General features: G+C 43.4%; 2 protein-coding genes and 1 non-coding gene across 4 annotated transcripts; 1 reads left to right on the top strand and 2 right to left on the bottom strand.

Moving 5' to 3' along the window:
• The first annotated feature begins 86,734 nt into the window (after positions 1 to 86,734).
• Positions 86,735 to 246,907, top strand: stx18 (syntaxin 18). 2 transcript variants are annotated; one of them, XM_078210141.1, is made up of 12 exons: positions 86,790 to 86,970; positions 160,344 to 160,411; positions 197,959 to 198,033; positions 209,432 to 209,547; positions 211,975 to 212,052; positions 216,518 to 216,584; positions 218,904 to 219,019; positions 220,503 to 220,588; positions 229,207 to 229,265; positions 235,312 to 235,381; positions 236,912 to 236,992; positions 244,137 to 246,907. In XM_078210141.1, the coding sequence occupies exons 3-12, from the start codon at positions 198,008 to 198,010 to the stop codon at positions 244,230 to 244,232; spliced, it is 795 nt and encodes a 264-aa protein (XP_078066267.1). In that variant the 5' UTR covers positions 86,790 to 86,970; positions 160,344 to 160,411; positions 197,959 to 198,007; the 3' UTR covers positions 244,233 to 246,907. The 2 variants fall into 2 exon arrangements, with proteins under 2 accessions (XP_078066266.1, XP_078066267.1); XM_078210140.1 differs by lacking the exon at positions 197,959 to 198,033 and having other exon boundaries at positions 86,735 to 86,970.
• On the bottom strand, positions 246,902 to 285,605 carry LOC144491917 (neuronal vesicle trafficking-associated protein 1-like). The gene is made up of 5 exons (XM_078210193.1): positions 285,383 to 285,605; positions 284,489 to 284,685; positions 269,289 to 269,405; positions 255,540 to 255,650; positions 246,902 to 248,363 (listed from the first exon to the last, which is right to left on the bottom strand). Exons 2-5 carry the CDS (start codon positions 284,618 to 284,620, stop codon positions 248,160 to 248,162), a joined length of 564 nt encoding a protein of 187 aa, XP_078066319.1. The 5' UTR covers positions 284,621 to 284,685; positions 285,383 to 285,605; the 3' UTR covers positions 246,902 to 248,159.
• Positions 285,606 to 286,597: 992 nt separating this feature from the next.
• Positions 286,598 to 286,785, bottom strand: LOC144502040 (U2 spliceosomal RNA). Its single transcript, XR_013499242.1, has one exon. It is a non-coding gene; the product is annotated as a U2 spliceosomal RNA (small nuclear RNA).
• Between the last annotated feature and the right edge of the window lie 1,573 nt (positions 286,786 to 288,358).

The raw sequence follows: 288,358 nt of genomic DNA, 5'->3' as shown, positions 1-288,358 counted from the left end.
GGAGCCATGGAGAAAATCTGACCAGATGAGCTAAGTGAAGGAATGGAAGTTGCAGCAGCAGCAGATTGGAGGATCTCAATCTTAATGCAGGAGTTTCTCATAAATTGAGGTAAGGGTGTCGGGGACAAAGAACCAAGATTTTCGAATATGGTTTGTGTTTGCAATGGAGAAAAGAAACTGGGGTGTCTTTGCATTCTAAAATGATCCCGGAACAGTGACCAGTTCTTGCAGACAAGAGCAGGATCTGATGGTCATTTATGTGCTCAATCTAGATCTGGCAAAGAATGGCTAAATCATTTGATTGCTGTTTCACGGTGACACTGTGGTTAGCATTGCCTCACGGCGCCAAGAACCCGGGTTCAATTCCAGCCTCGGGTCACTGTCTATCTGGAGTTTGCACCTTCTCCCCTGTCTGCGTGGGTTTTCTCCGGGTGCTCCAGTTTCCTCCCACAGTCCAAAGATGTGCTGGTTAGGTGGATTGGCCATGCTAAATTGCCCCTTAGTGTCAGGGGATTAGTAGGATTAGTACTTGGGCTATGGGGATAGGGCCTGGATGGGATTGTTTTCAGTGCAGGCACGATGAGCCAAATGGCCTCCTTTTGCACTGTAGGGATTCTATGATTCAAGTTAGCATCATTCGTGCTTCAGGGAGTGGAAATGGAGTTTGTACCAGTGAAAGGGCCAGAGTAAAGGGGGAGTAATAGTTTCACTGAGGATAAAGGCTTTGAAGATTGCAACGAGGGTGTGGTTGTAGAAACGTCATGGTGAATGTAGGCCCAAAGGTTGGACAGTTTGGATTTTGAAAGTGCAGCTGTAAGCGAATTGGGGGTGCACACAGAAAGGGGTAGAGTTGTGAGGGGGAAGTAGGGTGCGACCATGAATTGGCCAGTTAAAAGCCTCAAGGACGGATTGGCTGTCTGACTCCTCCCTACCACTTGTACACTTGTGGCGGGGCAGGAGTAACTGGGTAGGCAAAGACAGCAGTGCTGTTTTGTTTCTATCCTTATTTAAAATGTCTGCTCATCTCCCAGTCTTCAGTTGTGATGAAGGGAACACGTCCAAAACAACTTAATCACTTCATGGATGCTGTATTGCCAACATCTTGGCGAATTGGGGGTGGCATGGTGGCACAGTGGTTAGCACTGCTGCCTCACAGCGCCAGGGACCCGGGTTCAATTCCCTTGGGTGACTGTCTGTGCGGAGTTTGCACATTCTCCCCATGTCTGCATGGGTTTCCTCTGGATGCTCCAGTTTCCTCCCACAGTCCAAAGATTTGCGGGTTAGGTTGATTGGCCATGATAAATTGCCCCTTAATGTCAGGGGGACTAGGAGGGTAAATATATGGGGTTACAAGGATAGGACCTGGGTGGGATTATTGTCAGTGCAGGCTCGATGGGCCAAATGGCCTCCTTCTGCACTGTAGATTCTATGATCTCTACTTTTCATTCTTTATTGCTTTTTGACATCTACTGCACCTGTCCAACAATGAGATTACGGCATTGACAATCAGACTTGTATTTGTTGATTTTAATTACATTCACCTAACTGACTTCTCTTTTGTCCTTTTATTTGTGTTTCCCCTCTCTTTATCGAGATCTCGTTCTTGTCTTTACCCTGCCCCTAATCTCTCCTTCTTCTTTATCTTCTCCAGTCTGACATCCATGCCTATTGTGGCAGAAATGATGTAGAAATATACAGCCGATATTTCTCAGGGATGTTGTGATACAAGAAGGGACACAACCCATTTCAAAATAGCCACTTACATCACTAGCTCACCATTTCAAGCTCTGCAACTGGGCTAATGGATAAAACAGCCCTCTCCTCACTTTCTGCATAAGTGAAGATAATTGCTGCTGTCTAACAAAGGTACTTACCATGGGTAAATACCCAGTATCTACTAACATTGCAACGCAAACAAACCAAGTGTTTATGAGCACACTTCTCTCCACTCAATATCAAAAGGAAGTTCAGGCCTCTTAGTGGTTACATTGCTTGTCGAGTTTCTTCAAGTTGTGCAGTTCTCCTGTCTGGCAAACTCCTCCATCCTGTTTAACTCAACCTGTCAACTCCAAGGTGACTTAGCACTCCAATAGTTGCCCCTTCCTCCACCCCCAGCGGCTTCAGTTATTGCCTCATGACAATCTTGTCCTCACACTTGGCATCGAGTCACAGAAAAAGGTCATTCAGCCCTTTGAATCATATTCAGCCCAATAACCATGACATCTCAAAACTTGTTGATTTCAACAGGAAACTGAAGAATAAGCACTCCCTGAAGGGCTATGTGGTAGCAAATAAAGAATACTGCGATATGCTGCAATGTGATTAACACCCAAATATTTTAACACCCACGCCAATAAAACTGCTACAACTGGTTAGCTTTCACACCTATAGATAGTAATGTTTTGGACATTTGCAAGAATGTAAACCGCCCGAGTGACAAGTATTATTTATTGTTACCATGTGCACCGTGACAAATTACTCTGTCAACATTGGTGTTTCTCGCAAACCAAGGTCAAGGCACCAAGGTAAACTCATTCTTGATGTTATTCTTACATGTCCTTAACAGGTCGGTAAGTGATTAAACACTTTCGTGAAATAGGTAATTAGACCACATGCCTCGTTCCCCAGTCCTTTACTGCCTAGCACCTAAACCAACTGGTTTACTAAGACAAACAAAGTGTTCCAGATTGCTTTTGAATGCAGTGCATGTAATCAGCATCGTTTCACATGTGTATTTTTCTTCTCTGCCATTGAAGAAATGTTGTGAGCCCCACAGAACCATGGGGATACATATAACAGATTCCCAGCTAAAGTATTTGAGACTGAGACAGCTTGGATTTACACAGCGCCTTTAACATAGCAAAATGTCCCAAGGTGCTACCCAGGAACACAATCCAGCAGAACTTGACGGTGATCTATATAAAGAGTAACTAGGGCAAATGGCCAAACATGTGGTCAAAGGTGGGATTTTCCTAGCATTCCCACTTTTTTCTATTCATTCAGGGGACATGGGCGTCGCTGGCTGGCCAGCATTAATTGCCTATTCCTAATTGCCCGAGGGCAGTTGAGAGCCAACCACATTGTTGTGGCTCTGGAGTCACATGTAGGCCAGACCAGATAAGGATGGCAGATTTCCTCCCCTATAGGACATTAGTGAATCAGATGGGTTTTTCCAACAATCGACAATGATTTCATGGTCATCAGTAGATTCTTAATTCCAGATTTTTTTTTATTGAGTTCAAATTCCACCACCTGCCATGGCGGGATTCGAACCCAGTCCCCAAAACGTTAGTTGAGTTTCTGGATTAATAGTCTAGCGATAATACCACTCACCCATCACCTTCTGGTCCTGCCGATAGTGACCTTCCTTACCCCCATTGTGGGCTCGCCAGTGGCGCAGGGTGTGAAGAGTGGGAAACCCTGTTGACAGCGCCAGGACTGAAAGCTCCCCTCGCCAGAACCAACTGCCTCAAAACGCACAGTGGGGAGTATGGAAAATCCCATTGAAGGGTTTAAGGTAGGAAAGAGAGACAGAGAGGTTTAGGAAGGGAATTCCAGAGTACGGGGGCCTTGGAAACTGCAGGTATGGCTGATATGGAGACATGGATAGTGATGGAAGAGGCTCCAATTTTCTTCCATCACATGACTGACCAGGAATCAATCGCGTTCCTATCATCTGCCATTGGCATTTGTTGCAAGGATTTAAAAGTTGATACCTGGCCAGCCACATTATAAACACACATTCCATGGCCATCAATTCCTGGAGTGAGACTTGAACTCGGGGCTTCTGGCTCAGAGACAGGGATGCTACCCACTACGCCACAGGACCCCCATCACCTTCTACATTAGGGATTCCAAAATGTCTTCATTTTTTCTCAACCAAGAATTTTACTCTATTATACTTGGTGGCACGGTGGCACAGTGGTTAGCACTGTTGTCTCACAGTGCCAGGGACCTGGGTTCGATTCCCAGCTTGGGTCACTGTCTGTGTGGAGTTTGCACGTTCTCCCCATATCTGTGTGGGTTTCCTCCGGGTGCTCCGGTTTCCTCCCACAGTCTGAAAGACGTGCTGGTTAGGTGCATTGACCCAAACAGGTGCCAGACTGTGGCAACTAGGGGAATTTCACAGTAACTTCATTGCAGTGTTAATGTAAGCCTTACTTGTGACTAATAAATAAACTTTACTTTTAAGTGGACATTTCATCCAAAAGGTGGCACCTCTGAGTGTGTAGCACTCCCTCAGTTTTGCATTAGAGTATCAGCTTCAATTGTGTGCTCAAGTCTCTGAGAATGTCCTTTTAAGTTAGAGGCAAAAGTGCCACCAACCGAGCTCCAGTTGAGGATGGAGTTGGTTGGAATGTTTGAAGGTCCGAGCAAAAAAGTTTATTTATTAGTCACAAGTAGGCTTATATTCACACTGCAATGAAGTTACTATGAAAATCCTTTGGTTGCCACACTCTGGGAATCGAACCTGGGTCCCTGGCGCTGTGAAGGAGCAGTGCTAACCACTGTGCTACCGTGCCGCCCAACTTAGGTGAACTTCAAAGACCCTTTTCTTGGCCAATATTTATCACTTACTTACATCACTAAAAAATAAATAAATGATTATCTGGTTATTATCATTTGCTGTTTGTGGCATCTTGCTATGTGTAAATTGTCTGCTAACTTTCTTACATTACAACAGTGACGACACTTCAAACATACATGATTGGCTGTTGCACTTGGGATGTCTTGAATTGATGAAAGGTGCTGTCTTAAGGAACCTAAATACTTACCTTCAGTTCTTAGGTCGCAAACTCCAATCCCATTGATCCCTGGGTTTCTTGCACAAGGGCCGGCTGGGAAATGGCGGCAATTTTGTTTTTTTATGTCCTTCAGGCCGGGGAAAGGGCCTGCAAATCTGAAGAAAAGAAACACAACCGCATGAAAAGACAGGTCAGATGACCTGATACAGAGCATCGTCATCTTGAAGGTGTCCCAGGGAGTACAACACGGGAGGGGGGCAGGAAGAAGGTTCCAATCGAGGGAGGGGGATAGGGAGAGGTCCCAACAAGAATTTCCAGGTAGGGGACAAAGCCAGGGGACAGATATAGGTATCTTAAGTGAAGTTAAAGAAAGGAGCAGAGTAAGAGTGTAAGGGCAGCACAGTGATACAGTGGTTAGCACTGCTGCCTCACAGCGTTAGGGGGCCGGGTTTGATTCCCGACTTGGTTGACTCACTGTGTGGGGTTTGCACATTCTCCCCATGTCTGCGCGGTTTTCCTCTGGGTGCTCTGCTTTCCTCCCACAGTTCAAAGATGTGTGGGTTAGGTAGATTGGCCATGCGAAATTACCCCTTACTGTCAGGGGGTTAGCAGGGTAAATAAGTGGGGTTATGGGGATAGGCCCTGGGTGGGATTGTGATCAGTGCAGACATGATGGGCCAAATGGCCTCTTTTTGCACTGTTGGGATTCTATGATTCTGAGAGTTCAAGAAAGAGCTGCAGGTTTGAAGGAAAATGAGCATGGGAGATAGCCTGGAGATTCCAGAAGGCAGCTGAAGGTTGGTGACTCTATGCTGCGGGCTGGTGGGGCAAAGGAAGCACTTTGGAGCAGTGGTATTCTGCTCATAATGGCCAAAGAGTTAGGATTGTGCATGGAAAGTGAAGCTTGAGTGACTCTGGTTTCCAGGGGAAAAGAATCTTGGAAGCTGAGATTGAAACCTTGCAATCTTGAAGACATTCGAGTGGGAACAACTTTTGGAGAGAATTCCAAGGCAACATTTTCAAATGTGAAGTTTGGAAATCTTCAAGAGAAGGACAAATCTGCAATGAGATTGGTTGACTCACATTGTGACAAACATCTGGGTGGCTTGTTGAGAAATCCATGGAATTGGGTTTGGTCACATCTGTCATTTATTGTGTAGTGTGGTGTGTCTGACCACAGTTTGCCTGTTAATTCACACGTGCCTCATATCTATCCTGACTATTAGACTGTGTGGTACATATTTATATTGTTTTATCTTTCTGAAATTTCATCGTAATGTTTATTCATGTTTGTCCTAAGCCTGTGGAATATTGTAGCTTTATTCAGTTAGTAAGCGTCTTGACCCTCAAACCTTATCCACTTTCAAAAAGGTGTTGCTGGTACCTAACCGGATCTCCCCCTCAGGTCCCAGAGCCTGACCAAAGATTAGAACATGAACTGGAGTTAAAAGGATTGGCTTATAAGGAGAGATTGAGTAGACTGGGACTATACGCAAATGGAATTTAGAAGAATGAGGGAGGATCCTATAGAAATCTCTAAAATAATGAAGGGAATAGATAAGATAGAAGCAGGGAGGTTGTTTCCACTGGCAGGTGAAACTAGAACTAGGGGGCATGGCCTCAAAATAAGGGGGAGCAGATTTAGGACTGAGTTGAGGAGAAACTTTATCACCCAAAGGGTTGTGAATTTGTGGAATTCTCTGTCCAGTGAAGCAGTTGAGGCTACCTCGTTGAATGTTTTCAAGGCAAAGATAGATAGATTTTTGAACAGTAAAGGAATTAAGGGTTATGGTGAGCGGGCTGATAAGTGGAGCTGAGTCCACAAAAAGTTCAGACATGATTTTATTGAATGGCGGAGCAGGCTCGAGGGGCCAGATGGCCTACTCCTGCTCCTTGTTCTTACATTCTGATGTTCTTCTGGACTTGGGGTCACTCGGGATCTTGAATCCGCAGACAAATACAAGTACTGATATTTGCTGCAGTTAGAGTTTATAAGATTTCCCAGATGAATGTTGTTATAATTCAGCTCAGAAACTCCAAAATGTTTTATGAAGTCTGCCTGGATCATAAGGTCTGCACTTTGAATTTGGCTAGGATGAACATGATATATTTCACATCAGGTATGATTCAAATGGCCCACTAGGGAGCTTTTATCAAACAAATCTTATTTAAGAATACAGTTAACATGTATAGAAAGAAAATTAGAATAACTTTTACCAAATACAAACAAAAGAAACAACCATGATATTGTATAAACCTTAATGAATATGGAAAATGTTCCAATCAAACAGAACCCTTACACAAAACACTTTCCACAGGTTTAACACTGCAAAGACTAATACTCATGTGATACTGGAATTTAGTCTTTTCGTTGAATGCTACAGTTCTCTTGAGGCACACACAGACTAACTTGGAGTCAGAACATCTTCCTAAAACATCAGGGAGACTCAAGGCAAGCCAACTATCAGCAGCAGACACTCCAGAACAGCAAGAAGTCTTGCTTTCAGCTAACCAGCAGAACTTTCAATACCAGGCAGAGAGAGAGAGAAGCTGCTTTCAGTCTGATGTCCACTCCCTTCTAAACTAAAACTGAAAATGAATCCTTAGATTTTTTTCCCTGGGGAAGAATCACCTGACTTTGACTTGTCAGTCAATCTTTCCCCTCACAATGCGAAGTCATAAAAGATCCTAGAGTAAAAATCAACAAAACCCTATTTAAGCCATTGAAGTAGCAATAAAAGGACTTCTAGTAGATGTCCCTGCAACAATGAAAAAAACCCGAAAACATCTGCGTACAACTGCAGAGAACATGATTCAAAAACAAAATTTTTAAAGGTACACTAATGTCACAATGTTATCATACTGATTGAAAAGCAGGGTGATTTTGACTGTTGCTAAGACTTAGCTGGGAGTATAAAAAGTAACTGTGGATTATTTGAAACCCCTGTCTAAGATGAATTGAATATAGAAATAAAAGTGGGATTTCATAAGGATGATATAATTTAAGTAATTATCTGAAACTGGCGAGTCACAGCTCGAGCTAACTAAAATTCAATTGCAAATGAAGCAGCTTGAGATGGATAGAAAGAGAGATAGATAAGTTGAATCTTGAACATGAATGCCAGAGAGAAAAATTGGCTAAAGGGAAAGAAGAGAGGATGAAAAAGCTTGTATTGGAAAAAGATAAAGGAAGAAAGATGGAAAGAAATGGAAATGTGAAAGTTCAGACAAGCTTCTAAGGGACCAACATTTACTTTAGCTACTCCCTTCCTTTTTATATACTTGTAAAAATTCTTACAATCAAATGTTACAGTTTTTATATTTGAGACTAGTTCATTCAGATATTCATTTTTGGCCAGTTTGGCTTTCCTAATGTGAGAGAACATCTACTTTGAAAGTAAACAAAACAACGATAGCTTAGCAGTGTCCAAGGCTGGTGGCTCTTCTTATATTTGTCACATCCAATGGCCATTGGAAGGCAGAAGACCATCAGCCAAGCCAGGCAGCAGCAGTGAATATTCAGGGGCATTGGATAACCTTGCTGATCACTCCCTCATTCCATGCCCTCATTCTCTGATGGTTTCGAGGCACTGTACCCGTACTTGTATTGGAGGCACCTCAGGGAAGGTTCAGTGGGTTTGGTCCCTGGATGAGGGGATTTTCATATGCTGAGTGGCTGAGTAAAGTGGGTCTATATCCTCAGAAGTTTAGAAGAATGAGAGGCGATTTCATTGAAACATTCAAGTTTATGAAGCATTTGACAGGTTAGATGCCGAGATGTTATTTCCCCAGGAATCTAGGACACAGGGGCAAAGTTTCAGGCTAAGGGGCCTGTCATTTAGGAATGAGATGAGGATAAATTTCTTCACTCAAAGTGTTGTGAATCTTTTGGAATTCTCTACCCCAGTGGGTTGTAGATGCTCCATCATTGAATATATTTAAGACCAAGATAGATAAATGTTTGGTCTCTCAGGGAATCAAGGGATATTGGGAACAGGTGGGAAAGTGGAGTTGAAGTCCAAGATCAGCCATAATCATAAGATAAAAGCAAAATACCGCGAATGCTGGAATCTGAAACAAAAACAGAAAATGCTGGAAGATCTCAGCAGGTCTGACAGCATCTGTGGGGAGAGAATAGAGCCAACGTGTCCAGTCTAGATGACCCTTCATCAGAGCTCTGATGAAGGGTCATCTAGACTCGAAACCTTGGCTCTATTCTCTCCCCACAGATGCTGTCAGACCTGCTGAGATTTTCCAGCATTTTCAGCCATAATCATATTGAATGGTGGAACAGGATTGAAGGGCTAATAGGACTGCTCCTAGTTCTGATGTCCTTAATTCTGTGCTAAAGTGATGGTTAGCATGGAGTTTAAAGTTTAAAGTTTATTAGTATCACAAGTAGGCTTACATTTACACCACAATGCAGTTACTGTGTAAATCCCCTAGTCGCCACACTCCAGCGCCTGTTCGGGTACACTGAGGAGAATTTAGCATGACCAATGCACCTAACCAACACGTCTTTCAGACTGTGGGAGGAAACTGGAGCACCCAGAGGAATCCCACGCAGACACGGGGAGAAGGTGCAGACTCCGCACAGACAGTGACCTAAGCCAGGTCAAGCCAATTAAACTTACCACTGAAAATGTAAGTGGAACCATCCAAACTCATTGGACATGAGGCTTTTAAAAAGTAAATCTAACGAAAAGGATTCAGTCCGAGGTGGGTGAAAGTTGCACCACCCAGGTTAATATGAAATAAAATGGGTGTCTAGAGCTTCAGTCAATGAAAATTGAAGGGTACAGAGTACAACCGAAAGCTGAATAAAGTTACGGATGCTGGAGAGTGCCACAGCCACAGTTTATTCCGCACACCACCTGCGATATAAGCTATAGGTTTCTCTGTCCACAGTGTGGTTAAGTCGGCCTGCACTGTATGTTACCCTGCGTTTAATTGGGAAAATGTACAGGAAAGAAGCATTGTTCAACAAGTTTCACTTTGCGCCTCCTCTGTGATAATATCAAAGGAATGAAAATACAATTACATGTAATGGATACAAAACACTCCTTTTGGGACCCAGACAGTTACTAAAGCACATAATTACACATTAATTAGTGTCTGTTTTCCTCCGCATTCCTTTTTATTGTGAAACACCAGCAAGGAATGAGGGAGCGGTCGACGAGGTTATCCAATGCCCCTGAATATTGCACTGTTGCCGCCTGGCCTGTCCTGGAGTCCCAACGGTCATTAGATGTGGCAAATATAAAAAGAGCCGCCAGACATGGACGCTGTTTTGTTTATTTCTGGGTGGACACTCACTTGCATAAGGAAAGACAAATGGCCCAAAAACTAAGAAACAAAGGCTGTACTTGCCATTTTTAAGTAGATTCACATGTGTACTTGTTTGCCTATTGTTGGTGGTGCATGGAAACACACCCAGCAATGTGGACTCAGCCAGGGGATTCCCAGAACACTGTGAAACTGCAAGTGGTTGGGGTAAAATTAAAGGACTTATTATCTGTCAGAAGCAAAACTTTGCATGCAATAACAGTCCTGTGTTTCTTTTTTAACTGCGCTTTTTTTTCCTTAAATGTCCCCTAAACACAAATGTAAAACATGTGTTGCCATTAACTGTCAATGCCCTCTTAGCATTTCCCACCTCCCTCCTGCTTCCCAACTCATCTGAAGTCATTTTGTTTTCATATCCGTGGACCCGGCATGCCACATAAGCTAAGTTGAGACTGTCAGGTCAAACAACTCGACAGTGTGGCGCCTGCTGGGCCAGTTGACAGCTGAAATGATTTCTGCTACACTGGAATTTAAGTCTAATAAGCACCTATGCATCTCATTTCTCTCCACCTTTCCTGTACGCCCACAGCACAGGAGATCAAAAGGTGTTCTGTTCTAATAGTACGAAAACAGTGATTGCCTTTCTGGCATATTAACTGCATATTTGTGCAACGTACTGACATTAAAGTTAAGGAAATAACACCGTCCAGTTTCCATAATTTTCGGAAGCTGTTAACTTCTGTTTATTAAATACATCAAACTCTTTAAAATTAAAATGGAATTGTTTTATGGGATGTGGGAGTCGCTGGCAAAGCCAGTATTGGCCCTGGAGAAGGTGGTGGCAAGTTGGCTGCTTAGCTACTGTGGACCATAGGCATGTAGGTATGCCCACAGTGCTGGAAAATCTCAGCAGGTCTGACAGCATCTGTGCAGAGAGACTTGAGCTAATGTTTCGAGACTGGATGACTCTTCGTCAGAGCTGAAGGCAATAGAAAATAGGATGATATTTATACTGTTAGGGGTTGGGGGGTGGATTGACAAAGATGTCATAGCCAAAAAGACAAAGGGAATATTAATGATGATGATCATGGCTAAGAAGGGTGCAGATGCAGGTGGCACGGTGGCACAGCTATTAGCACTGCTGCCTCACAGCGCCAGGGACCCAGGTTCAATTCCGGCCTCGGATCACTGTCTATGTGGAGTTTGCACATTCTCCCCGTATCTGCGTGGGTTTCCTCCGGGTGCTCCAGTTTCCTCCCACAGTCCAAAGATGTGCGGGTTAGGTGGATTGGCCATGCTAAATTGACTTTAGTGTCAAGGGATTAGAAGGGTAAATGCATGGTGTTATGGGGATAGAGCCTGGGTGGGATTGTGGTTGGTGCAGACTTGATGGGCTGAATGGCCACCTTCTGCACTGTAGGGGTTCTATGATAATAGTGGTCCCTTAAGACGTTAGTAGGTGTAAATGGCAAAATAAAGGTAAGCAAAATGTCAAAGGACAACTTGAGACATGTAACAGATGGCCCTAGTGAAGTGTGGGGAGATCATTGTGAGGGAAAGAGATGGGAAGCAAGATTTTAAAAATGTGGAAAAATTTAGCACTTCCTCTCAGTCAAGAATTCTATTTACAATATATCTCTATTGTGAGATCATGGGAAATTTCAATGTTGTGCAGTAATGGTACCTGCCTGAGGTTGAAGTAGACATATTATTAAGACAAAGAAACATAAATTTTCTTCCTGTTTAAGTTTGTTTATTTATTAGTCACAAGTAGGTTTACATTAACACTGCAATGAAGTTGCTGTGAAAATCCCCTAGACGCCACACTTGGGCACCTGTTCGGGTACACTGAAGGAGAATTTAGCATGGCCTAACGCATCTAACGAGCTCATCTTTCGGACGGTGGGAGGAAACCAGAGCACCTGGAGGAAACCACGCAGACACAGGGAGAACATGCAGACTCTGCACAGACAGTGACCCAAGCCAGGAATCGAAACCAGGTCCCTGGTGCTCTGAGGCAGCAGTGTTAATCACTGTGCCACCATGCCGCCCCTATTTGGATGCGCGATAGCTGATCCTGGAATATTTGAAATTGAAGTGGCTTAAAGTGGAAAGTAAAGTTTCTGTTCCACCCTCCAGCAGTCCTTGCTTTGATAAATACAAACATTAATATCCATTGATCTATGTATTAGTAACTACAATTAACTTTGAACATTAGAAAACTCCCACTTCTAAAAGTAGAAATGGGATGAAGGAAGATCTGAACAAAAGTTCACCAAATAATGTTGAAGATGATGCTTCCTCAGAGCTGTGGCTACTACCACTGAAGGAAGTCTCACAACACCAGGTTAAAGTCCAACAAGTTTATTTGGTAGCAAAAGCCACTAGCTTTCAGAGCGCTGCTCCTTCGTCAGGTAAGTGGGAGTTCTGTTCACAAACAGGGCATATAAAGACACAAACTCAATTTACAAAATAATGGTTGGAATGCGAGTCATCATACTACCACTGAGCCAGTAGTTGCTTTATCTTGGTGTCACTCTATTAGTTACTCACCATGGGGAAGATTTTCGGGCCCTGCAGAAACCAGGGCCTGAAAACAATGGTGCCAGCTAGCCAGTCAGATTCCTGGCAATGTTCCCAGCCATTTTGGGCAGGTGGGTTGGTGCCCAGACAAGGTCACCCACCCCCCACATGCTTGGTAGCCAATTGGACTTGTTAAAAGCCTGGTTAATAGTAAGTTAAGGAGGCCAACTGAGGTTTTCCAATTTCCCTGCACACCAAGGTAACTTCAACTGTCTGGAGAAGGACATCCAATGGCAGGCTGGGCTTCCACTTTACGGGAAAGCCTACAGCCACTCTCGGCTTGCCTGGTTGCTCTTTAGTGGGATCATCCCTCCCCCCATCCACATAGTGGTTGTCTGATCACTTTTTCTATTTTTTTATATAAATTTTTAAAGAAGATAATGGGAGGGAATCCTTCATGTTGAAACATCCTCTCAGTTATCACAGAATCACATGGTGCAGAAGGAGGCCGTTCGGCCCATCATGTCTGCACCAGCTCTCCACACGAACATTATGGCTTAGTGCCATTCCCCTGCCTTTTTCCCCGTACCTCTGCACATTGTTTCTGTTCAAATAATCATCTAATCCCCTCTTGAATGTCTCAGTTGAACCTGCCTCCACCACCCTTCCAGGCAGTACATTCCAGGCCCCAACCGTTCATTGTGTGGTAAAGTTTTTCTGACATCACATTTGCTTCTTTTGCAAATCAACTTAAATCTGTGCCTTTTTGTTCTTGATCCTTTTATGAGGGCAAACAGCTTCTCCTTGTCTACTCTACCCCGCCTCCTCATGATTTTGAACACTTCTATTAAATCGCCTCTTCGCCTTCTTCTCTCCAAGGAGAACAGTCCCAACCTCTCCTATCTGTCCTCATAAACTGAAGAAATCTTAGAAGAAATCTTAGAAACCCTACAGCACAGAAAGAGGCCATTCGGCCCATCGAGTCTGCACCGACCACAATCCCACTCAGACCCTACCCCCATATCCCTACATATTTTACACACTAATACCCTCTAACCTACGCATCCCAGGACACTAAGGGCAATTTTTAGCATGGCCAATCAACCTAACCCGCACATCTTTGGACTGTGGGAGGAAACCGGAGCACCCGGAGGAAACCCACGCAGACACGAGGAGAATGTGCAAACTCCACACAGACAGTGACCCAAGCCGGGAATTGAACCCAGGTCCCTGGAGCTGTGAAGCAGCAGTGCTAACCACTGTGCTACCGTGCCGCCCAAGGTTCTCATCCCTGGAACCATTCCTGTAAAGCTCTTCTGAACTCCAATGCATTCACATCCTCCCTATCGTGTGGCACCCAGAATTGTACACAACATTCCAGCTGACATCTAGCTAGTGTTTGTGTAAGTTCAACGTACCTTCCTTGCTCTTGTGCTCGATGACCCTATTAATAAAGCCCAGAAAAATATATATTTTATTAAATGTTCTCTCCACCTGCCCTGCTACCTGCAATGATCTATGCACATTTACACTCAGGTCCCTCTGCTTCTCCACCCCTTTTAGAATTTTACCCCTTATTTTATATTGTCTCTCCATGTACTTCCTACCAAAATGCATCACCTCACACTTCTCTACTTTGAACTTCATCTATCACCCATCTGCCCACTCCACCAACTTGTCTATGTCCTTGTGAAGTTCTACACTGTCCTTGATGCGCGATTAAATCACTCGGGAGGCTAGATTGTACCCGGGAAATAAAGGCTTTTATTACTAACAAGAATGGAGCACACTATATACAATACAATCCGAGACTAAAGGGTCACCAGGCAGTGCAGTGACCTTTATACTCCTCCAGGTAGGCGGAGCCAACTGGAGTGTACCACAGAACAATATCAACAGGTAGAACAGCCCAACCCTAACCCCAACAGTGACAACAGTAACATATCTACAAGTACCCATAGTGCTGACCATCTATGGTTCAGTACTCATAGTGGTAACCAACTATGGTTCACCACAGTCCTCTTCACAGTTTACAATATTTTCAAATTCATCTGCAAACTTTGAAACTGTCCCCTGTACAGCAAGATCTAGATCATTATTATATATTGGGAAAAGCAGGGGTCTCAGTACCAACCTCTGAGCAACACCACCACAAACCTTCCTCCAGTCCAAAATTTATCCATTGACCATTACTCTCTGCCTCCTATTATTCATGATGTGGAGATGCCGGCATTGGACTGGGGTAAACACAGTAAGAAGTTTAACAACTGCCCACTCCTATTATTCAGCCAATTTTGTATTCACATTGCTACTGTCCCTTTTGTTCCATGAGCTATATCTTTTCTCGCAGGTCTGTTGTGTGGCACTGTATCAAATGTTTACTGAAAGTCCAGGTACCCCACATCAACAGCATTACGCTCATCGACCCATTTCTATTACCTCCTCAAAAAACTCCAGCAAGGAGGCAAACGGGAGTTTCCAATTTCCCTACATGCCAAAGAAATTTCAACTGCCTGGAGAAGGACACCCATTGGCCGGCTGGAATGCCCGTGCTCCAGGAAAGCCTACAGCCTCTCCCTGTCTGCCTGAATGGGTGCAGCCAAAGTTTGCTTTCTGGAGGGATTATCCCTCCTCCACTTTTCATTCATTGCAGTCGGCTACTTCTCTACAGAACTGGAAGCTCTGATTTGGCCAACTTTGTGGACCCAGCCATCGCACTTCATGAGACACATCCAAGCCAATTAAAGTGGTGTCCCGGTCAAAATCCCAGAGGGTGACAGTTCCTTCCACTAGCCCAGGGTGGGGTGCTAGGGGCTCAGATACATTCCGCACTCCTGTTTCCCCATCACCAAACATCAGATCCGCAGGCTGGTCCCATTCATCAGGGCTGCCTAGAAATGAACTCAAATCATCTTCTGACTCAGAAGTGGGAACACTGTACCAGTCGGCCAAATCACTCCATATTCTAGAGTTTGCTGTTTTATTCAAAGTAATGAACACATGTGAATCATATCATTATGGCTTCGCAGTGCCATCTTGTACAACTGTGGTATCACTTGATAAAATCTGAGAAAGGGGTAGAATGTTTCAAATCCTTGAAGGATATTTCCTTCTTTCATAGTCTTTTTAAGCTTATTTATTAGTGTCACAAGTAGGCTTATATTAACACTGCAATGGAGTTACTGTGAAAATCCCTTAGTCGCCACACTCCGGCGCCTGTTCGGGCACACTTAGGGAAAAATTAGCATGGCCAATGCACCTAACCAGCACGTCTTTCGGATTGTGGGAGGAAACCGGAGCACCCGGAGGAAACCCACGCAGACGCAGGAAGAATGTGCAAACTCCACACAGACAGTGACCCAAGCTGGGAATCGAACCCGGGTCCTGGCGCTAACCACTGTGCCACCATGTTGCTGAAAATTCTAAAGACAGTTGAATGCTACATTTCGTGCAACTTGCATCTGCCTCAGCTTCTCGCATTTGAAATTAATCTGACGCAGTCAAACATCAATTGGCACAGGGTGGCCGCAACAAGAGTCCTGTATATATTTTCTGCCCTATTATTCTAGGGCGTGGTTAGAACTTCATAGTAATCATGTCCCCTCCACACACTGGCAGGCTATTTTGCAACAGACCCAGTTTCCCAGCGTAGAGATCAAAAGAATTTATTTTATCAGTATCTGCATCCCTTTAGATAAGTCCAACCAGACTCCTGACAACTGCCCAGGCAGCAACCTTAAAGGAGGAAAGCACGGAAAGGGCAGAAAAGAAAGCCCCCAATGACTGCATTATAATTGTGAGATTATGTCGGAGGAAATTGCTGCATGGGCACCCGCAGATGCTTTGAAGGTGCAATGGCAGAGCCTGGGGACATGTGGCGTCTGCTGATTGTCAGTCTGTCCAGCCTTGTAGGCCTTTGGGTCACAAACCCATTAAGGCTTCAAGTTAATAGCTCTGAAGTTGAAACACCAACCACTTGCCTTTTAAAGACATTGTTTTTTTTTTAAAAAAAGAGTCCATGTATATATATCTATATATATAGACCTGCGTCAACCTGCCTAAATCTGAACTATTAGCGAATTAATGCTTTAGAGGTTCCATATGGCTACTGGCACCAGACAAAAGGAAGTTGGATAACGAGGTTAATTAATTAGGACACATTCCTGCAAATGTTCACACTGTGTTATTAGCGTCAAGAATGTTGCGCAGGATGTTATTATATTTTCTTGTGGCATTTTAGAAATATGTTACGGAACATCAGTACTTGTGCTTTCAGTTTGGGGAGCGTCACTCCAGGATTTAAAATGCATCGCCGTAAGAATGGAATAAGTTTTATACACCGGCTGCATCCTCGGGAGCTGCAAGGTAGCACCACTTTGGGAGTGGGTCGGTTTTCAACAGACCTCCAATTACATTCCAATTTTCAGCAATGAACTGGCAAAAAAGTACATCAATCAAAACCAAGTCACACATAAACATTGAAACATCGAAACCTACTAAAGTCTTTGAAATCACCCAAAAAGCAGGACGGTAAATAAAAAAAGGAATCTGTTCAATTACTATTACACATAACCTAAAAGGATACAGATCTGTATAAGTGCTGTGTAATAGGTCACAGACCAGCAATGATTTCTTAACAGGCTTTAGGGGCTAAATAGCTTATCCTGTTCTTAGTGCCGATGCTTTTATCATATCCTTCCACTCTAAGGCACGTTAGTAGCTAGGTACTCCATTTTTTTTAACTGTATTTTACCATTACATAACCTTTACATAAGTTGAACATCAAAAGCAGAGGCACAAAATAGACGATATTGCATTAGCCTCCCACTGTATACACCACCCATATTATTTAAATCAATGGTCACTTGGTGGTCCACAACTTGATTATTATTGAGAAGAGAGACATGTTGTCAAAGCTTTTCATCATGCACTCATCAGGACAAACACAAGAATGTCAAATTTCAAACAATCACAATTTATACAATAGGAGAAAAATTGTGTGCTAATGGCTAACAGGCAGCACAGTGGTACAGTGGTTAGCACGGCTGCCTCACAGCGTCAGGGACCTGGGTTCGATTCCGGGTTTGGGTGACTGTGTGGAGTCTGTACTTTCTCCCCGTGTCTGCGTGGGTTTTCTCCGGATGATCCAGTTTCCTTCCAGTCTAAAGATGTGCAGGTTAGGTGCATTGGCCATGCTAAATTTCCCCTTAGAGTTCCAAGATTTCTAGGTTAGGAAGATTAGCAGGGTAAATACATCGGGTTAAGGGAATAGGGCTGGGTAAGATGCTCTATTGGAGAGTCGGTTTAGGCTCAATGGGCCGAATGGCCCCCTTCTGCACTGTAGGGAATCTATTCTATGATTCTAACTAATTTCAGAAAATCAATCAAACCTGTATTGTGGCTCATTTACCTCTACTAGAGGCAACAAAAGGGACGTGTACAGGCCTTGCACATTTTTTGAATTATCGGGGAGCATGGGGAGCCAACAACTCCCCGTTGCATTCTCCATGGCAATGATTCAGCCAATCAGAGTCAACCTGCCAACTAAACAGCACCCACTTCTCATGATTGTTTGAAATTTGTTCTTGTGTTTGTCCTGTTGACTGCAAGATGAAAAGTTTCAACAGCTTGTCTTTTTTCGGTAATTAAATAAATCTGGAATAAAAAGCTAGCATTAGTAATGGGGCCAGATTTTCTGAGGAGTGACAATCACAGGCAGAATGCCACTCTGCTCCTTTTCACTTACATTGGAATGGAGCCAAACATTACTCATTGGACTTTCTGACTCAGGCTGGTGAGAAGAGTGCAGTTCAGCAACTTCCCGAGGTCTTCCAGTGCAGGGCAGCAACATCGGGGGAAACAAAGCCACCCCTCCTTTTCACGGAACTCGCTGTTGTAAACCAGGTAAATTTATAGGTCCAGCATCTTTGAGAACGCAAGAAACTACAAAGGGTTGTGAATGAAGCCCAGTGTATCACGCAAACCAACCCCCCATCCATTGACTCCGTCTACACTTCACTTCCCGCTGCCTCAGAAAAGCAGCCAGCATAATCAAGGACGCCACGCACCCCAGACACACACTCTTCCAACTTCTTCCATCCAGAAAAAGATACAAAAGTATGAGATCACATGCCAACCAACATGTTCTTCCCTGCTGCCATCAGACTTTTGAATGGACCTACCATATATTAAGCTGATCTTTCTGTACACCCTAGCTATGACTGTAACACTATCATCATAGAGCCATAGAATCCCTACAGTGCAGAAGGGGGCCATTTGGCCCATCAAGTCTTCACCGACAACAATCGCATCCAGGCCCTATCCCCATAACCTCATGCATTTACCCTTGCTAGTCCACCTGACACTAAGGGACAATTTAGTATTGCCAATCCACTTAACCCCTTGGACTGTGGGAGGAAACCGGAGCACTCAGAGGAAATCCACCTAGACACAGGGAGAATGTACAGACTCCGCACAGACAGTAACACAAGCCGGGAATCGAACCGAGGTCCCTGGCGCTGTTGAGGCAGCAATGCTAACCACTATGCCACCGTGCCACGTTCTCCTTTCCTTCTCCTCTATGTACTCTATGAACGGTATGCTTTGTACAGTGCGCAAAAAGCAATACTGTTCACTGTATTCCAATACATGCGACAATAATAAATCAAATCAAAAGAAGGTAAGTGTATGAGATAAGTGGGTATGATGGGTTGGAGGTAGGGATTGGGATGGGTAGATGTTGGGGTAGGATGAGTGGGGTGGATAGGACAGGTCAGGGATAGGATGTATTGGGAGGGTTGGGAGGTCAGGCAGGGGTGGAGGTGTAATCAGGGGTGTGGGTTGATGGTACTTGTGGATATTCAGGGTGTGGAGGGCCCGGGATGGTAATTGGTGGAGTAGGGTTAATTGAGCCGCGCACTCTTCTTTATTTCTCATAAGACAATGGCCGAGTGGTATTATTACTAAACAATTAATCCAGTAAATCAGCTAATGTTCTGGGGACCAGGGTTCGAATCCCACTATGGCAGCTGGTGGAATTTGAGCTCAATAAAAATATCTCGAATTTAGAATCTACTGAAGACCATGAAACCATTGTCGATTGTCGGAAAAACCCATCTGGTTCACTAATGTCCTTTAGGGAGGAAATCGGCCGTCCTTACCTGGTCTGGCCCACGTGTGACAGAGCCACGGCAATGTGGGTGACTCACAACTACCCTCTGAAATGGCCTAGCAACACTCAGTTCAAGGGCAACTAGGGATGAGCAATAAATGCTGCAAGAGTTTTAACAACACCAGGTTAAAGTCCAACAGGTTTATTTGGTAGCAAACACCATTAGCTTTCGGAGTGCTGCTCCTTCGTCAGATGGAGTGGAAATGTGCTCTCAAACAGGGCACAGAGACACAAAAATCAAGTTACAGAATACCGATCAGAATGCGACCAGCCAGATCTTAACAGTTTGCTACCAAATAAACCTGTTGGACTTTAACCTAGTGTTGTTAAAACTCTTGCTGTGTTCACCCCAGTCCAACGCCGGCATCTCCACATCAATAAATGCTGACCAGCCAGCAATGCCAATGTCCCAAGAATGGATAAAGAAAAACCTTTATAAGATGCATAAGGAAAAAGAAAGGTTTATTTTACCATTATTTTCTTTTTACCTGAATATATAATTTTTTAGTATTGCACCATATCACCAATTCCTGCACCCAGCTTGCTGCATGGTACGATGCAAACTGGTGTTGTGAGACTTCTTACTGTGCTTACCCCAGTCCAACGCCGGCATCTCCACATCATGGTACGATGCAGCAGAGATCTCTTAACCTAAGCTCTGTTGTGCCCCTTCTTCCTGTCAAGTCATGTAAACAGTGAAAGTATTAAGAAAAGGCTGCCGCTATTCGAAAAGGTGTTCTCACACATCAAAGGGGAAAAAAAGCACTCCATAGTTTTTTTTAGAAAAGACTACCATTGAATAAATGTTTTGGACTTGATAATGAACACTGTAGCCTCATTATACACCATGCTTAGTAACATGATGCACCAGTGTAGTCAATTCATTGCTGTGACTCCAGGGCTACACAGACAATAGAGAAAACCACAGCTCTTGAAAAGCTTCTTAGAGGTTGCAAGGTGATATATGCTGCATATATAAATACAACAATTGGGTTGGAGCAAGTTAGAGGCTGGCATGTAATTTGAGAGCGTTAATCACTACAGGAACCACTTAAGACACATTGGAACCCTTTAATTGTGTTGCAACGGTACAACATATTCTACCATGCTATTATACCACATGCAACTGTTAAATTAGGGAGGCAACATCAAAAAGCAATCGCATATACTATAAAATCTGAAAAACAATGGAATCGAAATTGGGGCATGTGTTCTATTTTTCGTACGTAGACTCGGAGCAAAGAATGCCAATTTAATAATAGTATGTCCTGTATCTAATCTGTGCAGCCATTCACCCCAAAGTCAAAATTGTGCATGTCACTTTTTAGCCATGCCTCAAATTCAGGATCTAATGGCTGAAAAATGACTCCCTTCACAAATTTCTCACTTCAGACATTGGGCTTGCCACAATCAGGATTCTTCAGCATCCTTGATGAGCTTGAGACTGGTCTTCTTCCCATAAAAACCTTCCTACAAATCAGTGTGACACGGTGGCACAGTGGTTAGCACTGCTACCTCACAGCGCCAGGGACCCAGGTTCAATTCCTGGCTTGGGTCACTGTCTGTGTGAAGTTTGCACATTCTCCCTGTGTCTACGTGGGTTTCCTCCGGGTGCTCCAGTTTCCTCCCATAGTCCAAAGGTGTGATGGTTAGGTGGATTGGCCATGCTAAATTGCCCTTTAGTGTCAGGGGGATTAATTAGGGTAAATGCATGGGGTTATGGGGATAGGGCCTGGGTTGGTGCAGACTCGATGGGCTGAATGGCCTCCTTCTGCATTGTAGGGATTCTATGATTTATTTTCCTGTATTACATAGAAGGTCTGATCACTATCTATTCCTCTGCCCCTCCACACCCCAATCCAACCAACCCCTACAGGCCCACTACACCAACACCCACCACTCCCCAACCCCCTCCTCACCCAGTACATACCTGATGGCGTCTGCGAGTGAGAGAAGGGAGGTAAACGTGGTGGGGTGTGTGGCCTATGGAGGTACGTCCAGTGCTGCCAGCTCACCCTAAGTCTGTAGCATCAAATCTTGGAGTAAAAACAGACTAGTTTCTACCCTAAATTATTTAACAGGTTAGAAGTGGCAGCTTCTCTCTTGCGATCTTCAATGTTCAAAAAGATTGTTGACCTTAAACTAACCTAACAGGATCAAAATTGTTCATCTTTACAACCATTCTCCAGATGGGAATGGGGAGGAATAACGTCCAATTTTGCGGGGCCACTTCCTGCTCCCCAAGGACAATTTTGGACTAATTGTGCCAACAAAAAAAACCCAGTGCAATTGAGCGGAAATTCCGGGGTCAGATATGAACCTCAATGAGGGTCAGGTGGAGGAGGAGGGCATGGTTAAATCGAGCAGAGGATTACAAATCAAGAAACACTTTAAGGACATTACAAATTTCCGAATTGTCTCAGATTGCCTCTCGGCTGCAGCAGAGGTGATTGCTACCATAATCCATGCACCCAATACCCACCCAACATCCACTCGTATAATGACATAATCCAGAAATGGAACAATTGACCTACTGGAGATCTAAATTGTTGCATCTATCATCATGCGACTTGCTCCAATCTTTCAACAGGCAAATTGAAAATCAATCATTTTAGTGTGACACGCTCTGATGTGTTTCATTAAACTGCTCCACTTCATAACGAGTACATCGAGAGAGCGTCACTTAAAACAAATCCCATGTCCTTTCTTCAATCACAATCCTCTCTTCAAACTAAATAAGAAACACACACCCTGCCCTCTTCAAGCGTGGCCTTTCTGGGGTGACACGGTGGCACAGCGGTTAGCACTGCTGCCTCTCAGCGCCAGAGATCCAGATTCGATTCCCGGCTTGGGTCACTGTCTGCGTGGAGTCTGCACATTCTCCCCCATGTCTGTGTGGGTTTCCTCCAGGTGCTCTGGTTTCCTCCCACAGTCTGAAAGACGTGCTGGTTAGGTGCATTGGCCATGTTAAATTCTCCCTCAGTGTACCCGAACGGGCGCCAGAGTGTGACAACTAGGGGATTTTCACAGTGACTTCATTGCAGTGTTAATGTAAGTCTACTTGTGACACTGATAAATAAACTTAAAAAAACTTTCTTGGCAGCTTTTAGCTGCACCACTTCACTGTATCAGCAGCCCCCACCCCCTAAAGCTCTGACCAAGCCCTCCACTGTGTGTCTCTGAACCCCTCCCCCTCCCACTCCTGCCCCGATGTGTCCCTGCTATCCCCTTCCCCAATGTCTCTAGCTTCCCAGAATGCTTTTGACCCGACCATCACTTCCCCACCCCCTTCCCAATACTGATATTGGAATGGCACAGTGGTTAGCACTGCTGCTTCACAGCGCCAGCGACCCAGGTTCGATTCCCAGCTTGGGTCACTGTCTGTGTGGAGTTTGCACGTTCTCCCCATGTCTGCGTGGGTTTCCTCCGGGTGCTCCGGTTTCCTCCCACTGTCTGAAAGACGTGATGTTTAGGTGCATTGACCTGAACAGGTGCCGAAATGTGGCGACTGGGGAAATTTCACAGCAACTTCATTGCAATGTTAATGTAAGCCTTACTTGTGACTAATAAATAAACTTTAACTTTAGCACTGCTGCCTCACAGTGCTAGGGATCCAGGTCCAAATCCAGCTTCAGGTGACTGTCTGTGTGGAGTTAGCACCTTCGCCCCGTGTCTGCGTGGGTTTCCTCCGGGTGCTCTGGTTTCCTCCCACAGTCCAAAGATGTGTGGGTTAGGTTGATTGGCCATTGTAAATTGTCCCTTCGTGTCAGGGGGATTAGCAGAGTAAATCATTGGGGTTATGGGGATAGAGCTTGGGAGGGACTGTTGCTGGTGGTGCAGGCTCCAATGGGCCAAATGGCCTCCTTCCGCACTGTAGGGATTCTATGATACACAACTCCCCCATCAACAATCTATCCCTCCCTCATCTCCACTCCCCAGTGTGACGCAAACTTTCCTCCAGCATCAACCAGCCTCTCAATCTGACTGACTGTGGCTGGCAAATGGAGACATAAATGTTCATCAGGATGCTAAAATTCAGCAGAAACTGAGGGATATCCCTATCCCAAATCAACAAAACCCCTCCTCATCATTCTGTCCCCATTTCTATGTTAATATTGGGGTTGACGATTTTGCACTCTTTCCTCTGAGCCATACAAACATATGAATTAGGAGCAGGAGTAGGCCATTCGGCCCCTCACTCCTGCTCCACCATTCAAAAAGATCATAGCTGATCTGATTGTGGTCTCAATTCCAGTTTCTACCTGCTCCCGATAACATTTGAAGTCAGAAGGTCATTGTGGTAACGTGGCCCCTTTAAGGGGTAACATGTCCTCTTTAAGGGGCGATCCTTTGCAGGCCACCTGATTGGGCCGTGTCCTATGGAACTGGGAAGCCGGGTCAATCTGGAGCCCATCCTGGGGACTGGGAGGGATGGAGGAATTCTGTTGGAGCTCGGGAGGAGAAGAGAGAAGACCTGTGCAGTTGTTTCTGTCAGACCGTCCGTGTGTAAATAGTTAGCTTAGTTTAATAAAACGTCTTGTTGTTGGAGCCAGATTGAGTTGCCTCCAACTATTATAATTATAAGTTCATAAGAGTACTCCAGGACCTTAGTACAAAAGGCAGTTGGCATTCCAGTGCAGTTCCGGGGTTGCCCTTGATGATTGAAGGTTGTGAGAAAAACTAAGGTACTGTTTAGTTATTGTTAAGGTACTGTAGAAACAGATTAACTTGTCATTCATCTATTTTATGTGGGCTCTTGCTATGCAAAAATGCGTTTCCAACTCTGCTTACCTAGCAACAAGGGAAGGCCATGGCCTAGTGGTATTATCGCTAGACTATTAATCCAGAAACTCAGCTAATGTTCTGGGAACCCGGGTTCGAATCCCACCACGGCAGATGGTGGAACATGAATCCAATATAAAAATACCTGGAATTAAGAATCTACTGATGACCATGAAACCATTGTCGATTGTTGGAAAAACCCATCTGGTTCACTAATATCCTTTAGGGAAGGAAATCTGCCGTCCTTACCTGGTCTGGTTTACATGTGATTCCAGAGCCACAGCAATGTGGTTGACTCTCAACTGCCCTCGGGCAACTAGGGATGGGCAATAAATGCTGTGGACATGATGTGGAGATGCCGGCGTTGGACTGGGGTAAACACAGTAAGAAGTTTAACAACACCAGGTTAAAGTCCAACAGGTTTATTTGGTAGCAAAAGCCACACATGCTGGCCAGCTGGGACCTTGTCCCACACCTGAATAAAAAAACATCTTAAGTTCTTTTGCCTTTTCTTTGTCAAAGTTCTCAACCCTTTGAGTGAAATGTCACACTCCAGCGATCTGCCTGATCCTTCCTCATTTGAAAAAGAGAAGAGAATTCTTCCTGAATCCTGGTCAACGTTTGTCCCCTAACTGCCCCACCAGAGTCAAATTAGCTAACGATTCACAACATTGCAATACCTCGGACCTTGCTCAGAGCAACATAGGTGCTGAATTTGCCTACACTATTGCTGTAATGTATCATGTGTACTTTGAGGTGTTTCTGAGAGACGAGATAACGTGACAACACATAAATGCAAATCTTTTCCTCAAGTGGATTGAAACTTTTCCGATAATAAAAGTAAAGACAATAGATTTGAAATCGTGCCACTAGATGTCATCAGCCCACATAGAGAATGGTGTCCGATGAGTGGATGGCATAATTAGAATCCTACAGTGCAGAAAGAGGCCATTCGGCCCATCGAGTCTGCACCAACCACAATCCCTCCCAGGCCTTATCCACATATCCCTACATATTTACCCACTAACCCCTCTAACCTACGCATCCCGGGACACCAAGGGGCAATTTAGAATGGCCAATCAACCTAGCCTGCACATCTTTGGATTGTTTAAATTTGGATTCAATTGCTGTCCTTTCTGAATGGACTTGAACCAGTTATTGGATGAAAAGCCTTAAGGTGTAATTTTGACCGAGCGTAATCTCCATCTTTCCAGTCATAAATTTAGATCCCTACTTGGAAACCACCTGTAACTCACTAAAACTGACAGTAAATCATCTATCTCATTCAATGAGAACACTGGACAGGGAAAATGGAAAACAAGTCACAGTGAATCAGTGTGGAGTGACCTTCTGAGATTGCTGTTGAGTTCAGCGCCATGGTTCTCATGGGGTGGCTGCACTTTTTTTTATTCATTCGTGGGACATGGGGGCTGCTGGCTGGGCCAGCATTTATTGCCTATCCTAGTTGCCTTTGAACTGAGTGGCTTGCTAGGCCAACTACATTGCTGTGGCTCTGGAGTCACATGTAGGCCAGACTGGGTAAGGACGGCAGATTTCCTTCCCTTAAAGGACATTAGTGAATCCAACAATCAATTATTCCAACAATCAACAATGGTCATCAGTAGATCCTTAATTCCAGATTTTTTTTACTGAATTCAAATTCCACTATCTACCATGGTGGGATTCGAACCGAGGTCCCCAGAACATTAGCTGAGTTTCTGGATTAATAGTCCAGTGATAATACCACTAGGCCATCGTTGGTAATACCACTAGGCTTGCTGTGAAAACTCACAATAGCTTTCCAAAGATGAAAGACGTTTTGTGTCTGAAGAACTGGCATTCCTCATCCTAACCTCGACGCAATCCAACAAAATGAGAAGACAGAGATCTGGCAATTTTGTTCAGTTGTCCCCTTTACATCTTTTCTCTTAAAAAATCTATGCTTGTGTAGTTTGTTTCTTTTTTGTTCTCCTTTATTTCCAAGCAGCCTTGTTATAACTGAAGGGAGGTGAAACTGGTCTACAAGAGTAATACAAAACTGGCCCAGTGCACAGTGTACCCATTTTTATTTTCTATTGAAATGAAAAATATCGCCAAGGTTTTTAATTTCAAACCAAAAGGGTCTGTGCGACTAAGAGGCAAGTATCCAAAAATCATAGAGTCCCTACAGTGCAGAAGGAGGCCATTCGGCCCATCAAGTCTACACCGACAACAATCCCACCCAGGCCCTAACACGTCGACCCCACATATTTACCCTGCTAATCTCCCTGACACTAGGGGCAATTTAACATGGCCAATCAACCTAACCCGCACATCTTTGGACTGTGGGAGGAAACTGGAGCATCCGGAGAAAACCCACACAGATACGGGGAGAATGTGCACAGACAGTGACCTGAGGCCGGAATTGAACCTGGGTCCCCGGCGCTGTGAGGCAGCAGTGCCAACCACTGTGCCACCATGCCACCCAAAGGGGCTTGTGCTCCACGATTATCTGAGCTGCGAGGGGAAGAAGATCGGGCACAATGGAAAATCGGCTGCCCATTCACTTGAGTCCGTTTCACGTGGCTGATGTAGAGCAATTCATCACAATATTGTTGGAAATATGTCCAGACATTTCTCCTTTTCTCCTAACCAATGCGGACAGGCATCAAAATAGACAATAAAAATCAAAGCAAAATACTCCGGGTGCCAGAAAATCTGAAAGAAAAATAGAAAGTGTAGGAAAAACTCAGCCCGTTCTCAGCATCTGTAGAGAGAAAAACAAAAGTTCACCTTTCGAGAACTATATGACTCTTCTTCACAATTACATATTTCCATGTGGAAATGCTATTGAGTTGAACAAATTAAGTATCATATGGAGCTCAGTCGTAGATCAGCCACAATCTAATTGTAGAGCAAAACAGGTTCAAGTGGCTAAATGGTCTACTCTGTTCCAATGTATTCCATTTTTAGACTTCACTTTCAATCGTGACTCAATACAAGTAATCGTCCCTCCAGTGGCACTGGTTGCTTCAGCGCTGTAGGCCCAAAACTCTGCAATTCCCTTCATAAACGCTCTCTACCTCTTAATCTGCTCCATTCTCTTTTCAACATTTCTTGAAACTTTGACTGAAAATTTTTGGTCAACTGTCTGACATCACCGTACATAACTTGGGGAGCGATCTTACCACGTGTTCACGCCATGATCCCACCGCAGCGAAGATGGAGAACTCGGTGGCAAGCCAAATCTCCGTTCACTGCAGCGGGATGGGAAAATTCCACTGGCTTGAACGGTCGGAATATTCCGGCCTTGGTGTCCAATTTTGGCTGATTGTATTCCAGGCTTGGAATGTTTATTTACATTAAAGGTGCTACATAAATGCAAGCCTGTTGCGTTAGCTGAAGTATTATTGTGCCTAAGTTTTGCTCATGTGGCCGCTTCCAGTAGGGCAAATCCCCATTTTTTAAAAAAACTAACAAATTGTCAAAAGGCATTAGGAAAGTTCATTCGGAATAAATGCTGTCAGGCTATAGTCAAGAAGAATGTAGAAAGTCGCTTTGTTTAGAAAGTTCCGGACTGATGACGGCTCACTTAATCTGAGACGTTTTCCCTTTCTGTTTTAGTTACTGTTTAACATCTTCGCCCACATTTAAGCGAAAGTTGAAGGGTAGTTTACACAATGTAACACACTGAATGATCACTTAGGACAAGTACGTATTCAGCTTCTGTGAAAAGCCCTGCAGGTCTTTCAGATCTTGTAACTGCATCTGCTGTTATTAGAGAAGGTGTTGACCTGTCCTTCTTTTAAGTTTGTTGTCATGCACAACCTCGTGTATTCCATCTTCTCATCTCCAAGTCTCCACAAAGGAGGAGCGCATGCACAGTCCCTTGACGGCAACAGCAGGTTAAGACTGCTGATAACTAAGCCTCGCACAGCTTTCACTGGCCAGTACTGAATGAGCAATTACAGTCAAAGCCTGCAAGTACATTTGACTTCAGTATCTCCTGATTAAGGAGGTGGACAGCAGCCAGAAATCGCATGTTGATCTTTATCCAGTACTCCTGTTAGGATTTACTTTAGGCCCTGTCACAAAGCAGAAACAACAAATAGCACCAAGAGCCAACATGCTGGTTCCCCACAGCCTCAGCTCAGTTCTGGTCCATTTTTGCAGGATAGGATGGGACAACTAGCTGATTAAGATTGTTGAAGGTCAACGTATTTTGCTAATTAAAGAAGGCCGGCTGGGATTTTCTAGTCACTTCCAGGTCCCCATAAGTGATGTGTTGCTTCTGTTCATAGACCTGAGGGGTCTTCGGAATTCCCTACGGGTGTTGCCCATCTTTTACCAGGACCTACTCAAAGTCGCCTCGCGCCCACAGCTTCCTCCCACCTGGAGTAGCGGCTGTCATTCGGGAGCTGCTGCTCAGGAATCTGCTGCTCCACCAGCTCCATTTCCGATGGCTGACGGAGAGACAGGCTGTGGATGCCGGGGTGACCAGGGTTGGGGACGTACTGGGTGGTGGAGGAGTGGGCTGGATGATACCCCACGTGCACGGCGGTGAGTGTCGAAGCCATTCATAGTCCCAGGGCCATTCTCGGACCCGACATCATACACAGGATCGAGGAGGCACAACTGTGCAGTGGAATCCCAACTGAGTGTACCCCTGCTTGATGGAATTTCACATTGGCCCCAAGCCCAGAACCGCTTCCCTGGTGATAGAGCCCTATAGTTTGAGCCACCTCATGGAAATGCCCTCTGTGCCCTTTGCCACTCCACGGAGGGATTTCCTGTATGGGCTGCTTCACACCTTCCACTACCATGCCCTTAACTGTCACCCGGATACGCCTTGGCAGGCCTTGTTGTCATTTGAACGCAGAGTCCCCAGTGGAGGTGCCTCTACAGAGGGAGCCTTCCCCATTATCTCGGGACCCTGGGGTAGAGGGTTCCGCATGCAGCAGTTTCATACAATCGTAAATTGCACCGGTCACAGGCTCCCAAGAAACCTGCCCTTTTTGCGATCTTGTGGAGTCCGTGGACCAGACCTATGTTCAATGTTATAGGCTGCACTCCCTTTTTAGTTATCTCAAAAACCTTTTATTGATGTTTTGTTTGCACTTCAGTCCCATGCTCCTGATTTACAGGGACTTGGAGTGGAGGGGTGCGGGGAAGGCAGAGGACCTCCTTGTGAACCTACTCCTGGGCCTGGCCAAAGGAGCTATTAACAGGTCCAGGCAGCGGGCGACTGAGGGAGTCGTCCAACCCAACTGTCTGCCCCTCTATCGCAGCCCGGTGTCCCTGGAGAGGGAACATGCGGTGTCCAAGGGCACCATCGAGGCCTTCCGTGCTCGTTGGGCACCGCAGGGACTGGGGTGTATTATTGACCCCTTTAATCACATTTTGATTTCATGTTTTAAGGTTCCTTTCTGATTTATCTTTTGTTTTGGACAGTTCCCTTCTTTTTGGGGGACTACTTCTTTTAATTTGTCCAGGTCCTCATAAGGCTGCGGGAAGAGACAGTTTATCTATTTGGAGATGATTTCCTGGAGGCATATGGGGAACACAGCTCTGCAGACAAGACTATAGAAGTCCTTCATGCCAACTTGATGCAAGAGGAACTGCAGGACACAGTGGTGGCCAGGTTAGAAAAGTTGTCCTTTTTATTTAAAAGTGAAAAAGTTGGAGAGAGGGTTCCTCCATTTTGCCCCACCCCCAATCTCTCACACTACTCTTACACGGCGTTGCTGAGGCCACACCTGGAGCATTGTGTGCCATTTTGGTGTCCTTATCTGAGGAAGGATGTCTTTGCTTTAGAGGGAATGCAGCAAAGGTTTACCAGGCTGATTCCTTGGATGACGGGACTGACATTTGAGGAGAGATTAAGTCGGTTCGGATTATATTCATTGGAGCTTAGAAGAGTGAGGGGGGGGGATCTCATTGAAACTTATAAAATTTGAACAGAATTAGACAGGCTAGATTCAGAAAGAATGTTCCCAATAGTGGAGGAGTCCAGAACTGGGGGTGATAGTTTGAGGATATGAAATAAATCTTTCAGGACTGAGGTGAGGAGAAATCTCTTCCCCCAGAGAGAGGAGAATGTGTAGAATTCACTACCACAGAAAGTAGTTGAGGCCGAAACATTGTCTGATTTCAAGAAAAAAATAGTTATAGCTCTTGGGGCTAAAGGGATCAAGGGATATGGGGGAAAGTCAGGATCAGGATATTAAATTTGATGATCAGCCATGATCAAAATGCATGGTGGAGCAGGCTCGAAGGGCTGGATGGCCTACTCCTGTTTTTATTTTCGATGTTTCAATGTTTAAGAGTCTCCAAACCCCAAGTTATTGAGAAATACATATCATAAGAGTTTTTGCAATTTGGCAAATGCCAAAATCTCTACAGTTCTAATAGTCCCTTGGGATACAGCTGGAAGTCTACCAACTAAAACAGAACAGTTTCCCAGATGTCAATAACTTTTCCATTCCTTGGCCAGCTTGGAACATTGTTTTGCAAGGTTATCTAGAGCTAAGAATCATTGACTTCAGTGACACGTTTATTCCTCTGCATCCCAAAAGCCAATAAATAAGAGTCCAGTAAAATACTGCAGATTTAGCTCAGTTTATTGGATTATCACGTATGTCACTGAGAGATGACTTAATTCCAATCTTGTATCATTAATGTGGCCACTTGCAACCACATTTACCCTGCTTATCTCCATCCAAGGATAATGAGCAGAAGTGGTTTGGTGCATTTATATTGATGCTGGAAAGAAGAGAGGGTGCAGAATCCTGGAGGGGTTCATAATAAATCGAGAGTAACTCGATATAACTCAAAGTAACAAAGTGCTTATTGCCAACAATAAGCAAATATTTACAATAAAAGAACTAAAAATGCGACAGTACAACAAAGAGTCCTGAATGTAGCCCAGTCCATCACGCAAACCAGCCTCCCATCCATTGACATTGTCTACACTTTCCACTGCCTTAGAAAAGCAGCCAGCATAATTAAGGACCCCACGCACCCCAGATATACTCTCTTACACCTTCTTCCATCAGGGAAAAGATACAAAAGTCTGAGGTCACATGCCAGCCGACTCAAGAACAGCTTCTTCCCTGCTGCCATCAGACTTTTGAATGGACCTACCTGACACTAAGTTGATCTTTCTCTACACCCTAGCTATGACTGTGACACTACATTCTGCACTCTGTCCTTTCCTTCTCTATGAACGGTATGCTCTGTCTGTATAATGCGCAAGAAACAATACTTTTCACTGTATACTAAGATATGTGACAATAATAAATCAAATCAAATCAATCCCCTGGCTCCAGCTGAGGGTTTCCCCTGACTCAGGATACATGCCCTCGCATTCGATTTGTTTAGCTCCCCGCCTCGACACCCAATAGGGTGTCTGGCCCGATCATGTGACCCTCAGGGAATTCCTCCTTAAAGGGGCCGCACTACCACAGTTCTTCTTCCATTGTTTATGCTGTTTACATGTGGCCTAGAGTTTCCACTGTTATTCTGACAAAGTGAGAGAACACACTGGAAATTTGCCTCAATGCTATGTTGTCCCTATGATTCAGTGGGTAAATATGCTGATCTAGCGAGCCATACAAGTCACAAATATCCTCGATTTGCATTGTATTTAGTAGCACACGTGATCCTCAGACGCAGTAGTGCCACCTTAGTTTTTTTTTTGCCACGATCATAGAATCATAGAATCTCTACAGTGCAGAAGGAGGCCATTTGGCCCATCGAGTCTGCACCGACCACAATCTCACACAGGCCCTATCCCTATAACTGCATGCATTTACCATAGTTAGATCCCAGACACTAAGGGGCAATTTAGCATGGCCAATCCACCTAACCCGCACATCTTTGGAGTGCGGGAGGAAACCACAGCAACCGGAGGAAACCAAAGCAACCGGAGGAAACCCACGCAGACACGGGAAGAATGTGCAAACTCCACACAGACAGTGACCCAAGCCGGGAATCGAACCCGGGTCCCTGGCACTGTGAGGCAGCAATGTTAACCACTGCGTCACCGTGCCGCGATATTGCTGATATTAAATCATTGCCTTGAATGGAATAGAGTTAACTTGCTACTGTAAGCCATTGAAGGTGAGTTTTGTCTGATCATTCCTGTAACATGTAAATAGCGGTTATCAAAAAATAAATGAATAAACCAAGAATCAACCGTTTGTCACTGAACTGCCAAACTTCAAACAACCTGTTTACGATACGTTATGATTAAAACGTTCCATGAATCAATGATTGCCCTATTTTATTTGTGCATAAATATTTACGGCATAAGTAAAGGCTGGAATGCGCACCGTTTTAATGATGAGAAAAAGAGCAGATTTATGATTGTGGTGTTCCATTAATGCATATCATTTATGTGAAAGAATTCACCAATTAGCTGCGGGCCTGAACCACTCTTTTGTTATTGGAAAGTACATTGACTTTATATTAGTGCAGTGAGACTATCCAGCCACTCTCATAATATTCAGTAGCAACACTGAAGGAAAGAAAGAGCCAGGTACATTTCCGAATTAACACAGGGATGGCAGTCATCCCAGTTTTCAAATCCCAGCCTTTCACACACTCTGTTGGAATTGTCTTCTCTCCCATTGCGGCCGTGCAAAACACTAAAGAGAGGAAGTCCTTTCAATTATTTGCACAAGAGTGGACTATTTCCCATCAGGCTCTCCTTGTAAGAGGGAAGCATGTCACACATGAGCAGTCCTTTTAATACCAGTTGGTTTCGGTCGTAGCTATAAAGAAAGAGGGGAAAATGCTGTAAACATTCACTCCCGCTACAAGATGCACTGCAGGCACTCACCAAGGGTCTACAGGCAGCACCTTCCAAACCCACGACCATCTGGAAGGACAAAGGCAGCTGATACCAGGGAACACCACCACCTGGATGTTTGAGTGCGGCACAGTGGCACAGTGGTTAGCACTGCTGCCTCACAGCGCCAGGGTCCCAGGTTCAATTCCAGCCTCGGGTCACTGTCTGTGTGGAGTCTCCCCCGTGTCTACGTGGGTTTCCTCTGGGTTCTCCGGTTTCCTCCCACACTCCATGATGTGCAAGTTAGGTGCATTGGCGATGCTAAATTGCCCCTTGGCGTGCCTATGTGTAGGTTAGATGGATTAGCCATGGTAAATGTATGCAGCTACGGGGATAGGGTGGGGAAAAGGGCCTGGGTAAGGTAGTCTGTCAGAGAGAGTCAATGCTGACTTGATGGGCTGAATGGCTTCCTTCTGCACTGTAGGGATTTTATGCTGTCACCCAATTCAATGCCCTTCTCACCAAATGTGTCCAGTGTGATTTTCCCTAAGCCCATCTTTCATGGTGTTCAGTGCATCTTGTCCTGAGCAAAGTCACAAGTGACATTGACCAAGTGGCCATTGTCTGTTATCCATTTTGATCTCTCTCAGCTTCTCAACAGCATCTTGTACAATTGACTGCTCCGTTATCTTTGGAGTGTTATCTGGTTCCATGAGACTGCCCTTGTGGGGTTCCACTCCTACTTCACTGAAAGCTCTACAATCTGGAATGCACTACCTAAAAGGGAGATGGAGGCGGACCCAGTCAGGGCTACTGGGAAAGGGTGGAGGAGGGCAATGAGTTGGATTGCTTTTTAAGGGAGCCGGGATAAGCGGAATGGGTCCTTTGTGTTGTAACCATTCTACGATTCTATAATCACTGTACTTTCTGCCCCAGGCAGTAAAATCTGGTGTTCACCTTCCTCCCAACCAGCATCCTGCCACCATCTTGCTTCCTCCTCCCCCTTCCCCTTTCCCCATCTCTCCCTACCTCTGGACACTCCACTACCTCGTCCCTATGCTCCTGATTTGTGAGGTGGGATAAGGTTCATTTTCAAGTTTGGTTCAGTGGTCGTGCTCTTTACTCCGTCATGATTTCAAGCCCCATTAAAGGACTTGATAACGCAATCCAGAATGAGGGGGGAACCACATTGTTGTCTTTCCAAGGTACTAAATTAACCTCTCCACCACCATCCTCTCCCTGTTCTGGTGGGATTAAAAGATTTCAAGGCACCATTTGAAGAAGAGCAAAGGAATTCTTCAGGTATCCCATCCAACACTGTTACCCTTGAAACAATATCATCAAAAAGATACTCATTAGCTGCGGAGCTGTCTTTTTCTGCTGTGCACAAGTTAGCTGTGAGGTTTGTAACAGGGAACTATACTTCAAAAGACATTAATTGACCTCAAGGTGCTTTTGGAAGTTCTGAGGGCACAAATATGTACATGAAGGTTCTTTCGTCCCTCTGCAGCACTGTCTGCCTTTACCTCGGCCTCAACTCTACCGCTGCTGAAACCTTTATCCACCTGCAAACTCCATTTCTCCAATGCCTTTTTTGTCAGTCTTCCACCTCCCACCCTCCACAAACTTCAACTTGTCCAAAGCTCAATACCCTGTCCACACTAAGACCCCCCTCACTCATCACCTCCAGCCTCACTGATCGACATTGGCCATCTTTCTCCCAGTGAATCAAATTTCAAAGAAGAACAAAGAAAATTACAGCACAGGAACAGGCCCTTCGGCCCTCCAAGCCTGCACCGACCATGCTGCCCGACTGAACTAAAACCCCCTACCCTTCTGGGGACCATATCCCTCCATTCCCATCCTATTCGTGTACTTGTCAAGACGCCCCTTAAAACTCACTATCGTATCTGTTTCCACGATCTCCCCCAGCAGCAAGTTCCAGGCACCCACCCTGTAAAAAAACTTGCCACGTACATCTCCTTTAAACCTTGCCCTTCACACCTTAAACCTATGCCCCTAGTAATCCACCCTGAGAAAAAGCTTCTGATTATCCACTCTGCCCATGATCTTCATAATCTTGTAGACTTCTATCAAGTCGCCCTTCAACCTCCGTCGTTCTAGTGAGAACAAACCAAGTTTCTCCAACCTCTCCTCATAGCTAATGCCCTCCGTACAACATTCTGGTAAATCTTTTCTGTACCCTCTCCAAAACCTCCACATCTTTCTGGTAGTGTGGCAACCAGAATTGAACACTATATTACAAGTGCGGCCGAACCAAGATTCATAAAGCTGCAAATCTTGTCTTCAAATCACTCAATCACTGCAGGGTCTTCCAGCCTTATTTCCTCTTCCATCCTCTTCAGTTTTCTGACTCAAACCTCTCACGTATCCATTATTGACAGAGTTTTCAGTTGCCTTGGTCTAGCTATCCCTGAATGCCACAGTAAGTACACCTCGCAAGTATTCAATTGGCTGCAAAATGCTTTGAGGTGTCCTGAGGTGGGGAGGCAAAGGCCGGGTGGTATTATCGCTAGACCATTTAATCCAGAAACTCAGCTAATGTTCTGGGGCTCTGGGTTCGAATCCCACCATGGCAGATGGTGGAATTTGAATTCAATTTTTTTTAAATTGGAATTAAGAATCTACTGATGACCATGAAACCATTGTCGATTGTTGGAAAAACTCATCTGGTTCACGAATGTCCTTTAGGGAAGGAAATCTGCCGTCCTTACCTGGTTTGGGTACTCGGGATGGGTAATAAATGCTGGCCAGCCAGTGACGCCCATGTCCCATGAATGAATAAAAAAAGGTAGTAAATGGTGCTTTACCAATTTAATTTCACCTATTAATATATCTATCTTTCTTTCTCACTTTCTTACTCTCCTTCCTCCCCATCCACATAAATTGTTTTGAAATATTTTCTTCATGTGAATTGGAACTGTTATTTGTCATGGGTTAACATTTTGAGTAGGACCCTGCATCAAAACTTCATGAAGCTTTGATTTGATTTGATTTATTATTATCACATGCATTATTATAGTGAAAAGTATTGTTTCTTGCGCGCTATACAGACAAAGCATACTGTTCATAGAGAAGGAAAGGAGAGAGTGCAGAATATAGTGTTACAGTTATAGCTAGGATGTAGAGAAAGATCAGCTTAGTGCAAGGTAAGTCCATTCAAAAGTCTGACAGCAGCAGGGAAGAAGCTGTTCTTGAGTCGGTTGGTACGTGATCTCAGACTTTTGTAGCTGGAGTAACACCATTATCCTCTGTCCCACCTGATCAAAATTGAAGTGTTCTAGGATGCCGGATGATAAACAAAATACAGATATAATCTTGTAAACTCGTAGTATGTTTGAAACTTGCAGTTACAGCATTTTATTGGTTACACTATGCAGCGAAATGAGGATACTTAAAGATTCAGAAAAGTCCAGACATGCACACATGGGTATTTGATATCGGTTTTAAAAAAGTCATATTTCCCCTGAAAATGAAACAAGGACACTCCCCGGAAAAGATACTGAGTTGTGCTCCAATGTGAAAGTCTGTTCTATTGTAAAAATCAAATTAAAATATGAAAATTACTCCAGCTATGTCCTTTTCTAGTCAGCGGTTTGACCGACCACAGTCAAAGAACAAGAGTGTTAATTCATACGCAAGAAATCGATAATCTATATTGTTGACCAAATAGCTCTTGTATATAACTTTTATCGGCTAGCCTGGAAATAACGACTGGATATCAGCTAAACAATGTTGTATGTTGTCCTCCCAATATTGCCTGTTCCTAATTCTCAATGTGTGTCTATGCGTACGCCTAAGTGCGCAGTGGGACTTTTTCAGGTTCTGCTGAAGGTAAATGGAACGTCAGAGGTTAGAGAGCGGTTAGGAGAGGTTAGAGGGTGGCGCAGTGGTTAGCATTGGTGCCTCACAGCGCCAGAGACCCGGGTCCGATTCCTGGCTTGGGTCACTGTCTGTGCAGAATCTGCACATTCTCCCTGTGTCTGCGTGGGTTTTCTCCGGGTGCTCCAGTCTCCTCCCACAGTCTAAAAGATGTGCTGGTTTGGTGCGTTGGCCATGCTAAATTCTCCCTCAGTGTACCCGAACAGGCACTGGAGCGTAGCGACTTCATTGCAGTGTTGATGCAAGCCTACTTGTGATAATAATAAATAAACGTTAAACTTTAGAGAGCCTCTGAATCAAAATGTATTTTCACTATTTATGCTTCTTCCCATTTCTCTTTAATCCCTACTTCCCCCTAGACCACAAACCACGCTGGATCAGAGGCATTAAGCTTGCAGTCATATCTGCGGTTGTTTTGCATCCCCTCTCTATGAGCGATTAGTGGTGGGTGTGTTTCCAATGACTGGCTGTTTCTTAAGTTCAGTAGATATGTGTCTGAACCCTGGCAATGAAGTGTGAAGGGAGTATTTCTCTAATTCCTGGTGATCTAAGGGATTGATATGCATCAGATCCTGAAATCTAATGGGTGGGGTAGATATGAGCTCAATCCTTGGTGGTCTTGTGGAAGGAAGGATGCTGTTGACTGCCTTTTATTAGGCTCTCAATCCACCCCGCTATGTGACTTTTAGATTGCTCGCCTGCTGAGACCTATCCTGGCATCAGAAAAGGTTCACGGCCAGAAAACTAAAGCGAAGACTGCATCTTTTGAACAGTCTTAGCTGTTATTGGGTTACTCGGCCACTGAGTGATATCGTGATACATGTTTATCTAATGCTGGTCTTTCAGTTCAGATAGTTATGTACCGATCTCGGACAATTTAATTGTCCATCAGTAATAAAATCTCAGATTCACGCAAGGCCTTGAAGCAGGTTGGGAAGAGTTTCAGCTTCTGTATTTCACAGAGCGAGCTCCAGAAGCACCAAAATCCATTGGATAAGGTATGTTTCCAAGAGACCTCCTGCCAGAGCACGGAATACCATTGGCCAACCTGTTTTCTGACAATAGATGGATTAACTTATCCAGCATTCTTTGGGTAAATCAAATGAACTAAATCAAATAAACTGAGGGACAAAGCAAGAGGGGCAGCCCCCAAAAAAGAAGGGAACTGCCTGAAACACAAAAACATAGCAGAAAGGAAACTTAGAAGATTAAATCAAAATGTGATTGAAGGGGTCGCTGAGGCATTCCAGTCCCTGCTGTGCCCAATGAACACGGAAGGCCTCGATGGTGCCCTCGGACACTGCATGCTCCCTCTGCAGGGACATCCGGTCGTGAATGTAGCCATGGCAGAGGGGCAGACAGTCAGGTCGGACGTCCCGCTCGGTTGCCCGCTGCCTGGACCTGTTAATAGTATGCTTGCCTAGGCCCAGGAACAGTTGCCGGAGGAGGTCCTCCGCCTTCCTTGCCACCCCCCGCCCCCCCTTCCACACCCAAAATCAGGAGTGTGGGACTGAAATGCAAACAAAACATTAGTAAAAGGTTTTTAAAGATGATTAAAAAGGGAATGTAGCCTATAACAATGAACATTAACTTACCCATCCAGCCATCATTTTACATGGTGTATAATGTTCTCATGATCATGGTTAGTTCAGTCAGTCAGGCTGTTGGGAATGTGTCTCTCAACACCAGATTAAAGTCCAGCAGGTTTACTTGGAGTCACGAGCTTTCGGAGCGCTGTTTCTTCATTAGGTGAGTCTCACTGAAAGAGCAGTGCTTCGAAAGCTCGTGATTCCAGATAAACCTGCTGGACTTTAACCTGGTGCTGTGAGACTTCTTACTGTACCCACCCCAGTCCAATGCCGGCATCTCCACATGTTGGGAATGTCAATCTGTCTCAAAATATAAATTTGGGGGGGGTAGAAGTGAATTCAGTTCATCCGGCAGTAAGAATCCTCCAATAGTAAGCCATAATAAACAAAAAACAACAACTTCACAAAGCAAATACAAAGTAAAAGTTTGATAAAGATCCTACAATACACAACCACTTGGGCCATGCCTTGAGCCACAAGTAATTCCCCCCCAATCCCGATCTGCTTCCCATTTCTACCGGGTCAGCTGACCAGCACAGCATGTTGCCATTGGTTACATTGTAACAAATTGGCACAGTGGTTAGCACTGCTGGCTCACAGCGCCAGGGACCCAGGTTCAATTCCGGCCTCGGGTGAGTGTGTGGAGTTTGCGTGTTCTCCCCATGTCTGCGCGGCTTTTTTCCGGGTGCTCCAGTTTCCTCCCACACTCCAAAGATGTGTGGGTTAGATTGATTGGCCATGTTTAATTGACCATAGTGTCAGGGGGGTTAGCAGCGGAAATATGTGGGACTACGGGAATAGGGCATGGGTGGGATTGTTGTCGGTGCCGACTCGATGGGCCGAATGGCCTTCTTCTGCACTGTAGGGATTTTATGATTCTATAAAATTCAAGACATCAGCAGCCTGAAAACAATACGGAACTGTGTCCAATGGAACTAACCTTCAGTATAAGTGTGCCCTTAATCTGAAACAGCCAGGGTTGGAAACACAAGGGAATTGGAGTTGACCCAACACACTTATCTATTGTTTCCCAATAGGCAGAAAGTAATAGAGTATGGTTACATGACAAATATGCTTCAGATAAATTAGAGATGTTGTTATGCTCTTGGGATCAGAAAGTCTTGATGCAATTTTACACAAAATAAGATAAAATCAGTTCATCTGTTGTGGAAGTTGTTGTATCTCGCAGCAGAATAATATATTTTTGAGACATTTATCCATCATATCGACAACAAGATAACGCAAGCATGTGTTAAAATAATATGTAGCTGATGTAAATCTAGATGACACACACTGAAGTCGTATAGCTATATTGCAATTAAATGATTCCTCACAGTGCCAGGGACCCGGGTTCAATTCCCGACTTGGGTCACTGTCTGTGCAGAGTCTGCACGTTCTCCCTGTGTCTCCTCCGGGTGTTGCATGGGTTTCCTCTGGTTTCCTCCAACAGTCCGAAAGACTTGCTGGTTAGGTGCATTGGCCATGCTAAATTCTCCATCAGTGTACCCGAACAGGCGCCAATGTGTGCTGACTAGGGGATTTTCACAGTAACTTCATTGCAGTGTTAATATGAGCCTACTTCTGACATTAATAAACAAACTTAAAACTTAAATGATTATTTGATTAATTAGTTTCATAAGAAATAAAGAACGTAGTTAATCTATGCCTTTTTCTAGTTTAATCATACAATCCCTACAGTGCAGAAGGAGGCCATTCGGCCCATCAAGTCTGCACTGACCACAATCCCACTCAGGCTCTATCCCATAACCCTACTTATTTACCCTACTAACCCCCTGACACTAAAGGGCAATTTAGCATGGCCAATCACCCTAATCCGCGCATCTTTGGACTGTGGAAGGAAACCCACGCAGACACGGGGAGAATGTGCAAACTCCACACAGTGACCCAAGTCGGGAATTGAACCCAGGTCCCTGGTGCTGTGAGACAACAGTGCTGACCACTGTGCCACTATGCCACCCCAAATTGTTATGTATTTCTAAATTATGGGAATGTGGACGATTGCGCTATGCAATGGGTCTGAATGCTATAAACAATCCAAACTCCCAAACACTAATGGCGTCATTTACTGTCAGTACCTGCCAGCTGGGACACATTGCTGCAGTCCAACAGTCTGAACACGGGAGCCAATGTTAGTCATGGAAACACAGAGTCAATGCCACGTGTTCGCTTTCTGTAGGTGTTTATTACTAGAGCAGTGTCCAAAATCCTGGCTCTGACCAGTCCCTTGATCCGAATGTAAAAACGGGAAAGCAGTTCACAGATAAAAGCAAATTACTGCGGATGCTGGAATCTGAAACCAAAAGAGAAAATGCTGGAAAATCTCAGCAGGTCTGGCAGCATCTGTGAGGAGAGAAAAGAGCTGACGTTTCGAGTCCAGATAAACCTTTGTCAAAGCTATAAGACAGAGAAAGTGGGAGATATTTATACTGCAGGGTGAGGGAATGAAAGATGAGTCATGGCCACAGAAACCAGGGGAAAAGGCTGCTAATGGCAGTCCACAGAGAGAATAAAGGGTGTGAATGGCCAAATAGCAAAGAAGCTGAAATCAGAGGGTAAGCTTTGACAGATGAAGACGTGGGGGGAGAGGGGAAATGGGTGGGAGAGAGGTAAAATTTAGAAAGGGGAAGCAAGGGGGAAGAAAAGGTAAGGAAAGGGGGGATAAAGTAGGGGGAAAGAGTGGGGGGGAATAAAAATGAAGAAAGACAATAAAGAAATAAAAGGTAGAGAACAGTAAAAAAAATTAAATAAAATAGAATGAAAACAAAGGGGTCAAGGTGGGGTAGAGCAAATCATCTAAAGTTGTTGAATTCGATGTTCAGACCGGAAGGCTGTAAAGTGCTTAGCCGGAAGATGAGAGGTTGTTCCTCCAGTTTGTGTTGAGCTTCACTGCAATATTGCAACAAGCCAAGGACAGATATGTGGGCATGGGAGCAGGATTGTGTGTTAAAATGGCGAACAACGGGAAGGTCAGGATCCTGATTGCGCACAGACCGAAGTTGCTCAGCAAAGCGATCACCCAGTCTACACTTGGTTTCTCCGATACAGAGGAGACCACATTGGGAGCAGCGAATGCAATAGACCAGATTGAAAGAGGTGCAAGTGAAAGGGTCATCTGGACTCGAAACGTCAGCTCTTTATTGTCCTTACGGATGTTGCCAGACCTGCTGAGGTTTTCCAGCATTTTCTCTTTTGGAAGCAGTTTACAGATGTCAGTCATTCAAAACTGGAATCATCATCAGGTGCGAGAAGTACTTATCAATAGCAACATAATAAGAACATAAGAAATAGGAGTAGGAGTAGGCCATATGTCCCCTCGAGCCTGCTCCTCCATTCGATAGGATCATGGCAGATCTGATCTTGGCCTCAACTCCACTTTCCTGCCTGTTCCCCATAATACCCCAAAATAAGTGACAGCTGATGACCAGAATTCTCCAGTCATTCACGCCTGCGGGATTCTCCAGTCCCGCTGGCAGCACGCCCCATCCGTGGGTTTCCCGCTGGCATGGGGTTACATCAATGGGAATTCCCATTGACAGTAGCGGGACCAGAGAATCCCACTGCTAGCAAACACCTCCCACCGGCAGGAAACTTGTGGCTGGGAGGTGGGAGAATCTAGCCCAATATGTTTCACCAGGAGGAGACCTTGCCCAACTCATAGCGCTCTTCAAGAGGACGATGTTGCAAATGGTGGGATGAAGTGAGATGGCACATTGGGCTGGATTTTCACCGGGTCAGGATGATTCGAGAGCCCTTCAAAAATGGCGGATTCCCTACCCCATTCCGGGACTGCATGATTTTCAGGAGTGCCTTTAAAGGGTGTGGCTGGCTCCTGCCAATCAAGCAATGTTTTGTTTGGTGCTCTTTCAACAAGACTAAGGGCTGTTTGGGCTCTCAGCCAAGCATACATAATGAGGCTAGACTGGGAGCCCAGAAGGCCATTCCTGTTGTTGGCATTGGGAACATGAGCGGCCTTGTGCAGTGTGCGGGCAGGCATAGCTTGGCATTGGAGATATGGCAGGCCATAAATGGTGGGTGAGAAGCATGAGATAGAAATGGATGGGGAATGGGTAGTATCGGGGGGCGGGGGGGGGGTCGGTGAAGAGATGTAAGGGATAAGGGCCAGAGGATCTGGTTTAATTTTAATTGGGACGGAAGTCCCACAACACTGATGTGGGTCTTTTAAACACCCCATGTCTGCACCCAGCAGTCTCTGTGACTGTTACTGACCTCTTTTCCGGCTGAAGAGGGAGAGGGTAATAGTGATCCATAGAACTGCATGGATTCTTCAGAGTTGTAACAATGTAAGGGTCTCTGATGGTTCAGTTGGTAATCAGAATGAATAACTGAACAATATGGATCATAAACTCATTGGTTTGACCCTTAAGTGTGGAAGTGTGCTATGATTGTCATTATGTGTCCTGGAATAGGAAGGGGGATATTATTCAGTTATTGGCATCATTCTTCTTCTTCTATTCTCTTCCTGCACCTAGTGCTGCACTAAGGCAGACTTTCATCTGTTTCCATAGCTAGTAATTCCCGGAACAGGTCGCTAGTCTGTTGCCAGGGGTTAATAGCTTGACGGGCGCCACTCCACATCAAGCGTGGCTGACCAGGAGTCTCTCCCACTCTTACAGCCAGCCATTGGCGTGTCTGGAAGGATGTACAGGTTGACACACTCAACCTGCTTGACTGCGCCATGAATGCACCTTCCTTGGCCATTAAGTCCCAGGGCGGGACTCGAACTCGGAGCTTCTGGCTCAGACGCAGGGTTGCTAATTGGTATCAGTGCAGTAATGCCAGTTGAGAAACTTTGGGGGACATTGGGTGGAAACAGGATTGAGCTTAACTGTGATGCCATATGCAATCAAATAGTATGTGGAGAAGCTGCTGTCTGTGGAACAAGACGCCCCGTAGCGTCAAAATACGAAAAACGGAAGGTAGGTAAAAAAAGTCAAAATTGGCACACAAAGGGGAATTAAATTATAGCAATTACTAAAGATTTACAGCGTAGACAAGAGGTTAAACAATTTCTCCTGATATATTCAAGAGTCAAGCTTTAGCACTTAGATTAGCTGAAGATTTCACAGAACAGAATGTTTCCAGACATATTATAATACAGTAACACAGTCTTTCTGCTGCAATGTGCTGTCGAGAGCAAGAGGGTTGCATACTCCTGATTTCCCCATGTTGTGATAAATTCCCAATCTCAGCCATCCTGTCGTGAAAAGGCAACAAAGTAAAGGAGAAAATTCAAATGTTGTCACCCACAACGCACTCAAACCCTTCCTGGTGATTGAACCATTATGAGGGATCACAGGAGAATGTTACCTTCTTTACTCTACCAGTGAATGGCACGCAGCGGACTGGAATAGAGAGATAGAAATGAAAACAAAAATGCCATTTTTAAATGGAAAGAGAGATGAAAAAAGAACCGTCAGCACAGTGAGGAAGAAGGCTTTACTGAAGTGAAACAAAGACTGGATCACCAGGCGTCTGCTATCATTAGACGCAGCAGTAAATAACAAGTTTTCTGGAGTTTGGTTTGTTAATGGGGACGGAATGAATGATTGAACTCCTCTGAGATACTGAACTCACATCATGTGGTTTAAAGACACCATCAATACTCAGGCTGAATCTGTAAATACAGCAAAATTATGATGATGTAGTACAGGAAAAGGCACAGTGGTTAGCACTGCTGCCTCACAGTACCCAGGGACCCAGGTTCAATTCCTGGCTTGGGTGATTGCCTGTGCGGAATCTGCATGTTCTCCCCATGACTGTCCTCCAGGTGCTCCAGTTTGGTTCCACAGTCCGAAAGATGTGCTGGTTGGGTGCATTGGCCATGCTAAATTCTCCCTCAGTGTACCCGAAAAGGCGCCGGAGTGTGGCGGCTCGGGGATTTTATAAGCAACTTCATTGCAGTGTCAATGTAAGCCTACTTGTGACACTAATAAATAAAATAGGTGTCTTTGTGGACAGGAATTGGGGGTTACCTCATACTTGATATTAAATGCATTAGGAATCATTTGATGGACTTTCAGAGCGGTCATAGCAGAGACTTTTGCCAAACTGTAATAATCATTAAAATTCACCAACAGGTGACAACGGGTCATTTGTCAAATTATGGTAAAAGTTTCATAGGAAAATAGGTCTTTATTACATTGTAGGGCAACGAGTCCAATCAGAGGAATAAAAAATGTGTGGAAATATAATACTGAATTTCTTCTGGAACATTTGATGTTCTATAAAACGTAGGCTTTGTATTGAATTGTGACTCGTTCAATTTGCTCAGTGGAGGAATAAAACTCTGGAATTTAACAAAGCCCATACTGACTCTTAAGTTAATTACACAGTTTTGCTTCAGTGTTTACCAGTCAAAGGGGTTGGTAGGCAACAGTCATATCATCTCAATCACTGTCTAAGCTAACAAGAGAATCAATAAAGATGAGTCACTATAGTATCACAAAGTGTCTGATACTGAAAGCCGCCCATTCCTAATTGCCTTTAGAGATAGCTGATAATACAAACTTTGAAGTGAAAATCAGCCTAATGAGTGGCCTTGCTGGGAGGGGAGATCATGTGTCACACCAGTTTGCAAATACTCGCACACAAAGCAGCCAACTGTCAAGAGTCTCATACTCACCGGCCATTACAAAGACACAGACTGACACCCAGCAGGAGACAGTGGCCTGCTGATCAGCAGAGACTCCATCCATCTTCCCCTGCCTTTAATCAGCCTAGCTGGAGCCCTCTGGACTTCTTGTTAACATTAAATTCATAGGAATGACTTTTCTGTCTATTCTTGAAAAGGCAGGAGATTAAAATTGTAATTATCTTAAAAAAAAGAATGCTGCAGGCTGCCACTGGCTAAAACCCCAAAATTAAGACCAGAGAGCGGTGCAACGTGAGTCAAAGTCCAATAATGTTTGAGGTTTAATTCTGAAAGGCAGTGGCAGCATTAGTCTGAGCCAGTAGTATCTACTTTATCACACTTTATTTGTCAACTTGGATCAGACAAATCATCACATACGTAAAGAAACAACTGCACCTCATGCAGCATTTAACGGCGAAAAGAATTCAAATCGCAATCATATGGAATCTTAACATAAGTCAGCTTTGAAGACATAAAATTTCTTACTGTAACCTTTAATACCATCCATTATGCACGCTTCAGTTTAAAAGGTTGAGTCGGTGCTCCACTTTTCCTCTAGCTTTCAGAACTGTGAGGAACACCAGACTTCTGAGGTAAAGGATATCAAACTTAATCGGTAACATGGTTGTGTAAGTAATTTAAATGGATTTACTGTAACATCTCCCGGCCTGGAAAGTTTGATGCTAATGTTTTCAAATCAGTCGTTATCAAGTTTCCAGACTTTGCAGTTCTCTTTGTGTGGACAGACATTTGGTCTGAATTAGGTGAAGCCTTACAGCTGGCACCAGCCATGCTCCGCTGCAGCTTGAGTAAGACATCAGTACAAAGCACTCTAATCATTTCCACTAGTACAGGTTAATATGATGGTCCTGGAGCAGCAGATACTTCCTAGACAAAGCGGTGAGTGAACTTTAATCAGCAACGTTGAGAGACTTTCGGCACTGTTGGATAGAAAGCATCAGACATCTGATAAGCCTTCACAGCTTTCTCTCCCCCCCCCCCCCCCCCCCCCCCCCATTAGTAGTTGGGTCCAATTTAGAAATGGTTTGAGTTCACTTTCAAAATGACCCACCACTCAAACTGAAATTTTTAAAAAAGAAAGTGGGAGAGTGTGCGTGTGTATTATGTGGCCAATTTAATATTAAACTGTCGCCAACCTTTTCAATGCTTCATAAATGATTTTTGATTTCATTTCATTTATTATTGTCACATGTATTGGTGTGCAGTGAAAAGTATTGTTTCCTCTACGCTATACAGACAAAGCATACTGTTCATTGAGTACATTGCGGAGAAGGAAAGGAGTTTAAAGTTTAAATTTATTTTATTACTGTCACAAGTAGGCTTACACAACACTGCAATGAAGTTACTGTGAAAGTCCCCTAGTCGCCACACTTCAGCACTTGTTCACAGAGAATTTAGCATGGCCAATGCACTTAACCAGCACGTCTTTCGTACCGTGGGAGGAAACCAGAGCACCCGGAAGCAACCCATGCAAACACGGGGAGAACGTGAAGAATCTGCAAAGACAGTGGCCCAAGACAGGAATCGAACCCAGGTTCCTGGCGCGGTGAGGCAGTACTTACAGTCACTGTGCCTTTGTGGTGCCCTAAGGGTGCACAATGTAGAATGTAATGTTGCAGTCATAGCTAGGGTGTAGAGATAGGGTGGGGTGACACGGTAGCACAGTGGCTAGCACTGCTGCTTCACACCCCAAGGGACCTGGGTTCGATTCCTGGCTTGGGTCACTGTCTGTGTGGAGTTTGCACATTCTCCTCGTGTCTGCGTGGGTTTCCTCCGGGTGCTCTGGTTTCCTCCCACAGTGCAAAGATGTGCGGGTTAGGTTGATTGACCATGCTAAAATTGCCCCTTAGTGTCCTGAGATGCGTAGGTTAGAGAGATTAGCGGGTAAATGTGTAGGGATATGGGGGTAGGGCCTGGGTGGGATTGTGGTCGGTGCAGACTCGATGGGCCGGATGGCCTCTTTCTGCACTGTAGGGTTTCTGTGATATGCAAAACATATAAAGTCGTACCATGTGATGGGCTTTATTTTCAAGACTCCAGTTTATTTATTAGTGTCACAAGTGGATTTACATCCACACTGCAATGAAGTTACTGTGAAAAATCCTCTCCCAAGCAATTCTGCGGATCTTTGAGAAGTTGAACACCATTTTTGAAGCTGTTCTTTAGAACATGTCACAAAAACAATTAGGTCTGACGTTTACCGGCATGCCCGCCCCGATTCCGGGGGCAGGCTCGGCTCGGAGAATGGCATTCTCCATTGGCCTCGGATGGGATCGTACAAACCTCGGGTGGACGTGCCGGTAAAATTCCACCCTTAGTGTCTGTTTGGAACAACTTAAGAGGAAAACAAATTTCAGTTAGGGGAGGGGAAGGCAGGGTCAAAAATACTTCTCAAACTGGGAAAGCAATGTGGGGTTTGCAATTGTAGAGCAGTCGATTTCAATTAACTGAAGCTTGGCATTTCTATTAACTGAATATAAACACCAACAAAAAAATCCAAATCACATCATATTTTACATCCATGACCATTACATTTGCTGCTGCCAGGTAAATAATTTGTTATTTATTTTCTTTCGCACTAATTTTCAGCCACAGTAATTACAGTCTAACTCATTTACAGCTCATATTGTACAAAGCTTGCATCTGGAAGCAGTTCTTATCTTGCTATTACATTACTTGACTGGCCAGCCAGGTTTTAACAATTGGCGTTCAGGGTTTAGTGCCTAATACCCTTGAGATGTAAGTGTGCAGGCAACGATGCGGATTTAAGACAGTAACTTCTTCAGTCATTTGAATACACTCTGCATGATGTGAAGAAATAGATGGGCACTCGGAAGGCTATAGGTTCTGACAACATGCTAGCCGTAGATATGCACTCCATGATACACCATGCCCCTGGCCAAGCTGCTGTTCCAGCACAGCACTGGCGCCCATCCAACAATATGGAAAATTGCCGAGATAGATCCTGTCTACAAATAGATGCAGAAATTCAACCCCCACCAATTATTGTTCCATTTGCCTACTCTCAATGGAAGGAGTTCATAGAACCCTTATAGCGCAGGAGGAGGCCATTCAGTCCATCAATCTGCACTGACTCTCTGACAGATTATTTACCCAGGGCCTTTCCCTCACTCTACCCCATAACCCCACACACTTACCATGGCTAATCCATCTGACCTCCACACCTTGGGATACTAAGGGGCAATTTAGTATGGCCACCCCACATAACCTCCCCATCTTTGGACTGTGGGAGGAAACCAGAGCACCCGGAGGAAACTTGCACAGACACGGCAAGAATGGGCAAACTCCACACAGACAGTGACCCGAGGCTGGAATTGAACTCGCGTCCCTGGTGCTGTGAGGCAGCAGTGCTAACCACTGTGCCACCGTGCGAGTTGTTGAAATGCAAGATTAAACCGATCAGGCAGAGTCTCTTTTCTCTTGAAGGTTTAAGGGAGGTCTTTAAAATTATGGAATATTTTGATCGAGACATGGACAGACTGTTTCCATTTCTGGGGAAGAGTAAAATCAGATGCCATTGATATAAGGAAATGAATTGGTAATTCAAAATAAACTCTTTACCTTGAGAGTGGTGAGTGTGTGTAACACACAGGGAGTGGTTAAAATGAATAGACACAGTTAAGAGGAGGCTGAATAAGTATATGAGGGAGAAGGTCTTGCCGATTAAAGTTAGATATGAAAACGTAGGGAAAGGTTTAAGTTGAGCATAAATGCCATAATGGACTGGTCGGACCAGATGGCCAGTTTCAGTGCTGTATCTTGTGTAATTCTATGTCAACAATCTTATGAAGTGGCAATTACTAATAACTTGTTCACCGCTGCCCATGATGGCTCCAGGCCTCATTACAGCCTTGGTCCAAACATGGTCAAAAACATTACACTCCCAAATGGAGGTGGTAGTAAAAGCTCTTGACACCAAAGGCAACATTCGATTGAGTGTGGCATCAAGGGGCCCTAACAAAAATGATACCAATGGAAGTTAGGAAGAAAACTCTCAATCTCTCAATAGGCTGAATAAATATGCAGATCAAATTAAGATGGTTGTGGTTGTTAGATGGCTCTTGCCTCAGGCTCAGGACCTCATTGCAGGAGTTCCTCAGGACACCCTAGGTCTAACTATCTTCCACCGCTTCACTGTAGAACCATAGAATCATATAGTGCAGAGGGTGGCCATTTGGCCCATCGAGACTGCACCAACCTCAATCCCACCCAGGCCCTATCCCCATAGCCCTATGCATTTACCCTAGCTAGTCCCCCTGACACTAAGGGGCAATTTAGCATGGCCAATCAACCTTACTCCCACATATTTGTACTGTGAGAGGAAACCAGAGCACCCGGAGGAAACCCACGCAGACACGGGGAGAATGTGCAAACTCCACACAGGCAGTGACCCAAGCCAGGAATTGAACCCGGATCCCTGGCGCTGTGAGGCAGCAGTGCTAACCACTGTGCCAAGGTCCTGCCCCAATGAGATTACATCTATCATAAGGTCAGTAGTAAGACTGTCAGCACCACTTTCTGCTCAATTCACAATTCCTCAGGTAATGAAGCAGTTTATGATAGTATGCAGCAAGAAAGACCTGGGCAATATCCAGAATTGTGGTAATAAACATTCAGGCCACACAAATGTGAGGCAAAGACCTACTCCAACAAGAGAGAATCTAACCATATTATCATAGCTGAATCCCCACCATCAACATCCTGGGGTGTCAACATTGACCAGAAAATTAACTGGACCAGTAAAGTGGCTACAAAGTGGAAGCACAGAAAGAAGTCTCACAACACCAGGTTAAAGTCCAACTGGTTTATTATTTGATAGCACAAGCCATCAAAGTGGAAGTCAGAGGTTGGGCATGCTGCAGTGGATAACTCACCTCGTGTATACCCAAAACCTGTCCGGCATCTACAAGGCACAGGTCAGGAAGTGTACTTGAATACTCTCCACTTGCCCAGATGAGAGAAATGCTCAAGAAGTTTGACACCATCCAGGACAAAACAGCCCACTTGATTGGCATCCCATCCATCACCACCTTAAACATTCACTCACTCCACTACTGGTGGAATGTGACTGGCTGCAGTATGTACAATCTGCAAGTTGTGCTGCGGGCACTGTGGTTAGCACTGCTGCCTCACAGCGCCAGGGACTCAGGTTCAATTCCGGCCTTGGGTCACTGTCTGTGTGGAGTTTGCACTTTCTCTCCGTGTCTGCGTGGGTTTCCTTTGGGTGCTCTGGTTTCCTCCCACAGTCCATAGATTAGGTTAGGTTGCGTTAGGTTGACTCACCAGGCTAAATCGACCCTAGTGTCAAGGGAATTATCAGGATATATGTGTGGGTTTACGGGAATAGGGCCTGGGTGGGATTGTGGTCGGTCCGAACTCGATGGGCCGAATGACCTCCTTCTGTTGTGTGAGGATTCTATGATTCTATGAACTTGCCAAAGCTTCTTTGATAACACCTTTCTAATTCATGACTGCCACCACCTTGAACAGGCCTGTCCAACTAACCTTTGGGCGCGAGAGGTCAAAGTTCAATTTTTTTCTCACTCAAGAGGCCGATGAGCAAATTTTGGAAAGGTAAAGTTTGGCACAACAATCGACATGAATTCCAAAAAAATCATTGAGGTATGAAGAAAAGAAATAACTTTCTGATCAAAACAAAAATTGTCAAAACAATAAGTTGATATTTTTTCAAAAAGAGTTAATTAATAAAGAGAGTCATTGAAGGATGAACTCACATCCAGTCACAGGATTCTCACCCACTCATCCTCAGCCATTTTAAAAGCAGATGTAAGTGTGGGGGGGCGGGGCGAGGGATGGTGGGGTGAGGGGTGAATGAGAACCCTGAGACACCATTACTCACTCTCACACACACTCACTCACTCACTCCCTCAATCTCTCACAGGCGCATACTCTCATGTGCACACATTCCCTCGTGCAGGCTGTCTCATACACACACACACACACACACACACACGTGCGCCCGCACACACACTCCCATACATGCTCTATCTCCCTCATGTATGCTGTTTCTCTCACGCATGCTCTCTCCTGTACATTGTCTCTCTCTCTCGCACACACTCTCTCTCTTGCTCAAGCTCACACTCTTGCAGATGCACACACGCTCACCCCCATACACACAGACACATGCACACCCTCACTCATGTGCACTGTCAGTCTCATGTATGCTGTCTCTCTCTCACACACACTTTGTCTCTCATGCACGCTCTCTCTCTTGCGCATGTGGATTCTCTCTCCAGCACATGCTCTTTTGCAGACACATGCAGTTTCTCCAGCATGCACACACTCTATCGCATGTATGTGCGCACTCTATCACACGCACCAACACACACCCATGCGCACATGTTCTCTCACATACACATGCTCTCTCACATACTCTCATGCAGACACTTTCTCTCACGCTCTCACTCTCCCTCACGCGCAGCACTTTCTCTCATGTATGCTCTCTCACACATGCTCTCTCATGCATGCTTTCTCTCACATGAACATTGTCTCTTGCTCATGAATGCTATCTCTTTCACAGATGCATGCACTCTCTTGCAGAGGCTTGAACACATGCTCTCTCTCGCTCTCTCTCACATGCGCACCCTCTCTCTCATGCGCACCTTCCCTCTCTCTCTCACGCGTATCTTCCCGCTCTCTCTCACACGCATCTTCCCGCTCTCTCTCACACGCACCTTCCCTTTCTCTCACACGCATCCTCTCACGCGCACCTTCCCTCTCACATATAGAACCTTTCTCTCTCGCACACACCCTCCCGATCACGCACACCCTCTCTCTCACATGCGCCCTCTGTCTCACGCACACTCCCCCTCTCATGTGCAAACTCTCTCTCTCATGTGCACTCTCCCTCAAGCGCACATCCTCTCTCTCATGTGCACACTTTTCTCGCACGCACACATGGGGCAATTCTATTCTATTCCATTCTAAAAATTCTAAGTGTCAAATTCATGTAAAAACTAAAGCAAATCGCGCTGGGTTTTTTTCAATGGGAGTTTAAAAATGAATCTCCCACACTCTGCACTGCAGACTGCATTCGCATGATTTATGTGAAAAATCAGGGGACGGGGCCCATTCCCGCTGGAGAGGTCGGCAGTATAGCACTGAGCGGACTGGCACTGTCAAGCTGGCAATGCCCAGGGGGCAACCCCCTTACCCCTGACCTCTTGGGGGCCTTGATGGCCTCCCTTCACTCCAGTGGGGTCGGGCCGCTGTAAACCCCACTGGAGTGAGACACTTCAGTCTCCGGGCCCGCTAATGATATGGAGATAATATTAAGACGAGCATTACCATAATGTATTCAGCTCCACGCTGATTTCTGGCGCGGAGCTGATGGCGTCGGAAATCCAGCGCCCGGAGGCTCGCAGAAACTGTGGTGCCCAGTGGGAAACCCACTAAATGGCCTCTGCTTGAGTCTCCCAGCCCGCTGTGCTGCTTTAGCTGGGGAGAATCACCCCCACATTCTCTCTTACGCACACGCACTCTCGCACACCCACACACACAAACTCTGTCACACACACACTCTCTCATACACACACACTCTCACACACAAACACAGTCTCTCACACACACACACTCTCATGCACACACTCTCTTTTGTGCACACACTCTCGTGCACATGCTCTCTCTCTCTTATGTATGCATTCTCTCTCGTGCACACACTCTCTCTCACGCACACACTCTCATACAAGCACACACTCTGTCATGTATGCTGTCTCCCTCATGCATGCTCCCTCTCTCTCGCAGGTGCATGGGGGATGGTGAGGGTGTGAGGCTTAGTACATGAGAGGTCAATGCGGGAGACCCTGAAACAAATGCAAAGGAGGCGGCCTCTATGCTCCGGAACTGTGTTCAATATGAAATAACAATGAAACAAAAAACATCCCTCCAGCCCTCACCTTTTATGTTCCCTTGCCCCCTGTGGTGAACCATCGTTGGTTCCCACTGGATAGTGCTGAGCCAGGGGCTGGCCAGGACTACAAGGATGTACATATGTTACTGTTGGATTGTGCTATTGTTGCTGTTGGGTTAGGGTGGGGTTGTTACACCTGTGTATGTTACTGTTGTGGCACATCCCAGTCGGGCTCCGCCTCCTGGGAGAGGTATAAGAGTCCCTGCTCTGGCCGGGACCCCTTCAGTCTGGGATAGTGTACATAAGTTCTGATAGCTTCATTGATAGTAAATAAAAGCCTTCATTTACTGAGCTTCGAGCCTCGTGTCTAAATTGATGTGCATCAATTTTATTTACTATTATTAAACTCTCGACGGAGACAAAAAAAGAAGAGAGAGTATGGAGCAAATTCTCAAGCCAGAACGTCTGACGCCAGATCCACGTGCGGTGGGCGCTTCTAACACCTTCGACCACTGGCTGAAGTGTTTCGAAGATTACCTAGCAGCCTCCGCAGCGGTCACTACAGATGATGACAGACTCCGGGTCCTCCATGCGAGGATAAGCGACACAGTCTACCTCGCGATCCGTGCGGCCACTAATTACCCTAAGGCCCTCGAGCTTCTAAAGAAGCGCTATACTAAACCACCTAACGAGATACACGCTCGTTACCTCCTAGCCACACGACGACGGCAGTCGGGCGAAACAATGGAGGACTATGCCAATGAGCACTTACAGCTAGCCAGGGGCTGTGACTGCAAAGCTGTGTCGGCTGAGCAGAGCATGTACGACCTCGCCCGGGATGCGTTTGTGGCCGGGGTCGGATCATCATACATCCGTCTCAAACTGCTGGAAAAGGGTAACCTTAATCTTACCCAGGCCATCGAATTAGCAGAAATGCTCGAGTCGGCTTCAAAGAGCTTAGTCTTATATCCAGAGGACCACGTGGAGACAACGTGGCAGGAGCAGTCGCAAATCCCTCCTCACCCCTCGGGTTCGAAATGCTGTGTAATGGCATGCTCCCATTCGGGCCAGACGACGGCTACAGCCCCGTGCGGCCCGCGGTGCTATTTCTGTGGAGGAGCAAAACATACCCGACAAAAGTGTCCCGCTAAAGCAGTAATGTGCACCGCATGCGGTAAAAAAGGGCATTATGCAAAGGTGTGCCGATCGAAACCCAGGAACAGCAGTGCGGCCTGCGATTCTTCGGAGCTTGGATCATCATCATCATCGTCGAAGTCGTCGCGGGGTTCGTCCAGGACGACGCCATTACAGTCGACGGAGTCGGAGGAGTATGACCACCAGGGGTCGCTGAGTTTGGCGCCCTCACCCACGTGCGATTCATGGGGGCAGCCATGTTGGTCGACACTGACCATGAACGACCAGCAGGGGTCCTCCGCATCGATTTCAGCTGCCTGCAGTGGCGTTCATGAACCAACGGTGGCGTCGATCATCCTGGACCAGGCCAAGCCTCATAGACTCGATCGTTCAATGATGGATATCCAGGTAAACAATCATGTGCTTTATTGTCTGTTTGACAGCGGGAGCACTGAGAGCTTTATCCACCCAGACATTGTGAAGAGGTGTGGACTCCAGATTCAACCTGCCAAACAGACAATCTCTATGGCATCAAGGTCCCGGTCTGTTGCCGTGCTAGGGAGTTGCGTGGTAACCTTGAAAGTACAAGGCACAGTTTACAAGCGCTTCAAGCTCCTTGTGTTGCCGTATCTTTGCGCGCCAATACTTCTCGGACTAAACTTCATGGTCCACTTGAGGAGTGTAATCCTACAGTACGGTGGGCCACTCCCTTCGCTGGCAGTGGGAGAACAGCAGCAGTCTCCAAATTGCCCAACGCGCCTGCAACCTCTCGACGTTAAAGATCACCACACCCTGCTTATTTCAGAATCTGGTACCAGGCTGCAAGCCCATCGCTACTAAAAGTAGGCGTTACAGCACTGAGGATCGGATCTTCATTAGATCTGAGGTTCAGCGGCTCCTCAAAGAAGGGATCATACAACCCAGTGTTAGTCCGTGGAGAGCACAGGTTGTGGTGGTCAAGAGTGGGAACAAACCCCGGATGGTCATTGACTACAGTCAGACCATTAACCGATATACGCAGCTGGATGCGTATCCTCTCCCGCGCATATCTGATATGGTCAATCAGATTGCGCAGTACCGGGTGTTCTCCACCATAGACCTCAAGTCCGCCTACAACCAACTCCCCATTCGCCCAGAGGACTGACAATACACGGCTTTTGAGGCGGATGGTCGCTTGTACCATTTTCTTAGGGTTCCCTTTGGTGTCACCAATGGGGTCTCGGTCTTCCAGCGTGCTATGGACCGAATGGTGGACTAGAACGGGCTGCGGGCTACCTTCCCGTACCTGGATAATGTCACCATCTGCGGCCATGATCAGCAGGACCATGACACAAACCTCCAGAACTTCTTACGCACTGCATCTCGCCTGAACTTGACCTACAACAGGGAGAAGTGTGTGTTCCGTACACGCCGTTTAGCCATCCTGGGATATGTGGTGGAAAACGGGGTCATTGGCCCTGATCCAGACCGTATGCGCCCCCTTGCTGAACTTCCCTTGCCTGCTAGTGCAAAAGCACTGAGAAGATGCCTAGGCTTCTTCTCATATTATGCGCAGTGGGTTCCCAACTACGCGGACAAAGCCCGTCCGCTTATCAAGTCCACGACTTTTCCCCTAAAGCCAGAGGCCCAATTGGCCTTCAAGAAATTAAAAGACGACATCGCGAAAGCCACGATGCACGCGGTAGACGAGTCCATCCCCTTTCAGGTGGAAAGCGATGCATCTGATTTCGCCCTGGCCGCCACACTTAACCAGGCGAGCAGGCCCGTCGCATTTTTTTCCCGCACCCTCCAAGGCCCCGAAATTCGGCATTCAGCGGTGGATAAGGAGGCCCAGGCCATTGTGGAGGCCGTCAGACACTGGCGCCATTACTTGGCAGGAAAACGGTTCACCCTGATCACGGACCAGCGGTCCTTGGCGTTCATGTTTAACAACACGCAGAGGGGCAAGATCAAGAATGACAAGATCTTGCAGTGGAGAATTGAACTCTCCACCTATAACTACGATATCATGTATCGTCCAGGGAAACTCAATGAGCCCTCGGATGCCCTCTCGCGTGGAACATGCGCTAGTATTCAGGAGGATCGTTTGAACGCCCTCCATAATGATCTGTGCCATCCTGGGGTCACTCGGCTCTACCACTTTGTAAAAGCCCGCAACCTGCCTTACTCGGTGGAGGACGTCAGGTCGGTAACAAGGAGCTGTCGGATTTGCGCGGAATGCAAACCGCACTTTTACCGACCTGACCGGGCACATTTGGTCAAGGCCACTCGTCCCTTCGAGAGACTGAGTGTTGATTTTAAGGGCCCCTTTCTCTCAACAGATCGGAACGTGTACTTTCTAAACATCAACGATGAGTACTCCTGGTTCCCTTTTGTTGTTCCCTGCTCGGATACATCCGCTGCCACGGTGATCAAGGCATTCCGTGATCTTTTTACCCTGTTCGGGTACCCCAGCTACATCCATAGCGACAGGGGCTCGTTGTTCATGAGCGATGACTTGAGGCAATTCCTGCTCTCATACGGGATTGCCTCTAGTAGGACCACGAGTTACAACCCTAGGGGTAATGGACAGGTGGAACGAGAGAATGCTACAGTCTGGAAGGCTGTCTTATTGGCGTTGAAATCCAAAGGTCTTCCAGTCTCCCGTTGGCAGGAGGTCCTCCCTGATGCGCTTCACTCTATTCGCTCCCTCCTGTGTACGGCAACCAATGCTACTCCCCACGAGAGGATGTTCTCATTCCCTCGGAAGTCTTCCTCGGGGATATCTTTACCGTCTTGGTTGACGTACCCAGGACCCGTCCTCCTGCGGCGACATGTAAGGGCCCGCAAGTCCGACCCCTTGGTCAAACAGGTCCATCTCCTCCACGCCAACCCTCAGTATGCCTATGTGGCATACCCTGACGGGCGAGAGGACACGGTCTCGATCCGCGATCTGGCGCCAGCAGGGGACGTAGCAACCCCTGTCGCTCCCATACCCCCAGTAACAAACCCATTATCTCTCATTTCTTCCCCGGACACGGCGCGGGCAGCATCGGGAACATTGCTTAACAATTTCACTCCCATGTACAGCTTGCCTGAGCCCAGAAGATGGTCGCCACCGCAGGGCGTGTCAGGATCCCCTGCACCACCGTCACCTCAGGGTCAACCGGCCTGTGAGTCCGTGGAAGAACAGCTGGACGCCGTTTTGGGGAGAACGCCACCGCAAGTGCCTACTCCGGTGTCACCGCCGGTATTGAGGAGGTCACAACGACGGTGCGGTCCCCCTGACCGTCTGAACTTATAGACTGCTGACATTTTATTCTGGTTTTTGTACCCCGCTGGCCTTTGTTTTCAAAGGAGGGGTGAATGTGGTGAACCATCGTTGATTCCCACTGGATAGTGCTGAGCCAGGGGCTGGCCAGGACTACAAGGATGTACATATGTTACTGTTGGATTGTGCTATTGTTGCTGTTGGGTTAGGGTGGGGTTGTTACACCTGTGTATGTTACTGTTGTGGCACATCCCAGTCGGGCTCCGCCTCCTGGGAGAGGTATAAGAGTCTCTGCTCTGGCCGGGACCCCTTCAGTCTGGGATAGTGTACATAAGTTCTGATAGCTTCATTAATAGTAAATAAAAGCCTTCATTTACTGAGCTTCGAGCCTCGTGTCTAAATTGATGTGCATCACCCCCGACAATCCCTATACCCCATCCACGTTACCCTATGCTAAGCCATGCCCCCTTCTCCTGCCTTGCCCCCCTCCCCCTTCCTGCCCCTCCCAATCTCATGGCCTCTCACATCCCTATGGATTCAATGCCTCTCTACCCATTCCCATAGCCCATCATACCCCTATGCTAACTTAGTGCCTTTTACTCATCCCCACTGCCTCCATATCCCGATGCCAACTTAGTACCAACTCATGCTAACTAATACTCCGCCCACCCACCACCCTTTGCCCTTAATCCCTTCAAGCCAACTCACCTAGTTTCCTTGGACAGTTGCTTGACAGGTTTCACACTTCCTGGATAGCTCTGACAGGTTTGATAGTTTGACAGCTCTCTAACAGTTCTTTGACAGCTGGACATTTCATTGGCAGCTCTTTAACAGTTCCTTGGCAGCTGGACTTTCCTTGACAGCTGAACAGCTCTTTGACGGCTGGACGGTTCCAATGAGATTGTGCGCATAAAGTGCACAATCATGTTCACTTTTAACAAAGGGTTATGATGAAAGTGAGGAGATGTGGGATAGAGGGAAAGTTGGCCGATTGGATAGGTAACTGGCTGTCTGATCGAAGACAGAGGGTGGTGGTGGATGGAAAATTTTCGGATTGGAGGCAGGTTGCTAGCGAAGTGCCACAGGGATCAGTGCTTGGTCCTCTGCTCTTTGTGATTTTTATTAGTGACTTAGAGGAGGGGGCTGAAGGGTGGATCAGTAAATTTGCTGATGACACCAAGATTGGTGGAGTAGTGGATGAGGTGGAGGGCTGTTGTAGGCTGCAAAGAGATATAGATAGGATGCAAAGCTGGGCTGAAAAATGGCAAATGGAGTTTAACCCTGATAAATGTGAGGTGATTCATTTTGGTAGGACCAATTTAAATGTGGATTACAGGGTCAAAGGTAGGGTTCTGAAGACTGTGGAGGAACAGAGAGATCTTGGGGTCCATATCCACAGATCTCTAAAGGTTGCCACTCAAGTGGATAGAGCTGTGAAGAAGGCCTATAGTGTGTTAGCTTTTATTAACAGGGGGTTGGAGTTTAAGAGCCGTGGGGTTATGCTGCAACTGTACAGGACCTTGGTGAGACCACATTTGGAATATTGTGTGCAGTTCTGGTCACCTCACTATAAGAAGGATGTGGAATCACTGGAAAGAGTGCAGAGGAGATTTACCAGGATGCTGCCTGGTTTGGAGGGTAGGTCTTATGAGGAAAGGTTGAGGGAGCTAGGGCTGTTCTCTCTGGAGTGGAGGAGGCTGAGGGGAGACTTAATAGAGGTTTATAAAATGATGAAGGGGATAGATAGAGTGAACGTTCAAAGACTATTTCCTCGGGTGGATGGGGCTATTACAAGGGGGCATAACTATAGGGTTCATGGTGGGAGATATAGGAAGGATATCAGAGGTAGGTTCTTTACGCAGAGAGTGGTTGGGGTGTGGAATGGACTGCCTGCAGTGATAGTGGACTCAGATACTTGAGGAACATTTAAGCGGTTATTGGATAGGCACATGAAGCACACCAGGATGATAGGGAGTGGGATAGCTTGATCTTGGTTTCAGATAAAGCTTGGCACAACATCGTGGGCCGAAGGGCCTGTTCTGTGCTGTACTGTTCTATGTTCTATGGTTCTTTCGCCCTCGCAAAGGTGTCCCATTACCCAATCCAAAAGAATAATCTGGCTATCCGAAGAATTCAGCATTCAGATCCCTTTACCGGTTCTAAACTGAACACTCTGATTCCACACTTCTGTTTTTCCAAAATCCCACTTCATGGAGGCAGCTGATAAGTTAAATGCACAAAACGGCCCAACTCGTCCAACACGCATACACACACACACACACAAAAGGCTCACTGCTGCCACTGGTGGTCATGCCTGAGAAGAATAAAGCACACTTGTTCACTGCTCCTCCAGTCACAGACTTGCTTTTGATTTGATTTGATTTATTATTGTCACATGTATTAACATACAGTGAAAAGTATTGTTTCTTGCGCACTATACAGACAAAGCATACTGTTCATAGAGAAGGAAACGAGAGAGTGCAGAATGTAGTGTTACAGTCACAGCTAGGGTGTAGAGAAAGATCAACTTAATGCAAGGTAAGTCCATTCAAAAGTCTGCCAGCAGCAGGGAAGAAGCTGTTCTTGAGTCGGTTGACCTCAGACTTTTGTATCTTTTCCCCAACGGAAGAGGGTGGAAGGGAGAATGTCCAGGGTTCGTGTGGTCCTTAATTATACTGGCTGCTTTGCCGAGGCAGCGGGAAGTGTAGACAGAGTCAATAGATGGGAGGCTGGTTTGCGTGATGGATTGGGTTACATTCATGGCCTTTTGTAGTTCCTTGCGGTCTTGAGCAGAGGAGGAGTATTACCAAGCTGTGATACAACCAGAAAGAATGCTTTCTATGGTGCATCTGTAAAAGTTGGTGAGAGTCCTAGTTGACATGCCAAATTTCCTTAGTCTTCTGAGAAAGTAGAGGCATTGGTGGGCTTTCTTAACTATAGTGTCGCCATGGGGGTCCAGGACAGTTTGTTGGTGATCCAGACTCCTAAAAACTTGAAGCTCTCGACCCTTTCTACTTCATCCCCGTTGATGTAGCCAGGGGCATGTTTTCCTTTAAGCTTCCTGAAGTCGATGACAATCTCCTTCGTTTTGTTGACATTGAGGGAGAGGTTATTGTTGCCGCATCAGTTCACCAGATTCTCTATCTCATTCCTGTGATCTGTCTCATCATTGTTTGAGATCCGACCCACTACGGTGTTGTCAGCAAACTTGAAAATCAAATTGGAGGGGAATTTGGCTGCACAGTCATAGGTGTATAAGGAGTATAATAGGGGGCTGGGAACACAGCCTTGTGGGGCACCGATGTTGAGGATGATTGTGGAGGAGGTGATGTTGTCCATCCTTACTGATTGTGGTCTGTGAGTTAGGAAATTCAGGATCCAGTCGCAGAAGGAGGTGCCGAGGATGAGTTTCGTGGGAATAATGTTGTTGAAGGCTGAGCTGTAGTCAATAAATAGGAGCCTGACATAGGTGTCCTTGTTATCTCGGTGTTCTAGGGTTTCCCACATTTGCTGCTGATAGCCTCACGAGTGCTCACGACTCTTGCAATTGGTGGGATGAGGGAGGGGGGCCCTGCTGCCATTCTGCATTGCGATACGTGGGGAGAGGGAGGTGGGACCCGCTGCCACTTTGCAGCTCCGATCGGTGGGGGGGAGGGGGTGCAATCAGTCTGCACGGCGAGGGAGCGGCAGGGGCTACATTTTTGGGTGGTGTGGGGCTCGCAATCGGCCACGGGCCCCCACAATTACTGAGGGGGTTGAGGCTGGCTCCAGCAGCTGAGGCCTGACAGATCTCTCTCTCTCTCTCTCTGTCAGGCCTCTGATGTTGCTATTGCGCATGTGCAGCATCAAAGGTCAGCACATGTGCAATAACTCCCTCTGCTGCTGGCTGGTGAATTAAGCCCCGCCTACTGCCTCTAGCAGGTAGAAATTCTCTAGCCCATTTTTTCATGCACTATGAGCACAAGATTGGGTGTAAACACTTGCCCAAAAATATGGATCTGCAACTCTCCCATTTTCACGCAAGCTGGACACTTAGAATTTTTCTTGTAAAATTCCATCCAATCTCTCAGCAACTGACTGAGGTGATTGCATTCCGTCTTGTTTGGCACCAAAATAAATGCGGAAATTTCCAGGCATGTGGAAAAAAAAATCAGCTTTAGGTAGTGAACAATGATGAACTTGTAGTGGCAAGTAACTTAATGAGGTACAAAGTTAGGCAATGTACAGTCATAGGCCGGATAATCATAAAGTCATCTTTGTAAGAAGGGGAATATATTTCAGCATCTTCATGGTCTGACCACCAGGATTACTTTCTGTAAAATCTACTGCGCAACTTTTGTTATTTCAACGATTTGCCAAATTACAGTAAGCTAAAAGAAGTTATTCTGTGCAACAATTGACATTTCCAAACATCTTTGCTTTCATTTGAAGAGGCAATGCTATGATACAGAGGAGATAAATGACAGCCAGGTTATTTGACACAAACATAAATGTGTTTCTTACCTGGGAACGCTTGCTTTGTAGCTTTTGTGTCTGGATTTTAGAATAAACCTTTGAATTGGGATGATATTAGAAGCAGGTACAATCATTGTCGTGGCGCTAATCAAATTTATTTCTTTACTAAGCTTGTAAAGGAGCAAATCGCTTCATCAGATTGTTGTCTTGTTTAACAGGATCAGATTGGCTACAATGGGTCCATCACACAATAGCCACACACATTACAAAGGGTGCGCACCTTAAGAAAATCCAAAGAAATGAAAAGGTGGAAAATCCAAAATGAAAGAAGATTTGGTGGTAAGTACATTGACAGAAATTTGATGCATTGCCATTTTCATGATGCAATTTAAAAAATTCAACAAATTGAATAAAAGGGCTGAAAAATGCAATGTTCCCGTTTTGTATTAAAAAATGCCAAAAGGAGGTCAGCAACTTGTCATTTCATGCAAAAATTTCTTAAAATGTTTGAAGTAAATCCTTATCAAACTTTTCAGAGTGGGTTACAAATATGCTCACAGATCAGGGTGAGTCATTTTGTTTATAATGTGGCAAATGGCCATTGATATATTTCCAGCAAATTCCTTCCTGATATTGTCTCACTGCTACTGAGCGTCTCATCGTCTTCTTTTTAACTCTCAGGAGGATGGTTTGCCGCCACCTCCCCAGAGCCCTGCGAGGAGGCAAGTTAAAATCTGAAGGTGGGGCACTCTCTAATATCAGTTAGTGCCATCTTCAGGCTCCAAGTAGACCACTCCTTCAACCCTTCCTGTCAGAGGTCGAGCCAGCAATCCTCTTGCAATAACTTGCAGGATTCATTTCCATCCTCTGATGACTCTCATTCTTACTCTCGATTTAGTACGTTTAAAAAAAACTGCAGCCAATCAGTCGGCAGTCGCCTACGCCAATGCGACGTGTGCCCTTCCATGCAAATAAGTTGCATTTCTGAGGGAGAGTCATTCACGTGTCATGGTTTGGCACAGAAGCTAATCCAGGATCGCCGTGCCCCTGCTGCTTCTGAAACAATAGTTCTTTGTTGCACTTGTGTATAATTAACAAATCAAATCTGGGACAGGGCTGAGAAATGTGCAGACAGAAGCACAATATATGAAAAATTGATTAAACAGGCTTAAGTCTCAGAACAAATTAAAGCCCAGTTTATGATTGAAAATTTCCACGTTCTCAGGCCCTTTGGCTCTGAGTAAATATGTATAAAGACATCCAAAAGGGGAGGGGAAAAAAAATCAAGTAACAGTCCAGCCCGTAGCAAAATCTTTTACCCTTGCCATTAGGTGATTTATACAATCAGGTTATTGTATAAACTATTGGGATCTCCTGTGGATTTCGGCTGTAAATCAAAAATTTGGACATACATCAAGCTGATCATTTAGTTCCTTTTACTGAGCAAACTGGGGTGAGCTCTGTCTAGAAATCCAAGATTTGTGTGTTTTTCATAGAATCCCTACAGTGGCCATTTGGCCCATCAGGTCTGCACCGACCACAATCCACCCAGGCCCTATTCCCGTAACCCCACATATTTATATCCTGCTAATCCCCTGACACTAGGGTCAATTTAGCATGGCTAATCAAATGAACCCGCACATCTTTGGACCGTCAATATTTCTCATGCTGGGATTCGAACCCTGGTTTCCAGACCATTACCCTGGGTTGCTAGTCCAACTGAAACCGAATGCAGTCTGCAGTAGGCTAACGTTAGCTGTGATGTGTGTATCAGGACACCTTCGCTGATAAAGCCAGCTTTCTGACTAAAGGTGGAAAGAGCCCTCTTTTTTTACTTGACCAGGATGCATCTTCTGTGATTAATCCATTCACAAGGAGCATCCGCAAGGAAAATCTGTATGTTTCACTAAGAGATGGCGTTGAGGTGTGAAAGGCCCTGATAAAAGAATGGGGTAGAAAACCAATAGTTAATGATGATAAGCTAAAAGGCTGATCTGGCTACAGAGCAAGAAACATCTCTTTCCTACAGAATTCAGGTGAGCTCCTGTGTGTGCTTGCCAAAAGAGTTTTAAACAATTGTTAACTGAAGGACTCCAAACAGTGAGTTGAACTTCTCGAGATATCCAAAATGAAATGAAGGAGAGAGAAAGAGAGTTTTAGGTGCAAACCACCAGTATTAAAGAATATTAGAACGAAGAGAATTCTGACCTGATGTGGCTAAACTTAAGATGTTAGTGATGGCCGTGCTGAATGGGGAGTCTATAGCTGTGGATAATTGGAGGAGACTTAAAGGGACAACCTTGCCCGAAATAAGTTGAAGGCCCAAGAAATCCCAATCCTTGGACTGATCTTCAAAGCACTAGTAAGACCAAATGGATAATCCAATTTCTGTTAAGTGGAGCACTGGACACTCCAATTAAAAATGCTTATTTTCACTGGTAAGCCCATTACAGATTTATGATTAAACCTTCACCAGGTTACCATTCTTAACTACACCAAGAAAACCTTTAACCCGTGCAATTAGAAGCACATTTTGCATGAAACTTCCTTGTTGCAACCAAACCAGAAACCCTATTTCTTTGTATCTAGAAAGCTGACTTCTTAAAATCTTGGAATTCAATTTACAGTGCTAAATATAATTCTCAAACATATGGAACCCACATTAAATGACAAGTGATGGCGCAATGCTTAAAATAGATTGCTTCCAAAAATCTAGGGGCATGTTATTAGTAATAGGCCATTCTGGTGTGTCTGAAATGATCAGATGGTAATGCACTAATAGAATGGAACTGAGCCCAACAGAGAAGGTCCCTAATCTGATTACAACCCAGGATGGCAGAGTGTTCATGGTTGGCCTCTGCATCTTTGGACAAGGTAAGGAGTCTCACAACACCAGGTTAAAGTCCAACAGGTTTATTTGGAATCACAAGCCTTCGGAGCGCTGCTCCTTCATCTGATGGAGAAGCAGTGCTCCGAAAGCTTGTGATTCCAAATAAACCTGTTGGATTTTAACTTGGTGTTGTGAGACTTCTTACTGCGCCCACCCCGTCCAACACCGGCATCTCCACACCTTTGGACAAGGGAAGTGGAAGATCACTGAAGGTTTCTTAAGGCCTGTTGGAAAATGCATACGTACATGTGGTCACTGAATGACGGCAGAATCAGGGTTGACCTTCGTTCTCTCTTTGCTTCCACAGTGGAATAGCCAGCAGACATTCACCGCCTGGGCTTGCACATTGAGAAAGAGTACATTGGCATGAACCACAGGGCAGTGGCTGACTGTGGAACCAGTACCTTCAGGAGTGGACAGGAGAAAATTTGAGATGGGGAAATAAGATATGTTAAACTAGTTCAGCACCCAATGAAGGAGCACATAGCACAAAGCAAATCTAATGTGTTGTAGAACAAACAGATCTTTAAGCTTTGCCAGAGATTAATTTAGTGTGAAAAATGGACCAAATGAATGTCAAACATTGTTGACTCTTCAAATTGTGTAACAAAATATCTGTTCTTTGTCTATTAATGGTCAAGAGTCATGGAATCTTCCCCTAGGGCATAAGAAGCAGCTTGGCAGCTTCACAGAGTTTCATTTCTTTGAACCCCGGACAAAACATGAGGCTGCACAACAAAGAACAGCGAACTGGAAATAAGACAGGCAATAAAAGAAATTTAACTTAGAGGAAACAAGCACGTTATGGATCGAATCCACAAGGTCTCATTGAAGAGGTTTTGAACAAGATGAGAATAATAACATGCTTAAAAGGAAAGATAAAATGAAAAGGAAATAAACTGAAGCATCAAAAAGTTGAATGCATGTAATCATGTGTAATTACAGCAGCTTCCAATAAGATCGGATATCATCGCACCCATACAAAATCTGAAATCATGAGATTATTTTCTGCATCTCTTTAGTTCTTTCTTGTCATATCGCAAAAGAATCATACTGTACTTCTGTACGGTACTGGCCTTCAGAAACTGGTTATTTATGTAGCACAAGTCATGCGTAAGCTTAATAAACAAAATCTTTTTTACACAGGTTAGAACTGGCATAAAGAGTGACATCGATGTCTCCAAAGATGTGTGGGTTAGGTTGATTGGCCATGTTAAATTGCCCCTTAGTGTCAGAGGGATTAGCAGGGTAAATACGTGGGGTTACGGGGATAGGGCCTGGGTGGGATTGTTGTCGCTGCAGGCTCAATGGGCCGACTGGCTTCCTTCTGCACTGTAGGGATTCTATGATTCTATGAGAATATTCTACAAGCAAACATGAGTACATGGGATTTAATGGGATTGAGGGCTATAGATAGGCCTAGAGGTGGGGATGTGATCGGCGCAACTTGTGGGCCGAAGGGCCTGTTTGTGCTGTGGCTTTCTATGTTCTATGTTCTATAACTGAAACTAAAGGTTTACAATTTTACTCATCAATTTTCTTGTAATGTACAGTGTACAAACTGCATATTATTAAACTAGAAAGAGTGCAGAAAAAATTTACTAGGATGCTACTGGGATCTGATGGTTTGAGTTATAAGGAGAGGCTGGATAGATTGGGACTCTTTTCCCGGGAGTGTAGGAGGCTTAGGGGTGATCTTATAGAAGTCTATAAAATAATGAGGGGCATAGATCAGTTAGATAGTCAACATCTTTTCCCAAAGGTAGAGGAGTCGAAAATGAGAGGGAAAACGTTTAAGGTAAGAGGGGAGAAGTACAAAAGGGTCCAGAGGGGCAATTTTTTCGCACAGAGGGTGGTGAGTGTCTGGAACAAGCTGCCAGAGGCAGTAGTAGAAGCGGGTACGATTTTGTCTTTTAAAAAGCATTTAGACAGTTACATGGGTACGATGGGTATAGAGGGATATGGGCCAAATGTGGGCAATTGGGATTAGCTTCGGGGTTTAAAAAAAGGGCGGCATGGACAAGTTGGGCCGAAGGGCCTGTTTCTATGCTGTAAACCTCTATGACAAACTACATTCAAACACTGAATTGTAACTATCTAGTTAGGGTGTGCCAGATTTTTCCAGCTCTATTAATAAATCCAATTCAAGCAATAGCGGGTCAGTGTTTGCTGTCAAAATACAGTGAGGCTAATGTCTTGCAATTATGCGCGAATGGTACAGCAAATTCAGGAGTGGGGCAGACACAAGGTTAAATGTGGATATCCAAAAGTTGCTATTTGAAATACAGTGCCCTGCCAGTAACTTTGCAAAAACAATGGCTGGAATTTTACCACGGGAATCGGAGTGGGCGAGGGGAGGACAATGGGAAGGTCCGTTGGCCTTGGGTGGGATTTTACGGGTTTTGGCAAGAAGCGAGACCGTAAAATCCTGCCTGGAATCTCGCTGTCCGGTTCACCACTGAAATTTATTGAACAGTGTGAAATTACTGTACTTGTGTTATAGATATGGGGCGCGATCTTACCGCCCATTCGCGCCATGCTCCCACTCCAGCGACGACAGAGAATTTGGCGACAAGCCAAATCTCCGTTCACTGCAGCAGGATGGGAAAATCCCGCTGGTGTGAACAGTCGTAAATCAGCCATGATCTCAGCTTGCAGAGGAAGTTATCTTTGTCCATTTCATTCTGACAATCCGATTGGGTAAGGAAATGCACATTTGCTTACCTGTTCATTCCAGTGTGTTGCTGCAACATCATCAGCTGACACTTCCACCAACTTGCCACACAAAAATGTAAAAACCCAAATGTGCAAAGGTAAATGTAACTAACAATGTAATTATCATTGGATTACCCCATTACCGCAAATTATGGACCTAAACAATAAAGTGCCCGTGAGCGTGTAAGATATTCTTTGTACAAGATAACCGTAACCAGCTGAGCCTAATATAAACAAGTAAACTGTTCGGGAGGAATTTTACCGGCACGTCTGCCCGAGTATCGTATGATCCTGCCCAAGGCCAACGGAGAATCGGGGTGGACGTGCCAATAAAATTCCAGCCTTATTTTTAGCTAGTGGCTAAATTGCCCAGAAATTACTGACAAACTATTGGGGAGTTCATGGAGACCATCATTATTAGCACTAAAAAAAACCTTGAAATTTCTGAGGAAGAGATACACCATTGGTTTCAATTTGTTACAAATCGCAGGATGGCTCCTTCCACACTGCCAGTAGCCTTGCCAAAACAAAGAAACATTACCACCTCGCCGCGTGCCTCCCTCTTGTGTCATGAAACCATTGGATTTATGCTGTTAATACAAATTAATCTTGCAGCTGCTAATTCACGTTGCGAGAGCCCCATTAATGAAGCGATTTATGGTCCACTCGACCTTGGCATTCCAAAAAGGGAACAGTGAAACTGTGGAGTCTCACTCCTACAAGTAGTGACTTGTTTTGAGTGACGACTTAAATTTCAAACGTTTCAGCTTTTTCTTACTTTCCCTTTGTTTTTTCCCCTCTCACTTTATACTTAATTCATTCTCTTTCATTCCCTTCTTATTTCTCTTTCTGAATCTAAGCAAGATCTAATTCATTATATTTTCTTCTCCGCCATTTGCTCTATTTCTTTTTTCGTCTTCAAGTTTCATTGGTTAAGGGGATAGACCTTTGGACCTGATGTTCGCGAGGTTACTTGGCCCATTGACTTTCCCTTCCTCTTTTGATGGCACTAAGACTCGATGGGGAAAGGTACTGCATATCAGCAACCCTTGGCATTGTTTCCAAGTGGCTATAATTCATGCGCGGCTCTATACAGTTAATGTTGGCAGGTTGTTCAAACATAAGAGTTAGAATTTAACCTCATCCCGTTCTCAAATTGCATTTTCAAAACTTGCGACAAAACAACATACGGTCTGTTCATGATTCTTACTGCGAGATGTCCCAGTCCAGCAATTTCTGGATTATTGACTCCAATTATAGTGTCATCTCGTGCACAACCTGAGCAATTGCTCGTGCATATTTATAGTCTACTTCCAATTCTCTTCCCACACTAGTGGTGCACAATGGCAGACTTGTGTCTGTTTCCATAGCTAATGGAACAGGTCGCTAATCTGTCACCAGGGGCTTATAGATTGAGGGAGCACCATTCCACTCACGTGTGGCTGACCAGGGGTCCCTTCCGCTCTCACTGCCAGCCATTGGCATGTTGGAAGGATTTACAGGTTGACATACTCAACACATTTCCTTGGCCATCAAATCCTGGGATGGGACTCGAACCCAGAGCTTCTGGCTCAGAGGCAGGAACATTACCCCTGTGCCACAAGACCTCCTTTATTTATAGAACATGACCTTAATTGAAGAAGATCAGGGACGTTCTCCCTGATTTTCTGGCCAATATTTATCCCTTAACCAACATCATGAAAGACTGGGCATTATCTCCCAGCCATTTCTGCAGTGATGCTGTGTGCATAGAGTCTTCTGTGTTTCCTACATTACAACAATAATTACAATTGAAAAGTATATAATTCATTGTAAAGTACCGTCACATTCCAGTACATTATGGACTGTCAATCAATAGTTGACATTTTTAAAAACTACAAAAGGCTACAAAAATACAGCTGCCCGGGGATTCATAGAATTATAGAATCAGTGCAGAAGGAGGCCATTTGGCCCATTGAGTTTGCACCGACCACAATCCCACCCAGGCCCTGTCCCCATAACCCCATGCATTTACCCTAGCTAGTCCCCCTGACATTAAGGGGCAATTTAGCATGGCCAACCTACCTAACCCACACATCTGTGGACTGTGGGAGGTGACCGGAGCACCCAGAGGAAACCCACACAGACACGGGGAGAATGTGCAAACTCCACACAGACAGTGATCCAAGCCAGGAATCGAACCCCGGTCCCTGGCGCTGTGAGGCAGCAGTGCTAACCACTGGGCACCGTGCCAATTACTTGACTTCGCCAGTGGATTGAAGCATTCCAGTCTCAGGGGAGAAGAAAAGACACTTTCCAGATTGATGCTGAATCAACGCCTTTTCCTGAAATGAATACCAAAGGGTAATTTCAGATTGAGTCATTTAGATACAAAGACATTAGATGTTGCAAACTCTCAAGGTGTGAAAGTCATCACACAAGGCGCATAATTGACTTGGCCACTCACCTTATATGGAAAAGGACTTTGGATTTATAACAGGTAACATTGTGGACAGCCATCTTTTGTTGCCTCCTTTAAAACAGCAAGGAGCTACCCTGCAGACCAAAAACCGTCAACCAGCCTCCAGACATCCAAGGTAATAAACAGAAATACTTTGAATGTGGGAGATTCCTAACCAAGAGAAGGTCTTACCCCAACCTGTTTCAACTTCAAGCTCACCTGAGAACCAGCCTCTTGGAAATTCAACCACAAGTAACTTCACAGATTACTGAAAATCCTCTACTCTAAAAGATCATCACTTCAACCAGAGCAGCAATTCATCTAAGAAATTGCAGGCCTGCCATAAAAGAGAGACTGAGACAATGGAGCATTGTAATCGCATTGTTGTTTTCCCCAAATCTTTGTGTGAGTGATAGTGTGGGTGGGATGTTATGTTTGAAACCTCCAGGGTAAGTATGTAATGATAAATAACTTTCTTATTTTTCAATTCACAAAATGCTTGCTGCTGGAAATACTTAAATTGGGACAATCACACCCCTTGCATACAAACACACACTGATAACTGGCGGTAAGGAAACACATATATACCGTCTGTGACAAACTGGGTAACTCTGTCCAGGATCAAATCCATTGAAAATGAGCGAAACCTAACTTGAAAGGAATTGGAAGTGAAAAGGAAAAGCAAAATAAAGCCAAAATTGTTGAAACAAGAAAGAAAATGGATTACAGGAGTAAGCTTTGTGAATACTTACAACAAAAGATGGCTACTTTCAATGCAAAGGCATTTCGGCAAGAGAAGGTTTTAACTTGGCACAAATGAGCATCCGTGAACACTAAACAGCCAAAAGCCATGGCTAAGGAAGTATAACTTAACATACGGTATTAAGCATGGAGACTGGAGGTACTAAAGATGCGGTCCAAGCATCTCGGCCTCACTCCAGCTTCAGAAGATGCAGAACCAAAAACAGACCAGGTTAACTTAGACACAATTCATCTAGTACAGCGGAGGCCAGGGTTAGAGTTTCAGGCAAAACGGGCAGAGATACCCAAAAGGAAAGGAAGGCCGGGGAATTCCAATAGAGACGGGAGGAGCATGCATTCCACCTTGAACAGCTCAAGAGCTACAAACACAGAAAGATCAGGAATGGAGACTGATTGCAGCAGCTAGGATGAACCTGACTTTACTGCATGGTAATTAAAATTACAGAACTACAAAACTACAAAAGGTCGTGAATGTAGCCCAATCCATCACGCAAACCAGCCTCCCATCCACACACGGTCAGTTGGTAGGTGATCTCAGACTTTTGTATCTTTTTCCCGATGGAAGAAGGTGGAAGAGAGAATGTCTGGGGTTCGTGGGATCCTTAATTATGCTGGCTGCTTTGCCAAGGCAGTGGGCAGTGTATACAGAGTCAGTGAGTGGGAGGCTGGTTTGCGTGATGGATTGGGCTACATTCATGACCTTTTGTAGTTTGTGCAGTCTTGGACTGAGCAGGAGCCATACCAAGCTGTGATACAACCAGAAAGAATGTTTTCTATGGTGTATCTGTAAAGGTTGGTGAGTCGTAGCTGACATGCCAAATTTCCTTAGTCTTCTGAGAAAGTAGAGGCGTTGGTGGACTTTCTTAACTAAAATGTCGGCATGGGGGGACCAGGACAGGTTGTTGGTGATCAGGACACTTCAAAATTTGAAGCGCTTGACCATTTCTACTTCATCCCCTTGATGCAGACAGGGGCATATCCTGCACCACGCTTCCTGAAGTCGATGACTATCTCCTTCGTTTTGCTGACATTGAGGGGGAGATTATTGTCGTGGCACCAGCTCACCAGATTCTCTATCTCTTTCCTGTACTCCATCTCATTATTGTTTGAGATCCGGCCCACTACGGTGGTGTCATCAGCAAACTTGAAAATCGAGTTGGACGGAACTTGGTCACACAGCCATAGGTGTATAAGGAGTATAGTAAGGGGCTGAGGACACAGCCTTGTGGGGCACTGGTGTCGTGCAGGAGGTGTTGTTGCCTATCCTTACTGACAGCGGTCTGTGGGTTAGGAGTGAGTGGTTATGAGCGGCGCAGCGAGGAGACCAAGTGGACCATGAGGGAAATAAAGAAGTGGAATAGTAGTGGTCGCTCTGGAATTAAATTAATTAGACTCTTAGCAGCAAAGAAGCGATAAGAAGATAGGTGGAACAGAAATAGATTCCAGAGGAAAGAAGAGAAGACAGGGCAGATAGATCCTCAACTTGAAAAGGAAAGAAGCTGGAAAGTTAATCAGCAGGACTATGCCCTGCATGCTTCCAGTGCAGTAAGCCTGAGCACATAAAAGAAAATTGTTGGTTTGCCAAGAAACTTCGACCAGAACTGAGCCTTGGAAGTACGAAGCCCAGACTCAAATCGCATGTAGGCAGGACAAGATACCAACCTACAAAATACCTACCAAGCAATTACAGTGGCACAGCTAAGACCGGTTAACTCAGCACAAAAGAAATTGAACCTAGATCTTCTTGTCAGATGTCATAACGCTTGGGAAGAAACAACTTCTAATACTCAGCTTCAGAGTTTAGTTTAAACCACAAGCAATCAATGACAGATTGAACAAAAGTTTGGTGAGAGATAATTGATAGCGAGGATTGGTCAAGTAGAAAATACTATTTTTGGGAGGAATAAGTTAATGCCTAATCTGGTTAATTGCTTGAAATTTCTTTTTGATTTAAAAAAAAGATAATCACTATTTTGGCCTTGTAATATCATTGAAACACCAGCACGTGGTGCAGAGAAATTAGCAGTACTGAGCTGCAGGATGACACAAAGCAGAATTAACCAGGCTCCTTCCGATGTGGAGATAAGAAAAATTAGAGGCCATTTCATACAGTTGGTACAGACTTGATGGGCCGAATTGCCTCCTTCTGGACTGTAGGGATTCTATGATTCATACCCAGCCGCATTCACACGGATGTCACGCAGCAGCATTTCTGGATACTTGGGACAAGCCCTTTTTCCCTCTTTCTTTTCTGATCAGCTGCCCATTCAGTCAGTCTCCAGATTATGAGTGGTGCAGGGAGGAGGCCGAGTGGACCAAAAGGAAAAGAAGGAAATTGAATAGCGTTGGTCTCTCTGGAATTAAAGGGTAATTAGACCATTTGTCCAGCAGATAAACGTCACAGTGTTTGTCTTCTTACTGTTTGTTTGCCTTTCACTTCATTGAGTGGATTACAGTCCACAATAAGGTAGATTGTTCGTGACCCGTGGGGACAATGGGTTTGATTGAATTGAATGTGCCTGGGCATTCAACAAGACACACTTTGTAGCCAACTGGAGACCAGTCTTTTTGATATGCCATCTGGGCAAGTGCATTTTTGCACACCTGGAAGCCTTGCCAGTGCTGTCTTCAGGCATCAGGAGTGACAGGATGCTTTGTATCTGGTATGAGTTTACAAGTAAATGCTTCAGTACAACATATGAAATATCACGTTTCTCAGGAGTTTAGATCTCGTGATTGATAGTGATTGAGCACTAGGCATATATACTGAGAAATATCAGCAGCTAACATATAAAAGCATTCTTTCTGGTTGTATCACAGCTTGGTATGGCTCCTGCTCTGCCCAAGACCGCAAGGAACTACAAAAGGTCGTGAATGTAATCCAGTCCATCACGCAAACCAGCTCCCATCCATTGACACTTCCCGCTGCCTCAGCAAAGCAACCAGCCTAATTAAGGACCCCACACATCCCAGACATTCTCTCTTCCACCTTCTTCCATCGGGAAAAAGATACAAAAGTCTGAGGTCACGTACCAACCCTACTCAAGAACAGCTTCTTCCCTGCTGCCATCAGACTTTTGAATGGACCTACCTTGCATTAAATTGATCTTTCTCTATACCCTAGCTATGACTGTAACACTACATTCTGCACTCTCTTGTTTCCTTCTCTATGAACGGTATGCTTTGTCTGTATAGTGCGCAATAAATAATTTTCACTGTATACTCATATATGTGACAATAATAAATCAAATCAAAACACAGCTCCAAATAGTGGGAGCATCAACCATGATGATACACCTCATCTATCCACAAAGCACTTTCCAGATGGCGCAATATTAGTCTAACTCACTGTTTGGGGAACTGACAAGATTACATGTAATTTTGGATTTGTGCCTTGTCTGATTTTACTCTCCCCAAACCATGGTCAGAGCTTTACACTCCCCTCCCAGTGGGTTCTGAGGTGTGTGTGGAGGAGCATAAAATAGCATGGATGGGATTTCAGTTAGGATTTCGCCCACCCTGATTCAGGCACCATTTTACGATGGGGTGGACAGGATTTGAGATGGGAAGCCCATCCATGCCCCAATTAAGACCCTTTCCTGCCCAGCCTCAATTTTTAGGCTGGCAGGCACCCAATGACTGAAGGTGGAAAACATAAAAAGGTATAACCCTGGACATCAGGCAGGAAAGAAGTGGAGTGGTGGGGGTGCCTCCATTGGAAGGCCCCTTCAGACTAGTGGAATGGAGACCTCCAGCCCTCCTTCACCACCCCTAGTCCACTAGCGAGTTCATCTCCCTTGAGACTCCTCCAGGACATCTCACCCCCATCCACCACTCCTCATATTTACCTGCACTGCGGTTCCTGGGACTTAGCCTCAGACACAGTGCTGCAATACATCTTCTAGCCACTGCAGCACTGTGTCTGAATGGGCTGGAGAGCTGTCGGCCAATCTGATTGACTGACAGCTCCCCAAGGCGGTATTTCTATCCAAGGGAGGATGGAAGTACCCCCCTGCTGCCAATCTGTGCTCATTTGAGTGTAAAATGGCAGTGGGCTTGCAGAGCACACTGGGATGTGTTCCCCTTTGTCTCTCCAGATGTGGATGCCGAGTGCTCGCCATCCTGAAAATTCATTCCACTCAATCTTGATTTCCTGATTAGTGGGTTAGCTAAAAAAAAAGCAACAGTGTGGTAGTCTGTGAGCTTCATAAAATGGGGGGCAACAGGACATTAAATTAGCAACAGGCAGCTTACTACACTCTCTGACAAGTGCTCTCTGCTGAAGCCTGACAGCAACTTAATACAATGCTTCTCCTCTGTCCCCATATTGGTTCTTATATTATAAAAGTAAATCAGGACAAACCCTGGAGGGCTGGGCTGGGGGGGGGGGGGGGGCAGGAGGGGAGGTAGGGTTAATGTGAGGGCCAATAGGAAAGGGAAAAGGCAGGCAAGACTGCAAGGTAGTAGTATAGGTAATGATAACCAGTGTGTGACAGGGAGGGACAGAATGTATCATAACAAGGCTGCACCAGCAAATAAGGTCAGACCAAGTAAAACAGTAAATGAAAGCCTTGGGTGGGCAGGGCGAGCGAGTTTAGGTGCTGGGAATAGGTTGTCCATATTATTTTTGCTGCAGCTCATGTGAGTAGAGTTGGAGTAGTTACATTTTAATTAAACTTGGACCACTTTTATACCATATTCATTGCAATAACTGACAAAGTCAAGATAACTATTTAACCCTAACATGTAGCTGATGTATCCTATGTTAACTCCATGCATTAATCAAGACTGTATTAACTATACGAACAGAGGACACTGTAAAAACTCTGCAGGCCTGCCAGCATCTATTAGGAGAGAAACAGAGTTAACATTTCGAGTCATAGACTCTTTATCAGAACTTTGTCAGTGAGTCTATAGACTTGAAACCTTAACTCTGTTTCTTTCCTGATAGATGCTAGCAAACTGCTGGGCTTTTCCCACGTCCTCTGTTCTTGTTTCAGATTCCAGCATCCGCAGTATTTTGCTTATTTTACTGTATTAACGAGTTGGCCAGTCATGCAACAGATGATTATAAAAGTGATGAATTATTTCAATGAGCTAGAATCAATGAATCAATGTAAGCAATAATAATAGTGGAAAGACTGAGTTTTTATTTATGTTGTATAAAGCTGTCTTTCTCTCTCATGGGAAAATGCACAAGGGGCAATGAGACTAATTATTACATCTTGTAGAATAAACCAATGATTAAATACGGGACTTTCTGATCCCTGTGGCAAAGCTTCACATTGCCTTTGCCAACTGAAGAGCTAACACTACTTTTTCTGTATTAGGTATCAACATTCTGTTTCAAATTATATCTTCCCCGCCTCCATATATTCTGTCACCTTTTTATCCTTCCCTCTCTCCTCAATATATTGAGTTCTTGTTGGGGTCAGGAGCCACAACTGCCCAAGCAGCCATTCTTCAAGGATAAGGTTAGTCAAAGTGTCAAAGAAACTATTCAACTATGAGGAGATAGCATGTGCAATTCGTTCAACCAATGATCACACATGCACCACTTTAGTCAGGGATGGATGACTGTATAGTAATCAGCAGTGAGAAGATTGTTGACTATCTTTTCTCTACCCCAAAAGCATTGACACCAACTGAAGCAATCTTAAAAACTTCCTCAGCTGATATCAGTCAAGTCAGCACAAAACAGGGATTGAGCAAGGGACCTTCTTGGATTCAACCACTCACTGTCTTAACCAATTAGGTCACTGGGGAGTCTTAATGCTTACTTTCCACAGGAGTTCATAAGTACATAATTTTTCAACTACTCAATATTCACTTTACACATTAAAAGTGGGAGCAGACAATGGCAAGCTGCCTTGTCTCAATGACATCTTTCAGGGGATTTAGAAGAAAGATTAAGTTAGGAACAATTGCCCTTTATACTTTAACAACTTCTTGGCATGCTTGAACATTGGCTCTCGCTCAAACACAACTGTTTTCAAGGTAATGATGTTCATTCCAGTATTAGGCTAATTTTGCCAGTTTAATGTGTTAGGTTGAAAATGTTCCATCATCAAAATTGTTTCCCACATATGAAAGGCATTGAACTGCGCAAGGCAGCGACTATGTTGCTTTTGGAAGCCAACAGATTTTTTTTACTGTTGCCATTGGCATAACTAGATTTATTATAATTGTTAATGCAATATAGAGTGGATAATATGCACAGCCCACTGATACAGACCAGAAGGTACTAAGATTTTTTTTTGGACTGTGTTTTGGACAGTGCTGAGTTAGGTGATCACAGTCAAAGGCAAGCGTTACATTTGCCCTCAGCACCTCTGGGTGAAAGAGAGGTGCAAAGGCAGCTTGGAATTTATATGAATTCTCAGGATGCAAGCAATACTGGCAAGGCTGCATTTCTCTCAAAATGTTTAATGTTTATTCTTGGAACTAACACTGCATCATTCTCGGTATAGTAGCAGAGACACAATCATCAGGCAACTCAGATTCAACTAAATCTCCCACAGTAGTATTCACAACGTTAGGGACTAAAGTAGTTGGCACTTCCGGAGATGATTTTGAGAACTCATTTCGAGATGACAACAATTGGTCAGCATCGCGTTGACAAACTAGTTCATCTTCCGTTTGAACTATGTAAGAAATTGAACCTGTTTTTGCTTAAACTATGGCTTGTACCCATTTCTCATTCATGGCATAATTACATGCTTTTTAAAAATTCATTCGTGGGACATGGGCATCGCTGGTTGGCCAACATTTATTGCCCATCCCTAGTTGCCCTTGAAGGGCAATTGAGAGTCAACCACATTCCTGTGGTTGTAGGCCAGACCAGGTAAGGATGGTTCATTTGCTTTCGTAAAGGACATTAGTGAACCAGATGGGTTTTTCCGACAATCGGCGATGGTTTCATGATCATTACTAGATTCTTAATTCCAACTAACAATCAATGTCCTTGTTGACAATCAATGTCCTTGTCCAACGCCGGCATCTCCACATCTTGTTGAAATGAGCATTGTTTTGCTCTCACTTCTTGTCTAGCAACATAAGATTGGCTCCATTATCTCTGAGGTTTCTGGAGATGATAACAAATCAAATGCAGCTCTTAACTTTCTCTGTAAGAGCAATAATGCAGGTGAACTTTGGATAGTCGCATGAGTAGTGTTTCTATAAAATGGCAAAAAGCAATTTACACGACATGATAATGAACCTTTCTCTCTTTGGCAAATGGTCATCCGGATTCAAAACATCCGCCAGACTTGCTGAGATTTTCCAGCATTTTCTTTTTTGGTTTCAGATTCCAGCATCCACAGTGATTTGGGCTTTTAACCTTGCTGTCTTGAAGCTTTTAAAGAATTTTAAAGAATAGGATTGTATTTTATATTTCAGCTAATCCATTGGCTGATGGATGATAAAGTGCGGATATTATATGCCATATACCGTGTACTTTGAGATAATCCTCAAAGTCTTGTAATGTAAACTGTGAATCATTATCGCTAACAATACGTTTTGGATTATTAAATCTTGCAAAGATTTTGTCAGGTTTTTTAATAGTTTGTTCTATTTTAGTAGATCTCATAACTTCTGGTCACTATGAACGTGCATCAATCATGATTAAAAACATGTAACTCTCAAACAGACCAGCAAAATCTACATGTAATTGTTGCCATGGCATTTTAGACCACACCAAAGGGTGTAGACAATGGTGGTGTATTTCGTATTTGTACACAGAATTGATGCTGTCCCATTTTTACTTCAATCTGAGTTTCCAAACCCAACCAGCAAAAGTAACTACATGCTAATTCCTTCATTCAGATTATACCTGGATGTCCTTCATGTAATTGTTCCAAGAACATTTTACACACAGACTAGGAAGAATGATCACTCGGATTCCCCACAATAGAATGCAATTTGGACGGTCAGCTCAAGCTTTCTTGACACATATGGTTCCAAATCAGGATGTGGATGATGCCTTGCAGCTATCGTTCCTTTCAATACCATATCCATCACCTTCTCCATCACAAGATCATTTCTGGTATGTCTCTGAATTTGAGAAGCTGTCACAGGCAAATAATCTAATAGCAAAAAATAAAGAATATTAGCAAAACTAGTTGGTGGTATCTGCTCAATAGGTAAAGGTAATGGTGATAAAGTATCAGTATTAGCATGACATTCTGATTGATGGTACTTCATATCATCTGAGTGTGCAGGTAAGATGTGACTATTTTTGCGATCAACCAGCAGCTAATGACAGTGTGTGTTTATATGGCCCAAGAATAGCAGTTAAGGGTCAATGATCAATCAATAATATGAAATGATGACCATATAATGATGAAACCTTCTGTGCAAACAACTATATTCAATGCTTCTTTTGCTAGCTGACCATAGTTAAGATTCAGCACCCGTCAGAATATGTGAAGCAAAAGCTATTGGTCTTTCTTCTGCTGAAGGCATAATATGTGAAACAACTGCTCCTACTCCATAAGATGAAGCGTCACAAGCAAGCAGTGATAGTAACTTTGGATTAAAATGAACCAGCACTTCAAACTTCTGCAAAGCATCTTTGACATCTTTGTATGCATCCTCACGTTCTATTGTTCAGTTCCATGATTGTTTCACACACAGTAAACGATGCAATGGCTTCAATAATGTAACTAAGTTAGGAACAAATTTACCACAATAATTTACTAATCCTAGACCTCAATTGTGCCACATTCGTCAGACATGGAGCTCCTAAAATAGCGCCCATTTCTACTCTCAATTACATTTGCTTCAAGCTTCATTTGAACTCCCTTAATTGGGCCAAGTGTCTCTTTGAATACCCTCTTCTATTAATCCAGAAGGTGCTGTGGGTTTGTTTTGACATTGACCAACCTGTTGACAGCACTCCAGTTAAGCTTTATCTTCTCCAACCATGATTTCCCAAATAGAGCTGGAAAACTACCACAGACCACATGGAATAGCAACTCCAGTGTTTGTCCACTCAACTCTCTGTTGATCATGACGTTACCTTGTATTGACACAAGTTCTTCCATATGTATGTTTTACTTCCTATTGAACTGAGAAAAACAGGCACAAAGAACTTGTTGTAATTTTATAGGCTTGTACAAAATACTGAAAATGCTCTAGACAGGAACTCCATGATTCATTTTCTCATTGAAATGCCCTTGAACCCGAATTAACCCATCACTTCCCTTGCAGGTACTAGCAACTTGAGACAGCTCAATATAATTTTTTACTGTCTTCCTAGTGCTCTCCTTTTAATGTTGGCTTTAATGTATTCTTTTTTTTTCAAATGGCTCCAGCTGTACAGCAAAGCATCCACTTTTCAAAAATGCCAGATACTGCCTGAAATCTCACCCTTCTCTGATCAGAAAAAACCCTCTTTTAAAAACCACAGAGACCTTTTTTCCTTACGTCAGTCTTCCTTCACTGGCGCTTGATCTTTCATCCTGTTGTTGATTCTCCCCAGCTTTCCAACATTTGAAGTGTGAGGATCCACAATGCTCTTTACTTCCACTTTAGTCTTTTCTCAATGTTCTCAGTGAAACAAAATCCTGACTCTCTGCCAATTTTCTTTTCTGTATTGTCCCAACTATATCAGGTATTGTGAGTTTTACACAGAAAGAGAAGACTTGGTTTGCACACGTAGATTCAAAATAACTCAACAGGTTTTATTGAAAGATGCACTGCATAGAATACAAAACTGAAAGTAAAACAGCAGCCTCTGCAAACACTCTAATGACATCATCAAATTGTGGTCAGCTCTTAAATCAACCTGCAACCCATTTAAATATACAGCACTACCTGCCACCATCTTAGCAAAACTGGCACAAGGTAGAAAATACAGTTCAGTATTTGCTTAAATCATAGAATCCCTACAGTCCAGAATGAGGCCATTAAGCCCATCGAATCTGTGCCGACCACAATCCCACCCAGGCCCTATTCTCGTAACCCCAGACATTTACTCTGCTAATGCCCCTGACACTAGGGGCCAATTTAGCATAGCCAATCAACCTAACCCGCACATCTTTGGACTGTGGGAGGAAACTGGAGCACCTGGAGGAAACCCATGCAGACACGGGGAGAAAGTGCAAACTCCACACAGACAGTGACCCGAGGCTGGAACAGATCTACCCTTTGTTTTAACAAAGAAAATTACAGCACAGGCTTGGAGGCCCGAAGGGCCTGTTCCTGTGCTGTAATTTTCTTTGCTCTTTGTTAAAACAAAGGGTAGGTCTGTGATAATGTGGAGGGCAAGGAAAATTAAATGACAAATGGATGAGGGTGGAAGGTAGTGGGAGAAGTAAAGAAACAAAAGATGAATCTAGGAGAGGTGTAAGAAGGAAAAGTAGAATCACTACCAACAGCTACAATCCAGAAAAAGGGTTGGGGGGGGGCGGGGGTTTCCTCCGGGTGCTCCCGTTTCCTCCCACAGTCCAAAGATGTGCGGGTTAGGTTGATTGGCTATGCTAAATTAGCCCCTAGTGTCAGGGGCATTAGCAGAGTAAATGTGTGGGGTTACAAGAATAGGGCCTGGGTGGGATTGTGGTTGGCACAGATTCGATGGGTTGAATGGCCTCATTCTGGACTGTAGGGATTCTATGATTTAAACAAATACTGAACTGTATTTTCTATCTTGTGCCAGTTGGGGTTTTGCTAAGGTGGTGGCAGGTAGTGCTGTATATTTAAATGGGTTGCATGTTTCATTTATGAAGAGAAATTGTTGAATTCAATGTAATGTCTAGAATGATGTAAAATGCCAGATCGAAAGATGAGATGCTGCTCCTTTGAAGCTTTGCAGCTTCATCGGAATAGTGTAAGTGGCCGAGGGCAGGATGGGAGGAAGAGTTAAAATGACATGTGGATCCCAGCTGAAGTTTCACCCTTCATCTTTTGGATCCAGCCACAATCAGAGATCTCCATATTCAGTGTTCCTCAAACCACTGCTCTCACCACATGCTGAAACCCATGTGCCACACATGTAATCACTTGACCCCTCTCTTCAGCAGCACCGACTCACTTTATCTTAAAGCTGCCCCAATCTGCTGTTCTATTCCATTCTTTGCCTCATCCGGCACTTTAACAAAAAAAAACTTTGTTTCTTTTCAGGTGTCAAGGATCACAAGCTTCAACAACTCCCAGAACTTTCATCTGACCCTATTCCATCTTCTGTTCTCAACTCTTGCCTTGTTTCCACATCCCCTCTGTCCCCCAGTGATCAGTCTTCAGCAAAGGACATAGTTTCATCTCCTTACATCCTCACCTCAAATTAGCTTTGAACTCAGAATGCCACTGGCCTGTTTTCTGTCCTCTTCGCATATGTACCCACTCCCATGTCCAGTCAGAATTCTCATTGCACCTGGCCCTTCCCTCTCGTTTCTTATTCACTCTAGCTTTTTTCATTAACTGCTAGCATGACATCAGCCATTTCATTCAACAATGTTTCCATTAACTCCAAATAAATGGTATTGTGTTGGGAATCTGTATGCGTCCTGACTGTGTCTGCCTTTTTGTGGAATACGTGGAACATTCTTTGATTTACTTTTACTCAGTCCTCAGCATAGTTTAAAAATAAGGGGTTTCCCTTTAAGACAGAGATGAAGAGAAGTGTCTTCCCTTAGCAGATCATTAAGTCTTTGGCATTCTCTTGAACAGAGAGCAGTGGAGGCTCAACACCAAGTTATAGGTAGATTTTTGATCTACAAGGGTTATTGGGGGCAGGCAGGAAAGTGGAGTTAAGGACACAAATAGATTATACTGAATGGTGGAGCAGGCTCAAGGGGCTGAATGACCTACTCATAGAATCACTACAGTGCAGAAGGAGGCCATTTGGCCTATCGAGCCTGCACCAACAACAACCCCACCCAGGCCCTATCCCTGTAACCCCACATATTTATCCTGCTAATTTCCCTGACACGAAGGGGAAATTTAGCATGGCTAATCAATCTAACCCATACATTTTTGGTCTGTGGGAGGAAACTGGAGCACCCGGAGGAAACCCACACAAACACGGGCGCAATGTGCAACCTCCACACAGACAGACAGAAGCTGGAATTGAACTCAGGTCCCTGGTGCTGTGAGGCAGCAGTGCTCGCCACTGTGCCTGGTTCTTATTATCTTATGTAAGTGTTAATGCAGAAGCTCAAAACAGAGTAAAGTAGAAAGAAAAATAAACACCCAAAAAGTGATTTTATTAACCTTTTAATGAACAAGGAATTTCTATCCCAAACCATTTATATTACAATGGAAAACAGATATTGGGAACTAAGAAAATCAATTGTAGAAATAGAAAAATGAAAAGAATTGAAATATATTCAAAAAACAAATCGAATAATGAGAAATAAAAAACTCCCTTGAGGGAGTTGTACAGTGTAACTGGCCATGACTAAAAACCTACTTGTAGCTGCCAGAAGTGCAGAGCCAAGTGGGGGGAGCCAGAGTGGGAAAAATGGAGTTTTGAGTTTGGACAATGTGAGGAGTGGAAAATCCCACTGCTCAGCACCTGTATGAACGAAACATTCAGCTGAATAAATGAATGCCTTTTTCACACTGCCAACCTGGTGGAATATTTATGGGTCTCATACAACAAATATTCCTACAACCTTGGCAGCAGGAGAGGATGTGACAAAGGAGGGCTTTCACCAGCCAACAACTGAGGTCACAAGGCCATCAGCAGGCAGCGCCAGAGGGGAAGGTCAATCAGGAGGCAGCAATTCAAGGAAGACGCCATTACTGGCATATCGGCACATCTTCAGGACATGGACAAATGACCTCCAGAGGTCCAACAGGCAATGCCAGAGGCTGTCCTGGGATACGTTCACCGAAATTTGCAAGACTTGTAGCCACAGGATTTGGTGGCAACCACATGCCTGCAGCCCTTAAAGTGACTGCTGCTTTGCCATCACTTGATTCGAGGGCTCCACGAGTAACATCTGTGGCATTTAGCAGGCTGTCACACACAGGTGCAAAGGGATAGCCAATGCCCTCTTCAGTTGTGACAATGAGTTTATCAGGTTCACCACAGATAACATCAGCCAGGGCAATAGGCTTTGTTGCCATTGCTTGTTTCCCTGAACTGCAAGCAGATAATTGACTGTACTCCTGTTGCCTAAAGAGTTCCTTAGGAACAGCTAGCTACATTTGTGAACTGAAAAGGATTCCACTCTATTAATGTCAAACTGGCTTGCGACCACAGCCGAAGAATATTGCAAGTCTGTGCTTATTTCCTAGGGAGCTCCCTTGACTCATATCTAGTATAACTCCCAACTCCTGAAGGGATTGGGGAGAAGTTTGGGGGGGGGGGGGGGGGGCATAGAGGGAGAAAGGAGTTCAGAGATAAAATGGCTGAGGTAGCCCTGAAAGTAATAAAAACAGAAAATGCTGTAACAAATTAGCAGGTCTGGCAGCATCTGTGGAGAAAGAGTGGGTATCTTGAGCCAGTATGACTCTTCTCCAGAGTCAGAAAAGTCATGGCCTTGATGCGGAGCCACCATGCTTGGCCAGGAGAGTCTTTTAAAGCCCACTAGACTACCTGGTGGGATCCCCCCAAGGAAAACTGTCTCTGCCACATAATTGTAGGTTTATTACATTCCCGCTGACATTTTTTATATAAATCATGTGGATGCCACTTCCTGACACAGAAGCAGTGCCTATTTCTTGTTCCACCACCAGGAATGGCGTACCACTGATTAAATTCCACCCTCTGTCTGCAGGAATGCTCATAGCATTTTTTGTTTGGTCAAAGCTAAGCAGACGCAGAAGTCCTTGGTCCACTCATCCTGGCGCTTGAGAGCAATTTAAAAACATACAATTCACCTGATGAATTTACAAGCAAGCGGTTACAATTCCCTGAATTTCAAGAGAAAGGGCTAAAACAGCTAAATTTCACAAGAGCATCCCATGTCCTGTGAATTCACAACATGGTGGGAGATGCACAAATACAGTGAAGTATTAGATACACAATAAGTAAAGAGGTAGAGTGGAATATATGTATAATAAATTAAAGGTAAAGTCACCATAGTCCCACATGACCATAGGCTGCTGTCTGTCCCCTTTGATGAAGAGAGCGGATTGGTGGTGATTTAACCTGAGGATCACCATACTCAGGGGCAGCTTGGTGGGGGTACACAGGTTAGCACTGCTCCCTCACAGGGCCAGGGACCCGGGTTCAATTGCAGCCTCAGACTACTGTCTGTGTGGAGTCTGCACATTCTCCCTGTGTCTGCGTCGGTTTCCTCCAGATGCTCCAGTTTCTTCCCACACATCCAAATTGTGCGTTAGGTGGAGTGGTTATGCTAAATTGTCCTTTAGTGTCAAGGGGATTAACAGAGTAAATACGTGAGTTTACGGGGATAGGGGCTTAAGTGGGATTGTTGTTGGTGAAGACTCAATGCACTGAATGGCCTCCTTCTGCACTGTAGGGATTCTATCATACCTCAGCAAGGGGTAAGGTTGAGAAGGCAGGGCCTTCATGAGTATAATAGGTAGTAGATGAGAAACTAGTCCGGCTCTGTTTTTGTTGCTCTGAATAGCTTCCTAGGGTGGCATGATGGCACAATTGTTAGTGCTGCTGACTCACAACTCCAGGGACCTGTGTTCAATTCCCGATTTGAATCACTACCTGTGTGGAGTTTGCACATTCTCCCCTGTGTCTGCATGGGTTTCTGCCAGGTGCTCCAGTTTCCTCCCACAGTCCAATATACGTGATGGTTAGGTGCATTGGCTATGCTAAATTCTCCCTCAGCCAAACAGGTGCTGGAGTGTGGCGACTAGAAAATTTTCACAGTAATTTCATTACAGTGTTAATGTGTTATTGTGACACTAATAAATAAAGTTAAACTTGGACCTTGGTGAGACTACATTTGGAATAGTGTGTGCAGTTCTGGTCACCTCACTATAAGAAGGATGTGGACGCATTGGAGAGAGTGCAGAGGAGATTTACCAGGATGCTACCTGGTTTGGAGGGTAGGTCTTATGAGCAAAGGTTGAGGGAGCTAGGGCTTTTCTCTTTAGAGCGGAGGAGGATGAGAGGCGACTTAATAGAGGTTTATAAGATGATGAGGGGGATAGATAGAGTGGACGTTCAGAGACTATTTCCTCGGGTGGATGTAGCTGTTACTAGGGGGCATAACTATAAGGTTCATGGTGGGAGATATAGGAGGGATGTCCGAGGTAGGTTCTTTACTCAGAGAGTGGTTGGGGTGTGGAATGGACTGCCTGCTGTGATAGTGGAGTCGGACACTTTAGGAACTTTCAAGCGGTTATTGGATAGGCACATGGAGCACACCAGGATGATAGGGAGTGGGATAGCTTGATCTTGGTTTCGGGCACCAACATTGAGGGCCAAAGGGAAGGGCCTGTACTGTGCTGCACTGTTCTATGTTAAACCTGCTGTGCTGTAGTTTCTATGTAAGATACAGTGAAACCCAACTCAATGTGGAGGGAAGGGAGGTTCTGTGTTCTGGTCTCTATGGCGACCTCGGGTTCATGCAGTAACATCCAGTGAATGAAGTTTCTTCATAAAGCATAAAAACCATCATCAGACGTGTTCATTTTCATCGACTACACACACAATTCCCCAGAGGAGAAGCCGGCCGGTCTGTCTGTCTCTCTCACTGTCCCGCCGCCAGTTTTCATCTCAACTTCGCTTCCAAGGCAGGTGCCCCGACGCATAATGAGGACGTCACTACCCAGCGGCGCCGAGCCGCGTCCCCGATGATGACGTCAGTCCCGTTCTGGGCGCACGGCAGCTGAGGCAGGGTCGCGCAGTGATGAGCTGGCGACCGGTGACGTGTCGCACGGCAAGATGGCAGCGGATATCACACTGCTGTTCAGAGCGAGTGTGAAAACGGTCAAAACTCGGAACAAGGCCGTCGGCCTGAACGGCGAGCCGGTCAAAGAGGAGATCCTGAGGAAGGGGAGGAGCAGGGCCGAATTCACAGCCCGGGCGCGAGAAGTGGTGAGTGCTGGAGAGGGAGAGAGAGGCAAATGTAAACACTTGGAGGGGGATAGAAAGGAATTCTGCAGAAAGCAGAAAAAAAACCTTACATTTCTGTCGCGCCTTTCACGGCCACTGGACGTCCCAAATGTTTTACAGCCATTGAATTGCTGTTGAAATGTAGCCACTGTCGTAATGTGGGAAACACAGCTGCCAATTTGTGCGCAGGAATCTCCCATGAACAGCAATGTGATTAAATTCATGGGGTTACGGGGATAGAGCTTGGATGGGCCGAATCACCACCTGCTGCACTGAAGGGATTCAATGAAAATGGCAGCCTTCCATCTAGTAAGTGATCGTTTACGCCATGGCGGTCTGCTCTGTGTTTAGCATTGCCCCGTCTGTTTGCAGCATTATATTGTCAATGCTGACAGATAGTGATATGGTAGCATCCTGGACCATGATCCTGATGGTCAAACCAAGCTCCTTACAGATGAAAGAGAGTCTGTCGTTTTGTTACTGTTGGTGTTACTCATCGTGAAATGTTAGTGCGGCACCGTTGGTACAGAGCAACTCTCTGATAAGGTCTTAGTGCACCTTTCTTTTGGATCATAGGCAAGCAAGGCTGAACAGGTTTCCGTCGGTTCTGGTATATCAATAGATGCTCTCTACAGGTGTCCTGAAGGTATATGACAGCAGCAAAGAGAAGAATATGCCAAAGTGTGTCAGTATCAGAACACAATCCTGTTTGATCCCATTGCAGATCTCAAGGGTTCCGAAGCTGCTGCATCATAACTGACCTTACCCATCATGTTGTCATGGAATGGGGATATCACATTGAGCAGCTTTGGTGGGCAGCTATTTTTCTCCAACAGCTTCAATAGACCACCTCTGTTCACATGGTCCGTTACCTTAGTGTGATCAATGAAGGCAATATATAGTGATCTGCTTTGTTCACTTGATTTCTCTTGCAGCTGCTGGACTGAGAAGATCATGTCAAATAGAGATCTTCGAGTTCTGAAAGCACCCTAGAATTGTGGTAGAGGTGTTTAGCCATTTTCTGAAGACTGACAAGGGCAACAAAGGAAAATAGTTTTCCCACGATGCTCAGCAGGGAGCAGGCAGGCATGCCTCGATAATTGTTGCTGTCACTATGGTTGCCCCCGTTCTTATATAAAGTCACAGGATATGATCGTACCGGTCGTTCATGCCACACTCTTGCTGCAGCGAAGTTGGAAAATTTGGCACCTAGCCAAATCTCCGTTCACTGCAGCGGGATGGGAAAATCCCACTGATGTGAACAGCCGTTAAATTCTGGCCCCAATCTTTGTATTGTGCATATCCTGGGGCACTGCCCCTCCCTCCAGCAGACACAGAAGTTGGTGCTGCAGCAATACCAGTTTCCCATGCTTGATGAGCTTAGGCATTATAGCATCAGCACTGGGAGCTTTGCCTGCAGTAAATGAGGCAATAGTTGTGAGTATTCTGGCAGAGTTATAACCAGTAATTAGTGGCACATGCCTAGCAGTCTGTTGGACTTTACTTAGGAGCATTTTAGCTCATTCAAAGTTTTCTTGTTTGGATCTCTCTTGTAATTCATGAGCGACAAAGCCCCGGATGATCTACTTGTTTCACTGTTGTTAGTTGAGGGATAAATATTGGCTGGAATACCTGGATAACTCTCCTGTTCTCTGTAATAGTGCCATTTATGTCTCTCTCAGAGGGCATACTGACCCTCAGTTTAATGTCTAAACTGAAAAAAACAGTACCTCTGACAATATAGCGCTCCTTCACTAATGAACTGGAGTGTCAATCGCAATTTTTGGGTTGAAATCCTGGAGCTTCCTTCTGACATGAAGCAAGAGTGCTACCAAAGCTGAGCCACAAATGACACAAGAGTTTGTATTTGCATGTTATCATAAAATCCAAAGATTCTTCACAACCAATGCCAGGTGGTGAGGTGTAGTTGCTCTTGCCGTTGCAGCCACCTTGCACAAAGCAAGGTTCCACAAACAATACTGAGAGAAATGATCAGTTAGGGCACTATAAACAATAAATAATAATGTGGTAAAGACTCTATAGTAAGAAAGAAAAAATTACATTTATATAGCGCCTTATCATGTCTGACATCACTTCGCAACCAGTGGTTGCTGTAGCTGATTTATTGTTAAAGTTCAGTCGGTTGTGTTGACAAACGTGCCTGCCGATGTATGCATAGCAAGGTCCAACAAAGTGCAAATGACTGAATAACTAGACAATCTCTTTTGGGTTGTATTGCTTGGGGGAGGAATGTGATCAGGATATTGAGAGCACCACTGTTGTACCAATAGCACTGTGGGATTATTTGTGTTGATCTGCATAGGCAGATGGGGCCATCATCCAAATCTACTTCCAGCACTGCACTTGAATGTTAGACTAATTTAAATGTTCAAGTGGAGTCTGCTTAAACCAGTGGTTCCCAAACTTTTTTCACTGGGCCGCACTTTCGGAATAAAAATTTGCTCACGCCACACCAAACTTTTTATTGATAAGAAATACATTCAAAAACAAAAAAAAACAACTCCTAGCAGTGCTTGATTCATAACATAGAACACAACTACTTTATAATATGATCATGGGACATCCAGAAAGTATAAAACAATGCTTGTTTAAACCATGTTTAAATGTTTCTTTGATTGTCCTTGTATCTTCCCACCACACTTGCCATCCTCTCTCGCCGCACCAGTGTGGCGCGCCGCACCCTTTGGGAACCACTGGCTTAAACTGACAGCATTCTGATTCGGGTAAGAGTGTTACTAACTGAGCAAAGTTAACAAGAGTTGTACACATTGATGGGTGGGAGAAGCTGCAATAAAAGTGAGAGTCTGAGTTATAAATAGCTCCCCTCTTCCTCTCTTTGCCTGTTAACATTTTGTTTCCCCAGAGAAAATCTGTTCCTTCCTATTCTGATAAAATTTGAATATTCTCAAACAATTAATGGATGGATAACTGAGTGAGAACAGGACTTTGATTTCAATCAGCACAATAAGAGATCGGTAAATGATTCACAGAATCTAATTTTGAGGGGATATGACAATGATTTTTGTAGGTTGTTTGGATCAAAACTTGTTGTCATACTAACATGATTTACCTTAAAGTGGTCTTTCAGATTTACCCTTTACCTACCGTTTAATACTTTGCATATTTCAGTAAGATTGCCTCTCAATTATTTTCCTTCAACCTCAAAGAGACACCTTTATCCCATTTTTCCTTCCAATTAATCCCTCTAACAATAGACATCAGTCACATGCTGCACTGCACCAGGAGTTTCGTTCTCTTATCATGCCTTTGATCAAAACTGGCAGTAGTTAAGGTACAGTTTAGCCAAAGAACCATGCTGTGGAGATGCCGGCGTTGGACTGGGGTGGACACAGTAAGAAGTCTCACAACACCAGGTTAAAGTCCAACAGATTTATTTGGAATCACAAGCTTTTGGAGCGCTGCTCCTTCATCAGGTGAGTGTCTTTCACACTCACCTGATGACGGAGCAACGCAGCGAAAGTTTGTGATTCCAAATAAACCTGTTGGACTTTAACCTGGAGTTGTGAGACTTTTTATTGCAGCCAAAGGGCAATATTGTTTAACCATGACTTTCTCTGCCTTGTATTCTGTTGCTTTAGCTAAATTATTTAGCTTTGTTGATTGCTGTCCCAAAATAATTGGGCAAGTTTAATTTCAAGGATACAAATAGCCCTTTTTCTCTTTGAGCTTCATCCATACTTAATACTTCATGATCGTTATGTTTATGGCCATGCTTCTTTCATTGTCAAACACTTTATACTTTTTGGACAATAAATCTCACTTGCTTCTGGTTCAGCCATTTACAAGTTCTTTCTACCTCATTTTGTACTTCCTGGACTGGTTTTACAGATGCAATAAATGAAGGTAAAAAAGAAAGACTTGCATTTATAACGTGCCTCATGACTGCCGAATGTCCCAAAATACTTCACAGCCAATGAAGTAAATTTGAAATGTAGTCAAAGTTGTAGCTTGGGGAGGCACAGTAAGAAGTCTCACAACACCAGGTTAAAGTCCAACAGGTTTATTTGGTAGCACGAGCTTTTGGAGCGCTGCTCCTTCTTCAGATGAGTGAGTGTGTCTCCCACTCACCTGATGAAGGAGCAGCGCTCCTTCGTCTCCACATCGTAGCTTGGGGAATACAACAGGCAATTCACACGTAACCAGCTCCCACAAGTAGCAATATAATAATGACCCCTCTCCCTTTTTGTTCAAAAGTCTCATCAAGCACCCATGTGCTTGACTGTGCCTACCTCACCCTTTACTGAAGTACCTCCCCTTTCCAGTTCCAAAATCATTCCTTTTAAAATTAGAGCTGTGATTTGGCCTTAAGTCTGAAGTTGTAGATTTCTTGTATGTTCCTGTTGACTTACTGCAGACTTCACTGAAATTAGGGGCTTGTGTAACTGAAGCACGGGATCTGTGCTCTAAAAGTTACTGAGTAAATCATTGCACAGATGGAATCATTGACCTATTTGAGATCATTTTAACATAATTACCCCGTAGTAACATTATCTCACAATATTGGAATATTTTACTCCATAGTAAATAGATACAGTGCTGCTTATTTCAACCCATACGGTTGACTTCAGCTCCTCCAAGTACTCTGCAAACCAAAACCATGCTGATGTTTGGGCCAAGGAAGAATTAGTTGACAGATGATACTGTTGAAGCTGAACAAGACTGGTGAAACAAGAAAAAAATTTAAAGCAGAGTTTCAGTTTTTCCAACCCCCACAATGGACTTTATTTTCTTGCAAGCATCTTATATTTGTGTTGCATCTGCTAATCTTTAACAGCGACACCGTGATGGAGTGTGTAACATTCATTTATCATTTGTCATTGTTTGATCTTGCAGCATCAGAGCAAGCCCTGATATCAGAGACTGAGGCCAACAGGCTTGATGTGGTGGGAGTGGGAAAGCATCTGGAAGTAAGATTACAAATATTGTAGGAGGGAAGAAGCAGTCATGAGTTGATCAGTAGAGATATTGATAAAGGTGACAGGCCAGACAAGCAAGCAGTTGCCTGTAAGAGCTTCCAATACCCTGATGGCAGGTGGTAAGAGCGGGAGTGTTTCCTGTTCAGCCATAATGCAGAAGGCAACAGCAAATCATTACAGTATTTGCCAGGTGCAATCATGGACTGATCTAATGGAAATGCATGATCACTAACATCCTCTTAGGGCATTGTAGCTGAAGGAGGAGGAACTTGTGAGAAAGCACTTTTTTCAGCAGCTGATGATGAGAACAGAGAGATTTAGGGCAGGCTGCATAACATGGAAGAGAAGAGATCAAGACAACCTCGTCAGCAATGTGACTCCTGAAAACATGATGACAAGATTGTAGGGTTGGCTATGTGTGGGTACGTTGTTGTGCAGGGTGAAACTGAAGGACGCAAAGAGGGCAAGGAGATAGAGAAAGATTAGTTTAGGAAGTTGGAATTGACAGACTTAGCTTCAATCAGGCGCAGGCAGTAGAAACTGGTTCCTGATTTTGGGTTTTTAAAAAATGGGGCGGGTTGCGTGCGGTGAGAGCTATCCGTACCATTTTCAGTTGCTGCGTTTCCCAAGACCTGGGAATCCTGGACCCTATCAAACATGAAACGCAGGTTAAATCAGAGACTGATACCTCATTAAAATATTTAAATTGCCAACCACCATCCTGGGAAAAACCTGACTGTTTGCCCCTTCGGTCACCTCTGTTAAGCCTGGAAGCTGGCAGATTAGGTCAGATTTGATATTTTAAAACTTTTAAGAACTGATCTGACCTCCATTTATTTATTTTTGGGGGTTAAAATTCACTCCAGCTGTTCTCCACAAGCTTAATTGGAGGAAATTGAGAGTCATCCAGGACTGGCGGACTGGCAACACTGTGGGACAGGGGTCTGTGTGGAGAGTGGTCCTGACGAAATAGAGTTGAGAGTGTACATCTGTAATCTGATGTCGTTAAAAATAGCACGTAGATGAGAAATAAGAGGAAGCCAATAAAAGATTGTTGGAAGCCTTCAGAGACAGTGAGTGAGGCAGCTGGCGGGGCAAACCGAGAAATATTTACAGGAGATTCTCTAGTTATAACTGGATAGGTGAGAGTGTAACAAGGAGAGGGCAATTGGGAAACGTAGTGGATGGATTACTCCATCCACTACTCCATCCAACTGGACAAAGGAGGAATGGCATTGGATGAAGATGGCCTTGGTTAACTTTAGCTGCAGTGAAGTCGAGAGGGAGGAGGAAGGATAATATGCAACTATCACAGAGAATGTAGTTTAATGTTTTGATTCGGGCCATTTTAGTGCTGTGGCTGGAGTAGAAACCAAACTGCAGAGTTCAAACTTGGAGTTACAGGAAACATGGGCATGGCGTTTGGAAATGACAACATGTTCCAAGAACTTGGGGAGGAATTGGAGGTTGGAGATGGGCCAGTAGCCATGACAGACAAATTGAAGGTACTTCTGGCGAAGGGTCATCCTAACATGAAACATTGGCTCTATTCTCTCCCCACAGATGCTGTCAAACCTGCTGAGATTTTCCGGCATTTTCTGTTTTTGTTTCAGGTTCCAGCATCCGCAGTATTTTGCTTTTATCTTAGTACTTTTATAGGAAGTGGGAGTGGAATGGCAGAGTTGTGAGGGAGAGAAGTTGTGAGGGAGCCTGCGGTGAGGGAACTGTTTCCAGTTTCAGCATCATGTGACAGTAATGCATTTTTGTAAACAAATGCACTTATTACTCCAAACTTTTCACTTTGCTAGAGAAGCATTGTACTGATACGTGTGTGCAAACCCAATTGGCAGGATTTGGTTGGCTGAATTATTAGGAGTCCTTCAGGCTTTGTACAGTGGTAGGAAAGTGATCTTTGGTGATTTATGTTGTGTTTTCAGATTGAGAAGCTAAGTTGAACTGATTGCTTCTGTATCATGTTTGATTCATTGCAGTGTTAATGTAAACCTACTTATGACACAAATTTTTAAAAAAGTACAATATATAACTGTTGCTATTGCTGCAAATAGTACTAAATTCAAACAAATTCCAGTCTATTTCAATCCAGGTTGCTGCTTGTTCCTACTAAATAATAGAAGTCACTTTTTAGTTGTCCTTGTGATTGACGTGTGATATGGGCGGCACAGTGACACAATGGTTAGCACTGCTGCCTCACAGCGCCAGAGACCCGAGTTCGATTCCTGGCCTTGGGTCACTGACTGTGTGGAGTTTACACATTCTCTCCATGTCTGTGTGGGTTTCCTCCGGGTGCTCCAGTTTCCTCCCACAGTCCAAAGATGTGCAGGTTAGGTGGATTGGCCATGCTAAATTGCTCCTTAGTGTCAGGAGTCTAGCTAGGGTAAATACATGAGGTTATGGGGATAGGGCCTGGGTGGGATTGTGGTCGATACAGGCTTGATGGGCCGAATGGCCTCCTTCTGCACTGTAGGGATTCTATGACCTCTTGGGGCATGTTAAACGTTATTTTGCTTTTTGTTTCTTATACAAAACACTAAGCTTCATCTCTGACCGATTGCTTCTGCAACACTATTAACTGCCTGTATATCGTGCTTTTGCTGTTAGCAAAATACTTGGTTTAAACCCACGGTGAATCTGATTTGTTTCTCTTTGAATTTAAAAGCCGGCTGTGTGAATTTTACATGTCCTGAGCCAGATGCTGTTGACAACTCCTCCCGTCACTTGCTGCTAATGATCGAGTAGGTTAATATGTTGGTAATTGGCCATATCAGTTTTGTCCTGCTTTTTATAACCCTACCTTTATATAATGTGCTTTTAGTGGAAGAGCACTTCTTTCCCTGCTTGCTGCATTGCAAATTTGGTACTTTTCAAAGATAAGAAAGTACCATTCACTTGCATGATCTAGAAGCTGAGCTCCCTCTTGTGTGGAATCTGTAAGGATAAAAGATTTACAGTGACCACAGCCTTGCTCCTAAGCCATCTGGGATAAATGCAACTTTTATTCAGCTGGGCTGTTCCTTTCAGTATAATTTTAATTTTGATAAGGAAAGGATCACTTGCATGTTGATAGTTGCATGGTTAGGTAATCTCAACCAGAGTGAAAGTGAGTGAAACCACCATTGGATTCATCGTCTCAGACTCGGGGGAAGGGATATAAAGTACTCGAGATGACTGCTTCTGTAGTCGTTCATTTCTCCTGCTGGAAATGTTTGTGTCTGTATTCCTGGATTGTGGGATTAGTCAGGATTGAGAACGGCACTGATGCTCTCCAGAGATAAATAACCTTCAAACACTCATGTTTTGGATCAGGCATGAAATGATGTCAGTTGTTTGAGGTCCAAGAGGCTGCCAGCCTTGTGGGCTGCGTGTCAGTTTGAATCACTTGCCATCGGGAAAGGCGGAGTCAGAGATTTAGGGCAGAAGAAAGAAAAGATTGTCATTGCAGCCCCGTGAATGGATTTTATTTTTATATAAATATTTTTGTTGCAATCTGAGTTACTAAATTATTTACCATTTTCTTATTTTTTTCTCCAACTCTAGAAAGTCGAGACCCATACAGCAGTATAGTTTCCATGGTGCAACTCTTCTTCTTCCCCATTTTCTGTGTGCAGGCTGTAGAACCATCATAACTTCAATTCTGCCCTTTGCAGTTATTAGGCAAGGATCAGTATGAGGAGCACTGGGCTTCTATTTAGAAGCTTTTTTTGCACCCTTCTCTCTGTTCCTCCCTTTTCCTTCAGCTTAGAGGTACAGTTTTTAGTTTATTTATTAATGTCACAAGTAGGCTTGCAATGAATTTACTGTGAAAATCCCTTAGTTGCCATACTCTGGCGCCTGTTCAGGTACACCGAGGAAGAATTTCGCATGGTCAATGCATCTAACCAGCACGTCTTTTGGACTAAGGAGCAAACTGGAGCACCTGGAGGAAACCCACGCAGACACGAGGAGAGTGTGTAGACTCCACACAGACGGTGACCCAAGCCAGGAATTGAACCCGAGTCCCTGGTGCATTTAAGGCAGTAGTGCTTGCCACTGTGCTGCCCCAGAGACCTAGGGCCAGATTCCCAGAAATGAGACCTTTAAAAACGGTGGGCTAAAGTCCTGCCCCCATTTTTGACATGTCCAATTTTTGCAATCAGGAGAAAAGGGGCAGAACATGAATCGCACAGACAGGAAACCCAAATTCCACAGATCCATTTGAACTTAGACTCCAGTTTGGCTTTTGCAAGGACTTTAACCTGCTATGCAGTTGTTATAATTTGACGGGATAGACATAAAGGGGCAAACTTTACCATCCCGCCCACCACGGGAATCAGAACGGTCAAGGGGCGGACCATGGAAATGTTCGGGGACCTCGAGTGGGATTTTCTGGTTTTGGGTGCGAGCAAGGCCAGAAAATCCCACCCAGGCACTTTTGAAAGGTGAATAAAGTCTAAATAAAAACAGACTGCAGGCGTCCCTGGAAGCAAGAAATACCCTTTGCTGAAATAGTTTGAGTAACAGGCCATCTGGTGCGGGTTAGATTAAGTAGCATCTGATTGTGCAGTTTCAAGAGAGTTCTTTGTTGCTATTTCCCCAATGGTTATCATTATCTCATTATGAATGTCTGGCCTAGTTTCAAAAGCTGAAATTATCTCCGCAGGGACTTCTGGGATCACAATCTGATTGACAACTTAAAGAGGTTATTGAAGGATCAGATGACTTTGTGTGGTCTGATTAGAAGTTTGTTTTTATAAGAGATTAAGCACTTGAGATTTAAAAGCTTTGAATGAGTTTTGTGACTAGGGAATTGTTTTTTCAAATGTGCAGAGTGAGCACTATATTACATTATTAGAAGTTTATTTTGTTTCATCTTCACATTATTCCTGAGGTCTGCCCATGATGGATACTGGGTGAGTAGCTATGGAGTTGGCATGGGGGAGTATGTGACACCATGTGGGGTGGGTGAGGGTATGAAGCTGGCATGGGGCTAAGAGGGGCCATGGAAGATGGGTAGGGGACATGAGTTGGCATGGCCCAAGCTGAGATCAGCTGAATTAGAATGGGCTTGAAATTTTCCTAGCTGATGCCCAGATTTAACATTTCACATTTAATTTGCCTATGGGATGTTTAAACTTTACAGACTGCTTCAGCAGATCTGAAAAGACTTTAAGAAGCTTGTTTTCTGGCTTGGTTTCTTGCGAATCAGCTCTTTATGATTGTGTGAGGTTCGCCATAATTATTGTAAGGATTGCTGTTTCACTGCCAAAACGGATGCTCCCTCACCACATACAATCCAGATACATTTGTTATAGCGTGCTGTATATTCTGGAAACAACCCAAGATATTTTCACCAAGGTGTACGATATATAACCATCAAAAATTCCCACTGTGATCCCTGGATGCTGCCTACCAATTTGTGGTGACAGTGGCTAGTAAGATAGCCGGAGGAGTATGAATCCAATTAATTTTCATGCCTCTTGATTCCTTGTATCCACTTGCTGTACGGAACTGAGCTGTATGTTTTCAGAATTGCACATCAGGTTTTAATCTTTTATATAGCATTTCCATCTTTGTATTTATTCAATAATGAATGAAAAGATGCCTGTTTAGCCGCAGTTTATTTTTTTGTACCACTAATTGCTCTGGTAACGATGGAAAAGTTTCCAAAGTGTGTATAACCCAGTGTGGGCACGTTCTGCAGCTTGTTTCCTTTAAACTTGTTTGTTTTTTGGTTGTGGGAGGGGACAACTGTATTTGCTCAGCAACAGCCATATACTGTGTACAACAGCGGTAAATAAGTATTATCTAACCTGTAATTTAATCAGCTCTATATTTTAACCAGGTAGTTCAGATGGAAAATTACTCCTGAAATTTAACTAATCGCTCTCTTTCAGATGTTGTGCATTTCCTCTGTTTATTTTTCTATGTTTAGTTTTTTGCCCTGTTACTGGTAAAACTGCCCTTTGAGTAATATGTGACAATACCTGAAATGAAAGGAAGAAAGTCAAAGTATTAGCATGGTGGCTTGTATTTATATAGTGGCTTTAGCGTAGCAAAAAATATCCCAAGGTGGCTTACTGGATGCAACCCTCACCCCACTGTGACTTTTCTGCTCAAATTGTCTTAGTTTAAATATTGAGAAGTTCATTGTCTCAAAAAGATGCCAATGCGTTTTTGGTTTAACTGAACGCTGGGGTCTGACAGGAACAGAAGCACAGAAAAGCATTGCAGGCTTAGCTCTTGTGTGCATAACCTGCAAAATGTCAGGGTGGATGCCTGAGGTAAGTGGGGTAGCTGCAGGAGGAGGGCAGGATTGAAATACTAGGCATCTGTCGGCAGAAAGGCTTCTGGGGGGGAAAAATATTGGATCTGTTTCAGACAGATGACGGACTGTAAATTGGAAAACTTCTATGCATTATTTCCAATTTTTTTGTATGCATAAATTGCGATTCTTCGGTTTATAAAGACAAGGACGCAAGGAACAAAATGCTGCTGAAATAGTTTGGAAAGAATTAAGGGATTTATTTGGTGTCATTTGTGACATTTTTGTTTGTGAATTGTATCTTTCTTTTAAAAAGAAAATATTTTTTTGCTGTTACTTGTTTTTCATTATACTTTTGCTGCTTTTGATTAATTCTTGTTAAGGCTGAAGATTTACCGGCCTGGCAGTATTTGAGCCACTCATTACCTTTTGCCCTACAGATGTGAGAGATATTGGAGCAAGAGTGTCGACACTCACTAGCTGTAACATTTTTAAAATTTTGTCAATGTCAGAATTTATTACCTTTTAAAAAATAATCACAGCCTAGAGTATCCTTGGTCTGCATGGAATAGTACACTGATGAGAAAATATTACAGTGGGAATTTTGGGAGATATATTTTGTTTAAATTCATATACTTTATTCAAGTTTTATTCTGTTGTATTATAATGTGTACGCCACAGATTACATGTACTGTATTTTCTATTCAGATATAGTGATCTTACAGTGAATTTGCATCAATTTGCACAGAAACTGATGATTTTAGTTTGGGGCTAGTTTTTGTTCAGGGGCGGTGCTTGCAGTTGAGGGAATCAATTTGAGACAATATAGCAGCAGGGTTGGCAGATCAGAGACAGCTTAATTCCTCATCAGTTTGTGAGAGGGAAAACAAGAGATCCATGCTGTAACGCTTTGCCTCCAAATGCCTGTTCGCCTGTTAAATTTTAATATTAGGAGAGAATGGACTGGGCGTTAAAATAAGCTAGTAATTAGATTTTAAAAGTTGTGCAAACCTAAATTTTTCTTGTACTGTTTGCAGTTATTTTGCAACCACGGTGATGCTGAAATTCACTCATCAATGTAAATTTGGTGATTTCACACCTAAGTTTTATCCCAATATTTTCTACTAATGTGAAGTTGTATGAATTCCATCTCTTGTTGTTTTTGCTGTTTGCAGATGTGTAGCGAAAATTTTTAATTGTGCATATTTCCAAGTAGAACTTCTTCGAGATATGTGGTGAATGCAATAATGTATTGGTACTGAAATAATAAAGGGAAATAACTGTTTACTTTTTCAGTACATTTTCTAACAGTCCTCTAATCATTGTTAAAAATACAAATCTTTCAGAAATTCAAAAATTATGAGTCACAAATGCTAATTTTCAAATGTCAAAGTTTTAAAATTATTCCAGAGGGACTTTTTATCATTGATTAATGAAATTCCTTCCATAGATGTGGTTTGGAGTTTCCTAAAATCGTGTAGGGAACTACAACACGGGGCAGCACAGTGGTTAGCACTGCTGCCTCACAGCGCCGGGACCCAGGTTCAATTCCCAGCTTGGGTCACTGTCTGTGTGGAATTTGCACATTCTGCCCGTGTCTGTGGGGGTTTCCTCCGGGAGCTCTGGTTTCCAGTCTGAAAGACGTGCTGGTGAGATGCATTGGCCATGCTAAATTGTCCCTCAGTGTACCAAACAGGCACCAGAGTGTGGCAACTAGGGGAATTTCATAGTAACTTCATTGCAGTGTTAATGTAAGCATTACTTGTGAGTAATAAATAAACTTTAACTTTAGCTAAGTAATACCCTATGGTGTGTGAGAAACACTCTTACTTAAGATGCCCTCTACTGAGGCATTTATCCCACAGCTGGAGCAATCTTGTAGCCTGCATAAACCAGAATCTGTTTTGTGTTGTGAATTTGTACCCTTTTCATCCCTCTCTTGCAGCTAAAAATTGATTCAACACTGTGTGAATCAGATTCAATCAGACGGACAGTTAGGCAAACAGATTATGATAATGATAAGTGAAAAAATAGCACATTCTGAAAGGTTAGAAATATATCATGCTGCACGTTATTCTGCCGAGGTGGCGAAGCCAAGACTCGCCTCACAACTGTGGAATTCCTTCCCTCCCTCAGTCTGTACTAGGTTTAGCCCCTTACCGTTCCTCAGTAAATGATCCTCTGTGGATAGAATCAGAAAAATAATCCCATCCTTCTCATGAAAAAGTCATTTCCAATCTAGTTTTTAAGAATAACTTTTTGCCTTTTTATAAGGACATGGCATGGCCCACATTACATTGAATCAGTTTATTTTCAAGGCAATTTGAAAAAGGTATGAGAAAAAATCCACCTACAGTTGTGCAATTTGATTATGATGGGTAGAGAGCTGATTAGAAAATAGAATTTTGGAACGCTATAGAAACCAGAGATTGGAAAACACAGTATTCTAGTCAATTCTGACATAAAAATGTAATTCATATGATGGACAAAGGAGTCAAGGTTTATTGGGGGAGGGGACAGGGGCTGGGGGCTGCAGACCGGAAAGTGGAGTTGAGACCACGACCAGATCAACATTGATCTTATCGAATGGCGGAGCAGGCTTGAAGGGCCGAATGGCCTACTTGTACTTCTAACACCTATGTTCCTACATAAAACAAAAGTTTTGGCTGTATTTTTAAAAGGGTTGGGATCTGCACCTCTACCAAGGAGGTGGTTTAGATCTGGATCAGAGGCAGATGGGTGCACAATCTGGCACCATTAGTCTGCATGCTAGTGCTCCGCTATGCTGCTTAGCCGTTTTGAATGAAGGTGAAGGATCAGCTGCCTGCCACTAATGAGACTAGTTACTGTTAATTAACAGCCTTATTAAGGACCTGTTCCACGCTGAATGAATTATCCAGCCAACAATGAAGATGGGCTTAAGATGGGACATGGAAAGTGGGGACCGATGGATCACACAAGCAACCCTGTGCCCTGACCTATTATGGCTGCTTGGTCACACCTCTGGAGTCTAACAACACCAGGTTAAAGTTCAACAGGTTTATTTGGTAGCAAACGCCACTAGCTTTCGGAGCGCTGCTCCTTCGTCGAAATCTGCAGATTTCCACTCCATCTGATGAAGGAGCAGCGCTCCGAAAGCTAGTGGCATTTGCTACCAAATAAACCTGTTGGACTTTAACCTGATGTTGTTAGACTCCTTACTGTGTTTACCCCAGTCCAACGCCGGCATTTCCACATCATGGTCACACCTCAACCAGTGGGCCTACCAACTATCTGTATGCTGGAGGGCCTCCGGTTTGCCTTCCAGCATTGGGAGCCTGCCAAACTGCTGTCTGACTGTAAGTTGGCTGGAACATTGAAGATTGTGATGGGCGTGCCTAAAACAAGCCTTTCAGAGAAGGGACCTGGTACTAGCTCTTGTTCCTGGTTCTCAACCCCTGGTTGAAATTCAGCCCTTGAAGTGTTAATTTCATGAACAAAAAGTTGTCTTTACTTTGTTGTTTTCACTTTAAACACAGCTTTGTTTTGTGGTGCGTGGCGAATTTTCTTTTGTGAGCCTTACTTGTTACCTTTGCGTTGGCTCTCCGTCCCTTTTAAAGTAGACAGGTTGGGGCTTGTTCTAATCTTGGGAGAGAGAGCAGCGAGCGTAAATTCGAGAAGCAGATCTTAAAGCAAATCATCACTAAAGGCAGAGCTCCTAATTTCATCGATATTGATAGAAAATGTCTAAATAAATTTGGATTGGGTGTGATCTACTTGACCGTAAAATCTCCTCAGTGTGCACTTATATTTGTTAGTTTTTATGAATTCTAGGTGTTTCATGCAACAATGCTTACATTTAGGTCCTCAGGTTGTCGCAAAGAGCTTTTTGTTTTTGACCATCAGAACATTTCTAAAGTATGAATATAGATGTGTGACAGCGTAGTATGAGTGAATGCCCGTTGTGATACATTTTTGGTCTGGAGAGTCAAATTGTTGCATGCTGACAAAACATTAACCTCTTTCCTTCCATTCTCCCTGTCTTCGAACAAGTTTGCATTCACGATGTAGAAGTACTTGCGCTGCTCTTGAACCCGGCCTAGTGTTCTTGGTGAAGTTTGGGAGCTATTCTCCCTTTCACTTCCCCTGAGTAAATTCCTGGTTTTCACATGCTGCTTCTCCCAGCTAACGCGAGGGAGATCAATAATTCATTTGGGTGTGGAATCATAGAATCCTACAGATGGAAGCCATTCGGCCCAGCTTGCCTGCGCTGACTCTTTGAAAAAACGGTCCAATTGGTTCCACTCCCCTGCAGCTGCAGAAACGTGAAGCTTGAGCATATGTAGCACCTTGTGTTCTACCAGCACCATGTTTCCGAATTACTGATGGAATAATTTGACGGTGGAACGCAATCTAAAAACAGAAATATTGCATTAACACATTCTCCGTTATTTCTATGTGCATCTGACACACTTCAGCGATCCAGAATTGTGTCCACATCTCTGATTTTGTTAGTACTCCTGTAGGATATTTGCAATGTTATTCTAGGTTCAAATTAAACTTTCCTCCACAGTTTTTGCTTGCTTTAATTCATTGAAAAAATAACATCATGTTAAGTTTTTAAGAAAAGATATTCTCCAGGCAAATGATTTGGAAATAATGGAACTGTTCCAAAGTCAATAGCTAATTTTCTCCAACAGTGGCTGATCACCAAGTTAAACAACTCTGACGTACACCCAGAAACTCAGCGCAGTCACAGACCACGTAAGAATTTAAAAGGAGTGCTGACAACTTCCCAGAAGTACTGTTGTAATGCAACAAACAAAATAAGCATGATGCCATAGTGCCTGCAGATTACAGTACATTGGTAATAAAATAGTGCCTGTGTCATTTTGCTCACACGTTTATGGCCATTAACGAGCACCTCAGGACCTGTAATGGTTGTAAATGATGCAATTGGTAAATTTTAAATTATCACATTTACAAAAAACTCACTTGATTTTTGTTCTGCTGTACCTTGTGATTAGCTTTCTGAAAATGTCCCCCAGTGTGCCTTCAAACTGTAATTAAAGACAGTAGCGTAAAAAATAATGAAATGTATATTTGCTGTTTGACAGGGCTTTCTTTTCTGGTGTTGTAAAACGTGTTAACACATAAAGGACTGTTTACTGTAAGAAGTCTTTGTTTCAGCCATTCATCTTGCCCAAAAAAGTACTGCACTTGAAGAACTTTCATATCAATGTAAACTTTGTTCTGTATTATAATCACAGAAGAAATCAGCATTTCGTTGTATAAGCTGCTGTGTATGAACATAAAATGTACAGTGTATTCTAGATCAGCAACACGTTAGCCCGGATCTTCTGTTCTCTGGTTGATTGTATCCCAGAAGATGCACTTGGGTCCCCCTCGTAAGTCTCCCCCCCATACACTGACTACACGGAAATTGCCCAAGAAGTTTCAACTTCCATCAGGCAATTACCCTGGGTTTGGAACACTCCGAAGCTCTGATTTAATGACTTAGCAGAATAGTTACCCAGGAAAAGTCAGAACAATTAAAACTAGTTGCAACTCCTCCCGCTGCCTCGGCAAAGCAGCCAGCATAATTAAGGACCTCATGCAACCCGGACATTCTCTCTTCCACCTTCTTCCGTCGGGAAAAAGATACAAAAGTCTGAGGTCACATACCAATCGACTCAAAAACAGCTTCTTCTCTGCTGCTGTCAGACTTTTGAGTGGACTTACCTTGCATTAAGTTGATCTTTCTCTACACAGCTATGACTGTAACACTACATTCTGCACTCTCTCGTCTCCTTCTCTATGAACGGTATGCTTTGTCTGTATAGCGCGCAAGAAGCAATACTTTTCACTGTATGTTAATACATGTGACAATAATAAATCAAATCCAATCCCATTTGCCACTGGGAGCCGCTCCTCTCCCTTACCCCTCCGAATACACCCCTGACCACACAACTACTCTTCCCTGGAGCTCCAGTTTAAGGTAATTAAAAAGGAGTGTAATGGCCTTCTGATGATGATTGCTACTCCACGGAAGACTTGGCCCATTAAGTTGAAAGGACCTCATAAACTGCAAGAGTAAAATTGGATTAGTTTACCAATGTTTTAGCCCAAAGATATGAGGCAAGTTGCACCTCAGCCTCTGATTCTCTGAATACAAAAATCTAGTGACTATTACTACTTTTGTTTATTTGTTTCCTCTTGAATTGTCATGGTAATACTTGGCTATTTCTATTTATCATGTGTTTTGGTAAAGGCACTGTTGTACCCTCTAATTGATCAGAAGTGATATTCAGGTTTGTTTTGTTGGCTGTTAGAGGGGGTGCTGAACTGTATTACTATCGAGTCACTATATGTATCACTATATATATAGGAATCATGCATTTGCGTTTCACGAGTCCTGACCTGAGGGAATGAAAAGCTCTTGTAACACTGTCAGGTGTATCTGCCAGGTGATGTTATGTTCCTTCTTATGTTCTTATTAGGGGAATTAAGGGTTATGGGGAGCAGGCGGGTAAGTGGAACTGATTCACTTCAGATCAGCCATGATCTCATTGAATGGCGGGGCAGGCTCGAGGGGCTAGATGGCCTACTGCTCCTATTTCTTATGTTCAAGTTCCACTGCACTGTGAAACTTATTATCAGCTGACTACTTTTTCTCCCTTCTCTGCCAGATTTTTTTTTTGCTCTTCACTACTTCCTTTCCTGAAGGTGTTGACTATTTGTTGAGGCACGTACTATGGATGGCAGTCACCCTCCAGTGCTTCACTGGAGTGGTCGTTCTTATGTGATCTAAAAGTATCAGCAGACTTTCGATTGTGATTGTCAACCCAGCAGAGTCTGATGCTGTCCATGCGCATGTACCTCAAGCAGAAATTAAGCCCTAAACATCAGTCTTTTTCTCTTCTCACCTCTCTAACTGTAGTACATCTACTGCTGCCCTGGCTAACAAAGTATAGAGCAGAAATTAAACCAGAGCTAGTAACTGTGTGATTATGTACTTACCTACAAAGCCTTTGCATAAGCTTAATGGTGTAAATTAGCACATATTATAAAGCAATAATGGAGTTTCAAAAACAGAATCTGGTTTGAACTCCATTCATGAATTTTAAATTTAAAGTTGTGCCTTTAGTAAAATCCAACACATTAATTCTAAATTCTTGTAAAGACTTATTTTTCCCAAATTGACACTTCAAGTGGCTAATGTGTATAGAACTGTACTGTTATCCTTCATAAGTTCATAAGATATAGGAGCAGAATTAGGCCATTCGGCCCATAGAGTCTGCTCTGCCATTCGATCATGGCTGACATGCTTCTCATCCCCATTTTCCTGCCTTCTCCCCGTAACCCTTCAACCCATTACCAATTAAAAATCTGTCTAACACCTCAAATTTACTCACTGTCCCGGCATTCATCGCACTTCAGGGTAGCGAATTCCACAGATTCACAACCCTTTAGGAGAAATAGTTTCTTCTAAACTCTGTTTTAAATTTGCAACCCATTATCCTAAGACTATGACCTCTCATCCTAGAATGCCCCACCAGCGGGGGCATCTGCTCCATGTTTACTTTATCCATATCTTTTATCATCTTGAGTACTTCAATTTCATCTCCCTTCATTCTTCTAAATTCCAGAGAGTGTAGGCCTCAATCTCTCTTCTTATGGCAAACCTCTTCAAAAACATAACTGAAAGGAAAATTAACTATGTACAGTGTAGTCACATTTTATGCATGTTTATTAGAAGCTCTGTTCATGAAAAAGAATAACTGATGACTGGGACCAACTGGTTTCACAGTAATATTGAGAGTCACTTCAGAAATATTGAGAGAATCTTGGCACCAAAAGAGAAAATGCTGGAAAATCTCAACAGGTCTGGCAGCATCTGTAAGGAGAGAAAAGAGCTGACATTTTAAGTCCAGATGACCCTTTGTCAAAGCTAAAAGGCAAAGAAAGTGGAAGATATTTATACTGCAGAGCGAGGGAAGATGAGTCATAGCCACGGAAACCAGGGGAAAAGGCTGCTAATGGCAGCCCACAGAGAGAATAAAGGGAGTGAATGGCCAAACGGCAGAGAAGCTAAAATAAGAGGGTAAACTGTGACAGATGAAGATGTGGGGGGAGGGGTGGGGAGGCGAGGAATGGATGGGACAGAGGTAAAATTTAGAAAAGGGGGATAAAGTAGGGGGAAAGAGTGGGGGGAAGAAAAATGAAGAAAGACAAAGAAATAAAAGGTAGAGAACAGTAACAAAAATTAAATAAAATAGAATGAAAACAAAGGGGTGGAGGAGGGGTAGAGCAAATCATCTGAAGTTGTTGAATTCGATGTTGAGGCCGGAAGGCCGTAAAGTGCTTAGCCGGAGGATGAGATGCTGTTCCTCCAGTTTGCATTGAGCTTCACTGGAACATTGCAGCAGGCCAATGACGGACATGTGGGCATGGGAGCAGGATCGTGTGTTAAAATGGCAAACAACTGGAAGGTCAGGGTCCTGATTGCGCACAGACCGAAGGTGCTCAGCAAAGCACACGCAGAGAATCTTGGCAATGTTGCTGTGCTCTCAAAGTCTTTAGGTAACCTTTCCACTCTGACATAGAGCGTGTTATGATGACGTTCAGTCTTAAAATATTTGGTCCCACTGATGTCTAAAGCTTGAATAAATAATAGATGAGTTGTGTCTGCAAAAAACAATTATGATCCAGACTCTCTCTTTTGCAGTGAAGCTGCAAGGTTTCAGGAGGATAGTCCTTTTGTAATTTTCCCAAATTTGTCTGCATGTTGACATTGCAGAGGCAGTCGGCACTAGGCCAGCAGCAGTAGGTCCTGCGATGCCTTATAAGACCTGAAAATGAATGGGCTTTTTAATGATTTTTGTACAGTTTAATGATAAAATGTTGAATGTGCCAAATTTGCTTGCTCAATTACAAACTACTTGCAACCTTCATAGTACTTCACTGAGTCCAGCTGAGTAGTCCTGCAGAGAAGGGGTGGGGGAGAGATGGGACTTAATCATAGAATTCCTATAGATTCAGCCCATCGAGCTTGCACCAACAACAATCTCAACCAGGCCCTATCCTCTTAACCCCACGTATTTACCCTGCTATTCCCCTGACACCTAAGGGTCAATTTAGCATGGCCAATCAACCTAACCTATGTCATCTTTGGACTGTGGGAGGAAGCCGGAGCACCCGGAGGAAACCCGCACAGACGTGAGGAAAACGTGCAAACTTCACAGAGACAGTCACCCGAGGCCAGAATTGAACCTGGGTCCCTGGCGCTGTGAGGTAGCACTGCTAACCAAAGTGCCACCGCGGCGCCCAAGACTTTTCTTTCTGACGAAATCAATTCTAAACCAGTAATGTGTTATGCACCTAAATTGTCATGAGAGTTTTATTACTGGCTTCTTGTTGCATTTCTAAGTTAACAAATTAATCACACACACAGAGATTATATGCAGAATGCCTATTTTATACTTTGTCTTCAGTAACATTCAGGCAGTTTTCCTGCGTGTGTTTTCTTTTCCCCCTATGTTCCTTGCCTCTGGTACTATCACTCTAATCAATTAGTGTATGTTCCCATTCCATTTCCTACATTCGCCGAGCACCATCCTGGTACAATGCAGTCTTTCACCTTATCCACCGCTCCAATTAAAATGATGTTTCCTTTAAATTTGTGATGCTTTCGTGACTATTTGAAAGATTATGTAATACTTTTAATTAGCTAGATCAACAGTCAGCTTCTCCACCCTCCCTTTCCCACATTTAAAAAAAAAAAAATCCGATCCCATGTTTTGGAAACAGTGACTGCAGTTTATGATTCTGTATGTTTGAAACAGGACTCACTGTGGCATGGTGCAAAATTGGCAAGGAATGGCCTGCAAGCAATTAAAATGTGGTCCGATTTTTACTCGAGTAAAAGTTCCCTAGCTATGATTTTGGACACACTCAGCAATAACATTTTCTTAATATTTAACAGTTTCTGCTTGAAAACTGATACTCTCAGGAGGCTGTGATTAAAGGAACCGCCCCAGAAGAAGTAAACATTAAATTAAAAGTGAAGTTATAATAGTTTGCTTATAATATTAAACAGATGTGCCCTTTTTTGAGATCGTATTTCTTGTTCCATGCTCTGCTGTGCACTGTTTCAGGGACAGCTACAAATTTTTTGACAATTAGAAAGACTTAAAAGCCTCTATTCACAATTTCCTTGATTCTGAAGTTGCTCTGTCAAAAACATTTTAAACAACTGTCCGCAAAATGGAAAAACACTGAAGTTTGGAACTAATAGCATCAGGGTCAAGCTCAACTCAACACTTCACTGCTTTGTATAGGTTACACTGACACTATGGCATTATAATGTACCTGTGATTTGCAGGCTACTCATTTTTTCCAGTTACCTTGAGTCCTGTTCTGTTTGACAGTTAAGACAGGAATGAACATCTAAGGGGCAAACTTTAAAAATGAAATACATGGACAATCAGTTCTTTTGAAATCTTAAACAAGACCACATCCATTCCAAATCTGTATCCCCTTGCTATCAGTGTAGCTGTATCCGGACAACACTCTGTTTGGGCCTCTGTAGGTTACCACAATAGTGAAAAGTGCAAAATCCATGGTGACATTTTTGGGTTTTATTTTATTTTAGGAATGGTACCATTTCTAGTGTTAAAAAAAAAAATGCAACCCCTTCCTCACTAATATTCTCCCTTTCTCTTTTTGAAGCCCTGTTTCATCTTAAGATGCAGCTCAATGGGCACCCACAGCCCACCATGTCCGGTTTTACGATCCCCACGAGGGCAATAACTTTATAAAAAGAAAGGATGCCAATGGAGAGAAAATTGTTGGACAAGATTTCACTTTTCAAACTTTTACTGTAACAAACCAACTCAAAGTCAACATAACACAACCGTTAACAAGTGAAGGATATTTCAAATAAAAAGGTAAATTTCACTTTCGTTAGTGGTCAATACAACAAAGATACCCGTTATGTGGCTACAAAAATTCACATTACTTAGAGTCATAGAGATTTACAGCACGGAAACGGGCCCTTCGGCCCAACTTGTTCATGTGGCCCTTTTTTTTTAAACCCCTAAACTAATCCCAATTGCCCGCATTTGGCCCCATATCCCTCTATACCCATCTTACCCATGTAACTGTCTAAATGCTTTTTGAAAGATAAAATTGTACCCGCCTCTACTACCACCTCTGGCAGCTTGTTCCAGACACTCACCACCCTCTGTGTGAAAGAATCGCACCTCTGGACACTTTTGTATCTCTCCCCTCTCACCTTAAACCTATGCCCTCTAGTTTTAGACTCCTCTACCTTTGGGAAAAGATATTGACTATCTAGCTGATCTCTGCCTGTCATTATTTTAATAGACCTCTATAAGATCATCCCTCGGCCTTCCACGCTCCAAAGAAAAAGTCCCAGTCTATCCACCTTCTCCTTATAACTCAAACCATCAAGTCCCGGTACAGCCTAGTAAATCTTTTCTGCACTCTTTATAGTTTAGTAATATCCTTTCTATAACAGGGTGACCAGAACTGTACACAGTACTCCAAGTGTGGCCTTACCAATGTCTTATACAACTTCAACAAGACGTCCCAACTCCTGTATTCAATGTTCTGACCAATGAAACCAAGCATGTTGAATGCCTTCTTCACCACTCTGTCCACCTGTGACTCCACTTTCAAGGAGCTATGAACATGTACCCCTAGATCTATTTGCTCTGTAACTCTCCCCAACGCCCTACCATTACCTGAGTAAGTCCTGCCCTTGTTCAATCTACCAAAATGCATCACCTCGCACTTATCTAAATTAAACTCCATCTGCCATTCGTCAGCCCACTGGCCCAATTGATCAAGATCCCATTGCAATCGGAGATAACTTTCTTCACTGTCCACTATGCCACCAATCTTGGTGTCATCTGCAAACTTACTAACCATGCCTCCTATATTCTCATCCAAATCATTAATATAAATGACAAATAACAGTGGACCCAGCACTGATCCCTGAGGCACACTGCTGGTCACAGGCCTCCAGTTTGAAAAACAACCCTCTACAACCACGAAGCCAATTTTGTATCCATTTAGATATCTAACCCTGGATCCTGTGAGATTTAACCTTATTCAACAACCTACCATGTGGTACCTTGTCAAAGGTACAAATGCACAAATGTGGCACCACTTGCAATCTCACAGCTTGGCCTCAATTTCATAGGATTTTTCAAGCTTTCAAGAATATGAGAGACATGGACAGAGTGGATAAGGAGCAGCTGTTCCCCTTGGTTGAAGGGTTAATCACGAGGGACATAGGTTCAAGGTGAGGGGCAGGAGATTTAGGGGGGAATGTGAGGAAAAACATTTTTACCCAGAGGATGGTGAATGTCTGGAATGCACTGTGTGGGAGGGTAGTAGAGGCGGGTTCCTCACATCTTTTAAAAAGTATCTGGATGAGCATTTGGCATGTCATAACATTCAGGGTTATGGGCCAAGTGCTTGGCAGATGGGATTAGGTGGAAGTTCAGGATTTTCTAATGTGTCGGTGGGCCTCTTCTGCACTGTAAGATTCTATCGTTTTGGCTGTTGAGCCACATTCGCCTTATTGCATCTGACGGTCCCCGACTTAGTTAACACCAACAAGGTGCATGTATACAAAGCTCCTCTCACTCGGACTACAACAGTATGATGGCACAGAACCCTTCAGGACTCGCTTCTCTGACCCCCTTAAGTGGTTTGATGGACAGTGGACTATTTTAAAAGCAGCAATGGATATTGTCCAATCCGTAGTCCCTTGCTCTTCCTGTATTCGATGTTCTGTCTTTTCAAACTGTATAACAGATAGTAACACAGTCTCTGCCATATTCTCAGAAATTTACTTCAGGATCTGTTTGAAGATTGCTAAATAGAAAACTGTTCAGTGTTGAGATTAGTATCTAGTTCTTGACTCATGTTAATACTTTAGATGTAATCTTTACTTCAGGGGAGCTTCAAGTTTAACTGGAAAGTAGGATAATTGCACTGAAAGTAGTTTGTAGTCTGTAATACTTAAAAGATTGGAGCCTTGTTGATTTAAGGAATTAACAGTTGGAAAATAAGATCCTAAAGCAGCAGGTGGGCTTACTTAGCTCGAGAAGCTGAAGATGTGATGTTTTGCAACGCAGTGCAGTCCAGGGCTAAAGTAGCTTAAAAGCATTAAGTGAACCCTTAAAGGCTACATTGTCATGGAGATGGATGGAGCTTAATTTTCAATTTGTCTGAATGTTCTACGGCAGGGGAAGAGGATACCAAAAAGATATTGCCATTTGCAAGCTCCAGGTAACTAGGGCTCAGAACAATCCTGGGGAGCTGAGAAGGTGGTGGGAGGTTACTGGTTCCATAGTGGAGATAGTTAAGGCTCAGGGGAACCATGTGAGCAATTTTAGCTTGGCGCAGCTGAACAACTGGAGTTTGGAGTAGCTTCGTGAAGGTAGCAATCTGTGATAGAGTTGGAAGTGTGCCAATAATTAGAGGCAGGACTGCAGCTTTGTGAATCCTGTGGAATGCAGTCTCAGGAAAAGTCATTGAACCTTCGGGCGGTGAGCAGTCGTTGAGGGAGTCCAAGTTCAGAACAACTTCTGAGGAAATCCAGAGGCTAGATCTTCGAAGGTGAAGAGTTTAAATATCTCCTGAGAGAGAGAGACAAAATTTTACTGAGATTTTGTGACTCTGGGTTCACTATGATCTGGATGGGTTGCTAAATAATCCATGGGATCTGTCATGCTTGCACCTGCCTTTTAATGTGCACTGTGGTGCCAGCTAATTCATATTTACCTCATGTTCATTCTGAATGTAAGTGTATAAGATGATAGATATTGTATGTTGTTTCACTCTGCTGCCTTTACATAGTAAAGTTCATTTGTTTGTTTAAAGCTGTGGAATTTTGTGGCTTTATTTTATTAATGGGTAACTTGGATTTCAAACTTTCTCTTTAACCAATAAAAATAACTGGTGCCTAACCAGATTGCAACAATTCAGAGAGAGCATCGTTGCTTGCTTTCTCTTTGCACAAATCTTGGGTTCTGGACTGCTAAACAGGGAAACGAGCAGACCCCTACCCTGCTGTAATTAGCTTTCTATTTACCCTTCAGCTGTTTAACACCATGGCAACCTCAGGTTGCATATAATCATAGAATCCTACAGTGCAGAAAGAGGCCATTCAGCCCATTGAGTCTGCACCAACCACAATCCCACCCAGGCCCCATCCACATATCCCCACATATTTACCCACTAACCTATGCATCCCGGGACACTAAGGGGCAATTTAGAATGGCCAATCAACCTAGCCCGCACATCTTTGGACTGTGGGAGGAAACCGGAGCATCCGGAGGAAACCCACGCAGACACAGGGAGATTGTGCAAACTCCACACAGACAGCGACCTGAGCCGGGATTCGATCCCAGGTCCCTGGAGCTGTGAAGCAGCAGTGCTAACCACTGTGCTACCGTGCTGCCCAATTGGAACCTAATGATATAATAGTCAAGAAACCAATTAACCTTCCTTCAAAATGCTCCCCAGCACATTTTGTTCTTGAAAGGACTTTGCACAGAAGAAAATATATAGGTTTCCCCAGCACAGGGGACATGACATTAGGTGGCTATTAAATGTGTGTGAGTCCAACCAGTGAATATCAGCAGAATATTTACCTGTGGAGAACATCACAGCTAAACCTGAGCAACCCAACTTCGACGCATATTCACCTTACGTTAAAGCAATCTGAGCCAAAAGAGCTGAAGGCAAATACATGACCTAAATGTCCATTGTATAATGTCTATTTGATCCAGTTGTACCAGTGCTGAACCAATGGAATAGGGTGGCAGTTGCAAAGTATGGATCGTAGAATCATAGAATGGTTACAGCTCAGAAGAAGACCTTTCAGCCCTCCGAGCCTGTGACGGCTCTCTGCAAGAACAATTCAGCCTGTCCCCACATGCCTGCACTTTCCTCGTAGTCCTGCATTCCCCCACACTTCATGAACTTATCTAATGTCTTTTTCAAAGTCAGCATTAAATCCTCCTCCATACCCTTTCAAGCAGTGCATTCCAGATCCTAATCAATCACCACATAAAAAAATGTTTTCCCCATCTTGCCTTTGGTTCCTTTCCAAGCATCTATCTACTCTGTGACCCATGATTTTGAACACCTCTATCAAATCTTGTCTCAGCCTTCTCTACTCCAAGGTGAACAACCCCAGTTTCTCTGACCACCGGACATCTCAACGCAATATGTGGCCCTTGAAGTGCAATCATAGTTGTAATGTGGGAAACCTGCCTGCCAATGTGCACTCAGCATAAAGTACTGTGACAATGGCCAGATAATGTTGATTGAGGGCATTCTAGCTGCACAGTGAATAAACTTGTAGAAGAATCAGAGATCTGATGCAAGTAATTAATGTCACTGGAAGGTTTTGTCATTCATTTTTGAGGTAAGATAATCATAGAATCCCTACAATGCAGAAGGAGGCTGTTCGGCCCATCAAGTCTGCATCGACTCTCCGAAAGAACATCCTATCCAGGCCATCCCTGCCCTATCCCTGTAAACCCAGACATTTACCATGGCTAATCCACCTAACCTACACATCTTTGGACTGTGGGAGGAAATTTGAGCACTCGGAGGAAACCCACGCAGCCACGGGGCGAATGTGCAAACTCCACACAGACAGTGACCCAAGCCAGGAATTGAACCCGGGTCCCTGGCGCTGTGAAGCAGCAGTGCTAACCACTGTGCCACCATGCCACCTCTAGGTATGAGATACTTACAATAGTTACAAGATTGGGCTATTTATGAAACGCAAGGCATTTTTTTTCATGACTATGCTCAGATGCAACATTCTATACTAAAAGTCAATGATTTAATGTTGTGCAGCACCATAAAATCTATTGTAGAGTGTCAGGAGTAGGTATGACGCGATATTGTAGAGACTACAGTGGTGAAGCTTTATTAGTTTGTGCGTACCAGATAGAAGCATTTGAAAATGAACCGAATGGCCTCCTTCTGCACTGTAGGGATTCTATGGTTCTAAATGTTCAGAAATGACTCAGATACTTGTGATTCTTAGTGGATTTTCTTGTTGACAGTGTGTTTTATGTCCATGAGAACTCTTATCCCATGAGAACATTATTAGTTATTTTCCTGAGCTAGGAATTTAAACCAGAGCTTAGTAGAAATATCCAGCTTAAGAAATTAATAAAATTCTATTTTTTAGAATTTTTAAAGGAACTGTATAGCCCTTGTGTGATGATCTGGATTATTTCACAACTAAGAATAGATATATAAATATTATATCCAGCATGGTGGCACAGTGGTTAGCACTGCTGCCTCACAGCACCAGGGACCCAGGTTCAATTCTAGCCTCGGGTAACTGTGTAGCATTTGCAAGTTCTTCCCGTGTCTGCGTGGGCTTTCTGCAGTTGCTGCGGTTTTCCCCAAAGATGTGTGGGTTAGGTGGATTGGCCATGCTCAATTCCTCTTATTGTCAGGGAGAATAGCAAGGTAAATACGAGGGATTACGGAGGTAGGGTCTGAGTGGATTGTTGTTGGTGCAGGCTCGATGGGCCGAATGACCTGTTTCTACACTCTAGGGGTTCTAAGATAAGCTAGAAGTTAAAGAGTGTACGCTCAAACGTTCGCACACTGATCCACCAAATGAGGAAGGGTTGGATTGCTTCCTCTTTTCCCGTGCCTTGTTTCAATGTAAGAAGTCTCACAACACCAGGTTAAAGTCCAACAGGTTTATTTGGTAGCAAAAGCCACTAGCTTTCGGAGCGCTGCTCCTTCGTCAGGTAAGAAGGAGCAGCGCTCCGAAAGCTTGTGTGGCTTTTGCTACCAAATAAACCTGTTGGACTTTAACCTGGTGTTGTGAGACTTCTTACTGTGTTTACCCCAGTCCAACGCCGGCATCTCCACATCATTGTTTCAGTGTAACAGGTTTTTTGTTTGAAAATTATTTACTTGCCAATTTAGTGATTACTTAATTGTTTAGAACTGTAATAATAGAGGAACCAATTGGACAGATTTTCCTGAGTTTAATTTCATGCACAGACGCACTCGAAGTTCACACACAAACATAGACTATGGTGTGGGAAAGATAAGTTGCAGGAATTACTGTATTGTATATCTTACCCTGATGCCATGACTGTGATTCTCAGTTAGTCTGCTCACACCCTACTGAACATTTTGCTATAAATTTCAATGTATGCATTCAGAAAACTGTGAAAGTTTAAATTTTAGCAGCGGAGTTAATTCAGTGGGAAAATCTCTGTGTAGATGCAGAGATGTAACACCTTACTGATCATTGCAGTATTGCCTGTTATCTCAAGTTACAGGAAATAAGACAAAACCACTTCAGACACAACTTTTAAGACCATTTTTATTTCAAAATTGTTTTGTTTGAACATTTGCAATCTTCACTTCTCGTTGTTTGCTTTCTTCCATTAAGTATGCTGTAATTATACCTCTTGCAGTGAGTATAAATAATATGTTTATGGAAGAGTTCCAACAGATCATTCATTTGATGGCAAACCTGAAGATGCCAAGAAAAAGAAAAATGGGGGGAGAGGATTGCAAATTGTCCTATGTTGTTCATGTGACAAAACCTCTAATTACAGCATTTGAAAGCAGAATAGAATTTGTACCTTTTTTGAGTTGAATGACTAAATTATGCTGAAAAGTTACTGCAGATAAATTCATGGTTTTGATGGGAAGAACCACCTTAATTTAGCAGAGCTCCTGGTTCATAATGAGATAGGACGTGGAAGGTGCCACCCAAATTGTTCATTTGTGGCTGGAAGGAGAGGATACGTAAAGCAAAACAGCAATTTAAGGCTTAGACTGAGGAGAAGGAAATCTATCAGAATGGGATGCAAAACTTTGAAAGGTTTGCTAAATGAAAACATCCACGCAGATGCTTGGAAGGCAAGGAAATGAAGTACGCTAGGAACATTTTATGCCCCATGCCCACAGATGTTACTTTTGCTGTCTTTTTCTCTTCCAAAAAGATTCTAGGTTACATCTGCACTATTCGTGTGCATATTTAAATTATTGGATGAAACAAACTGTCGGTATAGAGTTTTCAATAATTTTCTTGAGTACATACATTGTCTGTACCCTACAGGACAGTTTATTTCCACAAGAATACCTGACTGAAGAGCATGGAAATGATCTGAGTTGGCTCCATTTATGGAACTAACTTTGCTTCACTGCACAGTATTTGGTTTCTGTTGGAATGCATCTTCTCGTACTTTGCATGCAATGTAGTGCATATAAAATACATAGCCCATTAAAAGGGCAAGTAGAATTTTGAGCTTTAAGGCATGTATATGATAAATAGTTGGGATCTCAGAGTTCCCTCACAACAGTGATGACATTTTTAAAAAAAATTTCATTGGCTATAAAATGCTTTGGGAATCCTGAGGTTACAAGAAGTGCTATTAAGATGGAAGTCTTTTAATACATTGCTCAGTGCATTTGAACACAGATCAGAAATACGAGAAACTTGTGCCAGGCAAAAGAAACGTCAGTGTGTGGGTTTCTCAGATTCCCCGGTTCTGTTCTGAGTTAGTTTGCCTCATGGGGTTACCATTTGTTGGCCTTTGTTGAGAAAGACATGTACTGATGTTGGATGAGGGCAAGATTGATCTTGGTTATAATGTCCTGCGCACTCAAATAACTTGTCAGTAACCACTAGCATGTACATGAGGAACTGGGAGACCATTTGGCTGCTATGCTATTGAATGATGTGGAGATGCCGGCGTTGGACTGGGGTAAACACAGTAAGAAGTCTCACAACACCAGGTGAAAGTCCAACAGGTTTATTTGGTAGCACAAGCCACTAGCTTTCGAAAGCTAGTGTTAACCTGGTGTTGTGAGACTTCTTACTATGCTATTGAATGCCAGTGAAGGAGTCATTACTTTCAGGAGAGCAAGGGGGCAAAACTGAGGAGAAGAAAATCTATCAGAATCTCTGGCGATATTTCAGCAACAATAATAAACCGTTGTGTAAACATAGAATGTATAGACAATATTTATCTGTCTACAATATCTGGATTTAGGTAAGTAGAGTGTATCATTTAGAATGAGAGATTTGTGCAATCCATACCAAGCAAAAGAAATTTCAGTGTTTGGATTCCTTAGCAATTTGGATTGGACACTCTCTTTTATGCTTGGTTTTCATTTAATGCAATGAGATCCTGTTGTTCATCTTGGTTAATGATTGGAATATTAGCCAATTTCAGAGCTTCTCTACATTCCGAACTTCTCTGCACTGGTTGTCAGTCCCAATGGTACTGTACTGTAACATAAGCCAGTGCTTTCAAGGGAAAATTGGGTAATGAGGGAAACATTGTTGATTCTTGATACAGCATGGCACATCCAAGGTTATCTTCACCTTTTGATATTCAGCTAACCAGCTGTGGCTCTAACCTTCACTGGGACCTGAAAGAGTCACTCTGTTACTGAGGCCTAGGATATTTCCCAATCTTCCTTCGATAATCCTACAAGCCAGTGCCCTGAGCGTAGGCAAGCAGTGGAAACTTGCCAGTTCCCTCTTGGTCAGCTGAATAATTTTACCTAGCTAAATTCCAGGCCCTGCACTCACCAAGGGATTTATAAACCATCGGTTCTTATTTAAGCTTTCAAGATTTAGGTAAGCATGGCGGCACGGTGGCATTGTAGTTAGCACTGCTGCCACATAGCGCCAGGACCCGGGTTCGATTCCCGGCTCGGGTCACTGTCTGTATGGAGTTTGCACATTCTCCCCGTGTCTGCATGGGTTTCCTCCAGGTGCTCCAGTTTCCTCCCACAGTCCAAAGATGTGTGGGTTAGGTTGATTGGTCATACTAAATTGCCCCTTAGTGTCAGAGGGGGGACTAGCTAGGGTAAATGCATGGAGTTATGGGGATAGGGGCTGGGTGGAGTTGTGGCTGGTGCAGACTCGATGGGTCGAATGGCCTCCTTCTGCACTGTAGGATTCTATGGATGCAAGGTGTGCCCTTTATTTGGAGGGACTGTGCATTCCATATCAGACAAGCAGACATATCAAACGGGTTTCTCAGGTAGATTTCTCAGTAGCTTGGATTGGAGACTCTTAAGCATGGTTTTTATGGAATTAGGGGTTATGGGGATCAGGTGGGTAAGTGGAACTGATCCACTTCAGATCAGCCATGATCTTATTGAATGGCGGGGCAGGCTCGAGGAGCTAGATGGCCTACTCCTGCTCCTATTTCTTATGTTCTTATGTCTGACAGATAAGTTGTCATCCTCACGGTTTGTGGTGTTGTGACCTGCTAACTTCATTCAATTTGAAATAAAATTTTGTCCCGGTTACAATCTAAATTTCTCTAAACTTCCTATAGCAGGACTGTGATAACTCTAGATCAGTGATTCCCAAAGGGTGCGACGGGAGAGGATGGCAAGTGTGGCAGGAAGATTCAAGGACAATCAAAGAAACATTTAAACATGGATTAGATATTTTTCCAAAGTGATTGTTTTATACTTTCTGGATGTCCCATGATCATATTATAAAGTAGTTGTGTTCTATGTTATGAGTCAAGCACTGCTAGGAGTTGGTTTTTTTTGTTTTTGAATGTATTTCTTATCAATAAAAAATTTGGTGTGGCCCGAGCAAATTTTTATTCCGAAAGTGCGGCCCAGTGAAAAAAGTTTGGGAACCACTGCTCTAGATTCAAGAGCTGGATTACTATTTTTTCAAATTTAAACTTTTATTTCCTTTAAAGGATTCTGATCCTGTGCTAAGAGTTGTTTCCAAAGGAGTATAAATGTCAATTAAAAGCTTCAGCCAGTGTAATAAAAATGTATTAAATCCGAGCCTGTGGCAAAGGAAAAGAGAATTAAAAGGCTACATTTCCTGATGTAATTTATATTGCAGATAAAAATAATAAAGAAAAGAATGAGGCATCAGAGCTACTAATTTCACATATTATCAGCGCTACTGGTTAGATGAACAGTATTTTAAAATTTTGAATCATAGAATCCCGACAGTGCAGAAAGAGGCCATTCGGCCCATCGAGTCTGCACCGACCACAATCCCACCCAGGCCCTAACCCCGTAACCCCACATGTTTACCCTTTTAATCCCCTGACATTAAGGGGCAATTTAGCATGACCAATCCATCTAATCCGCACATCTTTGGGCTGTGTGAGGAAACCGGAGCACCCGGAGAAAACCCACGCAGTCATGGGGAGAATGTGCAAACTCCACACAGACAGTCACCCGAGGCCGGAATTGAACCTGGGTCCCTGGCGCTGTGAGGCAGCTGTGCTAACCAATGTGCCACCGTGCTGTCCTTTCGCCTTGGAAGACATTTGAATTTGGCCTCTTTTTTAAAATACAGTGGCATTTATTCATGGATTCACCCTGCCCCCACAAAAATGATGTCAGTGTGCTGTTTTTAGTTTTATTTTTCTGTTTTTAGTTAATTCAGCTTGGAGGGGAACGACACTACCATAGATCGTGGTATATAAATTGACCGTGTGTATAAGGCAGCCACAATTTTTCAGTGTTAAACATCATATTTGGGGCTATTCTTGGTGTATAAGTAAAGAAATGCTATACTCGCATTAGGAGTTGGCCTCAATTTTTCACCTCAAAAATGCATGTTTTCCTCACCTTTAGCAGTTGGCACAGATGTGCGGGTTAGGTGGATTGGCCATGGTGAATTGCACTTAGTGTCCCAAGATGTGTAGGTTAGGTGGATTAGCCATGGTAAATGTGTGGGGTTACAGGATAGGGCAAGGCAAAGCGCCTGGGTAAGATACTCTGACAGAGAGTCGGTACAGACTCGATGGGCCAAATGGCCTCCTTCTGCACTGTAGGGATTCTATGGTTCCATAAAGTTGGTGTAGACTTGATAGGCCAAATGGCCTCCTCCTACACTGTAGAAATTCTATGATTCTTTGTTACCAAGAAGGTGCACTGGGTTTAAGTCATGCCCATACAGAACAGACTGCAAATGATGAGCAGAAATGGGTCCTCTGGCAAAAAGAATGAAAAATTAAGCTGGTTTCAAACTAAAAGTTGGAACATTTGCTCACTCATCAAATAACTTTGCTACAGCAAAGGAATTCCATGTTCATGAAAAACTGGTGCTAGAATGGAAGGAAGAAGATATCCACCCTGGAGAAAATGCCTAGACTAAATGTGCCATGAGGACAGGGACCAACCATTGGCCTGATCTTAAAAAGACTATCAGAATGAGTCCTCGAAAATCTACAGAATGGTTGCACCTTTGCCAGAAATGCAATCCATACATATACACTTAAGTCAACCAAATCAAACCCTGAGCCCAGCAAAGATTTCAGAGCAACAGCTAGTGGGTGTAGCTGTTTAATGGAACAAAAATGTCTAATGTTGTAACAGAAGATTAAGATCGCTTGGGGAGCACTAAAAAACCTCGATGCCAAAATGACCAATTTCCAATGACTCATTGTCAGACAGCAGCACAAACATGAGTACCCATTATGTCACACCAGCAACATATATGCAATGCCCATGAATTTTGATATGCCCAACGGCCAAACCGTGGAGTGGAAAGGTTTGAAGCAGTTCTAATGAAAATTACCAGATGTGAGAAGACCAAATTCATGGTGGTACTAACCTGCATTACTCTTGGAACAAAATTAAAGCCAATGGTAATTTTCAAATGCAAAAACATGCCAAAATCAAGTTGCCTGCGGGAGATTTTGTGCGTGTCCATGATTTTGGATGAGGATGCAATGAAGTTGTGGATCAATAATGTGTGGAATAAGCATCTTGTTGGCTTACGTAAAGAAAGCAGCTTATTAGTGTGGGGCATACTCAGATCCCATGTAACCAATAAGATTAAGAGGCTCCTGCAGTTGTACCTGCAGGGGCTCTAACGTCCATTGTTCAACCTTTGGATGTGTGCCTCAACAAATCATTCAAGGATCATATTCTCATCAAATGGAATAGTTGGATGGTTAATGGAGAAAAATGCCTTCATAAAGAGTGGAAATATACATGCTGCCCTGCTTGATGCTTTGTGTGGTTTCATCATCAAATTGTGGGATGTTATTAATGCACAACTTGTCATCAAGTCATTAAAAAAAAATGCAGAATATCCAATTCACTGGATGGAGAGGAAAATGATTTGTTGTGGAGGGATGTTTCTGAAACCAAAAGTGCCAAATCAGATCCAGATGGACCCTTGCCTTGATGCCATAACCACAGTGACTCAATGAATTCAGTAAACTCTTTGCGTCGGATGCTGAAAGACAATGAAATTGAAGGTTTTTAAAATGTTTTGATTGTGGTTGAAGGTATTATTGTATAATTAGTTCATTTAATAAAACGTGCCACATTGATTTAATTTAAATTAGCAGTGTTATTTATTTTCCACATTTCAAAATGGTGAACACCTACACCAACACGGATAGTTAACATTTTATACTCTGTGCATAATTCGATCCTTGGTTTTGAAAGAATGGTTTGAGGCTTCAGAAGTCGACTTATACCCTGTGGTCTATATATGTATTTTTCTTTCTTTCTGTCACTTGTTGCCTCCACACAGCATCCTGCCTGCCTGCCTATATTGGGTGGCAACCCTTAAGGAAATTGGTTAAAGTAGTGTGTTAATCGAATTCTTGGCTTCAGGGATGCAAGTCCCTTGCTAATGTACCATCTCAGTACCTGTCTTTGCATTCTGAAAGTTATGGCCCTTAACCTGCTGGACTATATACACAACATGCCCCAGAAAGCTGGGCTAATAATTGGATGTATGATATGATGGAAGGCCAAAATGGTTCAAATCCATCATTCAAGATGTACCCCTAGGAGCTGCGAACTTATTTAGCAGATGAAAGTAAATTTTGAAAAAGTCTGACCTTCCGGGCAATCACCAGAATGAATCAAAACAGCTCTTTTTGTGAAGTGCACACAGCCCATCTGTGTCTAATCCAGTAATTACAGTCCAATTCCAATTACCTTTTCAGCATTTGGAGTAGACTGGAGACTGGGCAGTCCACGCAGTTAAGGTTTCGTCTAGACCGCAAATAGACCACAGTCTAAAGTTTTAATTTATTTCTAATTCTGTTTTCGTAGCTAGTTCTTGGTTTGTTAGTTTTTCAAAGTATACAATTTTGCTTTGTTGGAAACAATTTATAGTATAGCTGAATTCTGATAAAGGCACAAAGAGTTTGCCAACCTTTTTATTGCCTGGATCGGAATTTAGATAAAACAAGCGGCAGTTTACAAATTCTAATGCCACCAGCCCATAAATTTATTCATTGAACCATTCAATCGACAGATAAACATAAAAATATGCAACAGAGACACATCTTAGACACAAGTGTTTAAACTTTTAAACCACATTACCTGCTGATGCTCTTAAGTAAAGTCCAGTGCATTGTGCAGGCCTATTTCAGTAAAAGCTCTCTGGTCTGCCCTGAGTTAGTAGGTCTCAGCTTGGGCAATTGTGTGGGACACTAATCAGCTTCAGTATCCCTGGACAATGGAGAGATAAAACATAAGCCAAGGCCCACACTCCTGATTGTGACTGGACTGAGTGATTGCCACCAGAAATAGTCTTTGTGCAGTTATCAGATCAAATCAGGTTTGTCTGTGATATCCACCTGTTTTTAAATAGTCTGCCAATATCTAGAGTCCCATTTAAAGAGTAACCATTTGGCTCAAGTAACAGAGAACAAGTGTCTGTGGGGGAAAAGAGGTCGACCGTAGTGACTGTCTAAAAGCTGTGGGGATTCAAGGACAAACTTATGTATGGATACAACATTGATGAGAACACAGAAAATAACAGGTACTTTTAAAGGCTGAGAGGGGAAGTACTGAGTGGGGTGCCCCAGGGCTAACCATTGGGATTACTGCTGTTTCTAATTTGTATCAATGACTCGGATTCAGAAACTCATTGCAATGTGGTCAGGTTTGCAGTTGGTATCAAACTCAGAGGGACGATGACATTGAAGGGAGGCAACCCAAAAATGGGCAAAATACAGTGTGAGACTGGACCAAACAATGGCACAAAAAGGTGAGTCCCAGTGAACCCAGGACTCAACATGTCTAACCGTTGCAGAGTTGCAATCAAGGTTAAAAGAATGTTGTGAAGCAGTCACCAAGACAGTAAAATATGCCAGGAGTTTGTGGTCAAGTTATATAGTGGTCTGGTCTCACTGCACTTTGAATATTGTGTCCAGTCTGATTGCCTAAAAACAACAGAGACATTCAAGCATTGGAAGCACTGCAAAGAAGAACCACGAGGCTGATCCTCAGAGTCAGAGGTCTCAATTACAAGAATAGATTGGAGAGAGTTGGATTATTCAGCTTGGATAGGATATCTCTGAGAGCTGACCTGATAAAAGTAAATAAATAGCAAATATTGTGGATATGGTTTATCTAATGGTAACAGTGGGACTGGACTAAGGTGACGGGATTAAAACTGACAATTTTAGGACAAATAGAAAGCGATAGTTCTTTGTATAGTGATTGACGCTTCTTGGAAGAATGGTTGAAGAGAATCTCTGGGAACCAGTTAGCTGCAGTAGAGTTGGGTTTAGGGAGTAGCTGAGGAAGAAAGTGTGGAGTTGGGTGAATTAAAATGGGATAAGTAGCCACCTTTATCTGTAAGCTTCTTGTGATCTTGTGCAGAAGAAATTTGGGAGGAGAAAAGGGATAAACAGAAAAAAGTTACTCTAAATTAAGGAATTCCGTACTTTGGATATGAATGGGAAATTGTGTTGAAAACTTGTAACTGGATAAGATGTGCTTTTGTCTGGAGTTAACTCAGTGTTTCTCATTTTTTAAATCACTGACAGATATGTTGACATTAATCGCAGCATATGTAAGAGTAGAATCACAGGATCACAATCTTTATAGTGCAGAAGGAGGCCATTTGGCCCATCTAGTCAGTACAAGCTCTCTGAAAGAGCATTCTACCTAATCACACTCCATGTGTCTTATCCCCGTAATCTTGCACAGTCTGCCTTTACAGATAGCAATCCAATTCCCTTTTGCATACCTTTATCGAATCTGCCTCCATCATCCTCTCAGGAAGATTGTTCCAGAATCCTGGCACCCTCTGAGTGAAAAATCTTTTCCTCATATCACTTCTACTCCTTCTGCCAATTATCTTGAATCTGTGCCTTCTAGTTCATGATGTTCTCTTGAGAGGGAACAATTTCTCACTATTTATCCATATCTCCCAGGATCTTGAATGTCTCTATCAAGTCTCCTCTCTGTCTTTATTTTCTCCAAAGAAAACAAATCCAACCTCTCCAATCTATCCTCATAGCCCTGGAATCATTCCTGCCAATCTCCTCTCTATCTCTACAATACCTTCACACCCTTCCTCAAATATGATGCCCAGTACTGGCTGCAGTAAATTTATTTCTAATGTGTCGGTGGGGTGCAACTTCTGCCCCATCTCTCCTTAATCAGAGATTGTCAGGAAAGCTTGTTGCTCAATGTGTGCCAGCCCCTCATTTGTCTCCTGGTCAGCTGAAAGGATGTAAATAGGTGATGGATTCTGTGTTATTCATTTTCCTTCTTACACTCTCCAGTCTGTGAAAACAAGGGAATATTTTTAAGTGGTAGGCCTATTCCAACAGTTGTAGTGCATACTTGCATTGGAGGTATTTACTACCACTTAGCTGCAAAATGTGGCATATTAGAAACAGGATCTTAAGCACAAACTTGAGTGCAAAAGTGCAAAAACTATGTGAAATGCTAAACCATTCAAATTTCCTTTGAGCAAAGAATTACTTTAAGACTGTGGTCTAAGTCAGAGAAATCCAAAATATTAATTAGAAGAGTAGTTTAAAAACGTTTATTCTTAGTGTCACAAGTAGGCTTACATTAACACTGCAATGAAGTTACTGTGAAAATCCCTGAGTCGCCACACCACGGCACCTGAGGGACAATTTAGCTTGGCCAATGCACCTAACCAGCACGTCTTGGACTGTGGGAGAAAACCCACGCAGACATGGGGATTTGATTTGATTTGATTTATTATTGTCACATGTATTGGTATACAGTGAAAAGTATTGTTTCTTGCACACTATACAGACAAAGCATACCGTTCATAGAGTAGGAAAAGAGAGAGTGCAGAATGTAGTACAGACTCCATACAGACAGTAGCCCAAGCTGGGAATTGAATCTGGGTCCCTGGCACTGTAAGGCAGCAGTGCTAATGACTGTGCCACCATGCCATGTAGACTCTGATCCCAAATACCACATTTCTAAAAGAGATGATTGGCCCTTTCTGTTCACTCATCCATTGGTTCCCCCAACTACCTTGTTCATTGCTCTGGACAGATTATGTATTTGAACATATATGTTAATATCTTTGCTTTCAAATGTTATGTTTCCCTGAATGCAGGGGGCAGGTGCAGGTGCAATCTTGGATGGGGGGGGGTCAGAGTTCTTCACTCTGAGGTGAGGGTGTCCGCAGTCTGAAAGGACCTTCTGATTGAGGCCCCCTGCCTGAGATCGAGGGTGAGAACTTTTTCAGTTCCCCATGCTCCGTTATCGGGTGCCTGCCAACCTGAAAATTGAGGCTGAAGAGGAACATAAGACCATAAGACGTAGAAGCAGAAATAGGACATTCGGCCCATTGAGTCAGCTCCGCCATTCAATGAGATCATGACTGATCTGATATGATCCCCTTAAGGGCCTTAATAGGGGCAAGGACAGACAGGCTTTCGGTCTTGAGACCCTGACTGCTCCACTACAAAGTCACACCTGGAACAGGACAAGCACAATTCCAAAGGGAAACCGGCCATGCTATTTTACATTCCCCTTGTCCCAGAACCCACTGGCTGGGTGCATTAAATTCTGACCATAAGGAGCAGGTCACTCAGCCCCTTGAGCCTGCTCTACCATTCAATACGATCGTGGCTGATCTGATTCTAACCTCAACTCAACGTTCCTGCCTACCCCTGATAACATTTCACCCCTTTGCTTATCAAAAATCTTAAGAGTTCCAAAGGCTTGTGACCCCCTGAGAAAAATGCTGCCCTCATCTCTGTCTTAAATGGGTGACCCCTTATTTTTAAACCCGTGATCCTTAGTTCTAGATTCCACCGCAAGAGGGAACATCATTCCCACATCCACCCTTATGTCCCTCAGGATCTTATATGTGTCAGCTGAGTTGCCTCTTATTCTTCTAATCTGCAGCAGATACAAGTTTAGCCTGTCTAACCTTTCCTCACAAGGCAACATGCCCATTCCAAGTATTAAGCTAGTAAACCTTCCTGAGCTACTTCCCACATATTACAACTTTCCTTAAATAAGGACACCCGTACTGTACACAGTGGTCCAGATGTGGTCTCACTAATGCCCTGTATGAAGCATGACCTCCCTACTTTAGTATTCAATTCTCCTCGCAATAAACAATAACTTGCTGTGCTTTCCTAATTACTCAGTGTACCTGCACTATGATTTATGCACTATGACTACCCAGCTGCCTCTGAATCTCAGAGCTCTGCAATCTCTCTCAATTTACATAATATGCTTTTTTATTCTTCCTGCCAAAATGAACAATTTCACATTTTCCCACATTACACTTAATTTCCTACCTATATTTGTGCCATCGGCAAATTTAGCAATCATACCTTCAGTCCCTTCATCCAAGACATTTATGTAAATTGTAAACAGCTGAGATCCCATCTCTGTCCCTGTTAACAAGCCAACTTCTAACCTTGCCAACATGTTATTCCCTACACCATGAGCTTTTATTTCCAATAATCTTTGATGTGGCACCTTATCAAATGCCTTCTGGAAATCTTAGTACAGTACATCCACTAGTTCCCCTAATTCCTCAAAGAACTCCAATATTTTTTTAATTTTTATTCATTCATGGGACATGGGCATCGCTGGATGACCAGAATTTATTGCCCATCCCCAGTTACCCAAGGGCAGTTGAGAGTCAACCACATTGCTGTGGCTCTAGAGTCACATGTAGGCCAGACCAGGTAAGGATGGTGGATTTCCTTCCCTAAAGGACATTGGTGAACCAGATGGATTTTTCCGAAAATCGACAATGGTTTCATGGCCATCAGTAGGTTCTGATTACCAATTTTAAAAAGAATTGAATTCAAATATCCACCATCTGCCGTGGTGGGATTCGAACTCTGGTCCCCAGAACATTAGCTGAGTTTCTGGATTAATAGTCTAGTGATAATACCACCAGACCATCCCCTCCCCTTAACCATAATTTCCCTTTCACTAAACCATGTTGACTCTGCCCAATTGCCTTAAAATTTTCTAAATGCCCTGTTCTAACGTCTTTAATAATAACTAACACTTACCCTATGACAGATGTTAAGCTGTCTTTCTGTCTGTCTCCCTTTTTGAGTAAAGGATTTGCATTTGCTATTTTACAATCTAATGGAACTTTCTCTGTATCTGTGGAATTTTGGGAAATAAAAACCAATGCATCAACAATCTCACAGGTCATTTTCTTCCAGATTCTGGGATGAAGTCCAATCTAATCAGGTGATTTCTCAGCCCGTAACCCCAACAATTTGCTCAATATCACTACCCTGGAGATTGTAATTCCACCAGCCCCCCCCCCCTCCCCTCCTTTCAGTTCCCATTTACAGCTATTTCTGGGATGTTGCATGTATCCTCTGTAATGAAGACTGAATAAAATAATGGATTTTTAAAATATTACAATGCAATCTAAAAACAAAAAGAATAAGCATGCTTAGTATCTGTCATAGAGTAAGTGTTAGAAGTTATAAAAACATAAGAACAGGGCACTTAGAAAATTTTAAAACAATTGGGCAGAGTCAACATGGTTTAGTGAAAGGGAAATGATATTTAAGGGGAGATGATGGCCTTGTGGTATTATCACTGTCAATGTTAATTTTACAAATTGTTAGATTTTAATATTCAGCTGTAAAGATTTTAACTTTTAGAAATGAGATTCACCTGACCAGTGGGTTTCTGTGGGATCAAATACGAACCAATCAGCATTTGATAGTCAATTATTATCATATTTCATAATGATAACTGTTAGCGTAATAAGGTCCTGAAGATGGAAGACTGAGATCTTCTGAAAGTTTGGTCAGTGTGTCAGAATGCCACAGTAAAGAAAAAAAACCTCTTGCCTTGTCACCAATCGTATTTGTGTAAATCAATGATTACCAAATGTTATCCTGTCTAATTTAAAACACTGTTCAGGAGGTAAATTACTTACTCAAGACAGGGAGGAGTTCAGGAGGGGATGGAAGAGGGATAAATCATAACTGAGTCCGGTCCTTTGCTTGCCAGACTCTCTCACCTGGACACCGCTATCGCCACCACTACTGATAACCCTCAGGTAAAGAAACGAAAGCAAATTTCCTCTCTCTAGCGTTGGGCCAGTTATAACATTTCACCATCATTCGGGCTGAAATCCATTAGGGAAGCACAAACCTTCCAGGAACTACAGCAAGGGAGACGATGAAGAGACTTTCAATCTGTTGAGTCTGGGCTGAATTGAAACTCGCACCTCAAGAGTTAAAATGGCAGTGTACCAACCCACTCCATGATCTAGTCTTCCACAGCCAAATACTTAGGAACGTAGTTTTGCAAGTGTAGTGCTCAGGAAGTACACTTTGTGGGGCGACTTCCCTTCAGGAGCTGAAATCAAGTAACTTGTGGCACTATGCCTTCAGAGTGATCAACTAACGTGCCCCAGAGTATGTTTTGTTGTGCCATCAAAGGGCCGAAGGCAAAAGCAGGTGGTCTAAAGAGGAGGAAGGAAATATCAGTACTCTCAGTTTCCCTCTCTTTGACTAGAAGGAGACTATGCAGAGCTGAAGCCTGCATGCCTTTATTTTACAACAGTGGAACGCATATGCCACAAGATGAATAGAAGTACAGCTTCCTCCACTTACAATTGGTGTTTGTTACAAACAATTGATTTTGGGTCGCATCCACAATTTCTAAACCACGGCAGCACGGTGACTCATGGTTAGCACTGCTGCCTCACAGCCCAAGGGACCCGGGTTCAATTCTGGTCTCAGGTGACAGTGTGGAGTTTGCACGTTCTCCCCAAGTCTGCGTGGGTTTCCTCCGGATACTCCAGTTTCCTCCCACAGTCCAAAGGTGTGCAGGTTAGGCCATGATTGGCCATGCTAAATTGCCCCTTGGTATCAGGGGGATTAGCACTGTAAATATGTGGGGTTATGGGGATAGGGTGGATTTGGGCTCGATGGGCCAAATGGCCGCCTTCTCCACTGTAGGGATTCTATGAATAATGATCGAATCGATTGTTTAGAGAGAATCCAGTGTTAAGTTAGAATCAAATAAATTTGGTTTATGGGATTAATTAGATCGCTTTACCACTGAGCCAGTATAGGCACAGTGGGCTGAATGGCCTCATGTTTTCTATGATTTTAATTAACATCTGCAAATGACATCTTCAATTGTCCCATAATGCTCATTGCATTTTACTTCCTGAAAGGCTTATCGTCATGAGCACCGTAGATTTCAAACGAAAAAAGCAAAGGGACATTTTACGTAGCAATTAAAAGAAAAGAGTTTGAAGCATTATTAGGCTTGAATAACCAAAATAAATTACACTTTGATATTGTGAATTTGTTAACAGCATCATACTGTGCAACAGAAATAAATAGCTTTTCTGGCTCCATGGAGTAATGATGTGGAGTAAGGCATATGATGCCACATTGTAGTAATGTTTTGGGTAATCACAAGACAGAAGGAGGGCAATTTATAAATGTGCATTAACTGCTGGTTCTGAAGGGTCAGAAGAACATTAATTACTATCTACCAATTGGCACAAGCATTCCCATACCTGTCCCTGGGGTCCATCTGTAATTCAGCTTACAGTAATGTTATTGTAGTACGACAAAAGGCATAATCAAGACTACTGATACAGAGGCAGCCTTAGCTGGGACTTTGGAAGGCAACAATACATCTGGTTGTCTAAGCAATGGCATCAATTTAATGGCATCTTGTACAGGCAAAACAATTGCCTTTTGAGCCCTTGTCTCAAGTTCCAAATATGTCTAAATTACTCAACCACCACAATGCTAGCTAGTTACTGAACTATTAAGTAACACTAAACCAAGGTAAATTAGTACAAAAATTCAATGTGTTTTGAAAATTGAAGAGGACTATGGCAAGAAAATAGCACTCATCACTATAATTAGAAGGAAAAAAGTATTAACTGCAATTTACACTTGAGAACATTGAGTAAGAGTAGGCCACTCGGCCCTTTGACCCTGCTCTGCTGTTCAATAAGATCATGGATGATTTTGCTGCGCATATTCTTTACCCTTGATTCCCTTAGTAAATAAAAATCTAGCAATCTGTATATTGAATGCATATCCTGCGGTAAAAACTTACAAAGATTCACAGCACTTTGAGTGAAGAAATTTCTCATTCCAATCTTAAATGGCAAAATCTTTATTCTGAGATTGTTTAAAGTTTATTTATTAGTGTCACAAGTAGGCTTACATTAACACTGCAATGAAGTTACAATGAAAATCCCCCAGTCGCCACACTCTGGTGCCTGTTTGGGTACACTGAGGGAGGATTTAGCATGGCCACTGCACCTAACCAGCGCGTCTTTCAGACTGTGGGAGGAAACCGGAGAAAACCCATGCAGACATGTGGAGAAAATGCAGACTCCACGCAGACTGTGACCCAAGCCAGGAATCTAACCTAAGTCACTAGCGCTGTGAGGCAACAGTGCTAACTACCATGCCATCCACACTACTTCCAGAGAGAAACATCCCCTCAGCGTCTACCCTATAAAGCCCCTTAAGTGCTTCTAACTCTAGGGAATACAGGCCTAGTTCTCTCAACCTGTCTTCACAAGCTCTCAGGTCAATCCAGTCTAGTAGAACTTTGCAGCAGTCCCTCCAAGGCAAGTACATTCTTCCTAAGGTAAGAAGGTACACAGTATTCCGAGATGTTGTCTATCACGGCCCTGTATAATTTCAGTGAGACTTATTTTGATTTGATTTATTATTGTCACATGTATTAGTATACAGTGAAAAGTATTGTTTTTTGCGAGCTGTACAGACAAAGCATACTGTACATAGAGAAGGAAAGAAGAGGGTGCAGAATGTAGTGTTACAGTCATAGCTAGAGTGTAGAGAAAGATCAACTTAATGCAAGGTAGATCCATTCAAAAGTCTGATGGCAGCAGGAAAGAAGCTGTTCTTGAGTTGGTTGGTACGTGTCCTCGGACTTTTGTATCTTTTTCCCGACAGAAGAAGGCGGAAGAGAGTATGTCCAGGGCGTGTTGGGTCCTTGATTATGCTGGCTGCTTTTCCGAGGCAGTGGGAAGTGTAGACAGAGTCAATGGATGGGAGGCTGATTTGAATGATGGTCTGGGCTTTGTTCACGACCCTTTGTAGTTTTTTGCGGTCTTGGGCTGAGCAGGAGCCATACCAAGCTGTGAGACAACCAGAAAGAATGCTTTCTATGGTGCATCTGTAAAGGTTGATGAGAATCGTAGTGGACATGCCAAATTTCCTTAGCCTCCTGAAAAAGTAGAGGCATTAATGTGCTTTTTTGACTATAACGTCAGCATGGGAGGACCAGGACAGGTTGTTGGTGATCTGGATACCTAGAAAGTATTCCCTCTTTTACTCCAATTTCTTTGTAATAAAGGCCACTGTACAATCTGCCTTCCTAATTGCTATCCCTGCATGTTAACTTTCTGTGTACAAGTACATCCATCTCCGTCTGACTACCAACATTTCTTAGACTTCCACTGTTTAAACAATGTTCTGTTTTTCTCTTTTGTCTGCCATAGTAGGTAACCTCACAATTCTCCCAAATGTGTTCCATCTACCACGTATCTACCACGTTCTTGGTCATTCATTTACCTGTCTATAACCCTTTGCAACTTCCTCATGGCTTACTTTCACACCTAACGTTGTATTGGCAGTAATCTTGTATTACAGTACACTCGGTGTCGTCATCCAAGTCATTGATATAGATTGTGAAATAAATTAGGTCCAAACATTCATCCTTGTGGTACCCTGCGAGTTACAAATTGCCAACCTGAAAATGACCCCTTATTCCTATACTGATTCTGTCTGATGACCACTCCTCAATCCAAGGTAATATATTATCCCCAATCCCATTGCCCTTAATATTAGTAATTTCTTGTGTATTGCCTTGCAGTGAGGGCAAGGGATTGGATTTTGGAAGACGCAATAAATCAAAACAGACAAGGCAAAGGAGAAAGGCATTAACGAGGGAAATAATAAACAAACCGTGACACGAAGGGACTGATGGTACAAATCTAAGAGTAATTCAGTAGATAGGGTTCCAAAAATATTAAAAGGGCAAAAATAAAGGCTCTGTATCTGAATGCACATAGCATTCAAAACAAAACGGATGAACTGATAGTGCAAATAGAAATAAATAAATATGATCTAATAGCCAAAACAGAGACATAGGTGTTGGATGACATAGATTGGGACCTGAATATTGAAGGGTATATGACAAGTAAGGAAGAAGAGGAGCTAGAAAAAGATAGAAGGGTGCCTCTGTTAGTAAATGATGGTATTAGTACAATAGAGAGGGATGACTGAAGTTCAGGAAACCAGAAGGAGGTTTGACCTGATGCCATGAGACTTCCATGGGATCCGGAGTCAATGTTGAGGCACCCAGGGCAACTCCCTCCTGACGGTGGGCCACTGTGCTTAACACCAACTGTTTTCAGATTGCAGCATATAATGGAGACACTAATCAGGCACAATTACAAGGTCTCAAGGGTCATTTTGAAGTTTGTATTCTTTTTCTAGGATCTATGCTACCTATATCAACACCAACCTTACTGTGTAGTGTAGAAAAATTCTTTAAAGTAAAATAAAATATAAAATACCTTAGTGTTGGAGCTGTTTTTATGTAGACCAGACACTTGATATTACAGTAAATCAGTAGTTTCACTTGTTTTAGTCAGCTCATGTGGATCAAATAGTTGGTGTTGTGCAGAGAAATATAACTGTTAAGTTATCATATTACAGCATTGACACACAAACAGAAAAGAGTAACTAAATATGGTATTGACCTTCATAGAATCCCTGCAGAAAAAAGCCATTCGGCCCATCGAGTCTACACCGACTCTCTGAACCTTCTGGAGAGAGAGTCTGGAAATTAATAATAGAAAACAAGGAAATGGCTGAAGCATTGAACAGGTATTTTGTGTCTGACTTCCCTGTGTAGAAGACTTGAGAAACTGCTCGAGAAGGAGAAAATCAAGAGGTCAAAGGAAGGGGAACTTAATACAATCACCATCTCTGGGGAAAAATGGCTAGCACGTCCTCAGGACCTGGTGGCTTGCATCCCATGGCCTTAAGGGAAGGGCTGCAGGGACAGTGGTGGCAGGGGTTACAATCTTTCAAAATTCGTTAGATTCTGAAAAGGTCCAAGCAGATTGGAAAGTAACAAATGTAATACCTATATTCAAGAAAAGAAGCTAATCGGAAGCTGTAGCCCAGTTAGCCTAACATCTGTCGTAGGACAATTGCTAGAATGCAGGTTATAACGGGATACTTGTAAAATCATAACAGGATCAGGCAGATGCAGTATGATTTGTGAAAGGGAAATTGTGTTTAACTAATTTGTTAGCGTTCTTTCAGGAAGTGACGAACAGCATGGATAAAGGTGAACCTGTAGATGTGGTGTACTTGGATTTCCAAAAGGCATTTGATAAGATGCCACATCAAAGGTTGCTACACAGAGTAAGACCTTGTGGTGTACAGGTGACGCCTTAGCAGGGATCGAGGATTGGTTTACTACAGGGAAGCAGAAAGCAGGGTTAGCAAGCTGTAACTACATCAATGATTTGGGTGAGGATGATTGCCGATGATTCTAAGTTAGGCAAAAAAGTAAGTTGTCAAGAGGAGGGAACGAGTCTGCAAAGGGGTATAGAGTGGGCAAAAATTTGGATGATGGAGTATAATGTGGGAAAATATGAACTTGTCCAGTTTGGCAAAAAGAATAGGAAAGTAGTATGCCATGTAATTGGAGAGAGATTGCAGATCAGAGAGATCTGAGCATGAATCAAACAAAAATTAGTGCCCAGGTACAGCCAAGTGATTATGAAGGCAAATGGATTGTTGGTCTTTATTGAAAAGGAAATGGAATATAAAAGTAGAGAAGATTTACCGTAGCTGTATGGGGCCTTGTTGAGACCACATCTGGAGTAATGTGGACAGTTTTGGTCTCCTTTGAAAAAAATATATAATGGCATTCAAAACAGTTCAGAGAAGATTTGCTCAACTCATTCCTGGGATGAAGGGTTTATCTGATAAAGAAAGGTTGAGCAGATTGGGCCTCTACCCATTGGAGTTTGGAAGAATGAGAGGTGATCTTATTGAAACATATAAGACCCTGAGAGGACGTGGTAAGCTGGCTATCAGGAGGATGTTTTCTCTTGTGGGGGAGTCTAGAACTAGTCTGAGATGAAGAAGTCTCCCATTTAAGACAGAGATGAGGGGATTTTTTTTTTCCCTCTCAGGGTTGTTAGTCTGTGGAATTCTCTTCCCCAGAAAGCAGTGGAAGCTGGGTCTTTGGATTTATTTAAGGCTGAGTTAGATAGATTTTTGATACACGTGGGAGCGCTTGGTTATGGAGCACACAGGAAAGTGGAGCTGAGACCCCCACAACCAGATCAGCCACGATCTTATCGAGTGACAGGCCCGAACGGTCTACTCATGCCCCTAAATTCCTACACACCCGATAAACAAGTACATTCTTGGTTGATTTGTGTTCCTGCGTGTGATTACTGGAATTATGTAACATATATCCATGTTGACTTATGTGAGTTAAAGTAATTTAAACTAATTTAGTTGTCATTGTATATCTCTTCAAGGTTTATGAGACTAAAATGGGAAATTTGAGTTTCTGGGATCAGTGAAGTAGTGCTGAGTAGAAAAACAACATTTAAGCTGCACGTCGTGACAGTATTGCTCCCTTAATATCATAAGAGCTCCTGTGTCAGCATACTCCTGCTGATAGGGCTAAAATAGATCTACCATAATGAGGGCCTGCCATGAAACCTATGAAAGAGCCCCATGTCGCCAAATATTGATGACTTGGCAGCATCAGAGCAGTGAGGTCTTGTGTTGATGACTAGGCGACTGCAGATCAAACTGATTGGAAAAGATCTTTCCTTAAATCCGTGGATATTATTTCAACGTGTATTTTCTAAATTAGAGCCAGGCTCCATGCCGTTCTCTGGGAGGCTGGTTTAAGCATCAAAATACTTGAAGTTTGCTTTCCCTTAAGTTTAAAGTTTATTTATTAGTGTCACATTAGGCTTACATTAACATTGCAATGAAGTTACTGTGAAAATCCCCTAGTCACCACACTCTGGCGCCTGTTCGGGTACACTGAGGGAGAATTCGGCACGGCCAGTGCACCTAACCAGCACATCTTTCGGGCTGTGGGAGGAAACTGCAGCACCCGGGGGAAACCCACGCAGACACGGGGAGAACATGCAGACTCCAAAATACTTGGAGGAAGTTGTAAAAGAGTAGAATGGTCAGCCTCGTATGTCTCCTGGAGCTGCAGTTTGTGTTGGGCAGCACGGTGGCACAGTGGTTAGCACTGCTGCCTCATCAGTGCCAGAGACCTGGGCTCGATTCCTGGCTTGGGTCGCTGTCTGTGCGGAGTCTGGACGTTCTCCTCGTGTTTGCGTGGGTTTCCTCCGGCTGTTCCAGTTTCCTCCCATAGACTGAAAAACGTACTGTTTAGGTGTGTTGGCCATGCATAATTCTCCCTCAGTGTACCCAAACAGGCGCCAGAGTGTGACGACTAGGAGATTTTCACAGTTCATTGCCGTGTTAATGTAAGTCTACTTGTGACACTAATAAATAAACTTAAGGGAATGCAAAATGTAGTGACAAGATTTACAACAGGTTTAAAAATATAGGTCAAATCTTCACTTTCCCTCCCCTCCTTTTTTTCACGATCTATTTAAATTTAAGCTATGTTTCCCGCCTGTACTGATGTAAAACAGAACCAGAGTATAGTTTCAGTGATGAGATTAGATGCAGCCAGGCTGACTGTCTCCTGGGTCTCCATTTCCCTAAAGCTTGGGCCACCCCTACTTCATTGTTTGGGTATTAGTTGCTCTTTAGGGTCTTGAATTACAAGAGCAATTGATCCCTATGACCTAGTGTAAAGCCTTCATCATGGCAGTGGGAATCTGAGCTCAAACGTATACATGCAGAAGACCAATCAACCACAAACACAGCAGTCGTCCTGTGAGAGGCCAGCCTTGGAATGTAAGGTATCATGCCCTCTAGCAGGCTACTTAAGTACTGCAGCACCATTTCTTTTTGAATTGAAGAGAAATCACAGAAGATACCGAACCAAAATCATAAATTGTCAATGCTGTACGTTCTGTTGTAATTACTGGCTATATCCATCTACTGGGGGGGGGGGGAAAGGTATCATTAACTGTAAAAAATCAGTATTTGATTTTCATTGACTCAAAAGAGTTACCTCAGAAGATTTTAGCAAAGGTACCTGTGCGAGTATTCCTGACCTTGTGGTTAGATTATATTATGTACTGCAATTTAAAAAAATTGTTTATTTCTAATTCTTGGGAAACTTGTTCATCCTCAAAAGTTCATAGTTCTAGCACCCTTTGAATAAGGGTCAATAGCTGAAAACTCAAGCGTTTTGTCCAGGGATTATAGAGTCATTGAATCCCTAAGGTGCAGAAGGAGGCCATTCGGCCCATCGAGTCTGCACCGACTCTCCTCCGACAAAGCATCTTACCCAGGACCTAACTCCATGACCGCACGTACTTGCCACGCTAATTCCCCTAACCTATACATTTTAGCATGACAAATCCACCTAACCTGCACATCTTTGCACTGTGGGAGGAAACCGGACCACCCAAAGGAAACCCATGCAGATACGGGGAGAACTTGCAAATTCCACACAGACAGTGACCCAAGGCCAGAATCGAACCTGGGTCCCCAGCGCTGTGAGGCAGCAGTGCTAACCATTGTGCCACCATGCTGGTTACTAAAGATGTCTTCTAAATGAACAAATATTTGCTTAGTAGATCTAAACACACAGTCCTAATGTAATCCAAATTTAAGCTTAGTTAGTGACTTAAGTCAATTGTGGCGGCCTTGCTATGAATAAATTTGAGTTATTGTGTCCCGAGTAACTTCTGTTTCAACTATTTGTTTAACTCGTTATTTTTAGTATCTAAAAGTCATGCTTTTAAAGGATTTTTTTATTTGCATTGCTAACTTTAGCTGTTAACGATCCCTGTGCAGTTTGCAGTATTGTAAAGTGTTACGCAATGCATGGAGTTGAGGGAGATTTTCTTTAACTCGGACTTTGTTTGGATACAGAAGCGCACCTCCGGTGAAAGAGCTTCTTGTTGGTAAGTTAATGTAGATGTCAAATGATTTAAGTGTTTTTGTTCTTTCTAAGATCACTCTACTGTGTAATATAGCCATTTGGTTAATGATTACATTAATTTAATTAACCAAGTGGATATATTACACATTAGAACGATCTTAACAAGAAATAGATTTGGGAGCATTTGATGGAATGCAAACCTCCTGCAGGGTTGGGATTTGTGTTACTAACTCTGTATTGCATCATGCCAAAACAAAGCCAGTTATCAACAGTTTATAGTATGGAGATACTTGCACTTGTGTTTAAGCAAATTGATCGATAAACCGTCCATTTTCTTGCCTGGGGTTCTCTTTTTTTCTGGGTCACTTTTTTGTTTCCTGGTTTAGTTTATTATTGTTAACTCTCTCATTCATTTTCTCATCAAGTTCATCCATTTCCCATTTTTTCTCCTCTTTCCCCCATTCTCCATGTCTAACCTCTCACTCTGCTTGCACCTTTCTCATTTATCTCTTAATAGAGTTGGAGGAGTGCTGGTTTCTGACAGCCAAGGGATAGAACTGGCTCAAATAGTTACAACACCTGAGGGACTGAGTCTGGAAACAGCGAGATAGAAGTGGTCCAGTCTCTTATCATTGAGCTGGAATGGATCGGGTCTGTTTGGAGCAGTTTGGATCTGTCAGCAATGCGATAGTGCGGGTTGGGTCCACAGTAGCTGTGGTGATAAATGAATTGGGTCCTTTGTGGCAATAAGAAAGAGTGGGCTGTGCATGGCACCATTGCAGAGCATTTGGGAATGAGCCTCAACTACTGTCAAAAAAGAGCTATTATGTTCAAATAATGTGGGAGAAATGTGAGAAGAGGGACTTGCCATAAGTGACATGATATGGGGTTGATGAGAGAGCAAAAGTAGCCCTAATTCCCAGCACAGACATATTTGCATGGTTTCCTCAGACTGGAACTGCAGTCATCACAAGGCGAATTTTAACATTACAAATTTGCCACATGATGCAGCAACCCTGCTCCAGCACTTGACTATCGGAGCTTGAAGCCACAACCAAACTTCTGACTCCTAGGGCTGAAGGCTACCACCAGATTGACACTGGCACTGAGTTGCCTCACGGGCATTCGGCCTCTGATCTTCGCGTAAGCGTTCTCCAAGGCGGCCTTCACGTCACACGACAGCGCAGAGTCGCTGAGCAGAAACTGATAGCCAAGTTCCGCACACATGAGGACGGCCTCAACCGGGATCTTGGGTTCATGTCACACTATCTGTAACCCCCACAGCTTGCCTGGACTTGCAGAATCTCACTGGCTGTCCTGTCTGGAGACAATACACATCTCTTTAACCTGTGCTTAATGCTCTCTCCACTCACATTGTTTGTACCTTTTAAGACTTGATTATCTGTAAAGACTGCATTCCAATCATTCTGTGAATTGAGTTTGTGTCTCTGTATGCCCTGTTTGTGAGCATTTCTCCACTCCACCTGACGAAGGGGCAGCTATCCGAAAGCTAGTGGCATTTGCTACCAAATAAACCTGTTGGACTTTAACCTGGTGTTGTTAAACCTCTTACTGTATTTACCCCAGTCCAACGGCGGCATCTCCACATCATGACTGAGTTGCTGGACCAGGAATGCATCAGGCCTGAATCGGTCTGTGCTGAGTTAGCTGCAATTACCTAGGAGCAGTGTAGTTTCTTTAACTTCTCCCACGAGTCATGGTTCAAGCACTTGATTGCTCTCTAAGTGATCTGTTCTATAAAGTGACATTTTCCCATCTCCTTTGTGGAATGTGACTTTGCAAAGATCATCTCGAGAGAGATGCATGGCTTGATTTTCCAGCCGCGCTCGCTCCAAGACCGGGTAATCCTGCCCAAGGTCAGCAGACCGTTGCACGGTACTGTCCCGCTCGCTACGATTCCCGTGGCAGGCAGGGCGGGAAAATTCCATCCACAGTGTTTTTTTTTGTCAAGAGGGTTATCCCTGTGGAGTCTGTGTTCGGCGGGCTGTTCCCTGGGACACGCACCGAGACAAACATTAACCGTTGCTGAAGGACTATCAACTCAGTAGGAGATGCTTTTTGACCTGCCCGAAGCTCACTGGTTTACGAGTATAAAGAGTTGTTCTTGACCGAGTGTTGCAGACTGACACATTTCAAGGTTCAGAATTATTTGGTGAGGGACGCACTCAAGCTTGGGATAACTGCTGCAGAGGCACAATGAGGGAAAGCCACCGTTTAAGACCTTTCAGCCATAGAATACCTATGGGCTGGAAACTGTGGAAAAATCCTTTAGGTTGTGGACCTGACTCTGAAATGCATTATAAATATTAAGAGTACTGAAATTGAATTGAGGCACTTCAGAGTGGAACATGCATAGGAGCAGAATTAGGCCACTCGGCCCATCGAGTCTGCTGCGCCATTCAATCATGGCTGTTTTGTTTTCTCATTCCCATTCTCCTGCCTTTTCCCCGTAACCCCTGATCCCCTTATTAATCAAGAACCTATCTATCTCTGTCTTCAAGACACTCAATGACCTGGCCTCCACAGCCTTCTCCGGCAAAGAGTTCCACAGATTCACCACTCTCTGGCTGAAGAAATTCCTCCTCATCTCTGTTTTAAAGGATCGTCCCTTTAGCCTGAGGTTGTGCCCTCTTGTTCTAGTTTTTCCTACCAGTGGAAACATCCTCTCCACATCCACTCTATCCGGGCCTCGCAGTATCCTGTAAGTTTCAATAAGATCCCCCCTCATCCTTCTGAATTCCAATGAGTCCTCAACCGTTCCTCATACGACAAGCTCTTTATTCCAGGGATCATTCTTGTGAACCTCCTCTGGACTCTTTCCAAGGCCAGCGCATCCTTCCATAGATATGGGGCCCAAAACTGCTCACAGTACAAAGAACAATACAGCACAGGAACAGGCCCTTCGGCCCTCCAAGCCTGCGCTGCTCCCTGGTCCAAATTAGACCATTCTTTTGTATCCCTCCATTCCCACTCCATTCATGTGGCTATCTGGGAACATTTAAGACTTATCTAGTGTGTCCGCCTCTACCATCTTGCCCGGCAGCGCATTCCAGGCCTCCACCACCCTCTGTGTAAAATACGTCCTTCTGATATCCGTGTTAAACCTCTCCCCCCTCACCTTGAACCTATGACCCCTCGTGAACGTCACCACCGACCTGGGAAAAAGCTTCCCACTGTTCACTCTATCTATGCCTTTCATAATTTTATACACCTCTATTAGGTCACCCCTCATCCTCCGTCTTTCCAGTGAGAACAACCCCAGTTTACCCAATCTCTCCTCATAACTAAGCCCTTCCATACCAGGCAACATCCTGGTAAACCTCCTCTGCACTCTCTCTAAAGCCTCCACGTCCTTCTGGTAGTGTGGCGACCAGAACTGGGCGCAGTACTCCAAATGTAGCCGAACCAACGTTCTATACAACTGCAACATCAGACCCCAACTTTTATACTCTATGCCCCGTCCTATAAAGGCAAGCATGCCATATGCCTTATTCACTACCTTCTCCACCTGTGACGTCACCTTCAAGGATCCAAATGGGGTCTGATCAGAGCCTTATACATCCTCAGAAGTTCATCCCTGTTTTTGTAATCTAGCCCTCTCGACATTGCATTTGCCTTCCTAACTGCCAATTGAACCTGCACGTTAACCTGGAGAATTTTGAACAATGAGCCCCAATTCCCTTTGTGTTTCTGATTTCCTAAGCATTTCCCCATTTAGAAAATAGTCTATGCCTCCATTCCTCCTTCCAAAGGGCATAACCACAGACTTTTCGACATTATATTCCATCTGCCACTTACTGCAGATGCTGGAATCTGAAACCAAAAGAGACAAAGGGTCATCTGGACTCAAAACATCAGCTCTTTTCTCTCCTTACAGATGCTGCCAGACCTGCTGAGATTTTCCAGCATTTTCTCTTTTGGCTCCATCTGCGATTTCTTTGCCCACTCTCCTAACCTGTCCACGTTCTTCTGCAGTCCCCCTGCTTCCTCAATACTACCTGTCCCACTACATATCTTTGTATTATCTGCATAATTAGCAACAGTGCCTTCAGTTCCTTCCTCCAAAATCGTTAATATATATTGTGAAAAGTTGTGGTCCCAGCACTGACCCCTGAGGCACACCACTAGTCACCAGTTGCCATCCTGAGAAAGACCTCTTTATCCCCACTCTCTGCCTTCTGCCAGTCAACCAATCCCTATCCATGCCAGGATCTTAACCTACATGGGCACTTAATTTATTTAACAGTCTTCTATGCGGCACCTTGTCAAAGGCCTTCTGGAAATCTAAATAAATCACGTCCACTGGCTCTCCTTTATCTAACTTCCTTGTGACCTCCTCAAAGAACTCTAACAGATTTGTCCGACATGACCTCCCCTTGACAAAGCCGTGCTGACTCAGTCCTATTTTACTATGCACTTCCAAGTACTCTGCGATCTCATCTTTAATAATGGACTCTAAAATCTTGCCAATGACAGAAGCCAGGCTAACTGACCTATAATTTCCCGTCTGCTGCCTCCCTCCCTTTTTAAACAGCGGTGTTACATTCGCTACTTTCCAGTCCTCTGGTACCCTCCCTGCCTCCAGTGATCCCTGAAAGAATCAGTTTGAGGAAAGTTGAATTGCATTGCACTTTGCATAACTTTCAATTTGGAATGTTTTCCCTTTGGGCTGTCGACCTGACAGGAAATGTATATTGTAAATATCAAGAGTGTTACAATTGCATTGAAACACCTAAGAGGATCAAGCCATATGGAGACCAGTTGAATTTTATTCCACTTTCTGAAATTTGGAAGCTGAAATGTTTTGTAATGTACTTTTACAAATTTTATGAATGAAGTCTGTTGGGGGGAGGTGGTGGAAATGTGGTATGAGCGCCAACAGTTGGGGCAGGAACGTCAAATTTAAGTTTATTTATTATTGTCACAAGTAGGCTTACATTAACACTGCAATGCAGTTACTGTGAAAATCCCCTAGTCACCAGACTCCGGTGCCTGTGCGGGTACACCTGAGGGATAATTTAGTATGGCCAATGCTAACCAGCACATCTTTGGACTGGGAGGAAACCGGAGCACCCGGACGAAACCCATGCAGACACGGGGAGAATGTGCAGAGTCCGCACAGATAGTGACCCAAGCTGGGAATCGAACCTGGGTCCCTGGCGCTGTGAGGCAGCAGTGCAAACCACTGTGCCACCGTGCCGCCCGTCAGTGGTGCGGTAGTCACTGTTTAGGTTCATGTGCAGAATGGGCGCTTGAAAGAGAAAACATATATCGGAAGTAAAGTAAGTCAATTTAAGTTATTTATTATACTTCATTTAATGTTGGTGTGGGGGGAAGATGGGGAACAGCGTATTCTACCATTAAAGTGTAGTTGAAGATCAACTCCAGCTGAAAAGTAACACATAGCATGTTCTACATGCTTTGAAATTGGTCTTCTAAAGTTCACAAACATTGCAGGACGTGGGTACATTTTAGATTTAATATACTTTGGTAGCAGCATTACCAAACAGATCAACTTCAACAAATGCAAACAAAAATTACCAAGAATTGCAGCAATCATTGCAAAGTTTTTACAAGCAGTATACGTTTTGGGTGCCTTCTGAGGCAACACTGCCTCTTTGAAAGCAGGTATGAGAAAAATTTTAAAGACTTTCTCTTGCAAAGGGATACTTCAATGCACTTTTAAGAATAGGCTCAAAATCAAAGCCCTCTACCCTTAAGCACCAGTGTTGGCACTAATGTACCATATCAGTGTTGTTTCAATGGAAGTGCGTTCTTCACAAGCAGACATTGGAACGGTGCTATACGAGAGCTGTAGGGGATTTAGTGAAAATGTATGCATTATTTAACAGGATTTAGCCCATGACCTACCTTGGAGCAGTTTTGCTTTGTATTCTGCAGTCTGTGCCAATACGCTGTGGAGAAAAAAGTCCTCTTGTCCACGTTCTTCCTGGGCGACTCTCACCGTTTTCTCCTTCAACCTGTGTAAGGTGCTATTTGAGTGCACTAACTATGGTTCCAAACAGTCTGGTTGCTGCTTCCATGGGAAATTCAGTCATGTAACAGAGCCATTTTAGAGCTGCAGCTTGCGTCTCCACCAGTTGAGCAGAATCTGGTTTTTTTTCAACACCGCTTTGCTAAGCTTTCTTTTATTGCACTCCAAAAATTTAAGAAATTATGGCTACCTCCTTTTTCATCAACCTCCCACACGTCCAATCAATTAGATTTTGGCATGTGGTTTGGATGAATAATGTCTGTGGTCAAGCGAGGATATTGAAATACATCAACATTTTGACCAAAGTGTTCCCTTTAACTTCCATCCAGGATATAAAATGTCTATTTTAACCAAATTGGAACTACTCCCTTTCATGTCCTTTCTGCTGAACAGTCTTTCTCAGAAATTTCAGGTAGCTACTGTGCAGTACCGATATTAAATCACCATGGGCGGCACGGTGGTACAGTGGTTAGCACTGCTGCCTCACAGCGTCAGGGACCCAGGTTCGATTCCCGGCTCGGGTCACTGTCCATGTGGAGTTTGCACGTTCTCCCCATGTCAACGTGGGTTTCCTCCGGATGCTCCGGTTTCCTCCCACAGTCCAAAGATGTGCTAGTTAGGTGGATTGGCCACGATAAATTGTCCATTTATGTCAGGGGGGTAAGCAGGGTAAATATATGGTCTTACGGGGATAGGGCGTGGGTGGGATTGTTGTTGGTGCAGGCTCAATGGGCCTTCTTCTGCACTGTAGTGATTCTATTCTATAACACACAGTGATTCTCAACTGCAAACCTGTCTTACCGTTCACCCGTGACTGGTCATGTCACCAATTTGAAATGTTGAGCCCACACCAGGCGGAAATAGTGTGGATAAAAACAAAATACTGCGGATGCGGAAATCTGAAACAAAAACAGAAAATGCTGGAAAATCTCAGCGGGTCTGACAACAACTGTCAGATGCTGTCAGACCCGCTGAGATTTTCCAGCATTTTCACAAATAGTATGGATTTGCTTTTTTTTTATTCATCCATGGCACATGGGCGTCGCTGGCTGGCCAGCATTTATTGCCAATCCCTAGTTGCCCGAGGGCAGTTGAGAGTCAACCACATTGCTGTGGCTCTGGAGTCGCATGTAAACCAGACCAGATAAGGATGGCAGATTTCCTTCCCTAAAGGACATTAGTGAACCAGATGGTTTTTTCCGACAATTGACAATGGTTTCATGGTCACCGGTAGATTTTTAATTACAGATATATTTTTTATTGAATTCAAATTCCACCATCTGTTGCGGCAGTATTCAAATCTGGGTTGCCAGAACATTAATGTAGGAAGATCACAAAAATGGCGCCCATTGCAACGCGATTGTTTCAAGCCCATGTGTTAGAGGTTGGTGCTTAATGCAATGTACATCTGTGGCGAGTGGTGCCCAATTCTGATTATTGGTGATCGGGAGGTCAGGCAGGAGGAGTATGTGTATGAGGCAGAAGCGGGGTGTTTGTAAGGCAGTAGTAAAAACATTGGGATAACCATATTGCTACTTTGCTTCAACAGAGGTTTCATTTAACAAAATAAATTTAATTACATCAACAATCAGGGACTAAATCAGCAATTTCAAGTTTTCCGAATGACCATGATAATATTGACATCCTCCATTTCAAGCAAGTCCATACTATTTCTGAAAATGCTGGAAAATCTCAGCAGGTCTGACAGCATCTGTATTGTAAAGCGTTGTGTACATAGCTCCAGAGGTAAATAAATGTCTGAAAGACATGCTGGTTAAGGTGCATTGTAAGAGTTTTAACACCAGGTTAAAGTCCAACAGGTTTATTTGGTAGCAAATACCATTAGCTTTCGGAGCGCTGCTCCTTCGTCAGATGGAGTGGAAATCTGCTCTCAAACAGGGCACAGAGACACAAAATCAAGTTACAGAATACTGATTAGAATGCGAATCTCTACAGCCAACCAGGTCTTAAAGATACAGACAATGTGAGTGGAGGGAGCATTTAAGCACAGGTTAAAGAGATGTGTATTGTCTTCAGACAGGACAGCCAGTAAGATTCTGCAAGTCCAGGAGGCAAGCTGTGGGAGTTACAGATAGTGTGACATAAACCCAAGATCCCGGTTTAGGCCATCCTCGTGTGTGGAACTTGGCTGTCAGTTTCTGCTCAATGACTCTGCGCTGTCGCGTGTCGTGAAGGCCGCCTTGGAGAACGCTTACCCGAAGATCAGAGGCTGAATACCCGTGACCGCTGAAGTGCTCCCCCACAGGAAGAGAACAGTCTTGCCTGGTGATTGTCGAGCGGTGTTCATTCATCCTGTTGTCTTCCTGTGGGGGAGCACTTCAGCAGTCATGGGCATTCAGCCTCTGATCTTCGGGAAAGTGTTCTCCAAAGCGGCCTTCATGACTCACGACAGCGCAGAGCCATTGAGCAGAAACTGATAGCCAAGTTCCACACACGAGGATGGCCTAAACCGGGAACTTGGATTTATGTCGCACTATCAGTAACCCCCACAGCTTGCCTCCTGGACTTGCAGAATCTCACTGGCTGTCCTATCTGGAGACAATACACCTCTTTAACCTGTGCTTAATGCTCCCTCCACTCACATTGTCTGTATCTTTAAGACCTGGTTGGCTGTAGAGATTTGCATTCTAATCAGTATTCTGTAACTTGATTTTGTGTCTCTGTGCCCTGTTTGAGAGCAGATTTCCACTCCATCTGACGAAGGAGCAGGGCTCCGAAAGCTAATGGCATTTGCTACCAAATAAACCTGTTGGACTTTAACCTGGTGTTGTTAAAACTCTTACTGTGTTTACCCCAGTCCAACGCCGGCATCTCCACATCATAAGGTGCATTGGCCATGCTAAATTCTCCCTCAGTGTACCCGTAAAGGTGCCAGAGTGTGGTGACTAGGGGATTTTCACAGTAACTTCTTTGTAGTGTTAATGTAAGCCTACTTGTGACATTAATAAATATTAGCATTTTGAATAGTGCTGGAGCAGAGAGTTGGGCTGGGAATGCTTGAGGTTGGCTAACATTGTTACTTTGGTTTAGAATTTAGAATGTGGGTAGGGAGAGGGCACGGGCAAGTTATTCCCTCGGTCTTTGCTCTGAGCATTGTGAACTTGTAGACAATATTATGAGACTCTATGGAAATATTTAATTGCAGGGAATAGGGCAGCAACCCGCTTCAAGAGCTGCCGGCGTTACTAGCACTACCAGAAGCGGTGGCTTTTGCCAGTTACACACTTGGGTCTTTGCATGGATCATTGTTAGGTCCATGAAGAAAGATCAGTAAGGGAAGAATGTGGGTCGTGGGGTGTGGGTCACTGATGGGGTGGGGCTGGCCAGAGGAAAGGGGCTCTCAGCAGACCGCACTTGTCCAACTCCAGGTCCCTCCATCACCTCTGAACAAGCGACTACGTTTCCCCCAACCCCGCAGTAGGCCAAGAGCAAAAACAAATCCTCTGCCCACCACTGGTTGATCATCCGTGTCGACAGGTTAAGGTGGGATTAAGTGGGTATTAATTGGTGAGAAGGCTGCCCACAAGCCTTCCTGCCCAACCCTAATGGGGTGTGGGGAGTTGGCTGGCCCTGCACCGTCTGCCAATCAAATACCCTCCCCCACATTTGATATGATTTATTATTGTCACGCGTTGGGATACAGTGAAAAGTATTGTTTCTTGCGTGCTACACAGACAAAGCATATGGTTCATAGAGTACACAGGGGAGAGGGTGCAGAATGTAGTCAAAAGAGTTAGAGTACAGCTTTAAAAGCATAGAACAAGAGTAAAAGATAGAATTAGAGGGTATGCTGGGGACAGCTCACAAGAAGTTTCCACGCTCCGGTGCCATCTTGAATCCTCAGAATTCACCTCCGGGGCAGGGCATTAAATTAGGTCCATTGTATCTGGTCATTAAAGGAGTTAAAGTATCTTAACATTGATTCGCTTGCAGTTCAGTGCAGGAGAAATGAACTACTTTTATTAAATAAGGCGACAAGTGATTTATTTCGTATTCAGATTTCATAGAATGCTTTCATATTTTCAATGGCAACCCTTTTAAAAATGCTAATTACTGTAGTGTAATTAAAGTACAATATGAACGACCCAATCTTCATCCCTCACGTTTCTTACTCCGCACGGTGCATGCAGATTTGTGGAATTGGACAATTCTCAACCAGCCTGTCTCTCTCTCGTTCTCGACATTGGCAACCCCAGAGCGCCACCAGGTGTTTGTAAACGGGAGCACAAAATGGGCTGGATTTCAAAGTACATTAAGTTTCCTGTACCAAAGTGTGTGGATTGAATAACCACTCGTCATGGATCCCTCTCGCTTTCTGTTTGTCTGTACCGGAGGATTTAGTTATTTTTTATTTCTCAAATATTTGACTGGATTTTCACGCCAGCCATTTTGTGTAATCACAGATTTTCACGATAATGTGTGGAAGCATTGGAGAGAGTGCAGAGGAGATTTACCAGGATGCTGCCTGGTTTGGAGGGTAGGTCTTATGAGGAAAGGTTGAGGGAGCTAGGGTTTTTCTCTTTAGAGCGGAGGAGGATGAGAGGCGACTTAATAGAGGTTTATAAGATGATGAGGGGGATAGATAGAGTGGACGTTCAGAGACTATTTCCTCGGGTGGATGTAGCTGTTACTAGGGGACATAACTATAAGGTTCATGGTGGGAGATATAGGAGGGATGTCCGAGGTAGGTTCTTTACTCAGAGTGGTTGGGGTGTGGAATAGACTGCCTGCTGTGATAGTGGAGTCGGACACTTTAGGAACTTTCAAGCGGTTATTGGATGGGCACATGGAGCACACCAGAATGATAGGGAGTGGGATAGCTTGATCTTGGTTTCGGACAAAGCTCGGCACAACATTGAGGGCCGAAGGGCCTGTACTGTGCTGTACTGTTCTACGTTCTCTGTGCGGGAGCAGTGACCTGAACTTTTCAATAAGAGTAAGGTTGAGAGGGAGTGACTGTCAGCACTCACTATTTACAAGGAGCAAATCTGACCGTAACCTCCACCATTTTAGCATGTGCAGTTCAGTGCAGGAAATTGGGAAGTTTCTCCCGAGTTACCGAGCTCTTCCAAAAACCTTGCTTCACCACAATTTCTCACTGAGTCATCCACCATTCAAACACATGAAGGTTGTGAGGTTAAAATACTTACTAATAGCAATTCATTAAATATGGTGGAAAACATAATGTGGTTTGTCAATCAAATGTCTGAATCTTTAGTGGTAAGTTTTAATTGGTTTGACCAGGCTTGGGTCACTGTCTGTGCGGAGTGCGCTCATTCTCCCCGTGTCTGTGTGGGTTTCCTCCGGGTGCTCCGGTTTCCTCCCACAGTCCGAAAGACGTGCTGGTTAGGTGCATTGACCATGCTAAATTCTCCCTCAGTGTACCGAACAGGTGCCAGAGCGTGGCGACTAAGGGATTTTCACAGTGACTTCATTGCAGTGTTAATGTAAGCCTACTTGTGACATTAATAAATAAACTAAACCAATTGCTGACAAACAACCTCTTTGGCATTGAAAATTAACATTTGTGAAGTTGCATTCCTTCAGATTTTAACTATAGTTTGAGATTTAAATCTCTCTCTACACCCTAGCTGTGACTGTAACACTACATTCTGCACTCTCTCCTTTCCTTCTCTTTGAACAGTATGCTTTGTATAGCGCGCAAGAAACAATACTTTTCACTGTATACTAATACATGTGACAATAAATTAAATCCGTTTTGTTTTGGCTTTTTCTTTCTCTCTCTTTCCCTTTCTGAACATGATTTAATTATTCTAACTTGCACTTCCTAGTTCTGCATGTCTCTGGATTCTTCAGTTTGATTAGTGGACACCATTGCTTGCCTGACCACACTGGTCACAGATCTTCTATGGACTGTGGTGTTGTTTGGATTCTCTAATTACTGCAAGTCACAGTACAAAAACCCACCGAATGTCTGTGGGCAAGTCTTAATGCAGTGAAGAGCAAGTGCCATTTGTTGACACTGACTGCAAAATTGGGGGTCAGTAGCATTTTCACTACCGAGCAGGCATTTGGCCATGAGAGGAATAAATGATCAATCAAATAAAGATCCTATGTGATTTCTTGGCATGGCTATTGCAGAGATAAGGCAAAAGAGGGAGGTATTATTGCGGGCAATGAAAAACAGAATGTGCAAAGAAAAGATAGAGAGTACAAATCTGCTGGTAAATCAAAAGAATAAAACTAAAAGCTCTGTATCTGAATGCATGCGAATTCGAAACAAAATAAATGAACTGAGAGGGTACATAGAAATAAATAATTAAGATTTGATAGCCATTATGGAGACATGGCTGCAGGAGGACATGGACTGGGACCTAAGTATTGAAGGGTACAGGATAGTTAGGAATGCCAAGAAGTAAGGAAAAGGTGGAGGGATGGCTCTGTTAGTTAGTGATGGGATTAGCGCAATAGAAAGGAAGAACCTATGTTTAGAAACTAGGATGTGGAAAGAATTTGGGTAGAGATGGGGAATGGTAGAGGCAAGAAGTCACTTGTGGGAATTGTGCACAGGCCCCCTCATAGTAAACATGTAGTAGGGTGGAGCATAAAGGAAGCAATAATTGGCGCTTTCAGAAAGGTACGATGATAAATCTGGGACAGTTTAATCTACAGATAGGGTGCAATTTTCCCAAATTTGCTCAGTGTTGGATCAGGTGAAAAAAGCTGTGTGAAACTGTGAACCTCGCCAGCTTTACAGTCAGCTTTTCTCGCCTGATTTACCAGCACTCTGTACAAAATGCTGGTGAGGATCACACAGCCAGCTGGAGGGGCGTGGTCTAAACCTGGCAGCAATGCTGGGATTCTGAGATCGGGGTGCTCTTCAAAGTTAAATTTAAACCCCCCCCATGATGATTGGGACCCACTGGCGGTCAAGGGGAGCACCCCCTAACACCCAACCATAGTCGATGCGAACATCAAGGTACCCCATTTGTCCCCTCTCCCCCCCCCCCCCAATCAAAAAGATTGGGATACCCCACTCCCACCTCCATGCAAGCATCAGGATCAGCCATCGCTCCATTTCCCCCCTCCCCCCCGGCTCCCCACCCACAACGTGACGAATCGTGGCACCACAGCCCCCTAAACCACACCAGCATCGGGGTGAGCTCTCCCCACATGCATCAGGGCAGCACCCCTCTCAACACTGACACTGCTCTATCCCTTGACTGGCACCGCCCTACCCCTTGACAGACTCTGGCCGAACCCTCCTTCACAGGTACTGCCCCTCGCCCCCACATCCCATTATTTTTTCAAAACGGTGGAATTGTGTGACTATTCTCTTGGCATGTATCTTGAATCTCAAAATTTGTCTACTTCAAACAAAATGTTATTGGTCTTTAGCCAGATTGTGTTAAGAACCCAAAGGTCTGGCCAGGGAATCATATCAGAGGGCTTGAGAATCAGACGACCATCATTGATCACTGCAACCGTGAACAGGTTTACAAGAAAAGCCAAGCAGAATCTCAGCTTCTGTGAGTCATCAAAATTGGATTGAAAGCCATCCAGTAGTCCTAGCAATGTATCTTTGTATTAGTCCAGTTCATCACCTTTTACTTCAATTTCAGAAGATATGGGGGTGGGATTCTCGCCTGAAAACCAGAGATTCCCTGCCCGACTTCAGTGGACCCTTACATGCCCACCCCCGGTTGAATTCCAGTGGCGGGCAGGATGGGAGCATTCCGGCCATGTTTACCCAACTCTTGGGATGGGGAAAGTGGCTGATAGTTCTTGACAGTAGGTGTTTTTGCAGAAGCTTTACCTCATTCTGATAGCTGAAAACTGTCTGAGCAGAGTCAAAAATAATTTTGTTCTTCTCCTGGAGTGCCAAGTTGAGAGTTTGTAGATGTTGCTTTACTTCAGTTTAAATAAAAATCGGATCCTGCAGCCCATTCATCCAGTTGTGAATATGACCTTTCCTTTTCTTTCGTGAAAGCGATGTGAGGCTCTAATAGTTCAACATATGTATTTAAGACGTTGATGCTTAATGACTACTTCGTGAAAGAAACATCATCAGGTTTGTCTTCAAGGTCCAGCTCTTCAAACAAACTTCTGAACCCTTGGTGTGTTTTCCCCATTTGAATGGATGAAATTGACAATTTCTAGGACGGTTTACAGCACATTTCCAAACTGCAGAATCCCTACAGTGCAGAAGGAGGCCATTCGGCCCATCGTGTCTGCACAGACCACAATCCCATCCACACCCTATTCCCGTAACCCACATTTACCCTGCTAATCCCCCTGACACTAGGGTCAATTTTAGCATGGCCAGTCAACCTAACCCGCACATCTTTGGACTGTGGGAGGGAACCGGAGCACCCGGAGGAAACCCACGCAGACACGCGGAGAAAGTGCAAACTCCACACAGACAGTGACCCGAAGCCGGAATTGAACCCAGGTCCCTGGCGCTGTGAGGCAGCAGGGCTAACCACTGTGCCACCATGCCATCCCCAAAAGAATCTGCTGACCGCTTCGGCATGGGTAGATTGTTATTTCACAATGCTGACTTGAGAGGATGTTCAGAAGAAAAGCTTTTGTGATTCACTTCATGATGATGTGGTGAGTGTTATGGCTGCAGCTGATATTATGTGCTGAGCAAGCCAGATCTCGAAAGGAAACCTGTCTTACTGCTCATAAACATTTTTTTGCATTTTGAAAGCAAGGAGGAAAAACTACTGACCCCAAAAGCATAGAACTCCATAATGCCCACAGGATTTTAAAAATTAAAAGATTTAACAAGAAGGAAACTTAAGCACATAAAATAAAAGCTACACAGTTTTAAAAAGTCTTACAGAACAAGCTCAAAAAACCCACTTGGTCAAAAGACAAAAGTCCATTCAAAAGCCTGATGGCAGCAGGGAAGAAGCTGTCCTTGGGTCGGTTGGTACGTGACCTCAGACTTTTTCTCGACAGAAGAAGGTGGAAGAGCGAATATCCGGGGTGCGTGGGGTCCTTAACTATGCTGGTTGCTTTGCTGAGGCAGCGGGAAGTGTAGACAGAGTCAATGGATGGGAGGCTGGTTTGCGTGATGGATTGGGCTACATTCACGACCATTTGTAGTTTCCTGCGGTCTTGGGCAGAGCGGGAGCCATACCAAGCTGTGATACAACCAGGAAGCTTTCTATAGTGCATCTGTAAAAGTTGGTGAGAGTCATAACCTCCTTGGCAACACCTCCCTTATAGATTCTTAACTCTAAAAATCCAGTAATATTATGCAAGGACCAAGAACTGCTGTCACTTTAATAAAGGTATACCCCATGACTCCGCAAACAGTTTCACTCTGATGTGTAAATCCAAAAGAAAGGTTCAGAATAAACTGCTTTCTGAAACCCAAGATTTTTCTGACTTGACTGACTCACTCCTTCAAATTCACATCTTTCATGCATTCTCCCAGCACACATCCATTTTCAGCGCATTCACCCCACACAACCGCTCACACAGGCAATCCAGAGTAAGAATAATTAACTGGGGAAAGAGAGCCGACTTCAAAGGGGAAGAACGGACCTAGGCCAGATAAAATGGAACGAAACGTTGGTGGTAAAAACTGTAGCTCGACAATGGATTACCTTCAAAGAAGAAATTGTTCAGGTACCATCAAGGTATACTCCCTCAAAAGGGAACGGTAGGATTGATTTGATTTATTATTGTCACGTGTATTTACAGTGAAAAGCGTTGTTTCTTGTGTGCTATTCAGACAAAACCTACTGTTCATAGAGCAACGAGAGAATGCAGAATGTAGTGTTACAGTCATAGCTACGTGTAGAGAAAGATCAACTTAATGCAAGGTAGATCCATTCAAAAGTCTGACAGCAGCAGGGAAGAAGCTGTTCTTGGTCGGTTGGTATGTGACCCCAGACTTTTGTATCTTTTTCCCGATGGAAGAAGGTGGAAGAGAGAATGTCCAGGGTGCGTGGGGTCCTTAATTATGTTGGCTGCTTTACCGAGGCAGTGGGAAATGTAGACAGAGTCAATGGATGGGAGGCTGGTTTGCGTGATGGATTGGGCTACATTCACGACCATTTGTAGTTTCCTGCGGTCTTGGGCAGAGCGGGAGCCATACCAAGCTGTGATACAACCAGACAGAATGCTTTCTATGCTGCATCTGTAAACGTTGGTGAGAGTCGTAGCTGACGTGCCAAATTTCCTTTGTCTTCTGAGAAAGTAGAGGCATTGGTGGGCTTTCTTAACTATAGTGTCGGCATGAGGGAGCAGGACAGGTTGTTGGTGATCTGGACACCTAAAAACTTGAAGCTCTCGACCCTTTCTACTTCGTCCCCGTTGATGTAGCCAGGGGCATGTTCTCCTTTAAGCTTCCTGAAGTCGATGACAACCTCCTTCATTTTGTTGACATTGAGGGAGAGATTATTGTTGCCGCACTAGTTCGCCAGATTCTTTATCTCATTCCTGTACTCTGTCTCATCATTGTTTGAGATCCGACCCACTACGGTGGTGTCATCAGCAAACTTGAAAGTCGAGTTGGAGGGGAATTTGGCCACACAGTCATAGGTGTTTAAAGAGTAAAGTAGGGGGCTGAGAACACAGCCTTGTGGGGCACCAATGTGGAGGATGATCGTGGAGGAGGTGTTGTTTGCAAACAAATCCTGAGCTCCCTGGATGAAAAAAGAGATAGAAATCAAGATAAAGAAGAAAAAGTGTGCTTTTGACATGTGTCAGGTAGAAAATACAATTGAGAATTGAGAGTAATGCAGAAAGTTCAGAGGGGAGGTGAAAAAGCACATTAGAGAAGCGAAGAGGGATTATGAGAAAAGACTGTCAGCCAACATAAAGGGGAATCCCAAAGTATTCTTTAGGCATATAAATAGTAAAACAATGGTAAAAGGAGGAGGTGTGGGTTAAGTTCCTAAAAGGGTATTTACAAATGGAGGCCGGGGGTATGGCTGTAGTATTAAATAAATACTTTGCACCTGTCTTTACCAAAGAGGTAGATGCTACCAAGGCCACGGTGAAAGAGGAGGAAACTGTTCAATCATGTGAAACCCAAACGCCTAGAACAGTTCAAAATTGATAAGGATATTAGATAAACTGTCGGTACTTAAAGTTGTGAAGATCCCTGGATTGGATGAGATTTATCCAAAGATAGTGAAGGAAGTGAGAGTGGAAATTGCATAATCTTGTAGTCTTCCCTGAACACACGGGATGCCAGAGGACTGGAAAATTGCAAACTTTATGCCCTTGTTCAGAAAAGTTGTAAGGATAAGCCCAGCAATTGCAGAACAATCAGTTTAACCCCAGTGATGGGGAAGCTTCTGAAAACAATTACTCGGGATAGAATTAGCAGTTACATGGAAAATTGTGGGTTGATTAGAAAGAGCCAGCAATGATTTCTAAAGGGGAAATCATGTTTAACTCACTTGCTGGAGTTTTTTGAAGAAGTAACAGAGAGGGTTGACAAGGGTAATGTTGTTGATGTGATGTATGTGGACTTTCAAAAGGCACGAGATACAGTGCCACACAACAGACTTGTGAGAAAAGTTGTACTTCATGTAATAATAGGGGTAGTAGCAACCTGGATATAAAATTCACTGTGTAATGGGAAACAAAGAGTAATAGTCAATGTATATTTTTCAGGCTGGAGGAAGGTTTGTAGTGTCATTCCCCAGGGGTCAGTGTTGGGTGCCTTCCTTTTCCTGACATATATTCATGATCTAGATCTTGGTATGCAGGGGTCAGTCCAAAGTTTGCGGATGTTACGAAACTTGAAAGCAATGTAAACTGTGAGGATGATATTGAACTTCAAAACAACCTAAGTTGGTGGACTGGGCAGATAGGTGGCAGATGAATCTTAATACAGAGAAGTAAGCATTCTGTGTTTGAAAGAGTCATATGTGTCTTGCAAGCTGTGGATTGGCCACCCTTTATAGTGGGGTCTGGCATTAGGGCTCTGTTTTACTCCACACTCTGATCAGTCCATGTTTCTAGGTTTACACAAGTTTATTATTGTCGTGAAGCAAAAGTACTTCACCGATGCTTCCATTGTAATTAAAATCTCTCCTAATGAAACGCATACTGGGAGTTATCAGCATTGTTTCAGTTCGGGTCTTTGGCCTGTCAGTATCTGAACTAGTCTCACACAGATCGTCTGATGCTATAGTAATTACATGACTGGAGGATTATTCCAATCATCCAAAAAATTCACTGAATGGACTGTTGTGCTGTATATTCAACCAAGTCGTTAACTTCTTCCACATGCTATTAAGTTGTGAACTTATTTGTGATTTCATCTTTAACTTATCATCTGAAAGATGGTACCTCAGCCAATGCAAGTTCTTTCATTACAGTATAGAAACGTGAGCCTAGATTATGTGCTTATGTTTCTGAAGTTAACGCTTGAGCTCTCGCCCAATGATCAAAAGCAACAGGACCACCATTGAGCCAAGGCTGACGCCTATCTGTGATAATTAGGAGTGATGTTTGAGATTAACCCACATCAGGGCAGCTATTCTTAAATGCCTGGATCAATAGGGCACTATGGAAGTACGGATTCTTTTAAAAGTTTAGTTATTGTCACAAGTAGGCTTACATTAACAGTGCAGTGAAGTTACTGTGAAAATCCCCTAGTCACCAAACTCCGGTGCCTGTTTGGGTATACTGAGGGAGAATTTAGCATGACCAATGCACCAAACCCACATCTTTGTACTGTGGGAGGAAACCAGAGCAGCCGGAGGAAATCCATGCAGACACTGGAGGAACATGAAGACTCTGCACAGACAGTGACCCAAGCCGGGATTCGAACCTGGATCCCTGGCGCTGTGAGGCAGCAGTGCTAGCCACTGTGTCGCCGTGTCGCCCATCTCAGTAGGTTCTGAAAGTGAACATGACGCAAAACTTGTTCTAATGGACTTACGCTTAGTGCAGTCACTCTGTAGCTGTCATACTAAATTTAATCATAAAATAATGTGATTGTGGAGAACAGGAGAAGAAACTAGGCATTTCTGCCCTTCATCTGGGATTATTTTAACTTTTAGTGATTACGAGCCAGAGTTTGAGGTCGGCAGCGAAGCAAGCACACTCGCTGCGTCCCACAAAGTAAGTCTAGCTGAGAGATCCATCTCCCTGGTGAGAATTTCACATCTATTGCCACGCTCTTGCATTGCAGCGGATCACATTGTTCTGGGCATTCATGTTGTACCAATGGAGTGATGTCATAAAGGTTTCTGACAAACATTCAAACAGGAAACAAAAAGCAGTAAAATACCCGCTAAAAATTGACATCGGCAGATTAAGATTGGGACATATATGCATGGGTTGTAAGTAGAAGCTTGAATGTTTAGGGGGAGGCCATGACCTAGTGGCATTATCGCTAAACTATTCGAGAAACTCAGCTAATGTTCTGGGGACCTGGTTTCGAATCCCACCATGATGACAGATGGTGGAATTTGAATTCAATAAAAAAAATCTGGAATTAAGAATCTACTGATGGCCATGAAATCATTGTCGAAACCCATCTGGTTCACTAATGTTCTTTAGAGAAGGAAATCTGCCATCCTTACCTGGAATGGCCTACATGTGACTCCAGAGCCACTTCCTGCCACCATGTTGCGTTCTTCTTTTTGACATAAATGCACCAATCACACACAAAGATTGGTGAAACAATAATGTGGGTTCTTTATCTGAAGATAAGACTCTATACAGGTAGCGCTAACTGGAAGACTCTCAACTGCCCTCGGGGCAACTAGGGATGGGCAATAAATGCTGGCCCAGCCAGCGACGCCCATGTCCCACAAATGAATAAAAAAAATTCTGAAAAATCATTTCTTAAAGAAACTATTAACAAAAAATAGCTTTAGAAATCTTCTAATGAATCATATAACAAAAATGATTTTTCAGAATATTTTAGCTCCAGGATTATTAAATCATTCTTTCAGAGTAAGTTTGTCGATTGTCAAATTTTATTTGTCGCATCACCGTATAACCTTAATTCCACCTGATTGAACAAGGTGTAATGTTTTATGGAGTTTCTAATAGTGATGTGAGAGCGGAAATGTAACTCTTACTGATTTCATGTTTGTCTGTTCTTTTTGGAGGGGGGAGTGGTGGGGTTACAACTCGCCCTGAGTGACAGGGATTTCACACTAATTGGCACATGCCCGCCGTGGTGAGAGTGCAGTCAGTTTCAGAAGAGTTATGATAGTAACACCGAACACAAATAATTTGTCATCAATCACTGCATAGAAATGCCAGCCTGGAGCTTCATCAGGTCATCCAGACTCGAAACGCCAGCTCTGTTCTCTCTCCACAGATGCTGTCAGACAGAGAACAAAGAAAATTACAGCACAGGAACAGGCCCTTCGGCCCTCCAACCCTGCACCGACCATGCTACCCGACTGAACTAAAACCCTTCCGGGGACCATATCCCTCTATTCCCATCCTATTCATCTATTTGTCAAGACGCCCCTTAAAAGTCACTATCGTATTCGCTTTTACCACCTCCCCCGGCAGCGAGTTCGAGGCACCCACCACCCTCTGTATAAAAAAACTTGCCTCGTTCATCTTCTTTAAACCTTGCCCCTCGCACCTTAAGCCTGTGCCCCCTGGTAATTGATTCTTCCACCCTGGGAAAAAGCTTCTGTCCATGCCCCTCATAATCTTGTAGACTCCCATCAGGAAAAACAGGGGCTCAAACATCCAAATGCATCCATTCGTTTGCCCAATGTCACACCTTGCTGTATTACTAATCTTGTTTACACTGGTATATCTCATCATCCTCGGAGTCCAATTCCGCTGATGAAAAGAAAGGATTACACGGAGAAAGGATGTAGGGTCCACACTCGAATCGCAGTCCCCTCTAATTCAATGGAGCAATATTTACAGAGAACCCGCCGGGACTGCTATTTGCACTAATGGACAATTGGAAATCTTTAATATCAGTATATACCCCTGGACTCGCAAATGCTTATTGTCATGTTTTGTTTTAGAATGTTTGGTTGTTTATAAGTTATGGTTAGCAGTAGAATGTTTGCTGCTGAGATTTTTCCAGCATTTTCTGTTTTTGGTTTCAGGTTCCAGCATCCGGAGTATTTTGCTTTTAGGAAAGCTGAATGATTTTTTTAAAGGGTGTGAAACTTGTAAGTGTTGATGTTTAAAGAGACTTGTTGGTGTGCTCTTACAAGGAACACAGAAAATTTGCATGCAAAGGTGCAGCAAGCAGTCAGGAAGACAAATGCCATATTGGCCTTTATCGCAAAGGAATTGAAGTATAGGAATAAAGAAGCCTTGCTACAATTGTACAGGATGTTGGTGAGACCACATCAGAAGTACCGTGTGCAGTTTTAGAAACATAGAAAAACTACAGCACAAAACAGGCCCTTCGGCCCCACATGTTGTGCCGAACATATCCCTACCTTTTAGGCCTACCTATAACCCTCCATCCTATTAAGTCCCATATACTCATCCAGGAGTCTCTTAAAAGACCCTATTGAGTTTGCCTCCACCACCACTGACGGCAGCCGATTCCACTCGCCCACCACCCTCTGTGTGAAAAACTTCCCCTAACATTTCCCCTGTACCTACCCCCCAGCACCTTAAACCTGTGTCCTCTCGTAGCAGCCATTTCCACCCTGGGAAAAAGCCTCTGAGAGTCCACCCGATCTATGCCTCTCAACATCTTATATACCTCTATTAGGTCTCCTCTCATCCTACGTCTCTCCAAGGAGAAAAGACTGAGCTCCCTCAGCCTATCCCCATAAGGCATGCCACTCAATCCAGGCAACATCCTTGTAACTCGCCTCTGCACCCTTTCAATCTTTTCCACGTCCTTCCTGTTTGGCCTCCAAGAAAGGATATACTCCCATTGGAGATGGTAGGCTCACTAATTTAATTCCTGCAATGAGGGGGCTATCCTATAATGAATAGCTGAGTAAATTGGGCTCACGTTTTCTGGAGTTTAGAAGAATGAGAGGTGATCTTATTGAAACATAGAAAATTCTGAAGGGGCTTGGATACGGTAGATGCTGAACGATTGTTTCCGTGGGTTGGGGAACCTAAAGCAAGGGTTTCCTCCGGGTGCTCCAGTTTCCTCCCACACTCCAAAGATGTGCGGGTTAGGTGGATTGGCTACGCTAAATTGTCCCCTAGTGTCAGGGGGATTAGCAGGGTAAATACGTGGGGATTGAACCTGGGTGGAATTGTTGTTGGCGCAGGCTTGATGGGCCGAATGGCCCACTTCTGCACTGTGGGGATTCCAGACTTCTATACACAGTCTCGGGATAAGGGGCCAGTCATTGAGGAATGAGATGGGGAGAAATTATTTCACTCAAAGAATTGGGGAACTTTGGAATTCTCTACCCCAGACGGTTTTGGATGCTCCATAGTTGAGCGCAATTAAAGCTGGGATTTTTTTTTCTCTCGGGAAATCGCGGGATATGGGGAGTGGGCAAGAAAGTGGAGTGTTTGTGTCAGTTCATTGTCTTGTGCTGAAACTGCTAGATAAAAGCCATTACTGTATTACAGCATTATACAGATGACACCTTCAACATTGCACTGCATGGTAAATACCATAAAGATGTGTGCTGCTCTGAAAGTGAAGCTTGACCTTTTTCAAGATCAATTGGGAATGTTGGGCAGTATGATCGTGAAGAGTATTACATGACATTACAATGGTCCCTTGAATGTAATTCCATGATTAGAAGAGAAAACTCTTTAAGTTGTCAATCCATCGGTGTTTTTCTTGTTTGTTTTTATTTTTCAGCTCACCAATACCAGCAAGTTGAAAGAATTTCTCCTGGAGCACAGAAAAGATTACATCAATGCCAGCAGGTATTGCAGTAGGCCACTGTTCCGTTTCTCCTCAAATGGTTATACAATATGCTTCATCAAACATGCTATTGCTGTGATTCAGCTCTGTAACTCTTCACACAGGCTATCAGTCAGTGATCTACATCTAGATTGCCTGAGCAATTACAGATTTATATCTGGTCCATTGACTTGCCATGATGAAAGTGTTGTTATGGTAACTAACTCGTTAAGTCTTGTGAACATGTTTTGGAGATGAATATTTGAATATATTCAGCGTCAACTTAAAAAAAAATAGGGAACTATCTATCACATGGCAGCAACATAGTAACACCTTATGGGTGATTTCCACTAATGCACCACATGGGGCATCCAGGCAAGTGGGGGGTGGGGGGTCTTGTCTGCTATTTGGATAGCTGGTGACATCCCTGCTTCACCTCCTTTAGGGAATGGTCACTGTATTAAGTGCCAACAGGCCATTTGCAGGCTTCCCTCTGGATGGAACAACTCTTGCCCAACCGCTAACCGAGAGCCAACTAGAGGCCAGCGGCTGAACATTGCCAGTGGGAGCAGTGGCTGCTGCTGCTGAGAGTGTGTCCAACAGAGGCCCAGGATCAGCAAGGGAGCCAGGCAATGGGTGAGTCAGTTTGAGGATGGTGGTCAGGGGGGTGGGGGAGGGGGTCACAGGATGGGGGTGGCTAGGGGCATTAGCACCCAAGCTGAGGGGTGGCTTTTGGTCGACTCTCCACTTCCCGATGCCGGATCCATTGTTCAGGCACTGAGTGCCTTTGAATGAGGAAGCCTCACCCCGGGAACCTGTAAGTGAACCCAACAACACTTAAGAAGCTTGACACCATCCAGGACAAAGCAGCCTGCTTGATTGGCACCACATCCACAAACATTCAATCCCTCCACCACCGACGCTCAGTAGCAGCAGTGTGTACTATCTACAAGATGCACTGCAGCAATTCACCACAGATCCTTAGACAGCACCTTCCCAACCCACAACAACTTCCATCCAGAAGGACAAGGGCAGCAGTTAAATGGGAACACCACCATCTGCAAGTTCCCCTCCAAGCCACTCACCATCCTGACTTGGAAATATATCGCTGTTCCTTCGCAGTCACTGGGTCAAAATCCTGGAATTCCCTCCCTCAAGGCACTGTGCGTCAACCCACAGCACATGGACTGCAGCGATTCAAGAAGGCAGCTCACCACCACCTTCTCAAGGGCAACTAGAGATGGGCAATAAATGCTGGACAGCCAGCGATGCCCATGTCCCACGAATGAATAAAGAAAAACAGGGTTTTGCTTTCAGTATCCCACATTTCAAGTCCTCCTGCTGCAGAGGCAGCAGGAGGAGAGGCCCTGAAGTGGGCATTCATTATCTTCCCGCCGCAAACTTAATTGGGGCAGAGATCGGGAAGGTGATGGGGTCCTCATCCTGCATCCCTGCCCAATCAAATCCTCCTGCCTCCAAACTTGCCTCGGGGTGGGAGCACTGAATTCTCTCCATGATGCAAACGGAAACCCTGCACATCCTAGTTTTAATAACTTTAGAAGCAGTAGCTTCCCTGCACCAGATACTTGGGTAAAGGCTTCTAAAGCAGGAAGCTGGAGAAGTCATTGCATCACAGGGCGAGGTTAGAGAAAATTGGAAGTAAACACAACCACGAATGAAATATTTGCCATTTGGGTGAACGTAAAGCACCAGTTGTGTTACTTTACCTGTAATTGTTAGCAAAGAAATCAAATTACCGCCCACAGCAGGCTGAAATGAGTGGTTAATAGAATACTGTGGCTCAAAACACGAACTTACAAATGGTTAGAAGGAAGTGAACAGAAATATAATAAGCCAGCCCATTCATTCTGTTTCCACCAGACCTTTTTCTGAGGAGAGAGCAAATTGACACATTCCCCATTTTCCATAACAGTGAAAGTGAGCATCTATATTCCGGAATAAATTTCATCTCGTTTTTAAGACAACAGGCTATAGTTTCAGCTTCGGCTTAAGAGAGAAAACTGTGAAATTGTGTACTGTAAACATTTTTCAAAGAAGGGAAATTTTGTGGTACGTATATAATCTACAACAGCTGCCGTGGGTCAACCGTGCTAAAATACTGCCGAGAGCCAGAGGCACAAGATGCTTCAAACTGGACCTTTATACACACTGAATATCGCTGAGTCTTTCTCAGCCCTTTTAAAAAGGGTTTCTCATTACTTGAAGTATACTGCAAAGGCCAAAAGGCAACATGCGCGTAAGCCAAGACATTGAGTAATCCCAATGTAGAAGGCCACTGTTGCCAAGCCTGATTCTGTAGTCACACATATACAACACAAGTCATGAATAGTGATTGGGAGCTTAGGCTAATTTTCCTCTAGTTAGTCCAGGCATGCTAAGTCCAATTATAGCACCTGACTGTTACCTCAGCGACAGCCAGCGCAGAGCAGGAGTTAAAGGTGGGAACTAGTCTGTCAGGCTCAGTCACAAGCTGAGGTAGAATTAGTAGAAAGGAATTTCATTGGTAGAAAGGAATTTCTCTCATTTTAAGAGTGAATTTCTCTTTCTGATGAGTATTCCACACAAGTAATCTACCCAGCACCTTAACAGTTCACTGCGCTTGTGTCAATGTAGCAACCTGATACTGCAGCCACCCCTCTAAGACTTCTCAATTGTGAGTTCATCATCATCTTTCCATGCTTGGATCTATCGCAAAAGTCAGAGTGATTCCTAGAAGTGTCTTTTTTGGAAGCAGCCCATCTTTAAAAAAAAATCATAGAATCTTCATATGTTTAAGGCATCGACTTGGGCAGGTGGGTCCCTTTGTCCAAGAACTTTTGTCCAAGTAAGCCACTTAGTATTCCAATTGGTAGTTTACCCTTTAAGTAGATACAATACACTGAAGGTATGCAGTGAAGTGTCACAAAAATCGAGAAAAGTTACAGTTGAAACGTGTTACAATCCCCAAGGCAGAACCATAAACCAAATTTACCAAACATGAAGAAAATACCAACAAGATTTCACTTTTTGGTCATTTTTACTTTAACATGAATCAGAACCAACGCAAATTAAATATGAATTATCGGGCAAATGTCATTTCGACAAATCAGATAAATTTCACTTTAATAGTCAATGTAACAAAGGTATGTCTTACATAACCACAGACTTTCCCTTCAGTCTGCATGGTACTACGTAGCTGCACAGTTCTACAATATGCTGTTCTGTATTCAAGCAGGGAACACCAGGCGTCCTATCCAACAGCAGCTTCACCTCCAAGCTGCATGGTATGATTATTTTCAGCAAGGCTCACTTCCCTGAATCCTCCCTCCTCGGGTGTCGACAGTCCTGATGGTGTAGCTTTCCAGAATTCCTTTTCAAACAAACAATCAATAACATTGATTTCATGGTTTGGCCCCTTCTGGAAAACCCTCCAGTTCTTTTGTACTCTCAAGCTATTCAGACAGTTATTCACACAGACCTTTGTAGTCAGTGGCGGAATGGTGCTGCCACTTGGAAAGATACCAACGTTAGAGCCCTACAGTGCAGAAGGAGGCCATTTAGCCCATTGAGTCTGCACTGACCACAATCCCACCCAAACCCTATTCTCATAACCCCATGTATTTATCCTAGCTAATCCCCCTGACACTAATGGGCAATTTAGCATGGCCAATCCACCTAACTCGCGCATCTTTGGACTGTGGGAGGAAACCAGATCACCCGGAGGGAACTCACGCAGGCACGGGGAGAACGTGCAAACTCCACACAGACAGTGACCCGAGACTGGAATCGAACCCGGGTTCCGGGTGCTGTGAGGCAGCAGTGCTAACCACTGTGCCACCATGCCGCTCACTTGGACCACACAGGACCGTCCTCCACTGTTGTCTTGATTTGCAGCCCTGTTCATCAGCTTGATGGTTTGCACAATGGCAGGTCCCAAAGGCCTCAGTTACAGACTGTAAGCTTTGTCCTCCAGAACTTCACTCAAAACCTCAAGAGCAAAAGTCTTAGCTTTCATGTTACGATCCCAGCTGATGTTACGACTGGACAGTCAGGTCCCAGAATGGGACCCTGGCTCAATAGGCCATAACTTTTTTTTTTGTATAGCAACGTGGATGAAGAGTCACAAGGCTGCTAATTAACTTTAACAAAAGAATAAAACATTTATTAAACAGAAAAAGATTGACTATAACACAATACTGCCTCACTGGATGTACACAGTTTTTAAAGGATAACACAAGTTACAAAATATACCTTATTCTATGATCTTCTCAGTAAGTACACAGTTCATGTAAACCAACAGGCCAACTGTGGTCAGACACACTGCACTCTGAAACCAAGTAGCAGACGCCACCTAATACAACTTCTGTGGATTTCTTATCAAATCCCCCCAGATACTTATCATATTGTGAGCCAACTGGTCTCACTGGAACTCTGACATCCAGACTAGTGTTCCCAAATTCCATTCTTGGAAAAAGCACGCCTTAAATCTTCTCTCAAACAACACTTTCTTACAGACGCGTTCATCAAGGATCCACTTCTATGATTTCAATCTCTCTTTTCAGTATTCCTGTCTTGAATTGCCATGTGCATTTAAGTGTCCCCACAATCACTCAGCTACACAGCTGTGCCAATAGAACACTACTGCTTTGCAGACTTACTAAGGTCTCATCGGCCTCAAGTTTCTTCATGAGTCTGGCTTCTTGATAAGAACATAAGAACTAGAAGTCGGAGTAGACCATCTGGCCCCTCGAGCCTGCTCCCCCATTCAATAAGATCATGGCTGATCTTTTAGTGAACTCAGCTCCACTTACCCACCCGCTCACCATAAGCCTTAATTCCTTTACTGTTAAAAAATTTATCTATCCTTATCTATTCTATCCTTAAATGCACATGGCAAAACTTATCAATTCTTGCTAGCTGACCTCACCGGGTTTGAACTTCACAGCTCCGTCTTTAACTTGGAGCCTCTTTTTGCCCTTTCTTTAACTTCAGTGAGCGGTACCTTGTTCAGATTCCAGCTCTTTGTCCTTTGACTTTAATCTTTCGGAGACTTCTCTTTCATTCCCTGGTTTCTAGAACTAGCTGTTCTTTAGCTTTCTGCCCCCTACTCCATTGTCCTCCCTGACTGCTGGCAATTTCCGTGAGAGCTGCTTTCTTCTCAGTACCTGGTTCCAACTGAACCACAAGTGCTTCTGCTTTTCAGTGTGGGCCTCTGATTGCTAAGCAACATCCTATTCTTTCTTTTAAATCCTGTGTGTTTTCATGTCATAAACTCTTTAATTACAATGTAGGCGCGGTTTGAAATGAAACCAAAACCCACAAACATGCAAGCACTTTTGCTTAACATGAGATTAACTAAAGTTTTAATCCTTTCTTATACAGAAACACAAAGTAAACTTACTTAAAGGCATACCTTGTTTCCAATACCCACAAATACAAATATAGATTACTTAAAACTACCTCTGTTTCCTGACATAATCAAGATGAAACATTTGGCTCCTCTTGGTCTGCTACAAGGAATAGAAACAGAAAATACTAGAAAAACTCAGCAAGTCTGGTAGCATCTGTGGAGAGGGAAACAAAGTTAACATTTCGGGTTCGTATAACTCTTTGGACTAAAAGAGAGGGAGAAATGCGATGGATTTCATAGTGTTAAAGGATGGGGTAGAGCAAAGTCTGTTAGAGATAGGTGAGCGCTAGGAGAGATTTGATAAAGACGTCATGGACTCCAGACAGTGGGAGTGTTATTGGTAGTGTTAAATATTAAAGAAGGTGCTGATAATGGCATAAAGGCAAGGTAGAAAAATGCGTTTATAACACAAGTCCCCTACAGAGGACTTGTATTGCGTCTCAATGCCAGAGGCTACATTGATTCTCGCAACTGTAACATCACCTGTGCAAAGTTGGTGCTGAGCATGCAGGCAAAAATGGGTGCTGAGGAGACCAACTAGGCTTGCGGCATACTCACGCTCAGTCTGTGCTGGAATGGCATTGTTCATTACATTGGATGGAATGCTGTGCATTCATAAATATTTTGGCAGTAGCACCAGCTTTAGCAGGTGAGTGTAATCATAGTGTGATATGTTTGCACTGTTAATTTTCACTATAAATGGAAATATTGTAGTTCCACAGTATAAAATATAAAAGTAAGGACAAACTGTATGGGCCTAATTTTAACTGTGTCTAAGTGAATGGATTTTGTGTGAATTAGAATCAACTACTAGAATCATAGAATCCCTACTGTGCAGAAGGAGGCCATTCGGCCCATCGAGTCTGCACCAACCACAACCCCACCCAAGCCCTATCCCCATAACCCTTCGTATTTACTCTGCTAGTCTCCCTGACACTAGGGTCGATTTAGCATGGCCAGTCAACCTAACCCACACATCTTTGCACTGTGGGAGGAAACCGGAGTACCCGGAGAAAACCCACGCAGACACGGAGAGAACGTGCAAACTCCACAGTGACCCGAGGCCGGAATTGAACCCTGGTCCCTGGTGCTGTGAGGCAGCAGTGATAACCACTGTGCCGCCCCAACTCCACGCAGACAGTAACCCGAGACTATGAGAGTTTAAAATGGAGTTTAAATGACATTTGCATCTTGGTCCAATTAGTCTTTCAGACATGAAGATTACACTTAGGATACACCATGGAAAATTGCAGATTGTTTTAAATATTTGCCTACTTCCTCATTCTCATGCCTTTATTTCCACCAAGGATTTTGTCTGCGAATTAGGCCGTCAACATATTCAACTGAAGTAGATAATTCAGGGTGATGACTGACCCTCGTGCTTGGTGATCTCTTGTGGGCTATTCAAAGAATGCTTGGGCTGTCACCTTTAACAAGCAAACACTGTATTGTTTAATACTGTTGCTTATCCATTATTAATCATGAAGCCTTATAAAGTGAAAATAAATGGAATAACACCTACATTTTGTATTCATTTGTACATTTACCCCGCAACATACTCCATATTGATTGCCTAATATAATGCAGTGGATAGAGTTTGTACTTGATACTGAGACCATACAAATGAGATCCAGTTTTGAAGACACCATGGACTCAAACAGTGGACCATGTGTTATTTTGTTGTGTGGTGGCAATGAATTGTGGTTCGCAGCAAAACTAGTACAGTAAAATTTTATTGGCTGTAAAGTTATGCCCCACAGGGCTTGCTTCCTATTTGAATTTGTATGCCTTTAACTTCCTTTCCTGTGTTTTCTTTTTAGATTAACTTTTTTGGTCCTCTGCCCATTTTCTTCATTGCACCAAAGATTACGAAGATAAAATTTAAACCCTCTTGCTCTGTGCTCACCCAAAATCTCTATGTCAATCTGGGCATGGCTGTGAATAACTAGACCATGCACATGTGACATCTTTAAACCTGCTTTCTTCCTATATGTCATATCAAAAGTGTTGATGTCACAGGAATCTCATTTTATTCATGGAAATTTATTTATGGAATCAAATACTAAACTTGGCTGCTGCAATCATAAGGATTCATTCTTTTCTTCATGGTGCTTACCCCGGATATGAATTATTCAGTTTTTTTGTTTAATTCTGACGAACGTCAACTTTGTTTCTTTAAGTCCCAAATTATTTATTATTTGGATGTTGATTTGTTTATTTAGGGCAGTAAGATGCTTCTTTATTTCTAAATGCAATTCCTACTGCATTTAAACTAGTAAAACCAAATTATAGAACTGAAGTTTCTTTTTCATGGCTCCTTCTGACTGCTGTTTCATAGAGTCATAGAATCCCTACAGTGCAGAAGGAGGCCATCCGGCCCATCGAATTTGCACCGACCACAATCCCACCCAGGCCCTATCCCCATAACCCCACATATTTACCCTACTAATTCCCCTGACACTAAGGGGCAATTTACCATGGCCAATCCACCTAACCTTTGCAGTACGTTGCTGCTGGCCAAAGGCAAATTTATAACTGTGACCATCAGAATAGGGCTACAATTTACTATAGCTGGCGAACAAACTGTGGGTGCCAGTCATTAGCCTGGTTTTTGCCCACTTAATCTCTGTGACCTTTTGCACAAGCCTTTGCTGTAAATTAGCAATTCATATGGGATGGCAGCCTCTGTAGGGCATCGAGGACTTGTGTGAACAGCAATCTGCATCTCCTTAACTGGTCAGATTGTTAATTAAGAGACTGACTCATGGGGCAGAAGTTAGAATAGTGAATTCAATGTCAAATCAAGTGCAGAGAGCAAAATAAAAGGAGGGAAAGAAAGAACAGGAAAGACTAGAAAAACTCAGCAAGTCTGGCAGCATCCGTGGAGAGAGAAACAGAGTTAAAGTTTTGGGTCCGTTTAATTCCAGAGTTGAAAGAGAGGGAGAAACGTGACGGGTTTTATACTGTTAAAGGGTGGGGTAGAGCAAAGTATGTCAGAGATACATAGTATGTGAGCGCTAGGAGAGATTGAAATGTGAAGGAATTAAGACGCTACACTGGTAAAAATTAAATTTCAGTGCCAGAGGGATTGTTTGACACTAATTAAGACATTAAGAGTACTTGAATAGTAAGAAGTGTCACAACACCAGGTTAAAGTCCAACACGTTAATTTGGAATCACAAGCTTTCGGAGCACTGCTCCTTCATCAGGTGAGCAGAAACTGATAGCCAAGTTCCGCACGCATGAGGACGGCCTCAACCGGGATCTTGGGTTCATGTCACACTACATGTAACCCCCACCATTTGGCCTGGGCTTGCAAAATCCTACTAACTGTCCTGGCTTGAGACGATTCACATCTCTTTTAACCTGTGATTATCCGTCTCAAAAAGAAACACTCACCTGATGAAAGAGCAGTGCTCGTGATTCCAAATAAACCTATTGGACTTTAACCTGGTGTTGTGAGACTTCTTACTGTGCCCACTCCAGTCCAACACCGGCATCTCCACATCATTAGTACTTGAAGTACTTAAGACTGAAATGGATCAGGCTGCAACTGTTGTGGTGAGATCAACTGAAATGAGCCAGGCCTAGATCTCTGTGGCAAGATAAGCTATCCCTTCTCGATCTATCTGTAGCTTTAAACACAGTTGACCAGGTAATTTTCCTCCAATTCCTTTCGTCTGCACCTGCAGTGATTTATTTTTCCACTGTTGCACTTTCCTTTGTATTTAGTTACACCCTGAGAAAGAGCACATAACAGATCTGTCAAACATAATTTCTTTTTCATAGGTTGATGTTGGCCCCACGTAATCATATTATGATTTTTGAAATGCCCTGTTACCATGGGCAGAATCTTGTGGAGGCAATGGCGGTCTTGCTGGAAAACCAGCAAGAGATCTACGTTACTGCTGACCGGCCTTTCCCCAAGATCAGGACCCCAGGGACGGAGGTTAAGCCTACTGAAAGCTGCCGGCCATTCAGAAGCCGACAGCTCTTTTGCTCAGCAGTGTCACTGAGGAAGCAGTGGCTGTTGTGGAACGACAGTCACTGGAGGATCGCAGAGCGACCCAGGCCAGAGAATAATTGGCTGGAGAAGTTTTGCGGGGTGGATCACAGCAGGTATGAGGGGTGGTTGGCAGCAAGGACAGGGGCTGGCTCTCAGCAGGCCCTGCAACCCCCCTCCCCCAGCCACCTTTCTCAATGTTGGGTCCATCAATAAGATACTGAGTGCCTTTAATAATGATAATCCCCCGATAAGCCACTGAACTTGATAATCCTCTCCACACCTCAAGACTAGACATGCCATATACTGTACAATGGCTGAGATTGACCAACTCAGCACATATCAGTTAATAAACTCGGTCCCTTTCTGATAGTGCAACACCAAACAAGGCCTTTACTCACTTCAGCCTTAATGGAGAGACTCAGTGCAGTTGACGTTCAAAGCTCTCGATGAAACCTGGGATATTGATTGTAATGAGGGAAAATCATTTTCAAATTACAGAACTTTGTCTTAGAGGTTTCTGTTGATTCTGCCACATTTTTAAATGATTTAATGAGCAATCGGGTACTGAAGGGACATCAGAGACCATTTAAAAAAAGATCTACACTAGAGAGCCTTTCTGTACCATTGTACAAGGGCAGCACGGTGGCACAGTGGTTAGCACTGCTGCCTCACAGCGCCAGGGACCCGGGTTCAATTCCTGGCTTAGGTCACTGTCTGTATGGAGTTTGGACATTCTCCACGTGTCTGTATGGGTTTTCTCCGGGTGCTCCAGTTTCCTCCCACAGCCCAAAGATGTGCAAGTTAGGTAGATTGGCCATGCTAAATTGTCCGTTAGTGTCAGGGGGATTTGCAGGATAAATACGTGGGGTTACAGGGATAAGGCCCTGTGTGGGATCATTGTCGGTGCAGGCTTGATGGGCCGAATGGCCTCCTTCTGCACTGTTAGGGATTCTATGATACTGTGATTCGATGTCTAACTGGAAGAATCAGTTGAGAATTTAGATGAATTAATCAGAACTGTCTCCTTTAATATTACCTACCTTATGCACAATATTATTAACTTGCTGAGGTTAGAGTTTTTATAGATGTTCTGGGAAAACTTTAGTAAATTATTGCATGCTGCCAGATTTTTTTTTAACTGTTCACGGACTCTTTGGTAAAATTTGCTCTGATTCCTGTAAAGCAATGGAAAACAATTAGAATCAGTCCGTCAGAATAATGCAATGCAAAGGACACATGATAGATACTGTACCAGTGTTTGCTGAGACTGTTCACAGTACGATAGGTGATGGGTTAAATAGTTTTGATGCTCAGCAGTCTCCTGATACATGTCTTGCTTGACATGAAGTGCCGCAAAATGTCTCTATTGTTAAGATAAGTATTCGGTGTGTTTGACGGGTGACATTCAGATGGTCCAAGGCTACTTTCTTGATGGAATGAAAAGTTAAGAAAATGAGCTATGTGATGTATGGCAGTTGAAACATGCATCACTGTAGACGTGTCCTAGCTAATGTGTCCAATCGTTTGTTTAAAGCCAAGGTTAAATTCCCTTAAAATTAGGGCCTGAGAATCATTATATTGCCATCTGATCTTGGTCACCCTCAGGCAGGCAATACAGTGGATGGCATCCAACCTGAGATCAAAGTATATGCTGAGACTGTAGAAAGACCCCTGTAGTTAATTGTTTGGCTCAGATCCTCTGAACAAAGTCAAGCTGTATTCAGCCACTTATTAATTTAAATTTGTTTTTCTTAGTTATTCTTCAGAAGTTACTGGTATAGTACAATTCCACATAGTAAGATAGCAACTGAAATGTTATAAATGAAGTTGGAACAAAGAGGCTTCCCTGTTCTTATTTGCAGAAAATTAAATATTTTTTTCTGGAATAAACTCTTCTGTAACTAACCTATAAAGAGCAACATAGGCAGAACATTTTTTTGCTGTAAGGTTTAAAATTGGCTAGAATCTGGAACAGTGGAGCCTATATCTGTAGGCCTCAATAGGATTGAAATCTCGGATTATCTGTCATAATGAGAAATCTAATGGAACAAGAAGCACAATGTTCAGCTCGTCAGGGAAGCACAAAATCTTCATTTTTGAGTTGTTTCTGCATTAATGAAATTAGTTCAAAGAAACAGAATGCAAAACGTTGATTGGTCTACCGGTGTTTGCTGGCTGAGGGAGCCTTCTGCTGCTGATGCCCCATTTTTTTGCATTGTTTCTGTTACTTTTCATATTTCTCTTTTGCTTCAGGGTAACTCTAAAGTAGAGATTTGACGAGGAGCAGTACTTTAGTGGAGTCACACACAAGTGACTTTCGTGCTCCCCATTGCAGCGAGTACGTGCACTCCTGTCACTCGTCAGTTCCTGTAAATCTTTGCAGATAATTGCTGGAATTTTCTAGCCCCATGTAGGTGAGGGTATGGGAGATTGGTGGGGCAGAGTGTGGGGCTGTGGTGAGAGGAAACTTCTGAAAGAATGGCATTGGATTAGCCGCCTAGCATCTCCATGTACCTTCGCTGGGAGCAAGTCCCAGGAGCAATAGCTACTCACCCAGCAGTGGCAGGTAGTCAATCAAGATGTCCTAAAGTTCAATTGCATCTGTTTGGACACGTCATGATATTTTTCGAATGTCACACTGTGCCTGCAGCTCATTTCTTCACTAGAAGTAAGAGCAGCACAGGAGGCTGGTCAGATGACAGTCAGATGCTGAGTTGACTTTAAAGGTTTACTTTGCAGTACACCTTCTGGGAAATGCTGTGAATTCAGAGTGTTTCCCCTGCAGGCAGATCGAATTTGGAGGCACCTGCTAATTCCAGCATTGGTACCTGCCCTCTCCTCCATTAACCATGCCATTCTCAATGGGGCAGTCAACCATCCTTCCCTTTCGGTGCTTCAGTTGACCCTCCTAAATTGGGGACCCTCTCAAATTGGGGCCCCGACCACTGTCCCCTATAGGCCTGTGAATTGGTTGCCTTCTATAAGATCACAGCTGAGAGTGTGCACTAACATGAGTGAAGTTGGGACCTGGAAATGGTCCTGACAAGTGGCCATTTTCCAACTGGAGATACCTCTGAACAATGAGAGCAAAATAGTGTATATAATCTTTCTCTAAAATCCAATAACGTTGTACTTCTTCCTCAGATTTTTAAATGTGTTCCTTTTGTTTACTGGCATCTGTTAAGCTTTCTGGCCCGCCATTTTGCAGCTTTGTTCCCCTCAATCATCTAGACTCTGAATCGATTTGGCTTATTGGCGCGGTGGCACAGTGGTCAGCTTTGCTGCCTCACAGCGCCAGCAATTTGGGTTCAGTTCCCAGTTTGGCTCACTGTCTGTGCAGGGTCCGCACGTTCTCCCCATGTCTGCATGGGTTTCCTCCAGGTGCTCCGGTTTCCTCCCACAGTCCAAAGACATGCTGGTTAGGTGCATTGATCATGCTAAATTCTCCCTCAGTGTACCTGAACAGATGCCGGAGTGTGGCGACTAGGGGATTTTCACAGTAACTTCATTGCAGTGTTAATGTAAGCCAACTTGTGTCACTAATTAATAAATAATTATTATTGAGATGTTGCAATATCCGGTTTGCTGTATGCGCACTGGTGCAACCTTGTGTTGCCTAACGAACCCGAAATGTAAATTTTAAAACATTTGGAAATTGGTGCTTACTTGTGAAACTGAAGCTATTTGTTACGCATTATAAATATGAGCTTAAATTACTTTTTAACCCAGCTAAAGTTATTGAAACAGTTGCAGAAGTCAATGGCAGTCGTCATCGGTCTCGGTGAAGCAAATTTTTAAAGTTAGTCTATTTTTAATGTTATATTGAGGTTTAAATTTTCAGATTTACGGGTATTGTCGAATGATCAGCCACCAGAAGTATGACTGGGGTTCAAGTTGCATTTTGCCTCTGTTAATTACAATTTTAAAAGATTTTGTTTATTTAATATTATTATATTGCTTCCATGTAGCACAACCAGAATTCAGTTTAGGTTGTTTCACGCAAGTTGTTTTTGCCTCCTCACCACATTTTTTGAAAAAGTATTATTGCAGATCTTGCCAAAACCGCATATAGTTTTGTGTCATACAACACCCGTCGTTGTGTTGTCGTTGATTAGAATAACCAAGATAACATCATTCGATCCTTTGTGTCAACTTGGCTCAGTTGGTGGCATTCCCGGCTCCAAGTCAGATGGTTTTGGCAAGCCCGACTATCGTTTCAGCACAGTGAGGCTGACTTTCAGTACAATACTGAGGGGGTGTTGTCAGAAGTTCAAGTCTTCAGATGAGACATTCAATGTTTTCCTGCTCAGGTGGAATTAAGAAATCCCAAAGAGCAGGGAAGTCTTTCCTGACTAACGTTTCTTCCTTAGCCACTAACACCACAAACGGATTAATTGGGTGCTCATACACTCACTATTTGTGAGGGCGTATTTTGTGCAAGTGGACAGTTTTGTTTATCCACATAGTAAGTGACTGCATTTCAAAAAGCATTGATGGGATGCAAAGCGTTTGGCAAAATCCTGAAGAGACAGTATAATACTGTATAAATGTAAATTCTGTCTTAATCTCTAGAGGGGAGAGATACAAGAGAGTCCAGAGGGTGGTGAGTGTCTGGAACGAACTGCCAGAGGTAGTAGTGGAGGCGGGTACACTTTTGTCTTTTAAAAAGCATTTAAACTGTTACATGGGTAAGATGGGTATAGAGGGATATGGGCCAAATGCACGCAATTAGTACTAGCTTAGTGGTTTAAAAAAGAAGGGCAGCATGAACAAGTGGGGCCAAAGGGCCTGTTTCTGTGCTGTAAACCTCTACGACTATATACAATAAACAACGGGTGTAATTTTGTGCTCTCTCCATGACAGGTTTGATGACGGGGTGGGGGGGCATTTAATCAGGTGGCAGTTGGTAGGTTGGGGCCCTTGCCACTTTCCCACCTCCACCCTATCTAAGTCCGTGGCAGGAAGATGTGCGGTTGGTCTTCCAGCCCCACCTCATTGAGACCCTTAGGTGGGCAATTAATGCTGCTAATAACCCACCAGCAGGTGGAGGCTCACCTTACTGGGAACACGACAAGCAAACCCTCCTGGGTTTGCTTCTCGTGTTCCCAGGGGATTCCACCATTCAAAGACACTCAGTGCCAGATCGAGAGTTTCAACATCAGGGAGAGGGAGGCCCACTGAAAACCATCCCCCTCTCCCAGGATCGCCACCTTCTGACTCCCCCTCCTTCATCACTTGCCCTTGACCTGGGATCCAGCGACAATCCTAGGCCTCTCATGGGGTGGCACTGCAATTGCTGGTCTTTAATTAGCTGAAAACTCTCAACCAACGTGCCTCCCACCCCGGGATTCTCGATCCCAGAGGAAGGGCCATTGCGGACTTGCGAAGTGTCAGATTGGAACTTGTGGTGGGTCTTCCCAAAAGGAGACATGGGGGAACGGGGTAGGAATGGTCTCAGCAGGTCATGTCCATTGACCAAAGCAGGGTGAGCTTGCTTGATTGGATGGCTCTTGTTATGTGAATCAGGGAATGGTTACAGCACTGAAGAAGGCTTTTCGGCTCACTGCGTCGGTACTAGCTGGCTCTCTGAAGGACAAATCTCCTGTCTTCTTCCCGTAGCCTAAGCTAGCAATCCAATTCTGTCTTGAATGCCTCGATTGAATTTGCCTCCACCACACTCTCAGGGAATGCATTCCAGATCCTAACCAAGTGTTGCGTGGAAAGGGTCTTCCTCGTGTCACCGTTACTTTTGCCAATTACTGTACCTTGAATCTGTGTCCTATGGCTCTGGATCCTTCCACCAGAGGAATGGGGTTTCTCCATATCCATTCTTTCCAAACCCCTCATGATATCAAATCTTCTCTCAACCTTCTCCTGGAACCATCCCAACATCTCCAATCTCTACAAATAACTGAAATTCCTCATCGCTGGAACTATTCTCATGAGTCTTTTCTGCAATCCCTCTAAAGCCTTTGCATTCTGCCTAAAGTGTAGTGCCTAGGACTGGACGTGAAACTAGAGTTATATACATGTTTAACTTAACTTTCTTTCTTTTGCATTTTTTGCCCCTATTAATGAAACCCAGGATCTGTATTCTTTATTAACCACTCTCTCAACCTGTCCTGACACCTTCAATGATTTGTGCACATAATCACCCAGGTCCTTCTGCTCCTTGAACCCTCTTTAGAATGACACCCTTTATTTCATATTGTCTCTCTGTATTCCTCCTACCAAAATGAAAATAAAGTTTATTTATTAGTCACAAGTAAGGCTTGCATTAACACTGCAGTGAAGTTACTGTGAAATTCCCCTAGCCGCCACACTCCGGCGCCTGTTCGGGTCAATGCACCTAACCAGCACTTCTTTCAGATTGTGGGAGGAAACCGGAGCACCCGGAGGAAACCCACACAGACATGGGGAGAACGTGCAAACTCCACCCAGACAGTGACACAAGCCAGGAATCAAACCCAGGTCCCTGGTGCTGTGAGGCAACAGTGCTAACCACTGTGCCTCCTCTGCATTAAATTTCATCTGCCACTTCTCCGTCCATTCCACCAATTTGTTTATGTCTGCTTCAAGTTCTTTAATATCTTCTTCACAGCTGACAATACTTCCAAGTTTTGTATCATCTGCAAATTCTTAAGTTGTGCCCTGTACACCAACACCACGGTCATTAATATATCTCCGGAAGAACAAGGGTCCCAATGCTGACAGTAACAGTACAAAGAGTTGGAAATGCAATCTTTTGATTTATGTCAACAGAATCCCTGGATTGAAATGAATCAGTGAAAATCCCAGGCTGAATGCTGGACTGAAGCCATGGTTAATAAACAAATGCAAGTGTTGGTTTTTCTGGAATGATTAAATTATTGCTTCTTTAGCCCCTTGTCAGTAATAGAAATCTTGTTTCTAAGCAGGATCATCGATACCAGTAGATAAGATACATAAGTACTCAACTAGAAATAGAAAAATAAAATTAGAATTAGTATGTTATGAAGCATTTTTCATTTTTGTAGAAAATTGGTTAATAAAATGAATTGCAGTGTTTATCATTATTGGGCAATGCCAAATTCAGATAGAACAGTGACCCCAATGTATACAATACGAGAAAAACACTTGCTTATTTTTGCAGGCGGATGATAGTCACACAGCCAACTGCTTCATAAATGATCAAGTTAAACACCAACAACTTGAATTTATATTGTACTGTTAACTTCTCAGGGATATTATCAGACAAAATTTGCCAATGAGCCACATAAAGAGATACTAGATGAATGACGTCACCCAAAGCTTGGTCAAAGAGCAAGATTTTAAGGAGTGTCTTAAAGGAGGAGAGTGAGGGAGAGTGGCTGCGAGACTTAAGGAGGGAATCCCAGAGTCCATCCCCTAGAGACATGGCTGCCATGACATGGTACAATGATTGAAATTGGGAATGTGCAAGAGGCCAGAATTGAAGGAGCGCAGAGATTAGGTGGGGCTGTAGGAAGAGGATCCAGAGATGGGGGAGCAATGAGACCAGGGATGGATTTGAAAATTGATTCAAACTTTATCATCGAGGCATCGTCAGATTGGGAGTCAGTTTAGGGGTGATGAGAGAATGGTACTTGGTGCAAGTTACATAGAATCCCTACAGTGCAGAAGGAGGCCATGTGGCCCATCGAGTCTGCACCAATCACAATCCCACAACCGCATATATTTACCCTGCTAATCCCCTGACACTAAGGGTCAATTTTGCATGGCCAATGAACCTAACTTGCATATCTTTGGACTGTGGGAGGAAACTGGAGCACCCGGAGGAAACCCACGCAGACAGTGACGAGGCTGGAATTGAACCCGGGTCCCTGGCGCTGTAAGGCAGCAGTGCTAACCACTATGTCACCGTGCCGCCCTTACTGACAAGAAGCAATAATTTATGATTCAGGCAGCACAGTTTTGGAGTTCATAGAGAGTTGAAGGTGGGAGGCTTGCCAGAAAAGCATTAAAATAGTTCAGTTAGAGGTAACAAAGGCAGGGATGTGGGTTTTAGCAGCAGATCAGCTGAAGCAGGGGCATAGATGAGCAGTGTTATAGAAGTGCAATTGGTGTTCTTAATTAAGCAGCAGATATGTGGCCTCGGGGTCAAATAGGATGCCCAAGGTTGCAAACGGTTTGAACCAGCCTTAGATACTGACCAGCGAGAGGGATGAAGAGGGTGACTAGTTAATTGATTTTGTGACAGGGATCTAAGGCAACAAAAAGGAAGCATTGCTATCTTTACCTTTTAAAAAAAAATGAATGAAATCTTATTAGTCCTCTTATCCTTCTTTGTTCCTCTTGAATTTAAAGTGTGACTTCCTGGCATCAGGAAAATAGCTTGAGAAGCTTCAGGATTGGGGAAATGTATGCAGGTAGAGTACACTAGTGTGTAGGTGTTTCTGCAATGGCCTCCTTTTTTGATAATTGTGTTTCTTATGTGATGGAATCTGTGATCAAAGCTTGTGTTTTTTGAGACAGACTCTAATTGAAGCAAGAAACTGGGGAAGGAAACTGACCCTCCCAATTGCTAAGGAAACTGAGGCTCGTAATAAGAATGAAGACCAAAAATTCTGGTTGAAATTATATAAAAGAAGACTGTGTAGGTGGGTTAACTGAGGTGGCATTTAGTGTTTGCTTTGTTTGATTGTGAAATCTTGCGGCTCAATTCTTTCAAAAAATAACTGGGATTTTGTATTTTTTTGCAACAAAAAGTTGCTGACCCTTAGTTCATAACAGTTATGAGTATCAGCCACAGAACCTGTTCTAATCTATAGAAGGGAGGGACGGGGAATTCACAATGTTGAAATGACTCTAAATTTAATCAGCATGGGCACAGTAGCACAGTGTGGTTAGCACTGCTGTCTCACAGCGCCAGGGATCCGGGTTCAATTCTGGCCTAGGGTCACTGTGTGGAATTTGCACATTCTCCCCGTGTCTGCGTAAGTTTCCTCCCACAGTCCAAAGATGTGTGGGTTCAGTTGATTGGCCCGTGTCAGGGGGATTAATAGGGTAAATATGTGGGGCAATGGGAATAGGGCCTGGGTGAGATTGTGGTCGCTGCAGACTTGATGGGCCGAATGGCCTCGTTCTGCATTGTAGGGATTCTATGATTCTCTCAATGTGAGTGGATGCTGATGATTATTTAAGATCAACAGCAACACCAACTTCTATTTATATAGTGCCCTTAACATCCCAAGGCTCTACAGAGGAGTGTTGTCAAGCAGAATGTTGCACCGAGCTTCATGAGATATTAGGGCAGATGGCCTAAAGCCTGGCTAATGATGTAGGTTTTAAGAAACATCTTGAAGGAGGAAAGAGGGGTGGAGAGATGTGAGGGGTTTAAGAGGGGTGGAGAGATGTGAGAGGTTTAAGAGGGGTGGAGAGATGTGAGAGGTTTAAGAGGGGTGGAGAGATGTGAGAGGTTTAAGAGGGGTGGAGAGATGTGAGAGGTTTAAGAGAGGTGAAGAGAGGTGAAGAGATGTGAGGGGTTTAGAGAGGGAATTCAGAGCTTGGGCCGTTGACAGCTGAAGGTACGACGCCAATGATGGAGTGATTAAAGTGGCCAGGATTGGAGTCGCGCAGAGATATTGGGAGAGTTGCAGGTTTGGAGGAAGTTACAGAAGTACAAAGAACAAAGAACAATACAGCAAAGTAGGTTGGAGCGAGGCCCTGGAGCGATTGGAAAACATGGATGAGCATTTTAAAATGGAGGATATAATTGGCATGATTGGTGATTTATTTTACCATCAACAACTTGCAAATGTTTTTAAAGCAGAATCTTGAGTGTGAGCTCTCTCGCTGCTGCCCTTTCAACCCTTGAAATATGTGAGCTGTTCACACTGGAGGTGTACGCCTGCTCACATTTTCAACCTCATCCCTATTTCCCACTAAGCACATGCTTCACTGACAGGCTTAATGGGACTGTTGTTTGCTCTTGTTACAGCTAGCTTGGTAGCAATGCAGAGTTAGTGGTGAGCTGGACTCTTTCACAAAGTAGGTGCAAGAGTGAGGACACATACCAATGCCTTGTTATAATTTTTCAATGAAGGCGTGCGCCAACTGTGTCATTCATTCTAGATGAAATTCTATTCCAGCCCAAAGTTTTTCACATGCTGAGCTGTAAATGAAATGTAGAAATTCAGAATTGAAAAGGAAAAGACAGCTCCTTTGTCAGCAGATTTCAATTGCAAAGTTTCATTCCATTTTATGCTGCGTTGCAAACTTCTTACAAGTAACATTTCAAGGGTGTCGCTATAAACCTGGGAGCCGATTTTTCACATGACCTTGCAGTACCTAATTTCAGACCATTTCCTAGTAACCCAATATGGTTTCAGAACATACTTTGGAGGCATAAATGTCGCTGTGCATTAGAAGTCAAGAATGCAGAAATTGTGTGCCCATGCTAAAAGTTATTCATTCCCTTTAACGGTTGATATTTATCAGCAAATCAAATTAGGGCCGAGATAATAGCCTGTCATTTTTGGCAATCCTATCTAATTTTCAAGAGAAAACAAAGAAAGTTGCTGAAAAGTCTGCCGGCTACTGAGCGGTCCGGTTATAAGATGTAGTTCAGGAGTAACTGATAAGCAAGGCTTAATGTCAAAGTCACATTAATAGGTTAGCTTTCGCAGAAAAGAACTGAGAGATTGTAGGCCTCTGTAAATTGGACCACACAGTAGGAGGTAGCTAGAATTATATACACTGACCCACATAAACAGCATGGACTGATTCAATCTCAAGGGCATCAACTGTACAGTTACCAGATGGTACTGATTAGTGGGTGGAGAAACTAGAGCTGGTACTAGTTTATTTAATAAGTAACCTTTTGCTCATCATATACTTGCAGCAGACAGTAGAATGTTTAGTCTGTTCTGGTATGGGAATATGAATTGAATATAATGTTTTTTTTGTTTTTCTGCAATTTTCTCATTTATACATCAGCTACATTAAAACCAGTTGTTGGCATGTTCGAGCCCCATTATTCAAGAGCTAGAAAATAGTTTATGAACCCAGTTGGACCTAGTGTGGGTACGGCTATAAATATCGTTTCACAGCCGACAGTTATAACGCAGCATTGCTTATGCAGTTTAGGCAAGGCCGTTATGATGATGATATATTAGTCAATAACTGGTAGCTCTTTTTCGTGCAACATCTCTGCACCATTAAGTGACAAGTGTTGAAAAAAGTTTTCCGTTGTTAGTTTAACCGACTTTGAAACCTTAAATGAAGAAAAATGTTGCCTGTCTCTTGGAGTTTGATTCCCATTCTCTGTTACAGTAAAGATATAGGACTGTTTTTGTCCCAGACAATTGCTAGAATTCACTGCAGATCCACCAGCTTCTGGACGAGGAAATCAGCCAGCATTTTAAGTGGGGCCCCTCATTAGAATTGACAATAGTTTTTGTACTTCTGGGCTGGATATTATTTTAATATCTTGGGATCAGTTACTGAGAGATGAACCATTAATGTAGTTATTACAATGCCTTTTGCCTACAACATCCAGTGTGCGGCAACACCAAAATATTCTGTCTCTGTCTACTCATGATCAAGGCTGCTTTGAAATTTTCGCAGAAGGTTGAGCTGTATGGTGGAATATGATCCTAAAAACATCAGTCAAAATCATGGAAAATGCCTTAATCCCATTTAATAAAATCAGTCACCATGAAACCATTGAAATCACATTTTGATTCCCGCACCCACTGATTAAAAAATATTCAAATCCAATGTAACAAGAACCCAATCAGCGCCCTTTCACCATAAATAAGGAAACCTGCTCACTATTATTTGAAATAAATTTCAGTTATTTTTTCAGATGTAGGTAATTTATGGAAATGCATTTAGCACGAGTACAAATTTGTTCCATTGCTTGTTAGTATTGTGATTTCATAACTTTTTGGTGTTAGCTTTCTTAACACTCGAAAGATTTAACAGCATGAATTTGTTCAGTCACAAATGGCATCCTCTGTGACTGACTGCATTGCACTACCCCTTGTCACTCTCTTGACCAGTCTGCCACCTTTGATATGATTAACCACTCCCATCTTCTCCAACACCTATTTGCTACCCAGCTGAGTGGAGAGCCATTGCCTGGTTCTACTCTTAACTATCTGGTTGTATCTGGAAAATCTCTTGCAACACCCACTCCCCCTTCACTACCCAATGTGTTTGTATGTATGCTGGGTATAACTCCAACCAGTGGAGAGTTTTTCCCTTGATTCCCATTGACTACATTTCTGGTAGGGCACCTTAGGATCTCCATAGCACAGAAGGAGGCCATTCGGCCCGTCGAGTCTGTACCAACCACAATCCCACCCAGGTCTTACCCCATAACCCCCCCCCTGCTAATCCCCCTGACACTAGGGTCAATTTAGCATAACCAATCAACCTAACCCGCACATCTTTAGAGTGTGGGAGGAAACCGGAGCACCCGAAGGAAACCCACGCAGTCACAGGGAGAACGTGCAAACTCCACACAGACAGTGACCTGAGGCCGGAATTGAACCCAGGTCCCTGGCGCTGTAAGGCAGCAGTGCTAACCACTGTGCCACCGTGCCGCCCCACCTTGATGCCACGTTCGGTCAAAAGCTGCCTTGATGTCACGGACAGTCACCCTCACCTCTTCACTTGAATTCAGCTCTTCGTCCATGTTTGGACACAAGGCTTGAATGAAGTCAGGAGCTGAGTGGACCTGGTGGAACCCAAGCTGAACATCAGTGAGCAGGTTGTTGCTATGTAAGTGCCAATGCATAGCGAATGATCAAGAGTAGACTGATGTGGTAATAATTGGACAGGTTGGACATATCCTGCTTTTTGTGGACAGGACAATACCTGGGCAGTTTTCCCCATTGCCAAGAAGATACCAGTGTCATAGCTGTACCAGAACAGCTTAACAAGGGCATGGTTAGTTCTGGAGCACAGGTCTTCAGCATTTTTGCTGGAATGTTGTCAGGGCCATGGCATTTGTTGTACCCAGTGCCTTTCAGACATTTCTTGACATCTGGAGTAAATTGAATCGGCTGAGGAGGAGGCTGAGATTGACCATCCACGCAGCCCTTCTGGCTGAAGGTGGTTACAAATTTTTATTACACAAGAATAAACTATTTTGCATAGATTCTGGCCTCCTGGAGGTGGATACTGAGGCAGGGTGGCGGGTAAAATTGCAGGGAGCCGGGTCAGATCGGCTCCCCGATGCTATCCCATTAGCACAACATTTTATTGATGTTGAGAACAAAAATGGACGATAGGCTGTCCGCACAAGGAGTTGAGAAGCCAACTTCCATAATCAAAGGTCTGTTAAGAACCATTTTATGTGTTGTCAGTTATTTAATCAAAGGACTCAATCAAGCATACTAGAGATGATTGTCCTTTCACAAATCTTTGTTGGCTATCATTTAATGAGTCCATGTTCTTCCCATTGGCAATTCATTTTGTCCCAAGGAGCACTTCCCTACTATCAATAATAGGCTGATTTGCCTGCAGTTATCAGCTTTATAGCTTTGCTTTTTATAATGCTTGCAACCCTTCAGTCCCCTGACGCCACCACCATTTACTGCACCCTTTGCTGTTATCAAGATAAATTATAGGGAGACCCAGGGATTGCAGCAGAAAACTCTTCCTTGATTAGTGGAATGCGTTGTGCAGCTGCATCATTGCCCTCTCTTCAAAGATATACACTGGCGTAATCCATGATTGGGACTCTGAAATCGATAGTTCATTTACATAAAACATTGAACCGTGTATAGTATAAATCAATGAACCATACGCTTCACTATCCTGGTCTTGAAGGGGCTTCCTTTATGGAACAGACTTTGAAGCTGCCTCAGAATGGGAATCCGTTTCATTGTATTTATTACTCAAATAGATGAAAGCTCAGTAGTATTTTTCAATATTTTATTTTTAAATGTTTTCTTCCCTCCCACCACCATTATTTTTCTAATTCCCTTTTCCGAAGACACTGGTTTCTGGGCTGTGGTATGTGTCCTTGGTTGCTCGTTGTTCTCTAGTACCTGCCCACCTGGCTATTTTTTTTTTTCTCTTTTTACTCGGGCAGCATGGTGGCACTGCCGCCTCACAGCGCCAGGGAGCCGGGTTCAATTCTGGCCTCGGGTCACTGTCTGTGTGGAGTTTGCACGTTCTCCCCATGTCTGCGTGGGTTTCCTCCAGGTGCTCCGGTTCTCTCCCACAGTCCAAAGATGTGTGGGTTAGGTCGATTGGCCGTGATAAATTGAACCAAGCGTCAGGGGGATTAGTAGGGTAAATATGTGGGATTACAGGAAAAGTGTCCGGTGGGATTGTGGTCGGTGCAGACTTGATGGGCCGAATGGCCTCCTGCACTGTAGGGATTCCACCAGTGCAGTGCAGGAGGCCATTCGGCCCATCAAGTCTGCACCGACCACAATCCCACCGGACACTTTTCCTGTAATCCCACATATTTACCCTACACCGTTCCACCTTCTTAGACATTTTAATTCCCGCCATCTTAAACTGCCCACATATAAGTGGCAGGCTATTGACCTTTGGAGACTTCATAGCTGAGCCCAACCTATTTATCACTTGTCCTCCAGTGAGGCAATGCATAGTGGTATTGCCATTGGGCTAGTGATCCAGAGACTCTGGTTCAAATCCCACCACGGCAGATGGTGAAATGTGAATTGAATAAAAATCTGAAATTAAAAATCTGAAATTAAAAATCCAATGATGACCATGAAACCATTGTGGTTCACTAACATCCTTTTGGGAAGGAAATCTGATATTCTGGCCTACATGTGACTCCAGATCCACAGCAGTGTGGTTGACTCTTAACTGCTGTCTGAAATGGCCTAGCAAGTCACTCAGTTCAAGGGCAGTTAGTGACTGGCAATGAATACTGGTGATGTGGAGATGCCGGCATTGGACTGGGGTAAGCACAGTAAGAAGTCTCATGACACCAGGTTAAAATCCAACAGGTTTATTTGATAGCACAAGCCACAAGCTTTTGGAGCACTGCCCCTTCATCAGGTGAGTGGGAGTTGTGTTCACAAACAGGGCATGTATATATGTGTCTATATATGCCCTGTTTGTGAACACAACTCCCACTTACCTAATGAAGGGGCAGTGCTCCGAAAGCTTGTGACTTGTGCTACCAAATAAACCTGTTGGACTTTAACCTGGTGTTGTGAGACTTCTTACAATAAATACTGGCCCAGCCAGCGACGCCCACATCCCATGAATGAATGTAAACAAAACCTTCCCAATTGGTGATGATAATCAGGAGAAGAATCTCTGATCAACAAATTTTAATCTACCATTCCTGGATTTATACTGCCTTATGATAAGGTTTATTTTATCATTGTCACAAGTAGGCTTACATCAACACTGCAGTGAAGTTACTGTGACCACACTCTGGTGCCTATTCGGATACACCGAGGGAGAATTTAGCACGGCCAATACACCTAACCAGCACGTCTTTCCGATTGTGGGAGGAAATCGGAGCACCCGGAGGAAACCCACGCAGACACGGGGAGAACGTGCAGACTCCACGCACCCAAGCCAGGAATCGAACCCGGGTCCCTGGCGTTGTGAGGCAGCAGTGCGGCGCAAATAAGTGACTGAACATGGATCCTTCATGTGTGACTCGATAATACTACCACCAAATGATGGGAACAGCATTTAATGTGTTTAGTTTGGCTATGCGTTCAATGGCCTCCAGCTGTGTTGAGTGGAGAAATGAGGTGCCTTCAGAAGCGGATCTTAATGTGCAGGTCAGTGTGATGTGTTCCATGGTCTGACAGACTCATGGCGACAATTACATTTCATAAGTTCATAAGGTGTAGGAGCAGAATTAGACCATTCGATCATGGCTGATACGCTCCTCATCCTCATTTCCTGCCTTCTCCCCATAACCCTTCAACCCATTACCAATTAAAAATCTGTCTAACTTCAGACTATGGTCCTTCAACTTCCACTTTTCCACTCATCAGATCAAATTACTGAATCATCAAAGAAACCACCACACTCTTTATATAAAATTTTTTTAAAAATTCCTTGAATATCCTTCTGCAAAGTCACTGCAGTGTGTATGTAATTAGTTGAATGTTGTGCTGGAAGGTGCTGTAATACCAGGTTTATTGTGCTCCTGAGGAAGCTCTCTTAATTCCCGCTGCTTATGTTGCGTGTAAATTTTAATTGAAATATACTATGGATGTTCTCCAATTAATGTAAAACAAATCCAATTTTGGATGACTTTCTGAAATTAGGCCAAGAAATGCTTCATATTTTAGTAATGAATTGCAAATGTGGCCTGCAAACAGTGGGCAGTAAGTTACCAGCAAAAGCTGCTGTAAGTGCATGATCAAAAAGAACAGGCAAGAGAGAAAGAGTAAGAGACCATCTTGACTGTTTCCCACATTAGCATTACGGAGCCTGGATGAGCACCTCTGTTCTTCCTGACTCTACAAATGTAATTACAGACTGTGTGCTTTGACAAAGGGTCGTCTGGACCCGAAACGTCAGCTCTTTTCTCTCCTTACAGATGCTGCCAGACCCGCTGAGATTTTCCAGCATTTTCTCTTTTAGTTCCAGATTCCAGCATCTGCAGTAATTTGCTTTTATTATTTTATAATTACAGACTTGTAGGGCTGGGGCTGGGGGTGTTACTGCACGGGGGGTTAGTGGGGGATGCATGGGGGTGGGAACCTCTTCACCCTCAGCACCAGGTTTTACTGATTGAACGGTCACAGAGCACATCTGTTAAAATTGCACTGCGATCCTGTGTAAGTCATAGGTGCCCGATTTGCACAGATCAACGAGACACTCGCCTGTTTTAGACAAGGTCTTCACAGTGGGAGATCCCAGGAAAAATGGCAGTGGAGTGGAGTTAGGGCAGTTATTGCACCATCTTAATTTCAACTCCGTGACTGTCCCGTTTCCACTAGGTGGACAGAGTCTCTTCTCTAATCTGATAGGTTTATAAGTACAGCAGTCCCCCCGCCTCTGACTAAAATTAGTCCACGTTGTATGCCCAAGATGAGGGTGAGGTCTCAACCCACAACTTTTTGATTCTTGTGAAAAGAGTCTGCCAACTTGCAAAGCAGGCCCTGTAAAGTAGGACGTGTGTAAACGGTAGAAAAAGACTAGCCAGTCGAACAGGTCGGTTCTATCTTATAGAATCATAGAAACCCTACAGTGCAGAAGGAGGCCATTCGGCCCATCGAGTCTGCACCGACCACAATCCCACCCAGGCCCTACCCCCACATATTTACCCACTAATCCCTCTAACCTACACATCTCAGGACTCTAAGGGGCAATTTTTTTTTTAACCTGGCCAATCAACCTAACCCGCACATCTTTGGACTGTGGGAGGAAACCGGAGCACCCGGAGGAAACCCATGCAGACACGAGGAGAATGTGCAAACTCCACACAGACAGTGACCCGAGCCGGGAATCGAACCCAGGACCCTGGAGCTGTGAAGCAGCACTGCTAACCACTGTGCTACCGTGCTGTCCCTCTGCAGCCATATAATTTCCTGGGAGAATCGTTTGAGAGAAGTTTTAATTTTTTTTGCAATTTAAACAATGAAACTTCTGTACCACGCCATGGGTGGAACAATGGTTAGCACTGCTGCCTCCCAGCACCAGGGATCCGGGTTCGATTTCCGGCTTGGGTCACTGTCTGTGTGGAGTTTGCATGTTCTCCCTGTGTCTGCATGGGCTTCCTCCGGGTGCTCCGGTTTCCTCCCACCGATCAAAGATGTGTGGTTAGGTGCATTGGCCATGCCAAATTCTCGCTCAGTGTACCCGAACAGGCGCCGGACTGTGGCGACTAGGGGCTTTTCACAGTAACTTCATTGCAGTGTGAATGTAAGCCTACTTGTGACTAATAAATAAACTTTTAACTTTTGCACTGTTAAAATTGTGAGCCTGTTTCAAGGTGGTTTGAAGTTTATTAGTGTCACATGTATATTAACACTGTAACAAAGTTACTGTGAAAATCCCTTAGTCGCCACACTCAGGCGCCTGTTCAGGTACTGAGGGAGAATTTACCATGGCCAATGCACCTAATCAGCACGTTTTTCGGACCGTGGGAGAAAACGGAGCACCCAGAGGAAACCCTCACAGACACGGCTGGAACGTGCAGACTCTGCACAGACGGTGACCCAAGCTGGGAATCGCACCCGGGTCCCTGGCGTTGTGAGGCAGCAGTGCTAACCACTGTGCCACCGTGCCGCCAATGTCACTCCTGAATGTCCAGCAAGAGTTGCAGCAACTCTGCTAGTTAGCAGCAGCTTTAATCATTGCCTCGTTTACGGGAAGTGCTTCTTCCCCAATTTGATTATACCAACGGAAATAAACTCATCCATGTTTGTTTTTATGAGAGCAAGGCAAAGTGGAAGAAACATTTAGAGACCCCATCCGCCTGAGTCAGTGTTGTTATATTAATAAATTGCCCCGCCAGGAAACTGCTTTTGAAGCAGAACCTTCTGCAATGAATTACTTAACTGGACTTGTAAGTTAATCAGTATAGCAATGGCTTGCTTATTTATAGCTGCAGCTCATTAGGTTGTAAGCATTCATCTAAATCCGTAAGCAACACAAGAAGCTTCCAAAATGACGAAAGTCTGGCGCACTAATAGATATTTCAGGAAGATCACCTAAACCAGCTTCATATGTTTCATAATTTAATTTCCACACACGAGTAATAAATGGGAAAACCCATGACTATATCAAACTATTGGGAAGTTTTGACCAGATTAGGACAATAATTTTCAAGGGAATTTGCTAACTTGTTTACAAATCAGATCACTTGTTAAATTTTGCATTTTAGCATCCGCAGTGTTCCAGCCCTGAACTGAAACTGTTGTGACAATAGCGTAGCCCATTAATTTTATTCCAAATTTTCTGCCCTGTTGAGTTCAAAATCAAGTGTAATCACTCAGTTGCTGGTAATTACTGGTGACAGAATGGTTGCAATGACTGAAGCGTGCAACAGTATGAAATCATTCAAGGCCCAAGTTCAACTTTAAGTAGCTTCTTATGTATGAAAAATGGGGAGTTGACGTATTTTTAATAACCCGGGGAGAAAAGTAGAATTGTCTTACTAAAGAAGCTAGAAGAATTCGCCGTACGGGCCGTTCATAAAAGCTTTGGCCTCCAAAAGTTTCCTTAATTGTATGAGTGCTCCAGAAGTGTGGGCAGGTTAGAGTTTGTAAGTGCAAGTAGAATCATAGAATCCTACAGTGCAGAAGGAGGCCACTTGGCCCATCGAGTCTGCACCAGCCAGAATCCCATCCAGGCCCTATCCCCATGACCCCATGCATTTACCCCAGCTAGTCCCCCTGACACTAAGGGGCAATTCAGCATGGCCAATCCACTGAACCCGCACATCTTTGGATTGTGGGAAGAAACCGGAGCACCCGGAGGAAACCCACGCAGGGAGAACGTGTAAACTCTGCACAGTGATCCAAGCTGGGAATCAAACCCAGGTCCCTGGCACTGCAAGGTAGCAGTGCTAACCACTGTGCCATCATGCTGCCCCCAATTACAATTATCAAATTATTAATTTAGGTAATTAGCATATTGTTACAAGATGCCATTCTCATTAGAACATGGAAATTGCCTTTGGGAATAGGTGATGAACACTATAAAATGCAAAGAAGTGCAAATAAGAACTAAAGAGAGGACAATTTAGGAAGAAGAACCCAGCATTGGGTTGAATTTTTCATTTTATTTCCTAAATGTTGTCTCGGGCGGGTAAGGCAGAGGGCAGTCTTCCACCTGCTTTGCCAGGTTTTTCTGCTGTATTTTTACTTGGTGACAAAAAAAATGGAAGGAGCGGGTCCCACGACGTCTTGCTCGGCCACCTCCGCTCCTGACAAATCTGTCAGCACTTTGTTCAATTTCTTGTTGCAGCCTTTGATCACCCTCACCGTCCAGCCCAAACTACCGCCTGGGCATGACCCTCCAGCCCCTGAGGGCTGTACTTGCCTCTGTGCCTCCGGTGGGTTGTGTTTGCCTGATTCCCCTTTGTCAAGACCTGTTGTAAACTGCACCAAGGTGATGCCACACTGGCGGGAGGGGAATTTCATACGTTGGGGGGGGTGTTGCAACACTGGGGAGGCCCGCTAAGTGGATGCTAATGGCGATTCCTGACCTTTCATGGTGGGAACCCCATTACATCGTGGGGAGGGACATGACGATTTCAACGAGAAATCCTGCTGGCCTAGAGCTGTTTTGCAATCCCATTGAATGCTCCGCCCCTCCAGCCTTCCTGCCGAAATTCAGGGGTGGAAAATCCCCCCTACCCCCGACATTATATATAAAGTTAGAAGTGATACTTCACACATCAGATATTATGTCCTGAGGACCTGTCAACTCTTACCTGTGGGTGGATTTACTGGTTCATTGAGAGATAGATTTGCAGCTTCAGGGTTGGGAAATGGATGTCCCACTTTTGGATTTTTACACTAGATATTTTTCTCACATTGAGGGGGATCTCTGGTTTGTGTGTCAGGGGCTGATGCACACACAATTACAATTGGTGGCACACAGAGGAGACACATTCGATTATACGGCAAGGGTGGGTATTCATTGGTGGATCCTGCCATCAGGTGACAATGCACTAGATACGGAGGCTATGAAGGAGGCTTGTGGACATACAGGGAGGCTCTGCATCATGGTCGCAACTTTCCTATTCCATTCTGCCTGCACTTTGTTCAGTTTCATATTGCAATCTTTCATCACACTCACCAGCCACCCCAAACTACTGCCCCAAACTCTGTCTTTCCCCTCCACCTTAATTATCCTTTCGTCTCCTGGAGCCACCCACTCCCCCATCACATCCAAACCCCTCAATTGCACTTATATCTGAGCCTAGATGGTTTAGCAACATCTGCCTGCAGATTCTCCTATGGCAGGAGGTATTCTTCCCCACAGAGAGTAACAAAAATTCCCCTGTCTGACCAAGGCAGCCTGGGTGGAGATCGCAGAGGTGGTGAGTATCCTCCTTTGGGGTCCTCCAAAGATTGGGGGGGGGGGGGGGGGGGTCCAGTACAGCAGAAGGGTCAATAATTCCGATCTGTCACATGTTACCAAAGGATCACTCATGGGATCATCAAATAACGTGTCTTTATGAGCGGGCAGCTAGGCTGGGCATGTGAATGCATGATCAGCCTCAGCACTGTATGATAATTGAGACTGTGAGTGCTTGGATTCAACTTACCACTGAGGAGTCAGTATCTATGATGGGGATGCATACAGACAAGGGGATTAGGTTTCACTTGATATGTCACTCTATAGCATATAGTCCTGCAGGAAAAGCAGACTCACAATGTGAGGGAGAGGGAAAGGAGTGGAGTGCTCAACCTGGAGTTGCTCATCCCTTCAGAGGAAGAGGCATTGCAGATCGCAGAAGAAGATGGTGGCCAAGCAGTCGCAGATGGCAAGGCTAGAATAGCTTGACATAAGAGTGAGAATCCATCCAGCCTGGTGCTGGCATGTGGGCACGCAGGAGGCACATGAGAAAATATGAAGCACTCATGGACTCTGCTGATCTTTAATGTGGTTCTTTTTGCTTTCCAGTGCGGGTCCTCACAATCCCACACCCAGGTTACAGTGGGAGCCTGAAGATTCTACCTCTGGGGACAGTGACACAACCCAGATGATGCACTATCATCTTCCACAACCATCACTAGCGCAGTTACACTTACACAGGTCGTGGAGGGTTTGTACTTGGGTTCAGGAGTTTGTCTGGTGAACATGTGGCCTAGTGGTATTATCACTCATCTATTAATCCAGAAAGTCAGCTAATGTTCAGAGGACCTGGGTTCGAATCCCGCCACGACAGATGGTAGAATTTGAGTTCAATAAGAAACATCTGGAATTAAGATCTACTTCCCTACTTTTATGCTCTATTGCAATAAAGTCTAAAATTTGTGATGGCCTAGTGGTATTATCGCGAGACAATTAATCCAGAAACTCAGCTAATGTTCTGGGGACCTGGGTTCGAATCCTGCCACAGCAGTGGTGGAATTTGAGTTCAATAAAAAATATCTGGAATTAAGAATGACCACGAAACCATTGCCGGTTGTTGAAAAAATCCATTTGGTTCACTAATGTCCCTTAGTGAAGGAAATCTGCCGTCCTTACCTGGTCTGGCCTACAGGTGACTCCAGAACCACAGCAATGTGGTTGACTCTCAACTTCCCTCGGGCAACTAGAGATGGGCAATAAATGCTGGCCAACCAGCGACCTCCATGTCCTACGAATGAATTCAAAAATATATTTCCCACACATCCCAACAGCTGAGGTGAACTGTGTCAGCTAATTTCCCTCACACTCGGAGGATTGCTGAGAAGTATCGACACGAAATTCAAATTAAAACCTTTAAATTCAGAGGAGACATATCTCTTTTTTGCTTCAAGTGAAGGATTGTTTGGTAAGTAAAGTTAACAGCCTGTAAGCCACAGCATTTTCAGAGTAATTGTTTGCCTTTTTGAAGCAATTGATCAGTTTATGCAACCTTTCTAGATTGATCTACATGAAGCAGGAGCAAACTTTTTCTATTAAGCAGATCACAAAGCTTAATATTACCTAGAAATTTAAAATGAGGATCATGTGAAAGCCCCTCTTGAACAAGGAAAAGTGGCCTCAGCGGTGACATAAAAAGAACGTAGGCAAAGGAAAGGAAAACTTAATAAAGGAAGTGAATGAGAATAATGTGTACTGTACATTTGGAACCATTCCTTTCAGAGAAACTGATCTATTTTCAGCAGTGGAGGTGAACAAGTTGTTCATAAAAACCTTTTAGTGTTAGATTTGTTGCTGCAGGGCTCAGAACTGAAGCTTCAGAACATCCAAACAACTTGAGTTTTCTGATTTCAAACAGGTGGAACCAGGGTTATTACCAAGCCAAAATCAAAACATTACGGATGGTGGAATTCTGAAATAACAGTGCTGACGACAAGTCGATGAGGCATTAGCTGTGTTTCTCTCTCCACAGAAGCTACCAGACCTGCTGAGTCATTTCAGCATTTTCTGGTTTTATTTCAGGGTTAGCAACCAATTTGAGAGAAGTTAAGCCTGCCCTGTGTGCATGTAGCAGTTAGCACTATCTGAGTCTTGAGTTTTTTGTAAAGTTAGAATGAGCCATAGAATCCTTACAATGCAGAAAGAGGCCTGTCAAATCTGCACCGACTCTCTGAAAGAGCTTCCCACCCAGGCTCTCCCCTCTGCCCTATCCCCATAAACCCACGCATTTACCATGGCTAATCCACCTAACCTACACACCTTTGGACACCAAGGGGCAATTTAGCATGGCCAATCCACCTAACCTACGCATCTTTGGACTGTGGGAGGAAACCGGAGTACCCGGAGGAAACCTATGCAGACACGGGAGAACGTGCAACTCCATACAGTCACTCAAGTCCAGAATTTAACCTGGGTCCCTGGCGCCATGCCATCATGCCGCCCATTTAAGTTTAGATGCTAACAATAAAAGTTACTTAATGGGAGTACATCGCCGTAAGCAGAAAAAATTCCAGAGTTTCACGAAACATCGTCTTATCTATTTAATCTGGTATTTTATTTTTTTTGTTCATAGGATGTCAGCTTTACTGACAAGGCGAGCATTTATTGCCCATCTCTAATTGTCCTTGAATTTATGTCTATGTTTTGAGGTCTATCCCACATGTCTATGAAATCTTAGCATTTTGTATCGAAATTTAATCTATAAAAGTGAAGTTTATTTATTAGTCACAAGTAAGGCTGCAATGAAGTTACTGTGAAATTCCTCTAGCCACCACAGTCCAGCGCCTGTTCAGGTCAATGCACCCCCCCAACCAGCACGTCTTTCAGAATGTGGGAGGAAACTGGAGCACCCGTGGGGAGAACGTGCTAATTCCACACAGACAGTGACCCATGCCAGGAATCGAACCCAGGTCCCTGGCGCTGTGGAGCAGCAGTGCTAACCACTGTGCTACCGTGCCGCCCCATCTGTATCCCCTGTTTCTCTTTGAGTATCTCTCTTCTTCATCTATCTCTTTCAATGTCATCAATATATATTTGTTGTAAAATGGTCCATCTAGTATGTATATCCTTTCCATCATGCTTCATGCTCACATTCCTGTGTGTCACGTGTTTAATTTAAATTATAGAAAGAGAGATAAACATTGGAGTCACAAAGTTCTGTAACCTCTAAGTAGCCTTACCAGTGATGGTTCAAAGCAAAGACAGCCATTCAATCCAGCAGCTGCAAACTGCAACCTCTGACTGATCTTGCCAATCAAGCTTTAAAAATAGGAAGAAACAAGACAGGTTTGTGACCTAGAGTGAGAAAAGCAATTAAACTCCGGTGTCGCCCACTGTTTACATCATGGCAGTTAGCCTCTACGGCCTTGAAAGGACATGGCTGCAGTTAAATAGAACCTTCTACAATAGATAATATAACATGTTCATTATAAAACAGCATGTCAGCCAACCTATCGTGCAGAGTGCCACAGGGAGCATGTCAGCTGTGGCTCACCTGGTAACACTCTTACCCTTTAAGTCACAAGGATGCCGGTTCAACTCTGACTCCAGAGACTTGAACGTGGAAATCTTGATTAACACTCCAGTGCAGTGCTGAGAGAGTGCGGCACTGTCGGAGGTGCCAATTTTCCGATGAGGTGTTAAACTGAGACCCTGCCTGCTCTGTTAAGGTGGATGCAAAAGATCCCGGGACACTTTGTTGAAGAAGACTTGGGGAGCTATTTCCAATATTTGTACCTCAAGAAATACCACAATAACAAATGGTCTGGTCATTTTACACATTGTTCCTGGTGAGAACTTGGTGGGGATAAATTGGCTGCCATGTTTCCCACATTACGGCTGTTGACAATACTTCAGAAGTGCTTGGTTCGCTGTAAAGCACTTTGGGATGGCCTCAGGTCGTGAAATGTCCTATATAAAAATTCAAGTCTTTTTTCATAGCAGTGTATTAAAAGGAATACCCCAGTTTGTGCAGATGTCACACTTCATTACTGTTGAAAATCAATCTAAATATGTTAGGTGCCCGATGTTGTAACCTGAGACTGACGAGCTCTTTGCAATACGGTCACTTCCCTAGCCAAGCTATGGCTAATCACTAGTATATATTATCAAAGCAGCATGTGCGTATCTCTATGCTGGAGACTGAACTCTCATTCTCCGGCTCACTTACCTTACTCTTCTCAGGAATGCTACTTTAAAATAGTTCCCAGTGTATAAAACCTACTTTGTTCTTTTTGAATCAATGTCGCAATTGAACACATTAGCACTTTGATTCCTACTGCCATTGACAGAACAAAGTAATCTGCTCTCGTAGCTCTGATAAAGTAGAAGCAAAACAAATAACAGTGCCAGAAGTTGAGACAATTTGGGCGACTTGTTTTGAGTGCTGGCTCAGTTGCTCTATTTCTTGTCTTAACTTCCTAACTTTTCTGCCCAGCCCAATTGCTCTTGGATGCTCCAATACTCGGGGCTTGGTCCTGTGTCCTGGGGAGAATCCACCGTCTACTTTTAGCTCCCTGCTCTTGATCACCATTGCCACCATTCTGTATCTCCCCTCTGTGTTCTCTACTGCCACAGTGCAGCTATAACCCACTCTTCTTCCTTTGGACCTAAGCCCTCACCCATCTCCTATACACCAAGTTCCCAATAATTGAATTATCTCACCCACTGCTTCCAATTCTCCCAGGGATGCACAAGACTTTATTACGCACCCACCAATAAAGTATTTTCAGACCCCCAAGCATTCTTGCAGTCAATCTTTCTCTATTGCTCCCACGTCCAGTTCTCCTCTCTGCCTCCTAGACCTAAGTAGCTCTACCCACTAGTTTTTATACAGTAGCTGGAAGGAATGAACTCTTTGGAGATTAACTTCCATTTAGCATATTAACTGCCTCTTAGCATATTAACTCCTTCATCCAGATCATTTTTTTAAAAAAAGCAAATGAGAGTGTCTGAGACACTAAGGCTATGGGCCTTTAAAATATTCCAGCAACAGTAATGAAGATTTGCGCTCCAGAACTAGCCGTGTTCCTAGCCAAGCTGTTCCAGTACAGCTGCAAAACTGGCAACTAGCCACCAATGTGAAAATTTGCCCTGGTATGTCCTGTCCACAAAAAAGCAGGACAAATCTGACCCTGTCCCATCAGTCTACTCTCAATCATCAGCAAAGTGATGGATGTTGTTATCGACAGTGCCATCAAGTGGCACTTACTCAGCAATAACCTGCTCATGGACACTCAGTTTGGGTTCCGCCAGGGCCACTCAGATCATGACCTCATTAGAGTCTTGGTCCCAAACAAGGACAAAAGAGCTGAACTCAAGAGGTGAGGTAGGGGTGACTGCCCTTGACATCAAGGTAACTTTTGATCGAGTTGTAGCATCAAGGAGCTCTTGCAAAACGAGTCAATGGGAATCTGGAGAAAACGCTCCAATAGTTGGGGTCATACTTAGCACAAAAGAAGATGGTTGTGGTTGTTGGAGTTCAATCACCTCAGTCCAGGGATGTCGCTACAGAAGTTCCTCAGGATAGTGTCTTAGGCCAAAACCATCTTCAGCTGTTTCACCAATGACCTACCCTCCACTATAAGGTCAGAATTGGGGATGTTCACTGATGATTGCACATTTTTCAGCACCATTTGGAACTTTCAGATTTTATAGCAGTCTTTGCCCATATGCAGCAAGACCTGGACAACATTCAGACTTGGGCTGATAAGTGGCAAGTAACATTTGCACATGTAATTGCCAGGCAATGATCATCTCCAACAAGAGAGAATCTAACCATTTCTTCATTACAATTGCTGAATCCCCCACTGTCAACATCTTATGGGTTTACCATTGACCAGAAACTGAATTGTACCAGCCATATAAATACTATGGCAATAAGAGCAGGTCAGAGGCTGGGGATCCTGTAGAAAGTAATTCACCTCCTGACTCCCGCAAAGCCTGTCCACAAGGCACATCAGGGTGTGATGGAATACTCTCCATTTGCCTGGATGAGTGCAGCTCCAATAACACTCAAGATGCTCAACCATCCAGGACAAAGCAGCCCACTTCATTGGCACAGTATTCATCACCTTAAACATTCACTCCCTCCATCACTAATGCATGGCGGCAGCAGTTTCTACAAAATGCGCTGCAGCGACTCATCAAGGCTCTTTCGACAGATCCTCCCAAATCTTTGACCTCTACCACCTAAAAAGACACGGTAGCAGATCCATGGGGACACCACCACCCACAAGTTCCCCTCCAAAACACACCCCATCCTGACTTGGAGCCATGTTGCTGTTCTTTCACTGTCGCTGGGTCAGAATTCTAGAACTCACTCCCGAATAACACTGTGTACCTACACCACATGGACTGCAGCAGTTCAAGGTGGTGGCTAACCAGTGGCTAACCCACAACTTATGACATTTTTTTAAAACTTAAAAATAAAATTAATAGTAACTCTTATTTTTCCTAAATCCCTTCCTTGACTTCTCTATCTCCATTTCTCGTATTTTGCTTTTAGTCACTTGGTAGTACAGAACTTGAGTAATGATGCAACAGAACACATGTTGTCGAAGCTTTATGCTACATATATTAATAATGATGTGGAGATGCCGGCGTTGGACTGGGGGACAGACATATATTAATACACAGGGCCCTGTTCTTCGCAGACAGGAAGAGTATGTACACACATTGCGCCTGTTTCAACTAAACAAAATAGGTGACAACCATTCTCTGGCTCGTTCCCCGTAGCAATACCTTGTTCAATCAGATTCAGCCTGTCCGATTTGAATTTAAATGAAGCTGGGCTGTTAGCTGTCAGTCATTAGTTAACTGGTACACTCTCCATGGCAAATCCTCTACTCATTAGAGTCCACTTGTCAACCAATCAGCACCCTTTTCTCATGAAGTATAAATTGTTATTCCCTCTACATTTGATATTCTTGTAAATTGACCTGATGGGTGCAAGACGAAAGGCATTGACGATGTGTGTCTTTTTTTTGAGCAACATTTTGCTTTTATCGAATTACCAGTCGTGTCCCATTAGAAATCAGCGTTGGAAATTGACATTGTTGATTATAAAAATGTGATTAAAATATGTTAAGTAGAAATGTAGATCAGACCCCTAAACAGGTACCATTTATGATTTCTAGATCTACTACGTATGAGCTACTTCACTGAAATTACAATTGAACTATTGAGATGTTCCTGTTTAAAGAACATTGCAGGTTAGCGTACTGCTGCATGATAGCACTAAAGTAAAAAGGCAACTTTACTAACCCATTTTCAGGACTCAATTAAACAATCTTTTACCCATTGTTCTACTTTAGACAATAAGCCGGGATTTTACGACCTTGCTCGGGCGAGGCTCGTAAAATCCTGCCTGAGGCCAATGGAGAATTCGGTTCTACAAGCCTTGCCCGCCCCGATAATGTTCCGGCTATACTATCTGCGCCCTCTGAGAACATGGTGACTTCAAACCGGCAGGTCTTTAAGAAAAGGAGCAAATTGGAATCCAAAAGCTATAAAATTTGAGTTAACATAGTTATTTAGAAAAGTTAATGAATTTAAAGGGGAGGGAAACTAAGGACATTTTTAAAGCAAATTAAACCAAAATAAAATTCAGCAACGATAATTAAAACTATTATTACCAGAGTAACGCTCTCAAGAATAAGGGGTGCAGGGAGCAAAGGCTTATTTGTACATATGGAGATAAACCAGATTTCATCTTCCTTTATTATTGTTTTGCTTGCAACCTCTCAATTTCTCGAAGGACAGTGGTTACACAATGTATGTAATACTGTTGAACAGATAAAGTTCCATTGTTTATCCCATGCATTCAGGTTTTAACCAAGTATCATTGATCCTCAATTCTCCCACCAGCATAACACTACAGTTAATGTCATCTGTCAGGTTTCTTCACATCGCACCCAGATTGGATTGGAGCATTCTTTCTTCCTAATGCTAGCACAAATCTTAGTGTCACCTGCAAACTTTTGTATAGTTTCCCCGATGCCTTCACTCAGATTAATATGGCTCATTGGTAGCACTCTTCATCTGAGTTAGAAGGTCATGGGTCAAAACCCTGCTCCAGATCGTTGAACACATAATTTAGGCTGATACTGAGGCAGTGCTGCACTGTCAGAGGTGCCGTCTTTCAGATGAGTACTTAAGCTGCCCCTTTGGATGGATATCAGAATTATTGATGTCCTTCCCTACCAACTTGTATCCTTCAACTAACCTCATTAAGGACGATTGACTGGTTGTCTATCTCACTGAGACTTGGGGGACCTTGTTACTGGGTTTCCCTATATATTAGATTGATTAAGTTCAAAAAGTATTTAATTGGCTGTGAGGACGTGAAAGGTGCTACATAAATGTAAGCTCTTTCCTTCTATTAATTTAAATAGCAAAGGACCGTCCCTAACTCTTTCCTGTGGAACTACGACTAGAAACCACTCTACATATAGGACCATTACCATGAATAACAATGGGCTTCCTACAAGAATGCAATCTTTATCCAATCTATAATCTGCCCTCCAGTCCCAATAGGCCCTTTCAAATAAAGCATGTGGCGCCTTGTCAAAAACTTGTGGAGTGGCCACGCATATATTGTTGATTGGGCTACCTTCATCCATTAACATAGCAACCTTCTCGCAAGAATAACAGATTGGGACATGCGACCATTTTCAGCAGTCATGCCAAAAGTCTCTAATAACCTCTGCCCTGTCCAGCTGACTGCACAGAGCATCTGTAATGATTGCTTTGGTATAACTGTAAGAAATCCTTTCCTTTCTTTTTAGCAGAGATAAAACATCAACCGGTCAGGTTTGCAGTAATAAGGACTTTCCTTGGATCTCTGCAGTTATAGCAAAACGTAGAGACTGGTACAACTTTGGCTTCAGGTTGCAGAAACTTAGTTAATTATAAACTCTGAAGGGTGCATTATTCTTGCTTAATTCCGTTCGGCTGCTTTCATATAGCACACCCACTAGTCCAGGTTGGGGTTTACTTTATGGAAGTGTTGTCAACATCATATGCTCAGTGCAGTAGCTCTGTTATATTTTTCTTATTCTTTTTGAGACAGATTCACTGCTTAATATTTATCGATACCAAGGCATATGTTGGTGTTCACAGCACCCGAGGCCATAAAGCAGAACTATATCGCACCACTTAGTCAAGAAATGATGAATGATGACATGCTTGGTTGCTGGTTTGAAGCCTAATGCTGTAAGTTTGATGATAATTAGTACAGTGGTGTAGACAGAAGCATCTATTTGTCAGGGAGTGGAATTAGAGGGGATAATCAGCAGACACGATTGAAAGTTCACATTCTTTCTCGTGCAGGCTCCCACTCTCTCTCAAAAATCTTAACCTCTTTCTACAGTTTTCAAAGTAAGAAGATTATTTTTATCATAGCACAAGCAAAATGTGACGGTGCAGGCTACAAAAAGATGTGTGATAGCAGTCATATTGACTATTATTTCTCATGTTAACTGATATTGTTAACAGCTCTCCTCAGGCGCTGTCCTTCTGCAAATCTGCTGTCATCATCTCTCTCATCGAAAAAAATAACAGCCCTCGGTTCCCCCCTATCCTTGCAAAATACCACCCCATCACCAACTCTCCTTTCCTCTACAAAGTTATTGAATGTGTTGTTGTCTTCCAAATCCAATCCCATCGTTCCTGGAATTCCAGGTTTAAATCCCTTCAATCTTGTTTCCAACCCCGCCGCAGTACTGAGTTGATTCTGATCAAAGTCACATGACCGTGACAAAGCAAAACTATCCCTCCTGATCCTTCTCAAACTGTCTGAAGCCTTTGATGCAATTAACTAAATCATCCTCCTCCAACACGTTACTCCATCATTCAACTATTTGGGATTGCTGTAACCTGGTTCCATTCATATCCATTCAAAGAATCAGAGAATCATAGAATCCCAGAATCCAGTGCAGAAGGAGGCCATTTGGCCCATTGAGTCTGCACTGACCACAATCCCACCCAGGCCCTATCCCCATAACCCCATGCATTTACCCTACTAATCCCCCTGAGACAATTTAGTTTGGCCAATCCACCTAACCTGCACATCTTTGGACTGTGGGAAGAAACCGGAGCACCCGGAGGAAACCCACACAGACACAAGGAGATTGTGCAAACTCCACACAGACAGTGACCCAAGCTGGGAATCAAATCTGGTTCCCTAACGCTGTGAGGCTGCAGTGCTAACCACTGTGCCACCCCTTCATATCCATCAAGCCATAGCCAGGGAATTATCTGCAATCAATCCCTTCCTGCTCCCACACCATTACCTGTGATGCGCCTCAAGGATCTAACCTTGGCCCCCTCCTGTTGCTCATGCACGTTCTAACCCTGTGACATCATCAGAAGACACATTGCAGTTTCAACATATACTGCACCAGATCTACCTCAGCACCGTCTCTCTCAATCCCTCCACCATCTCTAAATTGTCACAGTGTTTATCTAACGTTCAGTTCTGAATGAACAGAAGTTTCCTCCAGTTAAATATTAAGAAGGCCAAAGCCATTTTTTTCAATCCCTACCGCAAACTTGATTGCCTCTCCACTGACTGCATCTTGAGGTGAACCTATTTGACACCAAGATGGGTTTCTGACTCTGTATCTGTGCCATCACTGAGACTGTATTCTTCCACTTCCATAACATCCCCTGGCATTGTTTCTGCCATAGCTCATCTAGAACATAGAAAAGCTACAGCACAAACAGGCCCTTCGGCCCACAAGTTGCGCCGAACATGTCCCTACCTACTCGGCTTACCTATAACCCTCTATCTTACTAACTTCCATGAACTTATCCAAACATCTCTTAAAAGACCCTATCGAATCCGCCTCCACCACCACTACCGGCAGCTGATTCCACGCACCCACCACCCTCTGAGTGAAAAACTTACCCCAAACATCTCCTCTGCACCTACTCCCCAAAACCCTAAACCTGTGACCTCTTGTGGCAACCATTTCAGCCCTGGGTAAAAGCCTCTGCGAATCCACTCTATCAATACCCCTCAACATCTTATACACCTCTATCAGGTCACCTCTCATCCTTCGCCTCTCCAAGGAGAAAAGACTTAGCTCTCTCAATCTATCCTCATAAGGCATGCCACCTAATCCAGGCAACATCCTTGTAAATCTCCTCTGCACCCTTTCTATGGCTTCCACATCCTTTCTGTCATGAGGCGACCAGAACTGGGCACAGTACTCCAGGTGGGGTCTGACCAGGGTCCTATACAGCTGCAGCATTATCTCCCGATTTCTAAACTCAATTCCTCTATTGATGAAGGCCAGCATTCCATATGCCTTCTTAACCACAGCCTCCACCTGCGACGCTGCTTTGAGCGTCCTATGAACCCAGACCCCAAGATCCTTCTGATTTTCCACACTGCCAAGCGTCTTACCCTTAATATTATATTCTTTCATCCTATTCGACCTGCCAAAATGAACCACCACACACTTATCTGGGTTGAAGTCCATCTGCCACTTCTCCGCCCAGTCTGGCATCTTATCTATGTCTCGTTGCAACTGCTGACATCCCTCTACACTATCCACAACCCCACCAACAGATCTCTGGGGCACTCCACTGGTGACCGACCTCCATGCTAAAAAAGACCCATCTACAACCACTCTTTGCCTTCTGTGGGCAAGCCAGTTCTGAATCCACAAAGCAATGTCCCCTTGTATCCCATGCCCCTTCACTTTCTCAATGAGCCTTGCATGGGGCACCTTATCAAACGCTGCTGAAATTCTTCAATGTCTTTGTTACCTCTAGTCTTGACCATTCCAAAACCATCCTGACTAGCCTCCCATCTTCTACCCTCTGTAAACTTGAGTTAATCTAAAACTCTGCTGCCCATGACCTAACTCAGACTAAGTCCCATTCACCCACCACCCCCTACTCATCGTCATTGGCTTCTGATTAAATAAAATTCTCATCCTTGCTTTCAAATCCCTCCATGGCCTCCCTCTCCGCCTCTATCACTAATCTTCTCTAGGCTTACAATTCTCTGAGATATTTGAGCTCCTCCAATTCTGGCATTTTAAACTACCATGATTTTTGATTGCTTTCCTTCCTTCCTTTTGAAATGCTACCTCGAACAAATTATTGGTAATCTGTCCTCATGATACCCTTCTCTCACTCAATGTCAAATTTTGTTTGATAACACTCCTTTGATTAGACACTTAACTTCGTTAAAGGTACTGTAAATACTTGCTGTTATAATCAAACCTTTCTAATGTATAGTAATAAAAGATGTAATTCATATAGGATGCTTTAGATGCAGAAATGGTATGAAATACTTTACCAGGTTATGAAGGGATACAGAGAAAGTGACAGCACATTGGTTTCCCAGTCCAGCCTCTGCTGGAGAATAGTCTGTGATGACAGACTGAGAATCTAATGCAACAAAAAAAGGTTTTGACCCATTAGAACTAATATAAACCCTTTAAAAGTTTATTAATCCATTCAAAAGATCCCTAAACTCCATTGCTAAGTGTACACAGCTGCTTTGTGAATATTTTTTCAAGTTAGTGAATATGAAGAACTTCAGCTGAAATGCTGATGAGAATCTCAAAGGTGTCAACAGCCTGTCAACACTTTGATAGCTCTACAATAAGTTGTATCTTTGTGATGTAAACTGAGTTTCCAGCTGTCTCCAGTTTAATCTCTGTAATATTGTATTTTCAATGCAGCATAGTGTTTGTATGATTAGTCGTGTGATATTATGGTGTGAGGGTACGAGATCAGAAACCCCAAGGTATGTTCTGAAATCAGACTAGACCCCAACAGTTTTCTATTTTGGCATTAATGTGAGGATAGGATGTTTCACTCCAGGCACGATTCTACTGACAAATGGGAAGCTTTTACCAAACCAAACTTTATTCAACAACATAGTTTAACTATAACAAAAGAATTAGCTGAACATTTAACAATTGAACAATATTTAAACATGACAAGATACAATTCTTAACTGCTAACCTATCCCTATGAGTTCCAATTCAAGTAATATTCATCTTACAGACTAAAAACCCCTTTTCAAAATCAGTTAGCAAAACATGGGCTTACGTGTTTGTACTTAGGTTACCAGTCCTAGAGTTTTCAGAGCACTTCTGGAGAAAGAGGCAGAATGCTGCTCATTTTTAAAAATGAAAGAGAAACTTTACATCTTGCAAACTTAGCTCTTCCCATTAGCACATGACTCGGTCCCTGTCAATCACTCTACTCTGAAACCCCCAGGGGCAAAACCAAGCAAACACAAATGTATTAACTATGTTTAGACAAACACACCATTAGCTAAAATGAGTTATTATCCTGCAGTCTCAGCATGGAGCTGCATTTTTTTTTCCAGACAAATTAACTCCTTGCATCAAAGCATTGCCTCTTACAAGAAACTTGATGTAAATATCTTTCTTAAAGGCACAGAGTCATCACAGTGGTCTGTGATATGGTATGATTATCATGGCCCATTTTCCTATTGTGAATTAAGACATCCAAAATTAGTTTGCTTTGCAATCATAAAAAATCTTGCCTTTATATCAATAAAGTAAAACATGTAAAATATGCGAGTATTTGGGTTGCTGTACTATCCCAGTGTCTTCTGCCAATCTCCTGAAATGATGGGAACTGTGAAATTAAGAGATTGGCACAAAGCAATTGACCATTCCAAATATGAGATTTACCTTGGTTGTATAGCATAGTACACAACATAATCATTCTTATCTGATATTTTCCCATGTATGCCACCCAATTTTAAGAAAATTTACTCAGAAATGTTTTGCTCTACAGTATCTTCCATCTTTTGGATTTACAGGGCATGCATTGAAAATTCAATGTAAATTCCAACATACGTAATTACAGTTTAAAAAGGTCAATTCATAAACCTTTGTCTGTGCTGAGTACAGCAGAGAGTGGAAGGTAGAGATTTCATACAGTGAAGTGATTGCTGTAAATAAAGTACTCCCATTAGACTGTTCAAATATGAACTGATGTAATGGAAAATGGTAGTTCAAAAAGAGGGGAAATTATGTTTGAGTGAGGGCTCTCTACGTATATTGGAGAATTTTATTGTATGCAATGGATTTACTTCTGAGATATTGATAGCTTGCAGTGCCTATAGGTATTAGTTGTCAGGTACGGACATATTGAAACTAGCTTTTGTGCAATATATTTTAGTTAACCAATGATTATATTACTGCCAACACAACCTGACAGTTATATCTTGTTCATCAGTTACATTTACACACAGCTACTGGCTTTGATCAACAAATATATATATTTATATCGAGCACATAGGTTCACATTTACAAAGAAAAGTTAGTTGAATCACCTGTACACCAGCATTGCCACCGAACAGCCTTTAAAAACTATGAGAATGATACCAGTCTCCAGAACATTAGAATATCAACGTATATAAGAACATAAGAACATAAGAAATAGGAGCAGGAGTAGGCCATCTAGCCCCTCGAGCCTGCCCCGCCATTCAATAAGATCATGGCTGATCTGAAGTGGATCAGTTCCACTTACGCGCCTGATCCTTATAACCCCTAATTCCCTTACCGATCAGGAATCCATCTATCCGTGATTTAAACATATTCAACGAGGTAGCCTCCACCACTTCAGTGGGCAGAGAATTCCAGAGATTCACCACCCTCTGAGAGTAGTTCCTCCTCAACTCTGTCCTAAACTGACCCCCCTTTATTTTGAGGCTGTGCCCTCTAGTTCTAGTTTCCTTTCTAAGTGGAAAGAATCTCTCCACCTCTACCCTATCCAGTCCCTTCATTATCTTATAGGTCTCTATAAGATCCCCCCTCAGCCTTCTAAATTCCAACGAGTACAAACCCAATCTGCTCAGTCTCTCCTCATAATCAACACCCCTCATCTCTGGTATCAACCTGGTGAACCTTCTCTGCACTCCCTCCAAGGCCAATATATCCTTCCGCAAATAAGGGGACCAATACTGCACACAGTATTCCAGCTGCGGCCTCACCAATGCCCTGTAGTTACGATGCACAGTGAAAGCAGAATGCAGGACCTAAAGTGATGAAGGAAAATAATCAACATTGGTGCAATCAGTGGTCATGAACAGACCACTGGAAAGCTGACTTGAGTAGGTACTGGAAGTACATTGAACTGATGACTTTTTTGAATGAAAAACCTACTGTACATGAAAAATTAACCAAGAATGCAACAACAAGAAAGGCGGAATAAAATGTATCATGATGATCTGGTTTAGCTCAAAGGAGGCACTTCTAATCTCAGAGCTCTGTTGAGTCATGCAGGAGTGTTCTCTTCCTGTTGGGGAACACTTCAGCAGTCACGGGCATTCAGCCTCTGATCTTCGGGTAAGCGTTCTCCAAGGCGGCCTTCACAGCACACGACAACGCAGAATCGCTGAGCAGAAACTGATAGCCAAGTTCCGCACACATGAGGACGGCCTCAACCGGGATCTTGGGTTCATGTCACACTATCTGTAACCCCCACGACTTGCCTGGGCTTGCAAAATCTCACCAACTGTCCTGGCTGGAGCCAATTCACATCTCTTTAACCTGTGTTTAACCCTCTCTCCACTCACATTGTCTGTACCTTTGAGACTTGATTACCTGTAAAGACTCGCATTCCAACCATTATCTTGTAAATTGAGTCTGTGTCTATGTATGCCCTGTTTGTGAACACAACTCTTCACTCACCTGAAGAAGGAGCGACACTCTGAAAGCTTGTGCTACCAAATAAACCTGTTGGACTTTAACCCGGTGTTGTGAGACTTCTTACTGTGCTTACCCCAGTCCAACGCCGACATCTCCACATCATGAGTTATGGCTGAACAGTGCTAAAAGTGTATTGCAGTAAGCAATTACACATGAAAGGGCTAAGCAAACTCAGTGGCTGCTAGCTGTTGCAGTATCTATCAGTAGAATGTTGTGAAAAACCTCGATGTGTGAGGAGATACAAGCCTTCAGCAGAAGCAGCAAATAAGGAAGACTAGCTTCGCTGAATTGTGTGAAACAGTGACTGATTAGAACAGATATTCCTAACCTGTAGTCAGCATGTAGGATTTTTGATCATGGAAAAAAACTACGTGTATTTTGCACCCCATTCTGAACTTAATTCTTTGGGCCATAATACAAAAATGTTAGGTTTTAATGTTGTGATATGTTGTAACACCTGACACTGAGAAGGACAAGTGGCAACATCATGGGAACATCAACCTACAAGTTCCCTTTCAAGTTGCACATCCTCCCTATTTGGTCATTAACTACCACTCCCTCATTGGTGTAAAAGGGAGGAAATTACTATCTGGAACACCATGCCCATGAGGTCAAGACAAAGACCCACCACCACAGAACAACTAGGGATAGACAATAAATGCAGCCATGCCAGTCTTAGCTATATCCCATGAACAAACATTAAAGACTTGCAACTGATGCTTGAAGCAATGTTTTCCACAGCTGCATGCATACTGCAAAATTCTGTAAAAGCGTAGTGTGACATTAGTGTACCTTTAAGAGATGGGTTTTTAAAATCATGTTCCCCACAGCTATCAGTTGCCGAGTTGTCTATAGAAACCCTTTTATTGCTCCTTCAGTGGCTTAAATGGGGTTTGTTTATTTTTACTCTGGGTTGTTTTTTGTCCCTGCATTGTTCAGAGGAAGGTCATGTATTCTAAACATGTATTCTGCAGAGTTAGTTTGAGAAGGGACATTAAACTGAAAGCAGTGTCTTTATTTCTCTCTCTCTCTCTCTTTCTTTCTCTTTCTCTCCCTCTCTCTCTTTCTCTTTCTCTCTCTTTCTCTCTCTCTCTCTCTTTCTCTCTCTCTTTCTCTTTCTTTCTCTTTCTTTCTCTCTCTTTCTTTCTCTCTCTTTTTCTTTCTCTCTCTTTCTCTCTTTCTCTCTCTCTTTCCCTCTTTTTCTTTCTCTCTTTCTCTCTCTCTTTCTTTCTCTCTTTCTCCCCCTCTCTCTCTCTCTCTCTTTCTCTCTCCCTGCTTTTGGAAATTTTGCTGGTTAGCTGAAAGTGAAGCTTCTTACCTTCCTGGAGTAGAGAATCTGATGTTCGTGGCTTCACCAGAGTCTCTCCCTGGTGTTCTGGGAAACTGTTCTGACTTCAAACTGTTCTGAGTGAATCCGGAGGTTAGCAGTTACAAGGTTGAGAAGTTAGGATTTTCAATTCTCCAACTAAGGGACTCAATTCCAGTATCACATGATCATTAGTCTTTGCTGCGTTAAACCTGTGGAAAGGGTTTTTTATCTAAAGGAAGTTTTGTTTGATTGGAACATCTTCGATATATTTGTTAAGGGTTATACATTAACATGGTTGTTTTGTTTTTGTTTGTAATTGATAAAAGTTAATTGCTAATTTTCTTTCCATACATGTTAACTATATTCTTAAATAAACTTTGTTTGATGATAGCTCCCTAGTAGGTCATTTGAATCGTACCTGAGTTGAAGCATATCATGCTTATCCTATCCAAATTCAAGGTGCAAAACATATGATTCAGGTGGGTTCCATAAAACACTCTGACCTGAACCATAACAGGAAAACATTCAAAATTGATGAATCACAGTGTAAAGCAATGAAGTATTATTGATAGATTTCACAGGGTCTTCCTGACTGCACAATCAGTATATCATACCTAAAAGCATACAACCCTAGACTGTTATGTAAGCATTTTATTTGCACATATTAGTTGAATTATAGTCGTGCTTTTGTGCTTTTTATATCCCAAAATGTTATGTTTTATGTAGGGATGCTTGTGGAATGTAAATTTATAGCGAAATGACAGTAATTCATTAGGTATATTCTCTACAAAACTGTATTAAATTTTCTTCAGCTTTAGCAGTGCTTTTCTGGATGTTTCTGGGTGCACCCTTGTCTGTGTTGGTAAACACATCAAGAAGGAAATCTCTTTCTATTGTGCTGGGTTTCTCAGGCAAAATGAGAGCTCCAAAATATTTATAATGAAAGTCAAACATTGGTTTCATCATTCCACTTCCCCGAGGGCACAAGGTTAAAATGCGGCTATGTAACAGCATCATCATAATTCTGTTGGCTGTGTGTTCTTTACCATGTCTATGGGGCATTGTTGATCGCTGTGACATAATCCAAAGGTATAATTCATGGATTGCGACCTTGAAATTGCTTCAATGACTTTAGTGCAAGTTTGTGCTAAATTCTGTACAATTCTTTACATTTCCAAATGATTATTGTGCTACAATAGCTTGCTCACCCAGCCATGTTATAGGACTAAGTACTTCTAGATGGCTATCACAAATCTGACAATCTAACTGGGAAATCTCTGTGAAGTCTATGTTCTTAAAATACTGTCTAAAGCTCAAACCAATCATTGGCTATTCAGACTATAATCGAATAAATATTGTGTGCGATCGCAATGACTGAACTAAAATAATAGGTCTTTAGATGGTTAAACACTTGACTGTCATTTCCCACTTGATTTGCTGTATCGTTTTTCCAGTATTGTGTATTATAGGTCCACTTGTATATGTTTGATATGCTCATTTGAAATGTCACAGTGAACCTCCAATTGGTTTTTCACTTCCACTTTTAAAATCTGCCTTGTAACATTATTTGCTTGCTTCTTTTCACAGTTTTGTAATGTCAGAATATTCTAGCATGACAGACATGGAACGTGACCAGATTGATCAAGATGCCCAGATTTTTATGAGGACGTGCTCTGATGCCATCCATCAGTTGAGGGCAGAAGGTAAAAAATCAAAAAGTGTGAAGCTTAAAATTTCCAAAGCCTTTTGATAAATTGGCTAAAAAGCCCAACTGCTGTAAATAAGCAGCTGGAATTCATAGAATCCTTATGAATCCCCAGAGGGAGGCCATTCGGCCCATCGAGTCTGCACCTACCACAATCCCACCCACACAGGCCCGATTCGCGTAACCCCACACATTTACCCTGCTAATCCCCCTGATACTAGGGTCAATTTTAGCATGGCCAATCAACCTAACCCGCACATCTTTGGACTGTGGGAGGAAATCGGAGGAAACCCATGCAGACATGGGGAGGAAGTGCAAACTCCACACAGACAGTGGCCAAGGCCGGAATTGAACCCGGGTCCCTGGCACTGTGAAGCAGCAGTGCTAACCGCTGTGCACCATGCCACCAGAAACGTTTAGAACAAGTTAACCGATGGTGAGCTTATTACAGTTATTAGTTTTATTGGATGGCCCAAAATATTTTTTAGAGTGGTGCGGAAAGAAGTGAAGGAACTTTGCAGGACCTGTCCTCCCATGGTTAAGTATCTGAGGTAGAATGCATAACACAGTAGCGTGTCAGTGGATCATTGAAGAAACATCTTAAAGAGCAAACAGTTTTTCACACCAGATATGTGTCTGAAGTTTCTATTGGCTACTGTTTCTATCAGCAGAAGTTCAAGAACAATTTTCAATGCTATCTCACTATTAGTTTAGTGAGGAAAGAGTTTTGAAGGGGTTTTGGGGGAAATTGCAATTGAAAGCAAGAAGAGCCAGAAGTATGAGAGAGGCCTCAAATTGCATTGATAAATTCAAACTTCTAAGAATTTGCTAGTCTTTGTTCTCTTCAGGTGAGGCAGTGGTGTAGTGGTATAATCACTGGACTAGTAACCTAGAGACCCAAGGTAATGGTCTGGGGACCTGGGTTCAAATCCTACCAATTTCAATTTTTAAAAAATTAAAATTAAAAGTCTAATGGGCATGAAACGATTGTCATAAAAACCCACCCGCTTTATAATGTCCTTTAAGGAAAAACCTGCTGTCCTTGCCTGGTCTGGCCTACATGTGACTCCTATATACTGTCCAACATTGTGCTTGTTTTCCCGCATCAGGAAAGTATTATTTTTCCCTTTGTCATACGAGCCATTTTTGATTCTAGTTGGCCATTGTCAAGGACTGTTACAAAGTTTTTAGTTACAACAAGAAAACCAATCGTTCCCCTCAAGTAGCCAAACAACGTAACAGAGTGGTTCCAAGATGGACTTTACTATAGCCAGCTGCAGGACCCTGAACGTCCATTGAGGGCATTCAGAGTGAAAATTCAGAAATACAAAGCTAATTAAAGTCTCAGCATCGATAACAAGTATTTAGCATATACCTATAAAAGAGTTGGAGTTATCTCTGTCCAATCATAGTTATGGTTACATCATGCATACATAAGGGTATAATGTCCAATTAAAACTTGTGCATGTTATATCGTCAATAAATTATAGCTACATCTCTGACCAATGGTATCTCAACCTCCCTCTCCATTGTTCCTTGTTCCAATGGGCAGATATGAACTGCAGCTGCACATCATTCGATGAGGTAGTCCTTGAACCTTATCTGGGCTTACTTTAATCAAAACCTGTCATTTGCACAGAGCTTTCCCTGTGTGACTGAGGTTCAGCTTTCAGCTTATGTGATTTTTAAACTTGTGTGATTTTTAACCCTTTCAGCCATCATGTAATTGTGGGTTTGTTTGAGGGATCAGGACCCATTCTCAACCTGACGTACATGTACTATGAATCCTTTCTGGAGTCAGGTGTGTCTCATTGAGGTTAATTGAACCAACTCTTATATTCATTAAAAAAATAGGCAACAGCACGCGAATAGGCATTACTTCATCAGCACGAAGGTCACCCTGGTCAAACTCACTGTCCGTTCTGACCACAACTGTAGCAACTGAAACTGTCTTAGTTCTCCTCGTCACCTTGCCAACCACACAGCCATTGACAGACATTGGTTTTCACTCCCTCACCTGTAATTTGTACTGACTGTGGCCGGAATTCTCCCAGTCACACCCCAGCGCTGCCAGCGAGAATGGCGAATTTGACGCTCGGCCAAAACTCCGTTCCCATCAGCGGGACCGAAGAATCCCAGATGTAGGCGAGGTCGGAGAATCAGGCTTTGTGTCTTTATAGCTAACTGTAGATGTCAGATCCCGTGGGAAATAGTTGAAATAATTAATTAAAGAATGTTGTATTGGTTTTCTGTCCGTTCTGCTATGTATAAAATGAAGGATTTGGGAGATCCTGATGAAGGGTTCTCGTTAACTGGCTCTTAAACTGTATACCGTATTTTTCAATATGATAGTTAAGCCATGTGATTAATATGACACAACATTGTGGATAGTGTTTGCATTAAAGACCTATTATCTCCATTACAGCAACCAAGAATGTGATTTCTCCCCAAGTAAAGGAACACAGGGAACATGTATTGGATTTGCTCGATATTTATCTGAAAAGTAAGTTTTATCTATATTTTGATCAGTAATGTGGGAAAGCTTCATGACTTTAAGAAACACTGCAAAAATGGTTATGTAAAATATTACTGTATTAAAATGCTGACAAAGGATAATAATTGTACATTTCAGCTAGCTACATTTTTACAATGAAATCAAGAGTGCATGAACCCAAAATAATCAGTAACAGAGAATCTTAGAATCCTAGAGTGAAGAAGGAGGCCATCTGGCCCATCGAGCCTGTATCAACAACGATCCCACCCAGGCCCCATCCCCATAACCCCATGTATTTACTCTGCTAGTCCCCCTGACATTAATGGACAATTTAGCATGGCCAATCCACCTAACCCGCACATCTTTGGACTGTGGGAGGAAACCGGAGCACCCGGAGGAAACCCAAGCAGACACGGGGAGAATGTGCAAATTCCACACAGACAATCACCTGAGGCCGGACTTGAACCCATGTCCCTGGCGCTGTGAGGCTGCAGTGCTAACCACTGTGCCACTGTACAGCCAGAGAGTGGCTAGCAACCAACACCGGCGAGTGCTGACCACACACTAATGCAGTACAAGCAGTCCTTGACTTGACGGCATTCAAGTTATGACAGTGTTATTATTTGAGTTACAATTTTTATAAAATTATGCCATCTTTCGAATTTGCAGCATTGGTTTTGACATCAGCATGCCATGCCAACGAACAAGCTCATTCATACGTGCACTGACATTCTGCAGCACCCCTCTCGCTGACTCGAGGCACTCAGTTTCTGCTCCAACACATTTTGACTTAGTGAATCGTTGTTTCCAAACTTTTCTTCAAATTTATATTTTGCAATATTATTTTATTGCTTTTTAAAAAATTTATGGATTGAGTCCAAATTTCAGGGTTATTTTGGTGAAAATAAGCGGCACAGTGGTTAGCACGGCTGCCTCACAGCGCCAGGTAACTGAGTTCGATTCCCGGCTTGGGTCACTGTCTGTGTGGAGTTTGCACATTCTCCCCGTGTCTGCGTGGGTTTCCTCCGGGTGCTCTGGTTTCCTCCAAAAGATATGCGGGTTAGGTGGATTGGCCATGCTAAATTGCCCTTTAGTGTCAGGAGGACTTGCTAGGGTAAATGCATGGGGTTAGGGCCTGGGTGGGATTGTGATTGCTGCAGACTCAATGGGCCGAATGGCCTCCTTCTGCACTGTAGGATTCTATGACTTTATTGGGTTTTGATCCTTGGTTTAGGAACCAATCCCTAATTTAAAACACTATCCTTATGGGGAAAATCAATTCTGACTTGCAGCATTTTGACTTGAGGTGCATTTTCAGGAACCATAGTGACTGAGAACAGCCTGTAGATGCAAAATTGCAGTCGAAATGAATGGAAAAGGTAGTCATAATAGGTTAAATCACTAAAAGAATAGTGTTACATTTTTCATTTTTTACCTCAGATCTTCTCTTCGTGCTTGACATCAAAGGGCAATCCTATAAAAGTGGGCTCTTTCTTCTTGCAAGCTGGAGTCTAACTTTATGCATGCAATATCTACTGATGTAATGAACCCAGAGGCCAGACTCAAATCCATGTCATTGTCTTTCAGTTACTGGATATGTTATTAGCCCGTTTGTGATTTCTTAGACCTTCAGAAATGTTAGAACAGACACCTATCAGCCACTGCATCAGTTTATGAGCTACAACACAAATATAAGAATAATAAATAGATAAGGAAAAGACAAATTGCAAATTTACCATTCTATGCAGAACATGCCAATACAGAAAATAATTAACACTCAGAATTAAAATTGGGCTTGTCTTTTGGCAAAAGACTTTACATGGGGTTTAGGTTCTTACTTTCATGGAGCTTCCAGATGTGTCTCGGTCCTGTTATCTTAGGAATATACTCCCTTAGATCTACACAGGTACTCTTTGAAATTGACCCAGAACAAAGGATTTTGATATATGTAACCCCTGTGATTGCATCATCTCTGATTTCCAAGGAGGAAATTGCCTGTTTCTAGCTATTGGGAAGGACTGAAATGTTTTCCTTTGAATATAAATCTTATTAAACAAGGCATGACAGCTCTTCTCACACACCCTTAAATGAACGAACCACGAAGAACTATTGCAAACTTGCTTTCAGTTCCGCTGAGGTTTATTGAAAATTGGCAATCTCATGTGTCTTGCAGTCCACCCTCGGAATTCTAAGGCGTTCAGCAGGAGGTTGAGCGCTCTTCAGTGAATCATTCACTACTTTTCCCAAAACCTGCCATCTAGGAAAGCTCCAGGATCCAGAAAATGCCTTGCTGGATTCTATAATGCTTGGATTCAACTGCTGCCATTTTGCTGAAACTACTCCATTGTTTCGTACTCTCCCAAGCACTTCTAAAAATAGTTAAAATTGTATCACTGCAGAAAGACAAATGCTCGCGTATGCGCTGCAAATCCATTGTTAATGTCCTGTCAATTACATGATTCAGGTTAAGAGAAACAGGTGATGGGTATTAATTGACTTTGAGCAGATATAAATAGGGATAGCTGGGACACTGGGTTGAGTGGGAGGAGAACTTCGAGGCTGAACAAGTCAAAAGCATCTCAATGTTTTAAGAAAAGCTGCACTTTGGTTTCGGTTTCACCAGCCGGCGTGGATCCTAGTAGCTCTCATTTCCGTCTTCGGCAGTAATTATGAAATATTAACCAAAACCTTACCCCTTAAGTGAGTTGACACAGATGGTGTCCGTATTGGAATTTCATGTAGGGCCAGATTCAGTGTGATATATTGAACATAGCTCAGTTTTGTAATGGAACTTACTCCGATCCTTTGCCGCAAATGAAACAATTTGCCCAGATAGAATGGAGCTTCAGACTCCCAGGGCCCGATTTTACCATTTTGATTCAAAGTGCTGGGCGGACCTGAATCTGGGAGTGTTTCAGATCCGACTTTTAGACACATTCTCAGGCGCCCCCATAAGCACACTGCCTGAAAAAAAATCAGCGATTCTGAATCACGCTGCAGAAGCATGTGGGCGGGGCTTAACGCCCTGAAACACTGCAGCTCTGATCGGCGCCTTCAACTGCACATGCGTAAATTTTTAAAAAGTAAAACGCTCCCCTGCCACATCGCTCCCGGGCCGGATAATGCCTACCCCCTCGTCCCCACAGACATTGCACCACCCCCACAACATAACTTTATCCCGACAACCCCCCCTTACCCCCCACCAATTGCACGCAGAGTGGCAGCAGACCCCCCTGCCCCCCCCCCCCCCACTGATCGCACGCAGAGTGGCAATGGACCCCCCCCCCCCCACCCCCCCGAGAATAGCTTTTAGGAATAAACTCCTGCTCACCATCCCCATCCAATAATTCACAATGTGCAATGATGACTTTAATTTTCTTTTTACTTAAGACTGGCATAACCCGAGTCAATGATAAGGAATTACATTTTGAAATCATTGACCCCAGGTTGGAGAAGCAAAGTGCCTCTCTGTTAGGCGGCATGATGGCACAGTGGTTAGCACTGCTGCCTCACAGCGCCAGGGACCTGGGTTCAACCTGGACCTGCAGTTTGCATGTTCTCCCCATGTCTGTGTGGGTTTCCTCCGGGTGCTCTGGTTTCCTTCCACAGTCCAAAGATGTGTAGGTTAGGTTGATTGGCCATGCTAAGTTGTCCCTTAGTGCCAGGGGGACTAGCAGGGTAGATATGTGGGGCTACAGAGATAGGGCCTGGGTGGGATTGTATTCGGTGCAGACCCGATGGGCTGAATGGCCTCCTTCTGCACTGTAGGGATTCTATGAACGGAGACATAATATTTTCCAAACTTGAATTCAGATGAACAAACACTATTTCTTCCCCCACCCCTCCCCAGATTCTGAACTGATCAGCAAAAAGGGCCAACCAATACTTTGGGAAAGAGCAAACGATTTGTGATGAACACAAACCCTAAGTTAAAGCCCTGTCACTTTACATGTGTCCTGCAATGCAAAGATTTTACATTGAAATTTTCATTTTGACAGAAGAATAAATGAACAAAATTGAATATTGTTCCACTTACCATCTGGTGAACCTTGCTTTTGATTGTTGGAATTACAGAGGGAGACCGGACACCTCCCATGAGGAGTAAAGATTTTGGGAGTCCAGCAGTCCCCCGGGGCTATTTCCACAGAGTCATCCTGGTGGTTGACTGCAGAGGACTGTTGATGGCGATCTGTCTGCCTGTCAGGCCCATCCTCGCAATCTGACACAGCTGATTTGCTTTGGGATTGGGAAATAGTTTTTTTTAAAATCCGCAACAAACAAAATCATATTCCCCAATTTTAATGTCCATTCTTTGAGCTTGTGTGTACTTGGTGAAGCAGTACAGTTTGAATCCTTCCTTAACAATAAAATGCTTGTGTTGCTGGGGGTTGCGAATTTACCCCCAAAAACGTGTTATGTAAAATAATTACCTTTTTGTTCAGGTTTAATATATCTTTTCTTTGTAATTTGGCAGATGTGTGTAAAGTGTACTCTGAACAAAGAGCAATTCGAGTCAAACGGGTAGTGGACAAGAAAAGATTGTGAGTACAGTAAAATAATGATGCTCAATTTTAAAGGACAGCCTGCGATTTGGGAAGCGATGTAGTGGGTGGGATTTTCCGGCCGCACTGGCCACGAAAACGGGAAGTCCCGCCCGAGATTAACAGACTTTTCTATTTGATTTTCTATGCCTTTTAACTTTGACAAAGGGTGATCTGGGCTCGAAACTTCAGCTCTTTTCTCTCCTGACAGATGCTGCCAGACCTGCTGAGATTTTCCAGCATTTTCTCCTTTAGTTTGGGACTTTTCTATTGACTGCCCCTCACCCGCTACGATTCCTGTGGCGGGCGGAACGGGAAAATTCACCCGATTGACTGAAATTGATCCTCCCGAGAGTACAGCAATGTTATATTTTCTCAGTTCCGTCATTATTTTTGGTTTTCCATTAATTATTCACTGCTAAAAGTGTGGTTATCACCAGTTGTAATGGCATGAACAGAATGTTCTGCGAAAGCTCGGTATTTAAGTTAACCTTTCAATTTAATAAAGCTTCTGGCAGAGAATTCATATTTGACAATTCCTTTCCATCAATCTGTTGGTTGAACATTGAACAGAGACACAGGCCGGAATTTCCTGGCCCCTCCTGCCAGCTAGGATCTTCCAGTCCCGCTGAAGTCATTGGATGCTTGAATGGCTCGCCACATCGGCCGCGGGGGAATCCCACTACGGCAGGGCTGGAAAATTCCAGCCCAAATTAAATGTTACTCCACACACAATGAGGGAGTGTGGGAGCGAGTGAGGAAGAGAGCGAGTCAGGGAACATTTGGAGAGCAAATAGTTCGCCACTGAATTATTTCTTTGCTTTCTTGACCAGCAAGTCATCAGCTATAGAGAGCACTCAGTTTGCACTAAAACTCCACACTGAGGTTGTGGGTCGTTTATAATAGTGATTATAGGAATTTTAAACACCCCCTCTCCTTCCCCCTCCCCCAAATCATGGGTGCGTTTGCGTTGCATGAGATGTGAAAAATTTTTTAAAACCCAAACTGACTCCAAACCAGCCCACTTCCAGCTCTCACAGAGGTGTGGCAGTGGATGGGCCACCAACCCATCCCCAGGCTAGCTAGCTCAGTTGGTTAGACAGCTATCAAACTAATGCAAGCAGCATGGGGTTCAATCCTTATTCCGGCTGAGGTAGATTTAAGACCCTGCCTCCTTACCCTCCCTGCAGTTTTTAAAAACAAATCACAGCACTTTGCTGTAGTTCAGCAAAGAACTTCAATAAAAAGAATCAAAATTACAGAAAATTTAAGACTAACTCGTTTATGATATCTCCATTGCAAACAGACCACTGAGACCAATTTGTCATAGTGTTTTCATTAGAAATTATGCTGCAGTTGAAGATATCACAGCTCAACTGGGCCAATTTCAGTGCAGATGGAACTGTTGTAATTATGCCCATGGGTGTTCAGTTCATTTGGTTCCACATTGAGAACAAATATGAAATGCCATTATATGGCCATGTTAATATCGCTTGGGTGAATAGTTAGTGGTGGTTTGCTGCTCTGAGAGTTTCTGTAATTACTGTAAAGCGATTCTCTGCTTTCCGTCTGTCTGCTTTCTTGCTTTTTCGCATGGTTTTAAACAGAAAACAGAAGGGATGTTGATTGTTCCTGATACTTTGGTATTTTTGCTTTGCCTGAATTTGGTTAACATACAAGATGGTCCATTTGAGGCCATGGCCTAAAGTATTCCCATGATTTCCACAGATTGCTTGGTAAGTTTTGTAGCAGTCGCTTGTGGTTAAGATCTAATTGCAGCCAAATATTTAGCTCAATACGGCAGCACTGAAATAACAAACTGAACCAGGATATTCGGGCAAGCGAGAGGATTGCGTGACCATAAGAAATGGAGAGAGTGAACATTTTATGTGTAACGGAGAGAGCAAATGAAAGTGACAGCTGAAAAGTAAGTCGAGAAATCTGTTGAAGCGGGGAATGGAATCGAAATATAATACAGAAATAGAATATGAACAGAAGAAACGCACTAGATGAAATAATAAATCAAATTAAAATGCACACAACTGCACAGATGGCTCATTTGCTCCGGTTATTTGTAGCAGAGCCACGCAGATCATTAATAATTGCTTTTCAGATATCATTTATAGCGTAAGCAGTGAAGATAGCCTCTGAGGTACAGGAATATGAAAGCTAGCACGATTGACTGAGGTAAATTGTGTATATTTATGGTAATGTTATTTTTGCTTTGTAGAAAGTTATGATCTTATAAATCAGGAAATTTAGGGTTCGGTACATCTAAGCTGTGTTTGCACACGGTTCTGACAGATTTATTTTTCACAGGTCAAGACTCGAACCTGAACAATATAGCAACAAAACATTAGTATCATCTTCGGAGCGTATTCCTTCCATCAAGCCCGAAAATTCAGAGGAGCCAGCCTTAAAAGATGAAAGCAATGGTTTGTAACAGTGAATGTAGTGAATGGCATGTGATTTGTGATGAAAGAAAGGCCTTGTTATTTTCCGAAGCAATGAAAATGTATTAATAGTTGTTGTTTCTTTTCCCACATCTAATGGTGTACAACGCAGATTTTTCTTCTGTTCCAATAGCATGATTTTTCCTGTCACTTTCCTGTCACCAGAGGCATATAGTTTGGGGTGCGCCACTCTGCATCAAGCATAGCTGACCAGTGAGCCGCCCTCTCTTACCACCTGCCATTGACGTATTTTGCAGGTTGATACATGACCTGTTTGGCCATGTTAGACCATAAGACCATAAGACATAGGAGCGGAAGTAAGGCCATTCGGCCCATCGAGTCCACTCCACCATTCAATCATGGTTGATTTCAACTCCATTTACCCGCTCTCTCCCCATAGCCCTTAATTCCTCGAGAAATCAAGAATTTATCAATTTCTGTCTTGAAGACGCTCAACGTCTCGGCCTCCACAGCCCTCTGTGGCAATGAATTCCACAGACCCACCATGTGTTATGAACATACCTTCTTTGGCCATCAAGTCCTGGGGTGGGACGTGAACCCAGAGCTTCTGACTCAGAGGCAAGAACGCTACCTATTGTACCACAAGACCTTCGTGTATTAATAGCAACTGGTAGAAAATGAACGCAAGCAGATGATAGAAGCTTGAAGCACCAGAAGACTGAATTTACCAAATGGAATGTAGCTAAAACTAGTAGAATTGTAAACATTATCTTAATTATTTACATGATGTAGTGAATTTAAAGATTTTGTGAAATACTATGCAGTAATAAGTCGAGAAATTAGAGCTCTAATTGTCCACTTTTTCACAAATCAGTGAAAGATGGTCACAATCTATACAAAATGTGAGTTTGGCTTTACACTTGTACAGCTAAGATCTCTCATTCCTACGATTAATCAGAGAATTTTAATCATTTTAATTCAGGTCTGAGATGTTTGGGACGGAGGTACTTAAAACCTGAAAGAGAGACCGTGTGGGTGAATTGAACTGATTCGTCTGTTTGGTTGAGGCATATTTTCCTTCTGTAACTTTGATCTCCTTGAAGTTAGCAAAGTAATGTTGGAAGTGAACAAATTTATTTTAGCTAATGTAGATAAGGCTGGCAAAATAAGCTTTCCTGCGATTCAGTTTGCTTGAGAGGCAGATTTGGGAAACTTATTAAGTGCAATGCCTGTTACGTAGATTATATAGAGTTACATAGAATTTATAGCATGGGGACATGATATTCAGACAACAGGCCAGTAATGATGTTTATGCTCTACATAAGCTTACTTCATCTCAGCCTGACTTAGGGCAGCACGTGGAACGGTTCTATAGTTAATACCATATTCTTCTGTTTGTTTTCCCCTCATGCTCATCCGAGTTCCACTTCAATTCCTTTATGGTTCATTTAAGTACATTTGTGATAAGATTGTACAATGTCAATATTAAAATTACTTTTCACAGATAAAACTTTTTCAGAGGTACAGGATAATTTGGATCTTTGGGAGGAATCAAAAGAAGATGAGCTTTCACCGGAAGAAATTCAAATGGTAAATTCTGTTCTTAAGCATAGTTAAGTACTTAAATACTTGAACAAAGTCCTTAACTTGTTCACCAGATGTTTGTTTTCGAATGACTTCAGCTGTAGTCTCTGATCCCAGAAAGATCCCAGATGATTTCTTTTTAGGCAGTAAATGGTAATTTGTACCACGGTATCTTTTTTTCTATTTCCGTGACTTCAGTAATGAGGAGTTTTGGTACTGATTTATGGCCCTCATTCTTCCAAAGCAATTTAACCTTCACACATCCTTTCAGCCAACTCTTTCTTTGTTTCTGAGCTATCATAAAGTTCAGAGTTCAGTTATTGTGTCACAAGTAGGTTTACATTAACACTGCAATTAAGTTACTGTGAAAATCCCCTAGTCGCCACACTCCGGTGTCTGTTTGGGTAACACTGAGGGAGAATTTAGCATAGCCAATGATACTTTATTCTTGTAAAAACAGCAAATGTTGGATATACTCAGCAGCTCAGGCAGCATTTGAAGACAGGGAAACGATTCCGCTCTAGACCTTTGGTGAGTCCTGGAAAACTCTCTCTACTTCTCTCTCCACAGATGCTGCCGGACCGGCTGAGCATATCCAGCATTTTCTGCTTACATTTCGGATTTCCAAAGTCCGCAGTATTTTGATTTTGTAATTGTCTGTTTTACATTGTCATGACCTGCAACTCCCTAGTTCCCCAGCGTCACATTTAGGAGTAGGGGGCACTGCAATGATGTGCTGGGGATCCCTCCGGGAAGTTCCCACAATGAGGTTTATCCAGCAATTGTCCAGATGTCCCCTCCCCCCTCCCCTGTAAACCACTTCCCAGTGAAAATTACCTGCTCCCTTTTCCCTTTAAACATCCCCTTTACGGCAGCTACTGCCATAAAGAGAGGGAGCCATGATGTGGATTGGGTTGGGCACAGTAAGAAGTCTCACAACACCAGGTTAAAATCCAACAGGTTTATTTGGAATCACGAGCTTTCTGAGTACTGCTCCTTCATCAGGTGAGTGGAGACACTGGAGTCACTCCCAAAGGTCGTGATTCCAAATAAATCTGTTGGATTTAACCTGGTGTTGTGAGACTTCATAAAAAGGGGGGGTTAATGAATTTGTGTAAGGAGAGCTACAGTATAGGGTATATCGTAATGAAGGTTCCTTTTGCAGGTAGTGAGAATTGGATTAGTTGGTTTCAGAAATGCATCTTCTGAGTAGGATTACGTGAATCAAAGTACACTTTGGAAGTCCTAGCAGCTGAAATAATGAACGAAAGAACATGCATTTATGTATCACCTTTCATAACGTTCGGACATTGAAAAACATTTGTCAGCCAAAAATTGAAGTGCTGATACTTCTGCAATATAGGGCAACATAGCAAATAACCAAATAAAATGCTTCATCATGTTAATTGAGTATTCACAAAAATGCCAGGTTGCTCTTTTTCAAATAGAGCCATACAATCTTTTACCTGAGAGTGAAAATCATCCCTCAATTCAACGTTTCATCTGCTGGACCATATTTTGGCACTGCAACTCTCCCTCAGTGCAACAGGAAGCATTGGCTTAGCTATGGAGCAAGGTGGCACAGTGGTTAGCACTGCTGCCTCACAGCTCCAGGGACCTGGGTTCGATTCCCGACTTGGGTCACTGTCTGTGTGGAGTTTGCACTTTCTCCTCATGTCTGCGTGGGTTTCCTCCGGGTGCTCTGGTTTCCTCCCACAACCCAAAGATATGTGGGTTAGGTTGATTGGCCATGCTAAACTGCCCCTTAGTGTCCCGGGATGCGTTGGTTAGCGGGGCAAATATGTGGGGTTACGGGCATAGGGCCTGGGTGGGATTGTTGTCGGTGCAGACTCGATGGGCAAATGGCCACCTTCTGCACTGTAGGGATTCTATGATTCCATGTGCAATGTGTATTCAAGTTCCTAGACTGGGACTTAGATTCATCACTGATTGACTCAAAGGCATTACCGAGTCAACGCTGACACAAATATTTGCATTTACTCAATATGCTCAGGTATAAAACTGAAAATGTATGTCACTAATTGGGGTCAAATTATGGGAATAATTTAGCATGCTGGTCAAGGTCTCACTTAGTTAGCATCCTATTTCGTAAATTAAATTTCCAAAATCTGTGGATTCCTTATCAGCTGTTGCTTCAGTATGTTCCTCCAGTACTGAGATTTTTAAGTAGCAACTTTCTCTCATCTCCTGACTTCAGGTTAAGCTGCTGCTACCAATTTAAAATCTGAAGACATTTTTGAGGATAAGGAATATTAAACTCAACATTGAAGATTAGGACTGAAAGCAAGAGTCAAGGGTTGACATTTAAATGTCACTACAGTGGGAAAGCACAATAGAAACTGTTATGAGGGAGAAGAAAATAACATAGATGTGAACATTATCCAACAGGGGGAGTATTTTGATGGATAATATCTTTGATGTTGACTTCCATGCATAAAGGGACACATTTTTGGGTTTTTGTCAGTTGGATTGGGTGTGGGGCGGTGAGGGTTCCGATTACATCATAGAATCCTACAGTGCCATTCGGCCCATTGAGTCTGCACCGACCACAATCCCACCCAGGCCCTATCCACATAAACCTCATGCATTTACCCTAGCTAGTCCCCCTGACACTACAGAACAATTTAGCATGGCCAATCCATCTAACCCACACATCTTTGGGCTGTGGGAGGAAATCAAAGCACCCGGAGGTAACCCATGCAGACATGGGGAGAATGTGCAAACTCCACACATTGAAATCGAACCCGGGTCCCTGGCGCTGTGAGGCAGCAGTACTAATCACTGTGCCACCATGCTGCTTTATACACAGGTACCATTGCTAGTAGTCTGTGAAGTTATAATAGTTGTGCAGACTATTACCAGATCTACTGAACAGGCTGCAGAGGCTCTTTTCTCTAGAAAAGAGAAGGCTGGGGGGATGACCTATTAGAGTTGTGTAAAGTTATGAAAGCATTTAGTAGGTAGATATAAAGAGAAAATGTTTCCACATGTGGAGGACTCCATAACTAAGAATAATAAATTTAAGATGGCCACTCATAAATCCGTTAAAGAATTCGAGAGAAACTTCTTTACCTAGGGAGTGATTAGAAAGAGAAATTTGCTACCACATAGAATAGCTGAGGCGGATAGCATGAGAAAAGCTAATAGAATATTATAATTTATTATGAGGGGAATTTATTGCAAATGTTGGGACGTTATGTTTCAGTGGTGCAAGACATTGTTGAGGCCACCATGGGAGTGCTTTGTACAGTTTTAGTCTCCTTTTTTAAGGAAAGATGCAAATGCATTAGAAGCAGTTCAGAGAAGGTATACTAGACTAATACCAGGAATGGACAGGTTGTCTTTTGAGGAAAGGTTCGAGAGGTTAAGTTTGTATGCACTAGAGTGTAGAAAAGGAAGAGGTGACTTGATTGAAACATTTAAGATCCTGTGGGATATTGACAGGGTGGACGTGGAGCGGATGTTTCCTCTGGAACCAGGGGTCACTGTTTATAAGGGGTCACTCATTTGAGACAAAGATGTGGGGAAATATTTTCTCTCGGGGTCATGGGTCTCGGGAACTCTCTTCCTCAAAAGGCAGTGGAAGCAGAATCTTTAAATATTTTTGAGTCGTTGATAGATTCTTGATTAACAAAGGGATGAAAGGTTATCTGGGATAGGCAGGAATGTCGGGTTGAAGTTACAAGCAGATCAGCCAGGATCTTATTGAGAGGTGAAGTGGGCTGAGTGGCCTACTCCTGCTCCTAATTCGTATGTTCATAGATACGTGAAAGGAAAACACATGAGGGAGAAGAAAGTAGAAGGATATGCTGATAGAGAAGAGATGAAGTACAGTGGAATTAAGGAGGCTTGCGTGGAGCAGGGGAGGCGATGGCCTAGTGGTATTATCGCTAGACTATTAGTCCAGAAACTCAGCTAATGTTCTGGGGACCTGGGTTTGAATCCCGCCACAGCAGATGGTGGAATTTGAATTCAATAAAAAAAGACAAATCTGGAATTGATGACCATGAAACCATTGTCGATTGTTGGAAAAACCCATCTGGTTCACCAATGTCCTTTAGGGAAGGAAATCTGCCATCCTTACCTGGTCTGGCCTACATGTGACTCCAGAGCCACAGCAACGTGGTTGACTTTCAACTGCCCTCCAAAATGATCTAGCAAGCCACGCAATTCAAGGGCAATTAGGGATGGGCAATAAATGCTGGCCCAGCCAGCAATGCCCATAACCCATGAACGAATAAGAAAATAAAATTAACACTGGCATCAAACCGGCATCTATTTCAATTCTATAAGTTCTGAGAGTACAATTAAAAGAATTAATATAAAATTAACATAAAAGAGTGGAGAAAACATGATAGTTGCAAAGAAATGTAGCTTTATTAAAATGAGTTAAAATAGTAGCTATCAGTGTTGTCTTTACTGAGCTCAGGCAGCAGTTGCTAACTAGCCGTAAGCCTGATTTGTGCATTCCAAAGTTACTAAGTTTCACTCTGATTTTATTTGAATGATGTTCAGACAAACAGTTTCCTTGCTGCACTGAATGAAGCAGGGTATGCCAACCCTCCCGGCGTACGCTAACATTTCTCTCCTCGACACCAGTGCAAGCAACCTGGGAAGAACAAAAAAGAGAGGGGCCTTAAAAAAAGTTACATTCATTTTCTTTGAATACTTCCATTTATTAGTTATGAAATCATAGAATCTATGGCACTGAGACAGGCCCTTCGGCACAAACTGGTCCATGCTGACTGAAAAGCCCATCTAAGGTAACCCCATTTGCCTGCATTTGGCCCATATCCCTCTCAACCTTTCCTATCCGTGTATCTGTCCAAATGCCTTTTAAATGTTGTCAATGTCCCTGCCTCAACCACTTCCTCCAGCAGCGGTTTCCACATACGTATCACCCTCTGTGTAAAAAAAGTTGCTCCTCGGGTTCCCATTAACTCCTACCCCTCTTACCTTGAACCTATACCCTCTAGTTCTCGATTCCCCAACCCTGTGAAAAAGACTGAGTGCATTCACCCTATCCCCATGCCTCTCATGATCTTATACACCTCTATAAGATCACCCCTCAGTCTCCTACGCTCCAAAGAAAAAAGCCCTAGCCTGTCCAACTCTCCCTATAACTCAGTCGCTTGATTTGATTTGATTTATTATTGTCGTATGTATTAACATGCAGTAAAAAGTATTGTTTCTTGTGTGCTATGCAGACAAAGCATACCGTTCATAGAGAAGGAAACGAGAGAGTGCAGAATGTAGTGTTACAGTCATAGCTAGGGTGTAGAGAAAGATCACCTTAATGCAAGGTAAGTCCATTCAAAAGTCTGACAGCAGCAGGGAAGAAGCTGTTCTTGAGTCGTTTGGTACGTGACCTCAGACTTTTGTATCTTTTTCCCGACGGAAGAAGGTGGAAGAGATAATGTCCAGGGTGCGTGGGGTCCTTAATTATACTGGCTACTTTGCCGAGGCAACGGGAAGTATAGACAAATCAATGGTTGGGAGGCTGGTTTGTGGGTTGGATTGGGCTACGTTCACGACCTTTTGTAGATCCTTGCGGTGTTGGGCAGAGCAGGAGCCAGACCAAGCTGTGATACAACCAGAAAGAATGAGTCCTGGCAACGTCCTTGTAAATCTCTTCTGCACTCTCTCCAGTTTAATAACATCTTGAAATCAATTTCACTATTTGCCATAAAGGGATTTGAATCCACGCCTGGGTAAGTGGTCCAGTTCCAAAACCTCTGGGTTACCTTTTTGACTTATTAAGCCTGTTCCATCCATTTTATGCAACTGAAATGAAATAACTGTGTCATGTGTTGATGATTAGAGAAAAGGGCTGTTTGATTCATAGTCAAGAATTATCCAGTCGAAAACCAAGAGTCAGTTCATTTTGGGATTGTTGTGGGAAGACCGTGTGCGTGAGGGCTGCCCCTTGTGACAACCAATGTCAGGAGCGAGGGGGTGGAATGGTTGGAGATGAAAGTTCACGTAATACAACCTCCAGAAATGTGTCAAACATTGTTGGCACTGTATATGCAACTGTGGGTATGATTTTGTTTAGAAACCAGCAGATATTTTTCAAAACCACTTGTATGTAATTTTCAAACTAATTCAAGCATTCTGTATCTTGAAGGATGAAGCCAAAATATTCCATGGGAGTAAGCTGGAATGATATTGAATGATGAAGTAATAACATTGAATCTTATTCAGTTAATTTGTTTGCTTTTCTCTCTCATCCCAGGATTATAATCGAGTTGTATTAACCAGTGCTCCATTTTAAGGTCTTCTGAGAATTTGGCCTTTGAGAAAATGCTGCATAAATTTTACATTTTGTTATGACCACAGCAGATGTTAATTGCTGTGCAAATCAAATCCCTAGAGAAATTTGGCTTACAGGCCATACCCTTTTTCATATTCCGAGAATGAGAAGTAAATGTACTGATCTCAGCAGAAAGAAGTCCAGTAACACTTTTGAGATTTTCAAAATTAAACGTAAAAGGCTCATTCGCAAGAAGGAAAGAAAATTTAAGCACACAAGATTACAATTACACAGTTAAAATTAGTCTTACAAAACATTCTCCTCAAAAGACTCCCTACTTGGTCAGACCGACAAGTAAACATCTTCCAGGCAATATTCCCTTGTAGCTGTTTAATCCAGTAATAATACCTACGATTTAATAAAGCAATAGCACGCAACTTTCAAATACTTGCAGTCTGCTCTGGAAATCGAGGACTTCAGAAGTAGACTGCTTTTTTCAGCCCAAATTTTTCTGGCTTGACTGGGTGGCTGATTCAAACTTCATATCTTCTCGCATCCCAGGGCTGTTTTCAGGGAACCTTCGTCATATAGCCAACGTCAAAGCTCTCAACAGTAATTCTAAAATATCCCTTTCTCCCTTGCATATCAGGTTCCATTGTTCTTTGAAACACAAATCCTTCCAAATATAAAATCTTCTGTGTTTCTATTTTATCTCTGCTTCTGCATCAGTAAACCGTAATAAAACCTCTTCTGTTTACCCTGTAAGATGCAAAAAATGTTTCTTGTCGCCTCTCACTTTTGTTTGATGTTCAAACGAACTTTCAACTTATCTCAAAATGCAAATGTTACATCCAACCTATTTACTTGTACCCCAAAGCTACCATAATATCTCATTACGAATGCAAACAAACTTCTCATCTCTACCCTTTTATGTCTTAAATCTCCCAGACAACCTGTCCCTAGTAACCTTTTTCCAGCTTAATTAAGTAACTTGCACAGACACACAACCTTCTTCACAGAATAACACAATATTCCCCAAAAGAGATTTTTAAACATAACATGGATTCTCATAATTTCCAATTTCAGTTCTCGAGTTGCAGTAATGTCTAGGGAATTCACTGTACGAGTCTTAAGGTATCAAAAGGCAGCAGAACCTGGACTCATTCTATTGCAACTGTGAACATTAAATATCATTGTGTTCATTTTATTGGTTTCTTACGCAAAGTATAGCTAATCTAGCAAATGCATCTTTGTACCTTCATGCACAGAAACTTTCCTGCCCCTTTTCAGTTACGTGGGTGGGCAGCATATTAGAGCTTATTTTTGTCCATATTATTTATTAAATATGAAGTATTTTTGTGCTTTTGCAAGATTTTTTTTCCCTCCAATGGTAAGAAAAATTGAAGTTGTGAATTGAACTGGTAATATTGATAGAAGATGATGCTAAAAGGTGGAGATCACACTAGTTGTCAAAGTGTTTCAGCATGCCAGTAAAGTATTCCATTCAATTTTCTTCACATTGAATAACATATAACTATCAATTTACTTGAACTTTGTGATTTGTGCATCTTGAATGTGCCCGAAGTTTGACGATAGTAATTTTTCTCTAAGCGTGCATGAATAGGAAAATATTAATACATGAACAATTGGAAGGGGTAGGACATTAGTGATTGGGAGGACGTTGGGGGAGGCGATGGCTTAGTGGAATTATTGCTAGACTATTAATCCAGAAACTCAGTTAATGTTCTGGGGGCCCGGGTTCGAAAGATGGTGGAATTTGAATTCAATAAAAAATATCTAGAATTAAGAATCTACTGATGACCATGAAATCATTGTCAGATAAATCTATCTGGTTCACTAATGTCCTTCAGGGAAGGAAATCATCCGTCCTTACCTGGTCTGGCCTTCATGTGACTCCAGAGCCACAGCAATGTGGTTGACTCTCAACCGCCCTCCAAGAGCAACTAGGGATGGGCAATAAATGCTGGCCAGCCAGCGACGCCCATGTCCCACAAATGAGTTTAAAAAAAACATTTGGATTTATACTAGCTCTTCATGTGTTTTGTGCATCCCCAGCCTCAGTCTCCTAATTTGCTGTGTATGCTGAAAGCTTATTACTGTGAAAGAAAGAGGCTGGAAGACCCAGACATCATCCTATAGTGAGCATTGGCAACAAACAAAAAACCTTTTGTGTGTGAAAGTTGTCTTTGCTGACAAATTGATTTGTTCGTTTTCTATTTTTATTTGAATTATGAAAGGGATTATAAATGAACCTGAAATGGTTCATGTTGGGAATATTCGTGTCTCTTAATTTTGTATAATAACTAATACTGTACTTTATTCCTGACAGTTTGAACAGGAAAATCAGCGCCTTGTCAGTGAGATGAATAGCCTGGTGGATGAAGTGAGGTAATTTTATATTAATGTGGCACTCTTGACAGAAAAACATAAAAAGGAAACAATTCAAATCCAATGTCAACATTAATATAACTAATGCTTCTGTCAACTCTTTGTGAAAATCATTGGAAGTGGAGGGAATGTTAAGCCTCCGATATTTGCAAATGTTTTCTTTCCAGATTTATGAATCACTTTCACTCCAGTTGAGTAATTGCACTGGTAAACACACACTCTTCCCTGTCTTAGCTCTTTATGTATTTCAAATTTCCTCAGGAACATATTTGTTACGATTCACGACTTACGATAATGTCACCAGCCGTACTAATTTGGTAACTTTGTGGATGGGCATCCAGTTAGCAGACCCACCTTTACATTCCCTCCCTATTGTTTTCACTCTTTCCTTAAAAGCAATGACTCATGAAAATGGATAAGATGAAGTGTGAATTGTACAACTTTGCCCTCAGAAGGGGGCAGGGGTTCTAGCCACAGGAGAACATTGAGGAGGAGCAGAAAGACTGCAGAGAGAGACCAAGCACGGCCAAAGTTCTCAGGCAGCAAACTGTTGATGAGAGACTCTGATGAATGCTCCTTCCCCTCGTGAATGCATCAATGGCCCCAATATCCACCCAACCCAATCTTCACAACTGCCAATTGAGTGTCTTCATACAATTTGATGGGTGTCGTCCTTGTATAATTAAGAATAGTGAGATACAAAAGAGTCCAGAGGAGCAATATTTTTCACTCAGAGGATGTTGAGTGTCTGGAACAAGCTGCCAGAGGCAGTAGTAGAGGTGGGTACAATTTTGTCTTTTAAAAAGCATTTAGACAGTTACATGGGTAAGATGGGTATAGAGGGATATGGGCCAAATGCAAGCAATTGGAACTAGCTTAGGGGTAAAAATTGGGTGGCATGGACAAGTTGGGCTGAAGAGCCCCTAATATCAAAGGCAAAAGAAATGTAAGAAAAGATTGCTCACTCGACTAAGACACTTCATTTGACCGTTGCTGCTACTGAATATCAGTAACAAGAATTACCATTGTCCAAAGTCCTATTGACCGTGTTGCGTTCTCACTGTAAGATGCACTCCAGTGGCCATGGCAATAGCACAGGAAAGCTGCTGACCCGTCAGTGAGGACTCCTGAGGTACCCGTGCTGGGTGATCTTGGACCCAAAGTCGAAACCAATATATTTTATAACTAATAAATTAAAGTATTCAAAGAAAATGAGTGCGACAAATGTTTTTAATGCACCGGGCTCATCAGAATAGAAATCCCAGCAATAATGAAAACAAAAAATGCTGGATAAACTCAGCAGGTCTGGCGGCTTCTGAGCCGAGAGAAACAGAGTTAGCGTTTCGAGCCCAATATGACTCTTGTTCAGATCATGCAGTGTTCATGGTGCTGACCAAAGCACTTCATAGTTAACTGCATAATCTGGATAGTGCGCATTTAGACCCCACATAAATTGGACGTGGACTTCTTGATGCTGTCTGCCATTCTGCAGATTATTAGCAAGCTGTCCAATGCTCTTGGAAGTCTGTGGCTCATAGCCGATAGTTCTCTTCTGTAGGCTAAATCCTAAAGGTTTTCATCTCCTCTCTCTGTATCAAGGGTAGGAAGTGAGGTTACCCTCTGCTGATATGCTTCCTGGGTGTTGGACTTCTTTTTAGATTTAAATTTGCCTTGTTATTTTAAACACATCCACACACATCCATATATAACGATGCAGGGCCTTATCTTCACTTCACAATTCCAGCTGTTGTAAAGTGATTCATTAAGATTTAGGCACCATTTTTACCTTTGACCTCTTCGTGCCATGAATATCACCAATAACTCCTAGTGTTATCAATAACTAACAAGATTCATACAAGTGCGATAAAAGCAACATGCTGCAGATGCTGGAATCTGAAACAAAAACAGAAAATGCTGGAAAATCTCAGCAAGTCTGACAACATCTGTGGCGAGAGAATAGAGCCAAGGTTTCGAGTCTGGATGACCCTTCGTCAAAGTTGAAGGGTCAGCTCTGATGATTTTCCAGCCACAGTGATTAACACCGCTGCCTCACAACGCCGGGGGTCCCGGGTTCGATTCCCGGATTGGGTCATTGTGCAGAGTCTGCACGTCCTCCCTGCGTCTGCGTGGGTTTCCTCCGGGTGCTCCGGTTTCCTCCCACAATCCAAAAGACATGCTGGTTAGCTGCATTGGCCATGCTAAATTCTCCCTCGGTGTACCCGAACAGGTGCTGGAGTGTGGCGACTAGAGGATTTTCACAGTAACTTCATTGCAGTGTTAAGGTAAACCTACTTGTGCCACTAATAAATATACTTAAACTTAAAAAGAGATGTATCTGCTGAAAGCTGCAGTCTTTGTTGTGCACACTGTGTAGGATGAGGTTTCAGTGAGAAGCAAAAGAGAGTGAGATCCCTGCAGGAAGAAGCCAGGCTCCCGAGGCACGGCCCCACCTCCTCCTGACTAAAATGTGTATGACAGTCTCTTACAGAGTGGACTTGGTGTGTATGGATGATTGACCTCTCTTTGTGGCTATCTGCTCCCTGTCATTCTATGCCAGTTAGGAGGGTGTGTATGTCGGAGTAATGTTGCTGGTGTGTAGAAAGGTGACACTGATATAAGGCGAGGTAAATGGCATTGAGGAGAGTAAGAAGTTTAACAACACCAGGTTAAAGTCCAACAGGTTTATTTGGTAGCAAAAGCCACACAAGCTTTCGGAGCTCCAAGCCCCTTCTTCAGGTGAGTCTTTTGTGGCTTTTGTGGCTTTTGCTACCAAATAAACCTGTTGGACTTTAACCTGGTGTTGTTAAACTTCTTACTGTGTTCGCCCCAGTCCAACGCCGGCATCTCCACATTGAGGAGAGTAGCAGATGTTTTAGCTGCAGAATGAGGTGGAGTGAAAGGATGCTGCAGTGACTGGAGGAAAGTAGTGAGGAGCAGAGAAAGAAGGTTCGCCAAGGTTACAGGCTGACAGTGGTGCAGTGTAGTGAGAAGTTAGGAGTCACAGCTTAACGAGCTCTTTCAGATCATTGAACTTTTTTGTGCAGTGCTTCCAGGTCTTTGGGAACATTGCTTCTGGCAGTGCCCTGCTCTGCAACTTCTGCCCACTTTTGCCAGGCAGCTAGCTGGGATATTTTCATGCTGATAGGTCAAAAAATGAGGCCTCTGCTCCCACCAACCTCTTCCATCAGCACCTAGAAGGTGCATCTGAAAGGCAGGGACCCTCCTGATAACTCTTCTGCCTGTCATTTCAGTGGTGTTTCAAATAAAGCCGGTGGCAGTCGCAATACATCCCCTGCCCCACCCCAATTACAAAGCACTGATTTATTTTAACTGATGCCAGTGATGCCCTGGGCCCTGCCACACTGCCAATGCAGAGCACGAGTAGTGCTGCCTGTTTATTTGTTTCAGGTTAGGTAGCCATGAGGACCAGTTGATTATGGTTTCAAATCACACTGCCATCAAATCTCACTAACTATTTTACTCCATTTCCAATGGATTGTGAATTTAGGCCTGACTGAATTAATAGAGAAGATAGTTAGATAAATTAATGCATTTCAAATGAGACCAGAGATTAGATGAATCGCTCCCCTGAGTTGTGTGTCTTTGAAGTACATTCCTAGTAAAAGCAGAGACACTGGTGTTCACCAGTTCCATTCACAAGAACCTCAATCAGTATCTGCTGAAGATTAACAGTCAGAAAAACGTGCATAGAATCAGAAGATCAAACGCTGCCCTACACAAAATGAAACCTGCGCCACAGAAACTGTAGATGGGCCTGCAGGATGAAACTGGTTATATTTTAATATTGGCCTAATAACTAGGAGTTTTACAACATTTCCTTGGGGGTCCAGGAGACATTTCACAGAAATTCCAACAGCATATTCTCAGTTACCTCCCTCAGGAGAATAAATAAGTGGTATGGAATTCTTGATATTGTAGATGAGGCAAAATTTGTGGGCTTGCAGACCTTTGACCTCTTTCATTCCAAATTCTTGTGTGTTCGAGGTAGCCAGTATCATTTTAGACCCCTTCCAATCTTCTTTGTCTCTTGTGCCTTCTTGCAGAGAGCTATTTTAGTTATTTACTTTATATTCTTCTCTCTACCTAAAAAGGGAAAAAAACAGCTGTTTTAAATTTAGGCACTCTTTAGGGGTCAGAGGCGGCATAATATAATCTAGGATAAAAGGCTTTGGGCCGTGTGTTGGGCTGGAAGTCTCAGTGTGCATGCACTGGCAGCATTTTTGTACAGCTTGCAAGTGATTATTTTCGAGACCATGCCTTTAGATCTGACCTGAGGGTTTGTTTGTGATGTTTGTTTTCTCAGTTCCTGAGTATTATTGGCAGTGTATTAAACGTGAGCAGAATTTTAAAAGTTATCTACTGCTGCGCTGATCCTGCATAGTTCATGTAGGATACTGGATGAGTAAAATTTAGTTATTAACATCCATAGAACAGACCTCACTAAGATGCAAAATGGCAACTAGAGCAAGAGATCTAGGAATGTGATAGGAGAGTAGCATCATTAGGTGTCGGTACACTGAGAAAGTACCTGGTGTACCCCTGGAACATGCGTTTGATTCTAGCCAAGGCAGGCATGAGGCAAATCTTTTCGAATGAAACAAATTTGTGCAATCTCAATCCATTCTGGAACTCCTAGCTTAAAAAGAAAGCTAAAATTTACATAGCACCTTCCCAGACCTCAGGAACATATAAAACAAATGAAGTGCTTCTGAGATATAGGGGAGGCAGTGGCATAGTGGTGTTATCATTGGACTAGTAATCCAGAGACCCAGGGTGATGTTCTGGGGACCCGGGTTCGAATTCCATCATGGCAGATAATGAAATTTGAATTAGGTAAAAATCTGGAATTAGAAGTCCAGTGATGACCATGAAGCTATTGTCGATTGTGGTAAAATCCCATCTGGTTCACTAATATACGTTAGGGAAGGAAATCTGCTGTCCTTACGCAGTCTGGCCTACATGTGACTCCAGACCCCTGGAGTCCACCACTGTGGTTGACTTTCAAATGCCTTCTGAAATGAAGGGCAATTAGTGATGGGCAATAAAAGCTGGGTCCAACCAACAGTGCCCACATCCCATAAAGTGAATAAATAAAAAATAAAGTGTTATAATAGGAAAACCATCATGACGAGGACTGCAACAGTCAAGGAAAGTCACCAATACTAACTGAGGGCAACTGGACATTGTGGCTTAACCCACCTCAGCCAGGAACAAATAATCACAAGGAAATTGTGGTGGTGTACAAAGTAAAACCTCCCTTAATGCGGCACTTAGAAAACCCGTGAATGGTTTGAATGGGAAAAGTAACCTGAATGGACTAACTACTCAATCTCCATTGTTCAAAGCTCTGAGAGGAAACAAATTCTGGAAATCTGAAGTAAAAACAGAAAATGTAGAGCAGGGTGACCACAATTATAAAGGAGGAAGGTGGTTTCAAGGTTCAGTTGTGACAATTCATCAGAATCCACTTATCATCCTTTACCTTGATGAGCACTGAGACCAAGAAAGGAGAGTTTGGTGCAATATGATTGACAGTATTGGGGATGAGTTTAAGATTTAAAGTTCATTTATTTGTGTCACAAATAGGCTTACATTAACACTGCAATGAAGTTACTGTGAAAATCCTCTAGTCGCCACACTCCAGCGCCTGTTCGGGTACACTGAGGGAGAATTTAGCATGGCCAATGCACCTAACCAGCACGTCTTTCAGACTGTGGGAGGAAACCGGAGCACCCGGAGGAAACCCACGCGGACACCAGGAGAACGTGCAAACTCCGCACAGACAGCGACCCAAGCCGGGAATCAAACCCGGGTGCCTGGTGCTGTGAGGCAGCAATGCTAACCACTGTGCCATTGTGATGAGGCACTTTTTTTTAAAGATACCAAATTGTCATCATCTGCTCATTACATTCCAAACGATTAATGACCCAAAATTCTTAACCTATGTCAAACAAGAGAAAAATGAGCTTCCCGTTACTGTCTTTTATTCAGGAAAAAAATGAAATGTTTTGTTTTATACAAACAGGCAAATTGAAGGAAAGGTAGTTGAAATCTCCAGACTTCAAGAAATTTTTACTGACAAAGTGCTGCAACAGGTGAGTTGAGTTTCATATTGTTGTGTAACATAATACCCAAGTAATTTATTCTGCACAACATGGTAAAATTTGCTAATTTTGAATGTGCTAATCAAATTAAATCATGTTTTTTCATTCCATTGCATTACATAAAGCCTATCAGATCCCAGAGAGTGGTGAATCTGTGGAATTCACTACCACAAAAAGTAGTTAAGGCCAAAAGGTGTGTGATTTCAAGAAGAAATTAGATGTAGCTCTTGGGGTTAAAGGGATCAAGGGATGTGGGGGGAAGGCGGAATCAGGATATTGAATTTGATGATCAGCTATGATTATAATGAACGGCAGGGCAGGCTTGTAGGGCCGAATGGCCTACTCCCGATTCTATTCTCTATGTATATATCTATGTATGATTTAACTGTGCTCAGAACCAAATAGTGCTTCTGAATTTTGCTCATACAGTGCAAAACAGTGTTCCTGTTAGAAGTGTTCATTTGCCAGCTACTTAGTGTAACTGAAATTGGACTATCTTCGGATTAACTTTCTCGCTCAACTTGAAAATTATGTTTGTTGCACCTTCCAAAATATAAATGCAGTAACACATTTTACCAAAAAAAAACAATGGTCAGCTGAACAGTGAGCCATTGAACGATGCTTAATAAGTCAGACTTTTGAATGATGGCGAACTAACATCAGGAGTAAATTGCTACTTTTATTCTGGTGTCTTGCCATATTTGTGAATTTATCAACTTAACATTGATAAAATTGGCTATTACATTTCTTGTCAGTTTAAAATGTTGCTTCAATGACTTGTAGTCTAAAACGCCTTCAGCAATTTTAGGAATTTGTGCAATGGATTTTGTTTTACCATAGTTTTGCTCAGTTCGAAGTTATATCAAATCCAGAAAAGCAGCTGGTTCTTGAGTACTTTCTAAATGTTACATTTTTATGTTTGGAAACACATCCGAAATAATGTATTTACAATTATTGTATAATCAGTATGGCCTAGTGGTATTATCGCTAGACTATTAATCTAGAAACTCAGCTAATGTTCGAATCCCACCACGGCAGATGGTGGAATTTGAATTCAATGAAACATATCTGGACTTAAGAATCTACTGATGACCATGAAGCCATTGTCGATTGTCAGAAAAGCCCATCTGGTTCACTAATGTCCTTCCTTTAGGGAAGGAAATCTGCCACTCCTTCCTGGTCTGGCTTACATGTGACTCCAGAGCGACAGCAATGTGGTTGTCTCAACTGACCTTTGAAATGGTCTAAAAGAAACACTCAGTTGCAAGGGAAACTATGGATGGGCAATAAATGCTGGCCAACCAGCGATGCCCATGTCCCATGAATGAATTTTTAAAAAATCACCACAGTAACTTTACTACCAAATGCATCAGCATTAATGTTCTGTTTGTCACGTTGTTGTACAGCAGTTTGGGGGTTTATTTTTCACTGACTGATTATATGTTAGTAAAATGGAGATTATAGCAGTCTTATATTTGTCATTCAACAATTGCAAATGGTGCTTTCTCTCTTTCTTGGCAGGAAAAGGAGATTGACAATATTCACGAACTCGTAGTGGGCACAACCGAGAATGTTAAGGAAGGGAATGAAGACATCAGAGAGGTAAGGGGTGTTGTTTTTCGGCAAATGTCATTTTCACAGCTTTCTCTGCAAGATGAATAACTTATTTTCTGAAAAGAGAGAGAAGAGAACAGGGCGGCACGGTGGCACAGTGGTTAGCACTGCTGTCTCACAGTGCCAGGGATCTGGGTTCGATTCTCGGGTCACTTTCTGTGTGGAGTTTGCACATTCTTCCCGTCTCTGCATGGGTTTCCTCCGGGTGCTCCGGTTTCCTCCCACACTCCAAAGATGTATGGGTTAGGTGGATTGGCCATGCTAAATTGCCCCTTAGAGTCAGGGGGATTAGCAGGGTAAATATATGGGGTTAAGGGGAGAGAGCCTGGATGGGACTGTTGTGTACAGACTCGATGGTCTGAATGGCCTCCTTCTGCACTGTAGGGGTTCTATGATTCTATGAAATAAGAAATAGGGACAGGAGCAGACCATGCAGCCCTTTGAGCCGGCTCCGTCACTCAACATGATCATGGCTGAAACAAAAACAGAAAGTGCTGGAAAATCTCAGTTGGTCTGACAGCATCTGTGGAGAGAGAGTAGAGCCAATGTTTCAAGTCTGGATGACCCTTTGTCAGACCTGCTGAGATTTTCCAGCATTTTCTGTTTTAGTTTCAGATTCCAGCATCCGCTGCAATTTATTTTTCTGATCACGGCTGATCTTGGGTTTCAGTTTCATTTTCTCGCCCGCTTCCCATACGCCTTAACTTCCTGAGAGACCAAAAACCTCTTTATCTCAGCCTGGAATGTATTCAACAATGGAGCATCAACAACCCTCCGGATTAAAGAATTCCAAAGATTCACAATGATAACATGATAAGGAAGAGGTTAATCAATACAAATTAATAATAGACTAATTAACAACTAGAGAAATATATCGCCATTTCTTAGCAGTCACTGGGTCTAAATCCTGGAATTCCCTCCCGATCGGGATTGTGGGTCAACCCACAGAACATGGACTGCAGCGATTCAAGATGGCAGCTCACCACCACCTTCTCAAGGGCAACTAGGAATGGGCAATAAATGCTGGCCAGCCAGCGACACCCATGTCCAACGAATAAATAAAAAAATAATGATGAAGGCTGATATTGTTTGAAAAGAACACTCGAGGCTTTGCCTGGTCATTAAATTCTGTTCCTTTCCAAAGCTTTACTTTTTCACCATAAATATTGACTTCCAACATTCCTTAGTTTAACTCCCCTTCACCAACCTCATTGCAATAGCTATCTAGCACAGAACTTTGCTTTTAGTCCTTTATGCGTTCTGTCCGATTTAGGAAGCGGAACTAGAGAACTTCTTTTAATAATTATAAGCAGTAAATCGTAATTAATATTTTATAGGAAGGATGTCAAGGCCTTGGAGGGTGCAGAGAAGATTTACTAGAACAGTACCAGAGGTGTGTGACTTCTGTTACGTGGAGAGTCAGAGAGACTGGGGTAAAAACAAAAAATGCTGGAAATACTCAGCAGATCAGGCAGCACCTGTGGAGAGAGAGAAGAGAGAGACACAGAATTAACAAGAGTTCAGGTCAATAGCCTTTCATCAGAACTGGGAAAAGGTAGAGACGTAATGGGTTCTGAGCAAGCAATGGATGGTGCACAATAGTTGGCATTGCTGCCTCACAGCGTCAGGGACCCAGGCTCAATTCCAGCCTCAGGTGACTGCGAGGAGTTTGCACATTTTCCCCGTGTCTGCGTGGGTTTCCACCGGTGCTCCGGTTTCCTCCCACAGTCAAAAGATGTGTGGGTTAGTTTGATTGGCCATGCTCAATTGCCCCTTAGTGTCAGGAGAATTGGGTGTAAATATATGGGGTTGTGGGGATGGGACCTGGTGGGTTTGTTGTCGGTGGGCTGAATGACCTCCTTCTGCACTGTAGATTCTATGAAGGACAAAATAAAGGTTTTTCATAAGTTGGCAGACAGGAGAGATTAAATGATAGAACGGTTAATCTTGGGAGAGTCAGAGGGAATAGTGATGGGACAAGAAGAGAAACAATAGATGTGCCGAGGATAGGTGTGCCACTAACTGTAAAAGTCAGAGAAAATATAACATTTAAAGAAAAGGAAACAAAATGGGGGTCAGAAATTTCGGTCTAATTGAAAGATGAGATGCTGTTCCTCAAGCTTACCTTGAGCTTCACTGGAACAGTGCAGCAGGCCAAGGACAGAGAGGTCAGCATGAGAGCAAGGTGGAGAATTAAAATGGCAAACCACAAGAAACTCAGGGTCATGCTTGCGGACTGAGCAGAGGTGTTCTGCAAAGCAGTCACCTTATCTGCGTTTGGTCTTCACCCATGTGGAGGAGACCACTTTGTGAGCTGCGAATACAGGAGACTAAACTGAAAGACATACAAGTCAATCACAAGAGTTGTGAATCTGTATTGTCTGGGGCCTTGGATGGTGAGGAGGTTAAAGAGCAGGTGTTCTATCTCTTCTGTTTGCATGGGAACATACCATGGGGGTGATTGAGGACTATTACAGCTTGGGATGCTGAAAGGGCAGGGGAAGGTGCATTTTGTGGTGACTTTGTATTGGAGGTGGTGGAAATGGCAAAAATGAACTGTTGAATATGGAAGCTGATGGGGGGTGGGGAGCTCTGTCGTGGTTCTGGGAGGAAGGGAAATGTGGTGGCCACGATCGAGGACCCTGTCAATCACACAAGAGTGGAATCCTCGTCTGAGGAGAAGACAGCTCAGAATCACTGTTGTGAAATATTGCAACATCACAACTGATGCAACTGAGATGGAGGAACTGGCGAGTTGAATGGAATCCTGGCAGGGTGTGGGATGTGAGGAAATGTAGCTGAGATATCTAGCGGTGTCAGTGAGCTGAGAATGAATGTTAGTTGATAGCCTATCTCTAGAAATGGAGACAGAGAAGTTAAGGAAGGGAAGTGTTGGAGATGAGTCATGTAAAACTGAGAATTTAGATGCAAAGTTGATGAAGTTTTCTGATTCAAGGCAAGAGCAGGACATGGCATCTATAAAGTTATCTTGAAAAGAGTTGCAGGAGGGGACCTGAGTAGGACTGCAACAAGGAATGTTCCACCTCTACAGAGGGTGGTGGATGCCTGGAACTCGCTGCCGGGGGAGGTAGTGGAAGCGGATACGATACTGACTTTTAAGGAGCGTCTGGACAAATACATGAATAGGATGGGAATAGAGGGATATGGTCCCTTGAAGTGTAGGGGGTTTTAGTTCAGACAGGCAGCATGGTCGGTGCAGGCTTGGAGGGCCAAAGGGTCTGTTCCTGTGCTGTAATTTTCTTTGTTTTTGTTCTTTGTATATCCCATAAAATGACAGACAATGCTTGGACCCACACAGCCACCCATAGCAACACCTTACATTTGAAGGAAATATGATGAGTTAAAGAAGAAATTGTTCAATGGGAGAAACTGGTTGGGCCTTCATTCCAGGAAGCGGCAGAGAGCCCTCAGGCCATCCTGGTGGTGGATGGAGGTGTAGAGAGATTGGACACTCATGGTGAAAAATAGATGGTGAGGGCTAAGAAATTGGAAATTATTAAAGTGACGGAAGTCATCAGGAGAGTCACAGGTGTAGGTTGAGAGAGACTGGGCTAGGGGAGAAAAAAAAGATTTAAAATTGGAAGGAATCAGTTCTGTAGGGCTGGAACAGACTGAAACAATAGGTCGACCAGTGATGTCCTGTTTATGGATCTTGGGAAGGAGGTAGAAGCGTGCCGTACACAAACTTACAAAATAGGAGCAAAGTAGGCCATTCGGTCCCTCAAGTCTGCTCCGCCATTCAGTTAGATCATGCTGCGTGGGGTTGGGGAGCGGAGGTGGGAAACTGTGGAGAAATCGTGAGAGGAGTTGAAGTCAGTGACGTTTGGAAACAATACCTTGATGTTCAGTGGTGGGGTCATGGTCTGGCAGGAGGAAGTATCGTAAGATTTGGCATTCAGCCTCTACGTCAGGGTTGGACCTGAGAAAACAGAGTGCAGCAAGTTCAGAGGGAGAAAAACTAGAGTGAGTGAAGGGAGCAGGAACATTGAGACAGCCAATGTCATCCTGACATTTCTCAATGAGAAGACTAAGAGGGTAAGTAAGAGGCCAGAAGGAGGGTTCCAGGCGAAGCCAGAGCATTGGAGAGGCACTAATGAGGTAGCTCTTTCAAAGTAATGGCAGAGGCACATGATTACATTCTGTAACCTAGTTTGTTACTATAAATGCCATTATACTTTGAAAGGATAAAGTACCCACCAGAAAATCCGTCCTGGTGCTCCAGGTATTGGTTCTGGACCACGGTTATGTTATTAGCAGTTGACTTGTTTTGTCTTTTTAAGGATATAGATTTAAATTGGAGAAATCCAAGTAAACTGTATAAACTTGGAGTGGCATGGTGGCACAGTGGTTAGCAGTGCTGCCTCACAGTGCCAGGGACCCGGGTTCGATTCCGGCCTTCGGTAACTGTCTGTGTGGAGATGGCACATTCTTTGATTTGATTTGATGTATTATTGTCGCATGTATTACTATACAGTGAAAAGTATTGTTTCTTGCACGCTATACAGACAAGGCATACCGTTCATAGAGAAGGAAAGGAGAGAATGCAGAATGTAGTGTTGCAGTCATAGCTAGGGTGTAGAGAAAGATCAACTTAGTGCGAGGTTTCCTCCCACAGGTTAGGTGGATTGGCCATGCCAAATTGCGCCTTAGTGTCCTAAGATGTGCAGGTTAGGTGGATTGGCCATGGTAAAATTGCTCCTTAGTGTCCCAAGATATGTACGTTAGATGGATTAGCCATGGGAATGTGTGGGGTTAACGGGTTAGGGCAGGGAGAGGGCCCTGTGTAAGACACACTGTCAGAGAGTCAGTGTAAACCCGATGGAGCGAATGGCCTCTCCTGCACTGAAGTGATTCTATGAACAGGTTGTAAAATGCTGAGACCATTCACAGGGCAATAGTAGTTGTACATTCCAGATTCTCAGTCACTATCCAGCTTTCTTCATCATTTACCGATTGTTTGAAGTTTGGAGTATGACTGAGTGTTTGACTTTATTTAATGTATATGTTTGTATATAAAATCTCGAACTTCGAATCATCCAATGCCTATGTTAACTGTGCTTTTTTTCACGTATCGCCGTTCTTTTGCTGTTGCTGTCAGAATCCTGGAATTCTCTCCCTAATGACACTGAGGGTGTATCTACACCACATGAACTGTGGCGGTTCAAGAAGGCAGCTCACCACCACCTTCTCGAGGGCGATTCAGGATGCTGGACTAGCCAGCGAAGCTTACGTCCCGTGAAAGAATAAAACAAAACATAAATAAATGGTCGGAGCCCCACCCCAAGATTCTAATTCTTCCTTCATGCTCTTATTTTTCTCCTCAAAGTATTTGAGCTTAATATCCCTAAACAACATATTTGGGCTTTAAGTCTTGACTTTGCTTACGCCTGTCTATCTGTTATATATTGAAATTGCTGAGTGAGTTGTAACAATCTATTTCAAAATGGATACAATAAATTAGGAGCTAAGGCAATCTCAATGGGAAAATGCATGATGGTGGTAATATTAACCTGTAATACCTGTTGTACTTGTAGGAAGTGCTATTTTATGGTTCTTTTTACAGCATCAGTTATCACAATGTCAGCTGCTACTTAAGCAACATCGCGTACAGGCTGCAATTGCAGGCTGCAACCATCGAATGTCACTGTTCAGCAACCTTATTGAGCTTCAATGACCTTATCCAATAGCCACCTTGGTACATGTAAAGGAGTTAGGAATTGAAATCTTAAAGTTAATTTAAAAAAATAAAACATAGCAACTAGGTAAGCTCATATCATTCTCTTGGAATTCGATGCCCTCAACTTTTGTGGGCCGCAGTAATTTAATGCTGTGATGGGGCCATCATCCAGGCCTTGTTTGTTGAATGAAGCCTGGGGCTCAAGCTGTTGCTTTCTTGCCTGGAATTTCCCCTTTGCCCACTGCCAGCACAATTCCGCCCCCCACCCCCCCTTCCGTGGAGTCAGATTGTGACTTGCCTGCAGCTATGGAGTCTTCCCTTGCACAAGACTGTTCTCCTCCTAACGACATTGAGAACCTGGACCTCCCGTCCCCACACTTTCCTCACTGAGAATTCATTCTCTCACTGGTGAGGACAAGGAGAGAGAAAAGTTACCCGCCTCATTCAGATCAGGAACGGGGCCTGGAGGAGATAATTGCCTTGTTCTCTCCTAGGGAGCATGCTTCAGACCTGGATGGAAGGGTGGATTAAATGATTGATTTCCCTGTTCCTACAATTACAAGAATTAGAGAGGAGTGATGATGACATAACACATCCCCCCCGCCCACCGACTAGGAAGGAATGAGTGGCTGAAGGAGGAATGAGAAATTCACTATCCCCTCTGCCTCCCTCCCGGGCTGCCTGTGCTCTCCTGCCCCTACTCATCTTGTGATCTACCCCATCCTCCTCACCTTGGCATTCCCCATCTCCCCTCATCCCTATAGGAATTAATCTGCTTGTCACTGCCTTCGCCCATTCCCTCCCTCACTGATAAAAATTGGGTGGAGTGGTGGAGAGTCTGCTTCCGACCCCCCTCAGTTCCACGTTTGGTTGGAAATTCTAGCCCCCCGCTTGCTGCCTTGTTCCTCCCATTATGCCCAATGCCCCCCCCTCACCCCATCTCTATTCTCATAATGCTTGATGAAAAAGCATTTGAATTGTAACAGAATGAATGCGTTGATCATAGAAACCCTACAGTGCAGAAAGAGGCCATTCAGCCCATCGGGTCTGCACCGACAACAATCCCACTCAGGTCCTATCCCCGTAACCCCACATATTTACCCCACTAATCACTCTAACCTACGCATCCTGGGACACTAAGGGGCAATTTAACATGGCCAATGCACCTAATCCGCACATCTTTGGACTGTGGGAGGAAGCTGGAGCACCCAGAGGAAACCCACGCAGACACGGGGAGAATGTGCAAACTCCACACAGACAGTGACCCAAACCGGGAAATCAGCAGTGCTAACCACTGTGCCACCGTGCTGCCCTGTCCCTATGTCGGAACTTTCCTGCTGGAAATATTTATCGAAAGTGGATTTGGCATGTGTAAAGGTTTAAAAAAAACTATGTTGTTGGCAATGTAATAATAAAGTTTTATTCGTCCAACAGGCTATCAAAAATAATGCTGGATTTCGTGTATGGATCCTCTTCTTCCTGGTGATGTGTTCATTCTCTCTGCTTTTCTTGGACTGGTATGACAGCTAGCAGATGGAGATAGCCAAAGGTCTTCATTATGTTGCATTCAATGTGACCCGACAGGACTTTATTGATGTTAATAATATGCGACTTGTTCACAGGAGACTAGCTCGCGCATAAAAAGACATCTAAGATCAGAACGTACAACGTATCCAATATCGCACACATGTATCTGCTCAGTTTAGCAACCACCTTGGTTGCGATCTGTTTAAAAAAAAATTTCTTTTACGGTAGAAAACTGGTGTATGTTTATTTTTGTGCTCACTGGCAGCCACATCAGATATAATCTGTACGTCCAATAACGTTGATTTGTAATTGTACAGTCTTGAAATGAACCTGTGGACAGGAAACTCTCACTTGGCAATTTTCACCTTCACCTATTTCTAGCTCCCTAGAGTACAGTTCTTTGCTAACACTGAAGTGCACAATGCCATCAGCATGCAAACTGCTGGCTTATTCATTACGCCAAGTGTATTTATCATTTGAAACTGTAAATAAAAGCATTGATCTGAGATTGCGAAAAAAACTTCTTCATTCGCACTTAGTTTGAACAATAAGAAACATAGGCCGTGATCTGGTGGTCCCTTAAGCAGTGGGCTCAAATCCCACAATGGCCAGAAAGGGCGTGCACCTGATTTCAATACATTAATATATTTTAACATATTATTAAAGTGCTTAGCTTCCAACCATGGCGTAACCTCTCTTCCCCCATGCACCCCCCGCCACCCCCCCTCTTCACCCCACCCCCTTCACCCCACCCTCCTCACCCCCATCGGCAGCGTAACATCAGAAAGTGCAAATCACTACTGGTTTTCAAAGACAATCAACAGTTGTGATGACCACGTTAGGAGTGCAGAGATGCCAGCTAGCCCCTGGTTTGAGGGACAAGGCTGGGTATTGCCCCCTGGCACTGTCAAGGAGGGTCTAGTGGGGGGGGGTGGGGGAGGGAACTACCCTTCTCCATTGGGGTGAGGGGAGTTCCCCTTCTGAATGGGGGGGATGTTCCCATTGTCTGTTGGGAGATGGGGGTCCCTATGTCCGAGGCAAGGGGCCCGATCCTCATGGGAGGGGGGACCTAATGTCCGTGGTGGGGAAAATGGGGTCCAAATGTCAGAGAAGCGGGGGGGGGACTTATATTTAACTTTTAGATTGGAAATGGTGCCCCGATCTCTCAATCCCAGCATTGCAGGCGTGTTTTGGCTGTGATCCTCACCAGCACTTTCCAGAGTGCTGTTAAATCAGGCGAGAAGCGACAGCTCTGAAGCCAGCGAGTTTCACACAGCCTTTCTCACCTGATCCAACACTCTGTGAAATTTTGGGAGAATTGCACCCATAGATTTTCATCCTAAGTGTGAGAGGGTTGAAAACTCTAAATAGTACCATATAAACCACAAAGGCACACTGTCTGATCTCTAGTCTCTGATAAGTTAACTCGGCTCAGTCCAAAAACATTACCCTGAGCGGCCTTCTGGGAGGGGAGAGGTTAGTTTGGGTTCCTGCTCCTGACTGCAAGCCAATATCCTTTTGCTCGGTAGTGCATGAGTCCATGTCTGGTGAGCAGCAGATCATCTTAGTCATCATCGCCTTTATAGTCAATTAGTTGAGAAAGAACGGATGTTGTGACTGGTATCGTTGCACGACCATCACCTGAGAGCCCACATTATTTCCATTTCAATTGATTTGCATGGTAATGAAAACCAGTGGGCTCAGTGATGGTTGTGTGATACACTTTTCTAAGTTACTGTATAGGCGGTGAAGGTGAAAACTGCTCCCAGTGGCTGTGACAAAGTGAAAACAAGCATGAGGGGGGAAGAAAAGAAGAGTTACATTTAAATGATTCACAAGCAAATAGAAGCATTGGGTCTTTCAGAGAGAATGAGCAAGATGGGCTAAATGACTTTCCTTATGCATATTGATCTTTTAATAATAGATTCAGATCTCAACTTATTTTAATTCAATTGACAATTATTCTGTTGAATTGCATTACCACCTACAGTGACTGTAAACTGAGGAAATGTTTTTACACTAGGACAACATTTTGCTCTTTTAGGAAAAAAAACACACACAATGTAAGGATGTCATTATTATCTGACTTTTATTTGTTTTAAATAGTGAATCGGTTATACCCTCATTGCTTCATTTTACATCCAATACAAGTATCATTTTTGCTCAGATGTATAAAACACATGAAGTTCTGTACAAACAGGACTTAAATAACACCATAAACACTAAATGACAAGTATGGCACACGTTTTACAAAGCATGATGTTTTGGCACTCATTTTAATTTGTTGCGTCTCTACATCTTTTTTCCTCCCTCCCTTTTCCTTTCCTGTCTTCCCCTCACCATCCAATGTGATTCTGTAGAAATCTGTTTCAAGTGTCCACATCTGGCATTTTTTTGTCTTGTGATGTTGGCACCTCTTCATTCTAAGGGCAAGTTTGACCAATTTGGCTTTTATATAATCATTCAGAATATTTGACCATTGACATTAACAAAATGAGGTGCTAATTTTCTCCTGAATTTTGTGGTGGGGGTGGGGTTATGAAGAGATGTCAAACCAAGGAAATATTATCCTGAAACATAGCCACCGTTTTGTGTGTGTGTGTGTGTGTGTAATTCAAACCATTAATTCTGAAAGATATGCACAAGTACGGCTGAAAAATAAACTTTTTTTTAAGATACCTGGAGTTGACATTGTGGTTCATTCGTATCAGTAAAAGATCTCATTTTTTTTAAATCGGAATAATTCTCGTACATTAAATTTGCTACATTTTGTCTGACAGAACAGGCCTCTGTTATTGTTCATGATGCAAGGAGATCTAATGCTTGGATCTCGTCCTGGGGAAGGCAAAAGTATTCCAAGCGCCATTCAAATCCCGAGCAGTCAGAGCATATGCATGTTTCAAGAAGTCGCTGCTTAGGATGTCTCTCCTAGGATGGCAGGAACCAGTCTAAAACCATTTTTTTTTCTTAAATACAAAAACGCACATTTTCTTCAAAATTTGTGACTGGCATAGAATATCCCACCATATCAGAAGAAACGAGACAATGTGATTGTTCCTTTGCAAAGTGATATTGTTGGCTCAGGCTTCAGGGTGTGGCTGTGACACATTCTGGGGTAGCTCTGCCTTGCTGGCCATTGTCGAGCTGTGACAATGGTACCTCATTGTCATTTAGCTTGGCATTGCTTGCAACTAAAGGGTGGTGGAAGTGACTGATTATACAGAAGACCAGAGTGTATAACTTTATGACCCAACTGCCAAATTTGCTATTCCATACGTTCTGTGGATCCGGTTTCAGCTAAATGCAAAGCTCGTATCAACACACTGCATCAGAGAGAATGGAGTATTTTATTGTAAATAGTTTCTTTAATAAAATCTCTTGCTGCTTTCATGTTCTAAAAACAATTCACATTATAGTTTATCACAGAATCAGAGTAATATACTTCATTGTATTTGCTAATTTGAAAATACAAGAGAAATTTGCTAATCTAACATACCATATGATCAAGTATCCATTACCACTACATAGGATTTTTTTGGAGGTGACTTTGCCCCTTCTTTTTAAAAAAAAGCATCATTAATGTTCAGGGTGTTTTGTTGCAATTTTAGAAGATCTAGCCAGAGAATTGATATGTGGAGCAGGTCTTTTCTACTTAATTACTTTCACATCCACAACCTGAGATGAATAAAAGTACTGCATTCCTAGCTGAATGTCCTAATAAAATGAGACAAGCATGCCATCTTGCAAAGAGTTTCATTAACACTTACAAATAACATGAACAGAATGAAGAGGAGTGGAAGAAAAACTGAGCTGGACCAAATTAACAAGTTCTCTTCCATCCTTCACTAATGTCAGTGCCTTGTACATTAAGCAGCTAATGTTGGTTCCTGCAGTAGTTTCGGCAAGGAACCACTGGTTGGACCCGGTAACTTACTCGGCTACTTTGCCAGCATCTTCACTCTCCTTCTCCAACACTTTCTCTTCGGAGAGTGCGGCCAGCCAGGGTGATACCGAGCGTGAAATGGTCTGTTTGGCCAAGTTGTAGTGGTTGATGACGGTGTAAAATCTTCCCCGAGAAACAGAATCCTGTTCCGAGTAGTAGGTCTCCAAACCAGCTGGGATGCAGCGGTTATGCTGAAAGGAAGAAAGCGAGAAACACAGACATCACATAATGTTTCATCCACAGGCTGGTATCAGCGGAAATGACCTATACTGCATTCAGTGAACTCCCACAAACAGCAACACGATTACGATCGGCTAATTTGTTTTAGTGATATTGGTTAGAAGCTGTTCAAATAATGCTTCGCTGTGAAGCCAGACTGTGTTGGATTAAGATCCTATCCGAAAGACAGCACCTCTGACAGTGCGGCACTCCTCCCAACACTGCAGTGATTGTCAGCTACATCATATGCTCACATCTGTGGAGTGGGACAAGTCGAACTCAGCCACTGAGAATTACCGCTGTTCTCAGTTTTGAGGGCATGTGAACTGTTATTGGTCACCTTTTTTGCTAGTTTTTCCAGGTTGCTACGCGAATATTTCTAACGCTGCATTTTTTGGTTATTTCTGATCTCAGCCTTTGTTAAAAACCCATGCGGGGAACGCATCCTCAGCGACTCCAACGGGTCCAGCTGTCTGCAACTAAGTGCCTGGAACCAGAGGAAAGGTAAGCGGCAGCAGTCAAAGATGGTGGAGTTGGGGGGTGGGCAGGTGATTGGGATAGGTCCGTCTGACTCTTCTCTGTGGAACAGTAATACTGGACTCAACGTTTATTCTGATTCTCTCTTCACAGATTCTGCCAGACCTGCTGAGTTTTTACAGCAATTTTTACTTCCGAACTCCAACATCACCACAGCCTGCTTTCATCTTTTCTTAATTTTTGTTAGCCTTTCAGCTCCAGTGTCATCCTTATAAATTGGGGTGGCACAGTGGTTAGCACTGCTGCCTCGCAGCACCAGGGACCCGGGTTCAATTCCAGCCTCGGGTCACTGTCTGTGTGGAGTTTGTACATTCTCCCCGTGTCTGCGTGGGTTTCCTCCGGGTGCTCCGGTTTCCTCCCACAGTCCGAAGGTGTGTGGGTTAGGTTGATAGGCCATGCTAAATGGACCCTACTGTTAGGGGGTGTTAGCAGGGTAAATATGTGGGAATAGCGCCTGGGTGGGATTGTGGTCAGTGCAGACTCGATGGGCCGAAGGGCCTCCCACACTATAGGGATTCTATGAAATTGTTGCTACAGCCTTTCCAGTATTTCCATTTGGCCCCCTGAACTGTACACAGTATTCCAAACATGATCAAACTGAGATTCCATTCAAATTTACCATAATTTCTCTACTTTTCAATTCTATCTATCTGGCCATCAACTGTTTTTTTTAATTTAAAATGGCTTTATTAACCGGAGTTGTTACTTTTAGAGATTTGTGTACTTGTGCTTCCAAATCTGTTTGCTCCTCTGCCCCATTTAGATTATAGAGTCCCTACAAGTGCAGAAGGAAGCCATTTGGCCCATCGAGTCTGCACCGACCACAATCCTACCCAAGCCCTATACCCGTAACCCCACATATTTACCCTGCTAATCCCTTGATACTAGGGTCAATTTAGCATGGCCAATCAACCTAACCTGCACATGTTTGGGAGGAAACCGGAGCACCCGGAGGAAGCCCACTCAGACACGGAGAACATGTAAACTTCACACAGACAGTGACCCAAGGCTGGAATTGAACTCGAGTCCCTGGCGTTGTGAGGTAGCTAACCACTCTGCCGCCCCAAATGAAAAAGGTTAAAATTAATTCTTAAGTTCCTAATATGTGACCATCTTATTTTTCTTGTTAGGCAACATGCAGGGGTAAAAAGCAGGGGAATGGCACCAAGTCATGATGCTCGTTTGGAGAGCCAGCCCAGCCGCAATGGGCTGAATGGCCTCCTTCTGTGCCGAAGCAATTCTGAGATTCTTATTAAAATGTTCCACTCGCGTTGCAATTCAATTTGGCCCAATAATGCAACACTGCAAATTAGTGCCTTGGCATATATTTCCTTTAAGGATAACGATTTGTAGTTTGTAGATAGTTTTAATTAGTTAATTTTATAAAATGAGGGGGGTGGGGTTGCAATTACAAAGGAAAAGCTGCTGGAGTCTGCTTTCGTAGCAAGAATCCAATGTCAGTCTGACCCTTGGGTTGGCTGCTCTTCCTTTCTTGTGCTAATGTATAGACCGGTGTCACAAAACTGAGTGGATTATGGCTGAGTCTTGCAGCAATTTGAAACATCTTTTTTTGGCAGCAAGTGAATTTAGAAAATCACAGCACATTTTACAATAGCGGATTGGCTGAGTCATGAAATGTGGCAAGCCTAATGAGATGGTTGTGATGGTGACTCAATTGCTGGGTGTACTTTTAATGACACATAAATGTAATGAAAATGTGGATGTTGTTCATTAAGTGCACTGAGGCAGTAAAAATGCATTTCACTAAGAATAATAATTGTGAATAAGAATCACTGCTATAATAGTTTTTAAAAATACAGTGTAACCACACTGCACATCATTCCAGGGCCATCGAATATTGAAATTCTCTCATCCTCCACATGGCACTGACCAAGTGGAAATATGATTATGCGCCTAAACTTTCATGTGGAGTCTTATTATTTCCATGCCATGCTTCCAAACACCAGATACACAAAATAGGAGCAGAACTCGTGTCTGCGTGGGTTTCCTCCCACAAGTCTAAAGCGCAGGTTAGGTTGATTGGCCATGGTAAATTGACCCTGGTGTCAGGGGGAATAGTAGGGTAAATTCGTGGGGTTACGGGAAAAGGACATGGGTGGGATTGTGGGCGGTACAGACACAATGGGCCGAATGGCCTCCTTCTGTACTGTAAGGATTCTATGATTCTAACTGGGACATTTGGCCTCTTGAACCAGCTCCACCACTCAATAAGATCTTGGCTGATCTGTTTGTGTTTCTAATTCCACATTCCCCTCTACCCCCGATAACCTTTGCTTCGCTTGCCTAACAAGAATCTAATTCCGCCTTAAAAATATTCAGTCACCCCCGCCACCACTGCCTTCTGAGGCAGAGAGTTCCAAAGTCAGGCAACCTTCAGAGAGAAAGGAAAATCTCCTCATCTCTGTCCTAAAAAGGAGACCCCGAATTTTAAACCCATTCCCCCTATTTCTGCACCCATCCACAAGAGGAAACATCCTTTCCGCGTCCACCTTGTCAATACTGCTCAGGATTTTATATACTTCAGTCAAGTCACTCCGCACTCTTCTGAACTCAATTGGAAACAAGCCCAGGCTGACCAACCTTTCCTCTCAGGACAACCCGCTCACTCTAAGTATCAATCTGGTAAACTTCCTCTGAACTGCCTCTATTGCATTTATTTCCTCCATTAAATAACCCTTCTCAATCAACCCTTCTCAAAGCCAAAATTACCACTTGTACCAAGAACTATCTTTTGATCTTTTCACATACAGATACACTTAATTAAATGCCTCATGATTCAAGGGGTCTTGCATGTCTCATTAGGGAATTCGGAAGAAATTTCTTGATGGAGTTAGATGAAGAGGGGTGGAGTGAAGCCATATGGAATATAAACACTGCATCAAGCTGTTGGACCAAATGACTTGTTTAGCTGGAAATACTTTGCAAGAGCCTGGTCTGCTAATGACCTTAGAAATTGGCCATACTCTCTTTAATCTTGATGGGTATAGCTCTAGACTTTCAAAAGAAGATGACACCTGCACACTTTCTTTTGCTAAGCACATTTGCTTACATTAACTAGTAAAAATGTTATCTGTCTACTGGAGACACCAGTTATGGAATTAGAATACTCTGTGTGACGTTACATAGCATAGTCTGGTCTATGATACAGATCTATTTAAGTTTAAAGTTTATTTATTGGTGTCTCAAGGCTTACATTAGCACTGCAATGAGGTTACTGTGAAAATCCCCTAGTCGCCACACTCTTGCTGCGTTTGTCTGCAAAACACTGATTCTACTTCAAACATAATTCATTCAGCGTGAAGTATTTTGGGATGTCTTGAGGATGTTTATTTTATTTTTCATTATTGTTACAAATAGGCTTACATTAACACTGCAATGAAATTACTGTGAAAATCCCCTAGTCGCCACACTCCGGCGCCTGTTCAGGTACACTGAGGGAGAATTTAGCATGGCCAATGCACCTAACCAGCACGTCTTTCGGACTATGGGAGGAAACCGGAGCACCCAGAGGAAACCCACGCAGACACAGGGAGAACGTGCAGACTCCGCACACAGTAACCCAAGCCGGGAATTGAACTCGGGGGGGCCCTGGAGCTGTGAGGCAGCAGTGCTAACCACTTGTGCTGCAGCTCATACCAACAAAACAGCCATTCCCAGATACAGACCAGTTGGTTTTGAGGTCAGAGCAATGAGATGGACAGTATCGGAATTCAGGATGCACAGAGCAAACATCAAACCTAATTTGATATCCAATGCCTGTCAGGAAGTTTAAGCGTAGTCATACTGGAGCATCCATGTACACTTTGTAACAGCAATAATTTCCGACCCAGTGAACTGAACTCAACTTGAAACTAAGCAAGCTGTTGCGCGCATCATTTCAGTAAAATGAAGAATAATGCATGGTAAAAATTCAGCTCAAATACAACACCCTTGGAGGGAGAGGGGCAAGGCTTGCTTTATATGCTCAGGGTTTCTGTCCATGCTGTTATATTACTTAGAGCTACTCTAAACATATGGGGTTAAGATTGCCATTTAGCTGATGATTTTGAAAGATATAAACGGGCTGACTCCATCCAAAGCCTATTTAAAATTAACAGAAGGAAAAAGAAACAGAGAATCACTGAAGCAGACCATCTGTATGTTAAATCCAACGATCACAGTCCTTTCCAATAATCCTTTGGTTGCTTGTGGAGGTCAACAATTCAAAGAAAGTGAAGTATAAAATGAGACACTAGCCAGAGGCACTGTCACTCAGATGAAATGTTAAACCAAAACCCTGTCTGTTCAGCTGAGTATAAAACATCCCATGTCACTATTTGAAGAGGAGCTCAGGTGTGTTCTGGTCAATGTGTCACCAGAACAGATTCATAGAATCCCTACAGTGCCGTAGGAGGCCATTCGGCCCATCGAGTCTGCACCGACCATGATCCCACCCAGGCCCTATCCCCTAGTAACCCCACATATTTACCCTGCTAATCCCCCTGACACTAGGGTCAATTTAGCATGGCCAATCCACCTAATCCACACATCTCTGGACTGTGGGGTAAAAAACCAAAGCACCTGGAGAAAACCCACGCAGACACGGGTAAAATGTGCAAACTCCACACAGACAGTGACCCAAGGCCTGAATTGAACCCGGGTCCCTGGTGCTGAGGGGCAGCAGTGCTAACCACTATCCCACCGTGCCGTCCTAGATTAACTAGACATTTATCTTATTGCTATGTTCAGACTGTGTAGACCTACGCAAATTAGTTGCTGTGTTTGTCTGCAAAACACTGATTCTACTTCAAATATAATTCATTGAGTGTGAAGTATTTTGGGATGTCTTGAGGATGTTTACTTATTTTATATTATTGTCACAAGTAAGCTTACATTAACGCTGCAATGAAGGTACAGTTAAAATCCCCTAGTCGCCACATTCCGGCACCAGTTCAGATACACAGAGAGAATTTAGCATGGCAAATGCACCTAACCAGGACATCTTTTAGACTGTGGGAGGAAACCGGAGCATCTGGAGGAAACCCACGCAGACACAAGGAGAATGTGCAGACTCCTCACAGACAGTGACCCAAGCCAGGAATGGATCCTGGGTCCCTGGCACTGTGAGGCAACAATGCTAACCACTGTGCCACCATGCCGCCCTGAAAGGTGCATGTTCTTTCCTTCTTTCCCAGTCATTTTGAAAACAGGCAATGTAGCAACAGCGCAAAAGGCTACCGAACAACAATGTTTTCCTGCCTTCTGTAGAATACAGCTTGTGCTCAAATCTCCCTAAATATGGAAAGGCTGAAAACCGGTCCGTCTGTCCAAACCATTTAATTATTGGAGCTCTTTAAAGCAGTGTCACCCACTCGGACCAAGAAAAAAAACAACAAACCCTTCAACACTGACAAGTATAGTACAAGCAAGAGCTCAAGACAGGCAACATTCAAAACTCTTTGCAAGTCTATAATTCAAAATAATTATGTTTCCAAATTTGACTTCTGGCTTGTGCTGTACCTGGTGACCTTAACGTGGATGATGGTAAGCACAGTGGAAAATATCTCAAGATTTCTGGGTTAAGATAAGGGAAAATCACCCAGGGTTCACTCCTGATTACTATCATCCAATATTTGTGGATATGGGGGAGAAAACAGCAGCCAAAATTCTCCCGTCTTGCCGGCCACGAGAATTGTAGCGGGCGAGACAGAGGATTCGGTGGACCATTCAAAGCTCGACTGAGATCGGGCGGGAATTTCTGGTCTTGAGGCACGTCAGGCCGGAGAATCCCGCCCAGGATCAGTTTACGTGCCCCTGCCTCTCCCAATTTGCAAACCTGCTGACCCACACTTCAATAATGAACATTTAAGTGAGATACTGGGAGATCACTGGCACCCTCGAGACCATATTCCATCAATTAGTTAATTTTACAAGGGGAGGGGAGAGAATTACTGAGGAAATGACAAACATTACTATTGCCTGTTATGTACGCTGCCAATTATTCAGCATGTTTAACATAAATCCTCCCAAAGTCCTTCACAGGAGTATTAGCATTACACTGAGGCACATAAGGAGATGTTAGGACAGGCAACTGAAAGCTTGGTGATAGAGGTAGGCTTTATGAAGCATCATAAAGGAGTTGTAGGAGAAGTTTAGGGAAGTATTTCAGAACTTAGGATCTGAACGGACTAAGGCATGGCTGGCAATGGTGCAAAGGAAATTGGAGATGTACAAAAGGCCAGAATTGGTGGAACACAGCGTTATCAAAGGGTAGTAAGGCTGGGTGAGGTTACAAAGATAGGGCAAGATAAGGCCCTGGAGGAACTGGAAGATAGCTATAGGAATTTTAAAACTGAGGTGTTGCTGGACTTGTGGCCAATGTAAGTCTGAGAGCACATGGGTAAATGGGACTTGGTGCATATTAATCGTATGCTTTGTCTATATAGCGCACAAGAAACAATACTTTTCAGTGTATACTAATACATGTGACAATAATTCAAATTAAATGCAGCACATGTTCAAATTCACACTGATCATGCTACAATCAATGGGCTTTTACAGAACATTTGTACATTGCCTCATTATTGTATTTGTCAAAGGGAAGTTCTCACCTTGAACACAAATCCATCTGGGCAGCTGTGCTCATACTTGTAAGCTTTGTACACCACCAGGAACACTATGCAGGTAAGAAATGCCAGTGCAAAGAGAATGAGAACTGTGACCTGCAAAAGAAGAAAAGGTACAGTGTTATTTTTAAGGGAATTATATGCAGTCCCAAATTTACCTCAGGGGAATTATACTTTTATTATTTATAATATAGCAGCATTGTTTATCTCTCCCTTATAGACTATTATTGAAAGGATAAAATTGTAATCGTTGGCTGATCAGTTCAGTATGGTTTCGTAGAGAATAGAGTATTAGGAAAATTAGAGCAGATCTGAAAGGGTTAATAGTCACACAAGTTTAAAAATCACATTAGCTGCTATGAGAGAAACCAGAGGTATTTATAAAAGTCGACCCAGATAGACGTCAAGGCCTTTAGTCTGAGAATTCATTACATCAGACACCTGGACATGACAGGAGAGATTAATATCCATAGATACAAGCTAGGACATCAATAATAATTTGTAACAATGAATTAGGTCAGCTAGCATGATTAAGTCTTCACACTGATAGGATAGTTTAATAAAGCAAGCGCGCAATGGTAGTGATTGTAGTGGTAGTTTTTTAACATTTGTATCTTATGCATGATGTAACCTTAATCAATAGTTGTGAGTGGATAGAGATAGCTCCTATACCTTGATGGGTGTATGTTAATTACTTGTAATCAAATCTGAAACTATATCTGCTTGTGTATTCCTGAATTCTGTACTCTGACTGGCCGCAGATGACCTTCCAGAGTCCTATAGCTATAGAATGAACCCACCATTGTGAAACACTCTGTGACTTTATCTGGCTATTGAAGGGAACAAAGTAGTAAATACACTAACAGGCGGAAATTCAAAGAAAGCCCTGTAACATTGTCATTCTCGTCACATCATCGTTATCCAGATACTACAGTGGGTCATGAACCAATATCGGTTGACTCTGATATGAGTTTCACACGGGCTCCCTGGAAGACTACGTGGCAATCTAGCCAATATAGTTCACAGTGCCTTTCTTGTGTAGACGGAGCATGCTGCACGCCATATTAGACTCTCTAGTTTTTCTTTAACCTGAATAACAGTGTTTTGAAAATAGCTATTTTGAGCAACATCAAGCCTCTAACAGACCTGCACTTACTGAAGCTTATGAGGTGTAAATTATAACTGAAATGAGAAGGCAATGTAGAGAACATCAAGTGACTACAAATTAACACAAATGGTCAATTTTTGCAACAGCAAAGCATTTTTGCAACTGCAAAGCATTACCTTTCCACGCTTCAAACTAGGGTAAACTGACTTCAAGAAATATGTATATGGGGAGAGTCTATGGCCAGAATTCTCCAGCCACCACCACCAACACCCAACCCACCCCCCCCCCCCCCCCCCCCCCCACTGTCAGTGAGAATGCAGAATTTGGCGCTCAGCCAAATCTCTGGTCAATGCAGCGTGACGGGAGAATCCAAGCTGCGGGCAAGGTCGGAGAATCCGGCCAAATGAAAGTGTGATCTGTATTTGCACGATCATTCAACAATTTTCCAACATCTGTGTACCAACCCCCGAGGGATCACATGGTTAACAAAATCTCACTACTAAAATAAATTTGTTAAATATGAATAGATTCTGCAAAACAAGACATTAAACTGTGGCAAAGAATAGTGCACAGTACAAAATGCACAATACATTAATGCAAACAAACACACAATTCTATTCTGGTGTCAGAAAATGAATGAAATGATCATTCTAGTTAGTGTTTTTTATTTCAGCTGAACAAGATGACTGCAACAGCTTTTAATTCATAATTTAATGGTGATCATTCCATTGGATCATTTTAAATCTGTGGATTATGCCAATTTTTTTATTGATGATCTTAATTAGCAATGACTCACTTAAAAACAGAACTATCAATCAAAGTGGTTTAAAGCTGTGCAGACTGACTGTTCAGATCTTAGCTAGAAATTGAATATGCAAGGGTAGAAATTGGTCTTGGGGCCATAAACTCAGCGAAACGTGAGCAGTGCGCACCTTGCCCAAGAGGCTCGAGGATCAATGGAAATTGTTCCTGCGGCCTCATCAACATTCTCGGGGCAAGGTACTAACGCGAAGCACGTCTCCACAAACTGGTTATCTAAGGTTCACGAATGCCCCTGAGGGAAGGAAATCAGCCATCCTTACCTGGTCTGGCCTACATGTGACTTCAGACACACAGCAATGTGGTTGACTCTTAACGGCCTTCTGAAATGGGCAATTAGGGATAGGCAACGATACTGGCATTGTCAGCAACGCCCACATCCCATGAAAGAATTAAAAATAAACTTTGAATTTCAGGCCTGCCTGACTTGGTGAAGTTCTGTGGGGTTGCTGAAGCAGGTGATGATGTGCCATCCAATTTTAACATCAGGCTATTGCTGGAGCAAATGTGAGAAATAATAAGTGACCAAGCAGAGATTCATGGGGGATCTCCATAGGGAACAGTGCAGGAGTGGAAAGAGAAGCATTTGCAGGAGATTCTCTGGTTATGATTGGATAGACAGCAATGGAACCACTTGGAGAGAAGACAGAAATAGTTGCATAATTTGCTGCAAATGTTTGGTAGACTTGGAGACCATGGGTGGGATTTTCCAGCCATTCTCGCCCCGAAACCGGAAACCGAAACCGCCCAAGGTCAACAGACCTTTCCATGGTCCGCCCCTCGCCCTCTACAATTCCCGTGATGGGCGGAATGGGAAAATTCGCCCCCATGTGCTTAGCCTCAATTTCAACAGAGAGAGAATACATGAAGGTGCAAGAACGGCCAGGACCAGAAGGAGCTGTGCATCAAATTGCACTAAATCTAATCTTTGACTGAGCATGGCTGTTGTTTTATGGAATGAAATGATAATTAAGTGTGCCAAAATTGAGCAACCTCACATTTATTAGGATCAGCCTACACCGAAAGGGACCTCACGTTTGATGTATTGAAGGAAAAGTGGTCTTCAGCAGAAGCCTTACCTCAGAGGAGATCTTAATCACCAATGAAGTGGAATTTTGGACAGATGATTTGTGCTCATGTAACTTACTGATGGAAGGCAGGACCGTGATGTAACCATATCTTTACTCAATGGGTAGATGAACCAAGCAGTTAACATAATGTGACATATGATGTTAAACTGACAAAACGGATAGCTGTAGTTTAATTTTATAACTGAATGGGCACAAGATTTTTCTTACGGCAAACTTCTGTTATTTCTGCAAGTTGTTGCCATTTGAAATCTAATGAATCACCTTTTTTGATTCATCTCTTTTTTTTCCTCCCACTTAATAGCCTTACAGCCTGCACGGTAAGCTTTAAGCCTTCTATAATAAGAAAGGGTGTCGATGTGGGCAAAGCAATGCTTCATGCTGATCAGACCACAATCTCTGTAAATTGTTTTAATCGTTAGAAGCTCTCAAATTATTTTGCCCAATAGATGTGTGTCAGTTAACCTTGTTTCAGACGCAGAAAAAATATCGTGCCATGGCCTCGTTATTAAGTTTATATTATTGGATCTCTAGGGCACGAGGCAGATATATGGAAAGGACTGCCCATCATCCAAGGAACATTGGCAGCTTGTATCAAAAACGTCCCCTGCGATTGAAGAGACAGTTGTGCAACATGTCTGACCCTGTATGGAACCAGTGATCACCGTGAGGCATAGAACATGACGCCATGTGATTCATACCATATGCAGGCTCTTGACGCTTGGCTACAGGGTCTACCACAGCTGCATTTCCATCGCCCCAATCAATCCGGAATGTCATTCAACCTGCCTGACTGCAGCATATTCCAGATGGCACGCAAGAGTCACTCGCTGAAAATCCATTACGGAAAATTATATTTTCCTACCAGTGAGCTCATTGACCCTGTTATTGTTGGATTCATGATTGAATTTCAGTTTGCCTTGCGCATATAAATCTTCCCCTTTCTGACTGCGTTTCAGGTTATTACCGTATGCTGATCAGGACAACCACTTAACTGTCCCAGAAGGCAATCAAAAATTGCTACCCAAAGTTGACTGTGGCATCTCAGCATATATTCAGCTGAGCCACTGATCATTAAGAGCCATAATAAGGAAACGTGATTAATTTCCAATCACAGAGCAAAATGTAAGTATAGTTCAATTTAATTTTCTTGAATTCATTTGTGATGTAGGTGTCGCTGGCTAGGCCAGCAATTGTTGGCCATCCTAATTTCCCTTGAGAAGATGGTGCTTTCTTGAACTGCTGCACAGTCCATGCGGTGCAGGTACACCCACAGTGCTGTTATGGAGGAAGTTCCAGGATTTTGACCCAGTGACAGTGAAGGAACGGTGACATATTTCCAAGTCAGTAACTTGGAGGGGAACTTTCAGGTGGTGGTGTTCTGTTTTTTTGCTGCCCTGCCCTTCAAAGTGGTCACGGTCATGGGTTTGGAAGGTGCTGTCAAAGCAGACTTATTGATTTCCTGCATCATGTTGACAGTACACACTGCTGTCACTGTGCACCGGTGGTGGAGGGAGTAAATGTTTGTGGAAGGGGTGACAATCTAATGGGTTGCTTTGACCCGAATGGTGTTGAGCTTCTTGAGTGTTGTTGGAGTTGCACTCATCTAAGTGAGTGGAGAGTATTCCATCACATTCTTGAGCTGTGCCTTGAGGATGGTGGACAGGTTTTGTAGAGTCAAGAAGTGAGTTACTCGCCACATGAATTTCTAGCCTTTGACCTGCTCCTGTAGCCACAGTATTGCACAGTTAGTCCAGTTCAGTTTCTGGTCAATGGTAACCCTCAAGATAATGGGGTATTCAACAATGGTATTACCATTGAATGCCAAGGTAAAGAACATAGTTACAAAAAAATGCATGACTGTTTGAGTTCACCTTGCTTACCATCAACTATGGAGTGTTCTAAACACTTTACACAAAGTGTAATTGTGTAAAAGTGTACAGCCATATAAAATTAACTTCCGCTGGCATACTCTAAATGTGGTACAGATTGAATAAACCAAACTAAATCCACAACTTGAGAGTTCACTGATCACATTACATATTGAGCTGTATTTAGATTGTGTATGTTGTATACTTTATTTAATAAATTCACGCTTCATATCATGAAATCACAGAAAATTCTTAAAACATAATAATGAAACTCCTGACTGTGGAAATGACAGTTGAGCTTCATTTTGGAAACACAGACATTTTACTATCTTGCTACAAGCCAGCTAGAAAAAGCAGCGACATCTTTTCTGCTCATTGAGTAACATCAGAGTACAAACACGGCAGCTGAGATCCGAAATGAATCTACATCCTCCACTAGAATGGATCCCGTTCCCATGGCAATTCTCAGATCAAATGTTAAGCAATGTTTTTCAGACAATATTTTCTTCTGTCCATTGATAATTTAAAGTTTCTCTTTGCGTTAACAAAATTTGAATGATCTGAAACAGCAAAATGGGAATTTTACGTTCAAAATATTTGTATGATTAAATTATACAAATTGAAGGCCTTTGAATTAAGAGGAGAGAGCATTTTATTTCTCAATTTGAGGGATATCCACACATGCCAACATTTGTGTGAATTTGTTTCATGGACAGGATTTATTCATAGTTATAATGATTCACATAGGAATTCACCCCCATGGTCTCTGCATTCACTAGATTTGGGTTGTCTGATATTTCACAGTTGAACAGGAAGAGCTCTCAAGAAGGTGTCTTTCACCTGGAGGTGAAGACTGTGGTAGAGACACCCTGTTTCCCAAGGCATGCTATAGTGTGGCTTGGCTGACTGTCAAAGCACAGTTGGACTTCTCCTGCTCTCATACAGTGTGACACCAAACAACAGACATCCAGCAACTTGCCCAGGATTCATTGTGAAATTTATAATCATTGGCCCGTGGCGTTTATTTATCAGAGTGGATAACAAGATCTCCACGTCAATGGGTGGGAACATTGCCTCCACTGAGGCAATCAAGACGGGCAAAAACCTGCACACAAGACAGTGAGAAAATCTTTATCTTAAGATTCTTTTATTCTTATTCAGCAAGCAAACACCATCCTCCTGGTTTTCCCACTAGTTTAACCGTGCATGCTTTTAATACAAGATGATACGGTCATAATTGTGATGGGTGTGAGTGGCACCAAACATATTGTTCCTGGCTGTAAAATCCTGAGGAAATGGTAAACTAGTCGAAGCAGAAATCAGTTCCCTATTCAGTTATAAATTGAATATCGCACACCCAGGTTAAAATGTTTCCATAGGACTCCATTGTTGGGCCAACTGTTCTCTTATTGCTCTCTACAGCCTAAGTCCATCCAAAATTCAAATATTGCTCCCATTTTGCTAACCCATCTCGCGAACTCCTGCAGAGAATACAAATTAAAGCCCATAGTTAATTCTTTGCATCTCTAACCCGAACGTTTGTGTCTCTACTTTATCAATACCAGATCTTGGAGGGCAATGGGTAGCATCCCTACCTCTGGTCCAGAAACTTGGGGCCCCATGCCAGGACTTGTTGGCCCTGGTGACGTGGTTCAATAGGCTGATAATCAGCCTGGGAATCCTTCCACCCGCTATTCCCCAAAGAGGAAAAAGAAAGTGGGAAGAAAGCTAAAAACCCTCAATATTATGATTAAACATATTCTGAATTGCCCTTCTGTTTCTTCTATGCTCCAAATACACCACTCGACACAACCTGACACCAACCAACACCACCCTACACCAGCATACACCACCCAATACCATCCTAAACCATCATCCTCCTCCTGATAACCTGCTTGCACAATGCCCAATTTCCCTTTCTCTCTTTTGCAATGACTGCCAAACTGAAAATCCTACCTCTCCTGCCTTCTATATTGCAAGGCTCTTTAACCCAGCCTAGTATCAGCAACTTACTACTTCTCGAGTTTACTTGTTTTTCATTATTGCAGGAGCAATAGTGGGAGCACTACTACTAGCCTCAAATACATGAGCTAGATGCAAAACCATTATCGGACACCGTTACCTTGCCGGTTTGCTGTTTCGATGGTGCCTGAACCTTGAATTTCCATTTGGAAATCTCAACCTTTCTACCTCGCTTTTGCGGTGGGTTCTCCCACAGTAACTTCAGTAGAAATCCCAGGTGTAAACTCCTATTATCTGCACATTTGCTTAACTGAACACTATAAAGCAGAGCCTGGAAAATCCATGGGGTCAACATCCCAGTGTAAGCACCAGACTCAAATCCTGTCTCAACCCAACACCATCTCTGGTCCCATTCTCCTCTGCATCTAGCTGACTATGGACAGCATCAGTAGGATCCCTAGAGGACAGGAAGCAAAGGTTAGACGTAAATAATGGTGTCTTTGTTTGGTAGGATGTGGGTGTCAAGACCCAGATTTTCATCCAGTCAGAAGCCTTTTAAAAATGACAGTCGGGTCCTGGTTCTGGGATTCCTGAATCCAATCCTGGGCTGTTGTATTTTCAGGAGTTCCCTTTAAGGCTGCAGCTACTCCAGGTTACCAGTTTGCACACACAACTCCCAGCCTGGCCTGCTCCATTGAGGAGAAGCATGTCCTAGTCCTCTGCAATTTTCATGGAGCTTGTCCAGGATTTTAAAGAGTCATGGTTCACAAAACCTCAGGGGTGTCATCAACACAGTTTGCATGAGGGCACCTTTTAAATCTATTTATTAATGTCACAAATAGGCTTACATTAACACTGCAATGAAGTTACTGTGAAAATCCCCTAGTCGCCACACTCCAGTGCCTGTTCGGCTGCACTGACGGAGAATTTAGCATGGCCAATGCATTTAACCAAAAGGTTAGTTCAAAAGGTCCTCCTCATTCCCTCTATTTCAAGCCTCATTGTGTACTCTTGGCTGAGAGCCCAGACATCCATTATTCTGACGAAACAGCTGATTCCCAGAGAAAACATTGCTCAATTGACAGCTCTGGCTCTCTGATCTCTGCTGCCAGTATTACAATGTTTACTTTCACAAGGTCAAGAGGTTTCAAGTGCTTGCAGTTTCTGTTGACACTTTAAAGAGTCTTTATGGTTGAAACCTTTATTGGGCTGCAGTGAAAGGACATTTTTCAGAGTGGAAAGTAATGAATGCCTTTTTAAAAACACATCCTATCATCAATTTAGGTTCACATTGGTTCTATATAATGTTTAGTGGACATGGAAGATCTATCGTATAGGAGGCTTGAAGGGCCATGGGGGGGGGGAATAGCTTGGCATAGGGTACATGAGGACCAATTGAGAAGGCTAGATGGGGGGCACAGTCTGGTATGGGTGTAGGAGATGGTATGAATGAGGCCTGGCGAGTGCGTGGGGAGTGAGGGGCAACGGCTGGAGGGCCTTTCTGCTTTTATTTTAATTGGGACAAAGACCCATTGCATCGAAGTGTGCCTTTTAAACAACTGCACCCGGCAGTCCCTGTGACTGCCTCCAACCTCTTTCTTGGATTGGTGGCACAACTGCAGCCCACACCCGCACTCCGACAATGAAGACCCACCTTTTGCGGGCACTTATTCCCAAGGCAGGCGGGCTGAGCCAGGATTTTTCCCTGACTCCCACTATCCACCCCAATGATGCAAGTTCAGGCCTAGAAATCTATCCTGGACATTTTTAGTTATCTTTTGTGTATAAGCTCACGATCGATGGTACCAAAATCTGCTGATGATTTCAGCTACAGTAAATTGTTAGGTAGAACGCAAAAATTTCAGAAAGACAGAGAGAATAGTAGAGTCTGTAACTAAGTGGCAGATAGAATTAAAGACAAAAGAATGTGATGAATTACATGTTGAGAAAAGGAACAGGGAGAGGAATATTAAGAGCAGAGAAGTGATGTTGAATTTTAATAAGACAATTGGACTATTGCATGAAATATATAAGGAGTATAGTAAGAGGCTGAGGACACAGCCTTGCAGAGCACCAGTGTTGAGGATGATCATGGAGGAGATGTTACTGACTGCGGTCTGTGGGTGAGGAAGTCTAGGATCCAGTTGCAGAGGGAGGAGCCAAGCCCCAGGCCACAAAGTTTAGAGATAAGTCTCGTGGGAATAATGGTGTTAAAGGCTGAGCTGTAGACTATGAATAGGAGTCTGACATAGATATCTTTGTTATCCAAGTGTTCCAGGGTTGTGTCTAAGGCAGGGAGATGGCATCTGCTGTGGACCTGTTGCAGCGATAGGCGAACTGTAGTCAATCCAGGCAGTCTGGGAGGCAGGAATAGAATTGTGCCATGACTAACCTTTCAAAGCACTTCATAATGATGGATCTCAGAGCCACCGGACGATAGTCAATAAGGCACACTGCCTGGCTTTTATTTGATACCGGGATGATGAGGCAGAGATTTAGGGAAGGGTTTCAAGCTTAGGACCTAGGCCTAAGGGCAGAGGGGAAGGCCAACAATGGTGAAGTGGTGTCCTAGAGACCAGAATCGGAAGCGTGCAACGGTCTGACATAGTTGTAGGGCTGGAGGATCTTATCGATGGGCAGGTTCAAATCCATGGGGGGGGGCGGATTTGTAAATAAGGATGAGAATTTTTAAACTGAGGTATTGCCAAACCAGAAGCTAATGTAGGTCATTAGCACAGGTGGGTGAATGTGATTTAACCTGATAGCGGAAAGAAGCAGCTGGGGAGATTTATTAATTCTTATCTTACTGGCACAGTGTATACTTATACAGCAGGCAACCGGATAAGAATCACAGGTTAACAACTAGAGCACAGGCATGTTAAAATCAAACAGAAGGGTGCTGGAACCATTGAAAGATTCACCAGAATGATTTTAGTAGTGAATGAAACAGGGACCAATTTTTACCTCCCGCACCCAACAAGAGTGGAGCGTGAGGGGTGTTAATATGGTGGCTGCTCTTTCCCTCTTGTTTGATGCTGTATTCATGCTGGATAATATTTTAACTCATGGGTTTTGGGGGCTGTGTGACACACTCAGCTTCTTTAGCTTGTAACAGTCAGGATCTGGTGCCATTGAAAAGATTCCTGGTGCGTATTAACTTTGTGGTGTGAAGTTCGTGCCTTATCCCCGGCCCCTAAGGGAAAGTTACTGTGAGAGACCAGTAGGCGCTGAAGAGGGCAGAAAAGAGAAGTAAATTTTGATCCACATAAAACATTGGAAATGAGAATCCTGAAATCATTTAAGAACCAGTTGGATGTTGTACTGTGTGAGTTAGAGTCTTTCCGAATAGATGTTCTAAGACTGACAGAAAGGTTGTCCTCATCTGTATCCACCTCCTGACCTAGTGGATGCTAACCAGTACAACAACTGCTTCTTATAGCGCAATATACAATACAGTCAAGCAACAAAACCCTTGTAATGGTAGACAAAAAAAAGAAATTGGGAAATCAGGCTAGAAATTCAAACTGTAAAGAATGAAACATTTGAAGACTACCTTAGGAAGTATAAAATAAATTCTATGAGAACAAGGAGAAAACTAATAGGACCTAGGATGGATCATGGCTAACCTCAAGTCAAAAAAGAATTATTTTTAAATATAAAGGAAAGCAATGACCAGAAAGAGCTGGGAGTCAATAAAATGTCAACTGAGGAGTGAAAGGAATATCAAAATGGACAAAAGACGAGGAGAAAGTCAGACTGCGATTGTCAAATATTTCTTCAGTTCCTGCTGATATGAAGTTACGGACATGAATTTGGTGGTTTTGGTCGTTTGGAAAATGTTCAGATCGTTTTTCAACACACACAAATTACAAAGTGCAGGGCAGCATGGCGGCACAGTGGTCAGCACTGCCGCCTCGCAGTGCCAGGGACCTAAATTCGATTCCCGGCTTGGGTCACTAACTGTGCGGAGTTTGCACATTCTCCGTGTCTGCGTGGGTTTCCTCCGGGTGCTCCGGTTTCCTCCCACAATCCGAAAGATGTGTTGGTTAAGTGCATCGGCCGTGCTAAATTCTCCCTCAGTGTACCCAAACAGATGCCGGAGTGTGGCGACTAGGGGATTTTCACAGCAACTTCATTGCAGTTAATGTAAGCCTACTTAAGCTTAAAACTTAAAGAAGCTATAAAAGCTTGCTATTATGGGCTGAATTTTGACATGGGAGTTGGAGGGACAGCGTTTCTGTCAGAAAACCTGGAATTTTGACGCCACAGCATCCATACTTTTACTTTGACAGGTTTCCCCATCCAGAAATCAGACTGACTGATAGACTTGACTTCCAATCGCTTCACAGCCAATGAATTGTAGCCAATGTCATGTAAACAAACACAGCAGCCAATTTATACACAACAAGCTCCCATAAATAGCATTGAGATAGATGATCAATTCAGTGATGTTGGTTGGAGGAGGAATATTGACCAAAACAAATCCCCTCTTCATGGGATATTTTAAAACAGAGAAGGATTTCACCTTAACGTCTCATCTGAAAGACAGCAAATTGAAGACAGCGTTCCCTCACTACTGAGGTATAGCACTGAAGTGTTAGTGTAGATAATGTGACCAAGTCTCTGTAATGGGGCTTGAAGCTCATAACCTTCTTCTTCAATGGCAAGAATGTTACCATTAAACCAAGGTTTTCACTTGCTACGAATATCAGCTTCATGCACAGTGGGTCATGCTAGTCTGGAACCTGCAGGAACATTCACCTCCGAACAATCTGGAAATGGTGAAATTCATCTGCAAAGGTTTCTGGACGCTGAGCCCGATCTACAAATTCTTATAAGTCAGCTACGCAGTGGGAGCCACCTCTCTCAATCCAGGCATGACTAAGACAAGAGAACTGTTGAGAAAAGTAAAAGCAAGCTCGTTAAATAGAAATCTCAACTGCGGCAATCGTTCAGGAATTTACCGTTCAGGGCGGCACAGTGGTTAGCACTGCTGCCTCGCAGTGCCAGGGTTCGATTCCCAGCATGGGTCACTGTGTGGAGTCTGCATGTTCTCCCCGTGGGTTTCCTCCCACAGTCCAAAGATGTGCGGGTTAGGTGGCTAGGCCATGCTAAATTGCCCCTTCGTGTCAGGGGGACTAGCTAGGGTAAATGCATGGGGTTATGGGGTAGGCCCTGGGTGGGATTTTAGTCAGCGCAGACATGATGGGCCGAATGACCTCCTTCTGCACTGTAGGATTCTACGATTCACAAAATTGACAAAGTATTGATGTGACTTTCCTGTCATCTGAGCCAGTGAGACATTGGCATAGATCCCAGGGACCTGAAAGGTGGTGCTTCACATTGAGTTCACACAAGTATCATGTTGGCACAGATTATACCAGCAGTGGCCTCCATTTTTCACATTCTCGCCAATGTAGAATCTACAATGGAAGTGGGAACAGATGGAAACAAATTGGCTCGGGTGGAGTAGTTAAAAATCAGGCCTTTCAAACACAGGATGCAAGACGTTTATAATTGGCTTCTTCATTAAAGTAATTGCAGTTCCAAATAAACAGTCTTTAAAATAAGATCATCAATGTGAATCGTTTGCAGGGTAACAAGAGCAGAGCACATTAAGGGCTTAAGACTGTACGTAACAGATACCAATTAACATTATAGCCCAAAGAAGCAAACAAATTAACTTTCAACCAAACAGATATATTGAGTTTCATATCCCTATAGGATCCCAGGAGATTCTCATTTGATATTTAGGACATTCTGATATACAGCAGGCCCCCTATTCAGACAGCAACATCTTTTGCTCCAATGAGTTCACAGCAACCTAGAAGGCTATATCTGGAATGAAGAGGCCAGGATGGAATCGTATCGGACTGTGCTTTTCCCATAGGTTTTAACTGCTTGGTTTGATTTGATTTATTATTGTCACATGCATTAACATACAGTGAAAAGTATTGTTTCTTGCGCGTTATACAGACAAAACAGATCATTCATAGAGAAGGAAATGAGAGAATGCAAAATATAGTGTTACAGTCAAAGCTAGGGTGAAGAGAAAGATCAACTTTTGTGCGAAGAAAGATCTCTTCACACTTTCTCAAAGAGAAAAATCAAAAAGAAAGATCAAAGAGAAAGACCAAGCCCTGGAGCCTGGAGTGAGATGTTCTGAGCATCACACCAGAGGAAATATACATTGTCCTTGGACAGAGGGCAGCACAGATTTACCAGAATGACAACTTGTCTCCAGGGGTTACATTGTGAACCAAGATTGCACAAACTAGTGTTGGATTCACTGGAATTTAGAAGGATAAGGGGTGATTTGATTAAAGTTTTCTACATAGGAGGGAAAACTGATAGTTTCTCTCTACTCTATTTTTGCTGGTTGGATTAGAACAGAGGACGTAACCTAAAAATTGGAGCCAGACGGTTCAGCAATGATGTTAGGAAACACTTCAGACCAGTAACATCCCGTTTGAAATTAGGCCAGTTCTGCGTCACACCAATCCTTCCTTAACACGCAATGCTTGCAAATTTAAGTTCTTGTTCTGGGAACGACATCTGCATGGAACCTGTGAAACTCGGGTTTCACCGAAGAGATTAGCTAACGTACACATTAAATTATTGCTTGTAAGGTTAGCAGATCATAATAAAATCAGAGCTAGGATGGTGATGGAAACATCGGGGGGGAAATCAGAGAACAGGAGTAACCCCCCATTCTTACCATGCGCCTTTTTGGAACTTGTCTGAGCCTTTGGGTTATTCTTTGAAATGCACTCATTTTCCTACGTTTGACAGACCATCTCATTTCAATGCCAGTGAAGTGTAATGTAGAATGGGTGATCGAGTTGCTATGAAAACTAGGACAATCCCTTCAATCAAAGACAATTACCTTGAAACGCTCCGAAACCCCGTCAGTGAAACTGATGGTAAATTCAGCAATTTTCGGTGCCTGGAATTTGCCTTTCTTTTGACTCGGCTGGTACTCTGCCCGTGTTTTCACTATAACCTACAAGGAAGAGAAAATAAATCAGCTTGGCACAGTTATGTGTCCTACTAAGTACATGTCAGCTAAAATACCACATGCACATACCTTTTCCCACATGATGCTATTCAAGCAACAGCCTGATTATATATAACGTCAATTCCACTATACTGTGCTCACTAGTTACAAAATAAACCATTTCAAGGTGCAACTTTTAAACAAGAATTCATAAAAATCCAAAAGGTTTGTACTTGTCTTAGACACATCACCTATAATCTCAAGACTCATCTGAAATGCTATGGGAACAATTACTCTCAATACAATATGGTTCTTGTACAATGTTTTTATTTCAATACCTTAAATTGCTCCCTGCTATCAGCATAAGTGGGGTGGCACAGTGGTTAGCACTGTTGCCCCACCGCGCCAGTGATCCGGGTTCAATTCCAGCCTCGGGTCACTGTCTGTGCGGAATCTCCCCTTGTCTGCGTGGGTTTCCTCCAGGTGCCCCGGTTTCCTCCCACACTCCATAGATATGCGGGTTAGGTTGATTGGCTATAGTAAATTGCTCCTCAGTGTCAGGGGGACTAGCAGGGTAACTAAGTGGGGTTTCGAGGATTGGGCTTGGGTGGGATTGTGGTTGGGACACACTCCTTCTGCACTGTAGGGATTGTATGAAGTGGTAGCTCTGTAGCTAACAAAACTTCCCACTAGAGCTATAGAGCTCAGAATGTTCTCCCTAAAAGCAGGACAAATCCATTCACTCTATTGCCTGTATTCTGTTCAAATAGACTGAATATGAAATCTTCATCCAATCACATTTGCGCATTACTGATTTTTTTTTAAATTCATGGGTGGGACATGGGCATCGCTGGCTGGCCAGCATTTATTGCCCATCCCTGGTTGTCCGAGGGCAGTTGAGAATCAACCACATTGCTGTGGCTCTGGAGTCACATGTAGGCCAGACCAGGTAAGGATGGCAGATTTCCTTCCCCAAAGGACATTAGTGAACCAGATGGGTTTTTCCGACAATCGACAATGGTTTCATGGTCATCAGTAGATTCTTAATTCCAGATTTTTTTTAAAATTCAGGTTCCACCATCTGCCGTGGTGGGATTCGAACCCTGGGTTCCCAGAACATTAGCTGAGTTTCTGGATTAATAGTCTAGTGATAATACTACTAGGCCATTGTCTCCCCTAAATCCTAGGGACACCTTCAGTATTGCTAAAAAAAGCCAATATGTCACCAGCTTTAACCCATCTTCTGTGCTGAGTCTTGTAAATCGAATCTCCTCTCTAGACTCGAGTTTTGTGACGTGCCTGCAATGCTGTGGCATTAACCCAACAGTGGGCACAGGCAGTGCTCTCACTCTCATACTCATTAACTAGCTGAATTAAATATCATTTTATAAACATGGTCAAGTACACCTTCAGAGATGCACCCATCACCCTCACCTTCCTCTCCCCACACCCCCCCCAGAAACCTCCTCACAGCACCCCACAGCCCCAGTCTCTTATAGTAAAACAGAAATGCTAGAAATGTAATGAGCAAGTGTGGCAGCATCTGTGACAGGAGAATCAGAGATAACATTTTAGGTCAAGGACATTTCTTTAGAACCCAATGTCTCTTCTTCAGCATAACCGAGAAAGAAAAACGTCAGATTGGCACATTTCTGTGTTTTTGGATAGGAGAACAGAATTAAACCAGAAATTCTATTTGGGCCCTGTCACCTTCCACCAACACCATTAGCAATGCCGGAAAGTGCAGCGCAGCCACAGTTACTTCTACTACAATACTGCTTCATGGAATGGAGGTTAAGAGCTGACGACTCAATCTTCCATCAATTGCACAACTGTGGCCCAAGACTAGTGTGAATCCCATTGAGGTTTTGCAAAAAGGTTCCCAAAACTTTACTAGCCATCCTTGCAAATGACCCGCATTCTCAATCAAGGACTGTCTGAGTGAACCCAAGGCCCAAACCGCCACTCTGTTGCCATGAAAAATGACCCTACAGCAATTTGAGGGTCCTAATGTTGACAGTTTGCTAAAGAATGAACAAGGTTACTATTTTGTAATTTACATTTTTGCACATATTAAAATTACACACTTCGATAGAATGCACATTCGTATCATCATGGCCAGTGAAAGGTTAGCAGTGTTAACCTGGTAAAACGTCCCAAAGCACTTGAGTGGACCCTTAACTGAGCCACCTAAGGAGGTATCATCAAGAGGTAGATTTTAATGATTGTCTTCTAAGGGAAGAAAGGCAGCGAGGTTTAGGGAGGACACTACAAACCTTAAAGACTTGGTAACTGCAGCCACAGGGAAGCACCAGTGACCAGAATTAGAGGTGTGCAGATACCTTGGGTGGGATTTCCCACGAAACCTGCTACCTGTTTGGCGGCACCTTTGGCCAGATCTTCTGGTCTCGCCATTGTCAACAGGGCTTTGCATTGAATGCAACCCTCACTGCTGGGAAACTCACGGCGGGAGCACGGTGGGATCGGTGTTTCCAAGGACATTTTCTTTCGTAAACAGAGGTTCATTAAGCCTTCTGTTTAATAAACAGGTGACTAAAAGGAGTAATTACCCTGCTTTCCAGCATCTGCTGTATTCTTTCCAAACAAACCAACTGCTTGTAACAAAACACTGCATCTTAAAGCAGTCCTCTTCTAACATAAAATATATTAATAGCACATTATGCATTGAGTTAGTAAAACACCTCTAAAATCCCAGGTGTTCCTGTACAGCTCAGTTGATCATAACTGAAGATTTAAAGCTAAATCTTCCTGGGCCACTCGCAATAGGCTGCGGGGTGACAGGGCTGGCTAATGAAATCCTTTAAGTAGTGAATGCACTGGCTGAAAGCTGGTGACCTCCCAGTAGGGTGGAGCCCTCATGAATGGGTGGGTACTCCAGGGCCTAGGCTCCTGGCAGCAATAGCCAACTTGGTGCCTCAATGACACAGAAACATATAGGACCAGGCATAGGCCATTCGGCCCATCGAGACTGCTCTACCATTCAATGTGATCATTGCTGATCTCAACATCCTATCTCAACAACTATCTTAACATCCATACACCAACTCTCTCCCCATACCCCTTGATGCTTTTAGTGACTAGAAATCTATTTGTTTCTTAAAAACATTCAGTTAATGTGCCTCCAAATGCACATAAGGTTACCTCCCATTTTCAACCCCACCAGAAAAGGCTTCACATAAGGCACAGAATTCAACCCTTAGTACATATTCTAGAGATCCTTTGAGGGGTTTCAGGCACACCACTTATACGTGACAATGAAAACCAGCAACGGAAATCAAGTGACAATTTTCTTGAGTGCTGCCACTAAGGTTGTTTCAGGCTTGCTTCAGTTATTCATAGTTGGAGGTTTATCCACCTTATCAGTCCGTCTGGATAAGGTGGAGACAGTGAAGCAACACCACCATTTCCCATCCAGTCACTTTATTGAATGGCTGTTTGGTAGCTTCATGAGTTAGCGTTTGAGACTGTCACTTGCATTTTACCAATCTTCTGATTCAGCGTCGAAATAGAAAACCGTTTAGAATATGTCCTGACAGTTTGATTAAAAATCCTCAAGCACAACATCTGAAGATGCTGGTGAATCATTTGAGCCTTCTCAATCTTAAGCATCTTGCAAATTTCCTGGAAGGCACCTTCCTGAAATGCTTCTCCCTTGGTTGGTTGAAAACTAATTTTCCCACAGCAGCAGTCGCCATTCATTCTGGCGGTCAATTCCTTAATGGACGTACATTAGTGAAATAGTCTCGGTATATTGTTGTGTATAGAGTTTTAGTGCACAGTTGGGTGCCATTCACCCATCTGGGCCGCACGTGACAGTGGTTAGCACTGCTGCTTCACAGCGCCAGGGACCCAGGTTCACTTCCTGTCTCGGGTCACTGTCTGTGTGCAGTTTGCACTTTTTCTCCCGTGTCTGCGTGGGTTTCCTCCAGATGCTCTGGTTTCCTCCCACAGTCCAAAGATGTGTAGGTTAGGTTGGACTGTCCATGCTAAATTAACCCTAATGTCAGGGAGATTAGCAGAGCAAATGTGTGGGGTTACGGGGATAGGGCCTGGGTGGGATTGTGGTCGGTACAGACTTGATGGGCCAAACGACCTCCTTCTGTGCCGCAGGGATTCTATGATTTGTACTGTGCCCATTATGAATGGTAGAGGACATTATTAGCAATAATCTTTCTTTTATAGGAATTTGGTTCAAAACAGACTTTTCACATTTTCTATCCTCACCTTTAACATTCTATATTTTGCCTATGCACAGACTCGTAGTAATCATCCTTATTCGTTTCAGGGATTTCCCCATGGGCAGCTGAGGAATGGCCTCCAATTGTGGAGCAATCAAAATCAAGATGTGCGCAAGTAGCCAGAACTCGAGGGATTGTAGGACTGGAAGAGGCTGCAGATATAGCAAGAGACGAGGTTATGGAGGTATTTGAAAACAAGCATGATTTTAAGAACAAGGGATTAAATAATCTGGTGTTTGGTGGCGGGGGGGGGGGGGGGGGGGGGGGGAAGGTGATGGCGGACAGCATATCCCCACACCCCACCCCACTCCTCTGGGATGGCTGCCCACCCCATTTTACGTGCCCCCTCCCTCACCTGGGAAAAGCACCCACCAGGTGCATGTAAAAATACAGGCCCAGGTGTTGCTTATCCAGGAACCAACGTAGGTCAGCCAGTGGTGATGGGCGAATGGGACTAGGTAGCATAGGCAACAGAGTTTTGGTTGAGCTTGGTTATGCAGTGTGGGAGATGAACGGCTGACCAGGAGTATATTAGAATAGTCAAGCCTAAAGGTAACAAAGGCATGAGCGAGGGTTTCAGCAGCAGATATGCTGAGGTAGGGGAGGGAGATGGAATTAGGAGCTCTGAGTGATGGCACAGATGTGGTTGGATGCTCAGTTGGAGTCAGATAGGACACCAAGATATTTGGGGGATTGAAATTTCTCTTTAAGTACAGCGACTGTGGCAAAAACAATGGATGTGTCAGTGATGCAGTGTGGTCAGCAGTGTCATTTCGACAAGGTCCTTCAGATGTTCTTTTCCATGGGTCACAATTCATTGCCTTTTTTCAATTTGATCCCCAAATTGTTACGACTTTGGATTCTCACTATCACTGATGTGTTGAGCCTCAAGATTTAAAATGTTGGTTGTGATTTATTATACAACATTTCTTTTTTCCAAATAATCTCTTTAACTGTAATATATTTTTGTATCAACCTTTGGTTTCATGTATGTGCCGGGTGGAAATATAATTTGCAATTTCAATAATAGAGATCAAATTATTCATCCATTTTGTCTGTCAGGATATTATTGCTGAGTTAAGTGTCTATCTATCCCTTTATGGATATTTATGTTACAGATGTAACTCTCATTGACACAAAGCACAAGGTGCTTGAGTAGATAAGTGAGATCAATTTAAGACATTCTAAGCCTAACTGATTCTGTGAAGGAAGCAATCTTCCAAAATGTCAGATGCCCTTTTTATATTCTTGAGTAAAAGTCCTAATTATCTATAACTGGTTGTAATCTCTACCCACTACATGGACAATGGTGGCACAGTGGTTAGCACTGCTACCTCACAGCGCCAGGGACCTGGGTTCAATTCCGGCTTGGGTCACTGTCTGCGCAGAGTCTGCATGTTCTCTGGGTGCTCAGGTTTCCTCCCACAGTCTGAAAGACGTGCTTGTTAGGTGCATTGGCCATGCTAAATTCTCCCTCAGTGTACCCGCACAGGCGTCAGAGTGTGTGTGGCGACTAGGGGATTTTTGCAGTAACTTCATTGCAATGTTAATGCAAGCCTACTTGTGACACTAATAAATAAATTTTAATTTGCAAGAAGGATCTGGTTCTAGTACACTCGTTTTGAGGCAACTTGTACCATTTTGACTAATGTCGCATTTTGAGATTTTTGATCAATTATTTTCGGCTTCATAAGAAAGTTTTGGGAGTGAGTTACGTTTACAAAGGGTTTTTTTGGTATTAGGCCAGAGACTGAAGATGTGTGTTAAGGCTAGATCAGCCAGTTTGTGGAATGGCAGCCTCAGTCTCTGTTGACAATGAGTCGATGGCCACATTGAGTCAGGGAAAGAGCCCAATTCATTGAGAATGAGAGATATTGTCTTCAAACCCATATCCTAACAGAAGCAATAGCAAGTATCATTGACAGATCTGCTGGCCAATCAGTAAACATGGAAGAGGTTAGCAAGATAGCCTTCCTACTTGTGGGCAATACAGAGAAAGGGGCAAAAGAGGCATGTGGGCAGTAAGTCAGCCGAGTAGATCTGGGGCTGAAGCCTGTTCTCAGAAGGGGAAATCCACTTATTTCAAGACCAGAATCAGAGGGTTAACCATGCAACATTACAGCCTGCCTATAAATAGGGATGGTGTGGTCTATTGTGTTTTTTTTGTTTTTCAAAGAATTTTCTATAGTTAGTTGAATCAAGGTGAGATTTGGTTATAACAGATATTCTGTACATTAACTTGCCACTCTGTGTGTCAACCATAGCTCAGATGGCAGGACTCTTGCCTCTGAATCACAAGGTTCTGGGTTCAAGTCCCACTTCAGGGCTTGATTATAAACATCAAGGCTGACGCTCCCATACAGTACCGAGGAAGAACTGCACTGTTGGAGGTGATTTCTCCTGAATGAGGTGTTCGTCCTGTCAGCTGGATTTTAAAGATCCCATGGCACTATTTCAAAACAGACATAGGAGTTATTGTTGATGTTCTGACCAATACTTAGCCCTCATTCAAGATCACAGTAACAGATTATCCTGCCTTTCAGTCTGTGTGCAACATTCTGTATGCATGTTCACTGCTGTGTTTCCTATATTACAATAGTTACTACACTTCAAAAGCACTTTGTTGACTGTATAGCACTTGCAGAGCTGGCCCTCATGAAAAGAGCCATAAGTGCAAGGTTTTCTCTCTTTAAGACAAAGGCCGGAATTCTCTGGCCATTCACGCCCTGCCGTGGCTGCCTGTGAGAACGGAGAGCTTGGCGCTCACCCAAAACTCCATTCACCACAGCGCAACCGGAGGATCCCAGCCACGAGCAACACCAGAGAATTCCGACCAATGATTAATTTCGCTTTTGTTTCAGACTGCCCTCAGAAAGATTGGAGACGTGCATATGCCAGGTGAACCTGTGGCATTCATGGGAGAATAACAGGGGCTGCTATTTCCACCCACAAGGCATTTAGCAACACTTACAGGAATGACCAAAACCACTGTACCTGAGAGACCATCTGAGCAATCATTGAACGTGTAACAACCATGACGCTGACACTGCAATTTAACCAAACTGGGCCTGCAGGAATCACACTTTGTCAAATCTTAAACTTGCTTATGGAAAAGATCTAGTGACACTTTCTGCCATCTGGCTTCTCTCCTCATGTTTATAACATTTTGAATTAGTAAGCCAAATTAGTCAGCCCACACCATGAACAATTCTGTGTCACCCTAGTTATTGTCGCATAGTTCACACAATTGCCCCAATGTTGTGATTTTTCATTTTAACATGTTTTACTTGGTTAGTGATAGTTTTCCTTCGATGCCACATTTTTCCGCTCAGTGCTCCACCTGTATTGTCCTACTGATGATGGCACTAGGTAGATTTTTGAAGTGTAGGGGAGGGAACTCTTTTAAAAGATAAATTGAAAAGGTCCACGCCATGCCCCATACCAAGTTACGTCCCCCCAATCAAACCCCATGGCCTCTCATGCAGCCTATATCCCTCTAACGACTCTTTTATGACCTCTTCTGCTAAGCTCTGTCCTTCCATACATCCACGTGGCCTCTCAAACCGCCATGCCCCTCTACCTACCTCCTATGACCTCTCATGCCAAGTTCTGCCCCTTCCATACACCCCACATGGCCCTTCGTGCCCCCTATGCTAACTCCAGCTTCCCCCTGTACACTTTCTAGAAGAAATTAACCCGATATGGTTACCATACATCTATATAGTGTATTTTTCTCTTTATTCTTTTATGTGAAATGGGCATCACTGGCAAGGCCAGCATTTATTGCCCATGCCGAAATGCCCTAGAGCTGAGTGACTTGCCAAGCCATTTCAGAGGGTGGTTAAGAGTCAACCACATTGTTGTAGGTCTGGAAAAAACATGTGGGCCAGATCAGGTAAGGATGGCAGATTCCCTTCCCTAAAAACATTAGTGAACCAGATGAGTTTTTACAATTAATGATAGCTTCATGGTCACTATCACTCAGCTTTTAATTCCAGATTTTTTTCTTTCTTATTAATCAAGTTTAAATCCCACCAGCTCCCTTGGTGGGATTTGAATCCACATCCCCATAAAATTAGCCTAGGCTTCTGGATTAGTAGTACAGTGACATTACCACTACATAACTATCTCCCCTTAAATATAGGTATATTGGGATGTATTTTTAAAAAAATCTTGAGAAGCATTCATTGAGAATTTTCTCCTACGTTTAAAAATAAAGTTTGAAGTACAAGCTAATAAAATCTTTCAGGTGCTTAGAAGTCTCAAATACCACAAATCCCTGAAACCAACTTGTGTAAACAAACATTGTGAAATTACAGCACAGAGCAGAGAGTCTGACCCGTCAAACAATGTTTCCTCTGGGGAGCAGGTGTTCTATTATTATAATAGCTGCCTGGGCTCTCGGCCAATTGATTTTACAGGGGAATATCTGTTGCATAACTGAAATATGCATGATCCTGTTACTATGGGGATACAATATAAAACATTCCAAATCAATTATATTTAACAAATGTAAGTGCCTACTATTTCATTAGAACTGACACCTGCTGATATTTTGCCCAATAAAGACACTTTCACTAGTTGTACACCTACATATAGATATATTAATGGTCCTTCTGTAAATAATTACAAAGTATTTCTTAAACTTTTTTACCCTCTTACTATAGCACAGTCTTATTTAGTTAAAGGGAACAAGGTGATCTGGTTAGGGGCTATTCCATAATCTCAGCAGCCTCTGCGAGATAGAAAGACTGTCTTGTAATCGTGCCTTGGAGCTGAAACCCACGATTGTTAAGAATGTCAGTAGCCTATTATTTATTTTACTAGCAAATCAATATGTTGTTTTCAATGAGAAGATCTGGACAAAAACACATCATTTCCTCTGTGCTGTTTAACAGCAGCAGTTAATGCATTTGCATTAAATTCCTGTCTGAGTTAATTTAACAGTCAACAACAATTTAGTTAAAATATTGAAGAAGTCTCAAAAGAAATTTAAGGAAAATGTGTTAAGTGAGGCACTAAAATTTGCAGAGAGGAAATAACCTCCCACAATCTAGAACAGAACCTCGAAAAGATAGCCAGCAAGAGTGGAAGAAAAGATCAGTCACAATGCTAGCTTCATCATTCACAGGCAGCTAGACATCACCCTTCTGGACATTAGAACACATTCCCATCTGTGTACCATCCCTGTCTTATAAGGGTCTGGTACATAGAGGGTTAATGTGGGACTAACTACCGTACCACCCACACAGTGATGAAAAGAAGTACATAACCCTCCCCCAAAGTCAGTTGAGTGTTGAGCAGAGCTCTGTGTACCTGGAAGCATGGTGACAGCTCCTAGCTTGTACCCTTTTACTGTATTTTGCAAATACTTCTGAGAGTCAAGAAAGACTTAGGGTGGGATTTTCCGGCTGCACCCAGCCCAAGGCTGGAAAATCCCACCCGAGGTCAACAAACCTTCATATGGTCCACCCTCTCGCCCGCTACGATTCCCGTGGCAGGCGGGACAGGAAAATTCCGACCTTAGTTAACTTAAATATGACTACAAAGACTTCAGCCCAACCAAACTGTCTCCAACACCTTACGGAAATCCCTAATTTCTCTTCCAAATAACTGATTGAAGATAAATAAGTTTATCTAACTTAAATGAGGCTTAAGTATTTCCCAATTAAAGAAGTTGGTTTCTTCTCTGGCCTAAGATTGTCAGGTTAAAATAAAAACTCCCAGTCAAAATAATGGTCGAAGACTGATAACACATTATGGTCAAATGAAGGATAAAGATACTGAATTGGATTGGAAAACTTTTCTCCATTAACTGCTCTATGAATAACAACAAGTTATCAAAGGCAATATGTAAAGCCTGCATTAGTTACTGCACTAATTTCATTGCGCTCTTAAAACTGTAGTCATAATTTGACTAAGACACATTTAGGATCAGCAGCACAACCACAGTTAGGAACTTGCTGTCATCTTGTTTTAAAACAAAGCACCAATTGCAAGATGAATGGTTGCTTTATGCTCCACTTTGAGATTAGCGCTGAAATCCTACAAACCAGATAGCCATTTTTCCTGCTGCCTCAAAGCAAAATTGTTATCAGGGAAACAAGACAGTGGCACAGGTCTTTAGCTTATTTTCTCCTTAATGGTCCCTTCTATTGCACGCTCCACACACGTCTCAACATAAAGAGTAAAAGGAATCATTCAATTTGAGATGGGCGATTCACTGAAATAAAAGCTGAGAATGTTTCTTGGTCTTAACCAATTGAACTTTCAGGTAAGCTCAGGCAAATGGGCCTGATGTTAAATGAAGGAGCCTACAGTGCAGAGCCCGACATGCATGTAGATCAGACAAGGCTTTAAGGTTATCAGAGATAATCAACAACACCAATATTGATACAACACATTTAACAATAAGATGCTTTGCTGGAATGTAATCAAACATAATTTGGCACCAAGCCACAGGAGGAGATGTTCAGACAGATGACCAGAAACTTCAAAAGGGAAGTAGCTTTTTTGGAAAACCTTGTGGAAGAGGTGGGAAAGCAATTCCAGGGTTTAGGGTCAAGGCACATTCACCAAAGGGAGAGCAACGAAAATAAGATCTGTGCAGAATTGGAGGAGTGCAGAAATCTGAGGGTTGTAGGATTGGAATGCTTAGAGAGATAGGGAGGGGTGAGGCCCTGGAGGGATCTGAAAACAAGGTTAACCTATCCGTCTATGTAAATGTATAAGATTTTCACGTACTTCATTCACAATACCTCCAGCATCAGACATCATAGCGACATCATGATTTGTCACCAGTGTTAAACAATCTCAGAACAAAATGTGGGCTAATTCATTTCATCCAGTACTACGCTGGGCCGCAACCAGAAACTTACAAACATTGAGTATTCCCGCTTACTGCCTTCAGCCTTTTGGGTGTAGTTATACTTCCTTAGAATCATAGAATCCCTACAGTGCAGAGGGAGGCCATTCAGCCCATCAAGTCTGCACCAACCCACAATCCTACCCAGGCCATATCCCTATAACCCCATGTATTTACCTTAGCTAGTCCCCCTGACACTAAGGAGCAATTTAGCGTAGCCAATCCACCTAACCCGCACATCTCTGGACAGTGGGAGGAAACTGGTGCATCTGGAGGAAACCCACGCAGACACAGGGAGAACGTGCAGACTCCACACAGTGACCTAAGCCGGGAATCGAATCCCTGGCGCTGTGAGGCAGCAGTGCTAACCATTGTGCCATAAGGTCACTGTTTAGCTACATTCGTTGGGTAAGTACTTAAGCTGGTAAATTTTAAGCTTTAATGAGCAGCAAGCTACAATTGAAAGTTCTGGATTGGCAGTTGCTTGCCTCATTTCTTTCAGCAAAGGCCAGGTTATCTCAAGGTCGACAAACAAAACAGTAGAAAATGACATTCTTTCCCTTTTGTATTTTTTTGTTAAATTGTTCAGTTGTGACTTGTCAATGTTTATATGCAGTGTCTACAGAGCTTTGCCTGAAGTGCATCAGGAATACAAAACGTGACAAATAGAGACATGTTGTACTGTTGAATGTCCCAAGGCATAGCTTGTGGTTAGTCAGATAGTAAACTCCTGTAAGGATGGCAGTGTTGTACCATATAATGCAGAATGTAATATGGTCATGGTTCAGGAGTTTTGGAAGCTATTGAAGGGGAATCTGCGTTACTTTTAAGGTCAGAAAGACCAACTGCTGTTAAGTAAACATGGGGGTGATTCATACGAGTATCAAATTTGAGACTGGACAATCAGGCTTCCAGGATTTGTATTCCTGAAGAATCCCTGTGATATGCAAGTGTAATATAAATGTTTGAGTGATACATTTGAACTGTGATTGGAGTCCCATTTTATATTATATTCTCATTGCATGATTCAAAAGAGGATTCTGCTGATTTATTTCCCTCTTGGCACTGCCATTTTTCTGCCTTTAATAGTGCAGCAGCTGAAGATAAGAGCATAGGCAGATGGCATAATCCTAGTTCTGTGCCAATGCCACTCAAGATCAGTCACACAGGTGACAGCCTTTGAATCTGGAGTCGCCTCGTCGATATATTTACTTCACTGACATTGTGGGGTGGGGGGGGGGGGGGGGGGGAGGGCATTGCAAGTTCAGCAAGTCAAATCTGGGATCCCTATTCTACGGCTGCAGAGATCTGTACAGCAGCTGCAGAGAACGCAAAACATTACAGCCATCACAGTCTGAACAACACAAGAGCTTGAAAGTCAGTTGGTGGAACGAATAAATATTATAATAACACACCCACTTGCATCTTTTCCATCGACTGTACGCTTTCCTTTATGCTACAGTTGTCTGTTACTTTCATCTATCTGGTCAGAATATTTACAATACTCTCTGCAGCTCACAAGCTATACAGGATAATCCTTGTGCAATATGTTTGCTATGGAAACCACTTTGACTGATTCTGCATGAGTTAGAAAATGCATTACGTCTGGCTGATCTACCATAACTTTGCTCACAAGCAGTCTGAAGTTGTTGTGATTACTCCTGCTAAACTGGTCGTCTGTTCAGGACCACTACTGAAGTACTCCATGTAATGAATTAGTCTAACTAGGCCAATTAGCAGCTAATTGATTTTTGACGGTTCTGTAAATTGTCAGACACTTGGCTTCTCGGGAACAGAACCGACTAGTGTGTCTCAAGGTCAGAAAGACCAGAGATAATCAGTTTTTCTTTTCACTTTATGTATAAATATATATAATTTTTCTTTTAAAAGCTCAATTTTGACATTGTTGCAATTCACTGAATTGTGAAGGAACTTCTCAAAGCTCACGATGATCTACAGTGTAAACTGTTATACAAACCACCAGCCATTACACTCAAGACTTTGGCCCACATCTGTCGCATCAATACTCCAAACACAGTCCACCCAGCTTATGAAATCTCAGAATCATAAAATCCCTACAGTGCAGAAGTCCATTCGGCCAGTCGAGCCTGCACCGACAACAATCCCACCCAGGCTCTATCCCTGTAACCCCACGTACCCCCCTAACACCAAAGGGGCAATTTAGCAATGGCTAATCCACCTAACCTGCACATCTTTGAAGTGTGGGAGGAAACCGGAGCACCCGGAGGGAACCCACGCAGACAAGAGGAATACATGCAAACTCCACAGTCTCCCGAGGCCAGAATCGAACCCTAAGGCAGCAGTGCTAACCACTGTGCCACCGTGCCACCCATCTCGTATACCTTCAACTGCTTTCGATCACAAAGAGCAATGCCAGCTTGTTAGGGAAAATTCATGAGCACTGATGTGTTTTTATATTGACATTAGTTTAATGAGAATAACACATGGTTATTTTGCCTCTTATGATTCAGCACTGTTTGGCATCTTACAAGAGTAATAGAAAACAAAATCTGAGATTTTAGGTTAGTGGCCAGTGGCTTCTGTAAAAGATAAAGCATGGATCCTCTCTGTCTTCAGGAGTGAACACTGACCTACCCCAGAACCAGCCTGAAATGTTAACTCTTGTGGCTCTTGCTCTCTCGCTCTCTCACACACAGATGCTGCCAAACCTGCTTATCGTTTCCAGCATTCTCTGTTTTTATTGCAGATTTCCAGCATCCCCTGTGTTTCGCTTCTGTTTTCTGAACCCTGGTTCCTTTCCTTGCCTTCTTGATGAAGAGGTCTCCAGTAGGGATTTTTATCTTTCACATAAACCACTGACCACTAACCATTTTTTTTCTATTACTCTTGTAAGATGTCAAAACAGTGCTGAATCATAAAAGGTAATATAACCATATGTTATTCTCATTAAACTAATGTCAGTGCAAAAACACATCAGCGCTCATGAATTTTCCCTAACAAGCTGGCACGGGAACTAGCACTGCTGCCTTACAGCACCAGGGACCCAGGTTCGATTCCCAGCTTGGGTCACTGTCTGTGTGGAGTTTGCACATTCTCCCCATGTCTGCGTGGCTTTCCTCCGGGTGCTCCAGTTTCCTCCCACAGTCTGAAAGATATGCTGGTTAGGTGCATTGGTCATGCTAAATTCTTCCTCAGTGTACCCGATCAGCAGCCGGAGTGTGGCGACTGGGGGATTTTCACAGTGATTTCTTGTGGTGTTAATGTAAGCCTACTTGTGACACTAATAAATAAACTTAAAATAGGACACCCAAATAATTTAAGTGTCTGTTTAACCATTTCACAGGTTTTTGATTTGATTTATTATTGTCCCATGTACAAAGTGAAAAATATTGTTTATTGTGCGCTACACGGACAAAACATACTGTCTATAGAGAAGGAAAGGAGAGGGTGCAGAATGTAGTGTTACAGTCATAGTTGGGGTGTCGAGAAAGTTCAACTTAATATGAGGTAGGTCCATTCGAAAGTCTGATGGCAGCAGAGAAGGAGCTGTTCTTGCGTCGGTTGGTATGCGTTTTCAGAATTTTGAATCTTTTTCCTGACAGAAGGTGGAAGAATGTCCAGGTTGCGTGGGATCCTTAATTATGCTGGCTGCTTTTCCGAGGCAACAGGAAGTATAGACAGAGTCAATGGATGTGTATGGACTAATTATTTTTTATGCATCTTGGTGATTGATTGTCAGTTGTATCAGTATACAGTGAAAAGTATTGTTCCTTGCGCGCTATACAGACAAAGCATAGGGTACATAGGGAAGGAAAGGAGAGGGTGCAAAATGTAGTGTTACAGTCATAGCTAGGATGTAGAGAAAGGTCAACTTAATGCATTCAAAAGTGTGTGTCTCCTCGCTCCCCTCCCCCCCCCCCCCCCCCGCACCCCACCTCAAAGGGGCACTGAGCCTTTGTTTGATTTAATTTCTTCACCCTTACCTTGTCTGGGGCTGGGAACTGGAGCTGGTTGACGTCCAGTGGGGTGATGAGGGGGATGGTGTCGAAACCATCTTCGGTGGCGGCAGCCTTCCCGTTGTTCTTGTCGGTCAGATTGTTGCCTAACTTCACCATGGCGGCAGAGGAGGGGACGAGACGATGGCTGAGGGGGGGGAAGGAGGCTTTCCCTTAGTCAGAAACTGGAGCAGGAGGAGGAGAAGGGGGGAAAAAAACAATGAAGCAGATTTTTTGGGTCTGGAAATCAGCAGCTTTACAGTCAGCAATAAATAGCCCTTTCATGTTTTTTCCCCCCTAGGTGGGGACCATTCGAGGGAAAAATCATATTAAACCTTCAAACCAGGGAAGCAACGAACATACACATTGTAAATCTCCCCCACCCACACCCAATTCCTGCATTAAAACGAGAGTCGGGGGGGGGGGGAAAGAAAATATTTTGACGCATTGTATAAACTGCGCAGGAGATAAGAAAATCCGGATTGGAGGTGCGTTTATTTTAAAAATTATATATTTTCCCCCCCTCAAGAACAAACAATGTGGACAAGACAATCCGCTCCTTTTTTTCCCCTCCAGACACGCGCGAGACAAAAGAATAAATAAATTCACCCAAAGGCTGGTCCTTGGGAATAATTCCCATGAATTAAAAACGGTTTTAATTCTCCTTTGGCTGAGGGGGATGGCAGTGGCACTTCACACAGAGACAACCCCACGCCGACACACACAGAGAGGAAGATGTCCCTCAGCATCAAGGGGAAGCTTCTTCTTCTTGTTGCTTCACACACACACAAAGCTTTTGCAAAACTCCTTCTGTTGACATTCTCAAACTCAGCAGGCAGGGAATAGAGTGGGAATAAAACTGCACTAAAAGAATGAGCTTACCTGATCTCTGCTTTATTTTTTAAAAAATTAATATTTTAAAAAATAATTCTTGTCTTCCAAAAAATTTTCTCCCCCCCCCCCACCTCCTCCTCCTCCTCAGATGGAAAAATGGCGGAATGGAAAAAGCAACCCAGCCGGCCCGAGAAGCTCTACTTGGGATGCAGTAAAGTCATTGATCGAGTTTTGGGGGCGAATGTTTTCATTTACAACCAGCCTCGTCTGTGCTGACGCAGCCGCGGCACCGAGCCTGGGCAAGCAGCAGGAGATGGATGCCACCCCTTTTAAAGGGGCAGCACACCAGCCCTCCCTGCTGCAATCTGCAGACTGCATCAGAATTGGGGGTAGGGGGGAGAGAGTGGCGAGGGAGAAGTGGGGGCGGGGGAGCAGCTTTGCATTTTTTTGTAAAGCCTTTTGGTCTCCCCCCCCCCTCTCATAGAATCCCTACTAGGGGATTTTCACGCTAACTTCATTGCAGTGTTAATGTAAGCCTACTTGTGACTGATAAGTGAACACAGTGCAGAAGGAGGCCATTCGGCCCATTGAGTCTACATCTCCACCCCAATCCCACCCAGATCCTATTCCCGTAACCCCACATATTTACCCCGCTATTCCCCATACACTTGGGTCAATTTAGCATGGCCAATCAACCTAACCCGCATATAGAATCATAGAAACCCTACAGCGTAGAAGGAGGCCATTCGGTCCATCGAGTCTGCACCCCCACCACAATCCCAACCAGGTCCTATTCCCGTAACCCCACATATTTACCCCACTAATCCACCTGGCACAAGGGTCCATTTAGCATGGCCAATCAACCTAACCCGCACATAGAATCATAGAAACCCTACAGTGCAGAAGAAGGCCATTCGGCCCATCGAGTCTGCACCGACAACAATCCCACCCAGGCGCTATCCCCGTAACCTCACATATTTACACTGTTAATTCCTCTAACAAATACATCCCAGGACACTAAGGGTCAATTTAGTATGTCCAATGTACCTAACCTGCACATCTTTGGATGTGCGGAAACCGCAGCACCCGGAGGAAACCGGGTTTCCAATCTCCCCCCGCCACACCCCCTCCCCTCCCATCTTCCCCGTCCTCCCCACACACATTTTTGTTTGTTCTTTTGGTACTTTATTCCTAATCAAAAAGCCAATCAAATCCAATCAGAGTCCCCACACATGGGACAAACCAGATCCAAGCTGACAAGACAAGAGTATGCATCCTACCTTGGGCTCAATCAAACAAGATCCACGCTGACAGGATGAAGCATTATGTACACCCCACTCCTGGGCCTGATCCGAACTCCATCTTAGCCAAAAGGCCAAGATGGTTATTTTAAAAATCGCATCAAAGAACAGATACTACACTTGATCTTGGCCAAAAGGTCGAGAAGCAATACCCCACAGGGTCTTTCATTTTAAGGAATTGTTATGGCGCAGAAGCAGCCTGTTCGGCCCCTCAGTGTAAAGCCCGCCTGCTCGCCGCACCAGCTTCACCACTAACTCAGTGCCACTCTTCATTCCCATGAAGAGTCAGGTAGACTCGACACGTTGACTCCGTTTCCCACTCCCCACCGATGTTGCCAGACCCTCTGGGACGCCAAATTCCCCAACTTTGCTGCAGCGGAAGCAGGGTGTGAACGGCCAGTAAGATCGCGCCCGCTGAGTTTTTCCGGCATTCCCCTGCCTTTCCCCATACTCCTGCACATTGTTTCTATTCAAATAATCATCCCATGCCTTGTTGAATGCCTAGATTGAACCTGCCTCCACCACACTCTCAGGCTGTGCATTCCAGACCCAATCCATCTCACTGGGTGAATAAGTCACATCACGTTTGCTTCTTCTGCAAATCGCTTTAACTCTGTGCCGATCCTTTTATGGGCGGGAACAGTTTCATAGAATCCCTACAGTGCAGAAGGAGGCCATTTGGCCCATTGAGTCTGCACCGACCACAATCCCACCCAGGCCCTATTCTTGTAGCACCACATATTTACCCTGCTAATCCCCCTAACACTAGGGTCAATTTAGCATGGCCATCAACCTAACCCGCACATCTTTGGACTGTGGGAGGAAACCAGACCAAGTGGAGGAAACCCACGCAGACACAGGGAGAATGTGCAAATTCGATACAGACAGTGACCCGAGGCCGGAATTGAACCCGGGTCCCTGGCGCTGTGAGGTAGTAGTGCTAACCACTGTGCCACCGTGCCGCCCAATCTACTCCCTATCTACTCTGTCCAACCCCCTCATTGTTTTGAACACCTCTATCAAATATCTTCTAAGCCTTCTTCTCTCAGAGGAGAATAGCCCCAACCTCAGACTATCAATTGACTCTCATGTGTGCAAGTGCTAAAATAATAGTGATATGTAATATGACGCTCTTAATGTCAAAAAATGCCCCAAGGTACTTCACAAAATTTGACATCTAGACACAAGGAGATATTCAAGTAGCATAGTGATAATTTCATTGGACTAATAATCCAGTTACTAGTAAATCTCTGAGGATATAAATTAAAATCCCACTATGGCAGCTGGTGGAATTTAAATTCAATTAATCAATTTTGGAATTGAAAGATGGTCTCAGTAATAGTTTCCATGAAATAGTCATCAATTGTTCTGCAGACCCAACTGGTCCCCTAATACCCTTTAGGGAAGGAAATCTGCCATCTCTCTTTGGCCTGGCCTACATGTGACTCCAGACCACACCAATGTGATTGACTCCTAGCTGCCCTCTGAAAGAGTCCAGCAAGCTACTCAGTTGAAGAACAATTAGGGATGGACAATAAATGTTGGTACTTCCAGCAACACCCATGTCCCATGAAAGAATAGAGAAAAAAAAAAGATCAAAAACCTGGGTTAAAGCCTGGTGGCACAGTGCCACAGTGGTTAGCACTGCTACCTCACAGCACCAGGGACCTGGTTCGATTCCCGGCTTGTGTCACTGTCTGTGCGGAGTCTGCACGTTCTCCCC

The sequence above is a fragment of the Mustelus asterias genome, chromosome 1 (assembly GCF_964213995.1).
Source record: "Mustelus asterias chromosome 1, sMusAst1.hap1.1, whole genome shotgun sequence".
In the NCBI taxonomy this organism is placed as follows: Eukaryota; Metazoa; Chordata; class Chondrichthyes; order Carcharhiniformes; family Triakidae; genus Mustelus; species Mustelus asterias.
This window is presented reverse-complemented; position numbering and strand designations above follow the sequence as displayed.

Excerpts from the sequence above, each read along its gene's own strand:
- LOC144491917 (XM_078210193.1), bottom strand. The coding sequence starts at position 284,620 with ATGGTGAAGTTAGGCAACAATCTGACCGACAAGAACAACGGGAAGGCT. Across the intron at positions 269,406-284,488 it reads AGTTCCCAGCCCCAGACAAG|GTTATAGTGAAAACACGGGC; the intron begins GTAAGGGTGAAG and ends TCTTCCTTGTAG. Across the intron at positions 248,364-255,539 it reads CAGATGGATTTGTGTTCAAG|CATAACCGCTGCATCCCAGC; the intron begins GTGAGAACTTCC and ends TCTTCCTTTCAG.
- stx18 (XM_078210140.1), top strand. The coding sequence starts at position 86,818 with ATGGCAGCGGATATCACACTGCTGTTCAGAGCGAGTGTGAAAACGGTC. Across the intron at positions 220,589-229,206 it reads CACCGGAAGAAATTCAAATG|TTTGAACAGGAAAATCAGCG; the intron begins GTAAATTCTGTT and ends TATTCCTGACAG. Across the intron at positions 229,266-235,311 it reads AGCCTGGTGGATGAAGTGAG|GCAAATTGAAGGAAAGGTAG; the intron begins GTAATTTTATAT and ends TTATACAAACAG.